Source organism: Felis catus, chromosome B4, assembly GCF_018350175.1.
Source record: "Felis catus isolate Fca126 chromosome B4, F.catus_Fca126_mat1.0, whole genome shotgun sequence".
NCBI classification, from domain to species: Eukaryota; Metazoa; Chordata; class Mammalia; order Carnivora; family Felidae; genus Felis; species Felis catus.
The window spans coordinates 93,259,264-93,500,825 of NC_058374.1; the positions used below are offsets into that span (position 1 = coordinate 93,259,264).

At 40.3% G+C, this 241,562-nt stretch overlaps 1 protein-coding gene and 4 long non-coding RNA genes across 9 annotated transcripts; 1 reads left to right on the forward strand and 4 right to left on the reverse strand.

Moving 5' to 3' along the window:
• Positions 1 to 5,642: 5,642 nt before the first annotated feature.
• MDM1 (Mdm1 nuclear protein) lies at positions 5,643 to 40,179 on the reverse strand. 5 transcript variants are annotated; one of them, XM_006933884.5, is made up of 15 exons: positions 39,986 to 40,147; positions 38,839 to 38,953; positions 34,927 to 35,294; positions 33,464 to 33,598; positions 28,767 to 28,934; positions 26,217 to 26,320; positions 26,036 to 26,135; positions 20,606 to 20,635; positions 20,079 to 20,254; positions 18,512 to 18,811; positions 17,643 to 17,755; positions 17,444 to 17,553; positions 10,141 to 10,393; positions 7,752 to 7,811; positions 5,643 to 6,475 (listed from the first exon to the last, which is right to left on the reverse strand). In XM_006933884.5, exons 1-15 carry the CDS (start codon positions 40,001 to 40,003, stop codon positions 6,363 to 6,365), a joined length of 2,163 nt encoding a protein of 720 aa, XP_006933946.2. In that variant the 5' UTR covers positions 40,004 to 40,147; the 3' UTR covers positions 5,643 to 6,362. The 5 variants fall into 5 exon arrangements, with proteins under 5 accessions (XP_006933946.2, XP_003989070.2, XP_044917989.1 ...); XM_003989021.6 differs by lacking the exon at positions 20,606 to 20,635; XM_045062054.1 differs by lacking the exons at positions 33,464 to 33,598; positions 34,927 to 35,294; positions 38,839 to 38,953; positions 39,986 to 40,147 and adding an exon at positions 33,193 to 33,429 and having other exon boundaries at positions 28,767 to 28,894.
• A 141-nt stretch (positions 40,180 to 40,320) lies between these two features.
• Positions 40,321 to 205,977, forward strand: LOC109501655. The gene is made up of 11 exons (XR_006600853.1): positions 40,321 to 40,490; positions 44,563 to 44,615; positions 182,998 to 183,102; positions 183,269 to 183,401; positions 186,398 to 186,497; positions 190,508 to 190,584; positions 197,169 to 197,224; positions 197,964 to 198,032; positions 198,200 to 198,423; positions 200,080 to 200,272; positions 204,378 to 205,977. It is a non-coding gene; the product is annotated as an uncharacterized LOC109501655 (long non-coding RNA).
• Positions 88,403 to 89,144, reverse strand: LOC109501656. Its single transcript, XR_002159869.3, has 2 exons — positions 88,645 to 89,144; positions 88,403 to 88,563 (listed from the first exon to the last, which is right to left on the reverse strand). It is a non-coding gene; the product is annotated as an uncharacterized LOC109501656 (long non-coding RNA).
• Positions 172,635 to 177,159, reverse strand: LOC123386639. The gene is made up of 3 exons (XR_006600854.1): positions 176,965 to 177,159; positions 176,738 to 176,824; positions 172,635 to 176,353 (listed from the first exon to the last, which is right to left on the reverse strand). It is a non-coding gene; the product is annotated as an uncharacterized LOC123386639 (long non-coding RNA).
• Positions 205,978 to 209,727: 3,750 nt separating the features above from the next.
• Positions 209,728 to 213,156, reverse strand: LOC123386640. Its single transcript, XR_006600855.1, has 3 exons — positions 213,045 to 213,156; positions 210,664 to 210,721; positions 209,728 to 209,893 (listed from the first exon to the last, which is right to left on the reverse strand). It is a non-coding gene; the product is annotated as an uncharacterized LOC123386640 (long non-coding RNA).
• Between the last annotated feature and the right edge of the window lie 28,406 nt (positions 213,157 to 241,562).

Below are 241,562 nucleotides of genomic sequence, written 5' to 3' on the forward strand. Positions count from 1 at the left end.
TATGTTATTTAAGTAATGACTAAAGAACTGTACATGTTGAATATTAGTCTCTGGTACCCTGTATTTTTATATTTCTTCCAATTATAAAAATAAATCTGAATAAAATATCTTTTCCTGGTCCCCACATTTTGATTCTGAATGAGGAAAGAAAGTGACAACTTCTTAGGTCATTGATCCATGATGTTTTAAAGTCTTAGCAGCTATCCTTCATAGTAATTCATTTTAAATGATCAGGCTAGGGTGTTTGTAATGCCAGAGTATGCTAATTTGCAAAGCACTCTGGATATTTCATCTTCACAAAATTACAAGTCATACCTTATTGATGTTGTTTGTTCTTTATGGAACCAAAAAGTGTGTGTTGTCATACAAACCTATTTTCCACTTTTTTCTCTTTGTCCAGAAAGTTCACTGTTTTGACCTGAATAATTTTTTTAACAAGAACATCAAACGCTAAGGTACTCATTGTGGGCAAAATCTTCCTGAGTAACATGCCCAAGCTCTGACTGTAATTGAATTTATGAGTGTAAAGCTCCTACGTTTTCCCATAATGTGTGGCATTTAGGTTAGTTTATATTTTCTTCTTGAAATTACAAAACTCTGAGTTTTATATCATCGATCTCTAAATAAAAAAAAATAACTCATAGCAAACATAGGAAATCTTTGATATTGGCCGGGTGTATTCATTTACGGACCAACCTTGCCTATCTTTCCTTTCATCAGTAATTATCGTGGGTCCTTTGTCTCTGCATTGTTTGACTCATACCTGATAACATCTCCAATTCATGGTTACACTAATACAGTTTGCATAGCTCAGGTAATTGATTCCACCTTCCAGAATCGCTGAGTCACAAGACTGTAGTCAGTCTTTCTTGCTTTACCACATAACGGAAATAGACAAATCATTCCAGCATCTCTGCGCTAAACTGCCTCTGTGTGAACTGAATGTAGGTCATCACAGATAGGGCTTTGATGCCAGATGCTACAATTTCAGGATACACTGCCCCCTCCTTTCTAGATTTAAACTTAACCTCTCTAAAACACGCCTGTCCACCCCTCACCCCCATTACTTTAGGGAAAATTTGCCTTCAACACAACAGAATGTTTTGAACATCTTAATAGGGGATATGAAACATCTTTAGAGACCTTAAGCCACGGAATCTTAAATCTTGCAGATGAGGAACACAGGGTCAAAGAAGTTTAGCTGGCTTGCTTGCTCAAGCTAGAGTTGGAATTTAACCATAGGTTGCCATAACGCCATAGCCAGTGGCTTCTAAACTACCCGACTCTCAGAATCATTTGGAAGATTATATATTCTCTCAGGCCCTTTCTCTGGGTAGTTCCATGGACGGGACATGGATAGTCTGCCTCTACAATCTATAATCTGCTATTTGTTGTTTATTTTTATTTTCTACGTGGACTTCAGCCAAGAAAGGAAACAAACCAAAGTATTTTTATTTTTTATTCGAGTATAATTAACATAGTGTTATATTAGTTTCAGCTGTATAATGACTCAACAATTCTACACATTTCTCAGTCCTCATCATGATAAGTGTATTCTTTTTTTAAATTTTTTTAATGTTTATTTATTTTTGAGAGACAGAGCATGAGCGGGGGAGGAGCAGAGAGAGAGGGAGACAGAATCCAAAGCAAGCTCCATCCAGACTCTGAGCTGTCAGCACAGAGCCTGATGCGGGGCTTAAACTCACGAACCGTGAGATCAGGACCTGAGCCAAAGTCGGACGCTTAACTGAGCCACCCAGGTGCCCCAAGATAAGTGTATTCTTAATCTGCTTTATCTCTTTCGCCCTGCCCTCCCACCCCCCCCACCCCCACTACCTTCCCTCTAGCAACCACCGGTTTGTTCTCTGTATTTAAGACTGTTTTCTTGTTTATCTCTTTTTCTATTTGTTTTGTTTCTTGAATTCTACATATAAGTGAAATCATGTGGTATTTGTCTTTATTAACTAAGGAAGGTGTGAATGGTTTATAGCCACTTCTCTTGGGCTGCCTCTTCTCCTTTCTGAAGTAGACTGCTTTCTATCAGGCAAATGATAGGGAAAGAAAATCAGAGACTGGTGTAGTGGTTGCAGTGGTGGGCTTGAAACTGCCTCCAGTGGGTAAGTGGGGAGGAAGTCCTAATTTATAGCATTTGCTAATTTCCATGGTATAAATACTCCCCCAGAGCCAATTCAAACGAACAACCTGCTCACAATATTTCTGAATATTTAACAATTGGCCCCAAAGCCAGCTCCAACGTACTAGCAGGTGTATAATAATGGGGGGGAAACTGAACAATTTTCCGATATTACCTAGATTGTCCATTATGCGATTCAAATTGGTGTAATCTCCCTGAACATCACTCTATCTGTTGGCCTCATGCTCTGACTTCCAAAGGCACCTCAGTTCTCATCTCTCACTCAGTTTCCAAGGGCACACTCTGATATGGGTTTGGAGCATAATGAAACCATGGATGGGACTAGTGGATGGCGCATTTAGTGAAAGAGAGGTGAGACCACCTTTAGGATGACTACTCTTTCCCTCCTACCTGCCTTATTAAGCAAGGGTAGTTCTATGGGGGAGCTGCCCTCTGCTTGAGAGAGGCTGCCATCCTTAGTGAGCTTTGCAGGGCCAAGCGGGAAATGAAACATGAAATAGGGTAATAGGAAGCTTGGCTCTCAACCTGAGAGGAAGAAAAATGGCTGGGTCTTTCTATGCATCTACTTACCCTAGGAGAAAGACCCGTACAGTCAGATCAGAGTGCAGGATCACCATTAGCATGAAGTCTACTGGAACAGAGCTGAAGATAATACCCCCAGCCTGCTTTTCATCCATGAGGTAAGCTAGAGGAGCAGGCTGGCTTCTCACATGACCAGGCCTGGCGGAGCACAACTCTAGTTCAATGATAGAGAGTGTGCTTTTGCCTGGAGCAGCCTTTGCACAACTGACTCATCTTGGGAAAGTGAGTAATGGTGTCAGTTGGACAAAGACTGAGCTCTGAGCACACCAACATGACTATCACCAATTCATGTAAAAGTAGCAAAAACATATTCCAAGAATAAATGTAAATGATTCTAGGATCACTTTCCATTTTAGATGATTTGTCCCTTTTATAAGCTTCCAGAAGTCAGGATAAATATTTTTGGGGTGTCTACAACTAAAGGTAGATACTCCACCCTTGAGCATCCTGGGTAGCCAACCACACCCCTGCTCTATAGAAGGGCAAACTTGCTTTGCATATTGACTCACTTTCATTCTGGTTGAATCCATTTGTACAATAATTCAATGCCCTCATACCTTTTTCCTGACCAGAAAGGTAGATACTTCATTGATCTTCTAAGATGGAAAAGGTAACTCCTAAATGAATCAATCAGAGAGAGAAGTGATCACAGTAGGACTCAAAATTTTAACATAAACTCGCTAAAGTAGGCAGTACGGGTAGATCTCAAGTAAGAATGCCTAGATTTAATTAACCAGATATGAGGTCTTGGCCCAGTCATTTTACCTAATAGCATTTTCCCATCTGAAAAATGAAGATATTTGTGCTTAAATATCATGGTAACATTTCCTACCATGTACTAAGCATATTTCTCATGTTCTTTATCCTTAACCCTCAAAATCAGCTTTCAAAAGTTCTTAATATGGAGTTCAGACTCTTTTCAAAGAGATCCAGAAGTGATACCAAAAATGAACATCCAAAGCCTACCATATATGCATATTTGTGCATTTTTATCTGGGTTCTCAACCAGGGACGCAGGAGAATCTCAGCATCTGGGGTGAAGCTGGGAGGAGGAACAGAGGCACAGGTGTGTGCATTTTGGAAAAACCTTCCATTGCAATTCTGATGTTTGCTCCCCAGTCTAGCTTGTACCAGTTTTGGCAAAAAGGCCAAACCACCAGTTTAACATATTGATTTGCATGTATACTCAAAGTAGAAGTTATACGAAGGATGAACAAAAACCGAATTACCTATTTTCCAGAGAAATGAAAGCATATATCCACACAAAGACTTGTAACTATTAATAGCAAGTTTATTCATTATGGTCCCAAACTGCAAACAATCCAAAAGTCCACCAGGGGTGAAGGGATTAAAAGGGAACATAAACATCAAAACATAGAAGACTTCCAAAAACACTCTGAGTGAAAGCAATATAAAAGATGGGTCCATGTATACACAGTTCTTGCAAACCATCCTGACACAGCAGATTAGCGATCACCTTGGGATCAGAGGTGGAAGGAAGGATTGAACTGCAGAGGGAAATGAAATTTTTAGGACGATGGAACCGTAATAACGTATCTTGGTTGTCGTGTGGTTTCACAGATGTATGTGTTCTTTCCAAACTCATTGAGCTGTAAATTCTTAATGATCGCTGTTTATTGTACATAAAAGTATGCCAAAATAAAATTGATTTAAAAATTGAATTAACAATGCCAACTCCTAAATGTCAGCACATCTCATGGAATATTTCTCACGTAACTAAAACTACTTACCCACCAACTCAAATGCCTATCCTTTAAGCTGTCTTCAGTACAAGTGATGAAGCAGGACTAATCTCTCAACACTATTCTCTCCCCAGGGCCACTGCGTAGGGCTTTTAAGAGGCAATCAGCAGTATACTACAATGCTAAATTGTCACCCAGAGTGGGGTAATGAACTCAGCCTCATCAGAACCATACCTTAATCCATCTAACATCTGACAGAGCAAGTTCATGTGGTGCGACTTATTCCAACACATGTACCCATATTTTACAATGTGTACCTTGGGTAAGATGCACTGTGTTAGATACACATTCCCTGCAAGCTAGCTGTCATTCCTTTCTTTACCGTAGATCAGTGATCAGTCATTGAAAATTCTATCCTAACCAACCAAACTAACCAACTTTAGAGGAAGAGGATGATGATACCCCTAAGCTTCTAGAGACACAGTATGTTCCAACTTCATTTTACAGCTAATATGCCTCAGTACATGTGTATAGAATCCAAATGATTGTGTTCTAAAATCCAATTACACATTAATTTCTAACTTTTATTTCCATCTTCAGTGCCTTAAAAACTTTTCTTATCAACAAACGTCAGTGAGATGTAGGCAAACGTGTATGCCCAATTATTTATAACCTGATAATGTAAGATCTTTAATAAACTTATCATGAATCAAGGATTTGCAAAAGCACTTTTGACCAAATTAAGTACTTTGAAACAAACTGCTCATTTGTTTTCTAACCAACGGGCATGAATATTTCATATATTTTACCTTCGGTACCTTGTATGTATGTAGTCTTGTACACATCACATGTCATATTTATGAAATTCATATTTTTTAGGAAGTTAGGTATATTATGATTTGCAAGATTAAGTAAAGACTAGGAAAACAGAACATGTCCTATGAATGAAGGAATAGTCAAAAAGTATGTGTTAAATTTTTGAAAATGAGTCTGCCTTGGAAATCTTGTATTTTTCCTATATTCATTCAAAATTATTGTGAACAGTTTTGTTGCATTCTGACAGCTGGAAAAGAAGTAAAACATTTAGTTAACTTGTTATGAGTAAAACGTTTCTAAAAGGTAATTGTTTATTACTAATTGTTTATTACGTGTAATAACTTTCTGGAGAAGCCAAACACTTGAAACACTTCAAACAAAAAGAATTAAAATACTTGATCAATTTTTATTTCAAAATGTCTACAAAGTTTTAACTCTCCATTATACAAATAATTTTTCAAAATTGAGACATTATTCAAATGTAAGCCAAAGTCCTTATACAAAAAGAATACACACAAAGATCAAAAATATACATATTCTCTCAGCAAACTTTGTTACATAAATAAGAAAAATATATACAGCTCATATTTTCAATTTAAAGTACAATTGCCTTAACACTGCAACCACATACAGAAGGTACTAAAATAAAAAGAAATACTACAGCAAAAGTTACGGGAAGAACAAATTCATCTTATGACATCTACAGATTATAAAGATACACAGAGCCAATAATCAAGGAACATACACTTCACATTTAGATCTTAATTTTTACTTCACTTTATTTTTTAGAATATCCTCTGGATAGGTAAAATTCACAATTTTACCAGCTACCCTTAATACAAAAGTTAGAACATGTGAAGAAACCTATGTCTTTGTACTTTGGGATAGGTGTCAAAAGAATTCTTTAGGTTGAATTTGTATGAACGAGTGTTAACATTTTCCAAGGAAACTGAATTGGCTATTGAAAACTCAAACAATTCTTTTTAAGTAGGAAATGTGGGGAAAAAATCCAAATACTTTAAAAGTCTTAACATAGTAAAGCAATAAGGAAAAATTATGCTAATGGTTCCCTAGATTGTTAGGCAACTCAACTAGATATATGGTAATTATGTTTTGCCCCAGAAATTCTCCTTCCTTTTCTGAGCTCGTGCCAGAGTTTGAAAAGCCTGGAGACTAGAAGCTGCGGAGCGAGCAGAAATCTCAGATAATCTGTCTTCATCTGCAATGAAAAAAGCATAATCAGAAAGTATCTCTAATATAAACACAATGTTTTACAACGTGAACAGAAAATTAAAAGCATCAGGCTTTGTGATGTCAATATTGACTCTGTCAGAAAAAATTATTAAAATAAAAGATATTAACATTTTCAAGAGAGTTCACCACAATTTCCCAAGTTTACCATATTGAGAAATCAAACACTTTCGTGTTAAATGAGCATTGTTTCCTTCCTGAAATCCCACAATGACATTATCTAAACACATGGCCTGTGATTTCAGTATTACTTGGAAACAATTCATCATCATACTGTCTTGCCCTACTTTAAAAAGCACAGCTCTTCTGAGCAAAAAGCTTTTTTAAGCTTTTTAAAAACAAAATGCCATGCCTTAATACGGTACTTAATGTTCACATTTCCTAAATAATCTCACTTAATGTTTGACTTTAATATGCTACCCTTCATTAGGACAGAAATTCCTCATTCTGAGTAAGCAAATATGTTACAAGATTATTTGTAAACGCTATTCTTCCACTAAGAAGAAAACAGAACTGGATTTGAAGTGTCCGGATATTTATATTTCAAAACGTAATAACTTGATTTCTGGCTCACTGAATTCTGAAAAAAGTCCCAAGTTTGTTAAGAGGAGAGAAAATCTTCAATGTGAAAATCTTCAGTCAGTTCCTATGTGAACTTATATAAAGTATTCATTCAAATTTATTTTCAAATCCAAAATTTATAAATTCAATAATTTCATACATCCTAGAATGAGTGAAAATAGTAACTTTGATTGCTCACATCAGGAATTCAAAATTCCTGCTGCCGCTATTAGAAGCAAATGAATTTTTCAGAATGAATACAACACAAGAAAAAAAGTCCATTTGCCCTAATCATATTTTTTTTTTGATAATTGATAATTGAAAATTGAGCATTTGGAAAAAATGATACATATAATGCTAGACTGGATTCCTGAGCCCACAGCCAGCCAGGATGGAAAAAAAGAAAGAGTATTGACCTCAGGTGTGATGCAAGGCACACTCTCTTATCATCTGTTTGCCCTAAAAATTTTTTTTCAAGACTTAAGTCCCAGTTTACTCATTTGTAAATGGGGATAACTTTATCCCCCCCTCACAGGGTTTCATGGATCTAATGATATAATATCTGCAGAAGTACTTTGTAAACTATAAAGTGCTAACCCAATGTTAAAATCATGATACTACTATAAACTACCATATAATAAAACCTCATACTTGGATCTGATGTTATTTTACTATTGAAATACCTTCATCATTAAAGACTTCATGCTGAGGCAGCTGGAAATTGTTCATCCTTGCTTTTCCCACTAAAAAAAAAAAAGGCAGAAAAATCATCCTTCAGAGCCATGTAACAGTATATTTTGTTTATAGGAAAACCTTAGTGAAAGATGGCCAAAACTTTTATTAATTTAATATCTTTGATAGAAATTATTATCAATGGGCCATTCACTAATTTATAATGTGCTTAGCAAATATGTAAACAAGCAATGGGAAAACTTCTAGAATTCTTTTCAATAATAATATTGATCTATTCTAACTTTAAAGAAATGCAGTAGGCTTCTGTTTAAAGATGGGAGATGGGACAACACACATTTACAAGAATGACATTAAACCCACAGGACAAGAAAAATGAAGGTAAGAAAACAACAAAATTTTGGAAACGGGAAAGCAAACAGAAAAGCAGTGAGTATACGAGACACCGGCAGGGCTCAGTTGGTTAAGTGTATGACTCTTGATTTTGGCTCAGGTCATGGTCTTACAATCGTGAGACTGAGCCCTGAGTCAGGCTCTCAGGCTGTGTGAAGCCTGTTTAAGATTCTCTCTCTCCCTCTTTCCCCTGCTTCCATGCTCTCTCTCCCTCTCAAAAAAAAAAAAAAAAAAAAAAAAAAAAAAAAAAAAAAGCTTAGAAAAGCAGTGTGTTTGTTACCATCATACCTAAGCTGAATCCTAAGTCAGCAGAAGAAAGAATCCAAGAAGCAACCAATTTGTTCTCCTAACCTAGCTCAAGTTTAGGAGTACTAAGTACCCCTGAAAGTTGGAGTGAAGATAAGCCTGAACCAGGAAACTGGTTGAAGTCTTTTACAAAACAATTAGTCTGCCAAATCCTTCTTTATATTTCCACAGCTGGGTAACTGACCTTTCTCACAAGAGAGGAATGGAGGTTTCCTCTCTAAAGGTTTATCAGAGCTGCTCTGACTGAAGAACACCAGGTTCAACTGAGGGCGAGGGTACCATATTCAAAACAGGACAATTATATATATCATTTATCTTTTCAAAAAGATAAAACATGACATCCATAAAATAAGAACAGAATGCTACATAAAAGGAATATACAGTTAAAAAATTCTTAGAAATTAAAAAATATAGCAAAAATTTCTTAAAACGCAGAAGGGGTGAAAAATAAATAGTAACCCTCTCAAATTAAAATAAAAAGACAGAGATGGAAAATAGGAAAGGTAAGATAAGAAAATAAGATCATGTTCAACATGGCCAACATTGGAATAAGAGGAGTGTCAGAAAAACAGGAATCAGAACACGGAGGGGAAGAAATTACTGATGAAATAATTGAAGAAAGTGAGGAACCAGGCTCCCCGACTGAAAAAGTTGACTGAGTACTAGCAAAACGAAGACACCTGCTTTAAAATTTCAGAGCATTAAGGGTAAAAGGAAGATCCCCAAAGATGCCAGGGGGCAAAAAAATCCATATACAATGATCAAAAATAAAAAGAGCACTGGGGCACCTGGGTGGCACTGTTGATTGAGTGTCCGACTTCAGCTCGGGTCATGATCTCATGGTTTGTGGGTTCAAGCCCCACGTTGGGCTCTGTGCTGACAGCTCAGAGCCTGGAGCCTGCTTCCGATTCTGTGTCTCCCTCTCTCTTTGCCCCTTCCCCACTAACTCTCTCTCTCTCTTTCTCTCTCTCTCTCTCTTTCAAAAATAAATAAACATTTAAAAACATTTTTTAATAAAATAAAATAAGAGCATTAAGACTTTTCAACAGTAAAAGTGGAAGCTAGAAAAGAGCAGAGCAATGCCTAATAAAACTAAAGGAAACCAATTTATGGCCTTGAATTCTCATCTAGGCAATGTTTGGCAATGTCTGAAGACACGTTCAGTTGTCACACCAGGGAAGCGGTGCTACTGGCATCTAGTAGGCTGCCTATTGTGGAAAGGACAGAACTTGGAGGAAACCTCACGCTGCTACAAAAGTACTGGGGTTGCCGCACAGCTCAGTGTTCCAAAGATGAGATGGAACTTTTCCTATTTAAATTTTTTTTTAACGTTTATTTATTTTTGAGACAGAGAGAGACACAGCATGAATGAAGGAGGGCCAGAGAGAGGGAGACCCAGAATCCGAAGCAGGCTCCAGGCTGTAAGCTGTCAGCACAGAGCCGGATGCGGGGCTTGAACTCACGGACCGCGAGATCATGACCTGAGCCGAAGTCGGCCGCTTCACCGACTGAGCCACCCAGGCGCCCCGGGACTTTTCTTATTTAAAGAAATGTGTTACATTAACTAAAAAACCCTGGATAATAAACACAAGTTATTAACATACAGTACATACTTAAGCCTTTGTACCCATCAGGATAACATTTTTGTTTTAAAAGACAAAACATAAAAACCAAAATAATTACCATTATGTTGAAATTCTGGATCTCTGAGAGAGCCCTGAATTCGACGAGAGGGATGCCAGTAGGATGGAGCATAGGGTGGGGAAGGAGACTGCCCAGGTGTGTTTGCTGGATATTCCGGAATTTTTGAAACTGGAAGAGCTACCTCAGCACGTCTGGGGATACTGATTTCAGAATCTTCCCTCAAAGGCAAGGGATCAACTGTTTTTATACCAGCAGCTGGAGAAGTCAGGAGGGCTATAGCACGACTTTCTTTCTAAGTGATTAAAAAAAAAAAAAAAAAAAAAAGATACATATATGTGTCTGTATATATATAAGTAAAATATTTAAATACACAAAAAATATAACCACAAAAGCAGTAGGAGAAATTATGAAAAAATTCTATGTAACCTCCATGTGAGGAAGATTTCACATGCCTAACAAACAATATTGGTAAATATATTTAGCTATATAAAAATATATAAACATTAAAAAAATTTTAATCACAAATTTGAGGAACATATACAACCTATATATTGACAATGAATGACCATTGCTACATAGATATTTCTTTAAAAGTAGTAAGAAAAAGACAAAAAGTAGAAAAGGGATATACATAAGCAATTCACATAGACAAATTACAAATAGCAAAAATACCCTACCTCACTAGTAATCAAATAATTTCAAACTAAAAGCACCAAGGCACTAATTTTTCACTTACCAAATTACAAAGATTAAATTTTTTTTGTCAAAAACACACTATAATACTGATGCTGACAAGACTATGGAAACACCGGCACTCTCCTAGAGTCCTGGGAGTATAATCTTCCCAGGTTGCTGGCAAAACATAGAAAAAGCCTTAAAATTTTGTGTTCTTTGGTCACACAATAATACTTGGGGAGTATTTATACAAAAAGAGATAAAATGAACAAAAATGTAGCTGAAGGATGGATTTCTTTACAGCACTTTTTCAAAACAGAAAAATTAATAACTATAGGCATCTAATTTTTTAAAAATTGCTTTCAATAATAAACAGCCTGCATAACTATACGTTGCATATCCCGTTGCTATTAAAAATTAGATCACAATATTTAATGATGTGTAAATATGTTAATTCATTGCCAAGTGAGAAGAAATAGATTAATCTTACCTACAGCATAATAAACAAATACACTATACACCTAAAGAACTCAAAAATTCAATATGGCTGCCCTGAACAGTAGATGGAACACCACTGATTTCCTTTTTTAGCTGGTATCTTCTATTTTCCACAATGATAATGTATCACTATCTTAAAAGTCCTTGTAGAATTTTCCTTATTAGAAGAATGCGAACCAGTAAAATCAAACACAGTTCCAAACTTTCCTAATTATTTCTTGTAAATGTGGCCTTTATTTACTAACTTTGGATTTATTGATGCAATATTCAAAACAATGCTTTCTGACCTTTGGTATCTTTTTCTGTAATTAGAGAGCTTACTGCTTCAAAGTGGAGAGGCCTGGGGTCTTATCCAACAAACATACATGTTTTTCACATCAAGATCTAAAATAAAACCACAAATCTTCCTCTTGCTTCCCTTTTTAACTATAAGTATCACTTAGGAAAAATGTTCTTCCGATTTACTTCTTCTTTTTCTACATATATACACAGAATCTGAGATCTCTGTCAAATTGGTATCACTATTGCTTAAAAGGCCTGAATGAAATCTCTCTTACAATATTTGTAACATGGGGTTCCCAGGTATAATTTAATGGACTTTGCAATCTGTTTTTGAGGCTAAAGTCTTCTCATTGGCCTCCTTCCCCCTCCACCCCATACAGCCCATTCTGCACTGAATAGCCAGAGTGATTTTATCATGTAAACCAGATATTTGCTGTGTGGCTTTACACCCTCCCAGGGCTTCCCCGGGCCATCAGAATCATGCCCCCACTCCTCACCCGCCCTCCCTTCCCAATCTCATTTCTTACCTCTCCTCCTCCCTCTTAGGCCCCAGTCACACTGGTCTTCAAAACTCTCACTGTTACACACTTATACTTACTGTTCCTTCAAACAGGAAAACAATCTCTGCTCATCTCTGCCTGGGCACATACCTCATTAGTCAGTTCTTAGTTAAATTGTCACCTCCGCAGAGGTGCCTGTCCTGATAGTAAAGCAACCTCACCCATGACTTGGAGGTTACTTGTGGTTTTATTTAACTCACAGCATTGATACTACCTAAAATTATCTTTTTAAAAAATCATCTATCTCTCAGAATGAAAATGTAAGCTCCATGAGGGCAGGGATTTTGTCTTGATTACCAAAGAATCCCCAGATCCCAGAATGGTACGTGACACATAGATCACATTAAATATCAAATTGAGTGAGTGAAAGTGAAACTCCTGATATTTCCCTACAAAGATGGTTTCTGTCCAGAGTTCTCCTACTCAGTGCAGGGCATCCCCCATCAATCCTACAAGGTAAGGCAGAAACCTAGAAGTCATTCATGGTTTCTCATCCACCATTATCCAACCCGGCACCAAGCCTTGATTTTGCTCCCCTTATTCACAATTCTTCAGTTTCATCCACTTCTGTCAATGTCCACCCTCCTCAGTCCAAGCTATCAACTTGTCCTACCTAGACTACCACAGTGACCTTCTAAGGGTAACTAGTCTACTCTTGCTTTCCATGGCAGCCAAAAGGTCTTTAAAATATTTCAATGACTTCCCATTGCTCTCAAGATAATGATAAAAATTCTCAATATTGCTATTTTTGCCAGACTCATCTTGACCTACTCCCTGCCACACACTATACTTACCTTTGTTTCTTAGAACCCTATGTTCTTTCTCACCACAGGATATTGGCATATGCTATACTTCTCCTCCCCACCCTTTTTACCTGGTCAACTCTTCCTCTTCCTCAGTGTCTCAACCCAATGATGACTTCTTTTAAGAAGCATCCTTGATTTCCAAGAAGCTTCCTGACTTCCAGGACTAGGCCAATTCCTTTCAAAATAGCACTATATACTGCTTTGAAACTCTTTTTTTTTTTTTTTTTAAATTTTTCTTTTCCTCGTTTTTCTTTATTTATTTTTGGGACAGAGAGAGACAGAGCATGAACGGGGGAGGGGCAGAGAGAGAGGGAGACACAGAATCGGAAACAGGCTCCAGGCTCCGAGCCATCAGCCCAGAGCCTGACGTGGGGCTCGAACTCACGGACCGCGAGATCGTGACCTGGCTGAAGTCGGACGCTTAACCGACTGCGCCACCCAGGCGCCCCTGAAACTCTTAATTAGTTTTAATTTTACTTTTTTGGGGGGTATGATTCTTCGATTACTGTGTATCTCTTTCGCCAGACTGTAGGTTCCGTAAGATCATGAACTATGTCTATTTTTTTTTAACTTTATTTATTTTGGAGGGGTCGGTGGGGAGTGGCAGAGAGAGAAGGAGAGAGAGAATCCAAAGCAGGCTCCATGCTGTCAATGCAGAGCCTGACGTGGGGCTCAATCTCATGACTGAGAGGTCATGACCTGAACCAAAATCAAGAGCTGGTTGCTTAACCAACTGAGCGTCCCATGTCTATTTTTGTTCACTATCTTTATTGCATGTGGGTAAACAGATAAGTAACATCTGCTGCATGAATGAATAAAGTGAGCTAACACACACTTAGCTTTTTAATATCATTTATAAGATGTTAAAATGGTCCTTGACTATTAAACCGATACCATGAGAATTCTCCTCTGAATTTTGTGAGACAGTGTTATTTAGGAGTTCAAAACGTGGGCTCTGAGGACAGACTGCCTGGGACTAAATTCTGCCCCACCAATTGGCAGCTATGTTTCCCCAGTTTCATCTAAATGAGAATAACAATACCAACCTCCTGGAGTCATTATGAAGACTTAAGTTAATATATGTACAGTACTTAGCACAGGGCCTAGAACATAGTTAACCACTCAGTTAATGCTAGCTATTATGATCATCCCCCATGTTTTTAAGTTACCCAAATTGCTGCTGCCCCATAACCTTCCCACAATTAAATGTCACTAAAAGTTAATATTAAAAAATTTCTGGATATTATAAACATATTCTGAATCTTAAAAAGATGTACAATGATATTGAGGGAAATTGAATACTGGAAAGGATTTATTGGAAACTGTATTGTGTGCATGATGAGGTGGAAATTGGCATTAAAGAGCAGTATCATTCTATTTCATTAACTATTCAATACTTAATTCCACAATAAATGAAAATGTTACATATAAATCCAGCTGCCAATATGGATTAAGGCTACTCTTTTTAGCTGAGGGTAGTCAACTCTGTGTGGGCAAAGCTGCCTAGAAGCTCACACCTTCCAGGTAGCAACCTGGATCCTGGGATGAGAGGGAGTGCTGGGGGTGCAGAACAGCCCATGGGGGCAAGAGATTCTTAATATCTGATTCTGATCAGTCCTCTGTTTTCTTTTTGTCATAAACCAACGTATACACATTGGTTTAGATTCTGTCATTCTAATAATACTCAGTCAACACCTATTTAACGGGTACCTGCTATGAGGTGACTTCGGTACTGGGCTTTGGGGACAACTGGGCTCTGATCCCCTTTCCTACCTCTCCCCAACACCTAAAAAGTTTCCCCTGGGCCACACCTCTGAAAATTCATGAACAGCCATCAGCAAAATCCCCTGGAAAAATGCAACCTCTTCTCTAAATGTTCTCTATCCTACTTCAGCCACTTACTCCCACGATTATATGTTAAGCCTTGTCATTACTGCTAACTGCGACCTCTCCACAATTCCAATTTCTGACTACCACCTCCTGAATTTAAAACTACTCCCTCTAGGTACTCCAATTTCAACAAGTCCTTAAGTTGGCCAAGACCTTCCATTGATCCTGTCACCTCTACACTGTGCCTTACCTTCCCAAGTCCTATTTTTCCTGCTCTAACCAACTCAACTTCCATGGCCAATCATTATAATCACTCCCCTATATGTACCTTAACTCCCTGACCCCCTTTCTCATTTTGTCTTACTCCCTTGACAAAACATGAACCCCAGTTAAATTCAACTCTCTAACTTATCCTGCACCTCTGTAACCAAACATGGCTGGAGAAAAACACACAACCCATCACGACTGCTCTTACGTCAAATCTGTGACCACTAGCCTAAAATGGGCCCTTTATGTTGCCCTGCGTTATCTCACATTTCCCTGGCCCACTCCCTCTCCCACTCTCTGAAAAGACTACTTCATGATTTCTTTTCTTTACTCAAACCTCCAACCTCTTCATCCCCAGCCTCGTTCTTGGCGAGGATCTTTCTTCATGTGCCACCAGGAAAAAATCCGAAGAGACTTTCCCAAAGCTCCCAGCACATCTCCCTATTTTATTAGCAGTGCTCACATATTCTGCCTCCTCTGTAACAATGAAGGAGCTGTCAGAGTGCCTACAATCAACCCTTCCACTTCTCCCCCAGATCCCATGGAACATCTCAAGTGGTGCTCGGCACTGAGTGCACAGGGGCAAAGTTGCTGGCTGGGCCTGCATCATTTTTCTCTCTCTTTAAAACCATTCTTGTCAACACGTAAATGTGCTGTGATCTCCTTCATCTTGACCTGACTCCCAGCTGCCATTTGTTACTCTGCTCCCCTTCACGGAAAAGACTCTTAAAAGAGTTGTCTGTGATGACTGCCTCCAATTCATCTCCTCTCCTTTCTCTTGAACTCACTTGCATTTAGGCAATTATCCCTCCCCACCATCAAAACTGCCCTTTGTCAAGGTCACCAATAACATCCATGTTGCTAAATCCAATCATCAGTTCTCATATCTTATTGATCCATCAGTAGCACTGACACTCCCTCCTCCTTGACACCTTCCAGATACCACAGTCTTCTATTTCACCACCTCACTGGCTATTCCTTATCATTCTCTTTGCTGGTTACCCCTCAACTTCCCAATATCAAAAAACCAGGGCTGACACCTGTCTACACATACTCTTCCCTCTCTATACCCACCTCCCCTGATGACCTCCCCGGTCTCAAGCCCTCACATACCTGTGCACCTGTACAGTAGACACTCAAATCTGTATCCGCAGCCCAACCTGTCCTCCACACCTCAAACTCAGAAAGTCAACTCCCTATTCAACGTGTCTACTTGTACCTGTAATAAGCTTCTCAATGTAACATGTCCAAAACAGAATTCTTCATCTTCCCTGACAAACCTTTTCCTTACACTGTCCTCCCCATCTCAGGTAAACAGCAACTTCATCCTTACTGCACAGGCCAAAAATCTTGAATCCTTGATTTCTGTCTTTCTCCCATGCCATATCTTAACCATCAGCAAATGTTGTCAACTATACCTTCAATGCACATCCAGAATCAGACTTCATCACATGACCTCCACCGCTACCCATATGAACCAAACGACCATCACCTCTCGCCTGGATATTGTAATTGACTCCTATGTAGGCTCAGGCCCCTGCTCTTGCATTCTTACTGTCTGTTCCCAAACAGTAGCCAGAGTAACATGGAAAAACCTAAGTCAAAACATATCACTTCTCTGCCCCTCCAAAGACTTCCGATTTCATTCAGAATAAAATTCAAAGTCTTTGCTATGAACTACAAGGCCCTACACAGTTTAGTCCCCCCCTGATGCCTCCTAACTTATTGCCCACACTCTCCCTGTCTGGCTCTCTGCTTCAGCCACACTCACTTTCTGGCCAGTCCTCAAGAAATCAGGCACCTGATCACCTCAGGGACTTTGCACTTGCGTTCCTTTTGGCTAGAATGCCTGCCTACATATGCATATGGGTCCATCTCTCACCACCTTCAGATTCTGCTCAAATGTCACCCTCTCAACAAGAACTTCCCTGGCTACTTTGTAATCACTTCCCCTGCTTTACTTTTCTCTTTAGTACCTACCACTGTCTAAAATACTCTGTATTTTACCTAGTTATCCTGTTTATTGTCTCTCTCCTCCACTAGAATAGAAGTTCAATAAGGGTCAGAATTTGCACCTGCTTCTTTCACTGTTATATCTCCAGTGCTAAAACAGTGCCTGGAACATACTTGAAATACAACTGCCACCCAGTAGATGCTCAATAAAAAGTACTGTTTCTCTTCTCTCTCTTCTTGCTGAGTCACATTTGACAAGATTTAAAAACACGTCAGCAGAAGTAGAATGCCACTACCAGAAAAAAATAATTCAAGGCCTTTGCCTTAATAAAAGCACATTAATAGCATCACCTCCACATACAATGCACAGAATTTTCTAAAATCTGAACCTATCGTTCGTTCACTCGTTACATGTGACTAAAATAATCGCTTCCTAAAAAGATATTTTTCCCCCAAGATATAAATATTTACCTTCCTAAAATCATTCTTTGCAGTTTCTAAGCCATCCTGAGAGGACACTCTTTTCCTTTGTTCTGGGACTGGAGGCTTCACTTTAGATGGAGACACTAGAACAGCACCACCTAGAAAAATGCAGAAGACGACAAGTCTCAAACTAAATTCTCACGCAGAAAAAGCAGGTAAGATAAGAACTACAGCGTTTGCCCATTACCAACAGCTGGAGTGGTGAGATCATGATGAGTCCTCTGGATTCCACCAAGTTCTCTCAGCTTTGGAGTAGGAAGCCTGCCTCCTTTTCCAGAAGATACAGAAGAAGAATCTGACCTACAAATCCAAACAATCTACTATGATGCATTTCCCCCCAGCAAACAGGATTAAAAATATTTTATCATTATTGTGCAATAATAAAACAAAATTTATAGGGTCATCTGTTTCTAAAAACACATGCCGTTAAGAGGGACCGAATATCGGAAAAGACGGAAGGTCACTGCAAGTCAGCAGCAATAGACCAGAGAATTCTTCCATTAAATCAGCTCCTAAGTTTCCCATTAGGTGCAAAACTCATGACAGAATGATAAGGGATTTGGATGATGGACAAAAAGCACCATTATCAGTGGTAGAGAACCACTCCCCAAAGCAATTAACACATAAATCAGCAACAATTAGCTATTTGCAGATATCACTTATTTTAACATTACAAAACATTATCTTTCTTTTTTGGTGAAACATTTGATATTAAAGAATATCAGCTATTTTCTTAAATCACAAAGAAAGCCATTCCCTCAGACACATTTACAAATCTGCCAAATCATAATTAGTGGGACATAAATGAAAACAACCCTAACTGCTTCCTCCCCAAGTAGCTCAGTGTTCAAGTGTTCAACTACCAATTACTGGTGACTCAAATACCTGAGTGAATCAAATTATAAATTGAAATGTCTGCTTTGTGACATTAAAGTAACATCTGCTCTTTATTAGTCATAAAACCAAGAGTGTAAACCACTGTACTTGGTGACAAAACAAAAAAATATTAACCGTGTGCATAATGCTTCCATATACTGATTAATTTAAAACTCTCACCCTTCTTTTATCTTTTCTGCCTTAGATTTTTCCGGTACTTCGACCTTCTCCAGCTCTCCGTTATGAACCTGCCTGTCCTTTTCTGTTTCTTCCTCCTCCTCCTCTCTCGGCTGTTTCTGCACCCCTTCATCTGTGTTCTCTGCGTCCCACGCCAGGCGCCTTCTAACGGGCAGGGTGGGAGCATCTGACACGCCCAATTTCTCAGTGGTAGTTTTCTGCGGCTGCTCTTCCAAGGCAGGCTTTTTCTCTTCCAGTGTTGTAGGAGGACATTTCTGCAAAGTCTTATGGCTTGTAGGATCTCTGCAGAACAAAAGTGTCAAACTGGAGTTTGAGGTTTCTAAGTTTATACTCATTTCAGTGAGTCTGTCATTCCCCTCCAGCGTTCACAACTTTATGTCCCACAGGTACTACCTTGCCCAGATACTGAAGAAAGAAACCTAATTAAGAGTTCATTTGACAGTATAATAAACTAAAGCTACAATTTGGACTTTCTATTAAAATACTCCATGGGCACCTGGGTGGCTCAGTCGGCTGAGTGTCCGACTTCTGCTCAGGTCACGATCTCATAGTTCATGAGTTCGAGCCCTGCATCGGACTCTCTGCTGTCCATGCAGAGCCTGCTTCAGATCCTTTGTCTCCCTCACTCTGCCCCTCCCCCGCTTGTGCACGCTCGCCCTCAAAAATAAAAACATTTAAAAAGTAAACAAACTTTAAAAATAAAGTACAATACTCCAAAATAAAATCTACGTATCTTCTCTTATTTCCACCTTCACACAGGCGTGTCTGTCCCGCTGCTGACAACAGTCACATGTGTTCCCTTGACTGGCATTTACACACACAAGCAAGGACTGCACATGGTCTAACTTGTTCGGTTACTCAGTTACAGTTTATGCACAAATTCAAGTGTATTTGTAGATCAAGCAAACTGATTCCAATTTTATACTTCAGATTGATACGTGTTTTCAAGACATTCTTACAGAATGGATTTTGTAATCAATTTTTAAAGAGGATGTCACATAATTAGAACTTACAGTTCAATTTGGCATAATAATTACTATTAATAACTAAAAATGATTTTATTTGCCAAAAATCAATATGCTATTTCTTTTATAAATAGTTAAATAATTTTCACTTTAAAACCCAAAAGAGCAGAGACTTTGCCCATAGAATCAGGGCCTAAGTGTCGTATTAACCACAGAAGTCCATTAACGAATGATTATAGGATGTACTACTAGCTTATGTTGTCTAGGTTTTTATTGTTGTTGGTACCTTTCCTTCCTGTTACTTTCTAAAGTTCTTTTCCATCTACTGTATAATCATCCCTATTCTACTCTTGTTAAAAAATATTATAAAATCCAGCCTTCCAGATTTACATTATGTATTATTTACACACAGCTTTACTTCTCACAGAGAATAAACTAGTAATAATGAAATGTAATAAATGGCTGGCATATCTCCATTTAACCGGAAGACAAATTTTGAGGGGTCATATCATTTACCTATAGAATTCCATGATCTACCTAAGCTACAATATACTTTCTCACCATCCACAAAGAACATATCTTACCCGGCAAGATCTAGAGCTCTAATGTTACTACTAATGGTTCCTTCTGAGCTTGTGGTTGAGGAGACATCCCAACAGCAGTTGTTATCAGACAGAAGCTGATTCAGATGGTCCCGAGAAAAATGTGTTCCTTGAACTCGTTTCCTATAAAATTCAGCCTTCTCTCGGAGTTCTTTAACCTATGCAGGAGAGTTGAGACACTGTGTATTACTTTAAATACTCCTTTGCAAATACCACCATGTAGCTTATCAAAGATACTGCACAAATACAGCCAGAGACCAAGGAGAAAGGAAGGCAAAAAAAAAAAAAAAAAAAAAAAAAGCCACAAACGTTCATCAGACTGTGTGCATTTTAAGCAGAAATTAAAACAGTCAAGCTAAAGCACAATGCAGTTATTTTATTTCAGGCCAGCAGGCAGGAAGAATTTGCAGCAGCTAAGAAAAATATTGACACCTAATTCTTATTTCAACTGAAATTACACAAGTACTCTATGCATTATTACAGGTTTTAAAAACTCAAAAGCAACCAACCTCCGCATACCACATGGCATTTAGAGAACCCTAGGAGAGGAATACAGAAACATACTTAATGACAGGTTAATGCCATAGTTGAATATTAATGGGAATCAATGAAATACCTTATTATTCTTCCTTCTAAATATATAACAAACTTGTCAATCAATATTTTTATTATTTTTGTTAATATTTAATTCACTAAGTAAGATATCTTAATATTACCATGAAAACCAGCCACATTCTTGCACGGCTGAAATGCTATCAATAACAGGTAACCTAATTATTATTCCTACTTCCCCACCTCTGGAAGGGTAGTGACATGCCAGAAACCCCTACCCTGTCTTTATTTCCTGGCTTTATACAACAGCTGCTCCTACTATAGAAGCCGGCAGTGAGAGAATTATGAAGCTTCCCTCTCCAAATTCCTGAAAATTCCCTTGGCATCAGCAAAACCTCAACTTTTAAAAAATGTATTACATAAAAGAATATCCCACAAAATATTAATTATAATATATTCATCAAAGTGACAATACAAAAAAATGTTCTGATGGACTATAAGGTAATGTGAATTCCCTACAATGCAAATAACATCTGTTCAAATGGAAAGGAGCCTTCTATACTCTTCGAAACCCTTTCATGTTATACGTCATACTGCCACCTGCTGGCTTCCCTAAATTCAATTCCACAATGAAAAAAAATTAAGCTGCAGCTTAAAATTCTTTAAAATAATCTTATTTACTCTTCAAAAACTCAATAATTTTTCCTATCATAAGGATGGAATAATAGCATTAAAAGGATACGCAGATACCGTCTGCTATAATCTTTCACTTACAGGCAAAAAAGCAAATAATGAAACTTTGCATTGCAAAAAAAAAGTAACCAAAGAAACACATCCTCAGTTCCTCAGGGAGATACTACTGAATGCAAAGGTATGAAAGTGTTACATCTGTAGGGAAGTAGCCAAAGCAAAGGACAGCACCTGTCACGGTGGCATAAGAAACCATATAATCCCAGCAGAGTCTCACTGTTCTAATGAACCAAACCTGAAACATTCCTAAAGGATAACTGAAAATATATTTTCTTCACTGCCAAGAAAAACTGAGCCATGTTCATTTATCATTTCTGTTAATTCCTAAACTTTAAAGAAAATTACTAGTTTTTGCATTTAACATGTAGAACTGAGACATATAGTTTTTGTCTGTTGAACTACTAACCAGGGTGTGTTACTGTTTTCTTTCTTTGTTTTTAAAGTAGGCTCCTCGCCCAAGGTGGGGCTTGAACTTAAGACCCCAAGATCAAGTGTTGCATGCTCTACCAACTGAGTCAGCCAGGCCCCCCCTCACCAGGGTGTTGTGAATACACAGAGGCCTTGTTATAAAGTGCCCTGATATAATCCAAATTTTATTTCTACTAAGTCCTCTCATGCTTCAAATGTTTCACAGCTGCTCCAGCACCTACATGATACAATCTTCAAGCTTTAGTACAATTTCCTCCTCTGTCTTCAAAGCTCTTCATGCACATCCCCATTAGTACTTATTTCATTCTAGAAATAAGTGGAGTTAATTTCTCTTATCATTCTAGTGGAGTTAATTTCTCTTATCATTCTCCCCCATTAATCTATAAACTCCACAATGTGAGGGAATGTGCAGCATTCAAACATTGATTCCACAACTTGATCTGAGTGTGGACTAAGTGCTTGGCTGGAGCTGGATGGCTGGTAGCCAAAGATAAACAAGAAAGTCCCTGCAGCACTCAGTGTGCTCACAGTTTGATAGAGAAGGCGGACCTCCTCGTCCTGTATGATACGTTATCATCATAATATTGGTATGGTCTATGCTATAATACACAAAAGAGATATAAGTGGAAGAAGTGGTTCAAAAGGGGCTCCGTCGGTCCTGCACTGAGTGCAGGGTGGGCTGGGAAGGAGCAGCAGAGAAGGCTGAATTCCACCCCTGCGGGAGGGCCTACTGCTTGATGAACGAGAGGATGGACAAATAGCCCCTCCATGTGCACGGTGACCCAGTTTTGTTTGTCAACCAGATTTTTTTTTAAAAAAAGCAGATACTATGGAAATTCTGTTAACTTTATTCAGTTCTATTTTTCACTGACATTCAAAACTCAGTAATTGAAATTTACTTTGTCAGCAACCTTTATTAATAATCTTCGTGCTGGGGCGCCCCGGTGGCGCAGTCGGTTAAGCGTCCGACTTCAGCCAGGTCACGATCTCGCGGTCCGTGAGTTCGGGCCCCGCGTCAGGCTCTGGGCTGATGGCTCAGAGCCTGGAGCCTGTTTCCGATTCTGTGTCTCCCTCTCTCTCTGCCCCTCCCCTGTTCATGCTCTGTCTCTCTCTGTCCCAAAAATAAATAAACGTTGAAAAAAAAAATTTAAAAAAAAAATAATCTTCGTGCTAATGTTATAGTGTTTTACAAATACATAACTTTAGGGGCGCCTGGGTGGCGCAGTCGGTTAAGCCTCCGACTTCAGCCAGGTCACGATCTCCCGGTCTGTGAGTTCGAGCCCCGCGTCAGGTTCTGAGCTGATGACTCAGAGCCTGGAGCCTGTTTCCGATTCTGTGTCTCCCCGTCTCTCTGCCCCTCCCCCGTTCATGCTCTGTCTCTCTCTGTCCCAAAAATAAATAAATGTTGAAAAAAAAATTTAAAAAAAAAAAAACAAAAAACAAATACATAACTTTAAACTTCTATGATCCTAAACTAAGATGAAGAAATAGAAAGCTGATCTTTCCTCAAGCAAGTTGTTCTACAAGAAAGAGAAAAAAACTAATGGTACGAACTTAATACCTACAACCAACAAGCAGAGCCACTAAAAAGGATATGAACTTAATTAAACTCAATTAAAACAACACACATATCCCTTTCCAGGTCAAGAAACACCATCAGCATCTAGGATATAAATGCTGTAAGTAGAATGTTTTCATTTCTGAATTTCTTTTCCCAAAATAAGAATTCAACTAAGTTGTTTAAAATTTATATACCGAAAATTCAAATTCAAAAAACTGAGAGTATAAAAAATTTTTCCCCAAAATCATCCCCCTCAAAATGAGTCATCTTAGGCCTAGCTGTCCTTACAATGTTTGTCAAATTATAGAACGTCTCTCAAATGTGGAACTTTATCTTGAAATAAAGCCCCATTTGTGAAAGACACATTAGAAAAGAACATCTCAGCTAACGCAAGTTTGGATGATTAAAAGATCACCTAACAAGAAACAAGAAATGTAACACAGATTCAGTAGTTATTGTAAGGATGAGACCTAACAATTGCAACTGTTGGTTATTATTAAAAACCATCTTTTAAGTGAGCATTTCAAAAAGCAACAGTGCCAGTGGTTATATAATGGAGATAATAAATATACAACCACTGGACAAATAAAACCAAACACCCTAATGTTATATGAATAGGTACTTGGATCTTAAGATAAAATACCGAGGCACTAGACTATAAATAGATTCAAAAAGTTTAATATTTCAAACAACACAGGAGGAAATGAAAATGATATATGAACTAGAAAACTATAACAGGACTCAAAGTTACCATTCTAATGATAATAAAGTCACTGATGTCCAAATGCGTTTGAAGAGTGTGAATAATATTCCTCCATGAAACATTAGTAGAAGTGGGAAAATGAAGGAGTACCTTATGCTTAGATATCTCATAAGCAGCCACATAAGTAAATGCCTTCAGGTTAAAAATAAAATCTAAGATTTAAGTCAAACATGGCCCATATTAAATATCTATGACCTGATCAACTGAAATGGTTATCAACATCAGTGATAAGATTTAGCTAAATGTCATATTCTTTTCTAACTCCAATTCACTTTTTGAATTATTTTGCCCACACAGATTAGGCAAAACGGTATCACTGATTTATACATTAACAACCACCATTAACAATAAGCTTTTTTAAAAAGCCCAAAAGTCACCTTCCCAAGATGTTATAATAGGAAACCTTGAAATGACAGCTCTTAAGTTAACGTCAACAAAAATGTCGTTTTCCCTCAGGGCAGGACAGGGACTACCACCTTATCGTGACTCCAGACAAAACAATCCTCTTGGTCCACTAAATTTTTAGATCTGAGGCCTAAATACCAACTCATCTTAATTTAAAGAAGTATCAGAGACTGAGAGATAATCTTTCTAAAACAAGGAGCCTCTCATGAGCCCAACCTAGTGAAGTCCCTAAATACAATAGGTCAGTGGCCTACACCTATTAATTGGCCACACTAGCCCTCTATGGCCACACTCTGTGCTCTGCTTTTGCCCCCAGCTTTTCCTCATTCCCCATCAGAGCTCCTGGCCAAGGTCTGGCATGACCATAAACTGTTCAAGGGTTTCACAGACTCAGTTCTTTGCTCCATCATGCCTGCTCTCAATTCTTATATTTTTAACTTTATTTCACTAGGATATGAATATCCCCAGTAATATCTGGAACAGCTTCAAGATTTGCCTTTTACTCTGCCTGGATTGCTGAGCCACTCTCCAGTAGGGAAGGAGACAGCACGAGGAGCAGCCACGGTGGAAGGAACCAAGTGGTCTCCCAAAACAACATGCGGGGTACAGGAGTCTCACCAGGACGCTGGTCTGGGAGGTACCAGCGCAAAGAGCCAGCAGCTCAAAGTGCCAACGCCTTCTTCCAGAGGCTCATTACATATAACCATTAGCCACGGTTTCAAGTACGGGGCTGAATAAAAGATTCATTCCCCACCCAAATGATCTCTCTCTTCCCAATGATGGGAGAGGGGGTGTTTACTGAAGTCTACACTATTTTACTTTTGCTTATTCACACAGAAAAAAACAGGAAACCATCAAGATGTGGTTTAAAAGATGGTAATTGTACAATAACCAGAAAAGCTCCACAGTTCATCCTTTGACTGTAAGAAGCTAGTGCTGAACAGGCACTTCCCAATTCTAGGATTACCCTTTCCCTCAAACCTTCCTTTCGGTCCTCAGAATTGCTCCCATATGTCAGGGTACCCCAACACTATAACGCAAACCTCTCTCAGCACAGGCCACCCCTCCCAGATACGGATGGACTCTAATAGTACAAACTGCCAGTGGACGCCACGGTCAAACTAATCTTGGAAATTTATCTTCAGTTGAGAGAGTAGAGGTCTGGATCTTATTTTCAAAACTACAACGCTACAATTCTACAAACATAATGAAATACTGGATTATAAAAAAAACATTTTAAAGACTTTAATAATAAAAATCTCCAGTTGAAAAAGGAGCTATTTGATATTAAAAAAACAGTAAACACACTGATAAATTATATCCTAACATACAACTTTAAGCTCCTGATACTTCCAATGTTACTATTATATCACATATCTTTAAACTGTAGTCTCTATTACTAAATGAAACTCATTGTGGCATTAAACTGGGATACAGGCTCAAAGAAAACATGGGCATACTGAGCTTATGTATACTCACCTGATCTGGTATGTTTTCCTTCACACGGGTCCAAGCCCCGGCTTTGTATAAATACTGGGCTGGGCTCAGAAATTTTGCCCTATATTCAGAATTCACCTTCCTAACAGAAATGAAAGGAGAGTAAATATTTCACCATGTTGATCTTCTAAATACCATGACATTTTTCTTATAAAATACATACCCAAGCCTTTGATGTCTCCAAGGAGTAAGCTTCTTTTTAGGCTGGTTTGACTCTTTTGATTCCATCTCTGCTTCTAATTTTAAAGGATCATCTGTTTTATTACACTAAAATGGAAATAATTTAAACATTTTATGCTTAAAATATGTTATATATTAGAGCAAAAACATAAATGTTATAAAGTATAATTGGGTACTGTATTACAATTCTGTTTGTGGAAGTAAGTTTTAACTGCTAAGATAACCTAGAAATCACAAGCAATCAATAAACAAGTTTGAAACTACTGGATCCGGTTGGGTTTTTCAAGTATAGCTCAGGTTTGATTCATTTATAACAATAAAATTTATATCCTTGGCTACAAAAAATTTTTCTAATTAACAAATAAACATGTAAATGAATAAACTTGATGCTACCACCTATTAAACAATGTTTTTACATTTGCCTTTGATATTCTAAATCCACATTTTATTTTTTTTTTAATTTTTTTAACGTTTATTTATTTTTGAGACAGAGAGAGACAGAGCATGAACGGGGGAGGGTCAGAGAGAGGGAGACACAGAATCTGAAACAGGCTCCAGGCTCTGAGCTGTCAGCACAGAGCCCGACGCGGGGCTTGAACTCACTGACTGTGAGATCATGACCTGAGCCGAAGTCGGCCGCTTAACCGACTGAGCCACCCAGGCGCCCCTAAATCCACATTTTATTGCGTTGCAGTAATTAAATATAAGGTTCCAATGAGTAAGTTACCAACCACATTGTTTTACTGAATAACTTAACCCTTTTTTTAAAAAATGTTTGCTTATTATTTATTTTGAGAGGGAGAGTGGGCGTGGGAGTAGCAGAGAGAGAGAGAGAGAGAGAGAGAGAGAGAGAGAAGATCCCAAGCAAGCTCCACACACGTGCAGAGCCCGATGTGGGACTTGAACGCGACAAACTGTGAGATCATAACCTGCGAGCTAAAATCAAGAGTCAGATACTCAAGTGACTGACCCACCCATGCACCCCATAATTTCCCCATTATGGTAGATCCAAAAATATGTATATATGTGTGTGTATGGAAACAAATATATGTATAAACCAATTTACTTTTAGTCATAGAATTTCTATGTTTAGAACCCACAAGGTATTAGTTATAGCATTCCAGAAGATTTAAAAATAGGACTTCTATCCCATTTACCTATAATTTACAATCATTTTAACCTGAATCTGTAACTTAAATAGCTATAGTTCAAATAGAGGCAAGTGTTTGTATGTGCTGATTATGGGGTGCATGGGTGGGTCAGTCACTTGAGTATCTGACTCTTGATTTTAGCTCGCAGGTTATGATCTCACAGTGTATCGCGTTCAAGTCCCACATCGGGCTCTGCACGTGTGTGGAGCTTGCATGGGATTCTCTCATTCTCTCTCTCTCTCTCTCTCTCTCTCTCTCTCTCTCTCTGCTACTCCCACGCCCACTCTCCCTCTCAAAATAAATAATAAACAAACATTAAAAAAAAAAAGGGTTAAGTTATTCAGTAAAACAATGTGGTTGGTAACTTACTCATTGGAACCTTATATTTAATTACTGCAACGCAATAAAATGTGGATTTAGAATATCAAAGGCAAATGTAAAAACATTGTTTAATAGGTGGTAACGTCAAGTTTATTCATTTACATGTTTATTTGTTAATTAGAAAAATTTTTTGTAGCCAAGGATATAAATTTTATTGTTATAAATGAACCAAACCTGAGCTATACTTGAAAAACCCAACCGGATCCAGTAGTTTCAAACTTGTTTATTGATTGCTTGTGATTTCTAGGTTATCTTAGCAGTTAAAACTTACTTCCACAAACAGAATTGTAATACAGTATCCAATTTAGGCTGGCTGTAATTTGGCATGCTAAAGCTTTGGTTTAAAATACATGTGTCTAGGGGTGCCTGGGTGGCTCAGTTGGTCGGACCAGGGGTGCCTGGTCCGACTTTAGCTTGGGTTATGAGCTCACAGTTCATGACTTCAAGCCCCACATTAGGCTCTGTGCTGACAGCTCAGAGCCTGGATCTTACTTGGGATCCTCTCTCCCGTTCTCTCTGCTCCTCCCCCGCTCACTCTCTTTCTATTTCTCTCTCTCAAAATAAATAAATAAACTTTAAATAAAACAAACTAAATACATGTAAGTATGCATGTTTCTGTTTGACTCCCATTATTTAACTTAAAGTGTGTGTTTCTATCGCTACTGCTACTCCTATAGCTCACATCACTGTAAGGCTAATCATTTGCTATTAGACATAGCAGACTTACCTTCTGTGTTGCTAAGCACTTGTCACATATTACATTTATTTAGTTACAACTCTGTCTCCTGTGTGGGGTTTAGTGTGGTCATCGTTGTATTTTCAGTACTTACCCAATGCCTGGCCCCCACTAAGTGCTTAGTGAACATGTGGCACTTAATGGACAAACAAATGAATAAACTAGCTAAAACCCAAATTCTCAGGTGGTATTCAGTAAAAGATAATGAGTAGAGTCTAAAATCATAAGCCTTTTATTTTGTTTAAAGTAAAGAGTTGACGAATACCTTCTTTTCAGGAGATACTGTTTCAAAATTTCCATTCTCTTTCAAATCATTTCTTAATTTTGGTTCTTTCACTGGAGATAAACCCTTGAAATTTCTTCTGTATTCAGTTTCATGGATGATTGAGTTACCTTTGAATTGTGGAACAAATTTGCTTTTATTGTGGAAAACCTTAAAACAAAAATTACTGTAGTTTAGTTTTCTTGTTGGTTAAATACACAAAACTTAGTTTCTGAACTGCTTTAAAATTTCATATATAAAGTTGAATTATAGGATGTCAAAAAAGTGAAATTATAAGACTGTTCATAATTTCGTATTATTTCATATATCTAATTAACATCCAAAAAACAACAAAAGCAAAAATAGACAAACTAAAAAGTTTCCATACAGCAAAGAAAACAATCAATAGGGTGAAGAGGCAATCTTGGAATGGGAGAAAATACCTGCAAATAGTACATCTGATAGGGGTTAATATTCAAAATATATAAGGAACTGAAGCACCTTGCTAGCAAGAGAACAATCTGATTTTGAAAATGGGCAAAGGGACACATACATCAATGGAACAGAATATAAGGCTCCAAAATAACCCTATGCATCTACAATTATTTACAACAAAAAAGCCAAGAATATACACTTGGGAAAGTATAATCACTTCAATAAATGGTGTTCGAAAACTGGACAGTCACTTGCAAGAGGATGAAACTGGACCCTGGAACTTCTGCACTATTTAATCGGTACCCTGCTCCTCCTAATCGCCTCCATTGTGGCAGCCTCCAAGAGTTACAGCCAGAGTGGACTGGTAGCTGGAGCGATCTTCGGTTTTGTGGCCACCTTCCTCTGCCTGGCGAGCATATGGCTGTCCTACAAGAACTCATGTGGGACCCAGTCAACAGATGCCGCTGTCTGAGGACACCCTACGGCCAGGCCCAAGGCAGGCCCTGAGACGGGAATGTCGGGGGGCCGGCACCCAGGAGGGGCTTCTGAACTTCTGCTCCTGTGCCAAAGCCCTGCCCACACTGCTGGGCACAAGAGGGGCCTTCGATATCCTCCTGGGCTCCTAAGCCACTCTCGGCCTCTCTTTCTGGTCTTCCTTGGAGAATAGTCCTCCCCGCCTGGGAACAAAAAGCAGTCTCCAGGGAAATCTAGTCTCTTCCTCCTGCTTTTAGAAGCAACCATCTCAGGGACTGATGACCCCACTTACCTACCACAGTCCGGGGGTGGGTCTGAATACTCCTGCCTAAATCGGCTTCTACTCCACATTCCTCAGGGGAATGAAGCTGTTCTAAGTCCTCTTATAAAAACAAAGCCATGTCCAGGGCACCAGGGTGGCTCAGTCGGTTAAGTGTCCGGCTTCGGCTTAGGTCATGATCTCATGGTTCATGAGTTTGAGCCCTGCATCGGGCTCTGTGCTGACAGCTCAGAGCCTGGAACCTGCTTTGGATTCTGTAGCTCCCTCTCTCTCTCTGCCCTCTCCTGCTCACACTCTGTCTCTTTCTCAAAAATAAATAAATATTAAAAAAAATAAAAACAAACAAACAAACAAAAAATGGGCAGAGGAATTGAATGCATATTTTTCCAAAGACAGACAGATGGGCCAGCAAGTACATGAAAAGGTGTTCAATATCACTCATCATCAGCCAAACATAAATCAAAACCACAAGACATCACCTCACACCTCTTAGAATAGCTATTATCCAAAATACAAAAGATAGTGTTGGCAAGGATGTGGAGAAAAGAGAACCCTTGTACACTGTTGGTAGGAATGTAAATTAGTACAGTCATTATGGAAAACAATATGGAGGTTCCTAAAGAAATTAAAAATAGAACTACCATATGATCTAACAATTCTACTTCTGGGTGGATTTCCAAAGGAAATGAAATCCGTATCTCAAAGAAATATCTGCACTCCCATGTTCATTGCAGCATTATTCGCATTAGTCAAGATATGGAATCAACCTAAGGGTTCACCAATAGGAATGGATAAAGAATGGTAGAATGGATAAAGAAAATGATACACACACACACACACACACACACACACACACACACACACAAGAATATCATTTAGCCTTCAAAAAGGAAATTCTGTCACTTGCAACAAAATGGCTGAACCTGAAGGACATACGCTAAGTCTAAGCCAGGCACAGAAAGACAAATACTGCAGATTTCACTTATATGTGGAATCTAAGTAAGTGGAACTCACAGAAGCAGAGAGTAGAATAATGGTTGCCAGAACTAGGGGGTGGGAGAAATAGGGAGATACTGGTCAAAGGGTACAAAGTTCCAGTTTGCAGAATTAATAAGCTCTGGAGATGTAAGGTGCAACAGATGACTAGAGTTAATACTACTAACAGAGTTAACACCTGAAATTTGCTAAGGGGAAAAGAACTTACAACACACATACAAAAAGCTAACTACGTGAGGTGTTAATGTGTTAATTAGCTTGATTTTGTTAATCATTTCACAATGCACAGGTACATCAAAACATTATTTACATACTGTAAATATATAATTTTTGTCAATTATACCTCAATAAAGCTGGGAAAAAACCCAAAGATCAACTTTCTACACTCACTACTATGTTGTGAATAATAGTTACTATAATAAAAATAATGTTTAAGCCAAAAAAATAATGAACCATATCTTTTCTCCCCAGTTTCCTACTCCTCCCTCCCATCAGTTTGATAATGGGATAAGTACAACTGGCATATTTAAGTGAACATAGACATTCACTTTATAAGGCAAGAGCTTATAAGGTAGAGCTGTTGTCAGCTCTACCAGTTTTTTTTCCTTCCTTGGCATGATTTTTTTTCTTCCTCCAAAAAAACAGAAGATTCTTAACATTGTGAATATCTGATGTGTTCTTTTGTTCTGTTTTTTTTTTTCCCCCTTTGCTTATTTTTAGCTCAATGCAAGGGGAAAAAATCAGGTAATAATGATGTTTCTGTTTTTAAATGTTTCCCTTTATCCTTAGTATTTTATAATAGGGTTTCTATTTTATGGTATATTATCACTGATTACAAAGAAAGCAAAAGGAAAAGATGTGGACGACAAATAAGGTATATTATAGCTTTGCAATGCTGAATAACACATCTTCATACAGATCAAATCCAGAGTATCTTTTCCCGAGTATAGCCTCAAGGACTTTTCTGCCAAAAATTATTCAGACTCCTTTACATATTAATATAAGACATCTTTTTAGAAAACAGGTGTTTGATAAAATAGAGCTGAATAGCTCCTTCAGAAGTTCCCTATCAACAAGCATTGAAAATTTCTGTCACAGGACTCTTTAATCCACAGACCCTGAAAATGATATACTCTGAATTGACAAAGAGCATTTACTTTCCCCCCAAATTCTCTGAAACTCCCACTAATTAAAGCAATAAAACTACTAGTGAAGGTTTGCTAATGATTTATTTTATATTATACTTTGGTCCTATAAAAAGGGCTTTTCTATACAATGTCTCCACTGAAATATATAAAAGCTGTCAATGGGGCTTTGATTTGAATTAGCTTTAGCTTAAAGATGAAATGTTCTACAAAAACTGAACAGCTACAATTTTCAGGGAGTGATTTTGTAGATACACACACTTACTATCCAAGAACACTTGTGAGCCAACAAAAGAAGTACTGATCCTCTACTGGGTTCATGAAGGGGACATATGTTGCCTTAGCTATTTTATATGCTTCTAAAATGTTCTACAAATTTCACAGTTTTTTTTAGAAACCTGAATAACAAGTAAGCCCAAAGCTGCCACAATTTTTAGGATCACTAGAATTATGACATTAGCGTAAGAGGACTGTTATTATTGTCTTGTTGAATCTACCCTCTCAGTCCTGAGGGGCATATAAAGTTTACAAACGAATGTTGAGATACAGGAGAAAATGAGCCATAAGGGTGTATGAAAGGATGTGTATGTGTTCATAAAGAAAATGCAAAGATCTAGAAGAAGAAAAGTCTAGGCTGTCCTGGGCCTCTGAAGATATTCTAAATGCAAGTATTTCCCTACCCAGGCCCAGAAGGATGGTTAAGAATATAAATGAGAATTAAGAGCCTAAAAACTGTCTAGAGGATGACAGTAGTAAAATATTGAGTGTTTATTAGTAATGGTGGTCGAGCACCAAAAAACGGTACAAGATACAAAGAAATCTAGGAGCACATTTAGGTACCATCATAGCTTTTGAAGTTTATAAATGTCATCAAAATGACAATTTCTATTACTGCTCACTTGATACAAAAACAAGATTATGTATCTTGTATTATTTTAACATATTTTGTATTTTCTTAAAATATTCAGGGTAGTTATGCCTTTCTTATCAGACAGAAAACATGCAACATATTAGTCAACAAAACACAGTATTTTAGAATAAAAGCAATTTAATATTTTTTTATTAAATAAACGAAATCTCGCAGCATGCAATAACTTACCATTCCTCATGCTTCATTACCCTGTCTCATATTTAGCGTACGTGATGGATCTGGCAACAGTGACCATCAGTGGCCTAGGATAGTGTCATGTTACTACTATAGATCAAAGTAACAGAAGGATGTTAGAAAAACTCTTATTTTCACTTTTCTAGAACCTACCTCCAGGCTCACTGAAGAAGTACCTAATTTCTTTTAGCCCTTAGTTCTGTGTAAATCTGCATTACTAGATCAGAGGATGATACTTAAAAATATATTACATCCATTCAACTACCTGATTGGCTGTAAAAACTGGAGCAGCTTCTTTAGGGGTCTTCCAAACAAACTGCCTTTGATATTCAGAATTTCTCAAGATATCATGTGAAGGAACAACAGTCAGTCCTGCTTTCTTCCGAAGAACTCTATTCAACTGTTAGGGAAAGAAAAACCCCACCTACAGTCATTAAAAGTTTCTGTTCAAACTTTTTCTTTTACTGCGGTAAAAACAAAAACCAAAAAGACATTATAACATATTTCGTATAACATGAAATCTACCCCCTTAACAAATTTTTAAGTATACGGTATTGTTAATTACATGCACACCGTTGTACAGCAAACTCTTTTTAATTGATGATCTCTCTTTTAAACTATTTAAAATTTCTTTCTGAATATTGTCAATGAATCATCGTGCATCCCAGAAAAAGATAGCACCTCTCAGTCTCTTCCTACCAATTTTTCACAATTAAATCTATGACTAAGAAACAGCAGCACCTTGCCTTATTCACACATTGCTTCTGCGACACCCCTTCCCTTGCCCACCACTTACACAGCACCTTCCTTGATTCTACTGTACCCCCCTGGTTTTCGCAACGAGCCACAGATTCTTCACCAACACTTCTGAATGCCTCTCCGTGGTTCCAGTCCACAGTGGACACGAAATGGGGAAGAGGTAGTGGACTGGAGAAAGATGTGGGAGGCGGCGAGATGTCTGCACAGGTCCCCAAAGCCTATGCTTATGTGCTTGCAGGGATGTTCCACAGGCCAGGTGTGACACAGGAGAGCAGAACTCCAAGACCTTTGAGATCCTGCCAGAACTGCCCTTCCTTTTGCATTTGTCAATTGAGATGTTGTTTGTGTCCACAATAAGAAATTGAAAAGGGCCTAGGTAGAAGTCAGCTCACCACCCCTGCCAGAGGTAATGGCTTACTACTCCCCTTCTCTGTCTCAATTTGATCTCTCCCTTAGGACTCTGGTGCTGATATTTGATGAATAAAATCCAGAGGCAGGCTGCCCATCCAATGAAGAGATATCTTAGTATAACCAGTACAAACTGGCAACTATTAAGAATAGAACTCATAAGAGGCACCTGGGTGGCTCAGTCGGTTGGGTGTCCGACTTCAGCTCAGGTCATGATCTCACAGCTCATGGGTTTGAGCCCCGCATCAGGCTCTGTGCTGACAGTTCAGAGCCTGGAGCCTGCTTCGGATTCTGTGTCTCCCTCTCTCTCTCTACCCTCCTCCGCTCATGCTCTGTCTCTCTCTGTCTCAAAAATAAATGAACATTAAAAAGAAAATTAAAAAAAAAAAGAATAGAACTCATAATAACTAAAGTCAACAGCCTCTTAACTATTCTATAAGATATTAGATTAAAAAAATAAAACAATGGAAAAATTTTAAGCATAAAATGTAGTATTAGTGAAATGATGACATTTACAAAGAATTCTACGCTTTTGAAAAGAAATACTGTGAATATACCTACCCCATTATCTACATTTTCTGAAAGCAGCTTGGTAGAATGCTCCAGTTCCTCATTTTCATTAACCGGTATATGACCTTCTATTACATCCTCATTATTTTCCACAATATCTGAAGCCCCTTCAGCTCTGGAGTCTGTAGAGTGAGACCTGGTTCTTTTGGGAACCCTGGAGGCTTCTAGTGCAAGAACTCTTTCTTGGTTAACATCTTCTTTTTGTTCTGCTTCTTGTAATTCTGTTTCTGCGGCTTCAGGTTTTGGTGATACAATATCATTCTCTGAGATAGCTCCATTCCACTCAAGAGATTTTGAAATCTGTGGATCATGATAAGGGACTCTTCTTTTTGAAATAAAACTTGGCTCTTTTGTGATTCCTACAAAATATAGTATACAGAAATTGCCATAAAGCTCTACCATAGCATAAAGTTACAAAGACAACTTTTAATAACACTTAAGAGAGGAGAAATGGAACTGAAAAATCCCAGGTGAGATACACACAATGTCCTTAAAGTTGCAAGATAAAAAAAAAAAAATAGGTATAGTTCGTTCTTCAACATAAAATCTTTAATTTTGCTTTTAAAAAGTATTAACATTTTTTGACATAAAAAAATTAAAAATTGGGGTCACAATGTTCGAGTTACCCCAACACAAGTCACTAGAATCGCAACGTGACGGGCCTGGCAAAGCCAGCAGGACATGTTGCCTCCGTTTCTAATTACTTTCCTGTGCTACTTAACAGAACAATGGGCCCTGGTACTGTCAAAATTTGGAACTTTTCACAAAGCTTCTCTTATGCACAGTAGACCAAGGTGAGAAGGGATGAGATGTCATTATGCTGGATCTTGGTTCTACATTTGCCTTGATTTCCTGAGAATTAAAGAGAATGAACCCTTTTAACAAGAGCTAAGATACTATTTCTCTATATTTCTGTCTGGCAAGCAAATGTCCAAAAAACTTAACCTTCTACCCAAGTAAGAGGAGCTCTGTGGAATGACAGCCACTGAGACACTGTCCTAGTTTGGGGCCATTCTTTAAATAGAAAGACGACTTAGCAGGGTGGGGAAGAAAGAGTAAGACTAGAGGGAAGGAGAGGAAAGGTGGACTGAAAATCTGGCATGAGTTCTTTAGCCTCTGTCAAGGATGATTTGGCCATGAAACCCAGGGTCCCCTCCCTTACAAGACTTCCTTAGATTAGTGGTCTTCAAACTGGGTGCATATGTGTGTGGAGGCATATGGAGACATTCTAGGGGATAAGCAGAAATGGGCCGCGTAAGGGAATGATTTTGCAGATCTTAACTCTGTATGCACTATTATCCCAACGTTGGTCTGCCTGAGAGTTGCACCTGCTGTCTGCAGTCTTCGTTCCCACCCCCGCCTTCCCACTTCACAAAAGGAAGACACACCTCTCAGCCAGCCCCAAGGAATAAAAAATTCTCGTAGGTGGGAAAGACAAAGGGACAATTCAAAAAAGTGTAACTACCAAGAGAGAGTACCTGACAGCAAAGCAAAGAAGGCAGAGATGACAAATAACAAAAGAACAGTGCCTTATTTCACCCATCTTCACACTTTTCCCATCTAACTATCTTAGAATTAAAACTCGGGGGTAAGAGGGTTGTCATGCGAAATGAATACATGTTAACACATGTTAACACATTTATAGGGATTGAAAAATAAAGTTAGACTTTGTTCTCACAGCAAATAATTCTAATTTGCCTGATTAGTTTGCCAATGAGGACTAACTTTACCACTTATATGATGAACATTTACCGTAAAGTGAATCAGCTATATTGGCTGCTCCAAAGTTTTAACAGAACGTAAGTGAAACATATGCATGATATTCCATATGCCAGAAATCACATCCTTTGACTTCATTTTGTTACAAACTGAATTTGTTACACTTATGATTAAAAAAATTAAATGTCAACTTAAAAATGTGAGGGCCACCTAGATGGCTCAGTTGGTTAAGCACCGACTTTGGCTCAGGTCATGAACTCACAGTTCACAAGTTCGAGCCCCACATAGGGCTCTCTGCTGTCAGCACAGAGCCCGCTTTGGATCCTCTGTCCCACTCTCTCTCTGCCCCTCCCTGCTCGCACACATGCACTTGCTCATGCCCTCTCCCGCTCTCTCTCTCAGAAATAAATAAACATTAAAAAAATGTGAAAGGATGCAAAGACTTTCTAAACACTTTTAAGGGATATGAAAGCAAAAATTTGAAGACCATTGCTCTAGACTTCTCTCTGTTTTAACACAGAGAGGCTTCTGGTAGAAGAGCAAAATGAAAGGGGAAGATTCTCAACTGGTCTGCCATAATCTCTGAGCACCAGCAAAAATACACTAAGGGGAAAAAATACACTGTTAACAGAACACCCAGCCAGTCCTAGGTAAAATGGCTGTTATTCCTCCCACCTGCCTTTCTGAAGTTCTCACTCTGCCCCTCCCCCTAATCTAATTATTTCCCATTCACATATCTCCCCTAGACCATTCCTGCTTTCATAATGTACCATACTCTAAAGTGGCTTTGCTCCCAGTCTTGTCTCAACATACCCACCCTCAAATGTAACTGATCTAAGCTACAATGTTATGGGCACAACAGTCTGGTTAACCAATTCCACAGTATCATAACAGGCCATCAGTGGGATATATATACTTTAAGATTTATTTTGTATTAATCTAATAGAGCCTCAAATTTGTAGAATTTCAAGTCATTTGGAGGACTGAGCACCATCTTGCCCAAGAAGCAGAGACATCCAGTGTTTGAAGTCAGGCTCTGGGCAAAGGATCCTGATGCTTCAGAGGAACCGAGAGCCACTGACTCTAGCCCACTTGTCCCTTTTTTCTCCAAATCTAATCCCAGAAACCCTCTCCTCATTTTACTAATTTCCCAGGCTTGGGAAAATTATGCTTATTTCTCATACATCTTTTCTTTTCTTGGCTTCAAATATCTAATATTTGAGGGACATACATACCATGCATAAAGCATGCTCACATGTGAGGCCCAAGCACTCATCTGTATATATGCACCTGCCCCTTAACAAGGAATATCTCATTTAATCCCTCCCAGCAATCCTGTGCAATGGGCTTCCTAAACCCCACCTGGTAAAACAGGGCAAATTTTCCCAAGATCAAAGCTAATGGAGGTCCAAACTCATGTTCATTCATTCAAATACTGGTTTGCATAAGCACTGGAGGAGGTGTCATCTACTAGGCAGTAAGACAACCAGAGCCCTTGCTCTTCCAGATCTTCTATTCTAGTGAGGGCCAGTGAAACAGGCAGGTAGGATAAAGTCACTCTGTTTCTTTTCCTCTGCACCGTTCTCTGGGAAACCTTGGCCTAGGGCTGACTTCCCTGGGATACCAGGAGGAAACATGTGTGATGACAAAAATACAGCCTCTGAACTCATGGGCTTTCAACAAAACAGATTTGATTTCACATCATGGTTTTGCCACTTACTAGCTATGAACTTTGGGCAAGCTACTTAATCTAAGTTTCCCTTCCTCAAGACCTTGGGAGAACACCTCCCCAGGCTTGGCTGCTCTCAGCCGTCCCATCTCAGCTCAAGTATGACACCTCAGAAAGGCCTTTCTTGACCACTGAAGCTAAAGTGGCTTCCCTCCAACCCACCCCTCCCCCAAGTTATCTATATGCTAGCCTATAACAACTTGAAGTCCCCTAGTTTATTTACTGAGTTATCTGTTTACTTTTTTTGCCCACAATTAAGGGTCTTTGTCTGATTCAAGGCTATGTCCCTAGAAGCTGGGAATACTCCTGGCCTATAGCAAGCCCTCAGTAAATAGCTGTTAAACAAATATGTCAACCAGACCAATGGAACAATGCTTCACAATTCTTAATCATTTTTGCAAACTTAACCCCAAGCTTTATTTAAGTTACAACGACTATTAGTTTGTTCAGCTTACCTAATTGATCCGATCTAAGTCCAGCCCATGGGTACCTTCTCCCCACCGAGGGATTATAGGACTCTGACAAATATGACTTTTTCCACAGAAAGTTTCTCTGGTATTCACTCAGCCCCTGAGATACAAAATAAAATTTAAGTACAACGCAATTAATGGACATTGTTTTAAAAAAAAGACATCAGTAAAATAATTTCGGAACCATGAAAAGAGTTGAAAGCCTGGAGATTGATAAACACAGAAGAGCTCCCTAATAACAACTAATATTTACCCAGCCCTGTGCTAAGCAGTTCACACGTCTTCTATCCTTTAATCCTCACAACCACTTGAGGCAGATGCTGGCAGGAATCCGACTCCCTGAGCAGCTACCTTTTTGCTGGTTGTCTGATTCCAAAGCCTGAGCTCTTGTCTGATAACAGGTGACAATCTAAATCCCCATCGCTATAATTATCCTTACTGATTACGCCGGCAATGAGTACACAGTGTCAGGTATTAGGCCTAGTACCTCTCGCAATGTTGTAAAGTCAACCAAAGACGAATTCCCATCCCATTCTGGATACAAGCCCTTAAGATAAAAGAATAAAACAGGGTTTGTGGAAGGCTGTGGTCAACTGTTATGCTGATGGGTGCCTGACCCTGACACCTACCACCTACCTGAAACTTACGCACAACTATGAAAACTGTATATTTCTTACACCCTATCTTTACCTAGCCAGGGTCCCATTTCTCGATCCTTTAAAAGACATAGGCACTTTAAAGTTTTAAAGGGCAGGTAGGGGGCGGAGGGTAAAAGGTTGAGATCTGAGATGGGCTACAGGTGTCCCAATCTGAAGCCACCTTAGATCCCATTACAAAGCGCCCTCCTTCCATCACCACTCCCCTGTGCCCTCCAAAATCAATCTCTCTCAACACCACCAAACGCCTCCATACTGCAACTCGGAAATGTGTGTGAGCGGACAGGGAGCTAGGTGGAGGAGACAAGCATCCCTCAGGATCTTGGCAAGCAGGCCGGGAGCTGACAGGCATTGCGGGGCCCAGGAGCGCCGCGCAGAAAGCCAGCGCGGCCCCCGCGCCGGCACCCGCCCCGCCACGGCTCCCCCCCCCCCCCCCCCCACCAAGCAGACTTCGGATCTAGAGACCACGGCCTCACCTTGAAGCGCACCGGCATGTCGCTCGGCGCTAGAGCCCCCAACACTCCGACAGTTAACGGGACAAAAAGCCCCGAGGGGGCGGGGCGACAACAGTCGGTTCCCTAGCAAAATCCTCAGCCTGGCGTCCCCGACTACGCGCCGGCGCACTCCGCGCTTCCCTCCTAGAGCCCCTACGCTCTGCCTTTCTCCGCCCATTCTGAGGTTTAAGAACCAATAGAGACCCCGAGAACTTCTTGCCGTCATTAAGATTCGACCAATCAGTGCCCGAATGGGGGCGCCCGCCTCCCGTGACAAATCCCGGCGACTAACAGAAATGGCGGGCGGAAGACTGGCCAATGAGGCTCCCGGAACCGGGTGGGTGGGGCCCCGCGGGAGCTTCGTCCTGGGGAGAGCTCAGCGGCTGCTGGTATTGAGGGTCGTGTGCGGCTGTGGGTGTACCTGCAGGTGGGATTCGTATGTCACCGGCCTCGCTGGGCCGGGTTCGTGACGTCAGAAAACATGAAGGTGTGTTCTTAATTCCAAATCTGTGACGAAACCGAAATGTTTTCTTTTTCTGAAATGAGAATGTTCAGGTCTGTTCTCCTGAATATCAGGTCCTACAACTGACAGCCATGTTACATCACTTACTGTCGCATCAAAAGGGATAGGCTAAAAAGAAGTATTTCTTAGGCAGGCAAAAAAAAGAAAAAAAATATTTACTCTTGAAAGATAAACTGCTTACTTTCAGTGATGTTTTTGCCTCCCACTACCCCGCCCCCGCAAAAAAAAAAAAAGTATATATAGCTCTTAATATTAGAAAACATTAATGATGCTTGTGAGTCTCAGCTTCTAAAGCTTCAGCGTTGTCTCTCCTCTCATTCATTTAAAAAAATAAAATTGCATCTAATTTCAATAGACTTGCCATCATCATCAGTAAGTATTTTTTGAGATTCTCCCATTGACAGAGCACTGTGCTGGGAAAGAAATAAATTGTCCGGACAGTTCTCTAACATACTTGCAGAGAATGAACATATATTTATTCAATAATGTATAATGTATCATTGTGCTAAATTTTCAAATGGCAGGTATGATGATAAGGGCTACAGGAGTTGGAGGAGGGAGTTGTCCTTAAGGGTAGAGATGATTAAAAGAAGCCTCAGGAAGAAATATTCGGACTCACCCTTGGAGATTAGAAGGACTGAAATAAAGAGGAAAACGGGAGGATCACAGGGCAGATGTCTGAATGGAATACTGCCCAGCTTCTTCCAGGAACAATGAAAATAGTGCCTTTACTTTTGTCATTTGTTGACTAAAGAAAAGTATACCCTCTTTTAAACTTTCAAATATTAATAACAATCCTTGATGCCCTAAGCATTTTCTGCAAAGACTTGTCTTCCTGAATCCTAATTGATGTCGCTGTTCTTCTTCATCATCACTGAGATACTTAAAAATTCATTTGAAAGAGCCACCTGATACCTGAAACAAAGAGAATATTAAATTAGCCCCTATGTGGCCACGCATCCAGGGGGCCCTTGATAAATGTTAATTGGTGATGACAGCATCTCTGTCGTGTAAATTGAGAATGGCACAAACAAGACACAGCGGAACATAAACTGAAGGAGGTCCTCTTCGGGAAAACAGTCCAGATTGCACAGAGTAGGAAAAACACAGCTCTGGTTGTATATACAGCTTTGTTAGGACAGAAGGCTGAGGCGAAGTCAATGAAAGCAGGCATGTAGAATGTAGCCTGTCTGCTAAACAAGGGCCATGGTAACTGCAGTAGGGCTCTGCTGAGAAGGGAATAAAGGACAAGAGCGGCAGATGGGAAAAATAGCGGAGTCACAACCGGGGTTGGCTGAGAGGTGCTAAAGGGACTCAAGAAAGAAGAGTACTTTGCCTTGTTATTCTTAAATGAAAGCCTCCTCAAGTTTATGAGGCCAAGATGTAGACATGCAAAAAGGGACAACCTTAGTATATGAGCCTATAGCCTGTGTTTTACCAGCTTTTACACTCTCTACTACTGCAAGAAACAGACCCAGCACCTACAAAGTTCCACCCAAGTGTTTGGGGGAGTCCCGGGAGGTGTCTCACATGTGCTCACAGCTACCACATACAGGACGCAGGGCAACACTGCCTCTCATTTCAGTAGCCACACATCTGCATGTGTCACTCTTGCTGCTGGCCACCACAGCCACAAGTGCTGAGTACTGAGCCTCCACTGGGCACAGCATAAAGCGTCCTCCGACTGCCCAGTCCTGCTGGTGATCTGTGACAAGGCACCTCCCCCTCCTTTTTGTGTTACCCTCTATTAAGTGAGTATCAAAGTGTCCTGGAGGGTTTTTCCATTTGTATTTCAGCCTTCCCTCTCTCCAAAGGGAATTCCATGGAGCCTGGGCCAGAAAGTAATCCTCAAGTGATAGGTTTCATTCTGTGTCATTCTATGACATTCTATTCTAGATGAGCTTCTCCCTTCCACAGCCAAGCCTCTCTTCCTAGGACGAGAGTGTCATACCTGGCTCCCTCTTCCCTTTGTTGATGTCTCTGTTTCTCATGCAAATAGATTTCTCTTAATTATCTGTGAGAGATTAAATTGGTACCACCTCTAATGAAGGACAATTTTGCAGTCCTTTGACCCAGCGATTCTACTTTTATAACTTTATCTTACAAATATACTTGCCCGTATGTGAAAATTATCTATTGAAGGTTGTTTACTGTATTGGAAACAACTTAAATGTCCATCTGCAGGGGACTAGTTAGATGTATTGTGTTTCCTCCAGGGCCCAGAGCAAGAACAGGCTATGCAGCAGGCCCAGATGACAGTGCAGGCCGCTCTGCTCCCTAGGGCTTCCACCCCAGCAGGTCCAGGTGGGTGGGACCCGCTTCTGGTGTCAAGTGTTATATCCATCAGGGTCTGGCTGGGAAAACTGAAACTACCAGAGGCATTTCCAAAAAGAAAGCTTAATATAAACTATTGGTTAATGAGTTACTAGAGAACTTTGAAAAGCTAAAAGGAGAAACAGGATAGTAATTCCAGAAAGCAGCTCACACCCCTGAGGTTGGAAAAGCAAAGGGAAATGTTGATGTTACTGAAACACAGAGGTTTGCCCTAGAGGCCTCAGGGAGTTGGCGAGACCTCTGCCCAGCTGGTACTGGTGCCTCTTAGGGAACAAAGTGAGGCTGCCCCTGCGAATGACAGAAAGGGAGGGAAGGAAGGAAGGAAGAGAACGAGAGAACGAGAGAACGAAAGAAAGAAAGAAAGAAAGAAAGAAAGAAAGAAAGAAAGAAAGAAAGAGAAAAAGAAAGAAAGAAAGAAAGAAAGAAAGAAAGAAAGAAAGAGAAAGAAAGAAAGAAAGAAAGAAAGAAAGAAAGAAAGAAAGAAAGAAAAAGGAAAGAAAGAAAAGAAAAAAGAAAAGAAAAGAAAAGAAAAGAAAAGAAAAGAAAAGAAAAGAAAAGAAAAGAAAAGAAAGAAAAAGTTGGAGACTGAACCAACTACTACCATGGAGAAAACAGTCATCATTAAGGTGCTACTGAGAGCAAAAAGCAAGTGAAAGCAGGCATTCTGGTCTCTAGTGTCCTCTCTTAGCAGACCTAGAGGGAGTTAGTCAGCAGGATCCAAAGGATCTGCACAGCCCAAAAGGTAAGGTTGAAAGTGAAAGACAGTAAGTTAGTAACTTCTACCTATCCAACCCTTTAAAAGAAAGAAGCATTTTTTTTAATGAGCTAACATGGAAGGAGTTCAAAAAAAAGGCAAGTTACAGGTGTGTATAGTATACCATCAGTTGGCATAAGAAGAAAGACAAAAGAAAGAAGAAAAATGATGTTATCATTCACAGACACTTTTTCCCTCACTCATAAGTCCATCTCCATTAGTAGCAGCTATGAAGATGAAGAACATTTCAGACAGCTTATAAATATATGGAGACTTTAAGGTATTGATAGCTACTACAACTATTCTCTTCACATGAAATAACGCCTTTGACTCTTTCTAGATTTACTTTGATTTACATATATTGCAATAGGTCTGTTTTCTCTTTTAGAGACAAAAATATATCAAAATCCTTTAAAAACAACTTTTATTTGCACTTGAAATATAAATATACTACCCATTAAATTAAAAACAAGAAGTCAATCACTCCACAAACCTAACAATCTCCTATCATTTTCAAAGCAGCAATTGAAACATTGGAGAATTTGTATTTGTATTCAAATTTGTATTTGTGTTGAATCTATATGTGCCTCTAACCATATTTTTATTTTACAAACAAAAATACACTGCATATAAGCAAAATACTATCAAAGGGTTGAAGAAAGAAGATACAAAGAAGAGTAAGATACAGCCCGTTTCAAATCTGATTACAGTTGAATGAAGGAACAGACATACACACAAAGAACACAGGAAATGATAGAAGGATTCAAGAAAGGGGCTAAATGTGAGCACTCTGGTATTCTGAAGATGCTTTTAAATCTAGTGCCAGAAAGTTTGATCCAAGACTGCAGACTAAAGAGCAGACAGGATAACAGAGCTGCTTTTAAGTTCCATCCTGGGAAACACCTGATCGAGAGAACCTTTCACTTTCTCTCTTTTGTTCTGCCCTAGGTAGCTGAATCCAGGCCAGAACTAACATTTGCTCAAGATTGGGTCTCAAAAAGGTAAGTTACTTGCTCTCTGTTATCTTATTTTCCCTGGCTGCTTTAGAAATCAGAGTAAAGCTGTTTTAGAAACCACCCTACAATCAACACAGTGATGCATCAGCCTTATGTTTGCATATATGTGATTTTTTCTGAAATACCTTGCAAGGTAACTGAAATTCCAGTTTCCAGGCTTAGTAATGCTCTTGAGCTCTGTAACTTCCTCCTGGGTCATATACGTGGGCTTTCCTTGGTAAATCTTGATCTCAGCCTCTGCCAAAAAGCAATCAGTCAGACAGCCGCTTTCTTTGGCATTTTTCCATAAGTTTTAACTGCTTTTTCCTCACATGAATGAATTTCTGATTACATGACTGAAAAGAAAAATGACAAAATTAAATCAATGGATTCTGTTTCAGAAGCAAAATTGCTGATACTTCACATTAGTTTCAGTAAGAATCAAATAAACAGGGTGTGTGATTAAGACTTACCGATGAGCCAAGTGCAATTTATCCTCCAGACTTTTCGCCGTGGGATGCCTTTGTTGACAAAGAAGTGTCTGGCTTTTGAATCAATGGGGCACCTTTTGGAGGGACTCCAGGTTCTCTTGACAACATGAACTTTTTTTCCTTTTTTTTTTTTTTTTTTTTTTTTGGTGAGCCTGAGGGACTTCTAGCCATACAAGGCCATGACTGAATAAAGAAAGTAATTCTTAGTAAGTCATAAGTCACTGCAAGCCTCCCATACCATAATAACATGTTGTGCCTCCACTGAACAAGACACAGAGAACAAAATTTGAAGGCACATAATTCTTTTCATTTTAACGCCTTCACTGTTGATGATTTTGTTATCAAAAAATTGCCTTCCCTTTGCGTCAGTGATTATTGTCCTAAGTCACCATCGCTAGGAAAGTATCCACAAGGACACAGTTTTTTCTGGAATCACTAACTCTGTAGATTTGGAAGCATTAATTCTCTGACCACTTAAAACCAGGTGTCGTGTCTTAAGGTCAGACCAGAGGACACTATCCACTGTCTTCCTGAGAACCTTCTAAATCTCTACCCTACTCCAAAATAAATTTTGAAATATTCTTTTATCATGTGGTATATAGGCACCTTAATAACTTCAGGTCAAGACCAAACGCCTGCCATTATTCCTACTGAAATCACTGTTCTATTAGTAACGCTATATCAAATACCAATAAGGGACTAAGAATTTTTCAGAATATAAATCCGTTTTCCTCTCCTTAGTGACTTAATGATTGTTGATTTCCCTTAAAACATTCATTTGGGTTTTGCTGGAGCAATGAGTTCATAAAATCTTAGTACTATGTGGTTCATCCTCTCAGCTTCCAGTAACTGAATTAATAATGTTTGACAGTGTAGTGATATGCCAATTGTAAAATACTGCACAATGAATTTAAAGAAATTGTTTCAATATCACGGAGCACAACTTACAGAATAAGTTTTAGGAATCCTTTTCATTTGAGTTAATCATAGCTGTGGCAGAATCTGAGGCTGACACTCCAAATCCATTCCAGCCTCCTTCTCATGCACTGCAGAAGCTAGAAAGCTAAAGTCCCTTTGACACTAGACCCCTTTGCAGCTGATGGTCAGGTGTAACTTACATTTTGCTGATGAGAAGCACTTGCATAAATTGAATTAGATGGGAGAAAGAAAGACAAAGCATAAGCAACTGTTGTGGTTATGGTGGTAGCAGCAGTAAGTTATGGCAATAGCAGCAATAGCATGGTTATGAAAAGGTAGCTCTATCAGCAGCTTCCTGGTCACCACAGCAGTGACCGATTTCTGGAGCCAGGGCTTAGAGAGGTGGTTTATTATTAACTTAGCATTGAATTTCCAGGTTCTACAACTTCCTGACATTAGTGAGTCTATCTGTCTCTTCTAGAATTTACTCCCCTGCATTCCCAAGGATTCTGTAAGCCACTTTGTGTCAGTCATCTATTGCTACAATAATACTGTATAACAAACACCCCCAAAAGGAGTGGCTTAAAACAATAACCATTTAGTATTGCTCATGACTCTATGGGTCAGTTGGCCAGTTCTAGTAGCCTAGGTTGAGCTTGGCTGACCTCACTGAGCTTGCTCAGTGGTTATTTGGTGGGTAAACTAGAAGCTGGCTGGTCTCCAACGACCTCAAGTAGGAAAACTCATCATTGCTCCCTCACCTTCCAGCAGGCCAGCCTGGATTATTCTCATGGGATAGGAGGGTACCAAGAGGGAGAGCAAGGCCTCTTGAGGATTAGGTTTAGAACCAGCACACCATCACTTATCACTTCTACCACATTCCATTGGCCAAAGCAAGCCAAACAGCCAACCCAGATTTAAGACTAGGGAAACAGGGGTGGCTCAGTCTGTTAAGCATCTGACTCTTGGTCTTGGCTCAGGTCGTGATCTCACGGTTTGTGAGTTCAAGCCCCACATCGGGCTTCGCACTGACAGTGCAAGTTTGGGATTCTCTCTCTCCTTCTCTCTCTGCCTCTCCTCTGCTCCTGCTCTCTCTGTTTCTCTCTCAAAATACATAAACTTAAAAAAAAAAAAAGCGTAGGGAAACAGAGTCAACCCTTGATGGGAGGAGTCACAAAGTCACATTATAGAGGAGGAATGAAAATTTAGGTCTATTTTTTTCAGTAAATCTGCCTCAACACTGAATACCCTGAAAATACCCTCTCTTCTTTAAATATCTGAATTAGTTATGTTCTCTGCAGTTTAACTCTGACCAATACAATGGTGGGTTATATATTTGCATTTATCTCTATTCCCTCTCAAAACACTATAAAATGACAGTAAATGGATAAACCAAGTATAAGTTGGTGAGGTCAAAGAGAATGGCAGAGGAGACAACTGCAAAATAGAGATGTGGACAAATATTGGTGACATGGAAACAGAGTCTTAGAGGCTGGGCTCTGTGAGAAAGAGATGGACCCTGAGATGAAGTTGAAGGCGTTGAATGTTTATTACTGAAGGCCCTTGGGATCAACATCTGTGGAAGGGAGGGCAAGGGAGCAGGACTGGGTAGAAGTCAGGTTTAAAGCAGCCCTGACAACCTCAACTAACCCCATGGGGAGTCCAGAACTAAAAGAGCCTGTGAGACATGCCCTGTGCTGGGCTATATAATGGGCTTCCCTAGAAAGAACATGACCTTGGGTAAGGCAGCTCCCTCCAGTGGAGGTCACAGTATAGCGCACAGACAGGAGGCAACTATCCTTCCCTAAAGTGGAACGTGGACAAGTGCATCACCATAAGCATGTTCCTACTAAGCAATCAATGTTCCTAACAAACAACACGTATTTGAAGCCATAGGCAAAAATATCTCTGTTCCTATTGGGAGCCAGTCTCAATGCAGCTGTTAGAGTTTTAGTCCCCAAATCTTCAAGAGTGAAGGAGGGTCCCTGTCAGCACTGGTACCCTTAGTTCTGGTTCAGAACTCCCAGAGACAAAACACTGAGCCTGAATCTCACTGTACCTTTTCCCTTCCCTAGGCTGTCTCCTCTATCTTACCATGTTGTGGTTCACTTTGCACCTGCATTAGGACATCCACAGCCTTGTGCTTCCAGAGAATCTGGTGGTGTTGGTGCCATGCTAATGGTTAGGAAAGCCAGATACAGGGGCCAGCAGGACATTCTGCTTGTGAATTTCCCAGGCAAAGGAAGGGTGGGAGTTGGAGCTGGAGAGGAGCACAGGAATCCTGACCTTAGAGGGGAGCGAGGGGAAAAGGAACTGGACATGAGGAATTGGCCTAGAACTTGCCTTTTTACCTCAAGGTGTATAAAACCCACATTCAAAAATATTGTCACCCATAACCAGTAAAGAAACTGAATTAGGAATCAAAAATCTCCCAAAAAACAAGAGTCCAGGGGCAGTTGGCCTTCCAGGCGAATTCTACCAAACATTTAAGGAAGAGTTAACACCTATTCTCTTGAAGCTATTCCAAAAATTAGAAATAGAAGGAAAACTTCCAAACTCTTTCTATGAAGCCAGCATTACCTTGATTCCAAAACCAGACAGAGACCCCCACTAAAAAGAACTATAGACCAATTTCCCTGATGAACATGGATGCAAAAATCCTCAGCAAGAGATTACCCAACAGGATCCAACAATACATTAAAAAAAATATTCACCATAACCAAGTGGGATTTATACCTGGAATACAGGGCTGGTTCAATATCCTCAAAACAATAAATGTGATTCATCACATCAATAAAAGAAAGGACACGAACCATATGATCCTCTCAATACATGCAGAGAAAGAGTTTGACAAAATACAGCATCCTTTCTTGATAAAAACCCTCAAGAAAATAGGGATAGAAGGATCATACCTCGAGATCATAAAAGCCATATATGAAAGACCCAATGCTAATATCATCCTCAATGGGGAAAAACTGAGAGCTTTCCCCCTAAGGTCAGGAACAAGACAGGGATGTCCACTCTCACCACTGTTATTTAACGTAGTATTGTAAGTCTTAGCCTCAGCGATCAGACAACACAAAGAAATAAAAGGCATCCAAATTGGCCAGGAGGAGGTCAAACTTTCACTCTTTGCAGATGACATGATACTCTATATGGAAAACCCAAGATTCCACCAAAAAACTGCTAGAACTGATTCATGAATTCAGCAAAGTTGCAGGATATAAAATCAATGCACAGAAATCAGTTGCATTCCTATACAACAACAATGAAGCAACAGAAAGAGGAATCAAGGGATCGATCTTATTTACAATTGCACCAAAAATCATAAAATACCTAGGAATAAATCTAACCAAAGAGGTGAAAAATCTATACACTGAAAACTATAGAAAGCTTATGAAAGAAATTGAAGAAGACACACAAAAATGGAAAGATTCCATGCTCCTGGATAGGAAGAACAAATATTGTTAAAATGTCCATACTACCCAAAGCAATCTACATATTCAATGCAATCCCTATCAAAATAACACCATCATTCTTCACAGAGCTACAACAAATAATCCTAAAATTTGTATGGAACCAGAAAAGACCCCAAATAGCCAAAGCAATCTTGAAAAAGAAAACCAAAGCAGGAGGCATCACAATCCCAGACTTCAAGCTGTATTACAAAGCTGTAATGATCAAGACAGTATGGTAGTGGCACAAAAACAGACACTGAGATCAATGGAACAGAATAGAGAACCCAGAAATGGACCCACCAATGTGTGGCCAACTAATCTTTGACAAAGCAGGAAAGAATATCCAATGGAATAAAGACAGTCTCTTCAGCAAGTGGTGCTGGGAAAACCAGACAGTGACCTGCAGAAGAATGAACCTGGACCACTTTCTTACACCATACACAAAAATAAACTCAAAATGGATAAAAGGCCTCAATGTAAGACAGGAAGCCATCAAAATCCTCGAGGAGAAAGCAGGCAAAAAAACCTCTTTGATCTTGGCTGCAGCAACTTCTTACTCAACACATCTCCAGAGGCAAGGGAAACAACAGCAAAAATGAACTATTGGGACCTCATCAAAATAAGAAGTTTCTGCACAGCAAAGGAAACAATCAGCAAAACTAAAAGGCAACTGACAGAATGGGAGAAGATATTTGCAAATGATATATCAGATAAAGGGTTAGTATCCAAAATCTATAAAGAACTTATTAAACTCGACACCAAAAAACAAATAATCCAGTGAAGAAATAGGCAAGAGACATGAATAGACACTTCTCCAAAGAAGACATCCAGATGGCCAACTGACACATGAAAAGATGCTTGACATCATTCATCATCAGGGAGTTACAAATCAAAACCACAATGAGATACCACCTTACACCTGTCAGAATGGCTAACATTAACAACTCAAGCAACAACAGACATTGGTGAGGATGCAGAGAAAGAGGATCTCCTTTGCACTGCTGGTGGGACTGCAAACTGGTACAGCCTCTCTGGAAAACAGTATGGAGGTTTCTCAAAAAATGAAAAATAGAACTATCCTATGACCCAGAAATTGCACTATTATATATTATTACACAATTAATTATATGTTAAAAATATATAAGTAAATATATATTATAAATTATACATATAATATATATACATATATAATGGAGTATTACTCGGCAATCAAAAAGAATGAAATCTTGCCGTTTGCAACCACGTGGATGGAAATAGAGGGTATTATGCTAAGTGAAATTAGTCAGAGAAAGACAAATATCATATGACTTCACTCATATGAGGACTTTAGGACACAGAATAGATGAACATAAGGGAAGGGAAGCAAAAAGAATGTAAAAACAGGGAGGGGGACAAAACATAAGAGACTCTTAAATATGGAGAACAAACATAAGGTTACTGGAGGGGTTTTAGGAGGGGGGATGGGCTAAATGGGTAAGGGGCATTAAGGAATCTGTTCCTGGAATCATTGTTGCAGTATATGCTAACTAATTTGGATGTAAATTAAAAAAAATAAATTAAAACAAATTAAAAAGTAATATGTGAAAAAAAAATATTGTCAACACTAGTGAACCAAGAAGAGAAAAAAATATTGACTCCCTAAAATTAATTCCAGTTACAGTCATTTATAAAGTGGCTGCTACCATTTATGCCTGATTACCATACGGCACAATAGCAAGTGTACATGTCATGAAGCGTGTGTTCAGTAAATTGATTGGAAAGCTAAACTTTCCACTATATGGACAGCTGTTAGGGTTTGTTACTTCTTCTTGGTGATCCCATAACACTGGAGGGCACATGAGCCAGAGGGCAACTCCATTCTCTTGTGATGAGAGAAAACTCTGGAACAAATCCATGTTTCAAGTCAATGTAACATAAGCTGCTTTGTTATTTGAATCATGATGTTCTCTTGAACATGGGCTTTTATTGTTAAGAAAACAAGTGTCCATTTCCAATATATTCTTCAGCTTAGCCCAGTGCAGTGAAATATGTGCAAATGCTTCGTGAATTGAGAAACATTACAGAAATGTTAGTAGTTCCTGGTATTAGGTATTAAGAATGATCTCCCTTTGTACCATTTTTGGGTTTTTTGTTTGTTTGTTTGTTTGTTTTTAATTTTTTTTTAACGTTTATTTATTTTTGAGACAGAGAGAGACAGAGCATGAACGAGGGAGGGTCAGAGAGAGAGGGAGACACAGAATCTGAAACAGGCTCCAGGCTCTGAGCAGTCAGCACAGAGCCTGACACGGGGCTCGAACTCACAGACAGTGAGATCGTGACCTGAGCTGAAGTCGGACGCTTAACTGACTGAGCCACCCAGGTGCCCCCTTTTGTACCATTTTGTACCACTCTTCATCTTTGTTTTTCCTAAACAGTGGAACTCACGCAGCCTAACATTACTAATTAGTCTCTAATTTATTATGAACAATACCTTTTCTTGTTACTTATTTTTTACTATTACTTATTACTATTGTTATTGTCTAATATTTGTTGAGTGCTTGTTACATGTCCTAAGCCTATATATGTTGTGCCAGAGTGGTTTCATCAGGAAAACAGGGCCACTGTAAATGGTATAGGAATAAGGGGCTTCATATAGAAATGACAGCTTACAGGGGGGGTGCTTGGGTGGTTTAGTCAGTTAAGCATCCGACTTCGGCTCAGGTCATGATCTCCTGGTTCATGGGTTCAAGCCCTGCTTTGGGCTCTGTGCTGACAGCTCAGAGCCTGGAACCTCCTTCAGATTCTCTGTCTTCCTCTCTCGGCCCTTCCACCACTCACACTCTGTCTCTCTTTCAAAAATAAGATAAACATTTTTAAAAAATTTTTAAAGAAATGACAGCTTACATAAATATGAGAAGACCTGGAGGGTTTAAGGTCTAGAAGGTGGCAGCCAGAGCAGTGGAGAGTCACTGATGTGTGAGTCTAGGGCACTAGAGTGTGGATGGAGAGACTCAGCTCCTGGGATATGTCCAAAATTCCTGCCATAGCTATGGAGTGAGGGCTCACAGAGAGGGCTGTGAGGCCTTGATGAGCCGTAGCAACTATTATTCCAGAAACATTGGTCTCCCTTCACTTTTGCCCTCCAAGTCTTGCGTAAGTCACAAACTCAAAGTCTCTTTCACAAACTCCAACCTGGAACCACGTAGGAAAGGAAATTCTGGGAAAGGTTGTTCCCAACCTTAGATAGGAGTAATGCTGATGGTGTCAAGTTACCATCAGGCAGTGCAGCACACAGACAACTCTAATATCTAGGAAACAAGTGTTACTGTTAACATTTTTTTTGGCAGTTAAAATGCTGAGATGTTCAATAACTTGCCTGAGGTCACATGTTAATAGGTGGCAGAGCTAAAACTCAAACCCAGGTCTGTCTGATTCTCTTGATCATACTTTTAACAACTGTTGTTTAATGGCCCTTCAAAATCTATAAATACTGATTATCTGTCATAATATTTAACATTATTTCCTATCTCCATGAGTACCAGAGGCAGAGGTTTCAACTATTCTAGAACACTGTGGTTAAGAGATACAGATATCAGAACTAAAGTGATGTGTCAGGGATGCAAGTCTCCTTTGGGGCCAAGCTGGGACATTTCTGCTGCCCGAGGTATCAGGTGTTCCACAGCTTAGGAGCTACACCATTGAGAAGTCTCATTTCTTCCTCTGGTTGGAGAAAAATTAATCCCTGCACTCCTTAATTCTCCCATCTTTTCTACATACTGTGCCCAACACAATGACACCTTGAACCCTCCTTTTGGGAGAGAGGGAAGAATATGTTTTCCACTACCCCAAGCTGAGTGAGAAGAGTTTCAAGGGAACATTTGAAGAGCTCGACAAATGTTTCTTGGACTTTGTGAAACAGAATGGCTATTATCTAATTCCAGCCTGGGGACAATGGTGAAAGATTCCAGGTAGAATTGCTGGTTTATGGCAGAATGACAAGAGGTGAGTGCATTAGGAACAACTACACTTCTGCCCACAGGAGGACAAAAAAAAAAAAAAAAAGTTTCCTTGTGGGCCAAGTTGGACAGCTGGGAGGGAGCTCCAACCTATGAGTATAGCCTGGAGGGGAAATGTGACCCGCAGGTGGACTGTCAGAGGTCCAGGTGCTGAGGGTGGGATCTTGGTGGCTCTTGAGGTGGAGCCCTGCCCACATCAGGAGAGCTGCAGTCAGAGGCCCTTAGTGGGCACACCTCCAAAACATCCCTCAGGGGGAAGAGCCAGCAATTGTGCACCTGTCACCGCAGAGGAAATCATCAGATTACAGGCTACACAAGCCACAAAAAGTCTTTTTCATTAATCTCCTCTCCTCTGAGCCTGGCCCTGCAAAATAGGGAAGAGGAGACAGACAAAGTAAAACAAGCAAGCAGAGAAGTCAAGTATGTGTGTCTCTCCAGCTGGGCACATTTGGGGGGAGAAGGGGCAGAAGAAAAGGAAAATAGAACTGGGTTGGAGTTTTATACTACAAGGGAACTTTACAAACCCCAACCAGAGGCTGTTCTTGTGACTATAAGTAACCAAGGGATTTTTTTCCCTATCTATGAGTAACTGAAAAAGTTTGGATGCCAAGACTGTATGCAAGAATGGGATCTAACAGGGACAAACAGGAAAGAATGAAGTTGGTTTCGGCATGACCCTATTAGGTCCAGCTTGTAGGTAAAATGATTATACCAATATAATAGGAACAATGGGACAACATAAAAGAACTCTTAGCAACTAAAAATATTATAGCAGAATCTTAAAATGCCATATGGGAGTTATAAAATAAAGTTGAAGCCATCTCCTGGAAATTAAATCAAAAAGAAAGAAAAGACAATAAAAATCAACAGTCACTGAGGAGGTCCAAAAGCTGACATTATAATTGGAGTTTGTAGAAGACAAAAAAACAGGAAAAAAATGTAGAGAGAGAAATTTTTAAAAATTTTTTCAAGAAATCTTCCCAGAACTGAAATGAGTTTCTAAAATAAAATCATATGCATTAATTATTCAGCAAATATCTGAAAACGCCTTTTATGTGCTAGGCCCTATTCTAGAACTACAGCAAGGACAAAAACAAAGTCCTTACCAAGAGCTTGCATCCTACTAGGAGAGACAGGTCATAGACAAATAGTGACATGTGTCAGATGGTGATAGGTGTCATTAAGGAAAATAAACCTGGATAAAGGAATATGGAATAATGAGATGGTGAGATTTTAGGCCAGGTAGTCAGAGAAGGCCTCTCTGGTAAGGTGACAATTGAGCAGAGGGAGTGAGAGATACAGACATGCTGGAAATGTAAGCCCAGCAAAAGCAGTTTCCTTGTTGGCCTTGTTTACTAATGTATCCCAACTATCATAGTCACATTTGTTAAATGAATGAATCAAGGCATAGGGGGAAAGCATATGTGAAGGCCGTGAGACAAAAAAAAAAAAATCCTTGGCTTGTTCAAGAATGCCTGTGTGGCTGGAGCAGTGGAAGCTTGTGGGGAAATGGTAGGTGATGACCTTGTAGGTCATGGCAAGGACTTTGGATTTTATTCCAAGACAGATGAAAATCCACTGCAGCGTTCTGGACGCTGCTGTTAAAGAACTACCCTTGCTTCTTGAGGAAGGTAGACTGTAAGGAGGTGAGACAGGAGCAGGGGACCACACTGGTGCAAGCAAATGTTATCAGTGGCTTAGAGTAAGGGTGGTATGAGTGGAGATAGTGAGAAATTATTGATAAATCTCAAAGACAGAGTATACAAGACTTGCTGATGAATTAATTAGATGCCGTATATGAGAGAAAGAGAAAAGTGAAGGATGAAACCAAAGTTTTTAGCCTAAACAATGAGAAGGATAGAAGGGGCAACTTAGTTGCAAGGTGTGCATGTGAGGACCAGAGACAAGGGTAGGAAATGAGGGGTCATTTCAGACTTAATAATCGTGAGATGCCTACAAGATATACAAGTGGAGATGTCACATGTATCTCCTTGCTAAATAAATAAATTTAGGGGGAAATGCATATTCAAGTTGATCCTCCTGAATACAACGCATCTACCTCAAGGGCCAGACAAGTAACCAGACTTTAAAGTCCATTTCTAACCCTGAGACCTGACAGTACAATAGTCCTCTCCTCACAGCTGAAGTAAAAGCCATTGAAATTCCCCTTTTGTGACTCCTACAGGATCTTTCCTTCCCCACATATATTGCTTGCATTTTCCACATTGCCTTCTCCCCCTTTCCTCTAGCTTCTTGAGGAATAGGTCCCTCTTATTTTGGAAAAAAAGACAAAAAGAAATACAAACCTTTATTTGACTACCTTGTTCTTTCTTCCTCATTTCCCTGAAAAACTTGGTTGCTTCCCCCTCTGGTCTCTGATAAAGCTTTCTGTCCTTAACCGTGATTTCCTTCTCCAGATCCCTCTCTAAACCAGTCCTTTCAAGGCCAAGCTCATAGCCTGTTCTCTGATCTGTGTACCCTGGCTGGGACTCTGCACCATTCCCTGTGGTTGACTTCTCATGGGGCCTCCCCCAGGATTCATTTTTGGCCATCTGCTCTCCTATATGCATTCTTTCTCCCTCAGAAAGCTCATCATTCCCATAACTGCAATGAACACCCCTGTGTGGATGACTCCCAACTGTTCATCTCGGTCTTTGCTTTCTATCAGAGTTTGGACTTCTAAGAGTATCTAAGCAAAGTGGTGGTCTGGCATAAGCACTGGAATCAGATGACTTGTGTTTAGCTATATAAACTTGGGGTTATATTTACCTCTCATCCTTTATAAAATGGGAATAAGATTAGTACCTATCTCACACAGTTTCCATGAGGATTAAATGAGTTTATATGTGTAAAACACATAGTGCCTGACACATAGTAAATATCATTATTGGAGATCACACTATCACTATCAGTTAAACAACACCAATTCTTCCTTTGCTTCTCTCCCTCTCTAATGGGTTCTCAAGTTTTCCTGTGATATCTCTAGTTCTCAGACACACAGATTTAACATTATTCCATGAAGTGCCAAATATATGTCATTTTTATATGTTTTAGATTTTAAGATTCTAAAAGGTTGTAATGTTTCCTAAACATCAGTGTCCCTGATTCACCCCTTCCCCTTCCCTGCCACATGCCTAGGAAAGCAGTGACAAAGACCAGGAAGCCATGATTATAACACAAAAATAAATAATAATAATAATAATAATAATATACACTGTGCTATATACCAATTAGTCATCTAAGGAGCTTTTTACATATATCAATTTGTTTAATCTTCACAATAATTCTATAAAGCAGAAATATTATCTCTATTTTGCAACTGAGGAAACTGAGGCACAGAGAGGTTAAGTAACTTGACCATGATTGATTACTGACACTTGCAAATACATGAAGGAATGTAAGATGCAATTTAGGAAGACTATACTGTAAAGGCTACGTGGAAGACCCAAAGAAAAGAAATCCTAAGACTCACTCTCACATCAGTGATACAAAATAACTGTATTTCTGGGTTGTGTGGGGGAAAGAATAAGTAGGGATCAGATTTTTTTTAAAAGATGTGATTTGTGGGGGACCTGGGTAGCTCAGTCCGTTAAGCATCTGACTTCAGCTTATGTCATGATCTCATGGTTCATGAGTTCAAGCCCCGCATCAGGCTCTGTGCTGATAGCTCAGAGCCTGGAGCCTGCTTCAAATTCTGTGTCTCCCTCATTCTCTGCCCCTCCTCACTCACACTCTGTCTCTCTCCTTCAAAAAAACTTTTTAAAGTTTTTTTTTTTTTTTAAAAAGATGGGATTTGTGATTTCTTCATTTCTCTGATTCTAAATGAATCACAGAAGAGGCCCAAACAAACATCCGGTCCCACCCCTGTTCCCTCCATCCCCATGTTATAAGACTGCCCAACCACAGCCATCAGTCCATGAAAGAAGCATCGATATAAATTGGCAACTGCTCTGCCCTAGAAGGAGACACACATTACATGCTGTGCCTCAGAGTCACGTGCTTCTCCTCTTTGCCTGCCACAAGGAACAGTTTGGGATATACACAAATAGGGAAGTGCTATAGGAGCTAACTTGTGACTATTTGGAAATTTGTCAAGTATTCCCCACCAAAAGCAGCTCGTCAGCACCTACCTGCAGCCTAGGTCTTCACCCTTCAGAAGAGAGTGTGACCAGGCTGGAGCCGATGGCTGGCCTAGCAAGCTGCATTCTGACACGGGAAGCAAAACCCCCGAAGCTGGGCTGTCCCACCAACACTCAACACTTGCCATGTGTGAAGGAGAGACTGTGGTTTGACTGCAGCTCAAGACTAATGTGGTGAGCTGAAGAGTTGAACAAATCAGTCACTTTTCCTGTTGCAGAAGTAGGAATTCGTACCTCCTGGCTTTTTGTTAGAGAAGGAGGGAAAAGTGTGGCTTGTTACCTCAGAAAATTCTGCCCAGTGAGAGGCTGGCCCTTCAGAGAATCTTCCCTAGATGCCACACAGAGTCTTGCAAACCTGGCTCAAAAGGTCTTGAAATAGTTATCTTTGTTTGCAGTAGTGGTTAGAAAAATGAAATGAGAAGAAACCTCGTAATATAATATTTTATACCACCTCGTTGGTATTCAAATATGTTTTCCTAAGCTCAGATGATTTCCATATGGGGGAAGACTTCAGATTTAATTTTGTTAAAGATAATTAACATCACTTGGAGACAGTAGTTATCTATATGTCATTCTACCCCCAGCAAAATATTTATGTGTAAGGATGTTTCAGCTGCCGCACGTATTCTTGACTGGCATTCAAGTGCATTATTAGCTATCTTGCCCCTAGCATCTATTCTGCCTTAATGACTTCTATCCTCCAACACTGCTGAAAGTGACTGGAGGCAGTACAGATTCCAAAGGCAGCCTGCAGGAAGCATACATTGAAAGAAAAGTGAGTGCAGTTCCCCCGAGATAGGTGTACGTTAATGTAACCATGGTTTTTAATCCCCTCATATACTCTCTTTGTAACTATACCTGCCTTGAATAGTATGTTCAAAAGAAAAATGATAATAGCTAACAGCTGGACTCTTTCTAGCACGTTCTTATCAAGTACCTTCTAGTTTGCAGCCTCTCAGAACAAAGAGGGTCTCTGTTGCTTAAGCCCAGAAGCTTGATTTATAAACTTAGCATAATGAACGCTGTCAAAATTTTATTACCAATTGGTTTGTACCAGAATATATGCGTGGAGCAGCTATTGTGTACAAGGATGACTTATTTTAATGCACTAGAACTTTCCCTTTGTTAACTTTCTCTTAGCCCTGGGAATTGTAATGTCTCCTTTGTTTGTAGTTAGATAGCTGCCATTTAGCCAGCTGCCCTAAGATATCCATCTCCATCTCATTTTTTTGGAGTTACAATTCCCATATTAAAGTGGAATCCAGGGGCGCCTGGGTGGCTCAGTCGGTTGAGCGTCTGACTTCGGCTCAGGTCATGATCTCACGGCTCGTGAGTTCGAGCTCTGCGTCGGGCTCTGTGCTGACAGCTCAGAGCCTGGAGCCTGCTTCGGATTCTGCGTCTCCTCCTGTCTCTGCCCCCCCTCCCCGTGCTCATGCTCTGTCTCTCAATAGTAAATAAACATTAAAAAAATTTTTTTAATATAATAAAAATAAAAAATAAGAAATAAAAAAAATAAAGTGGAATTCATTTCTTTTATCCCCCTTGAATGATGAACAGAAAAATGATGAACACCACATTAGTCTTTTTTAATATAATAAAAATAAAAAATAAGAAATAAAAAAAATAAAGTGGAATCCGTTTCTTTTATCCCCCTTGAATGATGAACAGAAAAAACAGAGTGATGAACAGTAACTGTCTACAACTGATCTAACACCTGTGTGTTCTCTCTCATAAGAGCCAGTACCCAAGTTAAATCTCGAGCTGTGTGTAATAATTACATTACATTCCTCTGGAACCCACGAATGTCAGAGCATTTGCTCCACAAGACAGCCTGGAACCAAGGTGTAATCAAGCCTTTCACTGGTCCCCTTGGACTGGGCTATGAATCATCTCCCTTTCTTACCCAACTGGCACAGATAAATAGCAACTGAACAGCATTTTGTCTCCCGAAGAGTATAATTTCCTTAAATTAACATAAGGTACTAGTTGTTGTATTCACTTGCAGCTTTTGTAAGGCCAGACATATCTCAGGAAGGCCTAACTAATCTCAGGAAGCAACCCACACGTGGAAAAAGCCTATTACCGAGTCGAAATCCTCTTAAGGAGATGGAGTAGGCAGAATCGTCCTCACGATCACCTGTCTGGGAAATTTGAGCTGATGGCACCTGAACAGCACTGCAGCTCCAAGCAAGAACACCACCTTTTATTCTCAGGTTCATTTTATTGCCTAAATAATTCTGTCACCTGCCTTCTCCCTAGGGGCTGAGCTAGTAAGAGATTGTTACATCTATCAGCAAGTCCGTCTGGTTCACTGAAATTCATCTCACAAATAGTAGCTGGTCAAAAGATGAGAAAGTAGCACAAAGTGGTCTAATTTGTGTAAGTCCCTCCCCCACCCCCAACACACACAACTTTGTGGCGGGGGGCGGGGGGGGGAGCACTAGCTTCGCTTTCACTGGAGCAGCAACCTGTAAAGTACAGGATCCTTTCAGAGCATTCAGATATGTCCTCAGTCAGGGCCGATATTTATCCCAGTTGTTCTTGGTATTTTATTCAAGTTAAACTTGCAATGATTCAGTCTTCCACTGAAAGTTACTTTTCTCCTAAATCTTCATAACCTGGAGTGAGTACAAATTGTTTAGGCATATACAAAAGGTAATGATGCATTCATAAAATAAATAAAGAGCAGGCAAAAAAATTTTTTCCTCGTAGATTTCTGCTAAATATTTTAAGAATCAGTGGGGATTGTGATACTTATTCATTTTTTAACCATGGGTCAGATTGGCTGCACTCTGTCCACCCCCCTAGTCTGTGGCCAGAATGGAGTTTCCCAAACTTGGTGTCATAGTGGTCAAGAACCCATGTTCTGCAGCCACCTGGGTTCGAATCGTGACTCTGCTATAGGGAAAAGAATGGCCTGGAGGTGATAAGAGTGTCTCCATCATGAGCTGGGAGTGAGAATTCCTTTGGTTAATATAAGTGAAATATTTAAATAGCGACTAGCTAATCATAAATGCTACATATTAGCTTGATTATATTCCACAGAACATTAATTGCAAGAGACGTTCCTGGGGAAATGAGAGTCTGTGTTCAAAGAAGATTGGAAATACTTCACGCTAACGTATTTCATGAAATCTATGAAGCTATCCTATCAATTAGGTACCACTAAGAAAGACAAAGCAGGACACAGGCTCTCCTGGGGATTTGGCAGTTCTGATTTCAGTTTTATTGCTTTCTTGGCACGTGGTAGGTAATCCTTTTATACCTATCTCAGTAACAAAATACACCCCCATCCCCTGGATATCTTCCTTTAAGTTCGATCAAGCACTTGGTTATTTCTTTGCAAGAAAATATGGAATGGTTAATCCTGCAATAATGAAGCGTTGTCTCTCTAACTGCTCTGTCTCCATACCTTTTGGCATATACAGCTGAGCAGGTCTCAACTGCTGCCTGCCAACAGCCATGGTAAAATGCCCCTGTCCAAGAGGTGTCCTACCTTCAGAGATGATAAAATGTGGGAGGAAAGTACTGCTTAGAATTGATGAAATATTTACGGACCCCTTTAGGAGATTCCCAATGCATATTAGCATATTGAAGGTGGGAGGAAGCCCCACAGTAAAGAAACCATCTTCCCTGATTTAGCCAACGTATTGGACCATACAACCTTCTTTACAAGTTAACACATATCAACATGTTGGAGTGTGCTGAAATAGAACCTGACAAATCTGAGCATTACAGAGTAGTTAGAGGAGATTTTTTGCAGCTCCTTTATAATCAAGCAGCAACAAAGAGAAGGAAGACTGGCTTCATGGGGTTCAGGACATGCTATCCCCAAATATGGGATCTTAGCATATTGAATATTTTAACCTGGAGGAGTTTGAGAAAGGGTCATTCTGAGCTCCCCTGCTCCCAACTCTTCCCCTGAAACAGGTCATGAAATCCTTATCCTCCCTATACCCCGATGAGAGAAGCATCCTTATCTCCAAAGACAAAGGGATGTCCAGGAGAATCCTAACAAACAGGCCTTGCTAAGTTTCCCCCGGGTTAGTTCACTTACCTCATATTTTTTAACCCATCATGTTTCTATACCACTGCCCACTCTTCGTCAAACCCAGAATAAAGATACACAGGTCTAGCTGTTATCTTCAGGTCTTCCTTTCCTTATGAAGGCCTCTACGTCACGTAAAACCTGTATTCAATACATCTGTGTGCTTCTTTCCTGTTAATCTTTGTCAGCTTAATTTTCAGACCCAGCCAGGGACTCTAAGAGAGTTAAGGAAAACTTCTTTCTCTTCTGCAGCCCTGTTTGGGATCAAAGACGGAAAAGTAGCCCCAGAGAATTCCTAGAGACTAGTGCTGAGTCAGTCTCTCCATACTTTTGAGGAAAATACTTGCATTGATCTCAGCCCAGGGTTCCCATCATGATGAGACTAACTCCTTAGACCTGGTCAAATTCTAGTTTCATAACAAACATTATTGAGGTCTCAATGTAACAAGCCCTGAGCTCAGCAGCAGAGCTATGAAACCAAACGATTGTGGAAGTTCCCTTTCATAATCTATAAAAAGGTAATAGTAACAACACAATAATAGTGTTATTGTCCATATGCAATGAAGGCATGTATGTAAAGCACTTAATTACAGTGCCCGTTACAGATTGTTGCAAGGTTCGTTCCAGTGAGGAAGATGGAAAGTAAATGTAAGAAATGCTGAAGAAGCAAGGGCCACCACCACTCCCCTGTCCCATAGAAGGCAGATTCCCATAGAGGCCACGAAGCAAATGGCTTACTGTCCTCTGATTTACTTTAATCAGTAAAAGTTCTAGTTCCGTTCTAGTTCCTTTGTGCCTGCAAAAGGACAAGACTTCAGCCTACTTGGCGTCTGGTTATCTGCCCCTTGCAAATACTAGGTTATGGCAGAGCCAAGCAACGGCTTGTTCTGACTTCAGCCTGGCATCTGGGATGAGAACCAGCAGTGAGAAGGTCTGTTAGCAGCGGGGGAGAGAGAAGGTGCGTACGACCAGAGGAAGGTAGGCTAAACTCAGGGCTTTCACTTCCAGCCCCAGAGTGGCAAGCCAGGTGCAGGATGGTGGCACCACGGGTACTGCCCGATAGCCCCCACTGCCCCTTTCAACTGGGGGCCACTGGGAAAGAACCCTGTAACACATCCAGGCCCACCTGCACTGGAGTTGCAACCAGACTAGGGGCAGAGATTTTAAAGACAGGGATACTTGTCCTCAAGGGGACCCACTTCACAGCCAAGCTTCCAGTTCTTCCTCCCTGTCAGAGAGGCACGGCCAGCCACTCCTCCACTTTTGTAGTGCTTGTGGGTCCTCCCAGCTACTGGGGGCAAGATGTCAGCCTGCTTAGAAGCTTAGCCTCCTGCTGGGACAGAGAAACCGAAGTGAAGAGAGGATATTGTAAACAGGGTTATTCGGAGGATGGGAAAACTATTAAATCAGCTTACTTTCTTTTCCTACGTTTCATCCTAAGTGACTCAAAAGGAGGGGAGGGAAAAAGGGGGACCATTCAACCCTGAAAAAAGTGACTACTGGCAGAAAGTTGCAGGAGCATTGGTTCTGAATGTTCTCTTCAAAGGGAGATACTGTTTTCTGTTACTGTAGGGTCAGTTCTCACTGTATTAGTTTGATAACTAAAAGCTACTTGGTAACCTGGAAAAACCTATTTAAAATACTCACTAGGGATTTCATATGCTTCATTGCTCCAGACTAAGTGTTGTAATAAGAAGGCTTGTCTTCATGTGCCAAATCTCTCTCAAAAGAATAAAGAATATCAGATTATTAAAAATCTAATTGAACTCGTTTATAAAATGTTAACTAATAGAGACAACCCTGTACAATATCCATCCAATACCCCACAGATGGGTAACTAGTGTTGTTTGATTTCGCTCCTCTTCAAGAATTACAGCTAGAGCTATCTATTTATGGTGACTTCTTCGTAATTGGAGCAAAACACCACACAGACATGGAAACTTCAGCAATTGGCAGTAGTAACAAAACTGATAACTTTAAGTTGGTTTGGCTTCTCCATGCAGACATTAATTGGGATAAGGAACAACTTGTTGAATCAACAAAGACTGTCCCCACCTGCAAGGTGGAAGGGAAAAGCAAGGTAGAAGAGAACAAAGGAACAGAAAAAAATGCTGTCCAGACTCACACCCATAAGAATGAGTGGGGGACAGAGGTGCCTGGGTGGCTCAGTTGGTTGAGCATCTGGCTTCAGCTCAGGTCATAGTCTCATAGCTCGTGAGTTTGAGCCCCACATCGGGCTCTGTGCTGACAGCTCAGAGCCTGGAGCCTGCTTCAGATTCTGTGTCCCCCTCTCTCTCTGCTCCTCTTCTGCTCACTCTCTCTCTCTCTCTCAAAAATAAATAAACATCAAAAAAAAAAAGGGAGAATGGGGGGGGGATAAGAAGGAAGGTGGAGGTAGAGATACAGGGATGCACTCAAGGAAAAGTTTAGTAGAGAAGGCGTTTGCAAAACAGCGAAGGAACTTCAAGATTGTACGGGAAGGGAGTTAATCTCTCTTTTGTGTGTGTGTGTGGCAGTCTCTACAACTGCCTGGAAGATGGAGAGAGCCACAGAGAAAAAGATGGCATATATCATTGGTTTCCATGGCAATGACTAACAGTGTCAACCATCAGAGCATCATGACCTCAGAATAGGAATGAGGATACAATAACTAATAATAGCATATACTCACATATCCCTTTTAAATCACTCCCCAAGCACTGAGTATTTTTCACTAATTTTCACAACACCTGTGATGTGGAGAGTATTCTGCATTTTATTTCAGAGATTAAGAAACCAAAACAGGAGAAGTTTAAATGAACACTGTGCCTGAAAAGTAGTATCGCTGCTAGTCTTTCACCAGACACTGTAAAGTCACAGCATAATTGATATGAAAGACTGTTTCATTGGTTTCAGGACGAGTAATGTATTTTGAGCTAATTATTTTTGGAAAGTGTACTAGCATTGCATGGAGGAAAAACCATTCCTAACAACCATTCATAGGTTTCTTCTTTGCTTACAAAACAAGAAGCAGAAATTTCAACCATTTCAACAGCTCAGTGTTGCTTTCCAAACTTCTTGCATCAAAGATTGCTAGTCTATCTTCCCCTTATTGCAACTGGCACTCTTTCAGGCTTTTTATATTTTTTTCTGGGCTTCGTTTCACTTTAGTCTTCTGTCTCTCTCTCTCTCTCTCGCCTTCATTCATTTCTCCCTTAACCCGCTTCAAACACACTTTTAATGCCAGGCATGACACCATGACCATATCACTATAAATTCTTAGTAGAACTAATTAACATGGAGAGCAAGTTTGTATAACAGTGGAGAAGACTTTGGAGGTGGACCAACTGGGTTCTAATTCTGCCTCTGCTGCCCACCAACAGGGTGACCTTAGGCCAACCACTCCCCTGACCTTAAAATATGATCATGGTATGTACTTCACAGAGTTGTTGTGAGAACAAAATTGAATAATGTGTCTATATCACTTCACAGTGATTATTCCTGGGGCTTTGAAAACCCAGAGGTCTCTCCCTAGGTGACTGTCCTTCCACTTTCTCATACCCGATTTCACATTTCCTATGTTGGCTCTCAAGCCTTTTGACACTTACTTTTAGGGGGCTCTCTCTATTAATATCATGAGGACAGGGAGAATAATGCTCAGAAAAGCTGTGTTCACACTCAGTATCTATGAGGATCTCAGGAAGTAGCTGAGGGACTATAGATCCGGAGACCAAAGTTTTCCTCCTGTGTGCCCTCTTACAAATTGTGTGATCTTGGGCAAGCGACTTCACTTCTCAGACCTTCATTTTCCTCTTCTGCAAAATGTCATCAATATTTCATAGAAGGTCATAGGGATCTTGTGAAGGTTAAATGTGATTATGAATATGAAAATTGCCTTGTGCAGGAGCATAACACAATAGATGCTCGATAAAGTATGAACTGAATGTGACTATGGATTTAAAATATTCCCTACCATTCTCACATTCCTCAGATTTAACAATCCTGGGATATCCTATAATGCAGTTGCTAAAATCATGTAGTGGAAGAATGTTTATTGACATGAAACAATGCTCATGATCTATTACTAAGTGAAAAGAAGTATTTATATAATTTTTGGTTTTTTGCTTTTAAACACAACATACCACACACACACACACAAAGGGGCTGTGAGGATTTTTACCAAATTGTTAACAATGATTCTCTCTCGGTGATGGTTGTGTGGTGTGTGCGTGGTTTTCTCTGTTTTCCAAGTGTTCTGGATTAAGCATGAACCCCTTTCCTCTTAGGAAGAAAAAGTAAAAGTAAAATTTAAAAAGGAAACTATGGCAACTTTTAAAAAGTATTATATTCTTGGGTACATAAAGCATGACCATGGAAGAAAAGCAGTAAAAGCAGCGGGGAATGTGGAGAGAGGAAGAAGCTGCCAAGAGCTGGGGGGGGAAGGGAGAGGGAGGAAAAGAGGTCAGAGAGAGGACATGTGTTAAGTCAGGGCTAAGACTCAGAAAGAGCCTTGTCTTCTTCCAAGCATTTGTTTCTGGGACCGCCAAAAAGCCTGTGGGGATGCAGGGCCGTGTCCCAGCCAGACAAGCCACCACATTCAAATTCCATCACGGAACGGGGAGTCAGTGGGCTTCAGAGCCCTGGTGCCTACCTTTTCTCTCTTGGGTCCATAGAAAGGGTGATATCCTTGCCTGCTTACATAAAAGCTAAAGGATGACCCAGATGGCCTCTAATGTGGCTGTCAAGCCTAGGAGACTTTGGTTTACTAGCTCAAATGAGCAATAAACCAAAAGCTGTTGCCACTAGGTGGCATGCCCCAAATACTATTTCACTTTGAAACTGGCAAAAAAGTTGAACCAGACACCCTCTAAGTCCAAAGCGTTGTTAGAGGCAACAAGGTGAAGACCATTTAAGGTTTTCAGTTTCTCCCTGTTAAAAACAAACAACAACAACAACAAATAAGAACAATCACCACCTTCACAACACTCCTCTCCAGAATAATAAATTCAATGTATTTCTCATGGACACATCTGAGAGTCTCCTCGGAAGACTCCCCTCCCCATTCTTGCCCCCATCAGGGTCTATAACCATCCTTAACCAACCAAAATAAATAAGCGCCCCTACAATACTCCAAAAGTGAAAATACGTCTCTGGAATCATCATTGAATAATGTCCAACCATAGATGTCAGGTTAGCATTAGATGAAGGAAGACAAGAAAGGTCCTAATGTGGGTCTATTAGAGTTGAGGGAAGATAAGAATGGTATTCAGTCAATCTTTCATTCAAAGTGAATACACTCCTTTTGACCTAATAAGCTTCTTTACTGAACATCAGCACTACTGCCAGGACCTCTATATTTAGCTAGAGTTATCAGTCATTTACACCTTGCTGCCTTTTCTTCTAAAAGTTCGATGCTATTGGATATTCTGTGAAAATAGGATTATGCTCAGATGACTAAAGAGAGGGATCATTTTGGAGCACATGAAAAGAGCACCCAGAAAGGATGGGACAGGTTGGGATCTTGAACTTGAGGACTCTATATGTGGCTGTTGAAGATCACTGAACTCTGGGCATTTTTGAGTGAAAAGAGGAGAGTGGAGAAATAATTAAAGGGAAGTGATGAAAGAAAGGGATGTGGCAAGACATACTTTGCATAATGTGCAGATTTGCCTAGGACTATCTGGATCATAAAGCCCTAGTGACGAAATGTGAAGAAACATAGGCAGTTTGTTATTTTCTGATTATATAACTCTAACAGGAAACTGCCCCAATTCCCTGTTATTTAAGTAAATTAACTATCTGAGACATGACAATAAATACAAGGACAGACCTTTTTAAAGCAAACACCCTGTGTATTCACACGAGTGGGTACTACCCCTTTCAAAGTGGAGGCCTTAGGAAGCTGATCACTCATTTTAATGATACACACCATTTGGGGAGTTCCTCTTTTTGAATTGATTTTGGCAACCGACACATATCTTTTGAAAAGCCACAGTACTGACAAAACATCGGTCTTTTTGAAGATGGATTTCACTTGTTGATAGAACCAAAAGTCATTTGGACCTAAATCTGGCAAAAAGAAAGGATAGTCACTAAGAATATTCTATTTCTGGTCCGAAATGAGATGACTTTGAAGTATTGATTGGAAGTAGGTGCTCTGGTTTTAAGCTGAGCCCCAATTCCCATTCCACTATTTCATTAGCTTTGTGAATATAAGCAAGTGATGAGATCATTATGTGCCTCAGCTTCTTCATCTATAAAAGGTAGATGATACTAGGACCTACCTGACAATATTACTATGTGATTAAATGAGATAATGCCTGTAAAATACTTCCATGGTGCTGACACACGCTGTTTACTTTTTTTTTTTAATGTTTATTTATTTTTGAGACAGAGAGAGACAGAACGTGAACAGGGGAGGGGCAGAGAGAGAGGGAGACACAGAATCTGAAACAGGCTCCAGGCTCTGAGTTGTCAGCTCAGAGCCCGACGCGGGGCTCAAACTCACAGACCAGGAGATCATGACCTGAGCCGAAGTCGGACACTTAACCGACTGAGCCACCCAGGCACCCCACGCTGTTTATTAAATAAAGAGTAGGATTGGCTGTAGTGGCAATGGCTACAACAGAAGTAGTGGCAGCCACAGTGAGATGTGGCTTATGAACACAAAGAGGCAATTTAAAAAGTATACAGCCTCCCAAAGTAACAACTTTTAATAACCACACTAATTTGCATGTGTGTTCTGAAATATTTTTTAATCTCCTTTTTTGCTTATTAGCCAATCCTTATTTAAACTCAGGTGGTACATATTTCTAAAGAGCTCCTCCAGTCAATGGAGAATATTTAAATAGGCAGTTTCTGCATCAGTGATTTTAAATTATTATACCAATACATTAGAATGAATTAAGATGCTCTATTTCCTAGACATGTCAAATTGTATGTGTTTTGTTAATTCACAATAAAGACGTACAAGGCTAGTGTAAATCATTTTAAAAACTAGTAGGGGCGCCTGGGTGGCTCAGTTGGTTAAGCGTCCGACTTCGGCTCAAGTCATGATCTCGTGGTCCGTGAGTTCGAGCCCCGTGTCTGGCTCTGTGCTGACAGCTCAGAGCCTGGAGCCTGTTTCAGATTCTGTGTCTCCCTCTCTCTCTGACCCTCCCCCATTCATGCTCTGTCTCTCTCTGTCTCAAAAATAAATAAACGTTAAAAAAAAATTTTAAAAACTAGTAAAACAGATATAATCAGCTGATCAAATAATTATTGGCCATGAATTTTGGACTGCATGGGCTGGCCACTGTTCTTGCCACCAGAGATTTAGGGATGAGCCAAACAGACATACCAGACTGGCAGGAAGTTCTTGGATTCTTAAAACTGCTTGTAGCTAAAAACGAACAAACAAAAACCCAGAAAAACACTTCCAGCCAAGGCCCCCTCACACACATGCATAAACCACATACACACACACATACACACAGGGCATCATCTCTGGACGAACACCCAAGACAATAGTGATTGCCTCTGGAGAGCAACCATTTTATACCATTTTGTACTGAGTTACCACGTATGTGCATTATCTTTTCAAAAAGTGAAGAGAAACTAAAAATTTAAACTTTTATATAAACCAAGAAATTTAGTAGTTTTTATCTATTATTCTATCTTTGTGCATCCCTCTTAACCCAGAAAATTAAATCATTCACAGCAATATAGTGTTGCTATTGATCCCCAACCCATTAATTACTCCTAATTTCCCTTGTAAGCACACAATAACAGCTGTGCAGTCTATCAGTCCACGTACCCCAGTGACGGCCTGTTGAAATGCTTTGCTAAATGAATTTGGTGTGGCAGGGTTATCAGGATCTCACCGTCTGGCTGGGTAACCATTCTGTAGCTAGGCAGCAGGGTCTGCAACCCACACAGCGGAGCCGTCCGGCATCCGTCATCCATCAGCAGCATGTCTCCCAGAGGCACTAAGCAGTGACCTTCCTCTGTGGATGCGGAGGCTCATTTTCCTTTTTGGAGCTCATTGCTCTGTGCTTGATTCCAGAGAGCAGTAATGTCCTTCTGCTTTAACCTTGTCAAGAAATCCATCAATCAGTCTATCAGCAAATATTTATTAATCATCTCCCATGTTCAAGGCACCATGATAGATGCTTTGGGGGGATGTCAAGAAATACAAAATGTGGTTTCTAACCTATAAGAGTTTATTGCCTAGTTCCAGAGATAGAACATGTAACAATTCAAAGCGTAAAACCATAAAGGGTAGAATATTAAAGGTGACAAATTAAGAGGTGAAGGGGGAATGGGAACTAACATTTATCAAATGTCTATACACTGTGCAAGGTGTTTCATATATGGTTTTCACTTAATCATACTGCCAGGCCTGCTTTTAACGCCATTTTATAGACTTAGAGATGAAGAAAGTTGCCTAAGATCACACAGATAGACAATGGCAGCCCTTGGATTAAAACTTCAGTAAATGTACTTCCAAGGCTCTGCTTTGCTGACTCCAAAGTTTTGCTGTTCCCCGTGTATACTATACTTCCCCATAGAAAGTCAGGGTTCTAGGAATTAATTGGAATGAGTTATCACTTGAAGTGATAACATTAGTTACCATGAATAGGGTGTGAAATCTGAGGAAAGCTTCCAAAGGGTTAAAAAGCCAAAGACGGGTAGAATGTTGTAAGGGGGGAGGAAGTGTATTTCCATTTGTAAGAAAGACCTGTACTGTGGTGTAGACATGGAAAAGCCCAAGCTGGTGAGAAGAGCATTAAGTACCCGTCCCCTGTCACCTGCTCTTCAACACACATATACAACATGGTCCTGGACATGTAGGTGTGTCGAGAATCAGCCAGGTTATAAATAAGTGAGCTCTTTTGGGGAGGCTGTACCCCTGGGAGTACACTGGGAATGGTATTGACCTGCAGCCTCTTAAAACCTTATAGTCTCCTTAGAGATTCTTGATGTATGTCAGGGACCCATCATACAAGACCAGCAATTTTACTTTATAAGTGATGAGTATATTAACACAAACATGTAGATATTTTGGAGTAGATTCCAACATTGACATTATTTTTTTAAATATGAGGCATTTTAAAGTAATGCCTAGCTTATAGTGGGAAGCATTATGAGCTTTGGGCACTGGCACAGACGGCTGGTAATAATAGGTTACTGTCCTCCACCATTGGGAGTTTCTCAGGGTAGAGGCTGAGAAGTGCTAGTATGGACAAGACACATACATGGCATAGCACATGATATGTGGAGGCAAAGGCAAAGGAAGGGAGGTCCATAATGCTACTCCCAGTCTCCATGTTCTGGTCTCCCTTGTCATCCATACTCTTATGTTGTTTTTATTTCTTGTGCTAATTAGAAAATCTGTCATTAGGACACTCCGTGCATTGCTTTGTCCTGATAAGTCATCCTTGACTTTGTTCTTTGTCTTAACCCCACATCTGATCCATCAACAAATCCTGTTGCATTTACATTGGAAACGTATCCGGAATGCACAGTGTCACCACCTCTACTCCCAGTACCCTGGCCCAAAGCTCACCTTCACTCCCCTGCATTGTCTCAGGAGCCTCCTAACTGGTTTCCCCATTTCAGCCCTTGCCCCCAGAGTCCACCCTCAACAGCAGCCAGAGGGACCATGTTACAACCTACATCAAATTATGAGTGCTCTGATCAAAACCCCCACTGACATCCTTTCCCCCTCAGACTACAAGCCCAAGGCCTCCAAATGGCCTATAAGGCCCATACAGTCCTTTCCAGCCACCTCCTCTATTCTCCCTGCCCTCACCATTCCCCAGCCACACTTGCCTCTTCACTGTTTCTGAGCAAGCCGAGCCCCTTCTTCCTCAGGGCTCTTGTACTTTCTATTCCCTCTCCCTGGGATACCCTTCCCCCAGACATCTGCATGGCGTTCCCCCACTCCCCTCCAGATGTCCACACAAATGTCACTTTTTCATTGAGTCCTACCTTTGCAAAGCCCTTACACACCCTGCTAGCATATCTGACACACCATGTATTATACTTGTTCACTGCCTACCTACCTCCACTAAAGTGTCTGTTCCACAAGGGCAAGGATTCCTATCACTTCATTTATTCCCCACACCTTGAACAGTGCCTGATACTTAGTTGGTAGGCAAGAAATAATAGCTGAATGAATGAATTTGGTAATCTTTGGCTCAGAAAAGTTTTTTTTTTTTTAATAAAGCAAAGATCAAACTAAACTGCCTGCCAAGAGGCAAAGAGAAATTGCATTTAAATAAAATTTAAAGCAAGTTGCATAATTTGTATAGCATAATTTTACTGTTTAAATGATATATTTGGGTACATATTATAGAACGCTATATGCAAGCAGTTTGATAAATATACCATACATAGGCCGTGTGATATACTCTTATGTGAATGTTTGTAATTGCAGGAACAAAGTTCTGGAGAAATACATACCAAACCACTGGAGAGTGGGAATGAGGTTTGAGGGAGCAAGGGAAGACTAGCTTTACTTTTACCCTTCTCCATTAGTCGAATGTTTTATAACAAAAATATATTATTTTATAATTGAAAAAGTAAAAGATCTGAAAAGACTGGATATCAGTCTTATTTCTATTGAAAACTTTCCATTTTCATTTTTAGCTTCTCACAGAATGATTTCCTTTGGATTTAGGGCCTGTGATAATTTACATGATTGTAAGTCTCTCAGGAATTCTTTCATAACTACTATAGAAAATATTACAAGTGTTGGTGCCATCCAGAAAGCAAAGGATTATGATGCCTTTTTACCCCCTTTGGGTTGCATTTTTTTAAAAGATAACTTGTTCCAATTGGCATAGTTGTGAAATGAGAAATATTACATACAAGATTGCCGCAATCCACATTTTCTGCCTATCTTTATGCCCCACATGTTCTTAAGATTTCTATCACCTCAGTATCTACAATTTCCACATCTGTAGTATAACAGCGTGGTGCAATAGTCCTTTGCAATGCTGCACACCAACAGAAAGAGGCCGTGCCCTGCCGCAGTTTCGCAGTTTCGCAACACGCAGGGTCTTTCTGCCTCAGTTGGGCAGATGACCAGAAAGGCGAGACAGGATTTTTAAGGTCTCCACGCAGGGACCGGGCCTGTCAGAACTGCAGTGGCTCCACACAGTCAGCAAGGGACACTGTGTGTGCCACAGTTTGCCTGCGTCCCTCTGGCTCGTGTTTGTTGTTGGGTTGAGCAATCTGGGCTGTTCACAGGGCAACGGAGACTCCACTACCTAGCACATCTGGGTTCCCACTGCAGCGCTTCGGAAGAGTTACTTCTGCCTCTCAGTAACCACGCCCTTTCCCAGGCCCCGCCCGCAGGAAGTCAGGCAGCGAGGGAGGAGGCATCCCAAGTTGTGGGAACCCCACCAACTCTAGTACTACTGACAAGACCTACTCCACCCCTCACTAGAGAAAAGGGCTCAGAACCAGCTTTAGTCCTCTCCCCCATCCCCCAGCCCTCTTGCCCTGAATGGCTGACTTGGACGATGTTTGTACTCATGTTTTCATACTTAAGGAGGTTTTGAGGGCAGGGATCAACTCAGTCATCACTCAGACTACACACAAGAAGCCTCATACTCAACTTCAATGAATCAGGTCATGCAAATGGTGGGGGGGGGGGGGGGGGAATAGATAGTATTTTATACATATGTGGAGAGAGCCCAGAAGAGGGAGAGGGAGCTAGAGATTTTTTTTTTTTAATGGTAGCAGTGATTGCCAAGTACTTGGTTTCATTTGCTGCTACAGTGGTAGCCTTGGTACATCCTTTCTTAAAGGTAATTTGACAATATGTATCAAAAACCTTAAAGATGGCTCATATCTACAGTAATTCCATTTCAGAAATTGAATCTAAGGAATACAAGATGTACATGCAAGAGTATTCTTTGGTAGGTTCCATCCATAGGCATGGAAGACTTTAATATTTTAGAAGGTAGAAGGGTTTTTTTTGTTTGTTTTTTTAAATTTTTTTTTTCAACGTTTATTTATTTTTGGGACAGAGAGAGACAGAGCATGAACGGGGGAGGGGCAGAGAGAGAGGGAGACACAGAATCGGAAACAGGCTCCAGGCTCTGAGCCATCAGCCCAGAGCCCGACGCGGGGCTGGAACTCACGGACCGCGAGATCGTGATCTGGTTGAAGTCAGACGCTTAACCGACTGCGCCACCTAGGCGCCCCGGTAGAAGGGTTTTTTAAGGGCATGAAGTGGTGTTCATGATAAATGAAAAAGCCCCTATATTTATGTAAAAATGTACATGAGAGAGGGAGCACTCCTTTCTCTTGAGCTACCCTCTACCCTTGGCTACTGAGCACAGCACTCTCTCTTATTTTTTCAAATGTTTATTTATTTGAGAGAGAGAGAGAGAGTACATGCAGGGGAGGGGCAGAGAGGGGGGTACAGAGGTTCCAAAGTGGGCTCAGAGCTGGCAGCACAGAGGCTGATGCAGGGCTCAAACCCTTGAACGTGAGATCATGACCTGAGCAGAAGTTGGATGCTTAACCAACTGAGCCACCCAGGTGCCCCCCCCTTTTATTTTAGTCTTTATTTATGCACTCTCTTCTAATTTTCTTCCTAGTCACTGGCCACTCCTCAGTTTCCTATGTGAGTCCTCCCCCTCCTCTTTCCAATGGATACATATTGGAGGGCCTCAGGTCTCAGTCCTCAGACTTCCTGTCCATCTTTACTTAACTCCCTAGACAGGTCCCATCTCTTTTCCATCCTCTTAATGCAGATGATCCTCAGATCAGAATCCCCAGTCCCATCCTGTCCCAGAGCTCCCACCATGTCTCCAACTGCCTACTCAAGATCTTCACTGAAATTTGCACTCAGGCTTCTCATATCCAAAACTGAATTCCTGATTTCCACAACCACATCTCCCTTACACACAGGCCTGCTTCTTGGTTGTTCTCCACCACTGTAAATGGATCATTTCACTGAAAATGGAATTGGACACCATCCTTTTCATGCCTGCCTGCCTTACATCCAACCCATCAGCAAATTTGTTGTTTCTATATTCAAAATGTATGCCAAATCCAACAACTTTTCATTGTGTCCACCACTCACCCCTCAGCCCAGGGTGCTGGCATCTTTCCCCTAGACTTCTATATCAGCCTCTCAACTGGTCTCTCTGCATCCACATGATGTGCCTACAATCCATTCTGCACACAACAACCAGTGATCATTTTTTAAGAAATAAGTAAATCAGATCAGAAGGCAAGAAATCCATAACCAAAATGTTAAAGTGATCCAGGAATGATGAGATTATAAGCTGTTCTTGTTTTTTGTCTGTTTCTCTGTTGTCAAAGTTCCAACAATAAACATGTTTCACTTTACTAGCAATAAATCAAAATGTGTGTGTGTTTTGAAAAAACAAAATTATATCAGGTCTCAGCCTGGAATGTCAGGAGTTTATCTCCCATGAATCAGTTCTGGCCGACCAGGACCGACCAAGCTACAGAGCAGTAATGAACGCTCAGCTTCCAAAGGTGGCAATGGAGCAACAGAGGACCATCCTCAACTAAAGTGGCAGACACACAGCACTCGTGATGCCTCTCCTCCCCCCCCACACCAAGTGCAAGGCAGACTTCACTAAATGATTGTTACCATTGCCAGCTGAGCTTAGATGGAGACTCAGAATCCTTCTCAACACTTCAGTTAGGATTAATACTGAAGAGGAAATGTATTAGTCATTTGTGACAAGCATTCTGTCTGAAGATTGAGAAATTATGCTTTCTCTTAAGCATAATGCACTAAACATTTTCCAATCAGTTTTATATCTAAAACCTCATGTATCTTTGCAAAACCCCATAAGGTGAGTAGGGAAGATATTTTTATCCCCCTTTTAATGGAAATGAGAGCCACAGGGGTGAGAGTCACACAGCAGAGCCCTGGTCACCTCATTGCCACTCCTGTGTGCTTTTCCATGGTTCCTATAAACCTCTGCAGGCTATGAGAAAGGTGAGAACCACACACCAGACCCTGATGCAGGAGAAAGGGAGGTGGGGGCCAGCGTTAGCTCCAAATTTGAGCAGAGATGGACTGTTTCTAGATAATGAGTAATTCATTACTATTAACAACTTGGAAAGCAAATAGTGGTGAAATAGGTGAAGTTCACAAATTTCACGACAAAAGCCATCATCCTCTTCAGGGGCAGGGCCTCTGAAAGGCCAACATGTTTGTTGGTTACCATAGCAACCATGACTGGACAGTCTTCCATTTGACCTATTCTGAAGTAGCTTTTTATTCGGGGCTCCCAAGCCTGCAAAGAACAGATTGCTCAAGTGGCTTTAGCATCTTTTCACACTTTCTTGTCACCTTCTCTACAGTCGTACGCAGGTTCAATGACCAAGAAAAAGAAAGCATTCACATGACTGCCATGAAATAGAATACAAATTCCCACTGCTGTTCCATCTGTCTGAAGTAAGCAGCTTGCACCATCAGCCACTAAGCAATTCTGATTGCCACCAGAGATAGTGTGACCCCTGTCCTTGGCAAGCCAATTAATAGAATTTCCATGGTAGGCAATAAGTAGAGAAAACTGTTCCCAAAGGAATAGTCATGGCACTCTAAAACAGAAAAGACTAGTGAGAAGATGGAACTGTTTGTAATGTGGTCCTGCGTGTGGCAAATGGGGTTCATCTTCTCTTCAAGCTCCCCTTCCATTCCTTTCCCCCACACATACCTCCCATTAACTGCTCCACCTCTCCCCACCCTCCTTCCACACTCCCACAATCAGACACCCAGAGGCTAGACCCTTATAATCTCTTCCCACATTTTTGCCTTTTTAACTCTAGTTTTAAGATGAATTGCTGCATATCTGAGCAATGACAAGTGAGAGGGGCCATCGGTGAGCCAAGGCATTTTTTCTTCCTGATATCACAATTAAGAATGCCCCTAGTATAGACTGGTTCTGCAGGGGTGAAGTGGAGGCAGGGAACTCTAGAGCACTGGGGTTGTGCTCTCAGCCCCACCTATTCCACACACCCCACCCTTCCACCCCGACGCTATGGGTTTCCAGAATCCAAAGCTCTGTTTCACTTTGCTGCAAGAATGGCCTTACTCTCCCCAAACCTCTGCCCTTGCTGCTGGCAAATGAGAGCCTAAGGCTTTCAGGTGGTCTGGGTAAAAGGGATCATGCAAAGTGATGTTGTTGAAAGAATGGCCGCTGAAGTCAAAACACCAGGATCGGAACATAGTGCTGGCCCCCTTCCACTTGTTCATCAAACGTGTGGACTCTAATTTCCTCTATGCGATAATAATTGCCATAAAGTATTATGCACTCATGTGATATTAATACAGCACTAGCATGGAATACCATCTATGCCAATTATAGACGCTAGAGAAGTCAAGTGAGATGAGAAAAACAAAGTGCAGTTTAGCTGAATAAAAGAAATGATCAGTAAATTGCTTACAGGGTGTGCCTAAGTGCCATGCAACCCAGTAACAATTAGGTGTTCTATTAAATACGTGCCAGGCTAAGTCTGTTGTAAATTTAATTCAATTGTGATCATTGGATTTATGCAGGGCCATTTGCTCACAATCAAAAACAAAACAAAACAAAAAGGACCCTTCCATCTCCATCTCCCCTCCAGGGAGAGGGGAAATAACATCCCTAATGTGCCCCATGTTATCGTCTCCTGAGCCAGCTGTTCAATGTTCAGTCACACTTTCTGTTTTACTCTGTGCTACTTACACACCTCCTACCTCCGTCCATCCCATGATTCCTAGGTTTGGGCAGAGGGAAATAGGCTCCTCAGGGACACCTAACAGCATGGCTTCCCTAAGGGGAGCTGACAGGCTGGGTCAGAATGGCTGACATTTCTTAGTGAGAAGGACAAGACAAACAAGACCCAAGCCGCAAGTACACGGGCGAGAAGGAGGTTGTTTGCAGGAAGAAGTGCCAGTGGAATGAGCCAGAAGCTGTGGTCAGTTGCAGGGATTCCTGAAGGATAAACACCAAAGTGACAGGAGTCAGAAGCCAGGAGGAAGGTATCCCCAAAAGAAGGCCACCATGACAGGGCTGGGAAGCAGTGGGACTTTCCATCAGCTCAGCTTTCTGGAGCTCTCCCTTGTTGAGGGGGCTTCTTCTCCTGTCCTTACAATGCCTGAATCCTCACAGCAAGACTCTCAACTAGATCCCAAACAGGTCTGAGAAAAATGAACCAGGCTGGACAAAATGGCAGGGTTCAAGGGAAAGCCATGACTCCACTTTTCACATTAAAATTATAAAAAACAAAACATGTTCCCCCAGGTCACCAAATCGATGTCAGATCTACCGTCATCCTAAAAATGGCAGCTCTGGACCCTGCTTCAGAAGTGAGGTTTCTCATCTGGGTCAAACACTAGAGGCTAGATATCAAAACATAAGGGAACATGATAACAAGGGGAGTATAGTTATGTGTATTATAGGATCCTAAAACAATAGGCTTGGAAGGAATCTGATACTCCACACCCAATAGGGAGAATATGGGTCACAGAGGACAAATCCATGCACAAGAACTCACCATGTGAATTACCCTATCCCATCCCACCCCATGCCTCCCCCCCCCACCCCCAAATATACAAATACTGTAGTTACACTCTGCCAATGCAGGGAGGCATATCCTCATGTCATGTCAACTCAAAACTTTCAGTGGGTTCCCATTGTTCTTGGAATGAAATCCAAACTCCCGAACAGGGTCTTCAAGGCCTGGCATGATAGGGGCCCTACTTGCCTGACAAACCTCATCATTTTGTGTTGCTTCCCACCTTAGTCACTCTGACTCAGCCACTCTGGGCTGCTTTCCATTCCTTTTCCCTGCCTCAGAGCCTCTGTACCTGCTGTTTCTTCCACCTAGACTCTGACACCACCTCTCTTCACGAATGGCTCTTTCTCATCCTCAGATCCCAGTTTCACACATACCTCCCAAGAAGTCCTTCCACTCACAAAGTCATCCAGCAGATACTGAGAACCTGCAGTGGGCCAGGTGCAGCAGTGAACTGCAAAGCCCCTGCCCTCCTGGAGCTCACATTCAAGTGGTGGTGGGGACACAGACAATAAACAAAGCAGGAAATAGTGTACATACTCTATCAGGTGTGGTAAGTACTATGGAGAAAATAAAGCATACTTAGGAGTTAAGGGGAAAGAAAGGGGGTAGGAGGGAAGTATTATTTTATTTAAAGATCTTTTCCAATATTCTCTCTCTTAGCCTCTATTCCCTTCATAATGCCCATCACAATGTTTAACTTTTTAATGTATGGATTTGTTTTTGTTTTTAATCTAAAATGTGAACACCCACTAGAATGTAAACTCCATGATGGCAGGAGGGAGAATTTGCTGCCTTATTTTCCGTGTATGCCAGCACTTGTGCTTGGCCTGGTGGGTGCTTGATAGATTTATTAAAAAATGGGGGGAGAAAGGAAAACAGATAAAGAGTCGGAACTATGGGGAAGAGCCAAGGAATCAGAGAACCAGGAAAAAGATAAGGTGAGTGGGAAGGTGGTCTCAGTGGATATTACCCTCTGGTGGACTTTAACTGATTCGTGAGTGTGTGTGTATTGATGGAAGGGTGGGAAATGTGAGTAGAGGTTGGCTTGGGTTCATCCAAAGGATTTGACATGGAATAAAAAGAACAAACTTAAAGCTACCTCACTCCCCTAAGAAGAAGAAAAAGATGTGCAGAGTGATTGCTCAGCCAAGTGGAGTGAGAGGAAAGTTTGCACTTTGAAAATGGAACTGAGACACTGCCCTTGGAAGACAGTGACAAGAGGAGCAAATATTGGCCCTATATCCTTGGTGCTGCTGTCTTTGGGAGGTACATGTTCTTTGAAGGTTTTTAATGGGTGAAATGAAGTGACTTTAGTGAGGGTGAATGAAATGGATGATGGCAATATAAACTAATAAATAATGCTACAAAGACAATCAGGCAACACAATTAAAAACTTCAAATGCCTGGTGACCTCCAAATTTTATTTTGGGTGTTGTAAGGAAATAATTCAAAATATAGAAAAGTTTTATGCCCCAAAATACCCAAAGATGTTTTTTAATTACTAACAAATTGTACAGGCAAAATAATCTTAAACGTCCTGCAATAGAAGATAACCAGAGTACCTCCACTTGATGGAAAAGTGTGCAGTCATTAAAAATGAAGTTTATGAAGACTGGTTTAAATTGAAAATATTTCATATACTGTTAAGAAAAACCATAAGAATAAAATATTTATATGATATGGATTCTAACATAATTTACATGATTAAATATATATATGTAGAATGGAAAACAATATGATTAAAGCAAAGGTTAGGAGGAAAAGTTTCTAAAATATAAACAATTAAGGTTAAATTCACCTCCACAAATATTTATTGAGCTGTGTGACATGAAGTAGGCACAGTGCTGTGCACTGAGAATAAAGAGAGACCCTTACAGATAGGACTAAACATACTGTATGGTGAGCTGTGTGGCGGAAGAAATCTATGGGTTTTTTTGAAGCAAACAGGAGGACCTCCAAACTCAGATTTGGTAGGGAAATGGGGAAGGACAATCAAGAATGGTGTTTTAGTGGGGAAAGTAGGATCTAAATTCTGAATCAGACAAAGAAAAGAGGAGAAGACAGATAAACACAGACAAGGACACAAAAAGATAAAGAATAGAACCAAGAAAGGTGGAGAGAGTTCTAAGCAAAGTCGACAGCTTGTGAAAAAGACCAGAGACAGCAGGAGAAAGTGCAACTCATTTAAAGATTTGAAGGAAATTCCAATGAAGGAAATTTGGCACAAGTGTAATATGATAGGGACTCAGAGGAATAGGAAGCAAAAGACATAAGCAGAGCCAGACCTGTTGAGTGGTTTGGATACTGAGGGCAATGGGAAGCCTTTGAATTGTTTTAGGATCTGTGTTTTAGAAATCTCTCTCCCCGGCTCTGCGACTAGATTGGAGGATGACTAGGCTGAAGGGAAGGTGGTCAGGTTTAAAAGCTGTTTCAGTAATCCAGGAGAAAGAGAAGGATGGATTTGTGTTTGAGTAAAGGGATTATGGGTAATTTTTTTACCTTCATGTTTTTCTAGTGTTTCCAACTTTTACTTAATGAACATGTGTTATTTTCATAATGAGGAAATTTTTGTAAGATGTTTTAAGGAAGAGGAACTTTATAGTATTCTGCTGGGAAGTCCTTCTGAGCTTTTGGGACTATCTGCTAAGCCCAGGGCCTCTGTGTTTGTATAAGAATCCACACCCACGTGCCAAGCCATAATACCCTGGGAACCACCCACAGTCTCTACACTGAGAAAGTGGAGTTTACCATAGGCCAGCGACTCAAGGTATATTTGGCAGAAATAACAGCATCTGAGAAAAGAGACAGAGGGCTTCCAGCTGATATATAAAACCCAAGTGTTCATTCATCAAGTTATTTATATATTCATTCACAACTATTGAGCACCTACTATGTGTCAGTCACTGTTCTAGACACTGGGGATACAGATATGAACAAAATGACAAAGTTCCAGTTACCTGTTCTAGGGGGCAAGACAGATCATCTACAAATAAAAATCTAGCCATGTACCGTATCTCATGGGAATGCACCTTGTGCCGTGCTCACTGCTACTTATTGACTAGAACTGTTTAGGAAACTTTGAAAAATAATTGCAGGTTGGCTGATTCATATTCATCTAAATGTAGCACCTGTCACACAGACCTATGTTGCTACAGTGTTTTTGACTGGGTTGAGGAACACTCTTTCCTAGAACTGTGTTTTCAAGTACCCATCTCATATGCATGCACATACATTTACAAACATAAAAAATTTCTCCAAGCCTCTCCAGCCACTGGGTACAAATGAAGTTACAATAACAATAACAATTCAGATTTTATTCACGTGTCCTCCTATCATACAAGGAGGGATCTCGGCAATCTGTTCTCCCGTGCTTATATTTAGGAGCATCCAAGGGCATCTCATGCGTGTTCATAAGCAGACTTCTTATGTTCTTGCATCCCAGCCTCATCAGTGATGTTTGGAATAGCATCTCACCCCTGCCCTTCATAAGAATTCTGCTTCCATGCCCAGGAAGCAATTTACAGAGATCCCCAAACTGCAACTGTGGAGGCAGGAAACTCTTTTCAATCAGAAAACAAAACAAAACAAAACAAAAAACCACATACTCCTTTTGTCTAACTCTAGGGAAAGACCCAAAACGAGCCCATATTAATTGTTCAGGATTCTGCAGGCACTAGCTCTGGAGGTGATTAGCAATGTTTGGGTGTTCCCTGAGTAGCATTTTCTCACTTGGACCTTGAAATAACATTGCCTCTGGCCCTTTGTCTCAGAGTTCCTTGTAAAACAACAGCCCCTTTTGGTTTGCAGTCCACTCTACACTGACCCCAAACCTAGTCCACAGGCTGGACTGGGCCTTGTGCCTCCTCCAGACACTCTTCTCAACTCAAAGCCCCAAACATAAACCTCCCTTTCAGGCCAGGCAACTTGGCCGGGGCCCTCTAGGGTCACCAGATGGACCCAAACATGGCTAAACCTCAACTGAATGCAGGTGATTTGGAGAAAAGTCAGTTCAAACAGATTAAGCATGATTTAGGGGAGTATTAGGGCAGAAAAGTCCATCCTATACCACTGAGAAAGGAGGAATTAACAGAGACGAGAACAGTCTAGAGTCAGTATATGCCACTGAGGACACTGTGCATCAGGATGCAGATGTCCCAGCACAAGTCAGGAACCTACTGTCCTTCCTACCCCCTTGCTGTTTGGCCCACTACTTCTCACACATGACCCTCTAGATGAGAAGCCCTGCTGTGGAGGATTGAAGGCCTCAGGGAAGGGAAGAAGGGAAGACAGATATTGCCAGGAACTATTTCTGAATTTCAGTTCTGGGGCTGTAATCCAAATTGTGTTTGATTGCAACCTTTGCCCTGAAGAGGTTCAGGGTTTTTTTCAGATGGTAGTTTTTGGCCCCTACTCAGCACTAGAAGGTCAGTTCAGGAAACTGCTGTCACTTCCAAGGCCACTAATTGAAGTTAGTTATCTATACAGAGAGACCCCCACCCCCTGCCCCCGAAACAAGCTGGAAATCCTGAAGGGAGCACCCAAAGACAGAAACATGCATCTCAAAGGCCAGCTCAAATGCCACTTCCTCCATGAAGCACACGTGGAGCTCCCACCTCCCAGATCCAAACTCCTTATAATCAGTTTCTTCTTCCTATAAAGTTCTCCAAGACTTCGGGCTCTCCTCACCCCCCAGCATAGAGGTTTGAATGCCAGTTTCTTCTACTAGAGGTGAAATTCCCCATGGCAGATGCCAGACGTCACCCTAGTAGCCCCAGCAGCACCACCACAAAAAGCCCCTCCTGTAACAGACACGTAGTAAGTAATTACTGAGCCAAGTAGGTTTCCAGGGGCTCACTTATAAAGGCCGTTCGCCTTCGGCCTTGATGTGGTAGGCCCCACGTCATAGAGAATTCTTATCCAGTCTATTCTATTCCTTAGGAACACAAGCCACAGAGGCTGGGATTCCTTGGCTCAGCACAAGAGCTCCCCAGTCTTTCTGTGACTCCGGCAAAAGTGGCTGAGGATTTTCTGGCACTGCCTTTTTTCAGAGTCCCCGTTGGCATGCATTATGCGTATTGTCAGGATGTTTTCCCGAAAGGGATAATGACCTACCCAGGGCTGATCCCCAGCCAGGCCACACCTCTATAACATCAAGACCTGCATCTGTTCTGATTGGTCAGAGCCTGTCCCTGGCCTGTCCCCCACGTCCCTAGAGTCCAGTTGTCCTGGATTCCCCCCACCTCCTGTGCATATCCTGCTCCCTCTTCCCTCCATCAGGCAGACCCATAATCATCCTTCAAAGTCTAGCTGAGGGTCACCTCCTGTGTGGAATCCTCTGGTCTCTCCTCCTGGCAGAGTGGGAGTGTGGCCTTGCCCCAGCACTCTACATACGGCACTCGCCATACAGCACTTATTCCATGCTGAAATTGCTGTGTGTTTCCACCTCCCGCACCAATTTGAGCTTACATTTCACTCATCTTAGCAGATCCAACAGTGCACATTGCCTGGCCGGAGATGTAGTGGCTCAGCAAATGTTTCTTGAATTAATGAACAGCATGACCCTTGCAAATATTTTCCAAGAGAGAAAGCAAGGAGATCCCCTAAGGCACTCAGAGTTCTTACTGTTTTGTTATGTGCAGGTTCGTGTCTTGCTTTTTAAATTTAAAAATAATAATGCCGCAGGTTTATTGGGCACTTGCTAAGTGCATAATCATGTTAAAATCCTAAACAGCCATCTGAGGCAGAGGTTATTATTGCATAGGTTTACAGCTGAAAAAAATGGAAATTGAGGGAAGTTAACAAGTATATCCATATTCATACAACTGGTAAGTGGGAGTCTGTTAGGTTTCAAAGCCTCCTCTCTCAGCCACCAGGCCTTCCACGCAGCCTTTCTACAGAACACGAATTACAATATGAATACTTTATCATTAAGCTATTTTAATGTCTTTATTATATAAAGACTAAAATTCGACATATGGTTATACTACCTTGCTGCTCAACGTGTGGTATACTCACAGCAATACGAGTATTATATACCAACACGAGTGGTATATTGGGAACTTGTTAGAAGTGCAGGATCTCAGAAACCCTGGATCTACTGACTCAAAGTCTGCATTTCAACAAGGTTCTTCATCATGTATATGCACATTAAAGTTTGAGAAGCACTAGTTTAGATCAGGAGCCAACGAAGAGTAGCCATGGGCAAAACCCAGCCCAGTCCCTGTTTTGTTTTGTTTTGTTGTTTTTTGTTTGTATGGACCATGAGCTAAGAATGGTTTTCACATTTTTAAATAGTTGAAAAATTTTTCAGAAGTAAATTTATGACCCGTGAAAATTATGTAAAATTCATATTTCAATGTCCACAAAAAAGTTTAATTGAAACACATTCATTTGTTTACTTACTGCCTGTTGTTGCTTTTGAACTACAGTGGCTGGCAGGCTTGAGTAGTTATGGAAGATGTATGGCCCACAAAGATATTTACTATCTGGTCCTTTAGAGAAAAAGTTTGATGATCTCTTTCCGATTCCGTCCCCCACCTGCAGCCACCAGCTCATAATGGGCATGGGGGGAAAGGCAGGCGACACTTGGGAGGACTAAGGAAGAAAGAGTGTCCCCAGGCAGAGGCAGAGCTCAGCTGAAGCAAGGGTACTCTGGTGACTGATGGAAGGGGATTTGCCATGGAGCAGAAGTCTGGAGGGAGGAGGAGTGAGCTGAGCACATAGTATGGTGAGATGGGGGGGGGGGGGGGAGGAGGTGGTGAGGAAGAGGAAGCACAGAACAGTGAAAAGACCAGAGTATAGGAGAACACAGGCCACATGGGGAGGGAGCTCCTCAAAGGTGCAAGGGTGGCCAAGGCCAAGAATGAGAGGTCAGGTGGTGTTCTCAGCCTCAAGATTCCCCACAGAGCCCAGTTACAGTTGTTTTGAGACTGTGGCAAGTTGAAGGGTCAGGTGGTGTCCTAGTTGTTGAAATTGGCAGACTTTTCCTGGAGTTTCCGGACTGTGAGGGTGAAAGTTATCCCTAACAAATCCTAAACTTGATGTGAATAGGGACGAAATTAACTAGCTCTTTGCACCTTTATCTTGAGACAGAATCAGTTTTTTGCTTAAAGAGCTTGTTACATATGCAGACTCTCAGGCTCACCCAGAAGGTGCCTGATCCAGTGGGAATCTGTATTTTACAAGCATCCCAGATGATTCAAATGCTTTGAGAAATACTGCTTCAGTGAATGAAAGAACTCTGGAAGGAACCAGCTTGAATAGATCATGCCTCTAAAAGGAATCATTTATATGGGTAAGAGGCTGCCTTCTGGTTTGCAGTGGTGTGTAGGCCTTCAGGAAGAAGCAGTGGCATTAGAGAGGAATTGATGGGCTCTATCTGCTAATACCAATGAGCAAGTGGTGGGGGAATGTCGAAGTCATCTGGAAACTCAAGGAAAGGCTGGGGATTGAAGCTAAGGGTTCTAATCCAGAGGATACCACCGATGGCCGTTTGATAGCCAGAGAATAGAAATACCTGCCTCTCCATGAAAAGATGCTCAACGTTGCTCCTCATCAGGGAAATACAAATCAAAACCACACTCAGATATCACCTCACTCCAGTCAGAGTGGCCAAAATGAACAAATCAGGAGACTATAGATGCTGGAGAGGATGTGGAGAAAAGGGAACCCTCTTGCACTGTTGGTGGGAATGGAAATTGGTGCAGCCACTCTGGAAAACAGTGTGGAGGTTCCTCAGAAAATTAAAAATAGACCTACCCTATGACCCAGCAATAGCACTGCTAGGAATTTACCCAAGGGATACAGGAGTGCTGATGCATAGGGGCACTTGTACCTCAATGTTTATAGCAGCACTCTCAACAATAGCCAAATTATGGAAAGAGCCTAAATGTCCATCAACTGATGAATGGATAAAGAAACTGTGGTTTATATACACAATGGAGTACTACGTGGCAATGAGAAAGAATGAAATATGGCCCTTTGTAGCAACGTGGATGGAACTGGAGAGTGTGATGCTAAGTGAAATAAGCCATACAGAGAAAGACAGATACCATATGTTTTCACTCTTATGTGGATCCTGAGAAACTTAACAGAAACCTATGGGGGAGGGGAAGAAAAAAAAAAAGGAGATTAGAGTGGGAGAGAGTCAAAGCATAAGAGACTCCTAAAAACTGAGAACAAACTGAGGGTTGATGGGGGGTGGGAGGGACGGGAGGGTGGGTGATGGGTATTGAGGAGGGCACCTTTTGGAATGAGCACTGGGTGTTGTATGGAAACCAATTTGACAATAAACTTCATATATTGAAAAAAAAAAAAGAAAGAAAGAAATACCTGCCTGTCCCTAATGACATGAGCATCTCAAGTGATACTGGATAGGCTCAGGGTAACCATAGGCAGGTGGCAGATTTAATATGTATTTATGTTGTTTTCTGACCTTTGTTAGATTTCATCCCCACTCCTACCATTTCTATGGTCTCATATGACTGCACGGTATATATATTTTCTCAGGTGCTAGATGGGGACTCTGTGCCAATTAAATTAAGATATTGGCCCTCAAGGAATCTCTGACACCAGGGTAGATATGCAGGGTAGATAAGCTGTGAACAGCTAATTTTTCACAAATTACAAAAATAAAAATATCAGGTAGCATCAATACAAGGCATTGTCTCATGTATCAATACTTCAGTTCCCTAAAATAGATGGGTAAGGAGAAGGATAGGATGGGAAATTAGTGCTTATTTTAATTTGCTTTGAAGCCACTATGGAAGATCAGTTGTCTTCTCTGTTTTTGTGTTTAAGGAAACCATGCTGGAAGCAACTGCATTTGAGGCACAGCATGAAACATCTGTCCTGTTTTGGCTTCTCATTGAGATGTTGGTTCAGCTTTTGCAGGCAGCACCTTGCTGCCTTGAGACAAAAAACATTCCCAGGCTCTTTAAGCTATTATGTAGGGTTTCCATGAGGAACTGAGTGCATTTAAACAGACGCTCCAGCCCACCCAGGAATATAGGTCTGACCCTTAAGGATAGTAAGTCAGGGAGTCAGATCCAAGAAAGGCTGACACTCCCTGTCCAGTTATTTTTAAACCCCAGAGGCTACTTCTGCATGTGATATCACTTATGTAACTTCTCTTTGCAAGGACCCCTATGTGCCCCAGCCCACCCTCCACACCCACCCCGCCCCGTAGCATCAGCACAATGACACATGTGCAGCTCCACCCAGCTGTGAATTTGCCAACAGTTTAAGAATGTGGACGTTGTGTAAATAAACACACAAAAATGAAATTGGCTTTTGTGCAACCAGCTTTCAGAAGTTACATTTTGTTCTTTTAGGTTTAAAATTTCAGTCCAATGGGATAAGAAAATAGCCCAAACTATATTACAAATCCAACTAAGAATTTCCATCACCAGAAATAGCATTATGTTACTTTTGGATAAAAGATTTTTAATTTATACTGCAGCTCCCATGTAAGGATATGACTATTAATCTAGAATAATCTTACTAGTTTCTATATGCTGGATTTATAAATGAGTTTATGATTAAGACCATATATTAAAACTTTTAAATAAATTCTAACAGTAATTAGTGACCATCCATTCTCTAAAAGGTGGACACTAACTAATGGAATTTTGCTTCAAGGAATCTGGCCTATTAAATATGACATTAAAAATTCATCTATTTAAAAAGCTTCAAATGTCAATGAAGGAACAAAGCTGTCAAATGCTAGGAACATTTCATTAAGAAAACAACCTCAAACACTGATGGGATTTGATGAAGTTGGGGACTCAGACAAGCTTCACCTGCTATTGAAGCAGCTATTGATATTGTTTACTGATGTTTTTATTGTTTCCCACTAAAAGAGCAGGAAAACAGAAATATGGTGTCCTGAATTGAAATTTCTCCTTTTCTGCAGTTCTACTAGCCCAGTGCTATTATAAATAAAACCTGTATAGAACTAAATTAACATCAGCTTATGGAAAATCATGACATCAATACTATAGTTAATTTGATTAGCATAACTAGGCTAAGAGAAGAATACAATAGATAACATGTATAGTAATTTAGAAGGGTCGTTTTAGCAATTTCTTTTAATCTTCCTACTACTAAGTGTTTTAGTAGGGCTCCTTTTGGCTGCAAGTAAGAGAACGTCCCAATAACAGCAGTATAAAAAATAAGGTGTCCAGTTTCTGTTGCCACATAATAAACCATCCCCAAACTTAGTGACTTAAAAATAACATTTATTTTCCTCCTGAATCTGTAGTTTGGGAAGGACTTGGTGGAGGGAAGCTTGTCTCTTCTCGTTGACATCAGCTAGGGCAGCTTGAACTCTGAGGGCTGGAATCATCTGCAGACTGGTTCACTCACATGTTTGTTCATCCTTGATGGGGAGAGTGAAAGAGCTGGAGCCTGATAACAGTTGAGGCTCCTCAGGCATCACTATCTCAATGTGGTCTCTTACATGGTTTCTCCAGCATGGCAGCTTTGGTGTAGACTGACTTCTGATATGTCAGCTCATGGCTCCCAAGTCGCACATGAGAAGAGGAATAATAAGGCAGAAACTGTATCACCTTTTATGACCTAACCTGAGAATCATGCAGTATCCCTCCCACTGCATTCTATTTGCTGGAAGCAACTCACTAAGTCTGGCCTGTATTCAGGAGAAGGATCTTTTAATGGGAGAAGTGTCAAAGAATTTGTAGCCATGTCCTAAGACCACTACATAGGGATTTGCTTTTCATATACAATGCTAGAGGGAGGCAGTTCTGTATAATGTGGGGCTCCATGATATGATAAAAACGAAGGTTTCTTCTATAATTCTACTCTACCATTTTAGTACATTGGTGTATTATCTCAAAGTTGCTGGGTGACTGTTGTAGATTCAGGCATCACAACAATGGTCAAGACCAAAAGAAGTGGAAGGTGTAGTACTAGCAGCTTCTGGCCTCTTTGATCAGGAAATAAAAGATCCTTCCCAGAACCCTCCACTCCAGAATTCTACTTCTGCTGCATTGGCTGGAACTCTGTCAAAAGGCCACCCCTTGCTTCAGAGGAAGTTAAGAACAGTGAATATTTAGCTTCTCCATTCTATTGTAGCAGTAGGCAAGGGCAGAGAAATCTGGAAATGGGCATTGGGTCAGCCAAGCCATGCTTCTGCCCTGATAAACCTCCATATCAGACCCATAAAATCACAAGTGGGAGGAGTTTCAAAGAGTTCCTTCTCCTCCCTCAGCTGATGTTAACAATGAAATGACCCAAATATGGTTAGCAAAGGGAGACTGCATCAGCTAATGAATGGAATCATTTACAGCTATATATTTGCAAATAGAATCAAAAGCTAGATAGTGAATTCAATGAATCCTTTATACAGTTTAAACAGGAAGCAGAACTAGGTCACCACAGAAACATTTGTCAATAAGATAGGGAGGACGTGGAGGAGAGGAGATCACTGACTTGTGATAAGATGTTAAAATTACCTAGCAGATTACCTTAGGTTCAGAGGCCCAGGGCCCAGAAACAATTTGGGGACAGGGAATAATGAAACTATTAACTTATAGCCCTAACCCAAATTTTATATCTTACTTTATAGAACATTCCTTTTTTTTTTTTTTTTTTTTTTTAGGCTTCTGTTGTTCGCTAGTGAGTAGAAACAGGAAAAATACTGAGTTGATGTATTTTCTTTAACCCATCTGCAACAAATATTCAAATTTAAGCTTTAAAGTTTTATAACATTTAGCTAAAGAAAAAAAATCAAAATTCCTTTCTTTCCTCCCTGTAAGCACAGAGCTCCCCAGGTCTGTTGTCTCATGGTATCGTCTCAAACAAGTTAAAGAAATCACACTGCAACAGGCATTTTCTGAACCCTTTACTCATACAAGCATTAGCAAATGACCCCAACAATACCTAAGACTGAAAAATGAGACAACTGGATTTATTGATGCTGATGGTGTAGAGAGCTCTTTCCCAGGCAGATTAATAGACATTCATGAAAACATGTGCTTGAGGGGAGATATGAGTATGAAAAAAGTATGTGCCAGGGGCACCTGTGTAGGTCAACTGGTTGAGTGTCTGACTCTTGTTTTCGGCTCAGGTCATGATCTCATGGTTTCCTGGGTTCCAGTCCAGCATCTGGCCCATGCTGGCATTGCAGAGCCTGCTTAGGATTCTGTCTCGTGCTCTCTGCCCCTCCCCACTCACACTGTCTCTATCTCTCTCAAAAATAAATTTTAAAAATTAAAAAAAAAAACAAGAAAAAAGTATGTGCCCACAGTGAGAATCCCAGTAAATCCCAGGCCACAGTTTGCAGTAAGTATAAGGAAATAAATGAGTGGTTAAGTCTCAGAGAAAATGGAATGGGGAATAGGAAAACATTTCCTTTATAATGAAAGAACTCTAACATAAGCAAAGTAAATAATTTCTCCAAACTGATATGGCACATATTAAACAGAAAAAAAAAAAAAGTCTAGGCATTCTCAAGCATTCCTGTTTATATTTGGGACAGAAAGTCATGCAAGTCTGCCACAGCAACTTCTGACTCAACGCGTCTCCGGAGGCAAGGGAAACCAAAACAAAAATGAACTATTGGGACCTCATCAAAATAGAAAGCTTCTGCACAGCGAAGGGACCATCAGCAAAACTAAAAGGCAACTGACGGAATGGGAGAAGGTATTTGCAAACAACATATCAGATGAAGGTTTATTATCCAAAATCTATAGAGAACTTACTAAACTCAACACCCAGAAAACAAATAATCCAGTGAAGAAACGGGCAAAAGACATGAATAGACACTTCTCCAAAGAAGACTTCCAGATGGCTAACAGAAACATGAAAAAATGCTCAACATCACTCATCATTAGGGAAATACAAATCAAAGCCATAATGAGATACCACCTTACACCTGTCAGAATGGCTAAAATGAACAACTCAGGCAACAACAGATGTTGGTGAGGATGCGGAGAGAGAGAGGATCTCTTTTGCACTGCTGGTGGGAATGCAAACTGGTACAGCCTCTCTGGAAAACAGTATGGAGGTTCCTCAAAAAATTAAAAACAGAACTACCCTACAACCCAGCAATTGCACTACTAGCTATTTACTCAAGGGATACAGGTATGCTGTTTCAAAGGGACACATGCACCCCAATGTTTATAGCAGCATATACTTTATAGCCAAAGTATGGAAAGAGCCCAAATGTCCATCGATGGATGAATGGATAAAGAAGATGAGGTATATATACATAATGGATTATTGCTGGGCAATCAAAATTAATGAAATCTTGCCATTTGCAACTACGTGGATGGACTAGAGGGTATCATGCTAAGCAAAATTAGTCAGAGAAAGAAAATATCATATGACTTCACTCATATGAGGACTTTAAGATACAGAACACATGAACAGAAGGGAAGGGAAGCAAAAAGAATATAAAAACAGGGAGGGGGACAAAACATAAGAGACTCTTAAATATGGAGACCAAACAGAGGGTTACTGGAGGAGTTGTGGGAGGGGAGATGGGCTAAATGGGTAAGGGGCGTTAAGGAATCTACTCCTGAAATCGCTGTAATACTATATGTTAACTAACTTAAATTAAAATTATAAATTATAATTAAAAAATAAATTTTTTTTGTAAATTAAAAATTTTTGTAAATTAAAAAAATAAAAATTAAAGTAAAAAGATATGAAAATACACAAAAAAAAGTCATGTAGGTCTTTGTTCTAAACAACTAATCTGATCTAACATGAAATAGACATTTTTTTAAGGTTTATGCATTTTTCAGAGATAAAGACAGAGCATAAGTGGGGGAGGGCAGAGAGAAGGAGACACAGAATCTGAAGCAGGCTCCAGGCTCTGAGCTATCAGCACAGAGCCCACACAGGGCATGAATTCACAGACCTCAAGATCATGACATGAGCTGAAGTCAGACACTTAACCAACTGAGCCACCCAGGCACCCCAAAATAGACATTTCTTAAACAAAATCGTAAAACATATGTATGGGAGTTACCAGTCTTTTTTATCACTTATAAGGTAATATTCTGTTTTCAATGTTTCTATCATCTGTACAATTTTAATTTTTTTTAACGTTTATTTATTTTTGAGACAGACAGAGACAGAGCATGAACGGGGGAGGGGCAGAGAGAATGGGAGACACAGAATCGGAAGCAGGTTCCAGGCTCTGAGCCATCAGCCCAGAGCCCGATGCGGGGCTCAAACTCACGGACGGTGAGATCGTGACTTGAGCTGAAGTCAGACGCTTAACGGACTGAGCCACCCAGGCGCCCCATCATCTGTACAATTTAATTAGGAAGTAAAGAATCAGCTTATAGAGATCATGAGCCCACATGCCTCTTACTCATATTTCAAATTATAATCCTATTGCAATGATTTTTGATCCTCAAAGAGTGCAACAAAATAATATATTGAACTTTTTCTTGTTAAAAAAAATACCAATTTAGAGACCTACTATAAGATACTTCAGATAGTCTCAAGCCAAGTAGCAAAATTCTAAAGTGCAGAAACTATCATAAACTTACTTTGTAACTCTCAAAAGCTACTGCCAACAGTTCTAGGCCCAGAATAAGTGTTTAGTTCATACTCACAAAATTTCATTGAATGTTCAACATCTCACAAACACACACACACACACACACACACACACACACACACATACACACACACACACACACACACACATATATATATATATATTCTTTGTGTATGAAAATATTTCTGAGATCAAACATTTTCCACACTAAGTAGAAATTCCCATTGGGTTGTAAATGAAAAGATTTATTAGATATTACTCAATTAGGTGACAATATTAATAGCCCCCATTAAACACTAATTTGCTCTTTATTCTGCAAAGACTAACACAGATGTAAAACAGGGGTTGGCCACCCTCAGAACATATGTCTAAGACAACAAGAAAGCTGAGAATAATTTGGAACATGAGCCGGTTGTCCTTTCCATACCTCCCTTTCCACTGCCAATTCTGCCACCGATGGAATTTAGCACTTTCCTATAGCATGTTCAACATCCTTGATGCTAGTAGTTTTGGGGTGTGTGTAGGATATGCGCGCGCACCCACACGTTAGATCAATAAGCGTTTGTCAAGTGTCTGCTCCCAGGCATCATGCTGGTGTTACAGATACAGTTGTGAAAGGTGCAGCATTGGGAGTCCGGCTGTCTAAATTCACACCATCTCATCATTCACTAGTTATAGGGCCTCAGGCAAGTCCCTTAGCCTCTAAGCCCCCAGCTTCTTTGTCTGCAAAATGAGGGTGCTAATAATGCCTACCTCGTGAATCCCTTGTAAATATTAAATAACTCATACACAGGGCATGGCACCTACTGACTGCAACAAACTTAGCTAGCATCATCATCATTGCATGGTCCCTCAGTCTTTACCCATCAGTAAACTAGAAGGAAAAGACACATACACAGATTATTCCAATTTTTGTGCTATGGTAAGTGGAACTCATAAGAGAGGCATTTATCTCAACTTGGAATTCAAGAAAGGTCCCTGAGCTGAGAGTGGAAAGATGAGTAGATTTAGCCAGATGAAGAAATGTTGCGGAGAGAAAAGCTTCAGCAAAATCACAGGGAGCATGTTGTGGCAGGAAGTGGATATGGTTTGCTGTTATTAAATGAAGCTCAAGGTGGGGAGTGGTCAAAATGAGGCTCATGAGGAAGGTGAGGACCAGGTCATGAGAAGTCTTATATACCATGTAAACATGACTACATTTCTTTACATCAACCAAATTTCCTAAGCTACGTTATATAAAGTACTGCTATTCATAGATATTTCATGAGATGTTCTTTGACATTCCTCAAAATAATAGCTTCACTATGACTTTTGTCTGAAAGAATCCTCACTTTTACCCCCCGTGAGTGATTCACGATGCATACATTAGCATATTGAAGACTCTGAGAAGTCCTGCAACAAAGGGACCTCTTTATCTTATGTTAGCCTGATTTTTTTTAAGTTTATTTATTTATTTTTGAGAGTGAAAGAAAGCATGAGTGGAGGAGGGACAGGGAGAGAGGGAGAGAGAGACTCCCAAGCAGGCTCCACACTGTCAACACAGAGCCCAATACAGGGCCTGATCCCATGACACGTGAGATCATGACCTGAGCCAAAGTAGGACGCCTAATCGACTGAGCCACCCAGATGCCCCGTCGTGTTAGCCCAATGTTTTTGAAATTGATTTTATTGTAGGACGTTATTTTTACAGAATGCTGGGAGAGGTTTTCCCAGGTTTTAATCAAAGAATGAACTATATAGTTCAGCTTAGTAAAATCCCTCTAGATACAGGGATACATTCAAAAGGAGCACTACTGGAGAGCATGAATGAGATGATGGTGCTCCAGGATGGAGGAGATGGACAGATTCAATAAGTATTCAGGAGGTAAAATCTTTAAGTTTGCCTGATGGAGTGGAGTGAGGGAGACAGCTGGGCAGAATGACCTAGCTTTCTGGCTTGAGCCAAAAGAATAGTAGTGCCACTTACTTCAAAAGGAATACAGAAAAATATGATGCAGGCAAAGGAATGAGGCATGGATCAGGTAAAGAACTTAGCTTTGAGACTTCCCAGGGAAATTATATGTAGTAATTAAGTCAACAAACCATTCATTATTCAGCCCCAATCCAAACCGGGATCATCTGACAAATAATTCCCTGGTCGTCCTAGTCAAAATGTCAAAGTCAATTCAAGATTTCATAATGTGCTAATTTGAACAGCAGATTTACCGATAATAAGATCAGAATTTAGTCATATTAAAAAGCTCAGGGTTTTCTTAATGCATTTCCAAAAGTAACCCCACCTCAGGACCTCTGCATTTGCTGTTCCCTCTGCTTCCCGTTCTCTTCCACCTGGCTCTTCCCCTGACTGGCTCCTTTCCACGTTCAGGTCTCAGCTAGAAATGTCACCTCCGTAGGGAACCCTTCTCTGACCACCTCATCTCCTCTGTGATTTATTATCCCAACACCCTGTGTTATTTCCTTCATATGCTTGTCATTAGCTGAAATTATCTTGCTTATTTAGTTGTTTACTCATTATTTTTTGCATCGTCCCTTCTGGATTATAAACTTCATGAGTGCAGGGACGTATGTCTGCCTTATTCATCGCTCCTTCCCCATTTCTAGAACAATGTTTGGCACAGAGTAGCTTCTTGGTAAATTTTATTTTTAATAATTGGATTCATTTTAAAAAACACTAGCACACAGTCTTGGACTTTTGGAAATCTGCTCAAGTTTATGGTTCTGAAAACAAGTAATTTTTTTGCCTGAAATCTCCAAGAGTAAAACAGAATTTTAGATTTAAATGAAAGCTAATTTCAGTATATTTGACTCAGAATTAGCCAAATATACTTAATCCTACTAATTATCCTCTCTCACATACACTCTTTAACCTAGTTATAGTAATATAATAAGGAATTAGACCCTTGATAGAAGTTGCCAAGTGTCATGTTTTTAAATAAAACAAGCCCTCAGGAGTTTGGAAGGGAGCCCAATAGACTCAGAGTTCAAAGCTTCCAGATCCATTTACATGTGGTAGCACTAAGGAAAGGCTATCCTACAGAGTGTTCCTACGGACAACATAGAAAACCAGGTTGTTATTTTTTTTTCTAAATTCTTCAGTTACAATCCAGTGAAAATAAAATGCGTAGGAAAAATGTCCAAGGTAATCAATACAGCCTCTTTAAGGGTCAGATGCTTTCAAAACCACAAGGGGAAGGGTATACATTTCTGGTCAGTTCTCTTTCTAGATGGTTTATTCAGCAATTTGGAGATTTTTATGGGGTTATACCAGTATTTTCATTAGTAAATTCTTCTAAGTGGAAGGAAAGGGGGAAAGAGTCCTATACCACTGCCCTACCTAGCACTGCTACAGAGAGCAGTTGCAGAGCAAGTAAAAAGGCTCCGTACCTAGAGCTCCCAAAGACATTGTCCTATTATGGACAGTCTGGAAGGAGAGGAGGGAAGCCGGTGGGTGCTGGGACAGATCAGGGCCACACAGAACACAGGGTTTGAGGCAGCAGCAAGGATCACTCAGAAAGGGCCACTCTCTTCCCTTGGATCCTTTCATTTCTGCTGCTTTTTCCCTTCTCAAAGTGTAGTCTGCAAAGTCCTGGGGACACTTTCAGGGGACCTGTGAGATCAAAACGACTTTTATAATAATGTTAAAGAAGGATTTGCCTTATTCACTATATGGATTTTTACACTGGTGGTGCCAAAGTAATAGCGGGTCAAACTGCCAGCACGTTAGCACAAGTCAAAGTGGTGTCCCCAAACTGTAGCTAATGGTCACGATATTCTCCAATATTCTTCACCACCACAAACTCAAGGGGAGGGGAGGGGTGGAAAGGAGAGGAGAGCAGAAAGAAGGAAGGAAAGGAGGGAGGGAAAGAGGGGGTAAGGGAAGTTAGTTTTACTAAAGAACGTCTTTAGTGGGTGCCTAGGGGGCTCAGTGGTTAAGCATCTGACTCTTGGTTTTGGCTCAGGTTATGATCTCGTGGGTTTGTGAGTTCAAGCCCCAAGTCGGGCTCTGTGCTGATAGCATGGAGGCTACCTGGGATTCTATGTCTCCTCTCTCTCTGCCCCTTCCCAGCTCACACACTCTCTCTCAAGATAAATAAGTAAACATGAAAAACAACTTTTTAAAAAGAATGTCCTTGGTGAAGCATTAAAAATTGTTAGTTTTATTAATTCTCAATACTTCAGTGTAGGTCTTTGTGATATTCTGTGTGACAAACTGGGAAGCACACATGAAGTATTTCTGCTCAGGTAGCACAGTTGTCCCCAAGAAAAATTCTTGTGTTAGTGTTTGAGTTGCAAGCTGAACTAACCATCTTATTTTTTCTTTTCATGAAACCCCATTTTTACTTCAAAGAAAAATTAGTTAAGATTTAGGTATTGGCAGGCATTTTCTTGAAAATGAATAAAGTGAGCCTGTCACTTCAAAGAACATATCTGATAATATGTGTTGTCCAATAACCTCTAAGAAACTACCTGTTGTGGAGATTTGGAGTAGTATCTACAACTATTAAAATACTCCTTCCTTTTCCAACTATATATCTCTGTGATGCTAGATTTTCTAAATATACTTCAACAAAAACAACATATACCAGATGGAATGCAGAGGCCAATATAAGAATTTAGCTGTCTTCTATGAAGTCAGACGTTAAAAGGATTTGCAAAAAATCCCAAAAAAATTTTCTTTCTTTGGAAAAATAATTTTTTTTTATAAAAAGATGTTATTTATGTCACATGTGATGGGTTTATTATTATTGTTTTCAAATGAACTAATATTTTTTAAACGTCTCAGTTTTGACTTCCAGTACAGTTAATATCCATAGATATAACCCAAAGAAACAAAACCTCTTTGGGATTCTCAATTATTTTTAAAAGTGCAAAAGAATCCCAAGACCAGAACCTGGTACAATAGCTGGTTATAATAGAAATATGTTACAGAACTATGTAAGAGAAATAGAAAAAAATGTATGATAAAAATATATAACAAAAATGCAAATCATACATTTCGAATAGCATAAATGAGATCATTTTCATTCTACCACAAAAGAGAGTTCCATTATGCAGTTAAAGTAAAAATTCAAGTAGTAGAGCCTGGTTTGCTACCTAGCATGTCCTCAAAATAACCGAAGTGAAGTGATTCTTATTTTAGCCATTCTGACAAGTGTGAGGTGATATATCTCCTTGTGGTTTTGATTTGCATTTCCCTGATGATGAGCGATCTTTGGACATGGTCATCCCTTGGTCATCTATGGGTCTTCTTTAGAAATATGACTGTTCATGTCTTCTACCCATTTTTAATTGGATTATTTGGAGTTTTTTGGTGTTGAGTTGGATAAGTTCTTTACACACTTTGGATATTAATCTCTTTTCAGATCTATCATTTGCAAATATCTTCTCCCATTCAGTGGGTTGTCTCATTGTCTTATTGATGGTTTCCTTTGCTGTGAAAAGGCTTTTTATTTGGGTATAGTCCCAATAGTTGAATTTTGCTTTTGTTTCCCTTGCCAAAGGAGACATATCTAGAAAAATGTTTCTGCAGCTAATTTCAAAGAGATTACTGCCTATGTTTTCTTCTAGGAATTTTATGGTTTTAAGTCTTACAGTTAGGTCTTTAATCCATTTTGAGTTTATTTTTGTATATGGTATAAGAAACTCATCCAGTTTCATTCTTTTGCCATGTAGCTATCCAGTTTTCCCAATACCATTTCTTGAAGAGATTGTCTTATTCCCAGAGCATATTCCTGCCTCTTTTGTTGAAGATTAATTGACCATATAATCTTGGGTTTATTGCTGGGCTTTCTATTCTGTTCTATTGATCTACGTGTCTATGTATCATACTGTTTTGATTTCTACAGCTTTGCAGTATATCTTGAAATATATCCAGTATAGCCAGAAATCTGGGATTATGATACCACCAGTTTTCAAAGGCCTGAGGGCTTTAAGGAGAATTCAGTTAAATCTGAAGAGGAATATCCCTTGTCGAAAATGAAAGTCTCTCCTGCTTGGGGGAGGAATCAAGGTCTTGGGTCCCCTGTGCCCTGACTTACTCCCTGCCACTGTCCAAAGGACACAGCAGAACCTCAGAGAGATTGGCCATCAATGCACCAAGAGGTGGAACATTAGCCCAGATTCCCAAAACCACAAGAATAGTTCCCATGCACCAATGGTGGCACAAAGTTGGCGGAGAGGAAGCCCTTAAAAAGACCACAGAGGGAGAGACAATGACATCTCAGGAGTAACCTGTGTGGCCAGATAGCTGATGCCTTCCTGGGCCTCTAAGATGTCTCAACTGTGCTTGAGAGTTTGGAATCTTGACTTAGCCTCCAATGGGAAGTCCCAAGAATAAGTTTAATTCCTCACCAGATCTTTGAAATGTGGGGAGAGAGTAAAAGTTAACTACTGAGTTAAAAGTAGATAATTGTGAATATTGTTTGACAATAAAAACAATGAAGTGTTGATAGATGCTATGACATGGACAAACGTTTAAACACATTAGGCTACTTGGCAATGAGAAAGAATGAAATATGGCCTTTTGTAGTAACGTGGATGGAACTGGAGAGTGTTATGCTAAGTGAAATAAGTCATACAGAGAAAGACAGATATCATATGTTTTCACTCTTATGTGGATCCTGAGAAACTTAACAGAAGACCATGGGGGAGGGGAAGGAAAAAAAAAAAGGGTAGAGAGGGAGGGAGCCAAACCATAGAGACTCTTAAAAACTCAGAATAAACTGAGGGTTGATGGGGGGGTGGGAGGGCAGGAAGGGTGGGTGATGGGCATTGGGGAGGGCACCTGTTGGGATGAGCTCTGGGTGTTGTATGGAAACCAATTTGACAATAAATTTCATAATAAAAAAAATTTTTTTAAATAAACATATTAGGCTAAATGAAAAAAAAATTCACAAAAGGCCAAATATTGTATGATTCCATTTATAGGAAATGTCCAGAATAGACAATTTATAGATGAAAAGTAGGTCAATGGTTGCTAGGGGACAGAAGGGATAACCACTAAATAGTAGGGTGTTGTGGGGGGAAGGAGAGGGCAGGTGGTAATTAAAATGTTCTAAAATTTATTGTGGTGATAATTTCACAACTCTATGAATACACCAAAAAACACTTAATTTTATACTTTAAATGAGTGAAGTGTATGGTATGTGAATTATTTCTCAACAAAGCTATTACAAAAAATAGTAGATAAATGTGATAACTCTTGCTGACTTGAGTTCTGTCTTGAGGATCATACCCATTTTATGTGTATGATACTTTACAAAGTTATTTTATAAAGTTGTGTCAAGCCGAGGTGCTAACTTCTAAACAGACACATTGTAACAGCTCAGGACCTAATAAGCAAGCCCAAGACACAAGCACTGGGGAAAGGTGCAGCAGAGAGCAGATCATGGGCTCCAGGAACATGTGGTGGCAACAGGTGGTCTAGGCAAGTAGCCTGCACCACCAAGGAACCACTGACACCACCAGGGCACCATCTCAGGGAACACCAAAAATGTGGAAGGGCAGCCAACATCAAGGACATCTTGAGCAGATTGCAAGGCCCCATTTCATGTAAGAGGCCCAGTGGCTGGAGTCCCACCCTGTACATTATTGTAGTGAGGGCTGCAACCCTAGAGAGACTTGGGAAGTTATCCAAGAAGGACCTAAGACAACCAAGCAGGGACCTAATTAGTGATAATAATAACATAGGTATATAATTTATGTCATTTATGTATTAAAATATAAAGTATAAATCAGCTTGGTTCTTCTGTGATAATAAAAATAACAAACACTATTTGCCAGTACTGTTATATGTAGTTTTATTTATAAATTTACTAAATCTTCACAACAACCCTCTGAAATAGCTATTATTATTCTTCTCATTTTAAAGATAAGAAAACTGAATCACATAAAGATGGAGTAATTTGCCTAAGGTCATTAGTAAGGGCAGAGCTGAGATTAAAACACAGGCAGTAGGTCCCAGGGCCCATCTGAACAATCCTACCATCTGCATTTAGGGTAGAGGCCCACTTGTTGCAGCTGCTTCATCAGGACCAGCAGGGATCATGGTTGATGTTGAATCCCCTTCTGCATTGAACTAAAGATCTTTAAAGCCTTTCCATGGGAGACGGATTGGTCCTGGAGCCTGGGCTGGGTCTGAGCCTACAGTTAGTGGTTAAGGGATGGCCACTCTAGAGAGAAGCCAGATAGGGAGCCAGGCAACTGCTGACACACCTCGTTATCTTTTCATTTTCACCACAACGCTGAGCCTCGTACTATTTCTTTCATTTACTGATGAGAACACTGAGGCTCAAAGAAGCTACACAATTTGGCTGAAGACCCAGAAAGCAATAGATCCAAGACTGGATCCCAGACCTTGTGATTGCAAGGTGGCTTTTGGACTTCTGAAGACAGTATCAAACAGCAAGTGAATTGGGAAATAGGGTGGCAGAATGGTTGCAAACGTGCTTGCAGATTAACTCCAGCCATGCCAATTACCCTATGATTTTGACAGAGTCTTAGAACCTTCATCATAGAACAGGTTTAGTGGTAATAATCATGTCTACCTCCTGGAGTTGCTATGGGAATTAAATGAAACACTGTGTATGTGAAAATCTATCTGATAGAGCGGAAGCATACAGTAGGTGCTCAATAAGTGGTAGTTGTTTTAGGCAGGCAATCCTCTTATTGTACTGCTGAGTAAAGGCAAACTCTGAGGCAGGCATCCCAGATCCTTCTCCTGAGCAATTTTACCTCTTGACTCAGAAAACATCAGTGCTGGAAGGAACATTAGAATTGACTGGATCTAGATCTCTTTTTTAACAGATGAGAAAATTGAGGGGTAGAGTAGTTACATGAGTTCTCCAAGGTTTTACAGCTAGTTAAAAGGAGAGCAAAACCAGATCTTTTATTTGTAACTTAAAGTTTTAAAAAGCTATTAGGAGGATATTAAGAAAAAGAAGAAGAAGAAGAAGAAGGAGAAGGAGAAGGAGAAGGAGAAGGAGAAGGAGAAGGAGAAGAAGAAGAAGAAGAAGAAGAAGAAGAAGAAGAAGAAGAAGAAGAAGAAGAAGAAGAAGAAGAAGAAGAAAGCTTAAGAAGAAATAAAATTGAGACAACCTCAGGTCACCCTTCAATGAGGGATGCACCTTAGTAGAAAAAGAAGGTCTGTCACACCTGAGAAGAGCAGGATGACTGATAATGCCCTGGTGGAGGCTCTCTCTCACTGTCAGCATGAACACATGAAGGGATACTTCCTGGGAAGCAGCAAGTATTGCTTTCAGATACTCATTCCATATTATCACATCCGTACCCTGCGGTATTGTCTGACCGAACAAAGGAAACTGGACTTTGGTTGATACACAAGAGAAGTTAACAATAGGAAGGGAACCAGTGTCTTGGAAAGCATATGGTAGCTATGTGATTAGTGTTAGTAAAAGTATCTGGGGGGGGGGGGGGGAGAGAAAGAAAGAAAGAAAAAGTCCTTTATTTGAGTGGGCTGCCTTCACTTGCTAAAGACTAACTGAAAAGTGAATGAAATTAACAAGCAGGTGTTAGATGAGAATGCAGAATTTTAGAGAAGGTGTATTGAACAGGACAGGTGATAAAGGGCTTTCAGAACGAGGTTTGAGGCAAACAAATGTGTATTTTGCACGTGTGTGTGTGTGTATGTGTGTGTGTGTATATATATATATTAGCAGAGAGTGCCTGTCTTCTCCCTTTGCAGTTAATTTAAGAGCTGCCCTCCAAAGCAAATTAAATTGTGTCCACTGTGCTATTTACAAGTGTCAAGGGAGGTGCTTGGGCATGATGGGAAATGTGGTGGGAGTATGGCAGGGCAAGGAAGGTAAGGATTAAGGAAAAGAGATTCCAAACTGAAATTGCTGGGTCCACCTGCTATGCATTAATTATACAACAATTACTGTCTGTTTAGAGTCAGTGCTGTATCTTTTAAGAGAAAGAAGTACATTTGGGACACACTTGACCAATCTACTCACAAAGAAAGAAAAGGTTAGAATTCTGTATGTTTTTCTAACCACATATATTATTAAAAGAAACTAACAATCCCATTTAATAAAAACACACTGAGTGATTATCAGGCAAAGAGATCAGCCTAGACTTCAAACCACTGTTCTAGTCCTGTTTGTCTTGTTATTTTTAAGCCCCCAAGTGATGTTAACTCACAGATTGTTTTACATAGACTTGCATTTCTACTTAAAGAGGCACTTGGTACAAATATGCAAAGGAAAAAGACAGCACCATCAGTTGTGACATCACACACTAACAAGACCAATCCCAAAGACCATCACTCTTCCTGAAGATTCTCCCAATGAGAGAATCACAAATGTTATGGGAAAAGCGAATTGCCCCAAAATTGAAGTGAGAAAGTTGACATAAATTACAGATGATGCAGAATTCCAGTCTAAATATGTACTCGCTCCATGGCAGATGTTACCATTCATTGCCTGCGTGCTGGGACTGCCAGTTCTCATATAGAAGATGCTGTAGTTAGGTGCTCTGCTCAGGGGGCACCTGTCTTTTCCTGAGGAGACATTCTTGGGAAAGTCCATTCTTTGGAAAGTTTGTCTTTCTTCTAATCTTGGGATTTTGATGGTCCTTGACCTTTTGTCTTCACAGAACATTTGCAACCTTACTAGCAACCCTCGCTAGCCTTCATCTCCCTCAACTTCTTTCCCAGATATGATTTTAGGTTGGTGGGCAACTATTCACGTTTTTCCAGGAGCTTCTGGGTAAACAGGTGTTGCTGGAATTTTGTGGGGTTTGTTTGTTTGTTTCTTTGTTTTGTGGGGTTTTTTTATGTTTGGTTTTTGTCTGTTTACACCATTGTTTGGCCCATTTCAGTCATTTTGGGGAACTTTTATTTAAACACGTACCCACAACTTACGAGTACTATTTTCATAATGTTTTTCATTAGTCTGTCCTGTATTTTAGATTGCCTTGACCACATGAATACACACAGAAGTAACTGGAATACATATAATTTCTATATATCTCTGTTAACATGTTGGTGTACCTCTATGAAAAATGTTGTCAGTGCTCTCTTGCTCATTAAGTAATTTAGGTAAGAAATCAATAACAGCTCTCACTCACTAAAGATAAGATTGGAATTGGAGCCTTCATTAACAGGATTAGATTTTACCTCATCCCATTCTTTTCTGGAGCCAAAATGCCTAAGCAGGGAGAACCTCCATTGGTGTCAAGTTTCTGGGGTTTTACAAGGTATAAGAAAGAACCGAGTGGGAAAAACCTTCTCTTGTAAGAAGGAGGGCAATTCCAGCGGGAGGGGACATGGGCACAAGTCTATACGCATTGGAGGGGACAGTAAGAAAAGAAAGGGCAATTGAGGAGAGAGAGATCAACAATTTAGAACTCCTTCTTCCTGGGGTGCCTGGGTGGCTCAGTCAGTTAAGCATCCAACCCTTGATTTCAGCTCAGGTCATGATCTCATGGTTCATGAGATTGAGCCCCACATCAGGCTCAGTGCTGACATGGAACCTGCTTGGGAAACTCTCTCTCCCCCTCTCTCTGTTCCTCCCCCCTGCTCACTCATGCTCGCTTTCTCTCTCTCTCTCTCAAATAAAGAAATATTTAAAAAGAAAAAAAAGGAACTCCTTCTTTCCAAAGCCTCAATCCTTTGAGTGCTTTCTTCTACTTAGCACACAGCAGGGAAACTTAAGTTTAAATTGCTACTGCCTCTGTTCCTCCTATACTGTGTGGTTCTTACTGAAACATATCTGGTCCTGGGGCCAAAGATCAGGGCAAAAAGGAAAAATCTCCACACTGCAGCCTTTGCTAGAGTGATAAAGGCAGCCCAGGGGCCCTAGTCCTCCAAATAGACCCAACTAGAACAATTCCTCCATCTTTCTCGGTGGAGAAGCTCAGTAAATTAAGCACTTTAGTGATCCATAAATATTGAATTCTTTCCGAATCTGCAAGAATCTTGTCTTTCCTTTACCAGAGGACGTGGGATACTAACATGCTGATTCTGAGAATTTCAATATTTGTCAGGTTCCTAGGAGCCATTATGGAAGGGAGGTTTGTTTACCTACTGCTATTCTTTGGGGTTGTGGAATTTTTTCATCCAGGTTTTCTTAAAAACTTCAGGAAATAAAAAGGCTAAGGGAAATATAGGAATGCCTCTGGGACAAACGATCATCCACAAAATGTTCATTTAGGTTACACAAATGAAACGTACTTATAGTATCTTTAATAGTGACTGCACTAGATGTAAGATAAAGTACATAGAGTGAGACGTTGGTTCTCAAATTTTAAGGTGCCTGAAGATCACCTGTGGGACTTGCTAAAAATAAAAATCACAGGGTATACCATCCCCTGAGATTCTGGAGTGGGGCACCCCAAATCCATATTTGCAGGGAGCCCCACAGTGAGCTTGTTGCAAGTGGTCCTAAACCGTCAAAAGACATCAGCTTCTCACAAGAATCTCAATTTCCACCTTCTCCACTTGCTCTCCTTGCATTCTTTCATTCCACCAGTGACTTCCATGTTCACAAACTGTGCTCTATTCAGTCCTCATCTTGCTTGACCTGTTGACAGTATTTAGCACAGTTGATCACTTTTCCCCCCTTGAAACCCTCTTCACTTGGCTTCTAGGGTTCTAATCTCTCTTGGTTCTCCTTCTCCCTTCCTAGGTACTCTTTGTTAATCTCATTTGCTGACCTTATTTTCCTAATTTCTAAGCCTTGGAGTGCCCAGGGTTTCAATCCACAGGCCTTTCCACTTCTCAGTCTACTCTCATTTCTTCAGTATTTTTATCCAGTCTACTGTTTTCGCATACCCTGTTAATGCTTGGAATTCCCAAATTTATGTTTATCGTCCACTCCACTCTCTGGAGCTCCAGACTTAGATAGCCAGTTGCCAATTCAGCATCTCCACTTGGATGTCTAATCACCATACATTAACGTGTACAAAACCCCTGACTTCTACTTCCTCTCTTAGAGCTTGCTCCTCCATTGGGCGCCTGGGTGCCTCAGTTGTTAAGCATCTGACTTCAGCTTAGGTCATGATATCACGACTTGTGAGTTTGAGTCCCACATTGGGTGAACTCGAGCTTTTCTAGCGCTCTCTCTCTCTCTCTCTCTCTCTCTCTCCCTCTGCCCCTCTTGGGATTCTGTCTCTCTGCCTCTCACTCACTTGGCCTTCTCTCTCTCTCTCAAAAAATAAAAATTAAAAAAATAAAGAACTTGCTCCTCCATCGATATTTTTCAGCTTAATAAAGGGTAACTCTAGGGGCTCCTGGGTAGCTCAGTCAGTTAAGTGTCTCGCTTTGGCTTAAGTCATGATCTCAGTTAGTGGGTTCAAGCCCTGCATCAGGCTCTGTGCTGATAGCTCAGAGCCTGGAGCCTGCTTCTGATTCTGTGTCTCCCTCTCTCTTTGCCCCTCCCCACTTGTACTCTGTCTCTCTCTGTCACTCAAAAATAAATAAACATTAAAAAAAATTTAAAGGATAACTCTATTCTTCCAATTGCTAAATCCAACAACCTCAGAGTCACCACTGATTTCTCACTTTCTTCACAGTCCACATCCAAACCATCAGCAAATCCTGTCAGCAATACTAGGAGATGTATGCCAAATCCAACCACTTCATGCCATTTCCAATACTATCATCCTGGTCTAAGCCATGATCATAGCTCCAGCTGGATTAGTGCCATGGCCTTCTAACTGATCCCACCACTTTTACTCATGCCTGCTCTCCTACTCTGGTCTCCACACAGCAACCAGAGTGAACCTCTTAAAACACAAGTCTTGTCACTCCTCTGCTCAGAAGCCTTCCCATTTCAAGGCAAAATCCAAATTCCCCACAATGACACACATAAAACTACCTTATTTCATCCAGTGCTTTCTCTCTGGCCTCATCTTGTACCATTCCTCCCTTCCCCCCAGCCTTTGCACTAGCCATTTCCTCTGCCTAAAACCGTCTTCTCCTGGAGAGCCACATGCCTGCTACCTTACTTCCTTAGGTTTCCACTCAAATGCCATCTCATTAGACAGGGCTCCCTAACAGTGATAAGGCAGTTTCTGAGATGTCCCCAGTGATCCCCACTTGCTGTTATATAATCCCCAACATTTGAATGTGGGCTGAATTTAGTGACTTGCTTCTAGTGAATAGGATTAGACAGTGGTGATGGATTGAGATTAGGTTACAGAAAGACTGTGGCTTCCCTCTCAAACACAGTCTCTCACTCTCTTGTACACTTCCTCTGAGGGAGACCAGCTGCCATATTGTGAGCTGCCACATAGAGAGGTCCACATGGCAGAGACTGAGAGAGACCTCCAGCCAGATTCCAGCAAGGAACTGAGATCCTCAGTACAACAGCCTGAAATGAACTGAATCCTGACAACTGTTCCAGCCACAAACTGAATGTAATCTCCTAGGAGTCCTTGAAGCAGAGACACTAGCTAAGCCATACCTACAGAAACTATATGGTAATAAATGTTTGCTGTTTTAAACTACTACATTTGGGGTAATTTGTTATTCAGCAACATGTAACTAATACGTTGACCATCCTGTATAAATCTACAAAATCCTCCTAGCCTTGCCACCTCCTTGTCCTCCATTATTTTCTCCATAGCACTGATCTCCAAAGCCTTGCACATTACATATTTGTTTATTTGTTTGTTTAGTTCTTTCTCCACCCACTAAAATAAAAGCTCCATGGAGGCAGGGACATTTGCAGGTTTTGTTCGCTGCTATATTCCAGCTGCATGGGGTGTATATGCCTGGCACACAGTAGGCACTCAATAAATATTGTTGAATGAATCAATGAGCAAAAGGAAAGAGCTTTGTGAGGTGGTGATAAATAACTTAATTCACAAGGTTGTGGTGAGTGTTGAAAGAGCAAAATATGTAACACATCTGGTCTTTAGTAGGTACTTAGTGAACTATGGTTCTCCCCCTCAAAAGAAACTTCCATCAAAAAATGTTGTGGACAGATCTAATTGTAGAATTTTTTTCATATGGGGATGCTTATTCACAGAATACCTTGCAAGGAAGGGGGTGATTGCTCCTTTAAATTAAGATGCAAGGGGCGCCTGGGTGGCTCAGTCAGTTGAGAGTCCAACTTCGGCTCAGGTCATGATCTCACAGTCTGTGGGTTCGAGCCCTGTGTCGGGCTCTGTGCTGACAGCTCAGAGCCTGGAGCCTGCTTCGGATTCTGTGTCTCCTTCTCTCTCTGCCCCTCCCCCAGTCTCTCTCTGTTTCTCTCTCAAAAATAAATAAACATTTAAAAACAAAGTTTTAAAAAAAGATGCAAAACATCATCCCAGTGGCTCCTTTAATAGTGGATCTCACCCAGCTCATCCATCTTATTCAGGATCTCTGAAAGCAAACAACACTCCAGTTGTGAAAGAACCACCTTTAGTTTTCTATATTGTTCCTCTAATTCTGTCTCCTTTCAGCTCTAAGGACTTTGAGTTTATCACAGTTCTTTCAGACCTTTATGAGTTCTGAATTAGATTCTCACTTGGAGAGTCATTCAGAGAAAACCAAAATAGTGCCTCCTGTCACTCTTATTGAATGGCCTCTTAAAACCCCACTGTCTTCATAACCATTGCCAGACAATAAGATAATCCCGAGAGTGATAGGCGATTATTACCATTTCAAAACCATTGTGGATTTGCCTCTGAAACGAAATCATTGGGTTATATGATCTTCAGTTATTATGGACTTACGGCATTCTCCGGCAGGAAGCAGCATAAGCGGATCATTGCTACAGAACAATGATGTTTAAAACTTTAATATTGGCCAAGCCACAGGAGCAATTTCCCTAACAGGATTGCACCGAGGATAAATGGGATGTCTGACAAGCTACTCTGCTGCATTGATGTTTCTTGAACCTTTCAGGAACTGTGTTTTCGTCACTGCTTTATTCCAAATCTAGCACTGTTCCTGTTACATGAGAGGTCATCAGAGAGCCTTTGTGGATTCGATGGATTCATAAGCAAATGAAAGAGTTATCAGGAGCCCCCAGTGAACGTCTCCCTGTCTTAGAAGCTAGCCAACCTGGGGACGGCACCCTGGCTGATTCTTTCCTACATGAATCAGCAGATGGCCTCACTTGCTTTGATGTTTAAACAGACAGACTTGACTTGCACATCCTGGCCTGACACTTCCTAATAGTGTGACATTGGTCCTGTCACTTAATCACTCTCAGGCTCAGTTTCCTCATCTGTAAAACTGGTATAATAATATTTACCTCGTAAGGCTATTAAAAGCACTAAATTAGCTACCATGTAAAATACCATAGCAGACACACCTAGGCAGCCAATACATGATTGTTAATTAAACCTAGCCCTATCCTCTATCACTATGAAGAAAAATACCCCATTTTGGCCCATTCTCTCTTAAGCAATTTTGTTTCTCAAGCCCTAGGTAGGTTGGTCCTTAGTAAGAAGAAACTTATGCACCGGCAAATACTTCCATTATTATGTTTGCTAACTCCTTTTATTTAAATTTTCTTTATTATATACAAAGTGCTCTCAAATACATCATTTCTTTGAGTCTTACAACAACACTGAAAGGCATAAAGAATTAAATTACTTTCATAAGATCACCCAGGGATGATAAAGCTGGATCTCAGACTCAAGTCCAGAATCTTTTCAATATACAGCCTCTAGAAAGCAGAGGCAGAAAAGCCAATAAAAGGGCCCAATACATTTCTCAACCCTATCTAGCTTCAAGCAGTATGAGTAACAGAAGATACTGCACAGGCAGCCCCTTCTGGAATCTCAAACCCGTGCCTTTGTAAACTGACAGATCAATGAGCATCTGTGACCAACAGTGGAAGGGAGCCTTTGAAAGGGTGGTGTCAAGGCTTCTGGTATTCATCTCTGAGTGTGAGCTGGTGGTGCCAGTTGTGGGTCACTCAAACCAATAGTTGCTATGGTGACAAATATCTTGAAACTAAGAGGCAGTTCCTTTGTGCACATCACAATCCTGTTTCGCTGGTCCCACAAATACACAGCCCCAAGACACCCGAAGAGGGAATACTCTCTAACCTCTTCCACTTTGTAGCACAGCTAACTAGATCTGGGAAGGAAGAGTAAATTCACAATCATTGACCAACTTCTAAGCGCCAGGCATAAGTAGTCGGTTCAAGCTTATAGGAAGTGGAAAGAGCATGGAGGGGTCTCATGTTACAGAGCCAAATGTGTTATGCAATTTAACAAAGCCCTATATGTGTTATCTCATTCAATTTAATCCTCAAAACAATCCCTCCATCCCTTAGTGGTACCTTCCCAACATCTAGTCCTTCTTATCTTGATAACCATTCCAATGTCTGTTCAGGTGCAGGCACCTCCTCCACATAGTCCATATAGAGAAGCTGACCTGCTCTGCCACTACGGTGGGACACGGAGATGGGGTGCTTAAACTGATCTCCATAAGCCCATTCTCTGGTCATGGTTCAGGGAAGACATGTGGCCAAAATTGGGTCAGTAAGAAGTTTGCTGGGGGTGTTGAAAAATTTCCTCCTTTCTTTCTTTCTTTCTTTCTTTCTTTCTTTCTTTCTTTCTTTCTTTCTTTCTTCCTTTCTTCCTTTCTTCCTTTCTTCCTTTCTTCCTTTCTTCCTTTCTTCCTTTCTTCCTTTCTTCCTTTCTTCCTTTCTCCTTTTCTTTCATTCTCCCTTTCTTTCTCCTTTTCTCTCTCTCTCTCTCTCTCTCTCCCTCTCTCTCTCTCTCTCTCCCTCTCTACTTCTCTCTCTCTGTCTCCTCCTGGAAGGTATGGCAAGCTAACGTGAAGCCTGGAATTGCCATGGCCATAGGGTGAAGCTGACTCCACCAAAGACAGGGCAGAGGAATAGGACGAAATCAATTATTTGATGATGTCATTGAATACTGAATTAAACAACCCTAAAGTTTTCTCTACTTCTTAAATTTTCTATGTGGGAGAAAATCACCATTTATTTATTTACCTAGTTTGAGTTGGATGTTCTACTACTTGCTACATAAACAGTCTAAACTACTATAAATTGGTTAGGGTAAGGCTAGGCTGTCATAACAAAGAGACCAAACAATAATGGAGTGACTTAAAGAAGTCAGAGTCCGTTTTTCTCTCCTGTAGTGGGCAGGTGTTCCAAATAGGCAAGCAGCTCTGCTCCACATGTTCATTTAGAGACCCATGTTCTTTCCATGCCATTGCTATGTCATCCCTATGGTCTTGTCCTCCTCTCCATGGTCAAGTTCTAGGTTCAAGCATGTAGGGAGAGAGCATGAAGAGTCATATCCCAGAGCTGAATGTGTCACCCAACACTTCCCACATTCCACTGGCAGGGAATTAGTCCCCTGGCCACATCTAACAGCAGGGGAGACTTGGAATTTTGCTGATAGTCATGTGCTCAGACACATACATGTCTGTTACCACAAAAGGAAGCAAAAATGGATTTTGCTGGATTGCCTGCAATCTTACCGACATTAACCATCATAGAACCCATTTTATAAAGGAGAGAAGTAAGGCTGAGAAAATTTACCTAAAGTTGCGTAACCAGTAAATGGCAGAGCCAGAATCTGAACCCAAACTTCCAATTCTTACAACCGCTTTCTCCATATGGTCGACTCTTCTTGCTCTCCAATGTATATAGTAATCCCTCTCTACAATTCCATCTCTTAAAATAACATTTACCCACCATTAGCAACATACATGGCATAGGTTGCTAATCCTTGACCTATCAATTGCCTGGCTCCCCACAAAGATAGCTAGCTTCCTCCATAACTCCCAACCGTGACTCTATTTTCTGTCCTGTAGAGAGAGAAGCAGGTATTGGGTAGATTCCTCCACATCTGGCATGTAGAAAAAGAGATCTATGTGGTGATAGCCAGTTGGAAAGGTTGTTACCTGACAACTAGAGGAGAAATCAAGAGACAAACTGAGGTCAGAGCAAAGAGAGAAGACTGTGTGGCACCTGGAGGAGCAAGGGAGATGCCATAAATGGAGGGTCGACATCCAGTGAAGTCAACAATAAAAGAGGCTGAAAGGAAAGATTGAGGTCATTGTACAGATAGGGTGAATTTTGGATTTAATCTGTGTCAGAGCACTCCTCTTGCTAAAAATGTTATTTACTAATTTGAATTGTCAAAAAGCACAAAAGAGGCACAAAGGAAAAAAAGAAAAATTCTCCCTCCCACCCTATCTCCCAGGCACCCAATTTCTCTCCACCAAGGTACTGAATATTATAAATTTCTTAGATATCCTCCTGGACACACACACAAGCAAATACATACATATCTAGTATAAGTATTGTTTCTCTCCTCTTTTGTTACTAAATTTATTCCTCAATTTACTTTAATTTTTTTTTCACTTAACAAAATACCTTGGAGATCTTTCAATGTATGTACATAAAGAATATCTTCATTTTTTATGGCTGCATCATAGTCCATTATATGGATATGCCATAACTTATTTATATCATCCCTTATTGGTAGATATTTAGATTGTTTTCAATCTTTCTATATTAAAACAATGCTACAGGGCGCCTGGGTGGTTCAGTTGGTTAAGCGTCTAACTCTTGATCCCCACTCGAGTCATGATCTCACAGTTTGTGAGTTCGAGCCCCACGTCAGGCTCCGTGCTGACAGTTCAGAGCCTGCTTGGGATCCTCTCTCTCCCTCTCTCTCTGCCCCTCCCCTGCTCATGTTCTCTCGCTCTCTCTCAAGATAAATAAACTGTTCGAAATGCTACAATGTATAACCTTGTGAACTCGTTATTACCTACATGCATGAATAAATCTGTAGAATAAATTTCTAAAACTAGCTTTAACTCATCAAAAATTTAGATATACATAATTTTGAAGGATATTTACAAGTAACCCTTCGTGAAGTTGTACCAACTTATTTTTCCACCAGTCATCTATGAGAGTTCCTGTCTTCTCACACTCTTACCAACACAGCGGGTTGTGAATCTTATCATTGCCAAACTATTACATGAAAAATGAGTGTTGATATAAACTTAATTTCAGTTTCTCTTATTATTAAGAGAATCTTTTAATATCTAGCTATCTTTTAATATCTTAAACATTTGTATTCCCTTTTCTATAGACTTTCTATTTGTGTATTTTTTGTTGGGTTCTTGGTCTTTTACTGATTTGTGAGAGCTTTTCATACAGAATTAGCTCTCTCTATTAAATGAGTTGCAAATACCTCCCCTTTTTATAATTGTCTTTTGACTTTGCTCATGATAGGTTTTACACTGCAGAAAAGTATTTCTTTTATCCACTCTCTAAAACATCTCACTTAGATGGGAAGAGCTCCTTAAACAAGCCAAGCTTTACTAGACAGGTAGGAAAGAAATATGAACTTGGGAGAACTTTACTTTTGAAGATTTTTCTCTCCTGTTGTACCCCATCTTTAATTACCCCCTGATAATGATATTGTCAGAGAACTCACCCTACTGAATAAAATTAAAATGACTAACCATGATTTCCAGCAGTAACGAAGTGCAAAGGAAGCCAAGTTTCCTGCCCACTGGCTTACCAGCTAAATCAGAAAGTCAAGTAATGTTCTGAAATCCCCAGAGAATGCTGCTGACACATCAGCTTTCATTCTTTCTGAAGCTACTTCCTGCATACAATTGAGTTATAAAAGTCCTTCCTAAGTAGTTATTCGATGAATGGGATTGGGCTGAAGGAGAATGGGTCTGTGGATAGATTAGATGGATGGGAAAAGGAAATAAAGAAACGGAGTACATGAATAACAGGAGACACCGCACTGTAAGTTAGGGGCATTTCATAACAGAAATGAAATTGCTTCTGCCACAAGCAGGCAAACAGATTTCCCCAAACAAGGGAGGGTAGAGCACTCTTCATAAGTCCAAACATCAGTCAGAGTGGGGAATTTCAAGGACGCCAGAGATTGTGACAGTATGTGGGGTGGGGATGCCCCTTTGCAAGGTGTAGGAAGGAATGTAAGCAGTGTTGCTTTAACGTCACCGAGAAAATGTGCTGAGACAGCTTTGGAGAACATTGTGGTTCCTTCTGCATTTCTCAGCCTGATTCATAGCAGTTATTGAAAACCCCAACCTTCAGCCTCCCCTGGTCAGCATCTGACTCTGCCTTGCTGGAGATTTCCCAACCCTCTGATGAGTGAGTAGCTAAAACTCTGGAATTACACTACTGCCCCATCTTCCCAGGCCTCCCCTTCCTCCCCAACCCAAAGCACCGTACTGTGCAGCTCCTTATAGGATGGCCTATCCTATAAGGCCTGGGCTTCTGCCTGGCTTCCTGACTAGCACTGCAGTGCCTGCTCTCATTGGAGCATTGCCCTGAACTTCGGCCTCCTTGGCAAGGGCATTGACAGCCCAACTGGGCCTCAGCCATCATCCTGTCCCTCTCAGCCAGAGTCCTGTTTCAACCCAGATGGCCCTCCCCCAAGACCCCCTCTTCCTGACCATCAATTAAATTCGTGTTTCTGTCATCCATTGCTCAGTTTTGCCCCTACTGTGCTCCCCATAGATGGGGCACCATGGACATTTGTACCAGGTAGATCAAGCCCAGGTTTGCCACACACAAATACCATCTCAGCCTGCTTTAAACAATAAGCACATTTATTCACTTATGTAACAGGAAGTCAAGGGCTGGGAAGATTCCAGGCTTGGTTAATCCCATGGCTCAAGGTATCATTCAGGACCTAGAGTCGCTCATCTTTCTACTCTACCATCTCCACCATGTTGCCTACTCCTTTCATAAGATGGATACGCAGCTCTAAGCAATCCGTGGTAGGCTTGTGTTGGCTCCTGAGATCCACTTGCTAAATTGGCCAGCCACTTGTTGAGCTATTGGTCGCCTGAAATCAGCCATTATGAGAGGATTTACACCACAGAAATGAAAATGAGCAAACATTACAAATCAGGGCTTTTTCGGTTTTGGAGAGCCGGTTAACTCTGCATCACATCCTCATGCAGTAGTATCTAGAGATAGAGTCTATTTCTTGATTGCATCATTTTCGAGCAGAGTACCTTCTGGAAGCCTCACAGAAGATCCCCCACCCCTGCCATCTTTGCCCAATTGTGTCATATGCCCATGTTTCAACCAAAGGTTGGCAAATAGGTAAGGTTATGATGACTCCTCTGAAGCATACTGGAGCACCTGATACCTGAAAATCAGTATTTTCTTAGCTAGAAATAAGATGGAAGATGGCCTTTGGGAGGGCAGTCAGCAGGGCTTGTTTCTCTCTCTCTTTGTCTCTCTCTCTCTCTCTCTCTGTCTCTCTCTCTCTCTTTCACACACACACACACACACACACACACACACACACATACACACACACACGTGCACGCACGCACATACACACATCATCCATCCAGCTGATTGAGAGCTTATCTCTCAGCTTTGGCCCATCGTGGAGGTTCTAGCAGGTTTATAGGGCATGTGGCATATAACAGCCTGAGATGTGCATAGAACTACCTCGCTAGAAGAGGGAAAAACAACAGCAACCATTGAGAGTCAACTTTTCATAGGTTTTAGGCCTACAGTTTACCCAAGTGGTTCCAAAAACCCTGGCTTTGTTCAAGCACTATTAAATGAATAGAAATTGTCCTGTTTTCACTCAATAATGCTTTTTCTGTAAAGAAATTCATATGCAAAGAGATTAGATACTAATCAGGAAGGAATTACATTAATTTTTATGTTTTGACATGAATTTGAATTGAGTTAAATCTTGTTAAGCAGTTCACTCAAAATTAACTTTTCTCAATTCAGGCTTAACCTAATCCTGGTTTTCTCTCTGACTTGAGTAGACAGACTATAAGTTTGAACTCACCCAAATCTTTTTTTGGACTCAGTCCTTCCAAAAGCTTGTCTAAGTTTGCAAAACTTTCACTGATATTGTGAAGTATCAGACTCCACGCTGTCTGCCTTCACTGTGGCTTTCATGGCCCCTAGGAAGGGATCTCAAGCCTGGTGTCTATTAATTTTAAGAAAGTGTCTAGAGGAACCTGGGTGTCTCAGTTGGTTAAGCATCTGACTCTTGATTTCAGCTCAGGTCATGATCTCACTGTCTTGGGATCAAGCCCTAAGTCAGGCTCCGTACTGGGTGTGGAGCCTGCTTACGATTCTCTCTCCCTCTCCCTTTGCACCTTCCCACCCCTTCTCTTAAAAAAAAAAAAAATGTCTAGCTTGCCCTTCTCTGCATCCCATCCAACTTCTTGTGCCTTTTTCCTCACATTAATGAAAATAGAAATTGAAAACTTCTGACCACATATGCCTATGTTTTTTATAAAGAGTTAGGCTTAAATATATTAAACATTTATACAAGCCTCTGGAGAGTATAAAAAGAAGCACAGAGCTCAGCCCTTAACTTCAAAGAGCTGACAATCTGGTTGGAGAGGCTTATATAAGAAGCAAATGAGCACTATAGAAAAGCTATAGACATTTAGAAAAAGGAGAAGGAAATCACTCTGAATAAGTGATTAGAAATTTTGTTTTCTTTATTAACGTTTTCCACTATTTGATTATGTAATTTCCAAATGTAATGAAAAGTTAAAAGAATAGTACAATGAATACCGTATCTCCATCAGTTAGATATAACAATGGTTAATATTCTGCCATATTGTCTAGCTATCTAAATATTTAGCTTTACATTTTAAAGGAAGTTGCAGCCATTATAACACTTCACCCTTACTTCAGCATGCTCCTCTTTAAAAAGGACATGCAGCTAAAAAGTACAATACCTTTATCACATCTAGGAATATTGACAATAATTTTCTAATATCATCTAAAATCCAATCAACATTAAAATTTTCCCAATTCTTCCCCCTAAAATATGATAGCTGGTTTTTGCAAACCAAGTTCATACATTACATTTGGTAGTTAGGTCTCCTCAACTTATTTTAATCTGGAAGATTTTTTTTCTAGTTTTTAAAAAGATGACTTCTGAAGACACCAGACCAACTGCCTTCTAAATGGTGCCAAATCCTGGATATGTCTGATTGTTATCTCAAGGTATTGTTTAACTGGTTTTTCTAGACTTGTTGTTAAAATAAAGACCTGATTCAATTTGGGCAGAATCAAAGTCCTGACCAGAGCAGATGGCAACTCAAAGGGTTTAACTGAAGGGAGTTCAGTGAAGGAACTATTTACAGCTGAGTGGGCAGGCATAGGGAACAGCAGGGGGGGTGAAATGCGTGGGGACTACCACCCTGGGCCTGGAACAGCAGCAGAAGGAGTGGAGCTGCCGAAGCATGGCTGGATCTGGAGCTTTGGAAGAGGGACCCCCAATAGGAGCCACTAAAACTGCACCCATGCAGGGAGTGAGATGGTACAGAATAAATACCCCCAATCAATCTCTGTCCTCCTTCAAATCTCTCCCAAAGCCTCCCCATTGGCCAAATCTAATTAAAAGCCAAAATGGGAGGGAGACTGGCTGATACATTTTGCAGAGAGGCGTCTCCAGGAACACAGAGCAGGATGAAGAAAGGCATCAAATGGACTTAGAAGGGCAAATGGAGAATAACCAACATACAGCTTAAACATTTTTGCCTAGGTTGTGTAGTGAATTTCAGATGGTGTCACATCAGGAGAAAGAATGTGTTAGGTTATCTCACCATTAGCAAAGCTTATAAGTTTCACCACTTGGTTAAAGTGTTAACAGCCATATCTCACCACTGAGATGTAAAGGGGCGTTTTCACTTACAAATAAGCAAGTAATCCAAGAGCCTACCCTTGTCACCATGGGAATGTTTTTTTACCCCTACAACTTTTCTCCTAATCGTCTTAACATCCATTGAGGATTATGATCTGAACCAGTTATTTCAATGGAGGTTGCAAAGTGTTGATTTTTCTTTTTTTTTCTTTTTCCTTTTTTTTTTTTTTTTAATCTAAATCCAAGTTAGTTAACATGTAGTGTAATCATGGTTTCAGGAGTAGAATTTAGTGATTCATCACTTGCATATAACACCCAGTGCTCATCCCAACAAGTGCCCTCCTTAATGCCCATCACTCATTTAGCCCATCCCCCCACCCAATACCCCTCCAGCAACCCTCAGTTTGTTCTCTGTAATAAGATAAAAAAAGAGAGGGAGGCAAACCACGAAAATGTTGATTTTTCTAATTCTTTCATTGCATATTTGGTTGAACCAGGTGAAATTTTATAGATTAAAAGTAGTTGAATATCAACAATTTCATAGAGTTCAAATTAAAACATTTATTATCTAGTGTTTTGTGGGGAGAAAGTCTTTCCCTCCTCAACCAGGGTACAACTACAGTCCTTCCTGAAAAGACAAGGTAAATGTGTAGTTCACTTTTTCTTTTTAAGGCCCACATTGGCTCAGATTTAACCAGTGGGTGCTCCTTCAAGTTGACTCCTCAATATGAGTCTTGGAGGATGTCCTTTCTTTCTGAAACTTTGGGAAGCCCTAGGCTCACCCAGGCTAAGTTATGTTTCTCTGCCCCAGATCTTCTCCAAAGAGCCTTGGTTCAATTTAGTGGAAAATTATATGTGTGCAACATCTGTGTACTAGATGTGGTCATTGCTACTGAGCTATTATTGCTTCTAAGCTTTTCAGTGGACACAGCCCCTATATAATATACACACATGCATCTATATCTTTAATCAGAAGCTCATATTAACATGTATTAACTAGTCAGGAATAGTTATGAGGAGCAAAGATTTGAACTGGTTTGGGGAGGCATATACTATATCTACTTTAAAAAATAATTTTTTTGTAATATAATCACATTCCCAAAGATAAATGAAACTTTTAAAATCAGAAAGGGAATAAACTTATTTAATTTTGATAAATTAACTTGATATTTTCTCAAAATAGGAAATTAATTGTCAGGATTCTTCCAAAGTCAAGAAAAAAATTTAGGGAAAACTTTGAAATTGTAATCATTTAAAACGTATAATTTTTTAAAGAGAGAGAGAGAATGAAGGAAACCATTCTCTTAACTATAGAGAACAAACTGATGGTTACCAGAGGGGGATGTGCTAGATGGGTGGGCAGGGGATGGTCAGGGGATGTGCTAGATGGGTGCTGGGCATTAAGGAGGGCACTAGTTGGGATGAACACTGGGTGTTATATGTAAGCGATGAATCACTAAATTCTATTCCTGAAATCATATTGCACTATATGCTAGCTAACTGGGATTTAAAATTGTTATAAAGGTTGAAAAAAATTTAAAAGAACAGAAATTATTGTACCAGAGCCCATTGCACATAGCAAAGACAAACATCGTTTCATTAAGCTACTGTTTTCTGAAAATAAATAAATAAGCAAACAAACATTAAAAAAGGAAAAAAAAAAAAAAACACCAAGACAAAACAAACAGACATTATGGGCCCAGAATGTCGACTGTTGTCAGGGTATATAAGCGTGTCCCATCCTTGCTGTTGTTAAAGTTTTTGAGTATAGCTGCCACACAATGTTATATTAGTTTCAGGTGTACAACATAACGATTGGACCATCCAAACCCCTAGTCCTAGGCAACCACTGATCTCATATTTCTATGAATTTGCCTATTATTTCAAATAAATGGAAACACACAAAACAAAAAGGAAGACAATAAATTTGCCAATAACCTCACCCTTTTAAATATTTTTTATTTAAACCATTTGAAATATTGTCATATGAGTCCTTGGTGGTTAGGACTTTAACAGAGAGATAAAGATGAGGGGAATTCCAAAGAGGAGAGCGCAGGTCCCAAAGTATGTGTAAGACTTGAAACAGAAAGTTTATATAGGAGAATTACTCATCTTTAGGCCTCTGCTCACACCATACTTTCGGGGTACATAACCTTTCCCCTCTCCCTGCCTGTCAAAATTATATTCATCTCTCAAAACACAGCTCACTAGCTTTCTGTGATTCCCCAACCAGGTAGAGCCCCGTCAGGTGCAGTGCATCTCTGTGAACATGAGGTATTTGTGGACCTCTGTTATCTGCCTACCTAGTTTGCAAGCTTCTTGAAATCAGGAACTGTACCCCGTTATCTTTGTATTCTCAAAGTTCTTTGCTTAGTTGCTCATAAAAAAAGAGGCTTTCAGTAAACATTTGCTACATTGAATTGAGTTGTGGAACCTCCAAAAATGAGCCAAACAAGTTTGCACTGTGTTGTGCAGACCTCCTGTAACTGTTCTTTTCCCAGCTGGGAGAAAATAGCCCCTCGCATGACCATCTTCCAACCCTAGTTATTTACTTTTGAAACCTAGGGCTGAAGTTATTTCTAATTGTGAAAATAAACTCGAAGTTACTTATCACAGCCTTTTCAGTTGCCTAGTAATGCTTCAGTTTACTTCAAATTTACAAATAATAATTTTAAACATCTCTAAATAGAATATATTAGCTTTTAAACAGACATAAAGTGCTCCACATTTTACATGTAAAAATGTTACTAGATTGAGAGGTATAAAAGACGCTGTGAGGGGCGCCTGGGTGGCTCAGTCGGTTAAGCGTCCGACTTCGGCTCAGGTCATGATCTCGCGGTCCGTGAGTTCGAGCCCCGCTTCGGGCTCTGGGCTGATGGCTCAGAGCCTGGAGCCTGTTTCAGATTCTGTGTCTCCCTCTCTCTGACCCTCCCCCGTTCATGCTCTGTCTCCCTCTGTCCCAAAAATAAATAAACGTTAAAAAAAAAAAAAGAAAGAAAAAAGACGCTGTGATGCTTCATAAAGAAAGGGTGTGAATTGCCTCGGCAGTCGGCTATAAAGTAAAAGACATGCTGCTGATATTGTTTAAATCCGCTGTGATAGAGGTAGATGGATACATTATTAGAAGAGACGCGGAGGTCCCTCTCAGCTCTATGGTTTTAATTGAGCCATATAAACTTACACAGTCTCATCTGTCTCATGACTAAACTAAATTGATTTGAGTCTAAACTTCCTTGCTGGCAAATAGTAATTTCAGTAATACTTGACAACAGAGAAAGCTGGCCTGCATTTTCTTATCGATAAGATGAGAAAGTTGAATTGATTAATCTCTATGATTATGAAGCACTATAACAAAATCAATCTTTTGGGAATCTGTTATGAGTTCAGGTACATGCTTTCTATGATATTGACTGGGAATAATTCTTTTGGCTCCTAAATCTTCCTAATAGCTGATAGATTTTTAGAAGGACAAATTTAGCTCTATTGAATACTGTTGGTTTTCTAACAGAAGTATTATAGTTGAGAAAAAGGAAAAGGGACAGATAGACACATTGAAATACCACTGGACATGGATTCGAATCCCAACTCTGCTACTTACAAGCTCTGTGACCTTGGGCAATTTTCATACCCTCAGTATTGGCATCTGAAGTTAAATAACAACTACCATCTCATATTCATTAGGATGGCTACTATCACAAAAACAGAAAAAAGCAAGTGTTGGTAAAGACACTGAAAACTGGAATCCTTGTGCTGTGTTGGTGGGAATGTAAAATTGTTCAACCACTGTGGAAAACACTATAGCAACTCCTCAAAAATTTAAAAATAAAATTACCATATGACCGAACAATTCAATTTCTGAGTATATCCTGAAAAAAACTGAAAATAGATCTCTAAGAGGTATGTGTGTATACATACATGTTTATAGCAGCATTATTTATAATAACTAAAACATAGAGGCAACCCAAGTGTCTATTGATGGATAAATGAATTATAAGCAAAACGTAGTATATACATGCAATAGAATATTATCCATCCTCAAAAAGGAGGGAAATTCTGACGCATATTACATCATGGATGAGCCTTGAGAACATTGTGCTAAAGCCAGTCACAAGAAGACAAATGCCATATGATTCCACTTACATGAGATACTTAATAATAGAGACAAAAATTAGAATGGTGGTTGCCAGGAGCTGGGAGATGGGGTAACAAGGAGTTATTGTTTAAATGATATAGAGTTTCAATTTTGTAAGATGAAACAATTTACAATTTTGGAGATGGATGGTGGCAATTGTTGCAAAATATGAATGTATCTGATACCACTGAACTATACGCTTAAGAAATGGCTATAATAGTAAATTTTATATTGTGTGTATTACACCACAGTTTTTTTTTTATTTTTTTTAACGTTTATTTATTTTTGAGACAGAGAGAGACAGAGCATGAATGGGGGAGGGGCAGAGAGAGAGGGAGACACAGAATCGGAAACAGGCTCCAGGCTCTGAGCCATCAGCCCAGAGCCCGACGCGGGGCTCGAACCCACGGACCGCGAGATCGTGACCTGAGCTGAAGTCGGACGCTCAACCGACCAAGCCACCCAGGCGCCCCTACACCACAGTTTTAAAATTGGAAACAAATTAGATAACGATTTCTCTCTTGTGGTATTATTATAAGGGTCAAATTAGATAACACAGATAAAAACCCCTGCATATCCCCTGGCACACTGTGGATAAACAAATGTTTATTGATATGCCCCATAGTATAGTTTTGGTAGAAAGAGGTGGTTAGTTTTTCTGTCTCAAGGTTGCTTTGGCTATTCAGAGTCTTTTGTAGGTCTGTGCAAAATTAGGATTGTTTGTTCTAACTTCGTGAAAAATGCTTTTGGTATTTTGATAGGAATTGCATTAAATGTGTAGATTGCTTTAGGTAGTATAGACGTTTCAACAATATTTGTTCTTCCAATCCATGAGTATGGAATGTTTTTCCATTTCTTTGTGTCGTCTTTAATTTTTTTCATCAGTGTTTTATAGTTTTCAGATTACAGATCTTTCACCTCTTTGGCTAGGTTTATTCCTAGGTGTCTTACGGTTTTTGGTACAATTGTAAATGCGATTATTCCTTGGTTTCTCTTTCTGCTGCTTCACTATTGGTGTATAGAAATGCAACAGATTTCTGTATGTTGATTTTATATCCTGTGACTTTACGGAATTCATATATCAGTTCTAGTGATTTCTTGGGAGTCTTTTAGGTTTTCTATATAGAGTATCATGTAGTCTGCAAATAGTGAAAGTTTGACTTCTTCCTTGCTGATCTGGATGCCTCTTATTTCTCTTTTTGTCTGATTACTATGGTTAGGACTTCCAGTATTATGTTAAGTAACAGTGGTGAGAGTGTCTTCTTCCTGACCATATAGAAAAAGCTCTCAGTTTTTCCCATTGAGGATGATATTAGCTATGGGTTTTCATATATGGCCTTTATAATGTTGAGGTATGTTCCCTCTAATCCTACTTTGTTGAGGGTTTTTGTCATGAATGGATATTGTACTTTGTCAAATGCTTTTCTGCATCTGTTGAAATAATTGTGTTCTTATCCTTTCTTTTATTTTTTCTTTATTTTTTTTATTTTTTTTAATTTACATCCAAATTAGTTAGCATATAGTGCAACAATGATTTCAGGAGTAGATTCCTTAGTGCCCCTTACCCATTTAGCGCATCCCCCCTCCCACAACCCCTCCAGCAACCCTCAGTTTGTTCTCCATATTTATGAGTCTCTTCTGGTTTGTTCCCCTCCCTGTTTTTATATTATTTTTGTTTCCCTTCCCTTATGTTCATCTGCTTTGTCTCTTAAAGTCCTCATGAGTGAAGTCATATGATTTTTGTCTTTCTCTGACTAATTTCACTTAACATAATACCCTCCAGTTCCATCCACGTAGTTGCAAATGGCAAGATTTCATTCTTTTTTATTGCCAAGTAATACTCCATTGTATATATATATACCGCATCTTCTTTATCAATTCATCCATCGATGGACATTTGGGCTCTTTCCATACTCTGGCTATTGTTGATAGTGCTGCTATAAACATGGGGTGCATGTGTCCCTTCAAAACAGCACACCTGTATCCCGTAGATAGATGCCTAGTAGTGCAATTGGTGGGTTGTAGGGTAGTTCTATTTTAAGTTTTTTGAGGAACCTCCATACTGTTTTCCAGAGTGGCTGCACCAGCTTGCATTCCCACCAACAATGCAATAGAGATCTTCTTTCTCTGCATCCTCACCAACATCTGTTGTTGCCTGAGTTGTTCATTTTAGTCATTCTGACAGGTGTAAGGTGGTATCTCATTGTGGTTTTGATTTGTATTTCCCTGATGATGAGTGATGTGGAGCATTTTTTCATGTGTCAGTTGGCCATCTGGATGTCTTCTTTGGAGAAGTGTCTATTCATGTCTTTTGCCCATTTCTTCACTGGATTATTTGTTTTTTGGGTGTTGAGTTTGATAAATTCTTTATAGGTTTTGGATACTAACCCTTTATCTGATACGTCATTTGCAAATATCTTCTCCCATTCTGTCAGTTGCCTTTTAGTTTTGCTGATTGTTTCTTTTGCTGTGCAGAAGCTTTTTATTTTGATGAGGTCCCAGTAGTTCATTTTTGCTTTTGTTTCCCTTGCCTCCAGAGACGTGTTGAGTTAGAAGTTGCTGCGGCCAAGATCAAAGATGTTTTTGCCTGCTTTCTTCTCGAGGATTTTGATGGCTTCCTGTGTTACATTGAGGTCTTTCATCCATTTTGAGTTTATTTTTGTGTATGGTGTAAGAAAGTGGTCCAGGTTCATTCTTCTGCATGTCGCTGTCCAGTTTTCCCAGCACCACTTGCTGAAGAGACTGTCTTTATTCCATTGGATATTCTTTCCTGTTTTGTCAAAGATTAGTTGGCCATACATTTGTGGGTCCATTTCTGGGTTTTCTGTTCTGTTCCATTGACCTGAGTGTCTGTTTTTGTGCCAGTATCATACTGTTTTGATGATTACAGCTTTGTAGTATAGCTTGAAGTCTGGGATTGTGATGCCTCCTGCTTTGGTTTTCTTCTTCAAGATTGCTTTGGCTATTCAGGGTCTTTTCTAGTTCCATACAAATTTTAGGATTATTTGTTCTAGCTCTGTGAAGAATGCTGGTGTTACTTTAATAGGGATTGCACTGAATATGTAGATTGCTTTGGGTAGTATTATCCTTTCTTTTATTAATGTGGGTGTGTCACATTGGTTGATTTGCAGAGATATTACTCAGCCATGAAAAAGAATGAAATCTTACCATTTGCAACAACATGGATGGAGCTAGAGAGTATTATGCTAAGCAAAGTAAGTCAGTCAGAGGAATACAAATACCATATGATTTCACTCATATGTGGAATTTAAAAAGCAAAATAATGATCAAAGGGGGAAAAAGAGAGGGGAAAATCAAGAAACAGACTCTTAACTATAGAGAACAAACTGTTGGTTATCAGAGGGGAGGGTTGGGGGGAGGGGTGAGATAGGTGATGGGGATTAAGGAGCGCACTTGTGATGAGCACCAAGTGAGGCATGGAAGTGTTAAATCACTAAGTTCCACACCTGAAACTAACATTACACTGCATGTTAGCAGACGGGAATTTAAATCAAAACTTAAAAAAATAAAAAAATAATAAAGAAAATGAAAAATGAGAGGTGATTGGAATTCCCTGGTCGGACTGCACACTGTGCTACTCCAGATTCTTGGTTGTCAGTGTCAGAAATCTACTCTGGCTAATTTAAGCAAAAGCAAAAGCAAAAAATTACCAGAAGGATATGGGAGATTTCACAAAATCAAAGGGAAGGCTGGAGAACAGGCCCAGCAGAGGACAAAAGGCAAGACTATTTCAGGGTCTCTACAGCAGGCATATTGCAATAGTCTAGACAAAGTGTTGCCACTGGAATAAGTGACTTTCCACTGTTTCCAATCTGTTTGTACACTAATCAAAACTCAGTGTGAGGAGGAACACCCATGTTCACTCAGATCTTACACCTGCCCCTTGACCAAGGGTGATCAGGGTATCTTAGCTAACAGTTCCCACCAGAATGCTACTAGTAAGAGATAAGTCATTCCCCAAAAGAAAAATATTAATGTCATTGCCAAAAGATAGTGAATAGATTCAGTACTGACAAAATTAAAAAGTAAAAAATAAACATTTCTACCAATCACTGACATTTTTGCCCTTGGGTAAGGTGGGAGGTGTTTGGTATAGGAAAGTACTACATGGAAGAGCTTCTAGAACTCCCCCAAAGACCTAGCTGCTGGAGGCACAAAATTTCCATCAGAGAACTGGATGTCCAGCCAACCTTACCTCCTAGTCTGTACAGTTCTTCCCAGAATTAACATTGTATACTAGTTGTGCTGCTGTGTAGACCCTCTCTCTTTTTCATCAAACCCTGTGACACGAGCCTTATCTCCTTCTCCTGATACCATTTGTCATTAAACCTTGTACCTTGTTGGAGCCTTAAACTCAAGTCTTTGCCTATAAGGAATTTCTGGCTACCAACCTCAGTCTTCTAGATCTCTGTACTTAACACTTTCCCTTTGCTATTGTAGTTTAGCTTAATTGGGGTGGTATCTATGTTACTTACTTACCTCTCTATGCCTCAGTTTTCTTCTGTGTAAAATAAAACCTTTTGAAAGGAGATCAGGGGAGAAGAAGACCAAGGAGTACGAACCCTGATGCTGAAAATTCTATTTAAGGAGATTAAAGCCCTTTGGAATAAGTACTTTATGCTTCCAGTAAGAAACATTAGTAGATTTTCACACTACAGTTTACTACTGAATTTAATGTAGTCTAACACAGTGCATTCAAGAGCTTCTTATACAACAAAAATTGTCCCCCAGTAACCTCATCATAAAGACCACAGCATGGACAGTACCATAAAGCAGTGAAGAACCAACAAGTATCCAAGGATCTGGTTTCTAGTTCATCTTTGCCACAAATAAGCTAGGTTGCCATGAAATATTTTCTTACCTCTCTGAGCTTGCATTTCTTCCCTTTAAAATTAGGGGGTTGAGCCAGATCTGGCCTCTAGACCTCTCCTTGCTTTTATATTCTATGATTTCAAACAAGATATAACCAGACCCTCAATAAAAGCTACAAAGGAAATCTAGAGCAAAGGGAGGGAACAGAGAGTGACCAGGATTCTATTTGAGATGCCATAGTCAGGAAAGACATCTCTGGGGAGGTGACATTTCCAGAGACTAAAGGAAATGAGAGTGTCCACATGTGGATATCTGGGGTGAGAGGGGTCTAGGCAAGACCTTTATTTTTTAGTGATGGTGCTCCGTGTTGTGTACAGTGTGATGGGAACTCTCATTTCCTCTCACTTGTCCCATCCTGTAGGGAAATGGGTTCTACTTAAATAAATGGGTTAGAAAAAAGCTTAGGGTGGAAAGCGGCCACCACCAGGAGAAAATGTCTGAGGTTCGCTAGTGAGATATTGTGGCAGGATCACGAGTAACTTGTTATATCACCTTCAGGAAATTACTTTCCATCTGATGCCAATGTACCTTGATCAAGAACACCACTTGTCCCCCAGACCCTTTTTTCTTGTACACACAATTTGATGATTACTATCGGATTGTTTTCTTCATGTTCACCACGTGTGTAAGATCTTATTTTCACATTCACCATGTGTGTAAGATCTTGAGCGCTCAATAAATACAGAGACGAAACCCCTGTTCGGGGCTCTTGTCTCCTCCCAAATATTGGCCTCTCGTATTCAATTCTGGGTCTGCTCTCTTGCTGGACAAGAGAGAACTCCATACTCATAGTCTGCAACACCATCCCTGTTGAGAGTAGATCATTCCAGCCAGGACAGGTCCCAAGGAAGCTGGATGGGGCACAACAGGGGCTGGGGGCCCAGGACAAAGAGTGCAATCTGGAATTCATGCCTCAGAAGATGGTAATGGTCAAATCCAGGAGAGCAAATCCAGAACAGCTCATTAATTTGAAGGGACTGTTGAAGAACGTAACTCTGGAGCCTAAATGAGTAGGGAAAGAGAGAGGCTAAAGTCCTAAGTCAAGTTGTGAAACAGAAATTGTCCTAGAATGATATTTTTCAAACTGAAAGTAATAACCTGTGACCCAATGGGTTATGATGAGCTTATTTTAAAAACTAAATTAGAAGAGAATTGACTTGGGGTACTTGGGTGCCTCAGTCAGTTACGCATCTGACTTTAGCTCAGGTCGTGATCTTACCGTTTATGAGTTCGAGCCCCACATGGCACTCTGTGTTGACAGCTCAGAGCCTGGAGCCTGCTTCAGATTCTGTGTCTCCCTCTCTCTCTCTGCCCCTCCCCAATTTGCACTCTGTCTCTCTCTCAAAAATAAATAAACATTAAATTTTGTTAATAAAAAAAGAACAGAATGCACTTAACAGAGCACATCACACAGAGGAAGGGCAAGTGATTGTTCTGTGAAACATTTGTTTCAGTTATAGAACTCACTGTATTGAGTCACTTGGTAAAATTTACTTCTTACTATGTGTCACAGTCAAAAAAAATTGAAAGCCAGTGGCCTGGAAAAATTCCAGATACAGAGTACAGACACCAGTGGCAATTCTTCATTCAAAGATTTATGTGAGTAGACCAAGTTAATTTGAAGAGGCCAAAGCAGAACATAGAAACACTGTTGATGGGAGTATAAATGAAACATTTTGCCAATATATCCCAATATTCTTTTTTTAAGATTTTATTTTTAAGTAATGTCTACACTCAATGTTCGGCTTGAACCTACAACCCTGAGATCAAGAGTCGCACACTCCATTGACTGAGCCAGCCAGGCGCCCTTATCCCAACATCCTTAAAAAGAATAAATACTCCTATTTCCGCAAATCTATCTTGAAGTGATAACCCAAAAGATAGAGTTTTGTGCAGTGAGACTTTCATCACAACATTATTTATAAAAGTGGAAAATTGGAAACACCTAAATGTTCAACTTCAGGTTGGATAAATTATTGTATACACTGCATCAGCCCCCTGAAATTTTGCTAGCAGGAATGGGAATCATTTAAAAGGAAAAACAAAACAGAGGCACCTCGGTGGCTCAGTAGGTTAAGCATTGATTCTTGGTTTTGGCTTAGGTCATGATCTCACGGTTTGTGAGTTCAGGCCCTGCATCAGGCTCCACACGGACAATTCAGAGCCTACTTGGGATTCTCTCTCTCTCTCTCTCTCCCTCTGTCTCTCTCTCTCTCTGCCCCTTCCCCACTAGAGCTACAGTTCACATGTGCTCTCTCTGTCTCAAAATAAATAAATAAACATTAAAAAGAAAGAAAAACAAAACCAAAAATGCAAATGATTGCATTATTACTGTACCCAGTGCTCAGTGATTACTACAGGTTCACTTTCCCATCCATTGGCTTCCTCACTCCTTGGTCATCTGCTTCCTGACCTCCTTGCAGGTTTAGGACAGGGCGTCTTGACCTCTGCTTATCATCTAACATGTTAATTTGGGAAGTCTCATTTTTGGACTTTCTGCTCATCTGAGACCTCTGTCTCTTAAAGTCACCGATTCTAGAATCCCTTTATTGGTACCCTGTCCTCACCATGTCCTGTCTCCTCTCTTCTCCATAAGGGACATATCTTCCACTGGACCCACCTCTCACTACGCCCTTACCCATTAGAAAAGAAGGTCAGGAAAATGTGATACATCCATATAATGGGACATTGTTCAGCCACTAAAATTTATTTTCCTGAATAATTTGAATGAGATGAGAAAATGTTTACTATGTCATTGTGTTTGGATCAAATGCAAAGACCTAGGCCTAAAGGGAAACCAAGGGTCCAAGGAGAAGTGATTTGGGTCTTACCAGGCTCTCTTTACTGTTAAGCAATGTATGAAAGCAAAGAGGGAGTTGATACTTTCTTAGCATAATAAAATCAGTTTTATCAGTTCATAAGAATATGGCCAGAGTTGTATAAATAAGATGGAGAATAGATCTGGGAGGTATGAAAGGAAATTTATCCTCTGGATGTAGAACTTGTTTCAGATATACCTGGAGGCAAAAAGCAGAATCCAGAAGGTGCTCTCCCACCTTCTCCAGCAAGATGCCACCCCCTACCTACCCTCACCCTTTGTTACCACCACCATCACTGACAAAAAGTACAGCTTTATCCCTAAAATTTTGGGTAAAAACTGTTTTTAAAAACGAAAAGAGAGAAAACTCAAATGCCCTCCAGGGCTCAAAAATAACAAATGAATGAAACTGACCAAGGTAAGACAAATGGGCGCGGGGGTGGGGGGGGAGGGGGGCAGGGACAGGGACAGGGTCAGATGAAACAGGTATGCCCTACCCTGCTGGGAGGGGCAGCTGCTTCTCAGTTCCCTCCACTGTTGCCCTGCAAGAATGTGAGCCCAGTGTTGTCAGATCTTGATTCTTTTTCAAGAGATGCTGGAAGTCTAGGTTTTTATATAAAAAACACTTTAAAACAATGTGCATGCCCAGCAAAACATGTCTGAAGGCCTAACATGCTCACACTACACCAAAATGTGAATAGCTGCTGTCTTTGGGTGATGGGATTTGGGGTCATGAGATTTGGGGTCATTTTTATTTTCATTTTTACATTTGACTGCATGTTCCAGAATTTTAACAGATTTTTGTGATCAGAGAAAACTGGTTACTTGTTAAATTTTTAAAAATTAATTACCGAACAGACCATTAAAATGACAAACGCTACAGAAATTTTCTCTGGGTGGATGTTTACATGTGACTAAATTTTTATAATGTTTTCCTTCTTCAGTTTGCAATATATCAGGAATAATTTCAGCCCAAGCACAGCAACATACCAAGCTTCAAGTTTACTGATTGTAGGTTTGTGGTCATTATCTTTAGCTATTGTTTTCAGATCAGGATTTATGAAAACAAATTGTTTGTTCCATACTATCATCATTCCTATTTAGTTAAGTATTTAACCCAGATTCCGTAATATGCAAGTCTGATTCTTGAATAGATGTTGGAGGAAGAGTCCAGGTAATGCTTTCTTCAGAATAATTATAGGATAGTCTGCCACATAGGGTGGTTATGAGTAGTAAATGAGTTAAAATTTGTAAAGCATTTAGATGAGTGTCTGACACAAAGCAAGTGTGAAATGAGTGTTCACCATCCATCTTTGTGACTATTACTATCATTGTCATTATTACTATCATCATCATTATTCAATAAGCAGCAGTTAAGAATGACCATTTCTTGCGAGGGGGTGAAAGAGATCATGGAGGAAGAAGGGGGTAAAAGGAGATATGGGAAGGGAAGGAAAGAAAAAGATAGAAAAGGCATTTCTAATCTGCTGTTTCTTAACTGGGAAGACAGAACGGGGAACGGGAAGAACGGAAAATGCCACAGATCTAGAGAGTCAGGGTAGATGTGGTAGACCCAAGGCCAGGACAGAGCTGGTGACATCCAGCAAAGTCCCACATATCAACTAGACCTCGATTCCTCTGACTGCGGTGACACCCATTATGGATCATGAAATTAATTTCGCACGTGACAGTCCACATTTTTTAATGAAAGAGAATAGAACAGAGCAGAACCCGGTAGTGTAAGGAGTGAAGACAAGTATTATTTACTGAAAATTTGTTTTCTGTTTTATATAGATGTATCTGTGGGTAACCGTTGTGACAGTCAAAAACTTTTGAAAGCCTTTTACCAGACCACAGTGAAGCATTAGCTTTTCTCTGCAGTGTACCCCTTCTTCAAAGGGTGGGTGTGGGTGTGAGAGAGAGAGAGAGACAGAAAGAGCGTGCACATATACATGTAATTACCTTGAAAGAATTTTCAGAAAAGGAACATCTTGAGAAAAACAGAGAAAAACCTAAACAGAATGCCCTTGACCTGAAGGTATTTATTTCAAGGGCAAACTTTTAAATACTAATAACAAGTACTATTTATTGAGACCTTACTGCATGCCAGGCACCGGATTAAATACTTCACATTTAATCCTTCCAACAACCCTATGAGAAGAAAACAAACACCAACAATATTAAGAAATCCCTGGATCAACAAACATTTCAGAATTACAATCTACAGAGAACAGATGACCCTCCTTCCCAGTCTTCTCTCTCTTTCTCTCTGTCCCAGTTTCATATCTCAGGAAAGGGAAAGAAGAATGACGAAAGAGAAGGAAAAAGAGAAGCCACTGAAATAAAACAGATGGAAACAAGGAGAGGAGGAAGGAAGGAGGTGATAAAAGGGAAAAGGAGAGGAATATTGAACACAATTGATATGGTACCATAGGTCTCTAAGAAATTATCGCTTTGCATGCAAAATCTTCCAAGAAGCTCCGTAAGGGGACTCCACTGTTAGGGAGGGGGTGAGAAGGGCAGAGGGGAGTGGTGTGCCAAAACAAACTCCTGCTCCCTTATTCTACTCAAGGTCAGCCTTGCCTGCACACATTCATCAGATTTGGCATGAAAACCAGCCACAGACGGATGGCTTCTGTGAAAAACCAGTATTCAGGTATTGATATCAGCTTCTTGTGCAGTGGTAGCCTGGAGTCATGCATTTTCCCCTCTCAGGGGAGCCCTCTATATCTATTTGATTTCTGTGATGCATGCCAGCAGGCTTTGGCTCAATGTTAATGACTTTCTTCCTTTTGAATTCCTGCGAGATGTTATTCCTTTTGGTTTCCAGGAGTTGTGTGCCATGGTGATTTCAGCCCAGTAACACTTTTGCTGTGATAAAAAGCAACTATGAGGAAGGCCTGCTGTGTATCCTCTGTCTAATGCTGCTGCCCAACACAACTACTAATATTGGCTTTCAGAGAATGCAAAGGCTAGATTCTATTCCCAGAGCCCTGGTCATGTGCCTTCACTGTCTAATAAACTGAGAACCCTAAACAATGTGCTAGTCACACATACTTTACCTGGAAAAGACCCCTTCTGGCCAGAGCCAAGTGGGCTAACAAGTCTGGGTACACAAAAATATTGTGATTAGTGACCTCACTCTCACTTCTTAACCATTACGTGACAGACCACCAGTTACTAAACAACTCCATTGTTAGATATTCTCCACCAGCATTTTTGCCAATGCTATCACTTCAATATTTTTTTTTCATATAATTTATTGTCAAGTTGGTTTCCATACCACACCCAGAGCTCATCCCAACAGGTGCTCTCCTCAATGCCCATCACCCACTTTCCCCTCTCCCCCACCCCCCATCAACCCTCAGTTTGTTCTCAGTATTTAAGAGTCTTTTACGGTTTGCCTCCTTCCCTCTCTGTAACTTTTTCCCCCCTTCCCCTCCCCCATGGTCTTCTGTTAAGTTTCTCAGGATCCACATATGAGTGAAAACATATGGTATCTGTCTTTCTCTGCCTGACTTATTTCACTTAGCATAATACTCTCCAGTTCCATCCACGTTGCTACAAATGGCCAGATTTCATTCTTTCTCATCATTTCAATGTTTTTAAACTAGGGTTTTGTTTGTTTGCTGGCCTCCCCATCCCCCAACCCCTACTTGCATGTGCACACACACACACACACACACACACACACACACACACACACACCTTCCTTCACTGATGTTAACAGGTTAGGGTAGGAAAATATCTGCTTAAACTGATAAGGAGGTCATGAAAATTTCTACTCTACCAAAAAAAAAAACAGATTTAGGGGCGCCTGGGTGGCTCAGTCAGCTAAGCGTCTGACCTCAAGCTCAGGTCGTGATCTCACAGTTTCTGAGTTCAAGCCCCATGTCGGGCTCTGTGCTGACAGCTCAGAGCCTGGAGCCTGCTTCGGATTCGGTGTTCCCTCTCTCTCTCTGCCCCTCCCCCGCTCCTGCTCGCTCTCTCTCTCTCTCTCTCTCTCTCTCTCTCTCTCTCTCTTTCTCTGTCTCTCTCTCTCTCTTTCTCTGTCTCTCAAAAACAAAATATTAAAAAAAAAACAGATTTAAGACAATATTACCTATTAAGCCTAGAAACTCAATTTTTAATCTTCCTGACCCCAAAGAAATCACAAAAAGTGTCCCCCTTTGCTTTTGTATCTTCCAACCAGGGCCCAGGTTTTATCTGTGTCAATGACACTCTAAATATAGGAACTTTTAGTGACTCAGGCCTTGCAGAGGCACCAGAAAACTTCAGGCTGGGGCACCAAACTCTCATTCCTGATCCAGTCTTTGAAAGCACCCATAGCATCTCAAAATATAATGAGGGCAGTAGCAGAAAAAAGTCCTCAAATCAAAATTAATTTTAATCTACTTTGATTAAATGCCTTTTAGCACTTTGTTGAGACAGATGAAGATATTGTTACAAAATCAAAAAGCAAGTGATTCTCTAATCTCATTTCTGTTGCCAAGTGCCAGCTGACCTACTTTTAAGTTGCCCTGTAAAATGTAGCCTCCACCCACTTCCCCTCCTTCCTGTCCACAGCTCCTCCTGACCTCTGTGTCTCTCTTCTCTTGGTTCTTCTCTGTCTTTCACAGACTCCTCTTTCTCCTACAACTGTTGTCTGTGGGACAGCCTTGGAGTTGTCCTTGACATTCTCTTCTTCCCTTGACCTGATGGTGAGACCCTGCATCCTCATGGCTTCCACTTGTCCTTTTTGAAGGGAGACACCCAAATCTTTAGCCATGATGTCTCACCAACTCTCCAATCCCCTAAATCCAGGGTAAGCTCTTGTTCCCTTTTGCTGGGACAGTCCCAATTTATGTCTGTCATTCCAGCTTAATTGTTAATAGTGCCTACTTTCACCCTCAGAAGGGTCTCAGACAATATGATTTACTCAATATATTATTTAGTCACCCTACTTAAGATTAAGGATTTCCCTCTAAACATTTACTTGGCCCAACATATCCTCACTCCTTGCTACATATATCTTCATTCTCATTTCTGTTGCCAGTTCTGATGCTCTTCCATTGTTGAGGGCTAGAAGCCTTGGACTTACTGACCTCTCTTTCCTCATCTCATCTTAACAATGAAAAACAATGGCAAGAGCCAAGGCCAGAAGAATGGACACAACCCCTGACTGTGTCACTTACCAGCACTGTGTCCTTTGTTCCCCCCTATCTCTGTGCCTCAATATCATCATTTATAAGACAATGAGAACAGGGTCATTGCAGAAAGCAAATGAATCAGCTTCTGAGGGGACACCCAACACTGTGCTGGCACAACAAATCTGATTGCTTTTTACTCACATGTTCATTCAACACATTTATTGAGCACCTACTCCATGCCAGGTACTGTTCTAGGTCCTGAAAAAGATAGTCAAAAATATGACTTTTGAGAGCTCAAAAGGGCTAACATCCCAGTGGAGAATTAGACAATGAACAGACAAAGAAATCATGTCAGGGGGTGATAAGGGAAAGAAAAGCCAAGCAAAATAAGGGAGTGGAGGAGTGCCAAGGTGGAGGAGAGTGGCTGTTTTCAGAAGGATGGCCAAGAAGCATGTCACTAAGAAAGCAACATTTAGATACAGACCTAAAGGAGGTGAAGGAATTAGCTCTGCAGATACGTAGGAGAAGAACAGACACAGGCAAGTTCCCTAAGGCAGGACCAGGTCTGATGTATTTGAGGAACAGCAAGGGCGACAGCTCTGTGGAGTAGAGAGGACATGTGGGTGTGTGGAGTAGAGAGCACGGATGAAGCCTGAGGTAGCAGGAGCCCAACAGTGCAACCCTTATAGATCCCAGTGAGGGGTTCAGCCTGTCCTCTGAGTGATGTGGGAGCTGATGGATGTGTGTGTAAAGGAGTGGCTGGGTTGAGATAAGACTGCAGGAGGCCAGACCAGAAGCAGAGAGAGGTTAGGAAGAGGCTGCAATAATCCACACAAGAGATGATGGTGAACTGGACCAGGGTGGCAGCAGTGAAGGTGATGAGAAGTAGACACATTCCTTTGAAGAATCTCTCAGTCTTCCCACCACACTTCCACCTCACAGCCACAGCCCCATGCCTGGCCTTTGTCACCTAACACCTGAATTACTGCAATAGCCCCTCCCACGTCCTCGCTGCACCTCCTATTCCTGTCTCTCCTTCTCTCACTTTTGTCTTATCACTTCCCTGCTCAGGAAAAGCAGCTGTGCCCTAACATCTCTCCAACCAAGTCCAAAGCCCTCCACCAACACTCACAACTTCCACTGGGTTCTGCACATTCAATGTTCTTTCCTACCATAAAACAGTCCCTACCAGTGCTCCACAAATTCAGTAGCAACTCAGACAGTCACTGGCTTGCCAAATGGCTAAGAGATTTGCTATCTGGCAGTTCAAAATTAATAGGGTGATTCTTTTAGTTGGATCTTGCCACCAGATATCTAGTGCAACAACAGATAGTAACAGCTGACATTGATTCAGTGCTTGCTGAGAACTTTACAAACTGTATCCCCTTTAATTCTCACAACACCTCTATGAGATGGATACTATCATTACCCTCAGTTTTACAGACGAGGAGACCAAGGCACAGAAAGGTTAAATACATTGCCTGACATCACAAAGCCAGTTAAATGACAGGAGTGGTGTGGAGCTGGGATTTGAATCTGGAAAGTCCAAATTCAGAGTCAGCACTCTGAGTCATAACCCTTTATTACCTCCATATTTGGACATTATGTCTCAAATTTCTTAATATAAATCATTTATTTGTAAGTTCGCGTGCTCACAATGCTCAATACTGCCTCCATGCCTTGGTTTAGCCCTTTCTTCTCATTCCCACCTATCTCTGCCTTGCCATATCCCAACCTCTCAACTCAACCTTCTGTTCATCTACAAACCTTCTCTAAATATGTTAGACCCTGCTGACCTTCCATTCTCCCGGCTGTGTGAAATCCATTGCAAATCACCATGGGTTTTTTCCTTGTATCTTCCCAACTACACTGCAAGCTGCTTATGTAGAGCAACTATAAATTATATCTCTTTTTATATCTCCACAGAATTGGCCACATTCCTGGGCCATTCAACCCAACAGACATTTTAAAATAAAGCCTATAGTAAGCTAGGTCCTGAATGGATCCTGGAGATACCGTGAAGACAGCACTCAGTAGTGTTTCTTTCCCAATTGGGAGGATCAAAAGAAATACTTCCTGAAACATAATTATCTATTATAATTAATCCTTTTTATATAAATGCCATCAATGGCACTATTCTTAAACAAATATATGATTCCTATGTCATTTCAGTATAAATTCATTGGGTACCTACTTTGTGCAGAGAGCTGAGCCAAAAGCTTATTTCAAAAGGGAACAAGACATATAATGTAATATTGGTATCAGGAGTAGAATTTGGTGATTCATCAGTTACGTATAACACCCAGTGCTCATCACAAGTGCCTTCCTTAATACTCATTTAGCCCATACTCTGCCCACCTCCTCTCCAGCAAGCTTCAGTTTGTTCTCTATAGTTAAAAGAGGTTTGCCTCCCTCTCTTTTTTCCCCTTCCCCTATGTCCATCTGTTTTGTTTCTGAAGTTCCACATATGAGTGAAATCATATGGTATTTGTCTTTCTCTGACTAACTTATTTCCCTTAGCATAATACACTCTAGCTCCATCCACAACATTGCAAATGGTAAGATTTCATTCTCTTTTTTTAATGTTTATTTTTTATTTTTGAGAGAGAGAGAGAGAGAGAACATGTAGGGGAGGGGCAGAGAGGGGGGGAACAGAGAATCCAAAGTGGGCTCGATGCTAACATCAGAGATCCCGATGTAAGGCTCGAACTCGTGAACCTCAAGATCATGACCTGAGCCAAAGTCGGACATTTAATCAATGGAACCACCCAGGCACCCCAAGATTTCTATATATATATATATATATATATATATATATATATATATACCACATCTTCTTTAACCATTCATCAGTCAATGGACATTTGGGCTCTTTCCATAATTTGGCTATTGTTGATAATGCTGCTATAAACATTGGGGTGCATGTGCCCCTTTGAATCAGTGTTTGTGTATCTTTTGGGTAAATATCTAGTAGTACAATTGCTGGATCATAAGGTAGCTCTATTTTTAACTTTTTGATGGGTCTCCATACTGTTAAATAGAATAGAATTTAAATAAAAACTTGAAACATAAAAAATTTCATTAGAAAAAAGGGTTCCACTGCAAAGAAACAAAATAATAAAACAAAACAAAGCAAAATAAAACAAAATAAAACAAAACAAAATAAAATAAACAAAATACCTGCCATTAAAGAACTCCCAATCTAGTTACCACTTTCTAGTCTGTGTTACCATATGTCTTAGGGCAAGTTTGCACATAAAGAACAGAAAATCCATTTAAATCTGCTTTAGGTAAAAAAGAAGGCAGGAAAATCTCACAGAACTCAAATATAGAAAGAAACAAGGCCTGCAGATAATTAGAACAGAGAATGACCTAAGAAGTTACTTTCTCCATCTTTCCCTCCCCTTCGCTTTTCCCTTCTCTCTCCATCAAACCTATCCCAGATTTCCTTCTTTCACTTTGCTTTCACATGATTCATGATGGCTTCTGCAAAATGGTACCTTCAGCCTCCAAGTACCTACATGGTGACCTTTGAGGTCCAGCATCACTGTCTGTTAACTAGATTTTCTATATTCTAATCCCAAATATCTGGCAAGAGAATCTAACAGGCAGCCCACCATGAGATAGATTTCCTGGTGCAAACAAATATGGCTGAAGAATGGGGAAAAGATGCACAAGGTCATGTTGAATGAGACATAGGGCTATCCAATCTTCCTGAGACAGAACTCAAAAATTCAGGATGGTGTCTTCTGTAGAATACAATGTAAAACATGATACAGTAGTCGCTCTAGGATACAGACACACCTCAGATTCACATATCACAGACTTCACCAATTTATGGACTTTTAGAAACATAAGAAATTCTAGGAATTACTTGACACAACTTACACACTTGAGCTCATTGGAAACCAAAGCCCAAGAGCAGTTAAGGATAGAGCCAGAGTAGATCCTATATTCGGTGACTCCTAATTTAAAGTGCTTTCTCCACCTTATGCCTAACATTTACCAAACCAGTGACCGTTTCAGACCACCTTTGACATGAGGGTGCCCAAACATAGTCTAGACGTCACAGTATGTGGGTTTGTTTGTCCTTTTTAGTATAATTTCAGTATCTACTAAGCACTTTCATGCATATCATCCCATTTAGGCCCGAGAACCAACCAATCATGAGAAGAATCATGAAATCTATCTTGTAGATGACAAACTGAGGCTCAAAAGAAATCAGGAGACTTGCCTACATTTTATAGTAAGTACTGGGCTGACCCAGGATTTAAACCTAATTTATCTGACTCTAGACCCTTGCTCTTTCTGCTCTGCAATGCTGCCTGTACTCCCCCGAAATCAAGTAGGTGTCAATCATAAAAAGGGATTGAGACAGCAGACTGACACGTTCAGAGGTTCAAAGAATTAACATGTACAGTAGAGGAGTGGGGTGCTCAAACCATAGACACAATGTCTTTAATCTCTAACAATCAAGGCTTCTAGCACTTTTCTCCCTCAGCATTCATGTCTTCAGCACAGCAGAATGAATGATAGGAACATTTTCCAGTGCACGTATCAATCCCATTTGCACAAAAGGGAAAGCCGGTTCTCATATAAGATTGTTCTGTAACGATGATTCATTTTATCAGTGGCATCACTGCCACCTTTGATATGGATACTATCATCAGCAGTGTCTTTGGAATCAATCTGGAACCCACATATAGCCTTTAGCCTGGTAAATTCTTCACAGTTGTCTAAACTACTCCAAATGCTTCTGGATGACTTGACCTTGTGTTCCTGGGACCAAAAAGGAGTGAGGCACCAATGTCTAAATCCCAAAGTGGTTCCAAAGAGTAATACTTCAAAGAACTTTGCACAAGGTAATTCCTTAAAACTGCCTATTGACTCACGGTTTTTTGCCACGGTAGAGATTTATTATTCTTTTTTTTTTTTTTAATTTTTTTTCAACGTTTTTTATTTATTTTTGGGACAGAGAGAGACAGAGCATGAACGGGGGAGGGGCAGAGAGAGAGGGAGACACAGAATCGGAAACAGGCTCCAGGCTCTGAGCCATCAGCCCAGAGCCTGACGCGGGGCTCGAACTCACGGACTGCGAGATCGTGACCTGGCTGAAGTCGGACGCTTAACCGACTGCGCCACCCAGGTGCCCCGAGATTTATTATTCTTTAAAATGCAATAGTGGACTCCAAATCAATTGCATGCCCTGATTTCAAGAAGTCCTGATAAGGTTCTGTCAACAACACAACTAAGGATAGGGTGATCGACCTTCTCAATTTGCCCAGGACTGAAAAGGTCCTAGGGATGCAGGATATTCCATCTTAAAACCAGCAAGTTCAAACAAACAAATAAACAGGAAAGTCCATGAAAATCTGATCACTCTACTCTGGAGATTTTTTTTCAAAAAAAGTAAATCTTTTGGGGTACCTGGGTGGCTCACTCGGTTAAGCATCTGACTTCGACTCAGGTCATGATCTCACAGTTCATGAGTTCGAGCCCCACATCAGGCTCTCTGCTATTAGCACAGAGCCTGCTTCGTATCCTCTGCCTCCCTCTCTCTCTACCCCTCGCCCCCCAAAAATTTTAAAAACACTAAAAACAAGTAAATAAGTTTATTTTTAAAAATAAATTAAATGAATAAAAAGTAAATCTTTCATCTTACTAAATTTTAAGAAGTGTCTATAGAACCAAATGTCTTGGCAATGCAGGATACTAATTGTCCTTTAATGTCTTTAAACAACACATTTTTTGCAAGTGTGCAGAAAACCCAAAATAGGAGTATGTGACAATTAATACAATAGATCAAACAGTGATTCTTAATACCTCTAAATGCAGTTAAAATCCATCCAGCAAATGAAGAGCAAAACTGACAATGATTCATTTCAATACATAAAGGCCCGTCAGTGACTTCTATGTAAAAGCGAGTCTTTACCAGTCAGCACAGTAGTCTTTGATTCATTGCCTTCAAACAACAGGACTGCCAGCTTTCACTCTTCTAAGGGTAGGGGCGGGAGTGTTTTAGTCCCATGCGCCCTGTTGGAACTCCTACCTCCGCCTGTGTCCAGCAGTATTGGAATGGGCAGCCCAAATAATGTGCACATTAATTAAATTTTCAATAGGGGAGGAAGAGAGGGAGCCTGGTGAGAGCCTAAATTGCTTTAATGCTTTCTGGGGAATATGAAGAGTTAAAGCTTTACCAATCTAGCCTCTAAAACAAATTCTCCAAGACTTAGCCCTGCAGTGCTAATTGATTGATGTCATTTATAAGTCATCTAATAATGTTGAATAATTTATTTTAAAATGACAGATGTTGAAAACATAGAGTCATACTAATCTGTGTCTACTGAAGAATAGTTTTGTGATTATCATATTTAATTTCAGGTCAGGATTGAATTTTGTTTTATTTTTCAAACTATCTTCAGATATGTCATTTTAGTGCTTGTAATAAAGTGAATTTAGGAAAAGAGTAATTTTGAGCCAGTGCATGAGGCTAGATTATAAATTTGTCATTCCACAAATAAATACTAATCACTGTCCTGGGTGGTAGGAGACATAGCCGAAAACAGAGAAATGGTGCATGGCCTCCCTCACTGGGTTTCCATTCTAATGTGAAGATTGACAGTAAACAAGTAAACAAATACACAAAATAAGCTCAGACTGTGATGAATAAAAATTAATAGCAAATCTGTCAGTTTTTACACTGTTTTATCTATAGGTCTCTGAACCATTCATAAGAGCCAACCTCATTATCACATATTATTCAACAACAGCTTTCTTTCTCAATTCAGTCTTTGTTAGTTCCTGCTTCATTTAGGGAAAAAAAAAAAAAAACTTCATGAAGAAGAGTGATTTAATATTATGTCATAATTTTCCCACTAAAAGAACTATATTATCCACCTTAGGCTATTAAAAATTCTTTATTACTTTTTTATTGTTTTATTCAATATTTAAAAAACCCTGAAGACAATTTATAACATGAAAATGCAAGGGCTTACAAATAAGCTGGAAGTGAAGTTTCTCACCATTCATAAGGCCTTCTTTCCTTGCTGATAAGTTTAACACCTGTTCCCTCTGGTTCTTAGAACAAATAGAAGAATAAGGGGGAAAATCTGTGTTTCATCTCTTAAGTATAACCAGTGTCAGGAGAAGGGACGCGGAAGGCAAAGCTGCATTAAGGATACAAGATGGCCAGTCAGCTTCTCTAGAGAAGACAGCCTTAGAATGGCTTCCCCTCTTCCTCCCAAACCCCCTACTCCCCAGCTTCCAAGTATCCGTCTTTCTTTCCCTGCAGTGGCCACTTTCCTCCCAGCTTCCCTAAGAGCCTTCTCCTCCAGTAAAGTTTAATCTTCAAACAGGACCCAAACTCACTCATACAAATGTGTCAGTGATTGATGACAGCAAGGATAGTACTATTTTAATAAGGATCAAACTTTAAGAAATGAAACTCCAAGAATAAGGTCTATCACTGGTGAGTGACTGGAGTGGGGGTTAGTATATATTTGGCCAGCCCTAAGGAGGTCTTGACTCTATGTTGGTCTAAAAACCAGCTGGCACATAGGGTGCTGGTGGCTTCTGATGCAATCTCATTGTCATACTCCATGGTCATGATATAATATCAAATATTGCTGTTTTCAGTATATTATAGAGTAATACTCAGGTAGCTACTCAACTAAAAAAATAATCACTGTAGTTACCCTCAGTGCATCTTGGATTATCTCGTTTAATAGTTTTTCAAGGTAATGAAATGTCCTCCATCTATTGCGTTGTTATTTAGATTTTTATGTACCGACATTAGTCTCTCCTTCTAGGGAAGAGACTTTTCTTCCTAAATCAGCACATGGAAAACATGGACGGATAGCTTCTTGACTATTAAGTATAAATTAACTTTTCCAGGACTCATTTTAAATGCCATTTTATTCTAAATGCCCTTAATGTTATTATTATTAATAATAACAGCAATTATGTTTGTTGGATATTTGCCGTGTACCAGGTGCTCTTCCTTACATTATTGCTTGAGCTCACAGCAGCCTCCACATTAGTTATTATTATCCCTCTTTCTGTAGTTGAAGAAACCACCCAAGGTCACACGACTACAGAGAAACTCTCCCACGTTTGCCTCTCTTTTAAAAGATCTGGTGGGAGTCTGTCAAGGTTTCTGCTCCTGTACAGGTTAGGGACAATAAGGCAAGAAAGACACTATGGCCTGGCTGTATTACATGGGTCACATGAAGGCACAAGGGTAAGAGATATGCGATTTTTAAAACCTCTGTGTTTTCTGAGGGATATTTCTGAGTCTGGAGGTGAGTCAAGAATGAAACAGCCAGTTGCAGGATGTGAGAACTATAATCAATGCTATGGAACTCAGCAGAAACAGCTTAAACAGAGGAGAGAGTTCCAATTTAGATTCGCCCTTTCCAAAGCAGGCAATAATAGAGGAACAAACTGCCAACCACAGGTTTGAAGCATGTGATGTCAGGACCAACCCTCCCTGGCAAACCCAACCTTATCCCAGACTAATTTTTAAATGCTTATGCTTTATTGGGCATTATTATTAGCCTTACTGTTATAGGATAAACCCAGGTTTCAGTCAGAGCAGGCCTGAGAGCAGCTTAAGGAAGTATGGTTCTCCATTCTGTTCCTCCCTCCCACTCTCTTTCCATCATCACTGCCTGCAGATCAGCCTAATAATAGTCCTAAATGCCATTGGTAGACTTCACCCCAGTCTACAAGGTCTTTTCACATAGTTTATTTCATTCAACCTTGTGAAATAAGTATGATTAGTAGCCCCATCTTAAATAGGAAGATGGTTCAGAGAAAAGTTACGGCTTACTTCAAATCACACTCTCAAGAAGGACAAGAGCCAGGACTGGATCCAAATTTCCTGGGTCAGAGACCCTACCAGAGAAAGGGTACCACATGATGATCATTTGATCTACCCCCCATCTCAGACTTCAGGATTAAAATGAATAACGATTTATTGGATTTAATGGTATCCCACCATAATCCACCCACCTCCAACAAAAACACATCTCAGTCTCCCAGGACTATTCCTTTAACATCTTGTACTTTAATTTCACTCATTAGAGTTTATACAGAGCATTATTCTCCATCAGTTTCTCCTTTTTCCCCTGAGGGTTATAGACAACACAAACGAGTATTAGTGAATAAATCCTTCTATATGTCCACGGTAGGTCTGGGGTTGATTTTCACCGCTTAGTTACGAACTGTTGAGGGAGATGGCATTTATAAAACTCATGCACATCCTGAGTACTCCTAGCATCTATGATATGGGCTATAGTACTCATTCTTACTATCAAGATAGAAGCTCATCCTCCATAAACACAGCTTCCGTTCACTTGGAAGTAAAAAGGAGGAGAAGAATTTGAAATTATTATGAGCACTACCTAGGTTAATGGTCAGTAATTAAAGAACCAATTATCCAGTGTGTGGATTTTTTTCTGCTCCTACACTACCTCCCCCTTATTGTCTACTGGGCATTTTCATTATTCATCATCATCTCCTTCCGGGGGTATTAAAGAAAACGAGTGGAAGTGAGATTCAAAACAAAATTTCAATGTATTATTATTAAGCACCTACTCTGTGCCAGATGCTGAGATGGGTATAAGAGTCCTAAATGAGTAATATATGACCCCTGCATGTGGGTTACTGTGATAAATGCTGCACTGAAGATATGTATAAAGTGCTACAAGAACTCTGATGAAAGAGCAGTCAGCCTAGAAAGGAGGGAAGCAAGTGAAAGGATCAGATTTGAAAAATGACCCTTCTGCTGGGACTTGAGGTAGTTGGAAGTCGAAGAGGGAACGGGGGGGGGGGTGGGCGTGAGGAGAAAACAGAATGAATGGGGGGCAGCAGGAGTACCGGCAGTGAAGTTTAGAGGTATGCACATACTCTGCTCTATGTGGCCCTAATGGATACAGATAAAGAATGAAAGGTGACACTGGAGTGATTCCATGAAGGGCTATGTGAGTGGTACCCATACATCTGGTTTGCCTGAGTTAGTCTGAATTTATGGCACAGTTTAATTTACCATAGTAGTGCAGTATTATAGCACACCCTTTTACTCTCAAAAGTATCCTAGTTTAGGGGCACCTGAGTGGTTGGGCATCCGACTTCGGCTCAGGTCATGATCTCACGGTTCGTGAGTTCGAGTCCCACGTCAGGCTCTGGGCTGACAGCTCAGAGCCTGGAGCCCGCTTCAGATTCTGTGTCTCCCTCTGTCTGCCCCTCCGCTGCTTGCACTCTGTCTGTCGCACTGTCTCAAAAGTAAATAAACATTAAAAGTTAAAAACTAAAAAAAAGTATCTTAGTTTGGGCAATTAATTTTATGCCCATGTGTGTCAATCTGAGGGACATATGTTTTCACTCTCCCACCTGCATCCATCACAGACATTACTAAATTATCATGGTACAAATTTCTGGTAAAGCCTAGACTTGTCTTCAGATTCCTATTGAAAATATCATTCCAGTCAGCGACATAGATTGGAAATGGGCCTGTGTATGCCTGTTGTGCTACAAGCCTGAGAGGGTATTAACTGGCAGCTTGCAGACTGTATCTGGATTGTATTTGTATTTTGTTGGGCAAAACCAACATGTACTATCAGGATATTTAACTTAGAAATCTGTATTTATGGCTTTAGCTGAGAAATGGAAAAACTCAGAAACATAGGACCCTTCTTCTACCATAGTGACAATTAACTAAAGCTGAATAGTAGATATGACCATTTGTCCTATAGCTACCTGGGGTTATTAGCACCCAAGATGTCCACAATGATCCTTGCTTCATGGTACCCATTCCCTCCCATGCTGTACATCACATTTGGTATATGTTACCAACAGAATAGCACAGAATGATGCCATTTTACTTCCAAGGCTAGATTATAAAGGACCTGTGACTCTACCTCTCTTGGATGACTTGCTCTGAAGGAAATCTGCTCCCATGTTGTGAGAAGAGGCCCACATGGTGAAGAAGTAAAGACCTCAGCCAACAGCCATGTGCATAAAGCTTTTCGGAGTGGGTTCTCCAGCTCCAGTCAAATATTCAGATGACTAAATTCCCCATCAACCTATTGACCTCAACCTTATGAAAGACCTGAACCCAAACCACTCAGGTAAGCTGCTCCCAGATTCCTGAGTCTCAAAAACTGTGTAAGAGAGCGAAGTTGTTGTTTCAAGATACTAAGTTTGGAAGCAATATGTTACACAGCAGTAAATAACTAATATACCAACACAATTGATTTTCATACAGTCTACTTGCTTCTACCAATTATGGTACCTATATGACTCTAAAGAAGTTAAGATTCCTACTGTAGCGGAAAAGATATTGCTGAGTATTTTAAGCAAGAAAGTGGTTTTCGGTGCAGTAGAAACAGGTGGAAAGAGGCATACGTATCGTCCAGATGAGGTAGCACTTGGTAATGGCATCTCTGAGAAGGAGAAATCAGAGGGGGGGGGCTCAAGATCAAGCTCAAGTTTCCCAAAAAGCTCTAGATTTGCAACCTAGCACATAGAGATATGATATAGAATCATGTCTAAGAGAATAAGCTCTAGATTCTAGAGTCAGAATATGTGAGTTAAAATCCCCATTATATAGTTACATCGTCTAATTTTGGCAAGTCACTTAGCCTTTTAGTTTCTTTATCTGAGAAGTGGGATTGGGAATGCTTTCAACTGCAAATAACTGTCCACCTAACAATAGTTTTAAAAATTATTGTTCTTTCTCACATAATTGGAAGTATAGTGGCAAGCAATTGCTGAGGAAGATTTAGCTGTTCAACAATGTCATCAGGATCCCAGGGTCTTTCTACCTTTCAGCTCTTCCTTTCTTAGCATATTGGCTCATTGCGTTATGTTTCCAAGATGGCTACTGTAGTTTCATCACATTTATACTAGAGGCAGCTCCAGCCATCACATTTACACCAAAAGCAGAACAAAGAAGGGGTAGACTGAGAGCTTTAACTATGTGTGACCCATTTTATCAAGAAAGAGCAAAGCTTCCCAGAAGCCCCCAGCAGACTTCTGCTTACATCTCATTGGCTACAGTTGGATCACAGAGCCACCTTAGCAGTGTTGAAGACTGGGAAAATAAGTATTTAGTTGGATACACTGACACTCCAAGCAAAATTGGGTTCTATTAGCAAACAGAAGAGGAGAAAATGGATATTGGATATTCAGTTGCTCCAGCTGGTACAATCAACTTCAGAATATTAATATAAGGGTTAAAATAAGCTGAAGCAGGGGTGGCTCAGTCAGTTAAGTGTCGGACTTCGGCTCAGGTCATGATATTGTGGTTTGTGGGTTCAAGCCCCAGGTTGGTTTCTGTGCTGATAGCTCAGAGCCTGGAGCCTGCTTCAGATTCTGTGTCTCCCTCTCTCTCGGGTCATGATCTAGCGGTTTGTAGGTTCAAGCCCAATGTTGGGTTCTGTGCTGATAGCTCAGAGCCTGGAGTCTGCTTTGGATTCTGTGTCTCCCTCTCTCTCTGCTCCTCACCCACTTGCACTGTCTCTCAAAAATAAATAAACGTTTAAAAAAATATTTAAAAAAAATAAGCTGAAGCACCTGGCATGCAGTAAGTGCTCAATAGATGTAGCTCTTGAAATTATAACAGTCCAGAAACAAAATGGTTCAACTCTGAACTAGGACATAGCATAGGGAATAATTTTTAGACCCAGTTGAGCTAAAGGTCTTGAAAACAAAACAGAAAAAACTATTGGTGGGGGTGGGGGGAAGACTTGGTTTTATTGTTTTTTATTGCTTTTATTTCTCCTTTCCCTTATAACCACAGAAATGTCCATTTTCCACATCATCATCTTTTTTTTAGTTCTAATTATTTTATAATTGTGTACCTTTGTTAGAATTCAAGTATTTTATTTTAAAAATCTAACTAAAGGAAACATAAAATGTGAGTTCTTAAATCTACTTGATTAAAAAACCTCCTACAGCAACTTTAATCCCAATTAATAGCCTGAACAATTACATAATCACATAATGCTGGGCACTGTGATCTACTCTAAGCATATATTTGTTTTAGATGCAGCTTGCCTATCTGAAGAAGTAAAAATGCCTCCTATGTGAAGTAGTAAAATTAATTGCACCATTATAGCCACACGACATTCAGTGTTTTTAGAACTAGCAGGTAACACAGCTCCCAGAAATCCAATTGCACATTTTTCTGAGCCCTTCTCAAGGCACTTTCAGGGTGGATCAAACAATTGATGGACCCACCATATGTTTTCGTAACCATGGAGAATGGTTTAGGGGCCAGGATCCAAAACCATTGGCAGCTATATAATTGCATAGTGTTCAAGAGAGGTAAGTGGCATGGGATATAGATTGAAAAGAAAAGGAAGGAACTGGAATATGATACCCCGACTCCAAACACTCATTACACCCTTCCCACACCACCCCCTCCCCAAACACACAGAGTCCTCTAAGATTTGCTTAGCAAGGGGCAAAGAAGCGAACAAAATAGCAGAAGACAGCCTTCCAAACTCTTGTTAGATACGGGCAGCGTCTTTTAGCCATTCTGTACTTTTCAATTCTTTACAATAAATACATATTACATTTGTAATCCGGGAGGGGGGGGGAAGGAAAAGGACTGAACATTATACAACTGGGCAGCAAAGGAATACATAGGATAAATTCCTCTTCTTCTGTGGCCAGAGGTCAAGGCAATTCTTCTCTCACCCTCAATGAGGCTTGAGTTTTTGCCCGAAGTATGAGATATCATTACCTTTACCTTTCGTAGCTTCAGTTTATGATAAACTTTGGGCCAGCAGTTACACGACTGGCCTGGAATGATTTCACATTGCTGCATGTAGCGCCAGCTGTAGGGTGATGAACTGGAGCTAATGACTGTGTAAGCAGCTTCTGGTCAGACCAAACCACAGAGCTGCTGCGGAAAACTCTTTTCTGTTGTCTCTCATTAGATCGTTTCATGTCTTTTGGGGTTTTTTTGTGTGTTTTTTTTTTTCTTCAAGAAGAAAAGGGTGTCTCATTGAAGCTTCAGGGAAATGATTGAATTTTAATGGAATCTAATTGGCTCCCATGGTTATCTCAGAGGAGCTGTGGTCATAAAAGTTAATTAAATTAGATTCATTTGCATATTCAAGACCATTCTCTTCCCTCACTTTAAAACCAGAGTAAGAGAAGATGTGTCCCTCCTCCCCTGGATAGGACACACAACAATGTCCAGATGGTTTTCTTTGTGTGCTTGGAATTAGAGTAGTAGGTTATTTTTTTAATCCTCTCGCCTAGCTTGGATTCTCCATTTATTTCAGGTGTGTGTCAATGCAAGTGTTAAATAGATATTCATTGTACTTCTTGCTTTGAAATATGTAACTGGTCCTTTGTAGAATGAACTTTGCTGTGCTTAAAGACTGACGTAATTTTCTAAACAAAAGGTGAATTCAGAATGTTCAGTAGAAAAGGAACTAGCAACATTCAAAGCCACAAAACTGGCTAGAAGCATCTCCCCTTTGCGTATACGCTTGCATGGTTATTGACAACATCTGTGTCTATAGCTTTCTTAGGGGTCAGAGGAATGGAACGATTGGATCCTAAGAGGATGTCTAGTCTACCCAGCTGCCTGTGGTAGGCCTAAAATAACCAGCTGAAATGGAACTCTGGCCTCTTTTCTGAAGCCTCAAGGGAGGGCTTCCTCCTCTATAATCCAACCCATTTTTAACAACCCTTAATATCATACCAGAAAGCATTCCCTTATGTCAAACCTATATCTACTTTGCTGCTGATTTACTGTTTATTCTCACATGAAATGCTGGTGGGGGGGGGGAGGTCAAACTCAGGCCCTCCTCCCTGCTCATTTCTACATTTCTTTGGAATAGCAACTGGATGATGATATTAATTCAGTGCCCCCATCAGTCTCAATGGATTAAAGGCATCTGCCCTACTTCCATTGGCAAGTGTTGCCCGTTGATATAGGTAAAGTCATATCATTAACTTCATTCTCCCCGTCATGAGAAGACAGGGTTGATTTTTAGGACTTATATTTCGTTAATGAATACAAATGTGCCAGACCCAGTGCCAAGTTCTTGGGAAATAATGGTGGATAGGAAAGACTAAGAGCTCACCCTCATGCATGGAATTCAGACATAATTCAAGTAATCACAAGTGAGGTGAGAGTTACCAAGAAGTTTAGGTGACTAAAACAGCACACAACAATCTGACCTAACATAGACTGGGAAGGCAGGAAAGCTTTCTGAACAAAGTGATGTTTCACCTGAAACCTGAGGGATGAATAGGAATTATTAGAGTGAGAAGAGTATTTATGGCAGAGGGAATGGCATATGCAAAGGCCCTCATAGGAGAAAGGGAGTGAAGTGTTTGAGGGTCGGTGCTGAAGTTCAGACAGCAGGACAGAAGCTGGAGAATGGTCAGACATCACTCATGGCCTCTACCTGCTTAGCTGTGGGAGGATTAAGCTAGGACTGAAACCCAAAGCCCTGGTCCAGCTTTTGCAGTGTGAGAGCTTGGAGCCCCTGGATGCTTAGAGACAAGGGTCAGGCACCTGGAGAAAAGATGGAAAGAAAAGGCCTCACTTGCACACCCAGAAGGCCTTGATTGTCCTAGAACCCCACCCCCGCAAAATAGCATGCACAGCACAAGAGCAGCAGTCAGCTTTCAAGGGATTAAGGTGCTGTGAATGAAATTTTTAGCAAGTCGCACCTTTAGGGTCTCCAACCCCTCATCTGTAAGATAAGGAGTTTAGGCATGGACCCCCCATTACTCACATTCTAGAATCATTTACAATAGTCCCCATATGGTTCTTTTGTTCTTAAGTGGGTCACATTATTACTGAGCTAGCCTACATTTGGGAATGGAGGAGGGGTTATTCAGACATAGAGGCGGGCCTCTCTCTAATTCACTTTTTTTTGGGGGGGGTTGAATTTTTTTATTGTGGTAAATATGCATAACATAAAATTTACCATTTTAACCATTTTTAAGTGTACAATTCAGTAGCATTAATTACATTACAATGTTGTACAGCCAAACCATTATCTAGTTCCAAAACTCTTGCATTCCAATTCACTTTTTTTTTTACAGTGAGGATAGTTTCTTTCTTTTCCAGTTTTATTGAAATATGGTTGACATATAACACTGTGTTAAAGGTGTACAACATAATGACTTGACAGCATAATGACTCAATATATGTTGAGAAATAATTACCACAATAAATATAGTTAACTCCAATGAACTTTTAAACAAGTCTGGGCAAGTTCTACAAGTGTCCTCACAATCTAAGAACCTGACTATCTATCAGGACTCCTGACTCGGACCTTGAGAGGTCAGATACTGCCCTTAAAGCAAATGATGCTTCTTACTTCTTGTATAAAAATGTATATGAAGGGTAAAAAAAAAACATAGAGTTAATTGCTAGGTGGTTCAATCCTCTCCTTCTGCCATGAGATAAATCATTTTGTTCAAGATCATAGTACTTAATACCCAAAATTTAGTGAGCTCCATCTATGTGCCCAGCACTAAGCTGGTTGCACATGTCATTTGACAGGTAGGTAATATTATCCCCATTTTACAGGTAAAGGAATCGATTATGGTGGGACTAGATTTTCTCTTTTTTTTTTTAATTTTTTTTTAAGTTTATTTATTTTGAGAGAGATGGAGACAACGTGAGCAGGAGAGAGGGAGAGAGAGACAGAGAAAGAATCGCAAGCAGGCTTTGCACCATCAGTGCACAGACCGATGTGGGGCTTGAACTCACAAAACCATGGGATCATGACCTGAGCCAAAATCAAGAGTCAGATGCTTAACCAACTGAGCCACTCAGATGCCCCTGATGAGACCAGATTTTCGACCCATATCAGTCTGCTTTTAGGATTTGATTCAACCCTCTGTACCTAGTTGCTACCTCGATGGCAGCTATAGGGGAGACTTGAAGAGGGCATTTTGAAAAATGAACAAAAGCTAAGGAAGACAAAAATTGAATTTAAGTTCATTCAGAACGTACTCAGATTTGTGATTGGTTTTGTCACATATGTTCTAATTTCTCCAATTTAGTCTTTCTTATCTCTCTAGCCCATGGAATTGATGGTATTTACTACCCCAATTTTCAAGGATGGCATGTGGCTCAATTACTTAAGAAAATCCTTACAACATCAGGGTGCTTAGCAGGCAGGAAGGGTTAATAGCCCAAGGAAGGCCTGAGCTCCCTGCACCTCAGATCTGACACAAAAGACCAGGAATAATGAGGCCAGATGAACTGCCCACCCTCCAGAAACCTTTGCTGCGAGTCTCAATAGAACAAAAAATAAACATTGAGACAAGGGAATTGTCAGGTAAATTAATATTAAGAGTTCAAATTTTGTTTTTTTCTTTTTTCCCTTAACAGGTGTGCTTTGAGACTTCAAAGCAGAATGGGTTAAAAATAGGATGACAATAGCCAGGGTGACAATAGCATAATAGAAGGAGGATAGTGAATTATACAAGAGGACTGCATAAGAAAACATAAATAAGAACAGAGGCAGGGACAAGCACACTAACACCATGGGATCTTTAAAGGGTCAAAATGAAACCATAGTATGATATCTTAAAATAAAAAAGAAATCTAGGGTTCCAAAGCAGGAAGATTTTTAAATAGAAATGTTTCTCCCACAGAATAAAGTCAGACATCATTATCTTGCCCTGCAGGGCCTTCTGTGGCTTGCCTCTCCAGCCTCACCCCTCTTGCCACCATCGACAACCCTCCAAAGAATTGCTTGGATGCCTTCATTTGTTGTCATGCTCTCTAGCTCCCTCCCCAAGGCCTTACTTTCCTTTTCTGACAAGTCAGAGTAGGTGGGATCTCCCAATTATACCTTCTAACAGCTCCATGCTAACCTTGTTTTCCTTGTAAATATTGCCCACCATCTGCCTTCCTACTAGAAGATCTGCTCTCCCGGGCGGGGTCCATATCTGCCTTGTTTATGGCTATAGTGCCAACCCTAGCACAGTTATGAGTAAATGAATGAATGTTGGTAGCCATCGAGGTTTCAAACTGCCTAACTTCATGACATTTAAAGAAAACAATTGCTTCTGCAATTCATGTATCATGTCAAAATTTAACTAGAGAAGCAGAACCAGTATAATTTTTTTTTTATCTATCTATTTAGGGGCGCCTGGGTGGTTCAGTCGGTTAAGCACCCGACTTCAGCTCAGGTCATGATCTCACGGTTCGTGGGTTCAAGCCCTGCATCAGGCTCTGTGCTGAGAGCTCAGAGCCTGGAGCTGCTTCAGATTCTGTGTCTCCTTCTCTCTCTGCCCCTCCCCCACTTGTGCTGTGTCTCTGTCTCTCAAAAATAAATAAATGTAAAAAAAATTTTTTTTAATCTACCCATTTAGTTATTACACAGAATTGCCTTACACAGTTGCAGGAACTGGCTAAGCAAGCCTGACATCCATAGGGCAGGCAGGCAGGAAGCAGAGATCACAAGCAGGATGGGACCTCACAAGAGAGAATCTGGTGGTGAGAGCATCCTGCAGAAGCCAGAGCTCTTGGTCCTGGAGTTGAACACACACACTTGGCCCAAAAGTCGGTGAAATCGAGTGAGGATTCAGCTGGAATGGAAAGCAATTTCAGGCCCAGCTGCTGCTTCCCATCACCAAGGCAAATCAGCAGATCAGCAACAACATGAGTTTTGTCCCAAAGTATTGAAAGAAACATTTTACCACTTTGCTCTGCTGTGTGGACTCTCTGACATCATGGAGGGTCTCAACGCTCCCTGGGGGTGGGGGAAATCGGATGAAGGTGTCAAAAGTACAAACTTCCAGATATAAAATAAAGACTTACTGGGGACGTATCGTACAACATGCTGACTTTGGTTGATACTGCTATGTGGCATGTTTGCAAGTTATTAACAGAGTAGATCTTAAGCGTTCCCATCTCAAGAAAACAAATTTTTTTTAATTTTTTTGTATCTATATAAGAGGATGGATGTTAATTAAGCTTACTGTGGTAATCATTTCGCAATACATATAAATCAGACTATCATACCGTACACCTTAAACCTTATCCAGTGCTGTATGTCAATTATATCTCAATAAAACCGGGGTGGGGGGGGAACTTTCCACTGATTAAGTCACCTGGAACAATATCCCTTTGGTTGATTTGAAATCAGCTGAGTAGGGACTCTGATGACATCTGCAAAATCCCTTCACAGCGGCACCTAGACTGATGCTTGGTTGAACAATTGAGAGTGGGGGTGTGTGAGCGACAAAACAGTTGCTGCCACCCTATCATTCTCCAATATTTGCAACAGAAATCTCCTTCGTAGCCCACCATAGCCAGAGACGTACTAGAGAGGGAATTCTGGAGGATGTAGTTCAGCCTAGCCAAGTTGACACATCACAAAGCCATCACAGGTCACATGATAGGACAACTCTCTCCTTAACCTCCAGTCTGACCCTGAATGAAAGAAATCAGTGACAGAAACTAGCAACATTCGTAAGTGGGAGGGCTCACTTTGCTAGCAGAAGTAGTGCTTGACCCTGCAGAGGCAGAGAAAAAGAGTAAACCTGAATAGGAGCATAGAGCCAGCCACCTTAGAGGAGCATGTTCTCAAGAAATAGAAGAGGTATAAAGGAGCTCTTAGAGCCAAAAGAGTGGGTGGTAAGAATATATTTCTATCAAAAGCTGGGGAAACTCCATTCCGATATTCTAAGCTGGAATATAGGTGTTCATCAATGAAAGTTTTTTGAATGAGTGAATCAATCAACCGGTCGACCAATGCCTCCTAACTCATCTATTAAGAAAAGCTTAAGGCCCAATATGAAACTATGGTGATAAATAAGACACACTGTCCTCACCTTATGGAGGGTTCCTAGGGTTGGAAGGTATACAAAGATCAAACGGCTCAGGCTATAGGCCAAGAGTTCTCTTAAGGCCCTTTGGCTAAGAAAGAGTCGTCAGACTGGCTGTCATCGGTGCCTTAGTGGGTACTAGGTACTCCTGTGTTGCCATTTCTGCATTGCGAGAGCCACACACACATAGGACGCAACAGGCTTTGTGCAGCTTCCAACGCGAAATTAGGAATGAGAGCTGAATGTCTAGTTGACAATGGCAATCTGATGATTACAGAAACCCAGGTATGACTTATCTTGAATAATCAATGACTGAATTATGTGTCTGTAAGCTCAGCCTATACCAAAAGCCTCTGGGAAAGGTTAAGAAAAAAACTCAGAATTTGCTCTCTGGCTTAGAGTGATTGAATTATGCTGTGGGCTATGGTAAATTCATAGCAGTGCTAAAAATAGATGAAGAGCAGTTCAGTAACCCTGGGGAATTTTATCTGCCTCATTCATGCACCCAGAGATGCTGCTTACGTAAAGCCAAAATAAGCACAACTAAAAGGGCATTGAGGGAGATTGATACAAGGTGATGAGTCAAATAGAAACCAAGAGAACAAGCAAGCAGTTAACAGCAAAGATCAGGACCAGTTCCTGTTGCAAAGATCTGAGCAAGAAGAAATGGGTGTATGAAGATGATACGGTATCTTGAACTTCCTAATAGTTTCTAGAGGCAAATTTAGAAACCTCTTTCTGGAGAAAGCCACAGCCTCCAGCTGTTCTTTCTCTACACATTCAGGCCTAGACCCTCGTCACAGTCTCTCGGGGAATTCACACTTCACACTGGCAGAGCACAGTCATCATCTCTCCTAGAAATACTCCTCCTTGGCCTCCAGGCAGAGCACCAGAAAGTCAATTAAGAACCATTTTAAAACGTTACCCAAGCAACTCAGAGGTAATAAGTAAAGATACCAAAAGTTCCAGGAGCTCCACTTGGCCCAGTTTGCCACCAACTTCTTGTAATGTACAAGTGGTTTCGAAAGGAAATCATTTATCATAAAGTTGCAGGAAAGGTCTGCTCCTGGTCTCTGGCTGCCTGTGGAAAGAGTCTAGGATTGGCTGGAGTAGCTCTAAGAGGCTGGAAATTTAGTTCATGGTCAAGTATGTCAGTGTTTTAAAACATTCTAACAAACCCAACAGCACCATCTGTAAGGACTGCATAATTTGCAAAATTTCTTGCTAAATCAGCTGGCCAAATGCAAAGCCAATTGCTTTGGCTTCTGTACAGCACCGTGCTGCAGCCCAGCCGGGAAGTATTTTAAGTGGATAATGAGTAGTTCCTTCTCTCAATGACTGTATTCAAATAACTTCCACTGCCTAAAATATGCAAAGTTCCTAGTCAAGACTGCCTTAGGAACTTCTGCCCCTTAACTCAGAGTCTCAATCTTCATGGTGGGGGGAAGGGTATTAGATTCCCTCTCTCTATCAATATTTAGGGAAGCAATGACTAGCAAAGATCTCATACACTTCCCAGCTAGCACACATATGCAACAGCGCGAGCACACACACACACACCAACTCAAACACACAGCTCACATCAGTTCTGAGATAAGCAAGGCTTGCATCCTCATCCAATAATAGCAGCCAAGTCTTTCATTTACTTAGTTACAGTATCTTCTCTAAAATTATTAATTATTTGGGTACTCCAAATGGCTTTTTTTAATGAGGAAACACAGGTAGGAAGTATTTATCTGCCTTTCTCTCCTGAGAAATACAGTTATCCATTGGCTATCCATGGAAAATGTTCTCTCTCTCCCAAGTGGCAAAACAGATGGAAGTTCCTTCTGTGAAGAAACCAGATTCTATACTCTTTATATCCAACCTCCATTACCTCCATCTTTGTAATTTAAGATATCAATAGACATGCAATAAATGCTTGTTTGATTTATTAAGTGAGCCCCTCACTTACTGCATCTTACTGCTTAACCTCCGGTCCACAGTCAACAACACCAGCATCACGAGCTTGTCAGAAACGTAGACTCACACCCCAGACCTCCTGAATCAGAATCGACATTTTAACAAGATTTCCAGGAGACTTATAAGCACATCAAGGTCTGAGAAGCACTATTTTAGGATACATCTTGATTTGTACACTGTGACTATTAGTCTGGTAAGTTCTGTCACTCCTTGAAGATCATGTCTTGCCATAGGGGACACTTTTGTGGAAGCAGTGAATAATATCTGACTTCATTGGCACTAACCGTATGTCAGGAGTAGAGGGCACATAGTTAACAATGATAATGGGAGTTACACAGCTAGAAAAATGTGGAGCTAGGTCAGAACTCAATCTGGCTTCTGGGTCCACATTTTCCATCACTGGGCTACAGAGTCAGGTGCTGCTGCTCAGCAGGGGCACTGGTAGCCTGTAGGGACTGGCAATTTTAAAGAACCCTCCTCTCCCATGTTCTACAGGACGTTTAACATCCCTATCTGCCACCCGCTAAGTGCAAGGATACTTACAGTATCCTGATAACCTGAGAAAACACCCACACATTTCTAGATACCCATGGGGGTGGCCCTGGCTTACATAGAACCAATGTCTTGTGGCTTCATGTAATGATTTTTGAGAAACTCATTTTCTGGGATTTGTTTCTTTCTTCCAATGTTTAAGCTATTTATAAAATTCTTTGACATTTTACATTTTATTTTTCATTTCAACAGAAGGCTATAACTATTGAGTATCTACTCTATGCAGTCTAAAAGATAAGGTCCTTGCCTGCCAGCAGCTGACCATCTGGTTAGAGAAATTAGGCCTTAGCAATTCAAGGCACGCTATGATTAAGTCTAGAAATGACAACAACAGTAACAAAAAGACCTAGATTCATATTCTGACTTTATATCACTTATTACTTGTGAGTCCACTGGTATTCTCTAAGCCTCGGTTCTTCCATCTGTAAAATGGAAGTATTATTGAGGCACCTGGGTGGCTCAGTCAGTTGGGCGTCTGACTTCGGCTCAGGTCATGATCTCATGGTTCGTGGGTTTGAGCCCCGTGTCAGGCTCTGTGCTGACAGCTCAGGGCCTGGAGCCTGCTTCGGATTCTGTGTCTCCCTCTCTCTCTGCCTCTCCCCTGCTCACACTCTGTCTCTCTCTCAAAAATAAATAAACATTAAAAAAAATTTTTTTTAATGGGAGTATTATTAAACACTGCATATAAATTGCCAACAGTGCCTAAAGCATTACATACGCTTAGTAACTGTGAGCCAGTTACTCACCACCTATCACTCACCACCTCCTCCCAATCAGGTAAGATATAAGATATAAGGAAAGGATGTACATAAGAGAAGAGAGAGCATTCTAGACTCTTTGCTGGACAGCCTAAGCAAATACTTGGTGTTGGAAGTGAGCATGCTCAAGGAAGAAACTGTACAGGACTCACAAACTGGATGAAGTGAAGGGTCCATGCCAAGGAGTTATAAGAGGTGAACATGTGGAAGAAAAAATGAGTTTGCATTTGCAGAGACTCTCCTGGGGACTTTTGAATTTCTTTAGTATCATGACTTTCTAAGAAATGAAAAAAATATATAAGCCTACAGAAAAGTTAAACTTCTACACCAATGAGCTTAGATGTATCTATTACTAGTCACTGTCTTTAAGCAGAAATAAATGCATGGCACTGCTATGGGATACATTTTAAATTTTTATTTAAATTCAAAATCTGTCATCTACTTTATTTCCAACTTCACTAAATGCCTTTTAAGTCCAGACCTGGGCTGAATCACATAGCTGATAAATAAGTATCCATATAGGAATATATTTAGTTCTTCAAGTTTATAAAGTCCACAATTTCAGCATAAAAGAGGATAAAAAGGAGTCCCCAAATATCTTAAAACATCCAAGAAGCTATTGCACTATTAGTGAGTTCAAATAGCTTGCTGCAGCGTTCTTATTACTGCTGCTCATTAGTAAAAGTACTGTAACACCCAGCAGAAGAGAATAATTAGCAAATCAATTAATTAAGGTCCTATCGACACTCCTCTTGCCACCCCCAATCACGTCTTTGTTGTAAATAAGCTTTGTTGCCTACATTAAAGTCATTAGCTCTCCATATGTAAATAATAATGTCCTTTAATTTAAACTGATTAAATATCAGAGAACAAATTTCAATCTACTCTTTCTGATCTAGCCAGGATATTAAAAACAAAGAGCATTATTGTTTTACATAACTTAGCAAATGCAACACAACTGTATACACTTTTGAATTCACTCATTTCCAGATTCACCTTCCCTCCTGAGGATATTAGCCAGAGTGCTATCTTTAGTTATCACACACACACACACACACACACACACACACACACACACACACAAATACTATAGTAATTAAAGAAACCACCCATTTCCTTCCCCCCTGAGTTCCAGGAAGCTATGTTATTTCTGTGGACCAATTTCTATTTGCCAACTGTTCTCTAGAGCTTTTAACAGAAAATAAAATGTACTAGAAGCCATTCTCCAAATGACAGCCAAGAACACATCTCCTAGTGTCTCCTCCCTTCAGAGGAAAAAGCAAAAAATATTTGTGTGTATTTGAGACCTTTACACTTAGGATCTTGTTAAATTCTGAACTATTTAAAGCCTCACAATCTCTTGAAATGTTTGAAGGAATCTCTAGTCTCTAAAGTTAGCTAGGTTCTTTGCAACATTCACCTCTTATTTTGGCTCCTCTAATTATCGCTTTTAACTTAATGCTGGTTGTTTTTATTTCTTCCCATCTTCCCTCACACCACAATGTTTACAACTGGATAGAATATACATATATATATATGTATACATATATGTGTATATATATATATATATATATACATATATATATATATACTACGATGCTGGTGTGTGTGTGTGTATATATATATATATATATATATATATATATATATTCTCAGTGGTGACTTTTCAGTATGTTCCCCTCCCCCCCCATTTACCCTGGTGGGGGGCGGGGTTGGCAGAAGTTTTGGCTTTTTTTTCTTTTTATCATTTTCCTTCTTCAGTCTAAACAGAATAAGTTATCCATATAACCTCCAACAAACAACTTCTTAACTATTTCCCACTCTTCAAACTTTGATCTTGTAACACACATTATATGTAACTCAACCAGTGTGGATGATTTCATCCTGAGAGGGGAGATGGGGGCACTTATTCAGATCCAAGGCGGATATCTTGTGTTACCCAGAAGGGAGCCGAGGCAAGACAAATCCACACAGCAATTCCCCACTCTCCAGTCTTTCTTCTCTCTGTTCTTGTCCTTCACAAATACCTCCCAGAAGGCCAGATTATTTTGTTAGAGAAGCCCCAAACTGCCTAAAATCCCAAACAGGACAAAAGCTTTAGCAAAGTTTATGTAACTGATACTTATTTTCCTCATTACAACCAACACAAAAAATAATCTCCCCTTCCTGCTTCTCAGATGATGCCCTTCACTTCCTGTCCAGGTCAGATTCCTCTGCTGGAGGTTCACCCAGGGCTCCGCTTCCTGCTGCCTTAGAGCATGCTTCATTTCCTGTGAACTTGATGCCAGTTTTCCTCACGGGCTCCTTACCCTGTCACACCATTTGTTTATCTCATGCTTGCTCCTGACGCCTTGTGCACTTACCTCCGAGGCCTGACATTCTCTCCTGGTTCTTTGCTCTCCAGCCTCACCCTTCCTTAAAACCATCTTTTTCACAGAAGTCATTCAGTAGCTAAGGCCAGTAAGAACTTTTTAAGATCCTGTTGATCCTGGTTTGCTTTATTAGCTTAAGAGTGAAAATTACCATCACCTGCAGGATTGATGTCGTTTAAAGGCCTAGAACCTCACAGTTAAGTATATATATATTTGGGGGGTGACTGGGTGGCTCAGTCGGTTGAGAATCCGACTTCAGCTTAGGTCACAATCTTGCAGTCCATGAGTTCAAGCCCCATGTCAGGCTCTGTGCTAACATCTCAGAGCCTGGAGCCTGCTTTGGAGTCTGTCTCCCTCTCTCTTTCTGTCCTTCCCTCACTGGTGCTCTGTCTCTCTCTCAAAAATAAAGAAACATTAAAAAAAATGTTTTTAAAGAATATTTATTTATTTATTTATTTATTTATTTATTTATTTATTTAGAGGGAGAGGGGAGGAGGAGGAGGAGGAGCAGAGAGAGAGAGGGAGAGAGAGAATCCCAAGCAGGCTTCGCCCCATCAGCACAGAGCAAGACACGGCTTGAATTCATGAACTGTTGAGATCATGACCTGAGCAAGAAATCAAGAATCAGATGCTTAACCGACTGAGCTACACAGGCACCCCAGGAATATTTGATATCTAAATTGTGTTGCTTATCAACTATGAGCCAGGCCTTTGTTTTTTGGTTTTGTTTGTTGTTTTTTCACACTGAGCAAGACTGCACCTACCAGCTGCCTCTCCTGACACCCAAGGTTAAATTGGTTCCTCTGGTCATTTTTTCTCATAATATCTTATATTTTTGTTGTTACACTTAAGACCAGTGTAACAAATTGCCTAATTATCTATTTAATAGGTTTCCCCCAGCAGCCTGTAAACTTTATGAGACCAGGTGGTCCCTGGTCAAGCTGTCCTCTTTTTTTTTTCTATTCCACCTTTCCACTGCCAACGCAAACACAGGGCATGGCACATATTAGATGATCAATAAATACATATTGAACGCACCACAAAATAAAAAATGAAAAAGAAATGGTAACTATGGGAAGGGATGGATATGTTAATTAGCTTAATTGCAGTGAATATTTCACAATGCGTATGTATATCAAATCATCACTTTATACACATCAATCATATATACTTTTTGTCAGTTATACTTCAATAAAGCTGGGGGGAAAATACATATTGAGTAGATGAATGAATGAATGGTATCTTCTCCCTTTTTTCATTCCTACTCTTCTCCTTCCAATGCTGCACCCAGTTCTCACCTCCACCCATGATGGCACATTGGCCCCAAGAAGACCAGAGAAGCATATGCCCTGCCCCGATCTGATTATGTGAATAGCGCCTCACTTTTGAGGTCCTTCCTGGAGCAGGGCAGAGTCACAGTGGTAAAACTTGGTTTGACTACAACAATACATCTTTCTTTAATCATTCCCATTAAAAACGTAATCTTTCTTTATAAATATTCTCTACATCTTTGTCAATACATTACATAACCTGACATCCCTGGGTTCTATGGTGACAGATTTTGACACACATATAGGAAGTTCTTCTTTAAACATGAATAGAAGTTGGCAAAAGATTGCTTTTCTGCACTACTTTGCAAAAACCACTAATGGTGGGGTGGGTTGCATAATAATAAATTATTCAGATCATAAATCTAAAGTAATTAGTTCATCATGATCAATACAATCTAAGTGAATTGGTGTGTGGCATTCAATTTTCATAATATAATTAGTTTTGAAATATTCAAATTAAGGAGACTAAGATCATCATAAAAAGTACCGAGTCTCTTAATTTCTAAGTAGGAGAATCCTGCATTTTTTGGTCTTTATACTAATAAATCTTAATTATATTCTTTTTCCACTTAGATAAAAAAAAATGTCTTTAATCAAATCATGTCTTAGGAGAGTCACTAAAGCCTTAGCCATTGACAAACATTCTAAGAATGATGGAAAGTCAGCAAAGGCCATTTGCTGATGAATTTAAGCTGTCTCTTCATAAGAAATATTTTTTTCAGTAATTAACAGTTGGCAGTTTCCAAAACTGCTCCCTCTAAGCCACAAAGAACTTTTCTAAACCACAAAAACAGATAAATTTTATTTCTAATGAGAAACTTTGGATTATCATTCTATTCATATGTCCAATGTAAGCTATGTCATTTCCATAAACTTATTTTTGTGCTCTGGACTTGCCAAGATAATATATTGTCTCCTGTTTTCAAATTCTTCTGAGCTTGGAAAAGTGATGTCTACATGGCTCATTAAAAGTGTACTCAATGAACTCTTGTTGTTTCAATGCAGAGTTTCTCAACCTGAGCGCTATTGACATTTGGAGACAGTTCTTTGCTGTGGAGGCCGACCTGTGCGTTGTGGGATGGTTAGCAGGATCCCTGGTCTCCACCTACTCAATGCCAGTAGCCTCTCCCAGCTGTGACAACCAAAAACGTCTCCAGACATTGCCAAATGTCCTGTGGGCGGCAAAATTGCCCCCGGGGTGAGAATCACAGTTTGTTTGTTTGTTTGTTTTTTTAAATTTTTTTTTCAACGTTTTTTATTTTATTTTTGGGACAGAGAGAGACAGAGCATGAACGGGGGAGGGGCAGAGAGAGAGAGGGAGACACAGAATCGGAAACAGGCTCCAGGCTCTGAGCCATCAGCCCAGAGCCTGACGCGGGGCTCGAACTCACGGACCGCGAGATCGTGACCTGGCTGAAGTCGGACGCTTAACCGACTGCGCCACCCAAGCGCCCGAGAATCACAGTTTTAAAGTACTGTTTTCTTCCAAATAAGAAGGCATTATTAAGTCATTATTTTTCTTTCTCTTTATTCTTTACCAATAATACTAATAACCATTCATTGAACAATATTTAAAGCCTCATAAGAAAAATCTACCACAATAAAAATAACGAAGGAATACATTTCATGCAGAAATTGATTTTTTTCCCTTTTCCTGATTATTATCCTAGTAATATTATGTCTTGCCCCAAACTCTTTGCTTTATCAGTGGAGACACAGACTTTCAGCTAGAGCAAAGGTGCTTCTATAGGGTGACTAATTAGCTAGCACAGTGTAGTCCAGGGATTAAGGGAATGTCCTACTAGCATCAGACGCCTGGGTGCCTATCCTGGCTTAAACACTTCTGTGCCTCGATTTTTCTCAACTGGAAAATGAGACGATGACAGTACTCATTAAGCAGTACTTAATCAGGTTTGTGGTAATATATAAAAAGCACTCAAAACAAGACTAGAACTATTGTATGTACTTATGTATTCATTAGGTGGTATTAGTTACCTGTTATTAAGTCATTTGCCAGATCACCCAAAGATTTGCTATCTTGGCCCTGGCTGCTGCAGCAAAGACTTCTAATCAGTAAGCACAAAACCATCATTTCCCTTAACCCTGAATTCTGGGTGGCTTGGTGGGTTCTGCCTTCCAGCAGCACTCTGTAGGTGAATTACTCTGCAGCTCTCATAACTCTAGGGACATGTTCACCACATTTTTTTTAAAGATGATGGGAATTGATTTTTATCTTTAATTTTTGCTTACAAATAATTCATCTGTTAGGAGAAAAATAACAAGCTCCAAAGGGAAAAAGCAGACACCAGTCTGTTCCCACATTGCCTTGAGTTAAAGAATAAGAATTATCTACCACCAATAAGCTTAATGAGAAACAACCTTCAAGTTGTAATTTCAATAGGCTATAAGTTGAGGTCTAGCTCTACCCACTGTGGTGGTCTTCTAAAATTCCGAGTTAAATACTGTCTCATTACTCTGCCATATTAGTTGGGACTCTTTCTGTTGAAAGTGACTAAAACCCAATTAAAACTAACTTAAGGGGGGAAAAAGGGAACTTATCATCTCTTGCAACTTGGAAGTCCAAGGGCACTCTGCCTATAGATGGAGCTGAATCAAACTCAAGTCTTGTCTTCAGTTCTGTCTCCAGGCTCTGTTTTCCTCTCTCGTGCCGGTTTCATTCTCTCCAAGTGAGGATTCATCTCTTACCAAAGTGAAGGAATAATAAGGAAAAAGCATGTTGAGAAGTCCAAAGCAATGGCTACTACACTAGATAATATCCTGATTTACACATAATTGTTAATAAAGAAATAGGCTAAATAGAGGCCTGCTCCATTAAGAAATCCAAATTCGACCCACTTTTCAGAGTCTAGAATAATTGCCACCTCTGCCATGAAGCCTTCTTCGATAACCTCAACCCTAGCAATTACTACTTTATGAAAACACTAAGGCACGTACTGTCTAGATGGCTTATTTTGCAAAATAGCATGAATCACTTTGTATTATTAACTATATGTACAAAAATATGGACATATACATTTTATATCTCCAACCCGATTCTTTTTTACAACCACAGTTATTTTTCCTTATTATAAAAGTTGCACTAACTTCAAATTGTACACGGCATATTGAGCACTCATATTTATTGTAGGCTTCTCCCAATCGTCCCTGCCCTCTGCCCACATGATGGTAAAAGGATTTTATTTAAGGCATAAGTACACGAGGACAAAGAAGAAGGAAAAGCAACAAAACATGGGAAGCTGGAAAGCCAGTGGTAACTGACTTCTCAAAGCCAAGGAACTGGGATAGATTTGGGAGAAGCTCAGAAGAAAGGCGGTCTGTGCTATAGAATCCCAGAAAGACTTAGGTAGGAGAAGTTCCACATACCTCTGAAAGTGGGGTGGGGGTGCTGAAAACTGAAGTCTTGGTTGAATGCCCAAGTGAAAGCACTTTCTCGCAGGGGCGCCCGGGTGGCTCAGTTGGTTTAAGTGTCTGACTTCAGCTCAGGTCATGATCTCACGGTTTGTGAGTTCAAGCCCCACATTAGGCTCTGTGCTGACAGCTCGGAGCCTAGAACCTGTGTCTCCTTCTCTCTCTGCCACTCCCCAACTTGTGCTCTGTCTCTCTATGTCTCTCAAAAAATAAATGTAAAAAAATAAAGCCACTTTCTTGCACCAATGAAAGGCACAGCATAGGGAATATAGTCGAGAGGACTATGGTGGCAGATGGTAGCCATGTCAGTGGTGAGCATAGCACAACACGCAGAGCTGTTGAATTACTGTGTTATGCACCTGAAACTAACATAACACTGTGTGTCAACTGTACCTCAATTTTTTTTTTTAAAGCCCTTTGTCCGCCAGCCAGGACTCTTCTCTACCCAATGGAGGAGTGCAGCTGCCCCTCCCCAACCTAAGCAGAAAACCAAGCCTCCTCCTTGAGGAGATAAAGCTGAGAGACTCAGGCATCAAAGTCACCAGGCCCAGTGGGGGTCAAGGACGTACAATCAAAATCAAGACACCAGGCCCCGCTGGGGTGGAGGAGTGGTCTGTGCACGCTAACCCATGCAACTCCATCCCTAACTACAGCCACAGTAATGCTGCCATTGAGGCTCTCGTCGGTTGAACATTGACTACACACATGCCACTGTGCTGAACATTATACGTGCATGATATCACGTCTAACCCTCGAATAAATCCTAGGAGGCAAGTACTATTTTGGACCTTAAAATCCTTTAAAAAGGAAGTCAAGCCAAAGTTTATATAACTGGTTAAGTTAAAACAAGATTAAGTAGCTGGCGGAAAACTCACAACTAGTAAGTGTCAAAGCCCAAATTTGGACCCCAAATCACTACCCTACATGGCCCCCCCATTTATCAACTCATTTATTCATTTATTCATTCAACAAGCATTTGCTATGTGGCAGATACTGACACATGACTTGTAAAGATAAATATACCATATGGTCTGTATCCCCAACAAGCTCTCCTCATAAAGAGGGCAACAAATCAATAAAAGCATAACGGGTACATTGAACAAGTAGGTCTCCAAACTGGGGTTAGAGTAAGGATTCTATTTCTCTCAGCCAGTGATCTGACGCTGTTCTGTGGCCCGTGTCTTCCCTACATGGAAAGTAGATGAAATCTTGGGCAGATTCCATAAACTCTCTTGAACACACTTAGTGCAAAGTCGCTCTGTCTCTGTTAGTCACAAGAGCAGTCTGATTTTAATTCACTGATCTGAACCTCATTCAGAGTTAAAGCCTCTCAGCTCCCCAGCTGGAGAACAAGCGGTGGGGAAGAAGGGGCATGGTGAGCGGCTCCCCTCTCTGCCTTGTGCTGCTCCTCCTCTTCTGTGCCCTCCCAAATACTGTCTCCGGCTCCCCCGGGGATGGAGGGAGACCCAGAGGGTAAACAAGAGGAGGTTTCTTAGCTCTCCAGTACTCTGATGATCTGGCAGCAGTGTTCTCTGGCCTTGGAGGGTTTTAGAGGTGAGTGTTCCTATGATGGGGCTCTTATGTGGGATTTCGAGATACCCCCCCTGGAGCCTTCTGAATAGACCACTTGACACAGCCAATGCTTCTCTTCTGGCTTCTGATCTCTCTCTCTCTCTCTCTCTCTCTCTCTCTCTCTCTCTCTCTCTGCCCTAGGCCACCCAGAGTCACACCCTCTATTAGAGTAACTGCTCTCTTCCGGCTATCTTCCAGGTTCAGAAAAGGCTCCAGGCTATTTTGCTTCTGGAGAGTAGCATGTCCAGTTCAATGAGAAACGTTTACACCCTCTTGCCGGTCATCGTGAATGAAAGTGCAGCTTATTCCCCATGAAGACTGTTTCTCTCTGTTCTGCCAGCCGGCAGGTGACTCTAGCCCCAGTCCCTTGCCCTCAGTATGCTCTGGCTCAGAACCAATGCCTGTCCCTTTGCCCTCAAACCCCATGGCACTTCTGTGTTTTTCCAGAATGGTCCTGTTGAAGGCTACTTGCTTGACAACGGAGACTTGAGGGGTGGTAGCTCTTGGGCCTCCCTCTCGATTATTGCACGTATTTTGACTTCTAGAACATTATGCCTACAGAGACAACTCATGTTTTTGCTTTATTTTCCACTGAGGTCATACTCTATCTTTAGAAATGCATTCTATGCAAAATATAAAGAAAAAAAAAAGACAAGCTCAGAGCCATGGTTCCAAACACAGGACTATGTAGCCCCTGAGAAAAAGAAAACCTCTGGGGTCTTGTTTCTAATGGCATTTGTCCTTATCAGAAGTCACTTGAGAATTATTTGTAACTCAAAAGGTGGGTAAGTGTCCCACACAGCAACAACTTTCCAGACAAACAAAATTAGATCTAATTGTCAACATCTGAATTGCACTCACTAATTCTTTACTTGCATGTCTTGCTTTTGATAGATCATTTGGAAATAATCTTATCCCTGATGCTAGTTGTTTCTCCCAGACACTAACATGCACATGGATGTGTATTATTTTCAGAGAAGTGTGGAACTTGGTGTCTCCTGAAAAGACTCATAAAAATTCTGAGAGAAATAATAGCTCAGCCATGTAAATCCAGGCCATCCAGTTTGGTTCCTCTTTGAATAATTACTCCATATGTCCCACAACTTCAAGGCTAAGGGGATTATTCCTTCGACATCACTGTCTCACCCTTATATTTCCTTAATTGGATTCCCTATTTCCTATAATATCAGCCTTTACCAAACATTATGATAATCCTATTTGTTTTCAATAGGATTGTGAGATTTTTCTTAATTAAACACCAAGCAAACTTCAATACTCGAATCTCACTAGAAAACACAGAAGCTTCTTATGAAACAGTTTCTAAATGCCCTTCCTCTTACCAGACATGTTTGTAGAATGGTATCAATCACAAAACCCACAAATCACATGGCCAAAATAGTCCCAGAGTGGGTCATCCAAGTCTGCTGTTGCCCTATAGGAAGTTCCCAGAATGAGGCTTAAATGCTGGTTTCTTAACATCCACACCACCCCCCACACCCTCCCCACACCCTCACATCCCCCCCCCCCAGAAAGCCAACCTGTCACCTTTGTCTCGGCATCTCCTGAGCCCCCCTCCCCCCCCCCCCGCAGGCCTGGCGCGTAGTAGGCCTTCAATAAACGTTGACTGAATTGTTTTATTGAATTTTAAGTAAGGACAGCCAGACCTCTTAGCAATCATGACACAGATGTTTTGCACCTCTTTTTTTTTTAGTTGGCTCACAATCAGCAATTGTTTTATTGCTTTTACAATAAAAATTAAATCAGAGGAATCACTCACAGAAGGAAGTGGAGCTTGAGTGATTTAAGGCCACTTCTTGTCTCTCCCTAGCTCTGCTTTGGTCTTCTACCGAGAAACCCTGCCTTTAGCTTTAAGAAAGAAAAAGAAAAGGAGAGGAGGAAGGTTAGAAAGATTGGGTCACCTTTTCAGACGAGGAAAGAAACAGCACTATTGTCATAAACTGCAGGAAACATTTCTTGAACCTACTAATTTGGGTACAAGTACAGGATCAATGGAATGGAAACTCTGCTTTGGAGAGGACAACCTATGAAGGGCAAAAGGGGTGTAGCGTCTAACTTGCTGGGACTGACTTTTTTAAAAAGAGGTCTACACTATCTAAATAATCCTGCAATATGACGTTTATAATGTAAAAGCGGAACAAATTATTGTTTACTTTAATGTGTTGAAAATGTTCATTTTAAAGCGTATATTAATTTGAGGGGAAAATGTATGATAGAGTAGGGTTGAATTTTATGATTTTACATAATTCCAGGTATCCTTGTGTAATCAGTGTGTGTTTATGACTGTTTTATGGGACTCAGGCATGTGTTTACTATGTTAAATTATTTTCGAGGATTGCAGTTGTAGCTTTGTCTTTTTGACATGTTATTGATCATGACTATATTTTATAGGATACTGAGTCCTTGGTCAGTCCTCAATTACAACATTGTCGTTAGAGGAGAAGATGTTCCATTGTAGGGAAGATGTGATTTCTAACAACATAATGTGGCAAAAAACGAGACTGACTATAAAATCTAGGAACATGTATTTATGGCTACAAACTGATAACAGGAACCGTCTTAAGAAGAAGGAGACTTGGGGCACCTGGGTGGCGCAGTCAGTTAAGCGTCCGACTTCAGCCAGGTCACGATCTCACAGTCTGTGAGTTCGAGCCCCGCGTCGGGCTCTGGGCTGATGGCTCAGAGCCTGGAGCCTGTTTCTGATTCTGTGTCTCCCTCTCTCTCTGCCCCTCCCCCGTTCATGCTCTGTCTCTCTCTGTCCCAAAAATAAATAAAAACGTTGAAAAAAAAATTTAAAAAAAAAAAAAAGAAGAAGGAGACTTGGGGCGCCTGGGTGGCTCAGTCGGTTAAGCATCTGACTTCGGCTCAGGTCATGATCTCGTGGTCTGCGAGTTCGAGCCCCGCGTCAGGCTCTGTGCTGACAGCTCAGAGCCTGGAGCCTGTTTTAGATTCTGTGTCTCCCTCTTTCTCTGACCCTCCCCTGTTCATGCTGTCTCTCCCTGTCTCAAAAATAAAATAAACATTAAAAAAAAAATTTAAAAAAAAAAAGAAGAAGGAGACTGACAGGTTGTAGGATGGATAATCAGCAGAGGCTCTCAAGAGAAAATAGGCCTCAATCTGTTATTTAAAGGAAAGGAAATAGAGTGAAGGCGATAAGCTGTCAGTAGTTACAGTCATCGTTATTTAACATCTGTATCGGGGGCGCCTGGGTGGCTCAGTGTTAAGCCTCCGACTTCGGCTCAGGTCATGATCTCACAGTTCATGGCTTCGAGCCCCATGTCAGGCTCTGCACTGACAGCTCAGAGCCTGGAGCCTGCTTCAAATTCTGGGTCTCCCTCTCTCTCTGCCCCTCCCCGCTCGCACTCTGTCTCTCTGTCTCTCAAAAATAAATAAACGTTAAAAAAAATGTTTTTAACATCCGTTGAACAGAAAGGGTCTTATTGTTTAGGCCAAGTAGCTCTCCTCTGTCTACTCCAGTTATGCACACCAGGTAACAGAACACTCCGAGCATAGAAATGTGTATGTAAATGTGTTTGTTTTCCTTTGTAATGTAATAAATCTGATTGCTTGCCTACCATGACCCAGGCACATCCTGTGTGTTGGGGAATATAAAGACAGTTGTAACTTGGTCTTTGTTTTCAAAAGCCTCCCAATCTGGTAGGGAAGACAGACTAGGAGATAGTGCAGTAAGGTCAATGCTATAATAGAGGTAGTGTTGGAGCACAAAGAAGTGGATATTAAATTTATATTTGTGGGCACAAGGAAGGCTCCTCAAGAAAAAGTATGTGGCCTCTCCAAAAAGAGGCCACACTGATCCTGCTAGGCCAGCCAAGGGCAAGTGGCCCCCCAAAATGGGGGCAGCCTCAGCCCATCCTGCTACTCTGCCACATGGAAGGGAAGAGAACATTTGTCCCAAAGACACTGCCCCACAGAGAAAAAGGTTCAAAGCCACTGCGTTGCCTCCACCAAGGCCCCCACTCCCTACCATCATGGCCCAACTGGACGTTCCTGTTGTCTCGTTAGTGACAGACTTGTCCCAGAGCCTGTCCCCTGAAACAGCCAGACAAAACAATGAGCTCCTTCCAAGACTTAGAGGGTGGGGTTTGAGTATATGATGTTTGGAGAAGTGGCTACATTGTACCCCACTCATGTCTTTGGAAATAAAGGGGTTGGGGTAAAAGGTCAGGCCCCTATGCAGTACCCCATCACTGTCCCAGCCTCCTATTTCCTGTCCAATTCCCATTCTGAGTCCATGACCCAGCTAGAGAAGCCTTATCTCTACTATTATTTTTTTTAATCTCTCTATCTTATACAAAGATCAAGACTCTTCAGACCTAGCCAAAAATGTGATATCTTTGTTCTCTGGCTCCACTTCCCTTTCCCCTGCCTCTAGCTGGCCAAATTAGAGATTGGGCAGTAGCAGGTTTGGGAGCAGGGGAGGTGCAGGGAGACATAAAAGGAGAATATGTTTTTTGAAAATCTACTAATATTTAACCCCCCCCCCCCTTGAGCTCATGGCTTTGGTTGTCTATCTGATGAGGTAGTTGCTGCGATCCAGAATTGCAACTGAAAACTCTTCACAGCACGGTTGAAAATTGAAGTTATTTCTACCACTGAGATACATCATGGGTTAAACAAGTTTTCTAGGGGGTGACCTAAAAATTAAACACCAGTTACCATCAGAGAGGGAAAAAAAGAGTTCCAAAACCCAAACTTTTTTTATATGTATTGTGTAGACGATTTTGTTAATATACAGTCTAATATGTTTAATCTTGTGAATTTCCAAATGCACATGCTAATGATTGGTATATCCATCGTTTCAAGAGTTTCTTGTTTCTATCATATTATAGATATGCTTAGATTATCAGGAATATATGATTTCTTTGCTTTCTCAACCTAATTTTCCATGCTGGCCAGTCTCCTGTGGGTTTTTTAATGATAAGCCAGGAATCTTTTTTGGGTGCTTTTTCTCAGTGACACCGTGTAGCGGCCACATGTACAAGCATAGGTATCTCCGGTGGTCACCCACTTTGGGAGTAGATCTCTAGTGGACAAACCCAGTATTTACAGTAGCTGCTGCCACACAGCCACCAAGACAGCTTTTAAGTGACTGCTCCTCTTTACAGGACCCATCTGTCTTCCAAGCTCTACATGGTATGTTGGAGTGCCCCAGGGTTCAGTGCTCTGACCTCTTTCTTATCGATTTATCTGTCTGCCTAAGTGAGTTCATTTAGCCCCAGGGCTTTTAAGATCCCAAACTTCTAACTCCAACCCCAGCCTCTCCTGTGAACACATCATGCTCATATCTACTGTCTACTTGAAGTCCTCACTTGGAAGTGTCTTAAACTTCAAATATACAAAATAGAACTCCTAATTCTCTACCACCGCATGAAACACGCACGCACACACAAAACATGCCTCCCACAGTATTCCTCTCACTAAAAGGCAACTCCATTCATCCAATTCTTGCAATTTCTCAAGCCAAAAACCTTGGAGTCATCATTGACTCTTTCTCTCACATCCAATTTATATCCAGGATCAAATGATGTTTGTCCTTAACTCCACCATTGCCCTGAGCTACCATCCAAGCTACCGTCACCTCTCACCTGGGTTATTACAAGAGCTAACTAACTGGCCTCCTAGCCTCCACCATTCCTTTCCCACAGTGTATTCTCTACAGACCAGTCAGAGTGAGTTCCCCAAAATGTTAAGTCTGATCAGGCCAGTTCTTTGTTCGTAATACTCCATGCCTTCCGACCTCACAGAGTAAAACCCTTCACCATAACTTACAAGACCATGCATGATCTGCCCTTCCTTAACCTTGAAGTTCTGACCTTATCTCTTACCTCATATCTCAGTCCCCTCCACTCTCACGTAGTTCCAGTAGTTCTAACTATACTGACACACCTGACATATGGGAAGTAGCTTTCCCGTGATGGTTGTGCTTGCTGTTCTCTCTGCCAGGAATGTTCTTCTCCGAGATAACCTTTACTTCAAGTTTCTGCTCAGATCGCACCTTATCACAGATGTCCCTGACCATCCAACATAGAGAGGCAAGCCTTCTGCCCAGTTTTTCTCTCTTCCTCTCACCCAGCTTTATTTTTCTACATAGCACTTACTGCCTCCTTAGAGACAGGGAGGCCAGTTAGACAGCTACTGTAATAATCTCTGACATATTATACATTTTTGTATTTGTCACCTGTCTCTCCACACTACTCAGTATACTCCACAGAAACAGGAACTTGGGGTGTTTTATACTCTACCCTACCGACAGCAACTAGAACAGAGATTGGCACAGAGGTGGTACATTTTAAATACTCATTGAATAAATATAAGAAAAAATGTTTTAGAGACCTCGGGATACCATGTTCCCTAATGGTTGGCCACATGGTCTCTGGCTATAGCTGCAAGATATTCCACTGGAATTGCCTACTTCAGCCCAAACAGCTAATGATAACCTGGGTATCATGGTCAATATTGGTAACACATCTGGAAACATTATCCCGCCCTGACTCCCACCCCTGGAGGGCCCGAACCTGTAATATTACATGCGGCTTTAGCTGTTATAAGCTCAAGAAATATCCAAATAAAAGCAAGTACAAAGATCCAGGAAATGGAGAGGACTGCCAGAGTAAGTAGGACATTTCAGTCCAGGAGTGACAAAAGACGAGAAAATATGATTATAATTTAGAAAATCAGAATATTGTGATCAAGCCCAAGGTGAACTTGTATACCAAGTCAAAGATACAACAGAAACAAAGGAGGGAAACTCGTTAAAACTTGGAAGGTAGAATGATGTGATAGAAATTTCACTTGGGCAATGAGATAGGGACACCTGAGTTTAAACCTTAGGTCTAGCTGCATGATCGTGGACATGAACTACTATGAACTAGAACTTGTACATACAAATAAGATAACGGTACCTGTGCCATAAGTACCATTATGAAAAGAATGTACATACAAAACACATGGCAAATGCTTATTCCCTTCCTGTGATGAGGAAAATATTAGGATAAGTGAAAGGAAGCTCTAAAGCAGAAGACAAGCTTAGTAAGTTTTGTTATAGGATGAAAAGAAATAGGTAAATAAATACAAGTAGGAAATATATGTATTATATTCATTCTGCATTTTACAATCATCAGACTATTTTCACTGACTTCATCTCCTTTGACCTCATAAGCTATCTTATCCAGTAAGAAAGGTAGATGTTATTAAACCCATTTTACAGATGAGGAAACTGAGGATGGGAGGTTGTTTTTTTTTTAAGTCTTTTTAATACAAGCTTGGTGATCCTCCCACAATTCAGGGCCTCTTTATAGGATTTAAATCACTTCTCAGAAAAGCTTAGTCACATAGGGAGACTCACTCTGGGTGATTAATGAAAACAAAGAATTCTGAGGTTTTAGTTTGTAAGAGGAGTCAAGAACTACCACACACTTTCTCAGCACACCTCACAGGCCTGTTATGAAAAAATCCAGCTGGATGGGGCCTGGATGTAATTCTCCCGAGCAAGTTTCTCAATCCACTGTTTGCTGTCCTTAACTGGGCATGAGTGCAGTCCACCCATGAGATATGCCCATGGACATCTTCTTCCTGCCTCTGGTTTGGGAGGGCATGTTGTTGTGCATTCCCAAGGGTGGAGGGCAGACTTGGGAGGCCTGGGTCTTCAGTCACAATAATCCCAGTTACCAGAAACAGCTAAACCAAATTGATAACATATGTTTCCACAGCCTCAAATACCCACCATTTGTCCCATGACCTTCTGTCTTTAAACAAATGCCAAACAAGGAGATTCAATTATTCAGTCAGTCTAATAAGGAATTGGTTTATGCTGAAACTCAATGCTAAGTTTATGTAATTTTACACTGTGGGTCACACTGAAAACTTTATGCAAGCTTGTAGCTGCCATCAAGGAAGATTCCTACCTTTCTTTAGAGTTAAACGAGTTTCTAGGCAGAACTGATCCTCAAAAAGAGAAGAAGCCAATCATACCACACCAGTTTTGGGAATGAAAAACAACAGAGAGATGGCATCCATTCATCTGTGCAACAAATGTTTACTGTGCTCTTTTGAAGTGGCAAACACTGTACAAGGTATTGGCACTATAAAATGGACAAGAAACAGTCCTCAGGGTCTTGTGGGCAGTTAGACACAGAACAGTCTGAATCATTTACAACATGATGTAATAAATATTATGATGAAAAGAATTATCAGCTGCAGTGGGAGTTTATGCTATGTGATTATGGAGTGTTGCTAGGAGATATCACCTCCATAGTGAGGATGATCCACTCATCCCAGTTAGCCTGGGACTTTCCTGGCTTCCCTGACAGTCCTGTATCCTGGGGAATCGCCCAGTCCCGGGCAAAGTGGGATGGTTGGTCACCCTACCTGTGATCCTAAACCAAATAAATAAATAAATAAAAAGTCAATTTTGCTCTCCTTGAAAACAACCAAGCTTATTCCCCGGGGCATATGGGATCAGAATAACTTCATCAGCCTGAAGACTCAGCAGTCGATGGAAAAATTGAGGTCTTTCATGGCTCTGCCAGAGACAAATGAGAGTCAGTCTGACATGTTAATAGAGCTCATACATGGTTTCCCTGGCCCTTGACTAGAGTCATCTAGTTAACCTGCCTGAGCATTTGTTTGTTCATCTGTAAAACTGCGGTAGATACGGCATTAGTCAGGATAAGCCAGATTCTACTGCTGAATCTTAGTGGTTGATAATCCCAAAAGTTTATTTGCTTTGCAAGTCAGCTGGGGCTAGCTATGCCGCTCATCTTCTGCCTCCGGAAGCCAGGTGAATAGGGCAGCCATCATCTCAACCGTTGTCTGTCTCCGGTTCAAAGGCAAAGAGAAACGTTCTCCCTACCTCAGAAACATTTTCTCACCGTCCACTAGCCTTCCCTAAACCGATGCTTTTGGTTGATTTTAAGCTTTTTTGTTGTTGTTGCCACAGCAGAACCCGGCCTATTCTGACTGATGGGGATACACACTGGTGCAGACGTGACTCACAACAGAAGTGAGATTAGTGAAGTCTGGTACCCTCCTAAGGGGTGGTGTGAACACCCTCGAATGCTGTCTCCTCAGGTTACTCATATGAACTATCCTGTTTTCAAAAACCAAAGCTAGTGCTGAGGTTAAGGGTAGGGTTAGGGTGTTGCTAAAGATCAACATTCCTGGCTTGCCCTTCATACAAACTTGTAAGTTTCTCACAGAGAAACACTTTTTCCACAGCCCAGCCGTGGTCCCACCCAGCTATTCTTCTGGCAAATGATGAGCAGCTGGTCACAGGGCCAGAACACACGGCTGGCACAGCAATGCCTCTCCCTGCTACTGGAAACACAACTATGCTGCATCATTCTTGTGTGTTTAAAATGGGCTTTTGAAAGCCGCTGGATCATTTGGAACATATTTCTCATGAGTTTTATGACATTTTAACTCTACTCCCCTCCGTTTGAGTTTCACTGCAAGTTTCCTGTTCGTGCTAAAGATAGTCATAAACAAACTCTGTGGTCTGTATCTCAAAAAGGGAAACATATGTAAAGTCCAATTATCATCGCCTTTCTCGGAGAAGGGAAGGGCTCTGCTTCCTAGAGGGTCACGTGCATTTGCAAATTCCTCTCTGACAGACAATAAATGGCACATCTGAACTGATGGCCTCTCCTTTTCAGAAATCATTCAAAAGATTCCGGTGGAGAGCTACAACATCTGATTACAAAGTCAGTGGCAAAAAGGGTTTTCCTCTAGGGATCGTTCAGCAGGAGTTTCAACGTGGCTGAACTTTTATATAACTGAAGTCATCCATTATGTTCTGATGAGCTTGTGCATAACATACTGCCTATGTAACTGGGACATCAAAAAGTTCTGACCTTTTAGTTAAGTGAAATGAAATGTTTCTCTTAGTCTGATGATTGATTGGGTCCCTTTAAAAAAAAATCATAAAAGTTTAATCCTATTTAGGTGAATCCCATTGTGATCTTGCTTGGAAATGAGTTATCCTACAGCATGAGTTTTATAGTGACTGATTTCCTCTTCTGTTCAACATAGCAATTACTTAGCTGTGTTCTTATGTATTAAACCGCGTTCTCTAGGGTTCAGTTTAGTTAGTTTCACTCCTGGTGACACCGGGAATGGAATTTCAGCATAATCTCCTGAGGATCCATGGACAGGAAATTGTCCAATGGCGAAACTCCAGGGAGACAGCAACAGAGCGGCTTGCATCTGAAGTTGAAGATGTTGGATGGTGGGAGCCTAGAAACAAGCATAGAGGAAATGGTTCCTGGAGATAGAGGGAGAGTCTCCCAGGCAACACTCAGTTCAGGAACTAATTACCTTTCTTACTGAAATCCCTAGAGGTCTATTAGGTCCCTCCTTTGTTCATGGGCAGACTCACAGGCAGTGGGAATTCGAGAGGAGACATTTTATGGATGGTATTCTCAACACCACTCTGAGTACAGTGTAAGGCACTGCACAGCCCCATGGCCTGCACTGCACAAATCTGTGCAGTCCTAAACAGGAAAAGAAAAGGCACTAATATTTCCCCACACGGGAGCCTCAGATCCCTAAGTTTCCATTAAAGGACTTCGGGTAATCAGAAACTGCACACAAGATTCAAACAAAGTCTCATGTACTTACTTGTTGGTTCCTTCACCGAGTGTTCATCACGTTCAAGTTGCTCTGCTAGGCTCTGGGAATTCATCAGCAAATGAGACAGCCCGAATCCTGACAGAAAAAAAGCTCAAGCTCTACTCCAATTGTCCAGCATTATACAACTACCTTCAACATCATTTAATTAAAATTCTGGTAAATGTTGCAAAAGAGAAATACAAGGCATTAGGAGAGCATATAACAGAGAACTTTACCTGGTCTGAAGTTCAGGGAAGGCTGCTCTGAGGACATGTTGCAAAAATTGAAAGCCACTATAAAGGATGAGTTTTAGTTAACTAGTTAAAGAGGCGGGGCTGGGGCGCCTGGGTGGCGCAGTCGGTTAAGCGTCCGACTTCAGCCAGGTCACGATCTCGCGGTCCGTGAGTTCGAGCCCCGCTTCAGGCTCTGGGCTGATGGCTCAGAGCCTGGAGCCTGTTTCTGATTCTGTGTCTCCCTCTCTCTCTGCCCCTCCCCCGTTCATGCTCTGTCTCTCTCTGTCCCAAAAATAAATAAATTAAAAAAAAAGAAAGAGGCGGGGCGAGAACATTACAGACAGAACAGGAAATGCAAAGGTGAAAAGGAGAATGGCATTCTAGAGACAGAGAGACAGCCAGGTGGCTGGAGTAGATGCTGAGCAGGAGAGGAAAGAACAGGCTCTGAAGACTGTCAAGGGTTTGGGGCCTGAGCTGGGAAAGAGGACATGATTGACTGTTATTGTACAAGTAATGTAAGTTGTATTGCTTGTAAACAAATGATAACTCAAATAAATCATATAACACAGGATGATAGGAAAAACTCCTTGAAAGTTTCCTTTAACCATCTACCCTCCACCCCAACTCATAGTGGTTAAAAGTAACCACTGTGAACGGTTTTGTGTGTGAATTTCCAGACCTATTGCTTGTAAGTATTTTAAAGGGAGAGTTGCTTTGCATTTTACTTACATAAATTATACCATGCATATTATTGTGAAATTTTTCTTTTCATTTAGTAATATGACTCAGAAATCTTTCCATACTTTCTGTATTTGCATCTACCTCATTCTCATATTTAACTATTCTTCTATTAGTGGACCTTTTTTCAAGATTCCAAGTAGTATGGCAGAAGACTCCCAGGAGTATCGAATTCTAAGCCAGCACCAAAGTCTCCCTCTCCCACTCTAAACAATAGAAATTCTCTGCCAACTATGATCAAACTATTTTAAACTATATTATATAGCTCAGCTCAAAAGAGGGACAGGACAACCCACAGGTGCCACAAACATGGAGGGCAAGCAAAGCCAGAATGGGGCTATCAGTCTTGGTCAGAGGCCCAAGTGTCTAAGGCCTGAGGTTTCCATTCACGCAGCAATAGGAGATTCCTCCTGTATCCTGCAGGAGGGCGTAAGCAAGAACTAAGCTCTGCAAGAAGCTGGGATTGTCAAATGACCATTAAAGAAAGGACCAGAAACACATAGTCTACCAACCCAGAGTAGTCATGATAAAGCTTGCCATAATCCACAACCACTCTTGGAAGAAAAAATACCACCTTGTGGAGTTGAAACTTCAAGCTAGTACCGTATGTAGGTTTGTAGGAACCCCAAGGTAAGAAATCAGCATAGAAACCTCCACACAGAAAATTATAAAACATTACTGCAAGAATATAAAGATCTCAATAAATGGAGGCGTGTACCATGTTCAAGAACTGGAAAACTCAATATTGAAAAGAGGTCAGTTTTCCTCAAATCTATAGACTCTGTACAATTCCAATTCGAAATTCCAGCAGCTTTTTTTCATGTGGAAATTAAAAAGCCGATTTTTTCCATAAATTTATATGGAAAAGAAACAGGCCAGAAATAGTCAAAACACTCTTAAAGAAGAACAAGATGGGAAGACTTATTCTACCAGATATCAAATTTTTTTTATGTTTATTTATTATTTTGAGAGAGGGAGAGACAGAGCACAAGCAGAAAAGGGCAGAAAAAGTGGGAGACACAGAATCTGAAGCAGTCTCCAGGCTCTGACCCATCAGCACAGAGCCTGATGCGGGGCTCGAACTCACAGACCACAAGATCATGACCTGAGCCGAAGTCAGACGCTTAACCAACTGAGCCACCCAGGTGCCTCATATCCTACATTCAGACAGTACTATATTGGTATTATTTCCAGGTGAATTATAGATCTAAGTGTGAAAGTTAAAACAATAAATCCTCTAGGATTTAACACAAAAAGCATATCTTTGTAAGTTTGAGGCAGGAAAGAAGGAAGAAAAGAGCAAAGTAAAGAAGGAAGGAAAAAAGGAAGAAAGAAAGAGACATATATATGGGGTCATATGCAGCAAAAACAAAGGCAAAACCAAAAGCAAAACACCTCTGTTGGGAGATATCCACAGCTCAAAAGACACATGACTCCAAAAATGGAAAGTAAAAAACACAACACTCTGTAAAGCTCTCAGTAAAATCACAAATCATATACTGATACAAATGCTCGATTGGAATTGCATCAAATGCATAGATTATCTTAAAGGTAATTAGCATCTTTAGTATAATAGGTAACTTATTAAATATTTACTATGTGCCTGGCACTGGGCTAAGTGTTCTAAACAGATCATTTTATTCATTCATTCATTCATTTATTATTTAGTCAGATTATTTTATTCATCTCTCATCCTTGATACAGGAATTAGTGAATATTATTGCTCTCATTTTACAATCAATCAAGACTGATTTACACTCAAGTGAAGTGACTTTTCGGAGATGACCCATGAGAGAATTGAACGAAAGGGGATTCAAACTCAAGCAGTCAGACCTGAGACTCCTCACCACCACGTTAGACCTTCCGTGCAGAAACATGGAGTGTACTTTTGTAGAGTCAGGTGTTATTTTTCTATCCTTCAATCAGTCCAAAGTTTTTTCTTTAATATGAAGTTACATATGTTATTAAGTTTTATGGTTTTTGATGCTACTGTGAATAAGAGCCTTCTTTCCATTACATTTTCTAAATGTTGGCGACTGGGAGATCTGTTGATTTTCTTAAATCTTCTATCTGACTACTGAGTGGTCTTACTCGTTTTTCAGTTGATTCTCTTGGATATTCCAGCCAGTCAAGATGTATGTAAATAAGGAGGTATGTAAATAATGACAGCGTTCTCTCTCTCTTTCCCCTGACTACCTCTTTTGCCGATATTTGTGCATTTTATGGCAAATGGAAAAGTTCATAATGTGGTACTGTTGGGGAGGGGAGTCAGTGCATTCCAGGCAGCAGGAACTCCGTTGTGAGCACAAGGTTATGAACAACTTAACCAATTCCAGAAACTAAGAGTAGTTTAACATGACTGTAGGGTGGGTGCAGATGAGGACACCAAAAGATGATAACTTGAAAGGGAAGACAGAGGATCTTGTAGGATGACAAGCCATTAAAAGACCTTCAGCGAGGATGTGGCATAAGACTTACATTTTCAAAATACCACCAAGTCAGCAGTGTGGAGAACTGAATCAGGAAGGGAATACTGAAGAAAAGGAGACAGGCAAGGAGATTATGACAATAATGCATGCAAGGGAGGAGCCACCCATGGAGTAATAGGAAAAGGGTGTGAATTTATGAGAATGGAGTCCCTACTCATTCAGCCTCCTTCTAGTCATGACCTTGAACCAGTTACTCAATCTTCCCAGGCTTCAGTTCTTCTAATCTGTAAAATTAGGATAATACTACCAACCTGGCATGGCTATGAAGTTTAAGCAAGATAACATGTGTGATGTGCACTAAAAACTGGTAACTCTTTATTGTGGAGCTAGACAATGGCAGTGAGAATGAAGTTGAGGTCACTGATTCAGGAAATACGTATCCGTCACAGTGCCATGCCAAAACTATCACTTCCTTTTGTGAGTTATCAGGAAAGATAAATTTTGATGTCTAAGTTATTGGGGAAGATAAAGCTGTGTGTTAGCACCCTTTCAGCCACACCCCAAGTTCTCTCTCTCTTGTGCTCTTTGCTTTCTCTTCTCCCTGCCCACACCCCACCCTTAAGACTGCTGTGGGGATTGGATTTATATCAGGACACAGCTGAACTACATGGCTCAAAAATTAGTTTGCCAACTCAACAACAACAACAACAACCCAATTAAAACATGTGCAAAGGACTTGAATAGACGTTTCTCATTTCTCCAAAGGAGATATGCAGATAGCCAACAAGCACATGAAAAGATGCTTATCGTTAGGGAAATGTAAAGCAAACCATAATGAGGTACTACTCTATATCCATTAGGATGGCTATAATTTTTTAAAAAATGAAAATAATAAATATTGGTAAAGATGTGGAGAAATTGGAACCCTTGTCCATTGCTGGTGGGTATGTAAAATCACTCATCCACTGTGCAAAACAGTTTGGTGGTTCCTCAAAAAGTTACACATAGAATTACCATATGACCCAGTAATTCTACTCCTGGCTGTATACTCAAAAGGATTGAAAACAGGTATTCAAACAAGTATAGGCACATGCATGGTATGGTCTGAATGTTTGTATCTCCCCCCAAATCACATATTGGAATCTTAATATCCAATGCTATGATGCTAGAAGGTGGGACCTTTGGGAAGTGATGAAGTTATCAGGGGGGAGGGGCCTCATGAATGGGATTAGTGTTATAGAAGAGATCCACAGAGCTCCTTAGACCTTATACCGTGTGAGGATACAGGAAGCCTATGAGCCAGAAAGGGACCTTCACCCAACCATGCTGACACCCTGGTCAGAGACTTCCAGCCTCCACAACAGAAAGCAACAAATTTCTATATTTATAAGCTACCCAGTCTGTGTTTTGTTTAGCAGTTCAAATGGACTATAACAACACAGGTTCATAGGAGCACTATTCGCAAGAGCTAAAAGGTGGAAACAACCCAATGTCTACTCATATGACAAACAAAATATGGTATATACATATAATAGAATATTGCTCAACCATAAAAGGAAACGGAGTACTGATATATGCTACAACATGGAAAGCATTATGCTAAGTGAAAGAAGCCAGACACAAAAGATTTATTATATGATTCCATTTATAAAAAATAAGCAGAATAGGTAAATCCCCAGAAGAGACAGAGCAAAGATAGGTAGTTACCAGAGGCAGGAAGGAGGGAGAATGAGGGGAAATTACTTAATAGGTATGGGGTTCCCTGGGTGGCTGTTGGTTGTGTCTGACTCTTGGTTTGGGCTCAGGTCATGATCTCAGAGTTGGTGGGATCGAGCCCCATGTCGGGCTCTGTGCTGATGGTGCATAGCCTGCTTGGGACTCTCTATCCCTCTCTCTGCCCCTCCCCCACTCATGCTCTCTTGTCTCTCTCTAAATAAATAAACTTAAAAATAATTAAATAGGTATGGGGTTCCCTTTCAGGATGATAAAAATGTTATGGAACTAAATAGAAAGGATGGTTGCACAACGCTGTGAATATAATAAATGCCCCTGAAATGTTCACTTTGAAATGGTTAATTTTAGGTTAATTTCACCTCAGTGACATAAATAAATAAAATATATATTTTTTAATTATTATGAAAGCCTCTTCACAATAATTCACTTTCATAAGAAAGTGAATGTGATTAGCTGCTAGAGTTCACTTCCCTCAAGTCACCAGTGAATAAAATAAAAGGTAGCTTATGTTAAACCACAATGGTACCCATTCTGGTCAGAGCATTAATGTTCAGGCTTTCTTTATCGTTTCACAACACAAAACGAGTATCTCTAATGAGAGCAGTATAATCTCCTACTGATGTCTTTACCTTTAACTAGATGAATACTGCATGGGGACCCTTATTTTTTCTCTTCATTGTCTTGTCTTTTCACAGTCCCCTTGAATACTCACAGCCTTGGGCTAGTTCCAGGGGCCTTCTGGAGGCAATTTTTCTCCCTTTGAGTTGCTGGGTTTTTTGTTTTGTTTTGTTTTTTTTGACTGTGAAGTCTTTAAAAGTCCTCAATACTGCTCTATGAAATTATTATGTCTCCTTATGTCTAGCCTATATAAGCTTCATGAGGGCAGGAATCAGGCTGCTTTAGTTTACCACTATGCCGAGCACATAGCACAACAAAGAAATTTAGGTGCGTAGATGCCCATCTTGGCAGACCTGGGTTTCTTTTTGGCTGTCACAGCACTTGAAGAAACCAGTCTGATGGATAAATTGGTTTTTAGTTTTAATGTTTCAACTCTATCATTACCCTGTGTTCATAGGAAAGGAGACTGACTACCAACCAGCAAATGCTTCTCTAATATTACCATTCTCCTCCACAGTCAAAATACCACCTTGGCTCCCTTACCAACTGATAAAACACATGCTGTTTCTCAACCTCTTCCACCTGCAGCTTTCCGATGCTGCTCGTTCATTACCACCTGAAGGTAAAAATTCTAGGATATATTAATTCAACATGGTTTGAAAAGTGAAATAAATTTTCACTTGTTTCTTTCTACTCAGAATTCAAATTGTTTAATTTGTTGTATTTAAAAAAAAAAAAAAGACAAAGCATTAAACACCCTCTCACTTCACTTTTTTCTTTTATTCAAGGTGCCTCACTTTTGTTCAGTTACTGACTTCCCAGTAAATGTTGCCAGTACTAGAAGCTGCAATTGGACTATTTTGTTGCTCTACATAAACAGAGCCTTAATCTAGCTTTAAGGCTCAAAGAAAGACTCTACAGGTAATAATTACAGACAAGGGTTGTCCCCAAAGGAAAAGATGTTTTGACACTGTTAAGAATCACCATGTGTAGCTGCCTCCTCCTATGTCAAGCACAATACGTGGGAAGAAGACCAATTTACTAGTCAGAGAGTTTCGGGTTTAAGTCTCAGCTCTGCTACTTACTGTATGAGCTTGAGCAAGTTATTAAACAGCTCTGAACATCAGCTTATTAACCTTAAAAAATGGAAATGACAGATAATTCATCGAGTTGTTGTCTGCATTAAATACATTATTGTATTTAAAGATTACCTGATATATAATGGGCTCTCAGTTAACAGTCATTATCATCATTCTATGCCAGATTCATCTTATTGGGATAAAATTTCATTTGTCTCTTGTTTACATACATGCATGCACAAGCACACAAGCATCTCCTCACCTGAATTTCAGGCTTATCTAATAGTAAAACTGTCAACATAGAAAAGTAAGGGGCGCCTGGGTGGCTGGGTGAGTTAAGTGGCCGACTTCCGTCCAGGTCATGATCTCACGGTTCGTGAGTTTGAGCCCGGTGTCAGGCTCTTGACTGACAGCTTGGAGCCTGGAGCCTGCTAAGGATTCTCTGCTAGGGGATTCTCTGCCCCTCCCCCACTCACACTCTGTGTCTCTCTCAAAAATAAATAAACATTAAAAAAATTTTCAATAGAAAAAATTTTTTGAAAAGAAAAGTAGGAGAGGGACATCTAGGTGGCTCCGTCATTTAAGCATCTGACTCAAGTCATGATTGCATGGTTCGTGAGTTCCATGGAATTCTGTCTCCCCTTCTCTCTGCCCCTTCCCTGCTTGCACTTTCTCTCCCTCTCAAAACAAATAAATCAACTTAAAAAAAAAGAAAAGAAGACAAACTGTATAATGTACTACAGCCATAAAAACAGGCGTGTTTGTGGGGTTTTTTTCCCAAAAATTCTTAATCTATATGAATTCTGTAAGTCCACACATGTCTGTATTAATTTTACCCATATTTGCCAAATGTTATCCAATTTTTGATGCTGCTTTCCTTGTCACAATCCATAATTTCCACAAATCTACGCCTGTGTTTCCATACATATGTAGATCCCAGTGGGAAACGAAACCAGATGTAATGAAAAAGAGCATCAAGGAATGTATTATTCAAATGCCGTCTGATTCCTGGGAGACTCAGAAATTATTTTCATAGTAAAATGAATTTAACTCAATTCAATAACTAGTTAGACAATGCCTACTACATTCAAGACACAGGAGAGATCCAAAGATAAATATGATACAGACTGTGCCTTCAAGCAGCTAATAGTCTAGTAAAAACCTGATAATATCAGCCATATAACAGATCTGGTTATTCTAACAAATCCCTCATCCCACCATAGCCTGTTCAGTGCATCTCACAGAAATCGTTCAGACAAAATCAGTTGGAAACAGTACAAGTAATTTTCTAGATTCTTTGGGCAGATAATCTTGTTTTAAAGGATAACAAAACATAATAAAGGTTTCTGAATTATCTCTTGTGGCTGGCTCTGTTGTTTGTGTTCACCAGGTAATAACTCAATTATCCTTTTCTATATAGACGGGACCATTTTATGTGAGACTATAGCAGAGAAGCTTTGGCAAGATTATTTGCACAAGGAGGTATTTTCTTATCTGTACCAAACACGATGACATTTAAGCAATTCAAAGGAAATAAATTTTTACAGTGTGTTGAGTATTCTGTGCTAAGAATTTTTATGTGGTGCACTAGGTAAATTACATGTAAAATAATTTTCCTTAAGAAACAGAATGTTCCTGAAGATACTGTTGTTGAATTTTTTTTTTCATCAAAAAAGGTTAATCCAAAATTTGACCTTGTAAACAATACCAGCACACTATGAACCAGACACTTGCAAATCACTGTTGCTCTCTGGTATGCTAAGCCCTCTAGAGAGGAGAAGGACTAGAACATCATTTCCTCTCTACCACTAGGTAACTATTAATAGTCCAGCATTCTAATGAAAACCCTAGTGACCTGGAAAAGTTAATGTGCCTTTCAGTGTCTTATTTATACCCCAAGAATAACTCAGCATCAAATCCAAGATGTATACGCATTTACACACACACACACACACACACACACACACACACACACAGAGCTCATGGACTTATCCCAATTATTATGAAAGCCAAAAAGGATTACATGGTCTATATTCCTCTTGATTCTCACATTGTAGAGCTGATGATTGAGGACATAGCAAAATACTGAAGTTCTACCAAAAATACCTTTAGGAAAATGATAGACCAAATTTTGGAGATAATTAAAATCCACTAAAAGAAAAATCACAGCATTCCTCCCTTAAAAACTTAATGAAATTCTAAGGTTATGTCAGAAAGTGAAACCAGTTGCATGGAAAATATAGTTTGAAAAAAGTTAAATGTCAGATGTTCCCCAACTTATGATTGTTCAACTTATGATTTTTTTTTTTACTTTATGATGGTGTGAAAGCAATACACATTTAGTAGAAACTGTACTTTAAACTTTGAATTTTGATATTTTCCTAGGCAGGCGATATGTGGTGCAACACTCCCTCACGATTGTGGGCACCAGCACGTGGCAGCTCATGGCCAGGGTCAACAACTGATACACTTGCAATCCTTCTGTACCCATACGACCATTCTGGTTTTCAGTACAGTATTCAATAAGTTACATGAGACATTCAACACTTTATTATAAAATAGGCTCTGTGTTAGATGATTTTGCCCAACTGTAGGCTAATACAAGTGCTCTAAGCACATTGAAGATAGTCTAGACTAAGCTGTGATGTTCAGTAGGTTGGATGTGTTAGATGTGTTAAATGCTTTTTGACTTAAGATATTTTCAACTTGTGGTGGATTTATTGAGACATCAGCCTGTCATAAGTTGAGGGAGACCTGTATATATATTAATAAAATGATAACATAATTATTATTGGCATAAATGTGTATCATGGTTTTCAAGGCTCTTTTCTTTTTTAGGTGTCCACTTGGACTTCACTGCCTTCGAGAAGACTCTGCTGGTTCTTCTTAGACCAGGTTATGTGCCCTTTCATGTACTCCTTACCTTGGTACTTATCAGGTGAGCCTGGCAAGAATTCTGTTAGATAGGTGTAGTTTTGATTGCCATTTTACAGATAAGAAAACCGCGTTCAGAGAAACCGAGTAACCTGTCTCACCAAGATCACAAAGCAGAACCAGAAATCAAACTCCTATCAAATGACTCCAAACCCCATACTCTGGCTGCAGATTACAGGGGAAAAGATTATTCAGTGGGCTTCTCTTCACTTACTCTAAGATTGCATCTACTGAACATTAAGTAGAGAAATGAGCAACTGTCTGTTGACTTTGGGCAATAAACATAGAACATATGGCTAATTACAGTTAGAGTGTGTTGAGCCCTAATGCCAAGTGGCAAGTGCTTGTCTAGGTGCTCAGTACGTTCTCTCATTTTATTCTTAAAACATCCTGTAGCATACAAACAATGGTTATTTCCCTCCACCCATTTCCACATCTTACAGTCAAAGAAACTGAGGCTCAAGGAGGTTAAATAATTGGCCCAAGGTCACACCAGTAGGATGTGACAGAACCAGGCTCTTTACCCAGTTTCTGACTCTGAGTCCACCAGCTTACCCACCACATCTATTACCTACTTCAAGCCCCTCCCCCAAATCTCTTCCTTGGATATTTATTTAAGAGGGGAAATTGTAGGCTACAGGTAAGGGTTGCCCTGAATTATCTTAATAACCATTCAATTCTTCCCTTTTTTTAAAACACATATAGACACATACTAAGAATTTTTTTTCAGATTTGGGTTCAAATTCTGATTCAGCCATTTAATAGACGGAACAACTGTGTTCACATTGCTGAACCTCCAAAATTCAGTTTTCCCCGTTTTTCTCAAATTTTTTTTAACGTTTATTTATTTTTGAGACAGAGAGAGACAGAGCATGAACGGGGGAGGGTCAGAGAGAGAGGGAGACACAGAATCCGAAACAGGCTCCAGGCTCTGAGCTGTCAGCACAGAGCCCGACGCGGGGCTCGAACCAACGAACCGTGAGATCATGACCTGAGCTGAAGTCAGACGCTTAACCGATTGAGCCACCCAGGCACCCCTCAGTTTTCCCCATTTGACAAAAGGAGCTGATAGGACTCAACCAATAGGGTGGTTGCACATAAAGTGAAATGTACCAGAAACCTCCAATTACAGAACCTAGTAGACAGAAGTCACTCAATAAATATCAAACCCAACTCCTTCCCTTCCCCTGAGTTCTAGCTTTAAATATAGGTGTAAATCAAGCACATACTAGATAACAGAAAATTCTTCTTTCATTTGTTAACTCAGTCATTTACCTCAGAACATTGCTTACCTTTCTTGAATCTCTCTAGTTCAGGAGATTTTAAGATGACAGCTTCCTAAATTTTTTTTTTAATTCTATATCTGGATGGCAACAGCCCCTTGAACATTTTTTTCTCACTTTGTTTGTACAAGTGCATAAATTTATCTATATCTTAAACATAGCATCAATGATGATAGATACTGTCTTTAATTCCACAATTGTCTGTTAAGTGCCTCCTGTGCCAAAAACCATCCCCACTCCCAAGGAGCTCATAGTTTATTGGGTAAACAAGCACAAAAATAGCTAGGATACCATGTGATAATGGTGCCATAACAGAGACATATACCAAGTTCCATGGGAGCAATTAATCCTTTTTGAGGTGTTAGGGCCTAGCTCACAGTGGAGGTGACATTTGGGATCAGCCACAAAGAGTGAGTCAGCTTCTCCAAGGCCCGAGGAACATCATCAGAGTCAAATTTCAAGGAGGGTATCTTGTTAAGCTATGACCACAAGAATGTCACATCAGAGGAAACACTCTCCTTTTGCTTGATCCTCGTTATTAAAGACAAAAGAGTCGTGATGACTTTCAGGGTTAATCTGCTAAAGTCATTTGATGGTGGTTTTACAAAGCAAATATGTGGTATTTAACTATCCCAAAGCCACCATTCTGTAGCACTTAGGATTCTGAACAACGCGAGTTTCCCCTTTGAGGGCTCATATATAATGAATGCGTGTTACATTAAAGATTATCGAGGATTGTGAGTCTTCTTTTTTATGTGTAAGATTGGTAGCTTTTAAAATATTGATGCATTTGTGCGAGTGACTTGACTGAATTTTTCAGTAAACTCTGGAAAGAAAATGTCAAAGTTGAACAAATTTTACATGAACCCTTTAAAAGAATACTTCTTAAAACGGGTAATATTTGGAGATGCATTAGGCTCCAGATCTCATCCTGGATCTCAAAGTATAAGTAGCTCAAGGGTGCAGGAATGAAATAGCAATGAAGACTTGTGGTAATGCTCCAAGATTTGTTACTGCCTTGTTCTATGTGTAACCCATGTTTTCCTACTTTTTGCCTCCAATCATTCTTCCTATGAACATTTCCCATATGCTGACAAATAAGTCTAGTAGCCATTCACATGGTACCCTCTACTCTCTTCCCATTGCCTAAATTCTTTCACTGTTCACCATGTCCAGCAGGCATTGCCATCTGCCTCCACAGCTGATGCCATGGAGCTGATGTCAGGATGACAAGGCTATTTTGGTGTTACATTGAACAGTTGGGAAGAATGTCTCTCTTCCTTTCCTGACCTCCTCTCTCAGAGAGACAGGACCAAGGCAGACATCCTTGGGCCCCATAGATGGACAATATAGTCAGTGTGGTGGCCCTTTCAAGCTTTACTCACAACCTTTCCATAGGACTCAGGTGACATCAGGCCCTGGGCAGGAGACAAGCTGACTGACGGCTCCAAATCTCCCCCCCTCTAATGATTAAAGCTTTGTTTCTGGGTCCAGCTTATACCCGGCTGCTTTGCCTGTCAGAACAAGTCCTCACCAAAGAAGTGCTGGGACGACATCATGGAGATGGTCTGCCATGCCATTACCTCAGATAAAGCTAATGAGTCTGACTTTCAGAGATCGCTTGACTTAGGTTTATAGGATTCTTGAACTTATTCCTACTTGCTTTAGTTACTGGATGAAAATAGGTTAAGCCTCATAACAAACCTTGGAGGAAGCTAACATCCATTTTTATTTGGTTAAAGATAAGTAAAGGAAGTAAGGGAGGGAAGGAGGGCAAGAGGAAGGTCATCTCAAAACTCTAACTTCCCTCAAGTGACTGTTTGGTAGAAATGTTCCATTTCTGTAACCACTATGCCTAAATCACTCTTATGATTTCAAATATTTTGTGCATTTTCCTTAGAAATAGTAACAGCTAAAATTGATATCACATTTTGCAAAGTCTTTCCATATACATTCCTTCATTTAGTTTTTCTGTATAATAGGTAGTATTGTGATCTCCATTTTCCAGAAAAGAAAATTAAGCAGTCCCTCTCACCCAACTTCGCCGCCCCGCTTTCACTACTAAACTTTACTAACTGTTCAAGCTATACTGAAAACAGCATTTTCTCTAGGAAGACTTACCTGACATCCTTGGCACCTGTTTCAGTACAGCAGAGTACCAGCTGACCAGAAGGAACTGGGGATGGCCAGAGCCCGCCAGACCAATCGCCTCAAGCCTTGAGTTGTCCCACTCACTCCCCGCAATGTCCTATGAGTAATATTGTTTTCCATGTGTGCCGGGATGTGAAAAAGGCTAAGAAGCACTGCCATGGAGTAATGGCTGACAGCATGGGTTTTGAAAGCACTTATTAGCTCTGTGACTTTGGGCAGTTATCTAACCCATCTGGGTATTAGTTTCCTCATCTGGAAAATGGAGATAACAATAGTGACCACCTATAGAGCACTTACTACCATATAGGTTGCCTCATTTGCTTTTCACAACAGTATAAGGTAGGTGGTGTTATTCTTCCTGTCATACAGAGAGGAAGCCAAGGCACGGGAAGGTGAAAGTCACACAGATGTCAAGTCCTGAACTTACCACTGACAGTATCAGAGCAGTGATTCAAACCCAAGCCCGTATTTATTCGTAATCACTACATTACCCCGGGATCATAATCGAACCTTCCTCACAGCGTTGTTAAAAGGATTCAGTTTGATAATCTATGTGTAAATGATGTTCTCATTTTCTCAGAATCATAACTGAAGACCAAAACCACCAAGTACTCCTGCCGCTGCCCTGCCGCCTTTACTGAGAGGCACCCCTGACAGGTAACTGGCGTTACCACCCACCATCATCCCACACACACTACCTCACCACCCCAGCCAACATAAGGGACTTGCAGACCTGCCTCTGTGTAATCAGAGCAGATGAAAGAGATTCGGGGACACAGATGCTGCGCTTGCACTGCTGAGGGAGGGGATGTCAATTTCAAAGCCCTCTTTCCTAGAAAGATGGACTCTGCCCTTGACACCCCAAAGAGTTGACTGGCCACACACGGTGGTTGAAATTGGGAGCTACGTGTTGCCATAATTGGCACTGCATGGTGCGCGAAGAGCACTTATATCAAGGTGTTACAGCAGGATACCACGACTGGGGTGAGGGGATCAGCTGCAGACGATGGCTAAATCTTGCAAGGGGTCACCAGTGCTTAGGGAAACTGCACTGGAGCAATTCCCTCCCCGGCAGGGCATGTTGAAGCCCCCTGGCGCCCTCACCTATGAAATATGGAAATGGTGATGCTTGCCCCCCGGGATCGTCACAAAGACTACATGAGATAATGTGAGAAACCTTCTGCAAAGTGGACCCACAATTAATGTTAGCTCCCTTGCTACGCTTTTGCTGCTCAGTGTTTAACGCCTGGATAAATACTTCGAGTGTGGAAAGAGACGGGGAGCTTTTCATAATGTCAGATTCAACCTAAAAGGAAAAGTCTGTGTTTGCAGAGTTCTATCTCCCTGGATTACCAGGCAGATTCTGAAATTTATTAACCTTTTTAGTCATTTGTGAACACCAGCAAAAGGACTTCTTTGAATAATCAAAAAAACCTCCTCATTCCGGCAGCCAAATAAAAGGAGGCCAGGTGTTCAGGATTAAAAATGCATTACCCCCACCACTGACTTTCTGGGGATGGTGTCAAGAATTTTCTCTTTCATAACATGTACCATTTCTAGAGTAGAGAAAGAGGAGGGAAAAGTGAACAGAGATGATAAGGAGACTTTAGGAAACATGGGGGTGGACAGAAAAATGAAGGGTGAAAGTGACAGACGGAAGACAGGAGAACCCTATTTTTAGCCAGTTATGGTCTTCTTCTGTCCCCTTAAAAATAGACCCTCTTCCTGCCCACAGTGAATGGAGTGGACAATATCTGGGGTTCCATAACACCATTTGTGTATCTGTTTGAAGGCATTGACATTGTGACTCTTAGACAAGGTTGGGTAGGCCTTTTAACACTAGATACACAGCCACCAAATTTCCTCTAGAACTGTTTCTAAGAAAAATGCCCACATTCACACTCTCGTTTTCTAAAATTATCCTTAGCACGAGGCTAAGACTATTTTCTTGAAGTAAAACTAAGCCAATTTCTCGTTGCTAATAAAACTAACCACACGCACACGTGTCGAGGCACCATGCTAGGTCTTGACATTCATGGTACCCTTTTGGCAGATGGGGACATTTAGGCTCAGGAAGCGAGCAGGCTGGGTCCGGGCCACAGAGCTCATATGTAGTGGAACTAGTATTCAAACCCAGGTCTCATCCAAACCCTGACATTGTCACCTCTGCCCTGTTACCGGCTTTAGAAACCTTTAGCGGCTGCCACTCCAGCACCCGGGCTGAGCTCTGACACTGAGAAATGCAGCCCATGGGAAAGGCAAGAACCGAGCACAGCACTGGTCGCTACCAGAAGGAGGATTGTATTACAAGCCCTTCAGACTTTGTACACAACACGCTCGTGGTGCACCATGAGGCCGTTTTGAGGCTCAAGGATTACTTTGGAAAGGCTTCTGTAATTTCAGAGTTTAATGATATGAAATTAGACCTAGAATCCTCAAACAAACCCATTTCAGAACTACAATACCCCTGGAAATGAGCACTTCCATTAGATTTGAGACCATTACGTATCCATCTCTGTGTGAGGGAAATAGATGTTTTCACGTTAGAACAAATACAAAACATCATTTTCATCCAGTACAATTTCCTGAACTCCTTTTATCCAATTTCCCAGTTTTTTCCGATATTTGAAACTGAAGTAAAGCTTTCCTCTTAGCCCAGTTTCTTGTTCACTTTAACTCCGCAACAAAATTATTCTTAGGTTTTATCACTGGCCTATTTCTTAGATAGGACTTGGATTTCATTATTTCAACATGGGGTCAAAAATAGAAAAAGATGTTCCAGAAACAGACTTTTGTTATTTTCTTTATAATCATTGAATTTATATGCCATTTTGCCCAACCCTTGTACATTATGTGGGAGATCCTTGAACAATTACAAATCTACTACAAACAATAGTTTCTGGTACTCAGGTAATGAGAAATGTCTTAAAGATGATAAACACAAGGTATTCACAATAGATTGAGAGATTAAACAACCTAAACAAAGGAAAAATATTCCCCAATCTTATGTGAACAAAGATTGCATACATCACAATTAGGAAAAGTTTCATATTTTTTAAACACGATAAAATGTTGTTTAGTCTTTGAGCAGTATTAAAAAATCCTCAGTTAAACAACTACATATATACAGTTACTATTTATAAGATATTCTCTAAGACACCATTATGGTATTAGGACGAATAATAGATACACGGGTCACTAACTTCAAGAATCTTTTACTGTTATAGGGGAGGTAAGAAATGTATTTATAAGCTATAATATAAAGATGAATATGATGAGTGCCATAAAGTACAAAGAATTATGGGGGTTCAGAAGAAGGAGGGATTATCTCTATGTGAGATCAGAAGATGGTAGGCCGCCCATTCCAGGATAATGAAATGCATGAGAAAAGATAATACCGTTTCAGGAAACAGTCCCCTTTGAAATTCAAAATGTCAGTGGGAAATACAGCAGGAGTATTAGCCTGAGATGGGACCACAGAAAGCAAATGCCAGATCCAAGGGTTTGGAGGTTAGTCAGTTGGAGAAATATAGACTCACTAGGTACAACTAGTATTTCAAATATTACCTATTTTTACCTATTTAAAATATCTCTTTTTTTAACAGCTTTATTGAAGTATAATTGACATATAATTAACTGTGCATGTTTAAAGCATATAATTTGGTAAATTTTGACATGTGTATACACCCATGAAACCATCACCACAATCAACATAATGAACATATCAATCACCCCCAAAAGTTTCCTTGTGCCCCTTGTAATCTCTTCCTCCTGCCCCATCGCTAGGCAATTGTTGATCTGCTTTCTGCCACTGTAGGTTAATTGGCACTTTCAAGAACTTTGTATAAATGGAATTATACACTATTGACTCTTTAGTCTGACTTCTTTCACTCAACACAATTTTTTGAGATTCATCCATATTGTTGGGTGTATCAATAGTTTGTTCCTTTTTGCTAGTAAGTGGTATTCCATTATATGGATATGCCATATTTGTTTTTTCATTCACCATGTTGATGGACATTTGCATTGTTTTTAGTTTGGGGCTATTACAAATAAAGCTACTTTCAATATTCATATACAAGTCTTTGTAGGAACATATGCCTTCATTTCTCCTAGATTAATGCCTAGCCATGAAGTGGCTGAGTCACCTAGTATGTTTATGTTGCTTTTTAATTAACTGCCATACTATTTGCCAAAATGGTATATCACTTTGCATTCCTGCCAGCAGTATATGAGAATTTCAGTTGTTCCACGTCCTTGAGAAAGGTCGGCATGGTCACCGCTTTTTAATTTTGGACAGTCGAATAGGTGTGTAGTGATATCTTATTATGGTTTTAATTTGCATTTCCCCAATGAGTAAAAACCTTTCATGTTTTTTTATTTGCCACTTTTATAGCTTCTTTGATGAAGTATCTGGTCAAAACTTTTGTCCATTTTAAAATTATTATTATCACTGAGATTTCAGAGTTCTTTACGCATTCTGTGTATAAGCCCTTTATCAGATATATGATGTACAAATATTTTCCCCAGTCTTTAGCTTTAAAGAGTAGAAGTTCTTAATTTTGCTGAAGTCCCATGTATCTTTTTTTTTTTTTTAATGCATTGTGCTTTTGCCTTTAAGGAATCTTTGCCAAGTCACAAAGATTTTCTTGTTCTCTTCTTGTTTTATAGTTTTATATTTAACTCTATGATCCATGTTGAGTTCATTTTTTTGTATTGGTGCAAGATATGAATTGAAGAGGTTTGGGGGGGAAATGTGGTTTTTTGGCAGATAAATATCTAATTGTTGTAGCATCATTTGTTGAAAAAACTATCCTTTTCATCTAAATACGCTTGTCAAAAATCAATTGACCATATATGTGTAGGTCTATTTCTGGATTCTATTCTGTTCCATTGATCTATTTGTCTACCTTGATGCCAATACCACATTGTCTTAGTTACTAAAGTGTTATAAAAAGCTTTAAAGTAAGGTAGCTTAAGTCCTCCAAATTGGTTCTCTTATTTCGAATTATTTAAGCTATTCTAGATCTTTTGCATTTCCATATAAATTTTAGAATCAGCTTTTTAATTTCTACCAAAAAAACCACTGGGATTTTTGATTGGGATTGCTTTGAATCTATATAATAATTTAGAGAACTGCTCTCCTAACCATATTGAGTCTTCCAATCTGTAAACACAATATATCTCTGTATTTTGATCTTCTTTAATTTCTCTCACCAATGTTTTATCATTTTCCATGTACCAATCTTTCACACTTTTTCTCAAATTAATCTCCAAATATTTTATATTTTTATGTTACTTTTATATTTCAGTGTCTGGTTATTCATAGCTAGTACTATATATTGAAATCCAATGAAGTTTTGTATATAATTTTGTATCCTACAGTCTTGCTAAAGTCACTTAATAATTCTGGGAGCTCTTTTGTAGGTTACATAGGATGTCCTGTGTAAATGATCATGTTGTCTCTGAATAAAGAGAGTTTTACTTCTTTCTTCCCAATCCAGATAGCTTCATATCTTTTCTTGCCTGATTGCAAGACAACTGTGACTCCAAAATCCCAGAATCCCCCCAAAAAACATGAGGTACTGATTTATAGCTGCTAGCACTGCGGTGGTAGAATTCCTCACCTACTAGTGGAGATGGCTCTCCATCAGTATTAGGACAGCTTAGAAACTACACATGCCGCCCCCCAAATCACTTCAGTACTAGACCTTAAATTTGCCCTTCTATGACTTTGGCTTCTTGTGTGTGTGTGTGTGTGTGTGTGTGTACACGCTTATATATGCATGCAGCAATTTTTAAAGCCTCCCCACTAAGCTCAGACAGGCCCTTCTAGAACCAGGCCTCCCCAAACTTATTCTAAGCTTTTGCATATGGCTTTGGTCATCACTCTGGATTATCCTTCCTATTATGATAAGTTACTTTTCAAACTAATTTGATGTTTTTGCCAAATGACCTAAGTTGGGTCCATTTTAATTCATCTGATACTTTTCTAATAATATTAAACTTCAAAAAGGAGAGTATCATAGCTTTATCCACTACTTCCCAGAAGACTTCTTGCACCTTATGCAAATATACCCATCTTTTTTTTTTTTTTTTGGAACCTCCCAGAAGGGTAGTATTTGTCAACATAAAACAAAGGTTCTGTTACACATTTTCCTGTAAACAACGGTACCTAGGGGCGCCTGGGTGGCTCATCCAACTTTAGCTCAGGTCATGATCTCACGGTTCAAACCCTACATTGGGCTCTGTCCTGACAGTTCAGAGCCTGGAGGTCTGCCCCTCCTCTGCTCACACTCTGTCTCCCTCTCTCAGGAAATGAATAAACATATAAAATAATAATAAAATAAAATAAAATAAACAATGGTATCTTATTTGCCTTACATCTAGCTAAAAGAAACCATTCTAGAGATTGTTCTCAGGTAAAAGGATATAAATTTCCCAAGGAAATTTATAAATTCTAACACTAGAAATAGAAGCTACTGACAACTTTTAAATAACAACTTATTCTAATTTTAAAAAACTATTAAAGCTTGGTCTCATTGGGCACCCTTCTAAAGAAGTTTTTTCAAGGGTAGGAAGAATATTTTAGGAAGATGAATATAGCAATGATTTGAAGAGTAAATGAGAGGTGGAAAGAGAGGCAGTTCAGGAAGATCAGTTATCAGACTATTATAATAATCCAAGTCATATATAATAAAGATGTCACTCAGAGATAATAGTAATGATGGAAAGAAAACAGTGAATGTATGAGATTTTTTTAATAGAATGATTAAATAAGATTTAGGAAATGAACTATGGAGAATAAGGAGACAAGTCAAAAATGGCTAACGGGAGAAAATGGTAGCCCACCTTTAGAAGAAAATGGTCAGTACATAAGAAAATGTGATAAGGGGCAAGTCTGAGTAGAAAGGTGAACAGTTAGATGGTGGACGTGTTGAGTCTGGCTCCAATGTTGAGAGGCAGTAAGAATTATTGGAAGAGAGTTGGGTACAGATCAGGAAACCTGAGTTCGGGTTGTGGCACTTGCCACTGACTTCCTGGGAGATGGTGACAGACACTGTGGGATATGGCCCAACATTCATTTTCCACTGTACCTTCTTCCTTTCTAATCTCAAAGAAACCAGATTTAGTTTCTGTATTAACCCAACATCGTAGTCCATGTGCTTTGGAGGAGGCTGGACTCAGTCTCAGAGGGCAAATTCTAATTGGTCTAAGTCAATTACATCTTCCATTCCCAGGGCATGTCACAAGTCTGGCCAATGAAGTATGAAGGACAATCGGCTGTGTGCTTCAGGTTAGTGAACACTCACTCTTAAGAAGAGCTATACTGGATAAGATGGTCTGTCCTTTCAATGGCCATTGTCAGGTACGAATGGGACACTAGGAACCACCACATCCATCTCACCACAAGGAACTGGCCTATGAACAGACCAACGTGCTGAGGATGGCAGAGCCAGTAGAGAGAGAAATTGGGCCTGTGATGCTATCATTGAAATTCTACACGAACCAACCCTCACATGCCATACTCTTGTATTTCTTGTTATGGTAGATCACACATTTAAACCAATTACATTGGGATTTCTGACATTTGAAGCTAAAGCCATCCTTACTGACCCTGCAGCCCAAACCATTTCCTCTGCATACTATTTCTTCCACTGTAAGTTGAGAATAGTCTCTCTAAGAACTCTCCCAGCTCTAACCACCCAGGATGTTATTATCATAGGTAAAAATAGAGGTTAAAAAGGAAGAATGAATATCTAGAGAAAGATCAAAACACAAATATAGATATAGGAGTCATCTATGTAGTATAAGACTTAGAATCCTGGGGGTAAATGAGATTGTCAAGTGAAACTTACTGATTGCTGTACATGTTAACAATAACACCTCGTGTTATCCTCACAACATTCTGCAAAGTTGGCATCATTGCTGTTTCCTATGAAGAAACCAAGACACAAATGTCCAGAAAAGTATGAACAGTGTCCCAGACTCTAAGAGATGGTCAAAATTTCAACAGTGTCACATGTTTCAAACAGGTCAAGAAGAATGAAGACAAAGAAAAGGTCAAAAGCCTTGATGATTAGGAAGTTCTTAACGTTTTCAAGGTAACTGTTTCCAGAAAGTCATAGGGGTGAAAGAAGAGAGTGACAAGTGACAGATGTTAAGGAAGTAAAGACCATTTTTATCATAAGTTTAGCAGTCAAAGAAAAGGGCAAGGTACTTCAAGGGAGGAACAAGTTTGAGAGAAAAATTATTTTGTTTCTTGTTTAAGAAGGCCTGACCACACCGGGGGGTAGAGGAAAAGGAACCAATGGAGAAGAAGGGCTGAAGGGGCAGGAGAAGGAGGCCCTCACTGATGGAACAGGTTCTGGAGGACATGGGAGAAGATGTGCTGTTTGGTTTCCCTCTGTTGTCTGCTCCTTGAGTTCCGGGTGAATTGAGGGCTTTGAGGACCGATCGATGGCCAGACTGAGCTGATGTAATCACTGCTACAAGGTATTAATAATGAATGAATGTTATTTCTTTTATGTGTTATTTTAATAGCCCTTTATAAAAGGATCACTGGAAAAAGACCAACATATCTTTCCAGAGTTTATTTTTAAAATGCATAATTCATACAGAAAAGTATTACTGTATAGTGAAAGCCAACATTTACCTCCTTCTCCTAACAGAATGCAACCTATGGAGAAGAAAAAGATGAAAAATATTATTAAAAATAAAGTAGTTTATACCGTGTCCCAAATTTCACTGGGAAATTACCTAGACCTACATTACAGAGAGAAAATTCAAATAGAATAATAGAAGATACTAGTTGGTAAGACTTAGGATGATATGCCAGGCCCTGTGCTAAGCACTTCTTACACATTATCCTATTTAATCCTTATAACACCCTGTGAGATGGTTGTTATTAACTTTATTTTATGCTGAAGAAACTGAAGCTTAGAGATGTTATACCCCCAAGATCCACCTACTGAACTATTCTGTACGAGTTTTCATAAATGAAATAATTATTCACATATACAGAGTTCTAACTATGTTCTAAAAAGTGCTGGGTACTTCCTACTCTTGTGGCAACTATGGGAGGGTCTGTTTTTATTATCTTTAGTATAGATGCAAACCTAAGGACCAGAAAATGAGATGATAGAGCCCATCCTCGAAACAGTATGGTCTGATACCTACAAATATTTTTTTTAATTTTTTTTTTACCTTTACTTATTATTGAGAGACAGAGGAGACAGAGCATGAGCATGGGAAGGGCAGAGAGAGGGGGAGACACAGAATCCGAAGCAGGCTCCAGGCTCCAAGCTGTCAGCACAGAGCCTGATGTGGGGCTCGAACCCACAAACCACCAGATCATGACCTGACCCGAAGTTGGACACCCAACCAACTGAGCCACCCAGGCGCCCTTGGTACCTACAAAGATTTTTGAAAATAAAGTCGAGGTAATTTGAAAATGGCTTTATAGGATCACATAATGTATCCAACAAGTATAAGCCAAATCCTCAATTCCCTGGAAGGAATAAAGTATAGGATAAATTTCTAAGGATGAAAATGTTGCCTCTAACACATAAGCTTAGTAGTGTAGTTTAAAATGTTTGAGTAAAAATCGAATGTCAGTTATGAGACACTAAACTGTGTTGTATTTAGTACTTTCCCCCTAATAAAATTGTCAGTAGTTGATGTTCCAAAGGAGAGAATGTATTTTGTTCTATAGTGCAATTCACCATTAGCTTCCAAATGCACATTGGCTTAGGCCTGTGAAGGGCCCTAGCTCATTAGTTTTCTCTGAATTCAAGAGTAATAACTAGAATAACCAGAGATACTACGAAGCATCTTTTAACACCAATGTCATTACTCCATTTAGTAGAAAGGACCATTGATGATTTTCTTATCCTATCCGTGTCTCGTATCCTGAACTGCAAAATGGGGAATGAAGGATGAGGCGATGTGGTATATAAATGTAGGCTGTTAGACACACTTGGATGTTTATAACACCATTTGTGGCATTCTCAGTGAAGTCTTGCCTAGCTGGATAAATAAAAATTATCATTCTTTTTTTCAAGGCATGTTTTCAGTGTTATCCTGGGGCACCCTTGCAGGAAAAAAAAAAAATCCTCTTTGAAAGCCTAATTCCACCTCTTTTGTCAATAGGACCAGCTACCTCACTTGCAGGGCCCAGTGAAAAATGAAAATGCGGGGGGCCTTGTTCAGAAATATAGAAATCCAAAATGGCAGCAGTGTTAGGCTAAGTTGGAGCCTTTCTCAGCACAGGACTCTATGCAACTTCATGGGCCACATGCCCATGAAGCCTGGCCTGCTTGGCATCACTTTCTTTGATGAAAAGGTAAGACACCAAGCTCTCCAAATTCACTCCGTTGTTGATGTATTTCTTGGAATATTTGTTTCTAACCCTACCTTATCCGGGAAAAGATTTAAGGTAATTCTCTTTCTATGGAAAAAGTCTGAGAATGAAAATATTCTCCAGAAAACCAACTTCCTGTTCCAGGGCAGATTTTTACTATGTCATTAAACACAGCTACTCTCCTAGAGTGTGGAAAAACCAAACACTTTTGGAATTAGTAAGGATTTATTTTGTTCAGTGATAAGCTCGGAGACCTTTTCCTAGACTAGGAACTGCCCCAGCTACCCCTAAGCAGGTGCAAAGCATCAATGAGGCACAGGGGCAGTTCTTCACCTCTGACCAACAGCATGAGTCCTAAACTACCAACTAAAGGTGTTTATTCCCACTGAGAGAACCAGCTGAAGTTTTTAACATGCTTTTCTCCTTGTGGTTTTTCTCAAGTCGATCCCCAGATCATTCAATGGTATTTAAGACTGAAATCTATTAAAATTAGTTCTGTATCAATATTAGGTTACCAGTGTTAATATCTATTGAACATTAAGAGAAATACCAAACCCCTTCTTAATGAAGAGCCTTGATTTTATTAGGTTCAGATAGCAAATAAGTATAAGACTATGCATGAGTATAGTGTCTTTTATTTCAAAAACGTCTAGTGCTTAGTCTAGATTTATCCCATATGCCTTTCCTATGGGCTATAGCAAGGAGAAACTCAATCTGTAAAAGACCCACATGTTCACTCAAGCTCCTCTGAACCTTCTTTGAATTGATAGCTGGTGGAGAGCTGCCTTTTGATTGTTTCATTGGCTCCATTATGTTAACTTAAGCACCCTTCAAAAATTCCCAGGGTCTTGACTCTCCAGGAACTGTTTGCAAGTAAGGCAACCAGGGTTTTGGCAACTATTGACAGATATTGATAACAATAAAATTGTAAGACCTCCTTAAATTAGCTCATTTTCTCATGTTGCTATTTATCAGCATTTGAATTTGAGCTGTGGTTGGCTAGGCCAAAGTCAGGAAGCCAGACATCCCTGTAATCAGATCATGGAGTAAGGCCAGGTGTCAGTTACTGAAGCCAAAGGAATACAGAATCTTGAGCCCAAAAGTAGATCCAAAACTAAGAGGATGAGCAGGATAGAAGAACCATGTACTAGAATTCAAAGCAAGTCCAAACTTCCTTGCAAACTTCCTTGCAAATTTAAGCAGTAGTGGGGCAGGTAAGCAATAGAATAAAATGTAGCAAGCGACAGTCCAAGCAAGCAGTCCACATGTAACTTGTACACCTTGATCAACTCTACCTGGAGAAGGCATCAGAGGGAAACTAGCATTCGGGACAAGAAGCAGTCTCTACAAGGATGGTGGTTTCTGTAGGACAATTTGCTTGTTGCAAAACAAGGTCAAAACTCAGGTACTCAGGAACCGGATCACAAAGATTAGAGCAGATTACAAGGGAGCTAATACTACCTCAAAAAGCTACTGACCCAGAACCTCTTATAGGGACCTCCTTAGGAACAAAATTAGGCCCACGAATTGGGCTTGAATGAATCTATAGATAAAAAGATTAGTGACAGTGGTGTCACCTCACATCAGCTCATGAGAGCCAACTGTTAAAACTCAAGGAATTTTGTAAGCCAGAGGTTAAACACGGCCGCTATTAAAAATTAAATTATATAAAGGTATCATTAAAGACGTATTAAAAACAGGTAATAAACTCTCCAAACTCCTCCCTTCCTAATTCACTACATTTTACTATTAGCTGTGGTCTTGAGATGCTTTGTGTCTATTGTAACCGTGTGGTGGAATATTTTATCTTGGCATCAAAACTGAATCTCTTCCCACTTTAATGTTGACTAGCATCACATTGGTAGCTTGAAATTGGCCATTACAGGAGCATGTACACCATGGAAATCAAAAAGCACAACAAATCAGGGATTTTTGTAGGGAAAGGGGGAGCAGGTAGCTGTTAAACATGTACTGACACATCACTGATTAGTGTCCCCAGTACAGAGCTACAACATTGAAAAGTATGGTATCTATGGAGGTGAAAAGGATAAAGGATTCTGTGACTGCTGTTTGCAAATTCCTAAACACAAAATATAGCAATCTTCATGATCTGCCCCAGTTTACTTATTTAGATTTAGCCCATACTCTCTATTTTCTGTCCTCCTCAAACATCCCCCAATAAAATACCATGTTTTCTCACACCTCCATTTACTCAACAGACATTTACCAAGCTCCTACTTAACACTGGCCGCTAGGCTGTGGATTGAGGAATCAGAGATGTAAGGAATCCTTCCTTCCCTCAGGTAGTGTCCGGTTTAGGAAAGAAAGGGAAACAACAACAAATGAATGAAAGCTTCTAATTGATCATGACAAGTGCCAGGATGGAGACAGATGCGTGCATGTGTCTTGTGGAAATGCAGAAGATGTACCCATAAGTAAAGACAGCAGGGAAGGCTTCCTAGAAGAGGCAACAGTTACACTGAGTCTTGACTAGACAATATGCATATGTGTTCTTGAATTGGATTTCTTGAGTTCTTAGCCCAGCTCTACCAGTTTACCAGCTGAGTGACCTTGAGCAAGTTACGTAGCCTCTCCAAACCTGTTTTCTCATCTACAAAATGAGATCCCTCCTTCACAGGGCTATTGTGAAGATTAAATGAAATAATGAATGAGTTGGGCATTTAGCCCGATGCTGATGATACAAAAATGCTTCTGAAACATTTGTCTTTAAATTAGTCAAGTGAAGAAGGGAGTAAGGAATGTTATTGATAGAGAAAAAGTGCATGCAAAACCCAAGATGCATGAAAGATTATAACATGTTTCCCCAAATGGATTTTTAAAAATATCACTGTAACCCAAAATAATAGGGAAGTGGGGGTTACCCTCTTTCCCCCAAAATGGCACTTCTTTAACTTTCTATAACCATCACACCCAGTTGTCAGAACACGAGAGTCATCTTATTCCCCTCCTCCCACCTATTCCCACATTCACTCAGTTACCAAGTCCTGCAGATGAGTACCTCTCAACCAACCGTGATGAGGTCCACTTTGTATTGCTTGCCCATATATGGGCCCAATACTTTTATAAAATACAATAAAAATTAATTAGCAGACAAATGAAATAAAAAGCAAAGATCTACAAAATACAAGTCCAATTTTTTCATTATTACATTTAACAGATACAAAATTACTCCTTTAACCTGCTACAAAAATTTCTACATGCTTACTGTCACTTTCTGTATTTCTCTCCCAGAAGACTGGTAACAAACAGTACACAGACCTCCACCAGTTCAGGAACTCAGAGTTGGAGAAGCATTGCTAGAGAACATAATACCTCCTTAGCATTTCTGAAACATTCCACTTTCTTTCCTTAGTTTAGCCCTGAGACCTTCATCATCTCCCTTCTAAATAGCAACCTCAAAAAGGCCTCACTGCCTCCAGTATCTTACATCCCTCCAATCCATTGTCCACATTATAGCCAACCAGATCTTTTAAAATCCCAAATCTAATTTTGTTACCCTTCCATCTAAACCCTGTCAATTATTTTCCATTGCCTTCAGGACAGAGCCTAGAACTCCACCATCTGACCTCTGCCTCCTTCTTCTCCAGTCTCTTTTTCTTACTACACATCCTCCTCCACTGCTTGCCTCCCCCCCCCCCACACACACACAGGGTCTTGCACTCTGTGCTACAGATATACCAAACATGCAGGTCCACCAATGCCACTAACTGTGTCATACTTCCATGTCTTTGTTCATATTAATGCCTCTACCTGAAGCACCTTTCTCCATTTTCACAAAAGAAGGAGGAGGAGAAGGTGGAGGAGAAGGGGAGGAACCAAAAATCTACTTACCTGTCAAGATTCAGTTCAAGGGTCTTATCCTCTGTGAAACTTTTTCTGATTCCATCTCCCTGCCAATCCCTGCCTCAGAGACCTGACAGTCATTCCCTTGTGCCTTCACTGCATCCTTAGCACATTGTGATAAGTATAACATGTATCACACATATTTATGTCTATTTAGCTCCCCAGACAGTAAGTTGCTCTTGTGCAGACACCACGTCTAGACTTCTTTGTATTGCTTCCCTAGCACTTAGCCTACATGGTTTCCAGCATGCTGTTGGCACTTGCGAATAGAAGGATGGATGGATTGGAATGGAATGGAATAGATGGACACATAGATGGATGGATGGACAGACAAATGATGGGGAAAAAAATAAAGTTGAAAAGGTACAAGAACCAGGTCAAAGTGCCCTGTATATCCTGGAACAGAATTTGGATTTTATCCTAAAGGCAATTGAAGACCAGGAAGTATTTTAAATGGAAGTATGACAACATCCCTAATTGGATTTTTGAAAGATGGGGATACAAAGGAGCCTAGAGAGACCAGTTTAGAATCTGCAATAGATCAAGCAAGAAGATGGAGAGGGGGTGGAGAGAAGATTGGTTCGAGAGATAATTAGGGGATTGAACTATGAGAACTTTATTAATCAATAGGAATGGGTAGGATGATTTCCAGGTTTCTGTCTTGGATCATTGATGCCAATCACTGATCAGAAGATAAGAATAAGGAGCAGGTTTTGAGGATAAATAACACGTGAGGTCCTTCCTTTGTGCTCAGTGGCAATTTCAAATCTGCTCACTTTTCTCAAGCTTCACCAAAGATGCCCAGCAGAGAATCTCACTTGTTTTCTCCTTCAGGGAAAGTCATAGTCATCAAGCAAGAATCTCTCCACCTCCTTACTGCCGGTGACTAACCTGTCTGCATCCTTCTCCTTCAGTCCTTGGTAGAGGAGGTTCCTCCCCAGGTCTCCTCCAACCCTGTGCCCCAGGACCTCACCCACAGTAAAGCCTCTTCTTAGACCTTTAACCTGGCCCTCTCCACTCTTCTCCACAGCATATAGCTTTCAAATGTCTCCTGAATTAAAAAGAACCTTCTTCCACGTGTTGCCTATTCCTTGCTTTTCTTTAACAACTGGCTTTCTACTTGTAGTACATTTTTGTTGTGAAAAGCTCAAAAATACATATGAAGGAGATGAAAACGAAGTTACATGGAATTCTACTATCCAGAAATAGTTCTTGCTGATAGGCTGGCATATTTCTTTCTAGTAATTTTTCTATGCAGATATGCCTGCATGCATAAATGAGTATTTTATACTTTTCACTTCAAACTACAAGCATTTTCCATGTTTTAAAAAAAAATGCCATTGACATTTTAAATGATGTGTAAATAATCTATTGTCTGGCTATACCAAAATTTATTTGATTAAATCTTACCATTGCACTTTTAAATTTTTCTACTATTTTTGTCAAGTTTATGTACTATAAACGCTTTTACTCACATTTCAGATTGTTTCCTTCAGATAGATTTCTAAAATTGGGATTCTTACGTCAAAGAGTATGAACGTCTTTAAAGTTTTTGATACATATTCCCAAATTGCTTTCCAGATAGGTTGCACCAAAATACATTGCTATTCATTCTGCCTTTGCCAGGCTTATCATTCTTAAGACTGAAAAAGAATCTTTTATCTAATGATCAAAAACGATATCTGGTTTTTTTTATTCTGTATTTCTTCAATTAAAAGTGAAGCTGGACACTGAACTATACACTTAAAAATGGTTAAGATGGTAAATTTTATGTTATGTGTATTTTACCACAATAAAAAATTTTTTTGGAAAAAAAAGTGAAGTTGGGCATTTTTAATATTTATTAGTCATTTCTATTTTCTTTTCTTTCTTTTCTTTTTTATGTATTTATGTCCTTTACCCATTTAACTATTGTGCTCTTAATATTTTTTCTTATTGATGTTTATGAGTTCTTTATATATTAAAGGCATTAAATCCCTTGCTGTCAATTTTACTAAAAATATTTTCCCCTACTTGTTTTGACATTTAAGTTCATTTATGAGCTTAGGCATTTATGGAGCAGGGAGTAGTGTGGAGACATTTTAAATTTTTATATATTCAAATATTTTAATAATGTCCTTTGAGATTTCTTTCATTACTACTATGCTCAAAAATCCCTTTTCTAGCCAGCCACCAGGGAATTGTTCATCTACATGATTCTATTATGGCTAATATTCTTTAGTCTGAGCCGTAAAATAAAGATGAAAACACTTATTCTCCATCTCAGGGAACTCTACCAGCCAGTGAGGGAGCAGACATGTACACATATAAATACAAATGCCTAAGGGACTGCTGGAAGAGGACTGTTGCCCCCACTTGAGAAAAGTTCATGACTAGGTCATGGGGCCACATTTGCCTAAATCAGCTCATCTTCTGCTTCTATCATCATGTATTAATTTGGGATCATTTAACACATTCACAAAACTGTACTATTTCCAGAAATATATGAAATGGGAATATGATAACTCATCCCAGCTAATCAGCCCTTTCTTCCTGGCTCTGGAGGTTTTAAAAACAATGACTCATGAAGTATTTGCCAGGCAACCATCCATCCAGTCTTCCCACAAGTCTGAGTTTGTCAGCCTGCCTCGAATTTGTCTAAGAAATTAAATCTCGGTTTTAGTTTTATTAGCACACGTACTGCTTTGCTGTTTTTCAGAAAACACTGTAAAAGGAAACATGTAGGTTATAATGAAGATAAAGAAGAAATGAAAAGCCTCGGGTACAATGGCAATGATTGTTAATAAAAAACCGTTAACAAAGGTTTCCAGAAATTAATCAGCACAGATGGACATGGCAACCACTTGTGAAGGAAGTCTTTGTAGAAATGCTCTGCAGCAAGGGTTCTGGGAAATGCTGAGTGTCACACACTGGTAAGAGGAGCATAAAATTGGTACAACCTTTCCATAGGACGATGCTCACTGTGAGTTAAGAGGCTTAAGGTGTTTATACTTTGTGATGTAATAATTCCATTTCTTGAAATCTATTTCAAAGAAATAATCAGAGATTTAGGTATACTGATAATCATTGCAGTGATATGTATTATGGTAGATATCCTAAACAGCTTTAAAAATAGGGAATAATTAGATAAATTATAGGTAGAACCATACTGTAGGTTATACTACATAACCATTCAAAAGTATGTTTTCAGAAAAATCTTCTGTGTAATGACCTAAGAATATGCTTTCTATACAGTGTAAGATGAAAACAATCAGGCTACAAAAGATACGTACAGTTGATTCCAATTGAGGTTTATGTTGTATAAAAGAGATTGAAGGAAATACGCCAATGGTTCTCTGTAACTAATGAGATTACAGATGCTCCTTACATTCTGGATTTTCCAAATTTTCTACAGTAAATTAAGCTCAATGAGGAGGCAAAAAGCTACTTTTGTAAATGTTTGCTCTGTGCAATAAAGGCCAGTCCTTTTGATTGGCTACAAGTGGGTCTATTTTCACCCAGACCCATTTCCAGAAAACTGGCTGAAGTTTAGAGGTATAGAGTTTCCTGACTCCTTCCATTAAAAATATAAAAGACATGCTTCACCCTTTACTTAAAATATGAATCAAAGCATGTTCCACATTCATCTATGTTCCCACCCTGCAAGGGTTGGGAAAGCTGTAAGCAACTTTCTCCGAAAAGACCCATTGCTTCTTAAAGAAAACAGTAAAGAAATAAAAACACATTGAGTGCCCACCATATGCCAGGTAATTTCACATACATTATCTTATTTGATCCTCACAGAACACTGTAACATTGACTTTCAACATATTTAAGCAAGTTATCCAAGTTACAGAAGTATTAATAAATAAAGCGGAGATCTGAAATCCAGTCTACAGACTCCTAGTCAAGAACTCATCACAGCAGCCTTTTATATGTACATCTGCACATCCGAGAAATACATATCGTCCGAAAGTGTCCATGTTATTTCAATTACTCTTCAGCTTAGAGAAATAAGACATTCATATTTTACACTCATTTGTTAAGTATATGATAATAAATATGTATACATTTGCTACTTATCATATATTTAAGCTCTGCTATCCATTATCATCATTTCAAGCTGCTTCATACAGAACAAATACACAGTTCTTCTCAAACAACAAGCCTTCTGTAACATTTTGAAAGGATTCGTTGAAAAAATTTGGGTCACAGATTGTGCATTTAAATTTATCTTTCCAGATTCACTTCTTTAAATCCTTTCCCAAGTCACTAGAGATATGTGTTCACCTTTACTGGGAATCCCCTTGTACTCACCCCGGCACCCATACTTCGCACAACCCCAAAGAAATCAATCTCACTCCTCTCCATTAATCCTCGTCTAAACCCAATTTCAAATTTTGGTTCAACATTCACCAACTGAAGGCAGTTTTCTAAGACCGGCCCAGTTCTGCTTGGATCATTCACTCTGTATTCTCCTATTGGTGACACATTGGTGACACATTGGTGTCTCCATTGGTGACATATGTTCTTTTTCTTTGTTTCTGGGGTTTTTGTTGTTTTTTGTTTTTGTTTTTAATGTTTATTTTTAAGAGAGAGAGACAGAGCGTGAGTGGGGGAGGGGCAGAGAGACAGACACAGAATCTGAAGCAGACTCCAGGCTCCGAGCTGTCAGCGCAGAGCCCCACGTGGGGCTCAAACCCACAAACTGTGAGATCATGACCTGAGCCGAAATCGGACGCTTAACCGACTGAGCCACCCAGGCACCCCACATTTAATATGTTCTAAATTATTGCACACTTCTTATATCATTTTGTGTTTCTTCTCACTCACTTTGTTTCTACCTATTTACATTCTGTTTCCCAGGAACCATGACTATATCTTGTTTTCTCTCTTTTTTCACCCCAGATGCTGTACATTTTTTATTCATTATGTACATAATGGCTATCCAATAAATGCTTGTTAATTAACTGTCCTCAGCTCACTTATATTCACCTACAAACACAGACTCAAACAAAACAAACAAACAAAGATCAGTGAAATGGAAAAGGTAGAGGAAAAAACCCCACACTTTGAATTCGTGTATAAGCCTTTACCTTCGTGAGTTAACTTGTACGTGAGAAAGTACACTAGAATGTATGAAAAAAGCAGATATCAGTGTGCTCATCTTATATTTCAATATATGAAAATTGCTTTCCAAATTTCCCTTAAATCTGTAAGTTAAACATTATTGAAAGACAAATTATGTAGTCTTGTTTAAAAAAAAAAAAGTCTTAGCTAAGGAAACCAGCCATTTGAATACTTTTTTAACCACCATTTTACTTTAATCACAGAAACATGAACTGAATCAGGAAACTGAACTAAAGTAAACCCCAAATCAAAAACCCAAAATGAAAAAAAAAAATGAACTATATTAATCTGCAGAAACACAAAGGGAACCAAAAGAAGTATGGCATAGCTTTTTACAGAACCAAAATCTCCCAGAAAATTATTTGCTTATGTCTGCTTTTTTTTCCAGATAAATCACATTTTTCAATACTTTTAGAAAAATGTTATCCAGCAAGATAGTGTGTCCTTAAGAAGAACAAGTTGGATATTAAATAAAATATTTATTCAACTCTTCTCTCCAGAAGCGCTTAGCCAATCCAGTCCGGACAACAAGCTGAAAACCAGGTCCTTCCCAGAAGAGCTCGGAAACACAGGGAGCAAACCAAGTCAGAGGCTGCAAGTCCCTGGTCCTGTTCTGAGGTGGTGAAGGATCTAAACACAGGTAGAGGAAAGGAATGAAAAGGCTCATCTCTACTTTTTGTTTTCTTTTTAAACTCTCTCCTGTTCTCATGATCTTTTCTCCCTTCTTCTCTCTTTTGTGCAAATCATCTCTTTTTCCTACACTCCTTTTGCTTCTTATTTCCACATCTTTGTCTTCTATATCTTATGTTATTATCGCTCCTGTTTCTTTTCTCATCCCTGTTATCCCCTTTCCCTTCTCTTTTGTTTTGCCACTACTTTTTTCTTTCTGTAGATCCTCGTTTTCCGACCTTTCCCTTCTCCGTTTTCTCTTTCTTTTCAATTATCTGATCTCATTTCCCACCAAAAGGTTTATGATCTTATGAAGCAGATTTGACAGTATTTACTTATTTGCTTTATCCAATGTGATGATACGCACTATTCATAATATAGGGGGGGGAAATGTTATTTATACACTTATCCAGCCTTCTTGTTAAATGCTATTTCCATTTCTGCACCACCACTCCATAATTTTCAAAGCAGTTTTTAGTGAACATTGGTAATCAATTCAAAATTCATAACAGTGGTAGATTTTAAAATAACCTTGTGATTTCTCACTGTTATCCTTAGCATCCAAGATGATCCCAATGATTCTTATCTCCTGGTATTTATGCCCTCACGTAGTCAGTCACTTCCCACATTGTATGAAGGTCAGTTTGTGTGACTAGTAGAACATGATGGAAGTGATAGTGTGACTTCTGAGGTTAGGTCACAGAAAACATAGCAACTTCCACATTGCTTACTTGAATCATTGGCTCCAGGAGAATTCACCCATCATGTTGTAAAGACACTCAAGCAGTCCTATGGAGAAGTATACATTATGAGAAAACAAGGTTTCCTGTCAACAAGCAGCACGTATTCCCCAGCCATGGGAGTCCGCCATCTTGGAAGCAGACTCTAGCCCCAGTCAAGCTTTCTGCAACCTGGGCAACATCTTGACTTCAACTTCATGAAAGACTCCCCAGCAGAACCTTAGCTTCTCCCTAATTCCTCCCAGAAATTGTGAGAGATAAATGCCTATTGTTGCTTCAAGCCACTAAATTTTGTGGTAATTTGTTATGCAAAAAATAGATAACTAAAATGCTTTTTGGAGGTAAAACCAAAGCACTTTGTGCATACGTAAACACCTGAAAATACTTCTTTCTTTACTCTACTAGTAGTGCATACACACCCATCAATTCTGGAAATGAAATTTTGAAAAATTCTCTGGAACTTTCTTTTCTGCACTCAGGTTAATTCAGCAGAGCTTCTGCTGTTATTCTCATATGAGGATGGAGAAAATAATATACATAGAATAAAATTAATAATTTTATGTTTAACAAGTCTAGTTACATCATAAAACAAGGCCCCTATGACAACTTATGATAAATAAGATCCTCCAAAAAAAAAAAATCAAAGCAATAAGGTACAAAGGAGAAAAATAGTTCCATTCTCTCAAAACAGTGCATTTATACCCTGAATTGTCTTTTTTTAATTATCCATGATATAGAGCTAAAGAACATTCTTGTTATTTGTTCTCATTTTGAAGACATTTATACATCCCCTAGTCATAATTACATTTTTGAATAAATTTGAAATCAAAAGTAATATTAAAAATCTTATCAATAGGTATTGCTATCTAGCTTCCACCACTGCATGTTTTCTTATATTAAAAAAAAAGGGAACTCATCCTTTTAATGACCCAAGAATATAATCTAACAATGCTATTAACCTAAAGCTAAAATTGAACATCAAAACATCCCTCCATATGAAAACTGAACCCTACTGTTATATCATTTAATTGAATCTTTAGATTCACTTTCAGTGCATCAGTTCCCAATTGCACTGGGAAGTTACTGCCAAATTACTGCTATAATTCTGAATTTTTTTCTTGCAAAGTATCCTGATGGGTATAATGTGATCATCATTTACATGATCCAAGATTAGGATGATAATAAAAAGGAATTAGATCAAAACACCAGCTAAAGAATCCTTCGGTGTGTATTTCCTTTATAATAATAACCACACTATATTTGTAGTGGCCTATGAGGATTTCGATAATCTGTACAGATTAAAGGCTGAGTGAAATTCATCAGATGATTCAACAAATATTTACTGAGCTCTGCTAAGATGCCAGACATCATCCTAGAGCTTGAGAAACAATGAACAAGAGTGTCAGTTCCTTGCTTTCATGGTCTTCATATTGGAATAGTTGGCAGACAGACCAAAACCAGGTCTAAAAAAAAAAAAATGAATGGATTGTTTCAGATGGTAATAAGTGTTGTGAAGAAAAGCCAGAGTGATATTGGGGGGTGGGGGAGGGGGGTACTTTGTAAGGGGTGGTCAGGGAAGGCATCTCTCAGGAAGTGATGCAATCTGAAACTCTGGATCAGAGCATTCCAGTCGGAGGAAGTATCTGGTGAGATTGAATCATTTCTTCAGGTGATGTGCCACTAATTTGTATGCCCCCCAAATTCTGAGATACCCTGTGAAACACTGTCAAATGTGTTTTTGTTTCTGATGTACACAGTGGTACTCTAGGTTTGGTCCTAGCACAGATATGATGAACATAGGCAGAGGGTCAAATATATTGACCCCTCTTCACCTGTACCTTAACAACCTGGGGTAATGGGAATATTAGGTATCCAACTTATCTGGCCCTGATTTTAAGGATTTGAATTGCTGTTGGAAAAACTGGTGGTGTTGGATATTTATCAATTGTAAGACTAGGATCTTACAGTGCTTTGTTATTCTATGAAAGAATCTTTATTTTCCATCAGCCAGCCTCTTAAATTAACATCATTTTGAAGTCTAGCCAGTTCAAAGACGGCAGAATCAACTATAACGCCCGGTGTTTATAGAATCATGTTTCCAAGTGCCTGCCCATGAAGTAGCTTAAGACACACAGCAGCCTCCCACCAATGAAGACAGTATCACAAAGTAGTGACTCTGCACGTAAAGAAGCTGGTGTGACCAAGACACCATAAAAGGCAACCTTACTCCCTTCGTAACCCCCTCAAAGATTTCAGTAAACCCATCTAGATCTATGTCTAGAGGCCTCGCCACAATTTCTTTAAAAATCCCTAAATACTTATTCTCAGAGGTTTTTCTCTCCTTGGGTCCACACAAGTTCACTCTGACCTACTCTGCTGATCTGGATACACGCCCAGCTCTTACGCGTTTACAAAAATAATAATAATAATAAGACTTAACACTGAATGTGTAACCAGTTCGTTAACTTCAGCTAAGATTCTCGCGCGGGAGGGAGGAGAGAAAGCGTCAGGACAGATGCAAGCCACTTCCGCCCTCCCATTGGCTGCAGCCCTTTCGCTCGGCTGGGAAGTCCCTGCCCATTTGCTCCCTTTGTCTCAGAAACATTCCGCCCACACCCCAGCCCCTCCCGGGCTCTCTTCTCCTCTCCCCGCTCTTATCAGGGTATTTTTCAAAGCGAAAGCAGACCCCTTTCTGAGAGAAATTCTGGTGTTAAAAAAAAATAGCGTTCCTCTGCCTTAAAACACATGATGCACCAGTTCTCATATTGGGCCCACTTCGTGCTGGAATAGACCTCAGGAGGTTTCGTGTTATTTTAGATCTTGGTGAGCCTCACTTCTACCAAAAATAAAAGAGTTTTAAAAAGTGGAGCCACAGGGAGGAGTGTTTAGAGGGGAGGAACTAACAAGTGGTTTTCCACATTTGCTCAAGGGGGGGTGGGGAGGGTGTTGATCTGTGAGGTTTGTCAAGGCTGGCTTCCAAAGACAAGTTACAAGCACAGAAGAGCAGGCCTTTTCACTTTCTATGGGATCGGATTCTGCTGCAAAGTGGGACCGTACAAAATGAGCTTTTGACATATTTCTTTTAAGTGGCTCCGTACACCATAGGGTTTTGCATCTTCTGATCCTCCTCTCATAAGGGAGGGATCGCCACACACAGGAGAACATCAAGAATTCCTGAGTGTCATTAGAAACAGCCTCTGCTCTATCTACTTAGGTTCCTTTGTGAGGATTGCTTTTCTGAAGGAAATACATTTATCTGAAAGCCACAGAAAATTTCCAAATAGAGGGTAGCTTACTGAAATAGTAAGGGCCAGTGCCTCTGGGATACTTTATTTATATGATATAATGAAATGTGATTCCTTTGAAATTGACAAGCAAACAAGGAAAAACCAAAGTCATTTTTTTTTACGGAAACGTTTCATGACGATCTTAGCTTTTACATCATTACGTTTTCCTTGGCTCAGCTGATAATGGGCATGTAAACTGTTTTATGCAATTGAAAGGAGCATAATTTTCACATAATTTGGGGGTGTGGTTATTACTCAAACATTTAAGCACAATTATTATAAACAAACGCCGATAGAATTAATTCATCTGGGCCGGTATTTCCATGATCAAGCCCACACCCCCATCCTTTCTTGACCCCTGCTTGGTAACTTCCGACTCACTTTAATAACGCTTTATCCTCACCGTGCTTTTTTTTTTTTTTAAGTTTATTTATTTTGAGGGAACGAGAGAGACAGAGAGGGAGAAAGAGAGAACAGCGGTGGAGGGTCAGAGAGAGAAGGAGACAGAGGATTCAAAGCAGGCTCTGTGCTGACAGCAGAAAGCCCAACACGGGGCTGGAACCTATGAACCTGGAGATCATGACCTGAGCCAAAGTTCACGCTTAACAGACTGAGCCACCCAGGATCCCCCCTCACAGTGTTTCTTAGTAAGAGTCCATTTTTGTCATCCCTCTGCAATGAAATGCTGTTCATTAGCTTGATCTGTGGGACCTAACTGATCTCTGCAGGACCACAGATTTGTTTGCCCCACGTGGACAGTGAGTGATTATACTGTTTCTAAAGCAGTTCTCCTTAGCAAATGCCCAACAGGACTTTCAAAGGTCTTAATAATAATAGAGATGGCTCCCCTAGTCAATGTTCCCTCTGCCTCTGTTTGACCACCTCACGTAAAAGCAAGTGCAAGAATGTAACGGGGAGGAAACAGAAATGACTATTTTCTCAGCAAAGCTGTGTAGAAAACTTCAGTCGTCTGGTTTCCACAACAGTAATTATCCATGTACCCGGGGCCCCTACCAGCTCCGTAACAATCAGGCCCCTGGGAAAGACCACAGAACAGTAGGTTCCAACCTAACTAATGCATGTTCAAAAAATAAAATGACGTTTAGGCATCTAGGATATTGAGAAATATACTGTGAGTTTATTTTTAGAGCAGTGTAGCATTCAAACCCTCAACCTGCCTCCTGACAACACCTGCAAGGTGAGGGTGCTGATCCTAACAGGCGTATTTTCTAGAAGCCCAAGGGCCAATTGAAACACACTGAGTATTGTTAAAATGTGGATTCTCTTCCCTTAGGTAGACAGTTATTATACACCTACTATATACAAGGTATCATGAGGATCACAAGATGAGTAAAATAATTATTTTCCTCAAGAAAGTCATATATCCTCACGGAGAATGGAGAGCGTGTTCGTAGTAAAAATGACCTGACAGGTATTTACTGAGTGTTTACCATGTTACCAGATGCTCCACATGCATTCTCTTATAGAATCTTCATGAAACTGTTTAGAAAAATGATTAAAGACCATTTAGGTGAAACAAATTATTTAACATGCCGTGAAGTGGACAGTCTCCTTTTGGGCCTGCAAAATGGAGCGGAGGGCAAGAAACTTTTATGAGATAAAGAATAAAGAACAAGAAAGAGAAAAATAGAAAATATCTGATTGTCTTGGTCCCCACAGTCCACCTTGTTTGGGGTGAGAAGGCCCAGAGCTGGCTCGACATTTGGAGCTGGCTGACTGAATATACTGTTTCTGGTCAAGCACAGACATTCACAGGGACACAAAAGTTGCATAAGCTTCTGTTTCCTGATGTGGCACCTTGGGCAGGAGCGGCTCCATCTTGGGCCTAGAAATTTATTTCAACACAACCTTAAGATGTAAGGACTGTTACTATCTTTGTTTGCAAATGAAGAAGCCGAGACAGAGAGGTTAAAAAAAAATGTGCTAAGGCCAGAAGAACGTGGTGAGGCCAAGATTCAAACGCTGAGTCTGCTGTCAGCATTTCCCTCCCTAGTCATTCACTGCACTGTGCCCGGCACCATCAGACTAGAACAGAGAGGTTCACAGGGCCTGACAGACAGCAGGGTGCAGACGAGTAGAGAGAGCTAGGAGGGAAACTTTGAAAAGCTTGGAATGCTCTCTGTCTTCCTCTCACACATACATTCAGCACACACACACACACACACACACACACACACACACACACACAGTGTCCTTTCAGGTGAACTGAGAAAACTGAAAGCATTATTCAAAGAAAACATGAGAGAAAAACATTGCCCCATCCCCTTTCTCGCCTCTCAACATCATTTATCAATTTGAGAAAAGGGTTTTAGGGCTGAATTATCCTGATCACTGCTTAGATTTACCACTTCATACATGTAGCCAAAACTTCCCTCCAGACTTTTATAAGGAAAGTGAGTTCTATGAGCTAGAAATCACATTCATCTTGCTCATTTTATCCCAGACTGTTCAACTCTCCTATATTCTAAGCTTGTCAAGATTTGATTTCTCACCATGGTGCCCTATTTTACGGGCAAAATTCCCAGTATCTTCAGTCCAAGTGACTTATATACAGTCGGCCTAACAGCTGGATTGGTGGGCTGCCTTGATTGAATTTAACACCCAAATAAATTAAGGTTTTTCAAAGTTGATTTAAATCCTCATCAGGCAAACATTGGTAACGCAGAGAAGAAAATTAGATCTCGTTCAATTGATTCAATTTCCAGATTTGTTACCGAAGTCATTTATGGTTTTTAGTTTGACTCAGAGGGAGATACACAGATAACTAGTTAATGCAAACAGTAATATCAACACATGACTTAAAAATAAAGAGAAACATGATATGAGAAGAAATCAGCCCTAGCAACAGAAAATAACACAAGTAAACAAGGCTCGCAGTAGTCCCCACACTCCCCAGCCCCAACAGTTTCCTTTACTGCACAGATGCACGTTTCTGCCACAACGAAGTCAGAACTGGTGCTACATCTTAACAACTTCCTACTTTCCTTTTCCTTCCCTTGCCTCCTGTGGGTGGTCCGATGTCTCCGCAGTGTTTGCAGGTGTATGGGGAGGAAGAGGCTAACAGGTGTTCCCTAGTTAACCTTGCCCTCGCTCTCACGGGGCCACGTCCCGACAGAGCGAGGAGCAGACCCCGTCAGGCTCTGTGGGAGCCAAGACTGTATCGTCACACAGCCTCAGATCAGCATTGAGATCCGGGCTCTCACTACCTACATGACCTTGGGTACAGTACTGAAACTTCCCCGGCCTGAGTGTCCTCACAAATAAAACCGAGACAACGCTTGCCCCATAGAGCTTTCATGCCGATTAAATAAACTGTTTAAAAAAAAAAAAAAAACAACTAAGTGTCAGAGGCGCAGTAATGCTCACCAGCCTCTACTCGTTCATCTTTCTTTCCACCTTCTCAAGGATTCCTCCCAGTTCCCTGCAATTTGGACTATATTCGGGGGTCTTTCCCCCCTAAATCATACTACCTCTTCTGCATTTGTCCTACTCTGTCCCTCCCTAGAGAGTGGACCTATCCTCACATTCCCAGAGAATCTCCACCATGGGGTTTACTTCCCTTTCCTTTTCTGCATTTCGTCTTTGATAACGACAACCTGCATGTGCTAAGCCTCTGCTGTGGTGTGAATGTATGTGTCCCTCCAAAATTCATATGTTGAATCCTAACCCCCGTGGAATGGTATTTGGAGGTGGGGGCCATGGGAAGGGATTAGGTCTTAAGGGTGGAGCCTTCATGAACGAGATCAGTGCCCTTGTAGAAGGGACCCCAGAGATGTGCCATCTACACTTCTGTTATGTGAGGACATGGCAAAAAGCCATCAGTGAACCAGGAAGCGACTCTCACCAGACCCAGGATCTGTCGGTGCCCTGATCTTGGACTTCCCAGCTTCCAAAACCGTGAGAGATAAGTTTCTGATGTTGTTATAAGTCCTCCAGTCAGTGGTATTTTTGTTATAGCAGCCTGAAGGGGCTAAGCAGCCCCTGACCGTTTACAAAGCAACATCATAGCCAAGCTCTCGTTTGTGCCTCCTTATGTTTCTATAGCAGAGGAAGGATGGGTATTATTTCTCCTTGTTTTATATTTAAAAAAAAATCAAAGGTCTAAGCGATGAAGGGATTTGCTCAAGGTCGCATCAAGAGAAAAGAGAAGGAATGCTGAACATAAAGAGAAGAGCTGAACATAAGTCAGAGAGCAAGGCAATGTCTCTGCCTCATGGACCTTCCGTTTTAGTTACGATGGGCTTATTGAAAATAAATAACTTTTTATACAATAACACAAATGATTTGCAATGTCAGAGAGTTGTAAGTGCTGAGTAAAAGTAATAAAGCGGGATAAGAGGATAAATAGAAAGATGGATGGGGGAAAGAAGAGGCTCCTTTAGATAGGATAGTCCCGAAAGACATCTCTTTTTTTATGTGAATTTATTTTTGAGACAGAGCATGTAAGTGGGGGAGGGGCAGAGAGAGAGAGAGCAGGAAAGAGGATCCAAAGCAGGCTCTGTGCTGACAGCAGAGAGCCCGAGGCGGGGCTTGAACTCATGAACTGTAAGATCATGACCTGAGCGGAAGCTGGACGTTTAACCAACTGAGCCACCCAGGCAACCCCTGAAGGACATCTCTTAAGCAGAGACCTGAACAGAGTGGGGGATTGGTTATGTGAATATCCACAGAAACAGCTTTCCGGGCAGAGGGAACAGCAAGGACAAAGGTCCTGAGGCGGGTGTGTCTTGGCCGGTTTAAGGAACAGTATGTCCATTGCACATTAATTTTACTGGTTGTTATTAGGTGTTAGTTGAAAGAAGCATTCTGTGGTCCAGTAACTTTCCGAGCCTCTGGGTAAAGCAGAACTTCTGAGAGCCTCTAATACACAAATGTGCTCCGCGAATCTTCTCGAGCAAGCTGCAGCACACGATGTTGCACAATGTTATTCAACCATGGAAACCTTTCCTCAAGGAGCATCTCAGGGGATTATTGTTCCACAGAACACTCTGGAAAATGCTGCACCACACCCTGCTTTTACTGGAAAGAGGAAGTTGGGCTAGGAACTAGCACTTTAGGCGCTGTGGAAAGCCATCGGAGGACGCCTACAGAGGGACAACAATCCTATCAGGCAGTGGCCAGGCCCACTTATCCACAGGGGTGAATGTGCAGCCAATCCGGTTTTTTGTCAACTATCTGAAACGACGCTTGGCCCCTATTTCCTGTCTGAACCTCTGGGGGTTTTCCATGATTTAACCCTGGTTAGTTGATTCCATGCTCTGCTGATCTTCCTTAGTGCTCTCATTTGGGGAAATGGGAGTGGGCAGAACAGGAACAGTGGAAATCTGCTCGGCGCGTGCTCCCCCCAGGCTGGGGGTGGGGAGCAGGGCAGGGGGCGATTTCCACGTCCCTGAATGAAGTGTGCAGTTGGTGGCCTCCCCTGCAGCCCAGGGCAGGAATTCGGCTGACATCTTTGTTCTGCGCACTCTGAGCTCTGTCTGCCGTGGACACATCCAGAAGCGATTCAGCTGCAGACAGGTGCGGATGCTACAAGAGGAAGACTCACAGTTGGCAGGAAAGCTGCCAGCTGTGCAGAATGCGGATCGCTGCCTCGCTAGGGAAGAATTCCCCAGCCCTCCAAGCTATGAAGCCAGGAAGTGAATGGGAAGCAGCTGGAGTGAGCCGGGCGGAAGGGACAAACCAGAGAGAGCAGGAGAGCACCCGACGGCGGCCTGACCCCAGGGAGCCCAGCAGAGGCCAGCTGGGCCAGCTTCCCCAGAGAAAGCAGTGAAAGGGAGTGGCTGGTCCCAGGGGTATCAGCGGGCAGGCTGGGCCAAGTCACATCAGAAGAGTGCCAGCGGGAGTCCTCAGTTGGCTTTGAAAGAAAACTAAACTGTATAAATAAATAGATATTCATCCCAGATGCTGCTCACTCCTGAAATACGTGAAATGTAAGTGACCAAGTGAAAAACACTGAAGGAATTCTTTCTTTCAGGACTTTCAAAGAAATCTTGCAAAAGCAGATCTGGCTAAGAGCTTGGCCACAGACGAACAAGTACATCCCAGACACAAGGAGAGTTTTTTCATGGTCATGTCTTGTCATAGGGCTTTTTAACAAGTTGACTTAAGGCTGTGATCCGTACGCAGCTGAGAAAGTCTACTGAAAACAGCAAATGCCCCAGGCCAGAATTTGTGGGCATTTTCTCTTCGTGTGACATTAGAGATAAAATTAAAGATAAAAGAATTATTATAACTTTTATTAAGTGTTGAGAGTTTGTTGAGCACCCGACACTTTGCACACAGCATGTTTAATGTTTACAACAAGCTAGTGTTGCTATGCCTTTTTTACACACAAAGAAACTGTAGTTAACGTGTCTGATGCCACAGGGTTAGTTAAGGGGTTGTTGGTCTGAAATGCAGACCCAGACCTCCCTGACTGGGAAATCAGGCTCTCTCTGCTGTCACACTAAGGCCTGTGTTATCACATCGACAGCAGCATAAGACACTCAGAACTGAGGACTTGCTGTACAAGGAACCATGCACTTCCTTCCAGCGCACCTGTCTACTCACTAGCAATGTATAAAATACATCTTTTGGGGTACCCTTTCTGTCAGATGTTGGGGAGATCAATAAATACTTGCATGGCGCTTTGAGAGAAGGAGAAGGAAAATCCTAGATTTAAAAAAAAAAAAAGGAAGTACTACGTCACAGGATGGATGGGATAGATCAGACATAAACTTGGACGGGTTTGACTGCTCTAAGTCACCCACACGTTGGTAACTTTGAACCCTTATGTGAAGCTGCCAGGTTAGAGCTCCATGAGATACTTAAAGAAACCACAGAGCCACGGTCACTTCCTCGCCAGCTTCGGGGACACTTAGTCTTACTGTTCTCGCACTCTTCAGACTGCTCTTGAATTCTGAAGATGCTTTTCAGAAGTAGGTAAAAGTCCAATCCAATAACTATCAAATTGGACTTTGCAGGGTCTATGTGAAACCCTTATATGTCCTCGTATACTTGATCACTTACGTGATCAATTTGTTCTGTTCTCTCCAACATACCTTCCCAGAGCTAAATGTCACTCACATTTATGTCACACTCAGCCCGCGCTGTTACCTATACATTTTGTTCTTATTGACAAAATGGTGCATGTACACATTTTTCAGCTACATATCTGGCGATACACAACCAGGGCTGAAAATAGTGCCTAAACTCCCCACCACAGTGATAGTTTGACTAGCACATAATTCATATAATCGCTTAGGGTTGCCTAGGTAATCTAAATAATTTTACTTTGGTTAACAAATGGTAGCTGTGTAAAAACACAAAAGAGAAAGCATGCTTTAGCGATGTCAATATAGTATGCACAGTGATATTAATTATCGTATCTTATAACGAGTAAAATTTTATGAAAACATTTTGGAATAGTTTTTATTAGCAGTCTCTACTTCCGTACTATACCCACAGATTGAAAATATCTACAATTGGAAGAGAAATTGAGGAACAAAATTAATTCACTTACAAAAACCACCAAGAAAGTTAATCACAGTCTGCAGTCTGGAATCTAGTTCAATTTAAGTTCGACATTAAAGCTACTGCAGAAAACCTCCTTTGTAGTGAAATGAGCTTTAATTTTTAGAAGCTTTGTAGCCATTCTTGTAATCATTCAAGGTCGAATGCAAAAAGATAGAGCAAAAAAGAACAAAGCTTGTCTGTGATTGCAAAAAGTGGCAAATTTTCTTTCAATCTTTTCCCTGTTTCAACAAACTGAAACCAAGCCTTTCCAACCTAGTTCTATGCAACTATATCCGCACTTACTTGCCTACCTTCCAATTTTTTGCATCTTTAAATGATTTATTTTAACATTTGGACCCAAAGCAACACCCATTTTATGCACAAGTAGAGTTTCTTTGTGCTATAATTGAAGACAGTGGAATAACTCTCCTTTGTCCTTGATAACGTGAATGCCACTACCCAAAAATGCCTTTCTTTGGATGAGGATATTGCCCCCAATTCAAACATAAACGTTCGCTTTTTATCATGCACTGGGATTGCCGGGAGGGTGAATATCACCTCTTACAATTTACCATTTGGATGTTTGATAAAGCAGTTTACGAGAAGGAAAATAGCTTCCCCAGTGTTAAGCTTGAGAATACGAACACTGTTTGGGGCCCAAGCACTAACTGCCTTAACACTTTGCTGAAAGCCGGTATCCCCAAGCTAAACAAGGGAGAGTAAAATATGTAGGTGTGTCCTAGTCAGTGCTTGGAAAATGAAAAGGTGAAAAGCTCTTTTTTCAATTTTTTTCAATGTTTATTTATTTTTGAGAGAGATAGAAACGGGGACAGAGCATGAGCCGGGGAGGGGCAGAGAGAGAGAGAGGGAGACACAGAATCTGAAGCAGGCTCCAGGCTCTGAGCTGTCAGCACCAAGCCCTGCGCAGGGCTAGAACTCAAGAACTGTGAGATCATGACCTGAGCCGAAGTCAGACGCTCAACTGACTGAGTCACCCAGGCGCCCCTATTTATTTATGTTTAAATTTTGGGGGGTATTCTTTCTGTCAGATGTTGGGGAGATCAATAAATATTTGCATGGCGCTTTGAGAGAAGGAGAAGGAAAATCCTAGATTTAAAAATAAAAACCCCATCCTATGTCACAGGATGGATGGGATAGATCAGACATAAACTTGGACAGGTTTGACTACTCTAAGTCACCCACACGTTGGTAACTTTGAACCCTTATGTGAAGCTGCCAGGTTAGAGCTCCATGAGATACTAAAAGAAACCACAGAGCCACGGTCACTTCCTCGCCAGCTTCGGGGACACTTAGTCTTACTGTTCTCATACTCTTCAGACTGCTCTTGAATTCTGAAGATGCTTTTCAGAAGTAGGTAAAAGTCCAATCAAATAACTATCAAATTGGACTTTGCAGGGTCTATGTGAAACCCTTATATGTCCTCATATACTTGATCGCTTACATGATCCATTTGTTCCATTCCCTCCAACGTAACTTCCCAGCCGGATACAGGGCTCGAATTCACGAACGCAACCATGAGATCATGACCTGAGCTGAAGTTGGACATTAATCAGCTGAGCTGCCCAGATGCCCCAGCAATTTTTTAAGGAAAAAAATTTCACAAATTTTTATGGCTCCAGATAATTTTCAGTGTATTTGCCAGTGAATGCACGTCATGAATCTACCTGATTACATAAATTTGACCCTCATTATTATGCAGTGGTTCTTGATTGTGAAATATGGTGAACAGGTGATTTCTCATCCTAGCTTTAATATTGTCAGAGTTAACCTATCACATTTCTTTGTTTACAAAATATATGGTTTATTTTATTTTATTTTATTTTTTTTGTCAACCTTTCAGCTTTGCTAGAAATGCTGGGCAACAGGAAAGAATTGAGTTCATGACTCATCAGCTTATTAGACCACACGTCTCAGTGACTATACATGCTGCCGTCAGTCTCTGTTTTATGGTGGTGATAAAGGAAGGTAACTCGTGCAAAGGAGTTAGTTAAATGATCCGAAATGTCATTGCTCAACACTGGAGATGTATTAATTTGTAGTCCTATAATTGGAAAACAGGATATGAAGTCTTTAGGGGCTGGCTGGCCGGCCAGCTGGTCAACCAAATAGTATACTGTTATAACAGCAAAAGGAAATGTCATACAGCTCTTCTCGAAGTGCATCATAAGACTTATTGTGCAAATGCTTTTCTTTTTCTTTTATATTGGTTCATTTGTAGTTTCTATTTGCTTTAGCTTCTAGCTAAAGCATACTTTGCAGTGACTGTGTCCTTTTGGAAAATTATCTGTACTAATTTCCAAAGGAGAATTTCTGTGCTTAGCAATATGAGGTAATGTTTGCGATCACTGTGGAAAGTAGCACAGTTAATGAGATTACTGTTAAATCAATAACCCCAGTGAAATGCAGGGAGACTCCAGTTCCATGCATTTCTCTCTTGTGACACTATTTGACACATTGTTGGGTACAATTCTATGATCCCACTGTTTCAGATAGTTAGACAAACCACACGATATACAGAAACTATACAAATTTAGATGCGTAAGCGTAGAAAACAAAATGTATGCAGCAATCAAAATCTGTATTTAGGGAGTAAGGTAAAAACTATTTTGGTAAAATCACAAAAATGATGTTGAAATATGATTTAACAGAGGTACGGGCAGGTGAAGCATTATTCTGCATTTAGCGATCACACCGACCACAGAAATACCATAGGAAACACATCTGATAAAATGAATATACGCTAGAGATTCTCCTGTAGAGAAAGTAGAGTATGTAACTACACCCAGACCTAAACAGAAATGAACGTACAGTACTGCATGGAAAACCATAAGGTGAAAGAGTAAGTTTTACTAATTTTGAAAGTGAGAGGAACGTTGTTTTCAAAATCCTGGAGTAAAATTGGATATTTACTGTGGAAAAGATGTAGCTTTAAGTAAGATAGTGTGTTCAACTAAATAAAGCTGTGAGTAAAACACATTTCAGTCATCTTGTGACCCTAAGCATAAAGAAAAGAAGGACCAACCTGAATAAGACCTTTTTTTAAAGAGAGAGGAAGGAAGAAGGATAGGCCAAAGAAAAGATTTTGGTAAGAAGTTTTCTGAAATATCAAAAGATTTCCATAGTCAACACAACCAGGGCCCTCCCTGTGGTAAGTCAGAAAGATTGTATGTGGAGACCAAATCCTCCTCTGCTTCACATGAAAGGCCTTTAATTTTGAGTAAGAGTCTGCAGTAGATAAATCTAACTTGGCTAAAGGAAATTCTAACCGTCGAGCTGCGAAATGTTGGAGACTCTTCACATTCAAGAAATAATTTGTGTGTTTCTAAGAATTCACAGGAGAAAACATTGGATTATGAGATTTTCTAATGAGACTGTTTCAAGACATATACCTACTTTATTTCATGAGTCTCCAAGAAACTTTCCCAAAGATGCCACAACATCAACCAGTCCCTGGTGGGGTTCCCAATTCTGCCTCTTGACACTTACGGTTCAGCCGTAATTCAGAAAGTCTGGGATGAAAATCAATCCAAAGCTGGGTTCGTGGCAATCATGAGTGCCTTGATCTCCAGGAGAAGGCTACTTAACAGGGTCTCCCAAAAATGCAAAAGAAAAAAACTCTCTTCAGCTTCTAGATTCCCCTCTCTCTCTCTAGGATTCAGCTTAATGGGAAGATTTGCCCAACCCAAACCCTGCAGTATCCAGCCTACCTCAAGCAGCTGGAAATCACTTTTCACAGGAGTACTTTGGCACATCCCCATGAAAAAGGGAATATTTGTGCAAAGGTAAGTGATTTTCTTACTGACCCCATCTCAAATCAAGAACCTCTTATTATCCACTGCATGATGTTGCTTCCACAAAGGAAGTAGGTATATTAAATCAATTGAAAACCAGTCAAATTTAGAAAAAAAAAAACTGTATAAATATGTAGCATTATTCTGCCAATTCTTTAATCATGCTTATATAGAATCATTATAGATAACTCTCCTCTGGGGTGCCTGGGTGGCCCAGTTCGTTAAGCATCCGACTTCAGCTCAGGTCATGATCTCACCGTTTGCGAGTTCGAGCCCTGCATCGGGCTCTGTGCTGACAGTTCAGAGCCTGGAGCCTGCTTCAGCTTCTGTGTCTCCCTCTCTCTCTGCCCCTCCCCAGCTCGCACTCTGTCCCTCTGTCTCTCAAAAATAAATAAACATTAAAAACAAAGAACTCTCCTCTAAGAATATATGATGTAAAAATTATATTCCTTTTTAAAAAATTATTTTACCAGATTTAATTAGTTCAATTTTTTTTTTAATTTCTCTGTGTGCTCAACACCTTGAAAGGTACCAGGGAAAGAGATAAACGTTACATGACAAATTCTGTACTAACAGATGTGTCCCAGAGGAGACAGGCAAGAAAATCAATGATAACTATATAGTGTAGCAAGCACTATTCTGGAGATATGTGCGAGGGGTCGTGGGAATATACTGGAGGGCATAAACTGAATGATCGGGATGTGTCTGCTGAATACTGAAGAATAAGTGTGACACAGCCAGGCAAATGAAAGCGAAAGAACTTCTTTGCAAAGGAACAGCGTGAGCAAAACTACCAACGTAGGAAAGAGTACAGTATTTTGAAGTACTTAACCAGAATGTTGTGACTAGGAACACAGAGGTCATGGCAGAAAAATAAGGCTGGAAGGAGACAAAACAAGATATTAAAGGGTCCTGTATGCCATGGTGAGTTTTCCTTTTGTCCTAAAGGTGCCAATGAAAGATTTTCAGCAGAAGAGTTACATAGTCATTTTTGGCTTTAGGAAAAGAAAATATTACTACCTGTAAGAAGAGATAGATTATAGTAGGGGAAATCTAAAACAGAGAGATCAGTTAGGGCACCAGAAGCATTATCCAGGGATTCACAATGGAGCTGCAGCTTAGCAGGATGATTCCAAAGACAGAAAATACAGTCAACAAGATCCAAGGATCGGTTAGTTACGGAGCCGAGAAAAAGAAGAGTCTAGGATTTACTTGCAAGTTTCTGGCTTAGGCACCTAAGAGAGGAGCTAAAAACAAGGGGCAATAGATTTGAGAAGAAAGATGTTCACTTCAGAGCACTTTGGATTTGAAGTACCTGAAGATGCCCAAGGGAAATTGCCAGAGAAATGGTCAGAAATGCTCACTCAGAACTCAGAAGAACCAGCTGATGGGAAGTACAGGACTAGAAGTCAGCTGTGTACAGCATGAAGGCTGGGGTGTGAATGAGAAGGCCCAGAAAAAGTATGTACCATTAGAAGAGGACCAAGGAAGAACCTTGGAAACACTAACAAAATCTTTCCAAAATGATGAGTTTTGTTTGGACCACTGCTCCTTGGGTAGCAATTCATGATTGATGTTAATGATACACAAATGATAATCTAAGATTTTTTCAATATTTCATGCACTGGGGCCAACACAAGATGGCGGCTTCCTCAATGCAAACCCAAATGGCCCTGTCAATGGTGATTACCACAGATCCCAGTATGGGACCTAACTAGGAACCATCAATTAAAATACCAGTGCAGAAGTATTCTGGGGAATCTATGAAATCAAATTTATTTCCATGACAACACTAAGGTATTATTTATCTTTTCCACTCTATTGATATTTGCAATGACACTAAACAAAACTTTCAGCACCTTAGCACGAATCAATGCAGTGGCAGTAATTGTACCAGCAGTCATGGTGTTCTTCACCACCATGCATTCACATCAAAAAATTAATGCTGCTTTCACTTAAGAACGTCCTTCATGAAGCAGTTTCTTACATCTAGATTTCTGGGTACAGTTCATGTGGTAAACTGGGAAGTACACATAAAGTGCTTTTGTACACCAAAGTACAATGAGTGTCTCTAGAAAAAGCACTTGTACAATTGTTTGACTTTCAAGGCTGAACAAGCCACTTTTTTGTTTCATGGACCACCTTTTTTTTTTTTCAATTTTTTTTTCTTTTTTTCAACGTTTTTATTTATTTTGGGGACAGAGAGAGACAGAGCATGAACGGGGGAGGGGCAGAGAGAGAGGGAGACACAGAATCGGAAACAGGCTCCAGGCTCTGAGCCATCAGCCCAGAGCCTGACGCGGGGCTCGAACTCACGGACCGCGAGATCGTGACCTGGCTGAAGTCGGACGCTTAACTGACTGCGCCACCCAGGCGCCCCCACCATTTTTATTTAAAAGAACAACTGGAAAAAAAAAAGTGCATAAATAAATAAAAGAGCAACTGACAGAAAATTCATGATGATTCTGACCCGGGTATTTACCAGGCATTTTCTCAAAAAAATGAATGAAACGAACCTGTCACTTCAAGGAAAACACCTAACAGTATTTGTTGCCATTGATAGAATTCAAGGTTAAAGTGAAAATCAGTTATGGATGTGAAGCGTGGAAGTGAAAATCGGCTTCCCAATGCGCAGACTTTTCTGATGATGTCAATGATGACATTAACAAATGTGATTTTTTGATATATATGATATATTGTGTCAACTTTGCTACATTTGCATTATTCAGTGAACTAATATTTTCCAAATGACCGATGAATGATGTTACAAAATCAAACCATATAAAAGATTCATTCAAAGTACAAGATAGACCAATGGATTTTAATATAACTGAGTACAAAAAGTTCATTGATAAGGGTTTAGATTGTAACTGACCTTTATACTAACATGTAATAGGGTTATTATTGTTATTTTAAATAGTTTGAAATCTCTCAGTTTTAATTTTGAATATGGTAAATATTGACCAGATATAGCTTACATAAACAAAAAGCTCTTCGGAGGCCTCAATAATTTCTAAGAATTTAAAAGGAACTTGAGGGGTGCCTGGGTGGCTCAGTCGGTTAAGCATCCAGCTTCGGCTTAGGTCATGATCTCACAGTTTGTGAGTTTGAGTAGCACATTGGGACTCAATTCAGAGCCTGGAGCCTGCTTTGGATTCTGTGTCTCCTTCTATCTCTGCCCCTCCCCCACTTGTGCTCTGTCTGTCTCTGTCTCTCAAAAATAAATAAATGTAAAAAAAAAAAATTAAAAAGAACTTGAGACCAAAAAGTTTGAGAACTGCTCTCTTAGGGAAAAACAAAACAGGCTTAGAAAAAAGGATATTCTCATTGCTCCATTGCCCTCCAGGCTTCTCTTCTGTCCTACCTCCTCATCAAGCCCTCCTAAGCAGTCTTTAGAAATGTCAGTGTAGGGGTGCCTGGGTGGTTCAGGGGGTTAAGCCACCATCGACTCTTGGTCTCAGCTCAAGTCATGGTCAAAAGACTTGTGTGATCAAGCTCCATTGGCAGGCTCTGCACTTACAACTTAGAACCTGCTTGGGGTTCTCTCTCTCCCTCTCTCTCTGCCCCTCCCCTGCTCATGCTCTATCTCTCTCTCTCAAAATAAATAAATAAATAAACTTAAAAAAAAAAAAAAGGAGAGGTGCCTGGGTAGCTCAGTTGGTTAAGTATCTGACTCTTGATTTCGGATCAAGTCATGATCTCATGGTTCATGAGATCGAGCCTGGAATTGGGCTCCATGCTGACAGTGTGGAGCCTACTTGAGATTCTCTCTTTTCTTCTCTCTGTCCCTCCCCCACTTTCACATGTGCGCTCTCGCATTCTCTCTCTCTCTCTCTCAAAATAAATAAATAAACTTTCGAAAAAGAAAAAAAAGCTCAGTCTAATTCTTTCATCCGTTGACTATCTTTATTTCTCCAATTCATCATTCAGTGACAGGTCATGGTTTTATTACAGAAGTTCTACATTATCTAATTGAGAATCTGCCCTTCTCAGAAGCTGGTCTGACCTACAACAGCAAAACTATTTTCTCACTCTAATGAATACCTATTTTTTTCACAATATTTTTAGATTCATTAAAAACTGTGGTCATTTTTCTATGACTCTAGTCCATTCTTATTTTTGAATGCCCTATGTTTTATTGGCTAAGCTGTTCAAGCAGAAAGATAATTATTGGGAACTCTCTTAGTCAATAAAATTTCATTAGATCATCTCTATGCACATCTGGAACTTTAATTATTGTGGTTTCATCATGATGTGTAAATACATTCAAATGAGTAAGTTATTCCAATCCTAATCAATACAAGTAAACAGAAATTTATATTTATGAGTGAAGAATATTCTTAATGAACCATCCACATGCCTAACTTAGGTTTAATGCTAGTACAAATGTTTTAACTTAAGAATGACGTGCTAAAGATGTATGTATGTGAATGTTTCCTATGTTTTCTGCCTCTTCATTAAATACACACTTGAGTTAAATGAATTCCTTCTACTCTAATTATATTATGTTGCACTGAAGTCATTTCATTTCTAAGATAGGTAGCCAGTGTTTGGGGACCTCAAATAGTAAGTTCCATTTCATAGGTACATATAAAACCCATTCTGACAAATACTATGGGTTGACAATCGACACATATGACATGTATTCCAATGCACTTCTCGCAGAGGTTTTACAGGCAAAAACTGTATTTCTTAGACTCTTGAAACTAGGGTTCTGGGTTAATCGGGGATCCACCAGTCAGATCATGAGGGATCTGTTTTTGGAATGGAGTTAAGTGGGATGAGAAATAGCGTGAAGCACCATTTTGGTGTGAATCAGGTTGGATCTGCTTGAGGCTGCAGCAGTGTGGACCCAGGACCTCAAGAAAGACTCCTGCCTTAACCGATGGCTTCTTGATCATGGCATTAGAAGCCAGGCAATTCTATGGGGACTTTGGAGTTGTCTGGAATCTCAGCCTATTTCTTCAGCTCCCTGTCCCCAAAAATTCTATAAGCCATTTTTATCCTGCCATACATTCCATTCTGCTTCTACTGGCTAGAATTGATTCCGTGCTCAATAGCGACTAAGCCTTCTGCTTAAAACATGGCTCAGCAGACATGATGCTATCACTGAAAATTAGCTTCTTTGCCCATATCACAATTACAGTACATGTAGCTGGCATCATTTAGTGGTTTGATGAGACAATAGTCCAGTTTCCGTCTAAACTTAGAAAATTGAATTATCAGGAGTTGAGAAGTCAACATAAAGATGGGATTGTTTCTTGGCTCAGGGTTTTAGGTGTGATTTTATTGGGAGATCGGCTAACTCTAACCTTCTCTGATTACAACTCCCAGGCATGCTGAGGGCACGACCTGCCTTGCATTTATGCAATGCTTTTATAGTTGTAAATGCGCATTCACATACATTGCCTCAGTTGCGGTTAACAACAGTTGGAAAGCAGAAAGAAAAAGCAATGGTCACATCAGCATTAAAAGTGAAAGAACTAAACCTTCAAGGAAACTAAGAAATTTGTTTAAGGCGTTGTAGGTAAAAAGTACAGGCAGGACTAAGACCCAGGGCATCTGTCTGCTAGTCCAGGGCTCTTCCTTGAGCTCTTCTCTGAAGCATGTGTATCCTTGAGTCCCTGTCTATATACTGTCATAGGGACCATTGCTGCAACCTAACATCCATTCCCTTGTCTTCTTTAGAAGTAGAACCCCAGGCACCTGGGTGGCTCAGTTAAGCATCCAACTTTGGCTCACGTCATGATCTCACAGTTTGTGGGTTCCAGCCCCACATCAGGCTCTGTGCTGATGGCTCAGAGCCTGGAGCCTCTTTCAGATTTTGTGTCTCCCTCTTTCTCTGCCCCTCCCCCACTCTCTCTCTCTCTCTCTTTCTTTTTCTCTCTCTCAAAAATAAATAAATATTACCCAAAAAAACCCAAACAAACCAATTTTTAAAAAAGAAGTAGAACCCAAGGTTGATTGGAGGCAACAATATACCTACTTATAAGTTTACATTTCGCAGTCTCCTTTAAACCTACATGGGGCCATGTGACTAAATTCTGGTCAATGAAATATAAGCAGAAGTGTCAAATGGCTTACTTACTGAGAAGACTGCTTAGAAGAAGCTAACTCAGCTGGGAGAACTTTTTTGTCCTTCTATATTTAAAAAACAAAACAAAACCTTAATTTTGTTAAGTCTCTAAGATTCTCTTCTTGGTCCTCTTCTAATGGTATTCACTTCTTCTGGGCCATCTCATGCACACCCTTGGCTTTCATTCTGCACACAGTCGACTCCTGGTCCTGTACCTTCCACCAGGAATTTTCTCTGAGCTCTGAGCCAACATTTCCAACCATTTCCCTGGCACCTTCCCTTTAGTGTCTTCAGGCACCTCAGATTCAGGGATCTCAGGCAAACATCTTTCTCCCCAAATCCTTCCTGCCATTTAAAGGTAGATGTGATCATGAGAACTAAATCAACCACATTGAATCATAAGACTAGATGTCACATGCTAAGGTTGAAGTAGCAAAAAAAAAAAAAAAAAAAAATTGGAGCTTGGGTCAATGAATGACTTTAAAGGAATATACTACTCCTAGACTTCTTACCTCTGGACTTGTTTTTAGATGAGAGAGGATAAATATCTATCTTGTTTAAGCTACTGTGATTTGGGGTTTCCAATTATATGCAGCAGATCTTAATCCCAACTGATACACATAATTTTCCCAAATTATTTCTATTTTAAGGTTATGTTCTTTTAAATAAATGCTTTCACCAATGAGCAATCAGAGAATGGAGTGATTATCTCAAGATAATAGCTGTCCCAAGTTACAGAGTTCACATCTGGATATACTGTTAGATCTATATTACATTTTGAAGAGTAAAAGCTAGATTCTCCTGAATGCATCTTTTTTTTTTTTCAACGTTTATTTATTTTTGGGACAGAGAGAGACAGAGCATGAACGGGGGAGGGGCAGAGAGAGAGGGAGACACAGAATCAGAAACAGGCTCCAGGCTCTGAGCCATCAGCCCAGAGCCTGACGTGGGGCTCGAACTCACGGACCGCGAGATCGTGACCTGGCTGAAGTCAGACGCTCAACCGACTGCGCCACCCAGGCGCCCCCTGAATGCATCTTTAAGAATGAGGGCTTAAGCTGAGTCAGTGTGTTTTACATATTATGTACCCCCTCAATCTGTGTACAGGAGCACTTAGCAACATAGGTAAGCCAATTACATTGAAATACCGTTAGCAACATATTTTGGTGTTTTCTTGTTTCTTCTTTAATTCCAGTATAGTTAAAAACAGTGTTATATTAGTTTCAGATGTACAGTATAGCGAATCAACCATGCCATGCATCACCCAGTGCGCGTCATAACAAATGCACTCCTTATAATTATCAACATATTTTCTGAATTTGATATCATAATATATGTGCTTCTTTAAGGCACCCAATTTGGTGCATTAAATTTAAAGATGTCACAGTACGTCTAAGAATTACCAGGACTTTAAAGTTGAGAAGAGGATAAATGATATTTTGTGACATCAGGAGCAACTGTAATATAAAAGGAAAATACCGGTGATTTCTATTAGAAACAGAATCACAGGTATTAGCAATACGTAATACTATTGTGGTTTGTGGCCTACATTCTTAAGGGAAGGAAATACTACATTTCAGCTAGAGATTAGTGAAAATAAGTATGTGGATTTTTTTCCCCATCAGGTACATGGACCCCTCAATTCTAAACACAGATGCTTTAGGGGGGCTCTAAAGCCCCCTAAACTTTAGGGGGTGCTTAAAGTTTAAGCACCTGTGCTTAATCAGGTGGTTCAATCAGTTAAGCGTCCAACTTCAGCTGAGGTCATGATCTCACAGTCTGTGAGTTCGAGCCCCGGGTCAGGCTCCGTGCTGACAGCTCAGAGCCTGGAGCCTGCTTCAGATTCTGTGTCTCCCTCTCCCTCTGTCTCTCCCCTGATCATGCTCTCTCTCTGTCTCTCAAAAATAAATAAATGTTAAACTTAAAAAATTAAATTAAGTAATACACAAACACACACAGATGTCTTGGGAGTCTATGAATTCTAAGTTAAGAACCCTACTTTATTATTTTTTAAGTTTATTTATTTATTTTGAGAGAGTGAGAGAGACAGCATGCATGTGCACGTGGGTGAGCAGGGAAAGGGCAGAGAGAGGGAGAGAGAGTGTCCCAAACAGGTTCTGCAACATCAACGCAGAGCCCCACACAGGGCTCAATCTCACAAACCATGAGATCATGACCTGAGCTGAAAGCAAGAGTCAGGGGCTTAATCAGCTGAGTCCCCCAGGCACCCCAAGAACCCTACTTTAAACCATGAAAGAATCCTTGTGATTTCTGCATTCCACTAGAGACCACTGAAGAGGTCTGGTTTGTGATATGACTAATGCCTGACAGGATCAGCCCTGGATTTTAGCACCTTTTGCAGTTCAAGAAACTTGTGAAAGCTGTAATGCGTGGATGTCTGTCTCCAGCCACGGTCATCCAAAAAGGCCGGTATTGTAAAACGTTAATTCCACTGCCAGTGACAAATGACATCGGATTGCAGTTACGGGCCAATGCATGGATTATAGGAAAAATGAACTACCAGTTAGCCCCTTGAGGATCTCCTATCAGAGGATTGAGACCCAGGAAATTGGTTATGTGTTTATTCTGTGCAGATTCTGTTTTGGTCAAACTGCAAATAAAAGACCTCAGTCTCAAAGGCCTTATTTGGGACATCCTTCTGAACACTAAAACCAAATACGAAACTAAGAAAAATAATGAAAATCAAATTCCTCTGAAAACTCCTCATAAACATTAAGCTCCAAGCTCTCCCCAAAATCCAATTTAGCGAAAGAAATGTCTACGATAAAATGGTGCTTGACAAGAACAATTTAAGGAAATAGTTCTGGTGTCTTTGTCTACTATTAAAGAGACATACACACGGAAAATATGATGAAGAATATGTTTTGCAATTTTTTTAAACTGTAGGAGATTTTATCTTTTTTTTTTTCAACGTTTATTTATTTTTTGGGGGACAGAGAGAGACAGAGCATGAACGGGGGAGGGGCAGAGAGAGAGGGAGACACAGAATCGGAAACAGGCTCCAGGCTCTGAGCCATCAGCCCAGAGCCTGACGCGGGGCTCGAACTCACGGACCGCGAGATCGTGACCTGGCTGAAGTCGGACGCTTAACCAACTGAGCCACCCAGGCACCCCTAAACTGTAGGAGATTTTAAAAGCCTCAGTGTTCATAAAAATGGACTATGATGCAGCCTTGAAGCAATTTTTGAAGCCTATATTCAAATCAGTTCTGTGGAGTTAAAGAAAGTCAAGAGAAAATATTTCTGATTTAAAAAAAAGATAGTTTTCAGGGGAGCAAAATTTGAGGGTAAAATTACCTTTAACAAAAAAGGTGCTTCTGTGGAGCCCATTTTAGATTAGAAAGTTCTTAATAAGTGCAGAAAGCATACAGAAAATTTATAAATGCATCTTGGCAACTCTAAACACACAGGTTCACCATACAGTTACAGATCTAGAGTCAGAGAAAACTGTTTCGTATCTTTGCTCTGCCGTATATTTAACGGTGTGAGCTTGGGCAAGTTACTTAGCCTCTCTGATCTTCAATTTCCTCATTCACTAGAGTAATAATTGTACCTGTCTGGGCAGTTGTGAGAAGTAAGTAAGCAAACAACTGTAAAACACCTAGACCTGTGCCTCAAATATACTAAGCAATATACATTTTATCATCAAAAAATTCTTGTGAGGGTTAATTGTGATATTACCTACACAGTTCTTGGCACAGTGTCTAATATGTACTTAACACTTAAGAGATGATAGTTGGTATCAGAAATTGAAATAAAAGTTCTGGTATTGGCATTTAATAATATTGAAATTAGTATTGGTATTAGATTAATAGATTCTTGCTATTAGGATGGGCATTGATATTGGTTTGGATATATATCAGTACATAGTATGATGTAAACCTGGAATTCATGCCAGGATGAGGAACCCTTCCTCAGGATGCTGTTGCTCTAAGGACTTCCCTTTCTGCCTTATCTTAAAAAAGATGAGGACTGAGTCCCACCATCTTTCTTTGGGCATATCCTAGAAATGGATTCCAAACCAACAATTCCGTGGCTATGTGGCTACGTTCAATGATGGCTACATGCTCAGTGCCATTATCTTTGGGTTCAGGCAATGGGGCCATGCAATATTAATAGTACTGATATAGCTCACTCTCTTTCGGTAACATCCAGCAAAGAACTCACTGTATCGTGAAACATGGTTGCCTTTGGTCCTGCAGCCACTGGCCCAGCTCTGAAAAGGCCGGCTATTACTGTGCTTAAACTGGGTTTGTGAAGAAAATATTCAAGGGGCACCTGGGTGGCTCAGTTGGTTGAGTGTCTGACTTTGGCTCAGGTGATAATCTCACAGTTTGTGAGTTCAAGTCCCTCATCGGACTCTCTGCTGTCAGAGCAGAGCCCGCTTCGGATCTTCTGTCCCCTTCTCTCTCTGCCTCTCCCATACTTGTTCTCTCTCAAAAATAAACATTTAAAGAAAAGAAAATATTCAATAGTCTAATGATTTATTCATTTGTTAGTAGTGAAAAAAAATTCCATAGAACCCCATTGTCCTGAATGTCTAGAAATAACATTTTGAACTCACCTATATTCCCTGGGAACAGAAACTAACTCAGAACCATCTATAAATCACCAACCAGTTATGACAAGACCATGAGAAGTGTCCTAGTTTCCATGTCCACCTCAGAAATTCTGAACTATCTCACACTGGCTGAAGGAACTGTACCCATTTAAACAATGGCCTCAGTCACCATTAACTAAGTGCCCAGTATATACCAAGTATCTTCATAAAATACCGTTATTTCTCATAATAATCCCGTGAAGAAGTCATTATTGTCTCCAATTTAGAAGCAAGGAAACAAAGTGCCAATGTTTTAACAATTTGTCCAAGCCTCGGCCCTCCCAGTGCCCCTGTTAGACACACACACTGACTGAATGACCCGAATAAAGAAGGCAGACATCCATGAGCAGAAGCGCCAGTTAGACCCGAGTAGCAAGGTGCGAGGGAAATGTCACTAGGTGACACAGCCAGCCAAGCTGCACCCAGACCCAGGCAGAGAATACCTTCTTACACTTTTTAAGAAATATACTCACCCACTGCCCAAAGGCTGTCCTGGGCTTGTCTCTGCAAAGTCTTTGTACGAATCATCCCTGAGTAAGCAATTCCCCATCTTGCCCCGCCAGTCCCCAGGAATAAGGTGCATCAGGGACTTCATCAGATTTAAATATCATCTTTTTTTTTTTTTTTGAGATAGAGTAGGGAGAGAGACAGAAGTGAGGAAAGGGGAGGTTCTCAGGGGATTTTGTGGTGCACATGAAACTTGTCTTTAGAACCTCACCTCCTTCTCTGCATTTGCACCTCCAGGATCTCTTGGCGCAATTTCCCTTTCATCCCTGCGATCAGGCTGATGAAAGATTCCCCCTCAAGGACCCCTAATAAAGGCTTCTTCTCCCCTAAAACTCCCACCACTCAAAATGTATCTCTATTCTTCCCCTCCCTCCCTTCTCCTCTCTCTTCAATAGTCCCTTTCTCTCAGTTTCAGTAATAGAGAAGCAATCTGATCAAACTCAACAATCCCAAGTGTAAATGAAAGATATCCTGCTTTGGGGAACCCTGTAGATGAATGTCTGATAGGAACCACGTGAGCACCGTAGAGAAAATGTCTTTGAGCCGAAAGACTTTTCCTCAAGCACATCTTTGAGAGAGTCCTAGTAGAAGAGTGGGAAAAGGGAGGTCTCACCCGCTCCTCTTGGGAGTAAGAAGGAATTAGAAAACCTAGAGTTTTCTCCAATGACCACAGGGTAATTATGCAGCCAAGCCTTCCCACTCATCTGGGGTGGGGAGTGCTCCATGACCAAGGTGATCTTTGAGGCCCTCAAATGGATCAGTGCAATGACAACAAAGTGCTGGGAATCAGAACGCAGTGAGAATAGAAAACAAGCCATAGTTTTGCTAACAGCAAAACTATTCCAACACTCTGCTTTGGGTGTTGACTCCGGCATTATTTACTACGAATTGGATTCTGGGGTAGCTGAAATGTCCAGATCCAAGCAAGTAGCTGATGGAGAAAGAGAAGGAGATACCAGCTGATTTCTCCATCAGCAGGGAAAGATGTGAGCCCTTATCCCTCCTCCCCAGAGAAGAATTCAATGGAACCTCTTGTCTCCCCTCCTTTCAAAACCACTTCTCAGCCCCTTATCTTTCAGCAGAAACACAGCTATGAAGGCCCTTGAGTAACAAACTCAAGAGCCTTCAAAGAGGCCCTCAGAGGAGTTTCTTGCTCTTCTTTTCATTTTTCCCTTTCTTGGCTTGGTTGTACAAAATAATTACAATGACACATTAAAATGAACCTACAGTTTTTTTCCTTGTTATTGTGCAGCACAATAATTATTATGGCTATCATTAAATATATGTCTAACATCATTATAAGTGTTATTTGATTGGAATCCTAAACTCTGTTCACAAATACTTAATATTTCACACTTTATTGCTCAAGTGGTATGATCATTGACTCATAACTTTAAAAATATTAGGAGAACTATTAATTAAGAGGCCAGGTTTTAGTCCCAACTCTGATTATAATTAGCTGTGTGATTTTGGGCAATTCCCTTAGTCTCTTTGGGTCTCAATTTCCTCAACCATCAAATGAAGTAATTGAACTAGAAAGCTCTCTAATTTACCATCCATCTCTAAAGTTCCACAGTGTTGTGATTATACTAATATTGAACATCCTTTAACATTATTAAGGAGACTTTTTAGAACCTTGTGCAGCCTGAAACATTTCTTATAGAAGATATATGTTGTGATATCCTGCCATTCACCGAGCATTATGTCTGTCCTGGGCACTGTCCCAGGCATTTCCCACACAGTGGTTCATTTAACCTTCTTAACACACCTGTGAAGTACATACCGTTGACCTGATTTTAGAGGTAAGAAGCCTGAGGCTCAGGATCCCAAAGTCAGCAGAGCTGGAATTCACATAATTGGGCTCTATAAGATTCCAAAATCTGTGTTCTTCAAGCCACAACGTGATGCCTCCAAAATAATTTTGCATAATGTAAATGGGGTAAGAGATTGGTTTGAGTTGGTCCCAAATTTGAAATACACCTTGGAATTTGTGTGTGTGTGTGTTTTTTTTTTTCCTCCTCCCCCACAATCCCCCTCTGTCTCCTTCTCCTCCTTCTTCTTCAGCTAAATTTCCCTATAAATTGACTTTTTATCATCAGTGTCTTTCTCATAAAATAAAAATGCAGAATGGCTACAAGTGTGCCTATTACCAGAATTAATTGGTTGTTGGAATACTGATAAATGCAAATTGACTGACTCATGCCAAAAGTCAAAAATCATGTAGAAAATGTCCTATAGTGATTTCTAATCTATATGCAGAGAGAGAACTCAGTGCAGTGAAGTACACAGGCTTTAGAACTAACTAGATGAAGTTCTGATACTAGCTCTGCTGAGGAAAAGCTCTGTAACTTGAGGTCAATTACTAAACTTCACTGGTTATGAGGTTGCTCATCTGTGAAATAGATACAGTAATGCCTGCCTCCCAGAGTAATAGTAAGGACAGAAGGTGCTGATGTACGTGAAGGTAGTCACAACAGCAAGAAGGAATTGCTGATTAAGGGCCAGGTACTGTGATAAATATTTTGTTGTACCATCTAATTAATCCTCTTAACTATATATGAACTGAGTCCTGTCATCCCCATTTGATAGATGACAAAACTGATACAGCAAGATTAAACAATTTGCCCAAGTCCTGCAGGTCGAGAGTGGCAGGGCCCAGATTTCAATCAAAGAAGTCTATCTTCAGGACCTGGACTTGAAGAAAGGTGCCTGACATAGAAGATAAACTCAGGAAAGATATGTTTCTTTCACCCCTGTAAATATTTAAAGAGATTTATAGTAAGGAACTGGTCAACACATTATTTGATGGAGTGAATTTAACTCCTAGCCTTAGAAGTCCTAGATTTTATAGAGAATATTGTATCTGACTGTTGGAAAGTATAGAATGACCTACTTCAAGCAAAGCAGCTTTAAATAAGGTCTATTTTAAATAGCACGCCCTAGAGTATTCACCACAAAAAATTACCAACCATTTATCAAGTGAACCAATGTGTGTGTGTGTGTGCGCGCGCGCGTATGTGTGTGCGTGTGACAGAGAAAGAGAGAGAGAGACAGAGAGAGAGAGAAAGGGCATCTCACCCACTGATACGTTCTTCTGACATTTGGTAGACTTTTGCTATTGCCTTTGTGTTTGATACCAAATAGTTTTGTCTGAACTTGACCCTTGAGCTTGAACACAATATGAATCAAGATTAGTCACACTTTACAGGAAAATATTTAGACATCTAAGACCCTTATTAGATTTCTAATTTTTTGTTAGTTGATTTCTAAATCAAATGATACAAATCCCACACAGGAAAAAAAGAAGGAAGAAAGAAAGAAAGAAAGAAAGAAAGAAAGAAAGAAAGAAAGAAAGAAAGAAGAAAGGAAGAAGGAAGGAAGGAAGGAAGGAAGGAAGGAAGGAAGGAAGGAAGGAAGAAAGAAAGAAAGAAAGAAAGAAAGAAAGAAAGAAAGAAAGAAAGGAATCCTCAAGCTGAGGCAAAGGGATATAGCCACAGTCATCCAAGTCAATAGGAAAATATTTCAAAAATAAATTAAAAAGATAAAGAAATGTAAATTTCCATCAAGTACTTTAAAGATAACAATAAATGAAACACCCTACAGAGACAAGAACACAACTGTTCATACATTTATTATGTATACAAAAATTCAGGTATATATTCTGTAGCTCTGATAACAAGAGAATGAATCTAGTCCTACAAATGAGAAAAGTAGTTTCATTGGAAATAAAATGTTTTACTTAGTAGGAAGTAATCATTGGGAAGAGAGTCCATGAGCTTGGGGATATGGACAACAGACAAGCGATGTGACATGATATCATATGTAGTAGGGCAGAGGTGCCCCTTCTGGTTAGAAATCACCAGTTCTGGGTTCTCTTTCATGTAAGTTACTATGTGGTTTACAATAAATTATTTAACTCTTTTAACGCATTAAAAATGACAGTACAATCACAATTAGGCTCCATGGTGTGCTTGAAACTCTTAATTTAGAAATGCAGTTTGAATGAAATATCAGTAACAAAATTTCCCATTTCTACTTGACTTAGTTTGTTTTCAATGTATTTAAGGTGACTTGAGGTTAAACATGCATATTTCACATATGATAGTTTGCTCCATGTTAGAGGCAGATAAGAGATGTAGATAGAAAATTTTTGCTAATGGGTCTCTTCTCTTGGGGCTATTCTTCATGTTCTAGAAAAAAATGTATGTAAAATTGTGGAAACATAAAGTCTGTTGGATGGGGGGTGTATTAAGCAAGAATGAATAAAAGTTCTAGCAAATTACACAGCCTACATCCTCAATTTTGTTTCCTTGACTAAAGCTAGATATGAAAAAATTGAAATGCTAATTACAGTGGGATTCAACAGCGGGGAGGAGGAGAAAGCAACCAAACTGATCACAATTTTATTTTCATTTAAATCAGTTTGTTAATTGGGTTAGAATCCTCCTGCTGAAAGAAAGAGAAGGAGGAGGGCCATAGATTAGTTTATTTTTAGCTTGTTGCTACAAAATTCTTCAGCGCTTCTCTCAGCTCAGAGCCAAAAGAAGAGTAAAAGTGTCTTAAGGTAACAAAAGGTTCAAGTTTCTTTGACACTGGCAGCTTACTTCTCACGAACCAGGAGTTTGCTTTGAAGACGTCAGACCTGTGTCTTGTTTCTCATTCTGCACCATAACAAGCTCCCAAGCCTCTGGTCTACGTGGAAGGAAGTTTTACCTTCCCCGGTGTTAATATATTACAGTTGAGCTCTTTATAATATTAAAACATAAGGCACAGCCTCATATATATTAATTTCAAACTATTTATGGCTCACTGTTTTTTTTTCTTCCATGAATAATGCAGAAGAAAATAAAACATATAGAATCAGCCTTTTATTTCTTCACCAGCAAAAACAAAAATAAAAATGAAAAACATCTATACCAGACTTTGCTCAACACCTTTCCATCCAGAATAAGTCAGATGGCCGAGAAGTGGTCAGTGAGCCATCCTCCAAGACTTCAATTCTTACATTGCTCTTCAGACCCATCTCCTTGTCTGCCTTGTGTTGTTATTGTTCTTGGTGTCTGTATTCTCCTT

Excerpts from the sequence above, each read along its gene's own strand:
- MDM1 (XM_006933884.5), bottom strand. Across the intron at positions 28,935-33,463 it reads CAGTTTTTACAGCCAATCAG|GTTTTCCACAATAAAAGCAA; the intron begins GTAGTTGAATGG and ends TTTTGTTTTAAG. Across the intron at positions 20,636-26,035 it reads AGGAAAACATACCAGATCAG|GGTTCTCTAAATGCCATGTG; the intron begins GTGAGTATACAT and ends TTCCTCTCCTAG.